Below are 228972 nucleotides of genomic sequence, written 5' to 3' on the forward strand. Positions count from 1 at the left end.
CAGCCCTGCTGGGCACCCTCCCAGCACTGGGACCCCATGTGGCACCTCATCTGCCCCACAGCCCCCTCCCACTGAAGCCCCCCCCCTTTCCCAGCCCAGCTCCCTTCCCCCTGCTTGCCAACCAGAAAAGCTGCTGGTTTCATTTCTTTTTAATGTAATTTCAACTGGAGTTGCCATGGAAACCAGGCATGGGGCCTGAATCGCCTCCAGGCAGCGTGCAGGCAGCCGAGCCAGGGCCGAGGCCCCAAGCCAGGGGGGCCGAGGGAGGAGGGGGGGGGGGGGCAGGCAGGGGACAGGCAGGGGGCTGCGCAGGGAACTGAACGGGGGGGTGGGGGGGTGGGGGCGTGGGGTCTGCCCTGCTCTGCCAGGGGCCCTTGCAGCTGCAGGGCCACTGGCACATAGCACCATGCTCCAGCCCCTGTGCCAGACCCCCGGTGCTGCCCAATGTGGGGGTCTCACAGCCCCTGGCAGCCAGTGCCCTGTGCACTGGAGCTGCAGCACACGGCAGGCAGTGTGGGCACAGCCTGGGATGGCAGCATGGGGCAAATGGAGAAGGTGGGGAAGATGCCAAAGTCAGGCAATGTGCTGTGCTGTGCCATGCCGTGCTGCCATGGACAGGGATGTCGCAGAATACCTGGGACGGGCAGCAGCAGAGCTGAGCCACAGCAGGGCTCTGATGGGCTGATGGGACTCCTGCCCAGGACACAGGGCTGCCTTCCCCTGGGCTTTTCCATGCCGATGGGCAAAGCGGCTTCTTATGTCCTCAGCATTCCAGGCAAGGGATGGTGGCCCACCCTGCAGCCCTCATCCAGTGCTGCCCCGAATGCTGGCCCATCTGGTCCGACTATGCAGCAGCCCTAGGACCGCAGTCCCGGGGCCCTCCCTTGCAGCCACAGGTGCCCCTGTTTAGTGACTGGCTGCAAAAGGAACCAAGATGAAAAACCCACATCAGGCCATGGGGCCAGGTTACCATGGAAATGCTGGTGCTCTGCAGCACAGCTCCAACAACAGACATCTTACCATGGTGCTAGCAGCAGGGCCAGCCCTGCCTGGTGGCCAGTGGCCCATCCCAATGATGGACCAGCATCACTGCCAACTGGCCACATTGCAGTGACTAGTGCCCTCTTGAAGGGGAGAAGACTTTCTGCCCCAGAATAGGGGCTTACCATGTCCTTCTGTCCCCCCTCATCCTTGCACGGCCCCAGCTGCCTGCTGTCCCCATGTGCCAGCACGGTCACCCCAGCTAGGACCCCAAGGGCAAGCTGGTGACAGACAACACGTTTCTGTTATGCTACTGCCCTTGCAAAACTCCCAAGCCTACCATCTGTCCAGGGTGTCCTTGACCACCAGCAGTGTTTCTTTAGAGACCTGGCAAAGCCCAGGGGACGCTGTCCCAGAGGATACGTGCAGTTCACATCTGTGTGACGAATGTGGGACATCCTCAGCGTCAGGGGACAAGTGTAGGCCTGCTGCCAAAGAAGCATAAGGGAACTGAACTGCAAAGGTGTCCCTGGCATGGGGAGGGGGTGGAGGACCTGTGCCTGGCCCCTGCCTGCTCCAGGAGTCACAGCCAGCAGGAGGGCAGCGATGCTGCTCCATGCAGCAGCAGCACCAGGACAGTGTCTTGGTCCTGGTCCCTGCACCCTGACGCACCCAGGGCATAGGACAGCAGACCCACAGGCAGGCAGGACAAGCTGTTATGCCACGCGCTGCAACCCCCTCTGCCCCATGCTGCAGCAGCACAAAGGATTTCTGTGCTCACCCATTACCAATGACCTTCCTGGCAGGGCTGAGTCAAACCAGAGGGTGTTGTCTCTGCAAGGGCAGCAGCCTAGATACAGGGACGCCTGTGCTGCTGTCAGCCAGAGCCTGGAAGCCTAGCGGCCCCTGCGCTGCAGTTACCATCCAGGCTGGTGGCCAGGCTGAGACACGCATGTGGACACCCCTGCCTGGGGCAGGATGGCGGGGGAAGGGGGGCTCAGAGAGCCTGCTCTGCCAGCACCCTTTTCCTCCTGGCAGCAGAGATGTCTCAGTGGTGGTTGGAGCTTGATTTCCTCCATCACACCAATGCAGACTGCTGGGCTGTGAGGTCCCTGACCCCAGCAAGGTGCCAGCAGCTGCGTCACACACCCCCCCACCCCGTCCCACCATCCGGATGTTGGCTCAGCCCTGCCCTTCTCATCAGCTCGTCTGCGCTCGACGTGCCCACGTCCTCGAGCTCCTCACTGCAGCTCCGGACACCCAACTAACCTCACAATTAACGTCATTAACAAGGAGCCCGTTTCTGGTCCGCGTGGTCATGCACGGGGCAGCTCTCTCACGGCGGGAAGCGGCGGCGGCTGCCCCGCGCCCCCCGCCCCTGGCCTGCGCAGCACTGCCGCCCAGCCCCCGGCCCTCCCACCGCTCCTGCTGGGATAACCGGTCGGGCACCGGGCTGGCCAGCAACGCCCCGCGTTCCTCCTCCCTCCTTCCTGGTTGTTTTATTTATTTAATTACACTTTTAGGTGGGTTCCCACCCGCCGAGCCCCGCCGGGTGCCGCCGAGCCCCGCCGCCCCCGGCCCGGCCCCGCAGCGCCACCTGCCGCCGCGGCCGGGCGCAGCGACCACTCCTGTGCTGCCACCGGCAGCACCCCCTGATCCCCGCCTGGCTCCCAGTGCCCCCCCACAGACTAACCCCTGCAGCCCCCCCAGCGCTTCCCCCACTTAACCTAGCCCGCACGCCACTCTACCCCCGGCCCCGCCCCCCGGGACCCCCCAGCTCCCCCCGCTCAGCTTGATCCCCCTTAATCTGCCCCCCGACACCCTACAGTGCTCCCCGTCTGCCCGCACCCCCCGCACCCCGCTCTGGGCAGGGCCCTCTCGGTCCCGCGTCACGTCGCGGTCCCCGGGTGCGTGGCCGGGGCGGTGCCGGCGGCTGCGGCCGCTCCCGCTCCCCGCCGGGCGCTGCTGACTCAGCGGGCGGCTTATCGCGGGCCGTGATTGCGGCCCCGGGCCGGCCCCACCCGCCCCGCACCCTCGGGCCACCCGCGGCCCCTCGCTGCCCACCGCCCCCACCACGCTGCGGGGGAACCCCCCCGCCGTCCCGCACTGCCACCCTGCCACCGCCATGCAGGGGCAGTGGCACCGCTGCCAGCCCCACGCAGGGGATGATGCGCGGGGTCCTGCAGCACCCCCAACCCACCCGCCCCCGCCCCGGGGCCCCAGGACGCGGGGCAGGGTCGCCATGTCCCGGCGCACCGCGACACCGCACCGGGTACTGGGCGGCGAGACCTTGGAGCGGGCCGTTAGCCGGGTTAATCGTTGACAGGCTGTTTGCCTTCCCCGGCTGCACTTTTACACGTTAAATCTGGGTGTTCGTGGCTCCCCAGGGACCAGCCGGCAGCCTGCAGCAGCGGATCAAGGTGCTTTGGGTGCTAAGGGTGCCCAGAGCTGTCCCCCGGGATGGAGAGCGGGGTCCCACCACAGTGCATGTGCCTGGCTTGCAGGGGTCCTGGCGGGGAGGATGCTCACAGCAGGGGGACGTGGCCAGGGGGACCACAGAGCTCTCATGGGGACCATCCTGGGGGGCTGGCCCTGCCTCAGTGCTGTGGTGGCCCCTGGGCTGTCCCCAAGGGATGCTCAGCTGCGGCAGTGGGTGCTGGTGGGTGCCTCAGCGCTGTAAGTGTGGGCTGGGCATACCTGCAATGTTTACCTGGTAGGGAGCAAGTCCTGGAAGGAGTGAGGCTGTTTGGGAGGGGGCGGGTAACGTGCCGGAGGGCAGTATAAAGTCCAGGGTGCTGTGCTGGAGGCTGAGGCCACTGTGCTGCCCAAGAACTTTGCCTGTCCCGGTGCTGAGGTGAGAGCCTGGTGTGCATGGCACTGCTGTGGGGGTGGTCACCTGTCCCCCGGCTGGGGGGCACTAGGGGGTCCAGAGTGGGGGCTACAAAAGGGCTCAGCCGTGGGCCAGGGAGGGTAGAGTCAGGGCTGCTGGCCCCAAGGGGGGAAAATGGGACAAGGAGCAGAGCGTGGTCTGGGCACCAGCTGCCCTCCCTGTGGCTTCACTGAAGAGCCTTTGCCCAGCACTGTTTGCGCGGCTCCGGGCACTTGCACCCTGGACTAAGGGGTGGAGGTGGCATTCGGGATGGCATTGCGCCCACCACCCTGCGGGCCCCCAGCTGGTAGGTTTTGCTGGGTGTACTGCTCCCCATCTGAGACTGGGGACAAAACCTGAGGGACATGTTACCCAGCCAGCAGGGTTGGGGCACAGCACAACGGTGTGGCTGGGACACCAGCCCTGTGTGACACGGGCACAGGGGGCCTGCAAGCACAGGGGCTGTTGCCCCCACCAGCGTGTCCCACTGACTGTGCGGCAGTGTCAGTGGCCCTCTGTTCCAGGAGAGGAGCACAGCTCCCGTGGTACGTGGCTCTCAGCACTGAGCACAGCCCCCATTAGCGCACAGTGTCACCCCGGCAGGCTCTTCCGTACGTTCCCAACTGGACAAAGCACGCGCAGGGCAGCTCCAGTGCCTTCGCAGCCATCGCTGCTGGCACCAACCCCCCGGCAGCAGAGACTTGAGGGCATGGCAGGACTCATGGGGGCTAAACCCAGCACACCCAGCCCCACGGGTCCCACGGACTGCTCACTGCCATGCTGGGGAGCAGCAGACCCCAACTCCGGTCACGGCACCCAGTGCCATCCATGCGGGATGGGCACCCAGCTGGGCTCTGCCATGCGTCCTGGGGAAGGGACTCCCAGGCACCCCACATGGCTGTCCAGCCTGGTGATGCCTGCGGCGCGGGTCCCACCAGGCAGAGCGACAAGCACCCGGTGGCTGGCGGTCGGGGGGGGCTGTGGCCACGGTCGGCGCGGGGTGAGGTGGGAGCGGGTGCAGGGCCGAGCAGCGGGAGTGCAGCACACAGGCACTTTGTTTGGCCGGGGTGGGCGGAAGTCAGGGCGTTGGATCTGAATGCTAAAGTGTGTTGTTCAGGGGCCGATAAAGGCCCCATTGTATGCAAATAGTTTATAAAGCAGCATATGACTTCCAGCGCAGGGCAGTGGTGGATAGAGACAAGGGCAGGCAGAGCAGAGCTCTCCTGCGGGAGACATGAGACGTTAGAGGGGCCATTGGGGGCAGCTCACGAGGACCCTTCCTCACCGGCAGGTATGTGCTGCCGGGACCCTCCACACCAGGGGCAGCCGGAGAGCAGGTCCCAGTCCCCCAGCCTCGTGCCTGGGGTGGGAAGCAGCTCCTGGGGCTGCCCGGTGCTGGTGGGTGGCCCCAGTGGGGTGGGGGTCTATGCTGGGTGTGCAGGGACCACCATGCAGGGACAGCTCCAGGAGGGTGGCAATGCATGGCTGCACAGGGGGTCACCCCAGCCTGGGGCTCCCTGGCCCCACTCCTGCGGGGAATGGGGGGGTGAGGGCAGTGAGGTGCTGGTGTAGAGGAGTCCATGGAGCTTCTTGGGTCAACTCCTAGCCAGAGGGCTTAGTGCTGGGTGCTGATCGGGGGGTCCCTGGGGAAGTGTGAGAGCTTCACCCCATTGCCTGTGCAGCTGTGGATCAGGATCCCCGTGGCAGTGTGGGGCAGTAGGGCAGGAGCAGCTGGCACTGCGGGGTCTCCTGTCTGCTCCTGCCAAAATGCTGCCCTGAGCCATGTCAGCAGCAGGAGCCACGCTGCCTTCCTGCCATCCATCCATCCTGCTGTCCACCTACCAGGGCTGTGGCGGCCAGTTGCTCCTGGGTCCCTCCTGCTGCTGCCACCAGGGCCAGGATGTGGTGGCTCTCAGCCAGGGGCCTGTCCCGCTCATAACACCATCTCTCGTTGATCGCTCCTGCAGACGTGAGGAACAATGAACTGGGCCGGCCTCTACACGGTGCTGAGTGGGGTGAACCGCCACTCCACCGCCATCGGGCGCATCTGGCTCTCTGTCATCTTCATCTTCAGGATAATGGTGCTGGTGGTGGCAGCTGAGAGCGTCTGGGGGGATGAGAAATCCGCTTTCACCTGCAACACCCAGCAGCCTGGCTGCAACAGTGTCTGCTATGACCACTTCTTCCCCATCTCCCACGTCCGTCTGTGGTCCCTGCAGCTCATCCTCGTCACCACACCAGCCCTCCTCGTGGCCATGCACGTGGCCTACCAGCAGCACCAGGAGAAGAAGCTGCTGGTGCTGACAGGGCACGCAGACCCCAAGCACATGGAAGAGGTGAAGAAGCACAAGATGCGCATATCAGGTTCGTTGTGGTGGACGTATGTCTGCAGCGTGGTCTTCAGGCTACTCTTTGAGGCCGTGTTCATGTACATCTTCTACATGCTCTACCCGGGCTACCAGATGGTGCGGCTTGTCAAGTGTGAGGCTTACCCCTGCCCCAACACTGTCGACTGCTTCATCTCCCGGCCGACCGAGAAGACCGTCTTCACCGTCTTCATGCTGGTCACCTCCGGCATCTGCATCATCCTGAACATGGCGGAGCTGGTCTACCTGGTGGTGCGGGCGTGTGCCCGCCGAGGCCAGCACCACTCCAACCCCTCGTCGGGGAAGAGTTCCTTCTATGGGCACAAGCTCTCCTCTGAGTACAAGCAGAATGAGATCAACCAGCTGCTGACGGAGCAGGACGGCTCCCTCAAGGACATGCTGCGCCGCAACCCCGGGCTGCAGGAGAAGGGCGACCGCTGCTCTGCCTGCTAGGGCTAGAGCCACTGGGGGCTCAGCCCTTGCCCCCGCCCCACAGCCCTGTGCTGTCCCTGCCCTATGGAGAGCATCCCCCAGGCGCCGGTCCAGCCCTACCGGACAGCCAGAAGGGCATCTCGGGCCATTAAATCTCCGTTCTCAGGCGCTGCCTCCCTCCTTTCTGCTCTGGCCAGGACATGCTGGGGGCTGGGGTGTCAGTGTGGGGTGCCTCCCCCTGCACCCTAGTCCAGGTGGGTGCTACCAGGGGCTGTGGGGGCTGCAGTGCCCAGGCTGCGCTGGGGCCATGGCCACTGTGCCCTGGCAGCTGGCATGCAGGAGCGGTGACCCCTGGGTGGCATTGAGCAGAGTCCAAGGGCTTGCGCTCCCCCAGCACCAGCCCCTGCAGCCCCGAATATATTTAGAAAAGTGCCCAGACCAAAAATAGAGGGAAAAGGTTTCCCCAGTGGCTGTTTCATCTGCCAGTCACAATGAAAGCCAATGGGGCACGCAGCCGCCTCATGCCCCAATAACCCTGTGCCCACCATCGGGTGGGCAGACGGACGGAGCCGGGCAGATCCTTTTTCTGCGCCCCACTGAGAAGCTGGGGACAAGCCAGGAAGGGGCCTCGCAGCATCCCACCCCGTCCCGCCAAGGGGACCTGACGGCGCGGGAGCACCGGGCTCTGCCCCACGTGCCCACCAACGGTGAGGGGTCCCCATGCTGGGTCGCCACCGTGGTGTCCCCCACGGTGCTCCCAATGTGGCAAGGCTGCTTTCTGCTGGAGGTCTTTGCTCCCACTTCCCTCCCTGTGGCAGGTTAGGGGGTCCCGTCGGACACTGGGTGGGGGACACCCCGGGGACAACCTGCATGCCCGCCCAGCTGGGGGATGGGGTGGCGTTCTGGGGGGTGTGGGGTGGCTGTGTCTGGAGGGCAACTGTCTTGCAGGGCACCACAGCGCGTGCCATGGGGGACTGGAGCCTGCTGGGGCGGCTGCTGGAGAACGCCCAGGAGCACTCCACAGTGGTGGGGAAGGTCTGGCTCACTGTCCTCTTCGTCTTCCGCATCCTGGTGCTGGGGGCGGCCGCTGAGCGGGTCTGGGGTGACGAGCTGTCTGGCTTCTCCTGTGACACACAGCAGCCTGGCTGTCAGAACGCCTGCTATGACAGCACCTTCCCTATCTCCCACCTCCGCTTCTGGGTCCTGCAGATCATCTTCGTCTCTACCCCCAGCCTCGTGTACCTGGGCCACATCCTGCACCTGGTGCATCTGGAGGAGAAGGCACAGCAGCAAGTGGCTGCACGGGCTGGCAGTGGGGCCAGGCGGCAGCGCTCGAGGCAGCCTCGGCTCCCTGTGGGGGACACACGGGGACGGGTCTGCATGCGGGGGGCCATCCTGAGGACGTACATCTGTAATGTCATCTTCAAGGCTCTCTTGGAAGTGGGCTTCATTGTGGGCCAGTATGCCTTGTATGGGTTCCAGCTGAAGCCCCTCTACACCTGCAGCCGCTGGCCCTGCCCCAACACTGTCAACTGCTACATCTCCCGGCCCACCGAGAAGACCATCTTCATCCTCTTCATGCTAGGGGTGGCCTGCATGTCCCTGCTGCTCAACCTGGTGGAGATCTACCACCTGGGTCTCACCAAGTGCCGGCAGGGGCCCAGCCCCAAATCCTGCATCCTGCCCAGTCCCGCTGGCCCTGTGGGGCCCCGTGGCACCCGTGCCACTCTGCCCGGCCATGCCAGCCCCATGGCTGCTGGCAGACACCCCCCCAGCCTGGCACCCCTGAAGAAGGCTGGTGCATGGCTGGGGGTAGCCAGTGGACCCTACAGGAAGGCACGAGCAGCAGACCTGGCAGTGTGAACATGGACTGCTCGGATGCTCAGGGATGGGTGATGCACGACTGGCCACGCAGTTGTGGTTCTATCTCCGGGCTCTGCCAGGCTTGTGCCATGGACCCCACGGCCAGCAGCAGAGATGGGCACAGCCCCAAGGACAAGGCTCAGTCCCTCCCTGTGCTCTTGGCAGCGGCAGGACTGAGAGCAGGGCTGGGCTGGGGCAGGGGCTTGTCAGCCCTGGGGGAGTAAATAAAATACCCGTTGCACCTCACTCGACTCCTGCTCTGCCCGCGGGCTCTGTGGCATCACTCTCCCACTGGTCTGTCTCACGGGCACACTGCATGGCCAGGGCAGGGCCACCGCGGGGTTGGGTTGGGCTGCAGCTCTGTGGGCAAGGGACAGGTAGGGCTCGCCAGGGGGGCACCAGCGGGTGTGGGGTCCCAACACTCCCGAGAGGGCAGCGCACTGGGAGCCAGACAAGGCAGGAAGCCCAGGCAGGGAGGGACAGGAGCGAGTGGGACAGCGGCTGTGCTCTCCTGCAGCATCCCACTGCCCCGGGGCGAAAGCAGGGGCTGCCAAAAGTTTTCTGCATCTTTATTTGAAATGAATGGTTTCCAGAAACACAGGGTTAGTCCTACCGTCCTGGCATCACTACAACAAGACTGGTGAGCGGCTCACTCTCCACATGGACACAGAGAACAGATGGCCCCAGGCCAGGGCCCAGAACAATATATACAGGCTCAACAGGAGACCCATGTACAGCTCGGGAAAACTGACCAGAACACGACGATGGGCAGGAGGCAGCAGGGAGCAGCAGAGCCAGAGCCAGGCTTGCCCCGGGCAGGGTGCTGGCACCCCGCTGCTGCTTGAGGAGGGAGGGGGAGGCCAGGCAGAGCTCCTCGCTGCCTGAGCCCCTGGCCAGAACAGAGGGACCCACTGATGGCACCTTGCACCGGGGAGGGGGGTTACGCCAGGACAGGGGACAGAGGGGAGCGAGCAGTGCTGGCACAGACCCGTCTCCATCAGTTTTCCACCAACTCAAGAAAACACTGACAAAATTGAGGGAGGTGGCCCAGCTGCATGTGAGGCAGGTGTTCCCAGGCAAGGCCAGGTCTCTGCCCCCACATTCCAGTGCTGGCTCCATCCACTCCCCACAGCCAGCCCAAACCTCTCCCACCCCTGGGAACAAGCCCTCCCCCTGCCCCAACAGCTCTTCAGCTGCCAGTGGGGCCACCGGTTTGAAAACACCTTCTTGCCACAGCAGCAGAGCTACCCTTCCTGCTGTACCACCCACACCATTGCAAGGGGATGCTAAAAGAAGGGGGAATTAAAAGCCTGGGGGCTGCTGGTCCCAGATGGCACTGTGCCATATTGTGCGGTTCCTGCCCCAGGACAAGGGGGAGAGGAGGGCAGTGTTAGGGCCAGGGGTACGGGGGACAGGGCTGGGGCAAGGGGAGCTGCCCCAGGAGCTCTGCCACCCCTGTGCTGTGGGGACTAGGCCCAGGGAAGATGGCTCACTCAGCAGCTGGGGCAGGAGGCAGGGCTGAGCGCAGGGGCCACGTACATAGGAGAGGCCTGTAACGAGCAGGATGGGATGTCCAAGTCTGGTAACAATGAAGGGACAGCACTGCCACAGCACCATCCCCTCCCACGCTGCACGGCCCCCACCCTGCAGCGGAGGCTGGGAAATGAGGCATCCAGGGCTGGAGTGCAGCCAGCCCAGCAGCACCTTGCTCTTAGTCCATGTCATCCTCCAGGCCACTGAACCGACTGTGCTCCTCATAGATCTCCCTCACAGCCAGGATGCGGTTCAGCATGCTCTCCAGCATGCTCCGGTCCATGGGGATGACAGAGTACCAGAGCGGGGACTCAGCGATGCACGACCGTTCGGGCTGCAGGTAGAAGACGTCATTGCGGTTCCGCAAACTCTCAGGACTGTAAAGAGAGAGGAAGGTGAGCCCTGGGCTATCAGCTGCAGAGGCTCAGCCTGCCTGGCCTGCTCTCATGGTTATCAAGTGGAGCTCAAGGCTTGTCACAGCCTTCAGCAGGATAAGGACAGAAACTGAGTCTGAAGCTCCTTGCTCAGGACCAAAGCCCCTAACCAGCCAAGTACCAAGACTCATACTGCACACTGCTGTCTTATCTGGAGACAGGCGAGTAGTGGAAGGGGCCAGAGAGAAGCATTCTCTCAACCACAGTCTATGCAAGCAGCACAGGCACTGGGCAAGGCTTCACACCCCTGCACAAATGTTTGGAGAGCAGGAGCCACTCCACAGGGTCCCAGCAAAACTGAGAGGTGGCCCCATAATGGCACAAGCTCCTTCTCCAGAGGAAGGCTCACCATTTGGAGAGATAAAACTCATAGAACTTGACTGGGCATCGGAGGGGGTTCATCCTGTTCTCCCGTTGCTCCAGCATTGGTACCTCCTCCTCGCGCTTCCGCTTTCCAGAGCCTCCATCTGCAGAGAGGGAGAGAGCAGGATTACGGCTGGGACCTGATGGGGTGGCAGGGGGAGGGACAAAGAGATGCTCCATCAGACCCTACCTCGGCCTTTCTTCTGCTTGGCAGGAGCGTAGTAGCGGATGCTCACCACCTTTGTCATGCCACGGGCCGTGGTGCACTTGCGGGACTGGCGCACCACATTGGTGAAGGAGAGCTGCATGTGCTCCTCCGCCGTCTGCAGCCCAAAGAACTTGGTGTTGAAGAACATGAGGGTGTTGAGGAGCACAAAGGGTGAGTAAACGCCCAGCTGCTTGCACTCCCAGAGGTGCTCCTCCTCAACACGTGAGAAAACTGTGTCTGCAATGCACAGAGGAAGAACCAGGTCACATCAATGGTGGCCTTGTGGCAATCCCTTTACCCTGTCCAGGCAAACTCCTTGCAAAAGACCAACGCTGTGCAACATCCCCTTTTCCACGAGGTTACTTCTCCAGAGCCATCAGCAGAGCTAGATGCTGGCTCTGCCCAGCCACAAGCTATCCCAGAGCGCAGCCAAACCACGGGCCAGAACCCAAATCAATCCTAAATGCTCATCCCTATAGATGGCCACAAAGTGAACTCCAGGTCAGTGCTCCACCACATTCAGTGAGACAAAGGAAAAGCAGCAGGCAGGACAGACACAGCCAGCTCCTGTGTAGACACACAGGTCTGGAGCCAAATGCCTCTGCCTGGGACAGCCAATATGCAGAGGTGAGGCTGGATCTGTGAACTAACCACTGACAAGACACAGCAGGGAAGGCAGCGCAGATCACAGCATCATGAAAAGCCAAAGCCTCTGCAGAGCTCTAAGTTAGTCTGCTCACAAGGCAGTAGCACAGCAACTCTGTCCAACACATAACACTGTGCAGGGCTCACCCCTGTGCTGGGAACACAAAGGCATGGGCCAGCATGCCTCCTAGCTTGGTATCGTCTTTGCCAAAGGGTGGAGCCATCACTGTGAAACGTTTTAAAGGTTCCAACTGTCTCAGGACACAAAGCAGTCATGCTCTGTTCCCAGCTGCTCCGACTCTGGGCAACAGAAGCTGCTGAGGCATATGCTGTCGCTATGGGTCAGTATGACCCCCAGACACAGCGGGACTGTGCTGCCTATGCCAAGGAAGAGGGCTGAGGCTAGGGGAGCACAAACAGACCACAGGATCCAAGGCTAGAAGCACAAACTGGGTACATGTGGTGACTGAAGGTACTTTGGAGACACGTACTATTTGGTAAGATTGTGGGTTGCCAGCCACTCAGGGACTTGTTCAGCTCCTGCACGAAGGTCAGGTAGTAAAGGTCTGTAAATATATTCACCATACGATTGTTCTCGAGCAGGTACTAGAAAGGACAGAACACACAGTCAAGAGAGACACAGCGGCACCTGGAATGCAAACCCTCCCCAGAAAGCCCAGGGCACACATGCAGAGCGCCCCTCGTACAACCAGCGCTGCAGGATGGACACCCAAAACCAGCCACTTCTGAGAGCTGTGAGGAAAACGCCAGGACACGACAAGACAGACTCAGTGATGAAGAAGGGACTGAATTTGGGGAGATCTGCCAGCCCTCCTCAAGGATGTGCAAGAAGGGTGCAAGGCTGGAGAACAGCTGCCACCCTACTCACTGGGCTTGGGAACAAAGACCAAACCAGGTGGGTTGCTGTCCTGGGGTGAGGCACTGAAGGAGCGCCCAGCGAGCCTCTCTGGGTACCCAGAAGGCAGAATAAAAGGTGCAAGCTCCCCTCACCAGATCTGACCCCCAGATCTGGCTATGGAGGACTTGAGGGCAGCAAGCCCTCCCTCACCTGCTGGATGCCAAGGCAGAGGTAATAGATGCTGTCCGGTTCGTAGCGCTCCCCATTGGGCCGTGTTATCTCCTTAACAAACTGGGCCAGGCCATAGTTGAGCTCAGCTGCTGTGCAGGCCAAGATATCTTCTTTGATCCTCATGGGCTTGGCTGCGGAGACAAGTACAGTAGCCTCAGACAACAGCCTGCAAGGCCAGCAGCACCTTAACACCCAGGGACCCAGCTTTTGGGAGGTTTCTGCCACTCCACCCCATCCAGAGCACTTACGGCCAAAGCGTAGCTCCTCTCCCTTGCTGGTCTCTCCCCCTGCATACTTGGCTTGCACCCAGGACTTCCAGGCATTCACACCGTATGAGTAGTTCAGCACTGTGCAGGTGGGCTGGCTGCTCACTGAGTCCCGGGAACAGCTTTCGGAGAGCACCAGACGCTTCTGCCCCTGCAGAGAGGTGCACTGTGAGACTGGGCACCTACCTGGGACAGATGGAAGAGTCCTGGCCAGCCCTCACACCTGCTGTCAGCTCCCTCCCAGCGTACCTGTGCCCATGCCAGCAGGCACACTTCTGCTGGACAGCCAAGCCAACAAGGCTCATTAATCATGAGGACTACAGGCAGAGAAGAGGCCAGCTCACATAACCTGTAGCATTCAAAGCTCCTCTGAAGTGACAGGCAAGTATTTTCACTCAAGGAGTGATCCACAGGCCAGGCATGCCTAGGGAGAGGGCACAACCTCCCCAGCACACGCAAGACTGGCACATTTCACCTCGTATGTCCCATGATGGCAGCTCCCGCTCCCAACCCAAATAGTTTTAAGCAGGCAGTACCCACGGAGAGCTCACCTTTCGGACAGCACGAGGCAGATCTTGCTCTGTGGACACCTCATCTGGTGCCACCAGCCCACAGTCAAAGAGGAAGTCCACACTGGGGTTGATGTCCAGGGGGTCTGAAAGGAATCGCAGGCAGAAGGGCTCAGCTGAGACTTCACATCTTGTCCCCCGTGCTGGCCTGGTTCTTACAGCACAATGAAGGAGGAACACACAGCCCAACTCTTCACACCCTCCACTGTGGCCTTGCATGAAATTTTAGTCACAGCCCAGCAAAGGAAATACAGCTCTGGCAGATGATGCTAAGCCTTCTCAGACTAACCAGAGCCCCACATTCTCCCCTCTGACAGTTGTTTGTTGTTTTTTTTTTTTTTTTTACACCCGAGGAACATTCCTCATCCCCTTGTGCCAGGCCAGTACTGGGGACAGCCTGGCACAGGCATGCCAGTTCTCTGTCCTTTGCTGCTAACATGCTGCCTCAGCACTTGCTGTGCTCCTGCAAGTCCCCTGCTTCTTCTTCCACCTCCTGCCTGCTAACGGACACTCAGAAATTCAGCTGTCTCCCAGGATGCCATGCCCTGTCCAGGTCTCTCTCTCACCTTGCTGGATCCTATGGAATCATCACCCATAAGCACACCAGTGCCACTGCCCTGCTCTTTGCGCTGTTAAAATCAGCTTCTCACTCCCCCTTCTCTGCAGACCTATGTTCGCAACAGGTCAGTTAGTCTAGACAAACACACACTCCTTCAAAAGTGGTGGTGTCCTCACCCCTGCTGTGAGCAGTCATCTGCAAGACTCAGTTCCTGGCCTCAAGCATGGTCAGTCAGAGGGCATGGGGAGGTAAGTTCACACAGCTCTTAATGCTGCTGGCAACGGTTGGCCGAGGGCAGCAGGAGGACCCTGCTGCAGCATCAGCAGCCCTGCGTGCCTGCTTCACCCTGCTCTTACTCTTAGGGAAGTCAGCCTCCAGGTCCTGGCCCGGCTCATCGAGGACATTTGCCATCTTGACAGCCATAGCCAACACATCGTCCCGTGCCGGTCCAAACAGATCACAGTCCTCCAGGAGACCCTCTGCACTCTGGTTGCTCACCAGGTCTGCAATGCAAAAGCAGATCATAAACCCAACTATCATGAAAGTCTTTTGTCTGTTTTTCCCGGGACAGCTGGAAAATGAAGTCAGGCTCCCTGCAGCATAGTCCTGTGCTCAGAGCAGCCCCACGACATCTGCGCTGCCCAGCTTTCCCTGGACAGCAAGATACTGGATGTTTATGCTCTCCCCAGCCACAGCCCTAGTCAATGGGGCTTGAGGAATGCAGCCTGCAAGCAAAAAGACCTGCGAGATCAGGACCGCTAGCCTTCTGGAGCCTGAAGAGCCACCTGAATAAACTAACAGTGCTGCACGAGCCACAAGACTGGCACCTCCAAAAGGGACAGCAGCAGACACTGCTCCCTGCTGCAGCTCTTCCCTCCCGGTACCTTCTCAGCAGAACCTGAGGACTTGCTCTTCCTTGCTCCCTTTTCAAAGGCTTTAGGAGAGCTGCGATCCAGGCAGAAGTTCTACCTCCAAGAGCTGGCAAACCCCATGTGATCCCAGCTGTTGGGCCAGACCAAGCCACGGCAGAACCTACCGCACAGGTCCGAGGAGGCCTTGTCCAGTTCCTCAGCCTCTGCAATCATCTCAGCCATGGCCAGGATGTCAGCCTCCAGGGGATTGGAGGGGATCTTCACCTTCAGCTCCTCAATGGTCTCCACAATCTTATCTGTGCTCTCCAGCGTGGTGGGCAGGAACATTGGCACAGGTACCTGTCAGCAGCAGCACATCAGGCAGAAAACTGACACTCAGCCAACTGACGTACAAGCAGAGGCAGGAGAGGACGAACAAAGAAGCAAGGAGGCTGCAGCAAGGCAGGTTTGAGACAGTAAGAGAACACAAGCGGGTGGAGTGTGTCGCTTACCGGGACAGGCATGGAGAAAGGCACAGGTACTTTCTGGCAGTACATATGCATAGGCACAGGCACGAAGATCGGGACGGGGATTGGCAACACAATCACCTGGGGCTTCCAGTCAGCCTCTGACAAGAGCAAAAGTACATCAGTGAGCTTGCTCCCAGCAGCTCCTCCACCCAGCCCTGCTGCGCACTGCCATGCCCCCAGCCATCCAGCACCATGGCCCTTCCAGCCACCAGCTTCTGTAACTCATGGGCAGAGCTGGAGCAGCAGCAAGCCAAACAGGCCTGCAACAAGAGGCTTGCCTTAGCCAGAGGTGGCCCTGCTGAGAGGTCTAGTGGCCTTGCTGGAGACCACGCACACGTGCCTAACGGGAACCTGCTCAGCAGACAGCCCCTCAGACAAGCTGATGATCTCCAGAGGAACAGGAGTTGTCCCACAAGAGGTGGAATCATGCTGCAGTGCTCTCTGTGTCTCTCCTTTTGCTGGTGACGGAGACGGGCTCCCTACCTCCAGCCCTGCCACGTGTGCCTTGCACTGCCCTGAGACTCCTCAGCACGGTGCCAAACACACAGCCACTCTGTACAGCATTTCAAGCTGGAGTCACATTTAGTCCGGAGCAGGGACGTGCACTTGCCTTTCCAAAAATGCTCCTGTAATCCTGCAGTTAGATCTTGTTTTCCTACCTGTCTGACATCCTTTGGACTTCATTTCTAACTTGCAGGAAACACCCCGGTTCTGCATCAGTGGTTTACACATGGCAGCTTTGTTTTTCCGAGGGGTGGCTGGAACTGGAGGGGGTGGGGGAGGTGGTGCAGCTGGAGACATCTGGGCTGAGGAGGTCTTTGCTGACAGCTGAGGAAATGCAGAAAGCAGGAGGTTGGTGTCCACCTAAGGCAGCAGCACCTCTTCCCCACCATGGGGAAGGTGGAGAGACTCCCAAAGCACCTCTTGGAGCTCGGCAGTCCCCAACACACCCACACACACATGCGACCACTCCCATGGTCAGACCTGGCTGAAGGCTGAAGGACTGCCAAGCTGCTCCTGGCAGGCAGCATCTCTGCAGCAGCCAGCGGGGACTGGCACTGGTCACTCCGGCCCCGTGGGGCAGCGAGGAACACAGTGGGACAGCGACTACACCCAGGCACAGGGAAGCACCGTGCAAAGAGGAGCCAGTGCCACAGTGGCAGGCTGTTCTGGAGCCCATCATCAATTCCTGGGGAATGGTTACTCTTCCCCCTTGAGGAGATATGCTGATGCTGCCCTCCCCAGCAGCTCCTACCAGCTCCCGCTACCCAGACATCTTAAAATGTATTGGTTGTAGAAGAATGAAATCTCCCTGGGTAACGGCAGATCTGTCCTCTCTTTGGGGACAGCCTATTGGTGCTATTTTGCAAACTCCTACCTCCAACGGGCCTTACCATGTTAGTCTCCGCCTTCTGTGAGGAAGGGGCAGGTGGTTTTGGCTCTGACGTCTGACCTGTAAGAGAAAGCAGTGACTCTGAGTTCAAGAGCTTCTGGGCCAACAGGTCCCACTGCTGGGACTGGAGGTGGTAGCAGCCAGAGGGCAGGGACAGGCTCCCCAGAAACTGCTCCCGGCCACTCCAGGAACAGTTAGTGTTTCCACAGTCTCTAGCCCTAGCAGCTCAGAAGACACTACAACTCCAAAATCAAGTTATTCCCATGTCATTTTGTCCTCCCTTGCAGTCCACCCCATCCCCATCACAGCAGGTCAGGAGAAATCCCAGCCCCTTGTAGAGAGAGGAATCCAGGGCTCTATTCCCAGCTCTGCCTATTGGCTTGCTGTACCGAGCCATGGCCCCTCCCTGTGTCTCCATCTCCCTGCTACAAATATCATGGCAAAGTGCTTCGAGATCCCTAGGAAGAAGGTGACAGAGCTAGCAGTAGTGTTACAAGATATCCCAGAAAGCAGAGAGACAGCTTGCCCCAGCCCTAGGAACGAAGTCGATTCCCCTACGGAAAAAGGCAATCACCTGCAGGTAAGAGGCACATGTGGCAGACACTAGTCTCAGGTGGTGACAGTATCATCCTGGCTTGGATAATTCCAGCTCATTTGCCCTGCAGAGAACTTGCACCCACCTCAAAAGCTGATGAGCTAAAAGAGCACCTTCATCCAAGTCTCCTGTGAGCCCTGGTTACCCATGTGGCTGGGAAAAAGAACTGCCTTCTACAGCACTGACTAACCGTGGGCCATGCATGAAGGAGACACCTGCAAGGAAAGCAGCAGGTCTCAGCACCTGAAGGGAGTGGCGGGTCCATTTGCACCTCCTACATACAAGACAGGCCCTTCAGGAAAGGCCCAGGCTCCCCAAGGTCCAACACACGGGCATTTGCACTGTGCAGATGTCCTCTGCCCCAAGGAAACGCAGGACAGCTCGTGAGCAACTGGAAGCTCAGCAGGGTCTGCTTGCTGACCACCACACGGGGACAGCTAAGTTCCAGTTGGAGGAAGCTCCCTAGTTTGCAGCTGAGCATTCAGCCATAGGATCTGCAATGGTCTCAATAGGTCCAAGAACTCCCCCTGAGCAGCCCAAAACGGATGGGCAGCAGGTCTAGGTGGGAGACGTCAATGGCTTGCATGAGAAAAGACAAGCCATGGAGTATGAATAGTTTCTGCTGCAGCAGAATCAAAAGCAAAGTTGGCTGCTCCGCAGTCCAATGATTTAGGACTAAGGGAAACCAAGATCCTCCTGCCACAAAGCTCCATGCGTTACATGTCCAGGCTTCCAGGAAAGCTGCAGCTTGTTCTTTACTCTCATCCCAACACCAGCAAAGAGCTGTCAAGGTATTGCCTGCTCCAACCATGACTTCTGGCCCTCTATCCTCTCCAGCTGGGCAGCCCCATGCAAAGCCATTTCCCCTTGGAAATCTTTGGGCACAGTTTCATGACAGGAACTCCTCCATCCCTCATTACACAGACTGTTCCCAGCAAAAGAAAGGCCACTTATTGTCAGCAAGCACTCACAGGATCACCAGGTTGGCAGCAGCCACTGGGTCACATGAATGAATGGTTTTAGGCAACCACTGGCTGCAAGAGAAGAAGCAAGTAGTCAGCAGCTCTGTCCAAGATAGGCCTGAAATCCAGGCAGACCCTGAGCTAGCAACACAGCTGCCAGGTCTACAGGAGACCCTGGCTCAGCAGAAGCGGCTCCTCACCACACACTGACAAGCTGCTCCTCCCGAAATTCCCTGCACAGCAGGCTGGGCTGGAAACCTCTCTGTGTCAGCACATGGCAGGCCCTAGCTCCAGCATCCTTCCTTTGCAAGCTGAGCAGCCTGCCACAGTCCTGGGACAAGGATGTCCACAGCCATCCTGCAGCTGGCAGGGGGTGGGTGTGCCAGCACACACAGAGGGCCCGGTGCCACCAGCAGCGTTCACCAAGCACGGCAGCTGCTGGGGCAGCCTGGAGCCTGTGCTCAGCCGAGCACCCACCACTGCTGACCGGCTTTTCCTTGGCTGCCTTCTGCTTCACTGGGTGCACAGAGAGGCAGCCATGGGCACAGTGAACATGCCAAACAGCAAAGTTCTTGGGGTCCTCCAGAGACATGGCAGAGCCGGGGGCTTGGACTCCCGTGGTTGTTGGTGGTTGAGAAGGTACTTCTGTCTTGTAGTCCATGGCTCCAAGGCAGCAATGGCCAAATGGCGTGAGACATGCTTCCCTCTGCAGGCAGAGCTTGCTCACTGTGCTTGTGTCCCAAAAGCAGTTACTGGTCCCTCACAAGCCAGATGTCTTGAAAGCAGAGGACGAATGGAACAGCAGGGCTAGGGCTGTGGAATCACTTCGCAAGCTACAGGAACCAGCCGGTTCAACACCTCTTCCTCCCCTAGGCAGCAGGACAGTCTGCGCCCCATCAAGCAGACTCCCCTGGGCACCCCAGCACCAGCAGAAACCACCAGTTCCTTATCCAGGTCACTCCAGCGTGCCGCTTGAGCCGTTGCCTCAGCCAGCTGCCTACGGAGCGCGGCTCTTTGGACGGCAGATTGGGACTCCCTCGGCTGGGGGAACCTGCTGCTTCTGGCAGAGCAGCTGTGCTTTGCTGTCTAAGCAGCATGGACATCCAGGGCTTCCCCCCGTCTTGCAACCAGCCCGCTGCTGTCCAGGAGAGGAACCAAGAAGAGTCTGGAAACAGAGGATGAGGTCTCTCACGGGAAGGTCCTCGTCTTTGTTTCCCCTCCTTGGCGCACCCTAGTCAGGGTTTTACACCTCATGAAATCCCAGGGAGGGCAGCAAAGCCCTGAGCCTGTCATGCAGGTATCTGTCGCAGCTTGATGCACCGAAGCGAGTCCCAGCATAGGCTGCAGGCATTGTAACTAGATCACACAGACTGCCTAGAAGATTGCAGCCTATGAAAGACCAAGCAGAATGAGACTACGTGAGTGTCCCAAGGGCCAAGCGATGTCTTGTCACTGTCACTATGAGCACCTTCCATCCTGAGGGACCCCAAAGCACTTTGCAATCTTCCATAAGCAACTGGCTCAAGTTAATGATAGGAAATGGGGCAACAGGCAGTGAAAATCTCCTCTCCAGGTGGAACTCCACGGATGTAGAATGGGGTTATCCGGGACACGGGGTTGGCAACTCCCCAAAGCTGCAGCGATCTTTGGGTAAGTGGTAGGACTCCAATCTAACATCGCAAGAACAGAGTGCCTCCAGCAGCTCAGCGCTCCCTCAAGATCGTTCTAGGTTCAGCTCTGGCTGAGGAGAGCCCACCTACAGCATCACCAGCACCACTTCCTGCAGCACCCTGTGTTTTCCTTGAATGTTTCCCATCCGAGCACTGACCTGGCCCAATCCTGATTAGCTTATGAGATCTGAGAAGGTCACAGCTCGGAGGTGGTGTGGGGCTGCAGGTGGATTATCATGCCAAACCATGCTGTCCCCTAACCCTGTAAATGGAGCTCTCCGCTGGCAACATGAGGATGTTAAATCCCCGAGTATCCTCACTAAGAGTGTGAGCTACAGGCAGCACGCTGGCACCGGCTCCTCCCGTCTGGGCCCTGTGTGTCATAGAACCATAGACGTTAGAGGTGGAGAAGCCCCATTAGGTCCCACTCCATCCTTTCCCCCCCAAGGGCCAGTGCAGGATTGTTCCCTAGCGTCTCATCCAGTCCCGGGCAGGAAGCTTCCACCCCTCACTGTTCAGTCTTCCCTGTGTCTCTCAGACTGAGCTATGCAGGTCCCCTCCCTCCCTCCTACTCACTGTTCAGCAGGCTCTCGGGCCCCTTCTGCGTGTCCAGGTTGGGCTGGTTCTGTTGATTGTAAAATCGCAGCAGACACTGCTGGTTGCAGAAGTGTTTGATTTGCCCCCGCCAGTGGATGGTTTCCAGCAGCTTCCCCTGACGTTTGCAGGCATGGCACCGAGCTGCCTAAAGCCCGCATCAGCAGGAGAGAAACAACGAGTAACTAACCACACCCCCTCCGAGTGCAACACAACTCTCCACTGAAAGGTGCACATAGCAAGGTGCTGTGAGCTTCCCCACAGCAGTGCCCTGCCAGTGCCAGCCAGGGACTCCAGCGGTGCGAACTTCTCACAGCAGCACTAGCCGCGGATCCAGCACTGTGAGCTTCCTCAGTGCAGTGCTCTGGCAGGATCAGCTGGGGACTCCAGCTACGTGAGCTTCCCCGTAGCAGTGTCCCGTCATTGCCAGGCAGGACTCCAGCAGTGCCAGGTTCTCCGCAGCAGTGCCAGCCAGACTCCAGCAGTGTGAACTTCCTCAGTGCAATGCCCACTTATCTGGGTGCCGTGCCCACCACAGCACTTAGCACAACCTGCCAGTGCCAATACTGACCTTGAAGTACCAGAGCAAGTATTTGCTTTTGCAGTCTTCACTACAGAAGTCCCAGGTGCTGCCCTCCAGCTGCTCGGTGACCGCCCGCTGGCAGGTCTGAGAACAGTAGGTGCAGGTGATGCAGCACAGGCCCAGGTTCTTGGTGAAATCCTGTTTGTAAAGAAGCACACACCCTGCGGAGAAACAATAGGAGTGAAACCTTCCCAGGATGAACTGGGGGCCTCCCTGACCCAAACATGACCAGAATCCAGGTCTGCGGAGACAACAGAGCACACGCAACACACTGTAGGGAACAATCCAGCACTGGCCCCTGGGGCTGGGATAAGATGGGACCTCATGGGGACTTGCCATCTCTCACCTCCATGCTTCTAGGAAGAGTCTGACTCCAACCTCCTGTGTGCAGGAACCCAGCAGGCAGGGCAAGGCCAGGTCAGGCCAGCCCAGACGCAAGAGCGTAGAAGTGCATGATGACAGGAGGAGCGGAGCTGCCACCTGCTGTCTCCCCAGCCCCCAGAGAGAGAAAAGCTGTGAGAAAGCCCTCCCCAAGGACACAATGAACGGTAAAGATCTTGCCCTAGGGCCTGGCTGGACAGCAAGCCATCCCCACAACAGTCCTCCCTTCACTGCATGGCAAGGCTCTCGCCCCAGGGCCTGGCTAAGACAGTCTCCCCTCTGTTCCTCTCCATGCTCTCTTCTCCTCCCCCAGCATGGGCTGGCATGGGGGCTCTGCCTCTCCCGTGCCTTCCCCAAGTACCTTCGCTGCAGAAGTTCTTCTCCACTCCAGAGAAGCGGATCTTCTCGTGCAGCAGCTTCTCCTGCTTGCAGTGCTCACACTGAGACACCACCCCGCGCAGCCGCTTGAAGTCCTCGCAGCAGTCCTTGCAGCAGAACTGATACACCTTGTCCTGCCAAAGAGACCGCCACTGGGTCAGCCAGGCTGGCAGGAGGTCCCCAGTGCTTCTCAGGGAAGCCAGAGCAAGACTACGGGGCGTAGCCAAGTCCCCAGCTCTCCTGGCACGGGGTTTGGCAGAATGGTCTCCTCCTGCCCTTCTGACATGCTGCTGAACGTCAGGAGCGCAGCACTCAGCGTACGGTCCCTACACACATCTCTGCAGCTAAGGCATGCAGAGCACTGGCGCAGAAGGAGCTCTGCTTTGAGCAATGAGAGGAAGGAGCCCTGCAGCCCTCACCCGGGCTCAACGTCCCCCTGGGGAAAGTCCTCACCTGCCAGTCTAGGATCTCTGGCTTCCCGCTGAAAAGATTGTGGCAATAATGGCAATTGAGGTGGATCCCACCTTCCGGGCTGGTGCGCTGCAGGAGACAGAGACAGCTCATGCAAGGAGAGGCACACAGAGGGCAGGCAGCACCCGCTTCGCACTGCCACCACCTCCTGCTTCCTCCGCCGTTCACAGCAGTTTGCCTGCCCCTGCTCAGACCTGTGCTTGCTGCCACTGTCAGTGACTCACAGTCAATCCATCAGATCATGTCTCAGGCTCCTGGAGAGTGGATTCCTGAGCAATTTCCCTTTGCTTCCAGTGTACTGGGTCCAGCTCTTCTCAGGAAAGCAAGCTTTCAAGCTGCCACCCCTCTGGATTTGAAAACCTTAAGAGACAGGGGCTCCGCTACCTCTTCTGAGAGCTTCTCCAAAAGATCTTGAAGTACACGTGCCTGGTTTCTATTTTCAAGGTACTGCAACTTGAGAATCCAAGCAACTGTTCTCATCCCACCTTCATCTGCTAGATTAAACAGCCATTTAACACCTTGTGTCTTGTCCACAAGGATATATTTATTAATAAAGTGATTTTCCTGGGTTTTTTTCTGATAACCTCAGGTAAGGTGCTCTGCGAGTGCCTCAGCACACACATTTTTCAAGCCCAAATGTAACTTTTCTTTTTTTTCAACATACTTCCAACTTTTCTTCAACACTGAAAATAAAGCAGACCTCAGGTGAACATCCTTCCTATATGTGCAACAATCTAGGTAGCTCTCCTCCTCCCTGGTCCCCAAACTTCAACTCCCTGTTCCTCTGCTTTTACTTGCAATAACTTAATTACTCCTTCCCTCTGTGGCTGTACAATGAGATACACATACTGAATGGCTTATCTTCTGTAATCCCGGTGCCTTTTCAAAATTCTTACTTTCCCAAGACTTACGTTCCCACACTACTTGAGTAAGGCTGATACAGGATCTTGCACCGAACTGTGTTTAAGTACCCATTAGGAGGAACCAGTCTTGTCAAGCAATCTCATTGCTTTGCTTCCTGTGACTGCTCTGACCTCAGCGTGAGTTAACACTTCACCAGTTTTTGTTTCATCTGCAAAATTTTATCACGCTTACTTTGACTTTATTGCCAGATGACTGATGAAGATGTTGAACTCCTTGGGCTTAACACTGATCCCCAAGAAGCTATCCTGAAACACTCTCTTCAGTGGTTTTTCTTTGACAAGTATGTTCTGGCATCTACCAGCAAGACAGTTCCTAATGCAGCTTATGCATAAGTTTACTCATACATTACAACACTGATTTTACAGGACAATAATTCAAATTAGGTGAATTAGGCAAAGTCCCTGGTGAGTGGAAAAAGGGAAACATTGCAACCATTTTTAAAAAGTGTAGAAAGGAGGACCCTGGGAACTACCAACCTGTCAGCATCACCTCTGTGCCTGGGAAGATCATGGAACAGATCCTCCTAGAAGCTGTAATAAGGCATGTGGAGGACTGGGAGGCAATTCAAGGCAGCCAGCATGGCCTCACCAAGGGCACGTCTTGCCTGACCAATCTAGTGGCCTTCTATAATGGAGCAATTACTTCAGTGGACAAGGGAAGAGCTATGGACGTCATCTAGCTAGACTCTCTGTAAAGCCTTTGACATGGTCCCCCACAATATCCTTCCCTCCAAATTGGAGAGTTAGGGATTTGATGGATGGACTGTTTGGTGGATGAGGAATTGGTTGGATGGTCACATCTGGAGGGCAGCGGTCAATGGCTCAATGTCCAGATGGAGACTGGTGACAAGTGGTGTCCCTCAGGTACTGTTTAATATCTTCATCAATGACTTAAGACAGTGGGGATCAAGTGCACCCTCAGCAAGTTTGCAGATGACACCAAGCTGAGTGGTGCTGCTGACATGCCTTGAGGGATAGGATGCCATCCAGAGAGAACTGGACAAGCTTGAGAAATGGGCCCATGTGAACCTCATGAAGTCCAACAAGGTCCTGCATCTGGGTCAGGGTAACCCCCTCTACCAATACAGGCTGGGGGATGAAGCTAGACATGAGCCAGCAACGTGTGCTCACAGCCCAGAGAGCCAACTGTATGCTGGGCTACCCAAAAAGAAGCGTGGCCAGCAGGTCGAGGGAGGTGATTCTGCCCCTCTGCTCTGGTGGGACCCCACCTGCAGTACTGTGTTCAGCTCTGTGGTCCTCAGCACAGGAAAGACATGGACCTGCTGGTGCCGGTCCAGAGGGGGGCCACAAAAGTGATCAGAGGGCTGGAGCGCCTCTCCTGTGAAGACAGGCTGAGAGAGTTGGGGTTGCTCACCCTGGAGAAGAGAGGGCTCCGGGGAGACCTTACTGCGGCCTTTCAGTAATTAAAGGGGGCTTATAAGAAAGACGGGGACAGACTTTCTAGCAGGGTCTGTAGCAATAGGAGAAGGAGTAATGGTTTTAAACTAAAAGATGGCAGATATAGACTAGATACAAGGAAGAGATTTTTTATGAGGGTGGTGAGGCACTGGAACAGGTTGCCCAGAGACGTGGTAGATGCCCCATCCCTGGAAGTGTTCAAGGTCAGGTTGGATGGGGCTCTCAGTGTCCTGATCTAGTTGAAAATGTCCCTGCTTACTGCAGGGGGGTTGGACTAGATAGCCTTTAAAGGTCCCTTCCAACCCAAACTATTCTATGATTCGGGTCTTACGAAGTCTGCAACTGTAAAAACTCTAGTTACCCTACCAACACCATTTGTGATCTCAGTGAAGGATTACATTAAGATTTTTTTTAAAAAAACAACCCACCCAAAAAAAACTCAACACAAAACCACAAGAAAAAAAAAACAATAACCAAACCTAAATGCTGCAACTGGCAGTAACCAACTCTCTACTTCTAGATTCTCTAAGTTTTTTCAGTTGCCCAAGGCATGTCCTGGCCTAAGTTTCACAGGTCTTTCTGGCTGTTGCTATGTTCTTTGATGACTGCACAAACCCAGTATTTTTCCAGTTGCCTTTGAATATCACAAACGTTTCACATGTGCTGAAACTTAACGACAGAAGATTAAAACCCACCAATCAAGTGTTTGAGGATTATTAAACATGATATATCCAGGCCTGCTGGTTGTAAAGTTTTAGACAGCCCATCCTACAAGACTTATGTTCCTTGGTGACACCTGGCTCAGAGGGCAGGTGTCACCCCACTAGCAGAGCAGGTGCTCACTGTGCTTTGTTAGCTTACTTGTACTTTTGCTTGTGCCCTCATAAGGCCACTGCATCCCAAACCACTTGTGCAGCACAGCTCTGCGCTGCACTCCTGCTGGGCATAACCTGATAGACAGGAGTGAATTACAACCACCTTATCCCAGCGAAGGGGGAGATAAGGCCAAAACTGAGCTATTGGCAATTACAGTCACTGCAGCTCTTGTGCTCCAGCAGAGACTTTCTTATGGACCCTCCCTGAGGAGCTTGAGGAAGGTGGAGCCTCTGCTACGTGTGAAAAGAGGCATGAGCTCTACGGCACAGCCCACCATGAAGGATATTTCAGTACCTGGAATTTGGTCCAGCAGCTGGGGCTGCAGAACTGGTAGACAACCCGGTCTGTCTTGTTGTAATAGCAGGGTTCAGACAAACTCTTTCTGCAGAAGCTGCAGGGTCTAGGGGGACCTGATGAAACAGACAGGAATTGGTGAGGGCAGCAGCACAGGACGTGGGTCTGGATTCTGAGGATGGCATGCAAACTACTCCTTCGTCCTCAGTCTGCCAAGCCATTATCAAAAAGCAAGGGACAAGAACACCAGGAAACTAAAAGCATCAGATTCTGCTAGGACAGAAATATTAAACACTGATGGAGAGCAGAATTGTCCAGGGAAGTGACCCCGCCTCTACAGGAATTTGGACAAAACAGGCTGCAATACTTGCACCAGAGACCATACCCGTTCCTAGACACCACTGTACTCCATGTAATGGAAAGGGCAATGCCAGCACTGTACAGCACTACAACTGCTTTCTGAGTTCTCAAGAACAGCACTGTACACTAACCCTCAGTATTAAGATGTCTACATGCTGCAAAGGTTCCTCTCTCCTTCCATTGTCTCACTGGCTCCTCCCCAGGCAAGCAACATGCCTCCTTTCCAGTCTCATCCACAAACAATAAATAGTACGAAGGAAGGAGTTAAGAGTGGAGAGGTGACCGATTCCCTGCACGTAGGCGCTCTTACCAATCAAGCCTGACTGCTTCACTTTGTGGGAGGTAGTGCAGCAAATGGAGCAGAACAGGCCCATCTTGCCACTGCGGTCCACGTTAGGCAGCATGTCGAAGTTCTTACACAGCGTCTTGCACCACATGCAAGGGTAGACCCGAGTGTTCTTCTGCAAACACAAAGAACAGAGTTGCCAGAGAGACCATCACAGCTGGTAAGGTCCAACTCTCTTATCCCACTCCACTACTGTATCCACCACAGGACAGCTCTCCTGCAGGGAACACCTGATACCGGAGCCAGGATTGCAGTCTGGAGGTTCAGGTGGTAGTAGCAAAAAAGGCTGCCTTCAGCACCTCAGCTTCTCATTTCTAGGGTAGCCTGGCAGGAATACAGAGCTTGGCAGTCCCATCAAGACAGTTAAATGAAGCCGGCTCATCACAGAGAACATATCCAGCCAAGCTTTGGGGAGACACCCAGAAGAAGCCAGCCCTTGCTAACTGCATATACCAGTGCTGCTGCACAGTCCAGCTTACCCAGTGCCTGACCTGTGCTTGGGTCCAAGATGGGCCCCATGCAGAATGAATAAATTCTGTTTACCTGCTTTAAAGTTTCTCCACAGGAATCTCTTAAATGTTTTGTCAGCAGTAAAAGGCCAAGGGGATTCAAGTCATCTGCTATTGCATAAAGTGCCCTGTGCCACACCGTGCAAAGAGGCTGTGTGCCCATGGAGATCCCCCACCCTAGGCAGCTGACTCCACACACCTTCTTGTAACTGTTGAGACAGGCAGAGTTGCAGAAGCGTTTTTGCTGGCCTTCGTGGAAGAGGTACTCCAGAGGCAAGCCCTTGTTATAGATGTAAAGTCCACAATTGTCACAGCAATTGGTTTTCAGCCCCTTGGTGGCCCGGAACTTGGTGAAGCAGGCGTCGCTGCAGATGCGGTGAACCACATTCCCATTGCTGACCTCATGCTGGATCTGCAGAGACAACATTGCTGTCACTCCCCCCAAACCACGAGGTGCCTCCTCCCGACGCACGTGCACCACTACTACCACAGTCCTGGGGATAACAGGCTGTGACACTAAAACCCAGGTATGTGCCATATGGGAAGCTGGTGTGGACTCAGGCTGGCCTCCCTCGCCAGAAGACAGCAGAGCAATTGGGAGAGTGGAATGGCAGGAAGCAATGACCTTCAGGGAGGGGAGAAGCAGAAACCTTCCTTCTTTTGCTGGAATAAGGGCTGGCTCACAGTAACAAGGAAGGACCTGGGAGCGAGCCTAAGCCGGCTCAGGGGCTGAGGCCTCACACCACAGAAGAACTTGGCAAATGCCTTGCAATGTTCCCAGGCAGGGCCAAGTGCTGCTGGTCACAAGCACCTCACCCAGGACATGGGAAGGACAAGGGATTTGTTTACCTCGCCAGGTTTGTGGCAGACGCTGCAGTGGCTGGTGTCCGAGGCATCTGCGGACTGAGGTGCTGGTCTATGCTGCTGGGCCTCATAGAGGGAGAGGCAGACAGAGGTGCAGAACTCATGGAAAGAGGCACCTGAACCGATCTGGGCAACCACAGAGTCCTTGGTGTTCCAGATCTCCCTGGGGATCAGGATGGGATGTGTTAGTGCAGGGACACACCAGTCCTGGCATGAAGGAATAGGATGGCACACTGCAATGCACAGGACTTTCTGGTGTCCCAAAAGGGTGGCAAGAACTGTCTCACAGCAGCTTCTGTCTTGGCCCAGAGGGGCAGTGCCTGAAGACAGACCATGCACGAGGTTGTTTGGAGAGGAGGTGGGGATATGGGGCATCGAGCCTGGGGATAGGCAGGGAAAGGTAATAATGTGAAGGGGGTGTAGGGAGCATGGGATATGCAGTGTGTGAAGGAAGACATGCAGCAGCAGCTGGCAGTTGGCAGGAATGATGTGGGTGAATCGGATGCATGGGGTCAAAGAGATGGGGACTGGCAGGCAGGGCCGTGGGGCAGGTGAATGGGTTCACAAGCACGGGAGCATTGAGGAAAGGTGAACGAACACACACTTTTTACAGAAGGTGCATATCTTCTTGCCAGGTGGTTTTTTTGAGAAGGTGGTGAGACAGGAGCTGGAACAGAAGAGCTGAGGGAGCCCTTTACGCTGGTAGGCAGTTTGCCCCTTCTGCAGTGGGGTTCGGCAGTTGGCACAAGTCATCTTGGTGACAGTAGAGCGGGCAGCTCGCTGAGCCATCTGAGTGCGTAAAGACATGCGAGTTGAGCGTCTGGTACGAAAAGGAACAAAATCCTCGTCGTTGGGATCATCCACCATTGCATCAGAGTCTTCATCAGAGACTGGAACTGCAAAGCAGCAGAGAAAGATGCACAGAAAACCCTCATGAGGAACTGAGACAGAAACCTCTGCCATGAGACACATGCTGGGGCTTTCTGGGGTCACCTTCCTAGAGTCCCTCTACATGTTCTGTACCTGGGAATAACAGAGGAACCCTTGAAAGATACTCTGTTGGAATTGGAGAAGAGTCGGGAGGTCTTTGAGCAAACTGGGCTTAAGTACAGTTCCTCTCTAGGAAGTCATGATTTGCCAAGGTTGAGCAGAAGCCCAAAGTGTGAACATTTACAGCAGAAAACCCACCAAGAACTGACAGACCTTAAAGAGAACAAGCTGGATCACCAGCCTCCAGCACAGGCAGGTAATGAAGGAGCAACACACAAATACTAGGGAAAGGCAGGGTGACACAACATCTCAAAGAACAGAGACTTCACGTACTTCTGCAGGAAAATCCCCCAAAATGCAACCTTCCTTCAGACAGCCTGCTGCCAAAGAGATAAAGGAAAAAAGTTCCTGGCTGAGGAGATGGAAGACGGATTTCCTGGGAACAGCCCCCGAGATTCATCCTGTTACTTGGTGCTTGCTGTCCATACACCACTGTAAAAACTCTACAACCATTCCTTCAACCTAAGTGCCCTGAGAAAGCAAGACACGTACCCCAGGATGATGACTCATGGGGTGAAGGGACTTGTCCTGTGTAAGAGGAAAGTCTGCCCAGAAGCTCCAGAGCTCCCACCGCACTCACACAACAAACCACCTGCCCACAACAGCCTGGGCCCTGCTCGCTGGCTGGAAACAGGCACTGCCCAGCCCCAGTTACTCACTGCTCTCAGAGGAGTTCACAGTTTCAGGCCTGGCAGCTTCTGATCTTCTGGCTCGTTCACTTCTTTTCTGCTCCTAGAAGACATTCAGAAAATACTTAGGCTAACCACCTGCTAGGACAACCATGGATAAATATCCCAGGTCATGGTGACGTTCCAGCTTCTGGGATTTGCATTCCCAGTAACTCGGCTGAAAATGGATAAAACTCCATGGATACCTGACCGGAGTTGGCAAGATGGGGGAGAGGGGAAAGCAGGCTTATGAGAATGACATTCCGGCGGGGGGTAACAGGGATGCACTGAAACCACATTACAGTACTGTGGCAGTGCACAGGGATCACTGTCACAGGAGACATGGCAATCTCCTTCCCAGAGGGGTGACAAGACAGCCAGTGTCCCTCACAGAGTCTGACAACAACCAGCCACCCTCCATGCTCCTGCAGCATATGTACTTGACTGCATTCTCCTCACCTTCTCAGCTGGCAGCTCGCTTCCCTTCCCAGGCAGGCCTTCTCCTGGAACACAAGCACAGAAGAAGCATGCATTTGACATCTTGCTTTTCTCCAACAGAAGAGGACAGGTGTTTTTCAAATGCAGCCACCCTTTGGGTCAGTCTGCACATGAAACCTCAAGACAGTCCTGGCTAACAAGCACAGTTCTGGTGGTGATCAGACACAGGACAGCTCCTAAACCCACCACCTGTAGTTAAGAGATCCAAACATGCAGCTTAGGAGGAGTCCTGTCAAGGGAAGACCTCCCTGGATGGGGGAGGCATGCTGGGCAGCTACCTCCAGCTGCTTCTGACTTAAGACTGAGCATCCCTTGAATCGAGAGGGACTCTGCCTATTGGAAACACCTTCTCCTAGTGATCTGCAGTTCCAGCAAAGACTCCAGTGATGAAGAGTGTGAGCTAGGCTGATGCACAGCTGCAGCTTTATCAGGGAAGCTCCTAGCTGACGCAAGCATTGATAATCAAAGTTAAAGCTACAAAAGCCAGAGCAAGAGCTTGCATGCACCAAGGGGCACATTCCAGACAGTTATTCCCTGTAAGCAAGATACCTTCCCCAAATCTAGCCCATCAGTAGTGTTGACAATTTCCATAGCAGGGGATGACAGGAAAAGCTGGAGCACAAAACAGACCCCAGCTTCAGCAACATGCAGCAGGATGACCTCCTCAGCAAAAGGAAGCCAAGTTCTGCAGAGATAACTGTAGAGGAATGAAGCTGGGTTAATTAACATTGATAATATACAGCTGTGGGCTGGCTTCAGGGGCAGTGGGTTGGCCGATGTAGATAAGGTGCAGCTGTGGCTGGTTCTGTTAAGTGGTTGGGCAGCCAAGGAAGAGAGAAGAGGAAGAAGCAGAGAGAAGAGGAAAAGAAAGAGAGCACGCCCTGGGTGAGACTAGGAGAAGGCAGCAGAGGGACTGGCATGAAGAGTATGCTGGTATGAGATGGTAAAAGACCGTGTTGCAGCTTGATAGTTTTGAGAGTGCTGCGACAGATAACAACCTACCTGCTGGTGGTGAGGCTTCCTGTGCTTTCAGTACACTACTTTCTTTAAGCGAGTTTTTCCCACTATCATCCCCTTCCTCTGCCTGGTTTTCCTCTGTGGGCTCAGGGGGCAAAGCTGCAGAATTGTTGTCTGGGCTCAGTTCCACCTCTGCTTCCCCTGCCAGCCCTTCCCTCTGTGTGGGTGAGCTTTTCCTTGGTGCCTTCAACCTAGTCTTCTTTGTCTGTTTAAGAGTGAGTTGAGGGGGGGCCATTGGTGGACTTGAGGATTGTGCTGTGATTTCTTCTGTGGCTGGGGCACTGCTGAGGCTCCCAGAGTCAGGAATGGCCTGGGGGGGTAATTCAGGGGCATTGTCATCAGATAGTGCAGGAATAGCAGCAGCACCATCTTCCTTTAGGTCCCCAGAATCATTTTTTGGTGCATCTTCCCCTTCTTTCCATGTTTCTGGAACAAGGGCTTCTCTAGAGAGGGCTGAGTCCACCGGTCCATCCTCCACATCCTGGGAAGGATGTGCCTTATACAGCCCATCCAGACCCTCTGATTTATCTAGCTCCATCAAGTCAGCAGTTTTATCCAATTCATCTAAGACATCAGGTTTCTCCAGCATATCCAAGACACTAGGTTTATCTAGAACGAGGTCGTTCGATTTGTTTAGTTCAGGCAGGCTGTCTGCTTTCACTAGAAGGTCCAAGTCCGCATCTACAGTCATCTGTTTGGATGGATCCCAGTCAGGGGGCTGAAGAACTGAAACTTCCTGGGTAGAAGCTGTTTGGGAGCCCAGGAGATCTTCACCGAACTCCATGTCAGCAGGGAGATCACCAATAAGCGGTTTGTCAGGCAAGGACAGGGGCTCCAAAGATCCTGAAAATTCACTGGAATCCATTTAGAAGATGGCAACTGGAAATGAGAGAGAGACTTGCAAGTTAATGAAAAGCAGTCTAACACAGTGTGTGAATTGTCCACTCTTCTGAACACTGCTGGAGTAAAGCAAGACCCAGGACTAGCGCTAGGCATAACCGGGCTACCAGCAGGCCAACCACATCTACTCAGGAGGTTACAAAACTCTAAAGCCAAACAGCGGCAGCATGATGTGGTAGCTTGGTATAGCAGAGCTTTGGGAACTCCACAGCCTCCACACACCTCACCCCAGCACCGCAAACAGACTTGCTTATGCTGAATGACACAGTGGGGTATCAGAAACTACTTGAGTACCAGTTCAGGAGGCTTCACATGGCTGTTCTGCGGTACGTAATACCCCATTCCCTGCCTTCCTCTCTGTCTCACCAGACACAAATAATATGGTCTGTCCTTTCTCCTGATCTGTTCTCACGGAGCTAACACATTTTATTTTTGAAATATCTTTTCTCTTAAACAGGGAGGCAGAAAGAACTCCTTTACTCCTCTGTAGCCTGTGCCTTGAACAAGATACAAGATGACAAGATGCGTTAATTTTGGCAGAGGAGAGATACAAACTGTATTACACTGTATAACTACAGCTGCAGCATAGCCCCAAAATTACGTGGGCTAATGTTCTGTGTCTGAATAATTGGAAACGCCCAAGTCAGAACTATGAGGAATTCTGGAGAGTGGCAAAAAGAAAGGTGTAAAGCCCATGATGTTAAAAGTAGTCGTTAGAAGAGGAACAACAAGTAGCATAGTAGACTCAAGCATGCAATGCAGAGTTAGGGGGGAAAAAAACAGCGTGACTTTGTGGGGCACAGTCAGTGCACTTGCACAGGAAGATGTGACGCTGACTGCTAACATCAGAGGGACAAAGTTACAGCCCACCTCCTCATGGTCGACATTACTATAGGACAGAAAGGGCAAGACTCTGAGGTGATGCAACTAAGCATTTGTATGAATATTGGCTGGAAACTAATTATACCCCCACAAAGAGATAGCGGTTGAGAAAGCTGAAGGGGGAAAGGGAGAAGGAGCAGGAGTCTACAAGTGGTGAGGCAGAGTAAGAGCTGAAGTAGCATGACATCCCCAAAAGAGGCTGTAAGTAGACACTACAAGGAAGGCACTAGAATCAAAAGATATAGCACCAACCTATTCCGCCCTATCAGAGTCATTCTAATTCTAGATTTGGCACTGTTTTAAGCCCTGAAGCAGAAGATCCAGTATTCCTTTCTGTTGGGGCTTACTATGGGCATAACTCATCTATATCAGTGAAGGAGGAAGCCTGAAATAATTCCCCTGATGATGGCTGATTAATTCTTTCTTTATATCCTTCCCTCTGAAAGGATAACCCAGTCTCACTCATGAACGGTTTACTCAGAACTTAACAGGATGTATTTAGACAGAGAACTTCTGAAACTCATTTAAGCGGGAGTTTAGGGAATCATACCCTACAGCTGGAGTTCAAAGTCATTGCCTCCTTATTTTATCTAAAAGCACAGCGACATTTTCTGTTTCACAGTGGCAGATAAGCACTGTTCCCACAATCACAAACAGAAACTACAGAAGATGTAATCTTCAGAGACGCTCAGCAAGTTTCACCACTAAAGACTTTGGTGATTCTGTTCACTTTTTTTAGTCACAGAGGAGAGAAAGCTCCTACAATGAGCCAATTCCAGAGCAACAGAGGATCTAATACATGTTTTAGGGTGACTGACAGAAAGAACAAAGTTAAATAGAAATAAAGACATATGAAAGAAAGGTGCTAAGGATTTGAAGCAGGTGAGAACCTGCCCAAGATGATAAACACATTTTTTCTCCTACTAGGAATACAAACAATGCCTCCTTCTCGAGGATGTCCCCCACGCAGCCTTCCAGGCAGACAGCAGACCTTGCAACAACAAGCAGCAGAAAGGTTAAGCCACCCAGATGGATAAGGAAAGTTAATTTATAGGTATACTTAACAGGACTAGCATACTCCTCAAATTCATCTTCAGACACTTTGCACGAGTCTGCAATGAACCACGCAGGTGATACTCCTACAGTATTTACCACTTTCAGGTGGCCTAGTCTCTGCTTGGTAGAAATAGACCATGGGAATAATTCTGGAGCATAAGAAATCCATTTGGGCATTCCCTCCCAGAGGATAAGGCAAGCAACAATTCATCCATGAACTTGCCCGGCTACTCAGGCTTTCCAAATAGACCAAAAGCAACCAGTTTCAATAGCACGCACCTTAACGTTGCTTTCACACTTTGGGCACAACAGCATTATGATGCAAGGCAAGACTCTGACAAACTTAATGATGACAAGATTGACCAACAAAATGATATTAAAAGAGAACAAGTCTTCTGGAGATTAAGTCAGCTCCAAACTATCAGTATGTGGTTGGGACAGATACACAGATCTTTCTGCAGACCACTCACTTGTACATTCCGGTTGGAAGCATGGCGCTTGCCCTGCGTGTTCATGGTCCTGCCCACTTTAATCAGCTCTCTCTGAATCACCCTGGCAGAACAGCTCACACGTTCTAGCAAATGACCCAAAACTTACAAAGCTAAGGATTGCTGCAGTCAATCGAACAAAAAGACCATATATTCGAACAACCTGTGCCTATTCACACAAAGAATGGATACCTGGGGAGAGAGTGTAAGAAATATAACTAATAGGACGTTCCTCTTCAGCACATCCTCCGACAGAGCGGCAATCAGCTGCTAAAGAACTGCTTGGCTTGAGCTGCACTGAGACCGGCACTGTTAAGACTCAGTAGTGGACAAATCCTCTATGTATCTGCCTAATCCCCCTTTGAACCAATTTGTACTTGGGGCTTCCAGAAATTCCAGGTGGCAATACATTCTGCAGCCTAACATCTAGTTTTTAAAAAGTATTTTCCTGCTGTTTATTTTAAACCTGCTGCAGCAGAGCTCCATGACAAGGCGATACGGAGCAGATGAGTGCTGATTTAAGATGTATTTATAAGAGTCTGGAAAAGCTGATGGAGTTAAGAGTTGAGGCAGGACCCAAGGAGGTGATGCTGACAAGCAGTTTGACTGAGAAAGCAAGAAATGTCCCTGTCCATCGCTGCAATTCTGTTTCCCTGACAATGAGGTCTGCTTTCAACTGCCAGATGATGAGGATGAAGAGAGCAGCCCTGAGAACAGGAGAGAATGATGCTTTCCAGCTCTACGGGTTGCTCTGAAGTCAAACTCTACCTGAGAAAATTAGAGCTGCCCAGCTGCATCAGGGTAAAAAACGCTACTTCTTCTGTTTGCTCCAAGCATTCAGATTCACCTGGGCTTTCTGCTGAGCTTCACAGTCAGTTAAGATGCCAACGGAATCTGCACTTTGCTGCTGCGGTAAAGGCTCTTCTCACTTTCTCCAACAGAAGAAAAATAGCTTATTGTTTCTGGCAGATGCTGAAATGATCCACAACAAGTCATCACCTTTTTTTTTATTCCAGGACCGTCTAATGCACAGCTCTGTCACCAGGCTCTGGTCTGCTTAAAATCATCCTCTTTCCCAGCCACATACCTGGCAGCAAGGAGAGTACACTGGAACAGACTTGGCCAAACAAAGAGGAGGCAGTGTGCTGAAATCCTGCACGTTACAGTAGATACAACTCTTCTATTGGACATTTGGGAATTCCTTAGTTAGGACTTGGCATCACGCTCTCCAGAGTATTCAGTAACAGGTATTCCTGGGAAGATCAAGTTCATGGACCAAAGTGCCCTGCACAAAAGCCTGAAGCAGAGTGCTTCTCAGGTAGCACGCAAGAGTCTCCAAAGAAGTGATGGGGTGGCTGAGGGCCCTCCCCGAGTGCGTAGGACTGACCACAGAATGCAACTTTGACCGCCAAATCCGACATGTGTGACCACCAGAGCTGCCCTGTCCTTTCTGCCAAAGAGAAGGCACATGGGTCTCCTCTCAGACCTGGAAGCTCAGAGTGAGACATCTCTGCCAGGACACTCAGGTACCCCAAGTGACTAGCTGGGACGTTACTTAGCTTATTAAAGACATCAGCGATGCTGTATCTGCACAGAACTTCCACATGTCAGTGTCCTCAGCTAACTACCAGCGGGGGAATACATGGCCTACCTACAAAAATAAGGAGCCACCATCAAATATTTAATTAAAATCAGACAGTAAGAAAAACCACTGTTGTTACTCCCTCATGATGAACTGAATACCTCAGAAGTCTCTATTGCCTATGAAAATGCCACACAGTTACTCCTTTCCTCTAGCAGAGTAACAGCAACTGCTTGGGTACCTGTCCTAGACTTTTATTTGTGGATATGGATTCAGATTTTCCAAGACTTTTGAAGGCTGAAGGGTTTATCGTTTTCACTATTAGAGATAATTTGAAATAGAAAAAACATTCAATAAAAATCTACAAAAATTAAGACACTTAAATCAACATTCCAGCTAACTCCTACCTGTGAGTTCTGTAAGACCTGAGCAAAGCTCTGGAAGAAGTTCCTATTTTTTGTGCCAAATTTTAGAATAAACAGTAACACCCAACCTAGTATTTCTCAACAAAAATAACAGTGTTCAATACACAGTTCTATCAATAAAACATTAAGAAAATAATATCATGTCCTACCAGCATGGTTTCAGTCAACAGATCTTCAGTAACACTATTATACCCCGAGTGACAAATATGGCAAAAACCAACTTCATTGCTGTGACTAATCCCAGTTTATCTGGGCAGCTGATAGCTTTCCAGATTCAAGCACTGCAAATGTTTATTACAGATTGGTTAACTCATTTTAAAGCAAATGAATGTATGAAGATTCACCAGTAAACTAAGCACACTGCTGAGGACCAGGCTTCAGTCCAGTTGAAATTCTCCAGAAAGGAGCAGAAATGATTTCATTATTCACCAGTGTTTTCGGAGGGGCAGTTGCCTGAGTTCCCACCTGGCAGCCCAGGCTCAGTCTTCAAAGAGCACAACGCCCATCGGTGACATTCTGGTCCGTGCTGCTTGCACACTGTACCACGTTAGACCATTACCGTCTCATTCTTGGCTACTGTGTACACTTGATGACAGATACTGGAAGAGCTGAGATGTTTCAAATAAAAAAAAATTAATAAATATTTGACACAGTCATGCAAGAATCCCACTGCATTAAGAATCAAACATGGTTCAGAAAACACCTTTCAGTGACAAACCTATTTTGTTTATTGAAAGGAAATGGGAAGATATGACCCATTTAAAAAAAAAAAAAAACAAAAACAAACCACAACGTAAGATCTACAGCAGAGGACTCTTCAGAGACACAGACAAATGAACATGAGGACTCGAAAAGCTGGAAGTCAAAGTTGGATGAACTCAGAAACAGCTATTTCCAGATTAACACTATAGCTGATTACTTAAACAACTGACCCAGGGACGTGTAAACCCTCAGTGACCTGGAGATTTTACAACAGCATTCAGTGACTCCCTCCCAGTCAGCTATAGCTATTGCAGATGTCACCAGTCAAGCTCTTGAGCTTGTGCTCTGCAGGCCAGGTTTAGCGAACAGCTATCTCTTCTCATCTCCAAACATATTACTGGTTCTCTCAATTAGAGTGCAAACAGCAGTAGCTGTCACCATGTCCCCTTCAGACCAGTCTTCACGTGTGACTGGAACTGTCTACACAACGGGAATGGGTAGATGGGGAAAAGAAGGGCCTCTCCAGAGCATCACCAGCAGCCTCAACCCTCAAGCAATGGTTTTCCAGCACTCCCAAAGCCAGGAGGTACCAAGACCACCACTAGATTTTTCTACAGCAGGAGCACCAGCTTAGGGTGTGGTCCTCAAAGTTAGTATACAGAGTCACCCAGAATCCAGAAATCCCGAACCCTCCAACACAGAGCAAAACAGCACCATGAGTTTCCTGTTAATTCCTCCAAGGCAGGAATGACCAAACTAGATTTTGAGTTTGCATTCCAGAAACTTCATCCCAGTTTCAAGAAAGTGCAAGAAAGACAAATTTCAGAAATCTTGCAGAACTGTCTAGAATTACATTTACCTGTAGACTCCCTGCAACACTTCAAAGGTACTCAACATTATTCCTGGATCTCAGTGTTCTTTGCTGCTAAACTAACACCTCTGTACTAGTAGCCAAAAAAGACAAGAGGAGCATGTTCATCCATCTGGAACGCCATCCTGGCAGCAGTCTGAAACCGCTTGGATACTCTTCACATCTTTTTGTAAGACCAAGATCCCCTCCCAAGCACTAAGCGTCAAGGCTTTGCAACAGAGAAAGGAGCAGCAAGTCCAGGTACACTAACACAACTTGCTTTGTTTACACGTTAAGGCAGAGGTCTTAGCGGCAACTCAGCTTCAAGAACCAACTCCACTTACAGATCAAGTCAGAGAGAAAAACTCTCCTGCCACTTGTGTCTATAGCATGAATAAGCAACATTTCTTCCAAGGCTCACTACTTGCCACATGACATCTGCCAAAATCATGTTATACACAGGGGAAAGGGGCAGGTGGGTAAAAAAGCTTTGGGAGTACTATCTGAAGCGCAACAAAAAAACATGGAGGCACACAGCATGCTTGAGCAGCAACTGTTGAAACTGCCCTGATGATATTAAGACACTGATTAAAAGACAGAAATAGACAGCAGACCTGAAAGTGATCACAAAGAGATGGCACCAGGTCCCTACCTGTTGCCCAAATGCTGCAGGAGGGTGTCGGGCCACCTAATGCAAAGTCCTGGACACCTCCCACAAGCAGCCACAGCCAGCTGGAGGAAACCCCTGGCAGAGCAGGTGACTCTCCAAAGGAGAGTGCCAGAGCCTGGGAACAGGCCATGGACTCCTCAGCCCTGGAGGTCCTCAAAACTCAGCGGGACAAAGCCCTGAACAACGTGATCTCAAGTCAGCTCTGCCGTGAGCATCAGATCAGCTGGACTAGAGACCTCACAGAGGTCCTTTCCAACCTAAACCTGTCCGTGGTTCTTTGAATAAACCTTACTACAACGGGAAGAATGAGAAGACAAGAGGGCAGTGTCTCAGGGAGGATGTATCTTTGAGGGCAAAACATCTTAAGTGGCTCTTTAAGTGGCCTTACAGAGCCAAAACACTGGAAGCACAAGGTGAGCTGTCTCCTCAGCATTCGGGACAGTCCCAGATCCCTCTGCAAGGTGCCTGCTGCCAGGCCCACAAAAAGGCATTCCAGCACTGGGATGTAACACCGTGTTGCACAGAGCAAGCTCTCCCCCAGCCTGCTGACCGATTCCCTTCCCTTCACCCTGCCGGGGGCCGAGCTGGCTTACGGGGAGCCCATGGCCAGCAGGACGGGTGAAGATGGTCACAAGCACTGCACATTCCTGACCCATGCTGCCAGCAAAGGAAGAAGTTAACATTTAAAACACTCTACCAAGATTAAAACATAATTCCAGCGAAATCCTGCTAGCATAGCCTTCGCTAAGCTAAGAAATTCATTGTCACAGCTGTGGCCTATTCCATGCTTCCCTTGGATTGCTTTCACCATGATCCTTCTGCACTAGAGGCTTCTGCTAGCACACCTGTGTCCCTCAGGGTCATGCATCCCAGCACCACTGATCATAAAACACCTGTAAAAGAAATAACACAGGGGCTCCGTCCCCGGAGTCAGGCTGTGGGCTCAGCCTCAGCCCCCTGGGCTGGCTGTCGGAGCTGCGGAGGAATCCGGTGTGACTGGCTGGCATCCTCCAAGCAAGGGCACTCACAGGAAGGGGCATTTAAGCAGGTGGAGAGAAACCGGATTGTGCAAATACGCACGCTGGGGCCACGGGCTGCAGGTTGGCCATTCCAGGCAGCAGCTCTGTAGGCTGTGGCTATTCCTTTGGTAAAGCTGGGCTGGCAGCAATGACAGAGCTATGCTCTTACCACCAGGTCTGACTCCAGCATAGGCAGGGTTAGGCAAGAAAAAGCAGATTAAGGGGAACGCAGCAAGCAGCAGCGAGAGGGGAAGAAGTTACAGCCTGGAACAACGGCCAGACCTGAAGCACAACAGAAGGGAAGAACACAAATGAAGCTGCTCTGGTCATCATCAGAAAGAGACTCCAGAACCATTTCCCCAGTGCTCGGCTGAGCATCCTACCCTCAACCACCTGACACACACCGTGTTAGCGCTGCCCTCTGCCCACACCGGCATGTCCGACCGCCAGGGCCCTCTCCCACACTGGGCACACGCCACAGCCAGCTCCCAGCCTCGCGGGTGCTCACCCTGCCACCACCAGCTCCCAGCCTCACCAGTGCTCACCCTGCCGTCTGGGGCCAGTCCTGCCTCTGCAAACCACACGGGAGGCGCCGATGCTGCCCAGCACACCTCGGTGGCCATGGCCATGCTGCTGACACGCGGCCCAGCCCAGCCAGGCTCCCGCACACGGGGGCTTTGCCTCTTCCAGCGGCACAAGGCAGCTCGGTCCCGCGGGGCTGCACCCATCCCTGGCAGGGCCTGGGCCTCGAGAGCAGCACATGGCACCCAGGGCTCCAGCACAGGCGCCAGCCCACAGGGGGACCCCCGGACCGTGCCCCACTCCAGGCTCACCCCACACACGGCGGGGGCAGGTGGACAGAGTGGGCGGCCGGGTCACGGACTGGCAGCTGCGGTGTTCTGCGAGCACCACAGACGCTGCTCCGCGTAGTGACAGCAGCATAAAGGCTGCGTCGCCCAGAGCCACTGCCCGGCGGGGAGAGGCGAGCCCAGTGGGTGGCGGGGCAGGGCGAGCCCCAGGGTGGCTGGGGGCCATTTGCTGCAGCTCCCCACGGCGGGGACGGGTCCCCTGGGGTGGGCACACCGGGGAGGTCAGTGCACCGCAACCCCCTGGGCAGGCACCGATGTGGCAGAGGGCACAGCCGACCCCCAGCACCAGGGTGGGGGCCGGCCGCCGCCACCCCCCCCCGCGTTAACCGGCACCAGGGCAGGGGCTGCGTGGGGGACAGGTGTCAGGCCAGGGGGGCCCCAGGCTCCCGTGGCCTTGCTCGCCCCAGCAGGTGTGAGGGTCGCCACGGGGTCCCACCCCCCACGCCCCGCCCCAGCCGAGGGGCGGGGCCTGCTTCCCACACCCACTCCCCTCCCCAGCGGACACGGGGCCGGTGCCGCATCGGGGTGGGGTCCTCGGGACCCGCCCCACGCCGCAGGGCGCCCCCAAGCGGTCGCCACTGGGGGGGGGAGCGAGCAGCGCCGGCCCCACCCCCTCGCGGAGCGGTAGGCCCCGCCCCCTCCCGCCAGGCGCGCGCCGCGCCCCGCCCCCCACCCTGTGTGTGGGGGGGGGTCCCACCCGCCCCGCCCCCCCGGGACCCGCGCCACACGCGCCTGCCCCACCCCCACCCGTGGGGCCAAGCACCGGCGCCCCACGGGCGGGCGCCCCACGGACGGGCGCCCCGAGGCAGCCCCACGCCGCGCCGCCGCCCCACCTGTGCCTCCCGTGCAGCCGTAGGGAGGCGCCCGCGGCCGGCACCGCTCGTACCTGGCTCCCCGACGCTGCGCCGCCCTCTCTACCCAAAGCCCGGATTCGGGTCGCGGCCCCTTTAAATGGAAGCGCCGCTCGGAGCCCTCAGCGCGCTGCAGCCCGAAGGGGGGCGGGGGCAGCGCTCCATTGGCTGTGCAGAGCGAGGGACGCTTTCCCATTGGCCGCGGCGGGGCCCAGGCTCGCGAGACTCGCTTGCAGGCGGCGGCCTCGGAAACGTGGAACGGATTCCCGAACCCGGGATCGGCGCAGCAGCCCGGACTTCGCCGGGCGGCCGGAAAACCCGGAACGGATCAAAGCAGAGGAGCAGGAGCGCGCGAAGAGACAGCGCGGAGCCGAGCGCGGGCAGCGGCCGCACCCCAGCGGGGCACGGCGCGGTGCCGGGGGTGGTCGGCGGGGGGGGCACGGGCCGGAACGGGGCAACCCAGTCCTCGCCGATGCCCGCGCGACCACCCGCAAAGTGCGGAGCGGATCGCGCGGAGTGGGCTTGCCACCCCACTGCCCCCCCACCACACACACCTTAACCCTCTCGCTGCCGCCTCCCGCGGCCCGGGCCCTGCTGCCGCCCCGGGGGGCCCAGACCGGCCGCGCCGCCGAAGCCTCTACCTGCGCGCGGGGGGAGCCGCCCGGCCGGGTCCAGGCGCCGCCACCGCCTCCCTGGAGCTGGAGCGTCTCCCCGGGGCGGTGAGTGACAGCGCGGCCGGGCGGGGCTTCCGCGGGGGCCCGGGACACGGCACCGCCCCCAGGAGGAGCTGCCCCGGCCGGCGCCCGCCGCCCGCGCCCCGCCCCCGGCACCCCCCCCACCCGAGCTCCCCTCCCCCGGTCAGCCCCCGCCCCACTCCATGCGCCCCCCTCCCCCCCCCGGCTGCCCTCCCCCCACCCGCTGCACCCCACACACACACCCCGGCTCCCCTCCCCCACAACAGCCCCCACCGAGCTCCCCTCCCCCTCCCGCCCACCCACCCACGGGCTCAGCCATGTCCCCCCCGCAGCTCCCCCGGCCAGGTTCGCCCCTCCCCAGGGGCTCCGACCCCCCCCCCCATCCTCGAAGGACCCCCATTCCCCCTTGGCCGCCCTGTTGCCCTGGGGGGGGGAAGGGCCTCTCCTGCTCCTCCCCAGGGAGCAGCCCCCACCCCCAGAAAAGCGCAGGAGCTGAGCGCGGGCCGGGCCGCGGGGTGACCCCCCCAGTGCCTCCCGGGGCGAGGGGGAAGCAACTGTGGCGCCCGGGCAGCGGGCTGGCCGCGGCCGCGCAGCACCCGTCCCGGTTACGTGCGACGGGACACGGAGGGAAGCGGGAGGTTTTATTGAAAGGTGGCGAGGCCCAGCCCGCAGGAGGCAGCGGCTGGCCGCGCTCCCGTTCCCGGCGCCCCACAGCCGCTCGGGACAGGGCACGGCGGGCCCTTCCCCACGGCCGGCCCGGCTGCCCACAGCGAGGCAGCGCCGCTCCAGCGGAGATGGCCGGCGAAGACGGGGGCTGGTGGGCGAGGTGAGGGGGCGCCCGCGACCGGCCTGGGAAGGGAGCGGGCACGGAGCTGCCGCTGGCCCGCGGCGCTCTGCAGAGGCGCCGCCGGGGCTCCGGTACTTACGGGCGGTGGCGGGACCGGCGGAGCAGAGGCGCAGCGGCCGCCGCTCCCGCCACCGGCCTGGGCACGCGGACGGATGGGGGCGGGGCAGGCGAGCACCACCGCTGTCCCTTTAAAGCGCGCGGCCCCCGCCGCGCCTGCGCGCCCCCTCCGTCCCAGTGCGGCTGCGCGGCGCGCGCCGGCGGCTCGCTGGGCTCCTTTGTCCCTCGTTCGCCGCTCACCCAAGCCTCATGCCCGAGGCGATGATTGGCAGCGCGCGCGGCGTGCAGGCTCCGCCGTGCAGCCAATCGGCTCCGCACGGAGGGCTGTGGGGACGGCTACTCCCGCCCTATGGCGGCCGGGCTCGTGAGTGGCGGCAAGCACGGCCAGTGGCAGTGCGGCGCTGTAGTCTGGGAGGCCAATGGGAGCGCGGGTGGCGGGCGCCTTGTTAGGTTGCGCGAGTTCCGGCCGCGCGCGCGCTCCTCTTCGGGCTGCTGTGGGGCGAGGAGGCCGCGATCCGCCTCGGCGCCGGCGTCCGCCACCAGGTGAGGCCGCGGCGGGGGCAGGAGAGCGGCTCCGCTCCGCTCCGCCGCGGGCCGGGCGCTCCCGGCCGGCCGCCGACGCCGGGGCCCTGACGGGGCCTGCCGCGGCCTGCGCGGCCCGCCCCGCCCCGCCGCTGCACGCGGCCGCTTTGGCGGGCGGGCGGCCCCCGGTGAGGCGGGGCTGGGGGCGGCGGGAGCCACCTGGGGGTCGCGGGCGGGAGCTGGCGTCGAGCCCCGGCCGACCGGACGTGTCTGTCTCCAGGTGGGGAAGATGCAGGGCAACAAGGGCTTCAACATGGAGAAGCAGAACCACACTCCGCGGAAACAGCACCAGCACCAGCAGCACCCGCCTCCGTCCATCCCCACCAACGGGCAGCAGGCCAACAGCCAGAGTGAGTCCCGGGCCCGCCGCGGGGGGCCGCCCGGCCCCGCTCTGGGTAGGCGTTGAGCGGCCGCGCTCGCTGCGGAGGGGAACTTGGGGTCCCGGTTCGCTGCTGGGTGCCGTGGGTCCGGGCCGAGCGCACAGGACCCGCTCTTTCGGCTTAAACCTATAACGGTTCTGGGCCTTAAGGAAGCCGCGACTTGGGTTCGCTGTTTGCCGGCAGCAGTCGGGCTGCTCCCTTGTTGGGGACGGGGGTTTGAATTGCAGCTGGGCTGGTTTTCGGGGTTTTCTTTTTGCTCGGTCTATGCAAAGATGCGTGTGGCTGCCGTGAGTTTGGCTGGGGTTTGTCTGTAAGTTTCTTCTGCTCCCGAAACTGGGCAGCGATGTGGAGGTTCCTCCTTTGTCTCATTCTCGAGCAAAGCTCGCTTGAAGAGTTTAGAACTAGTCTCTGAGCCTTCAACGGTGTTTCTGTAAACTTCGCAAATACGAGGTGGCTTATTCTGTCGCCTCTTTCCTTCCACCCCCCCCCCCCCCAACGATAACAGATGGCTTCTCAACACGGGTTATCTTAAATACTAGTGAAATAAATTTGCTATCTGTAAAGATACAATTGTAGTAAGAATGTTGTTACAGCAATCTGCGGTCACCCGTTAACACTAATTTTTTTTACATGGGAGGGACTAGGAGATACCCAGCTTTACTTAATATTTTAGCGTTCAAGTACCAGTTGGTATTGATGATGGTTGTTACACTAATCTGGTGTGTTTCCGGGTTTGTTCTTCATCAGCATGGACTGTAGCTCTTGTTACTTGGGATGCAGTCGGGGCTTATGAGCTGAGAGAGTATGCATTAATGGCTTCTGAGGCCTTAACTGATCTAACTTGATAGTTTAGAAGTATGGCAGCAGGTCATTGCCGTTAGCGGTTTTGGGTGGGGAAGTACTTTAGTTATATTAGAAATTTATTTTTTCAAATTCGGACACTTTGTTGGTTCAAACAAAAGCATATTGAAGTCACACATGCACTTTGTGTGATTCCTCTGGGTTTTCTGTCAAAGTTGCAGGTTTAACTATATGCACACATGTGCAGGGATAATGAGCTAGTAAAAAAAAAAAACCTGTATGTTTTTACTAGGTGGCCTTGTAAAACAGGCTCCTTTTCGGTTCATAGAAGATAATAGACAAAGGTGGCAGACCAGTCCCTTTCCAGTCAGGTTGGAAACAATACAACACAACAAGTGTATTGTGGTATTCTCACAGCGATCAGCTTATAGTGAGTGACTGTATCTCAGGTGCCTTTGAGTAGATCTACCTAAGGCAGAACACTGATAGTGGTATAAGTCCCTCCTAGTGTATTCACAGGCCTTGCAACTGATCCCCAAATACTTCTGACAACGGTGTGAAGAAGTTCACAAGACAAAACAGTTCACTTAAGCACCCTGGCTGTGTGAAGTGGATAACTTACTCTCACTAATCTTCTATAGATACACTGTCAGTCTTATTTGTGTGTGTGTTAGCCATGTGCTTATTCTTAAAGAGTTGTCCTTGCATGTCTTGCATGTTGTCTTCGCCTGAATAGGCTTTCCTGGTTAGTGACAAGCTTTGTAGTCTGAATAAAGCCACTCATGTTTGTAGTTTATTTCATATGCATGGCCATGAGATGTGTCCTCTGCAAAGCAAAGGAATGGCTTACTGTGGCTGGCTGTCCTGTGCGGGGAAGTACCATATACATTTAAGAAAATGGGACACAGGAAGGTAAAGGGATAATAATGCCACGCCTGTGTCTGGTGTATAGTAGAACTTCCAGGATTATGCTGGACTCTTACAGAATTAAAGGTTAAAGATTATATGCATGTGAGAATTTGAAAAACTTCATGCCGTCTCTCTTGTTTATTAGTGATTTATATAACATTACTTACTGGATACAGATTTTTGTGATTAACTTTGTGATTTCTCTGAGGTCTCACCTATATGGCTGGTTTTTGGGGTGGGTTTTTTCCACTGTTTCCACCATTCCAGCCTTCTCTTCAGCTTGGAACCCAAGAGTCTAGAACCCAAGTCTAGAACAGGGTTCCTCAAACTCTTTAAACAGGGGGCCGGCGCGTGGATGAAGTGGCAGGCAGTCATCTGCGGCTGCTTGGTTTCCCCACCCCCCGCCCCAGCCCCCGGCGGGGGGGTGTGTGGGTGTATCTGTAAATACCAGGGGCCAGATTGAGGACCCTGGGGGCCATATCCGACATGTGGGCCGTAGTTTGAGGACCCCTGTTGTAGAATGTTACCTGTTTGAGGAAAATTTTCTCTTGTTTGCATATTTTTCTAGATATTTGGGATGGCTCAGGTTTTTTAGTAAAAATCTGGTTGCTCGCCAGACTGTGGCTATTCTATATTTACTCAGACTTTCTCAGACAGAGAAAGTGTTATATTAACAAAACCCGGTATCGTGACTACAGTTGACTTTGTTGCAGGTCAGTCATCTTGACCAGATCTCCAAAAGTTGGGTGAAATCTCTCACGCTGTTTCAAGCTGCAGTGTACTTCTAGTCTCTATTTCTAGACTATCTTTCGCTTGCGTTAATGAGCACTGAGGTCAAAGCGTGTGTTTTCATTAAAAAAAACACGGGCCCCCGTTCTGAAATAAAATCCCCTTGTTGCTGTAGAAATGGCTGGAGAGGTTTGAGACCAAAGTGAATGGGTGGTGTTACCAATGTTGTCCTATGTCTCTCTGTTCACTGTGATGAAACCTAATAGAATTTATCCCCCCAACTGTAGAGCAGCTGTGTACCTTATTCCCCTCAGATGAAGGCCTGACTATTGACCTGAAGAATTTCCGGAAACCTGGTGAAAAGACCTTCACCCAAAGAAGCCGCCTGTTTGTGGGGAATCTGCCCCCCGATATTACAGAGGAAGAGATGAGAAAGTTATTTGAGAAGTATGGCAAGGCCGGTGAAGTCTTCATACACAAGGACAAAGGCTTTGGCTTTATCAGGCTGGTGAGTGACTTGCTACCTTTGAGGTGTTTTTGTGGCAATGACTCACACTGGAGGAGTATTGCTAATTGACAGTAGTATGTGTTCAGATATCTTGCTAATTAAGCCCGCTGTTGATTTCAGTAACAAGGAATATGGGATCAGCTTCTACAAGTGGTTTGTCTAGAGCTTGTTAATGAGAAGGAATGTGAATTCAGGCAGCCTGTGGCAGGATTTATGAGATATCTGATAAAGTTATTCTGAAGTTAGCTGGTACAAAACAGAAAGAAACCATTAACATGATGCTATTATAGGCAGGGTGGACTTGCATTTTCTGGAAGGGTGTGAACATGGGATTTATATGAACATAGGTTGTCATGCAGTATTACTGGAATGATGACTGCTTTTGAAGTAGGGGATCTCTTTATGATCATGTTGAATGGTGACTGGGAAGGAGTTAGCTACCAACATAGAGTAATGGTTCTCAGACTTTATTGGCTCATATGCTACCTTTCTGAAAGCCCCAAGGTGAGTGACTGGAGCATGAGGTTCCCACGCCAAAGTCTGGGGTGCTTTGCTCTAGTGTAGCTGCTTGGTGGTGACTTTAGTGAGTGGAGAGGTGTGAAACTGGCATAGGATGTCATCTTTCGTGGATTGTCATACAATCAGCATTTTCTTTTACAGTTGTCAGGCTTGGCTAATAGCTAAATCTTGATTATTTTAAAAAATGTATTTATTTAAACAAAAAAAGGCCTACTTTGTAGCCTTAATATTTAATTATGTCTGTAGATAATGGTGATTTAATTGTTTGCTTAGGTTTGTACTGGCTGTTGGATTAATCTCAGTTCTGATGTATTTTGAATTTTTATTACTATTTTTCCCCTCCAATCTCTATACATGCCTCTTCAGCTAGAGTCATAACAGAATAGTTACGGTCTGTTAGGACACTTTTTACCATGCTATGGGAGGATTATTTGTTCCTGTCTCTGAGATACTTGTTCAGGAGAAATAGGCTTGTGACTGTTGTGACTGGCTGTTTGTGTACTGCATTGAGGGTTTTAATGATAACTTTTTTTATCTTCAGGAAACTCGCACTCTGGCAGAGATTGCAAAGGTGGAACTAGACAACATGCCTCTACGTGGGAAGCAGCTAAGAGTGCGTTTTGCATGCCACAGTGCATCGCTGACAGTCAGAAACCTGCCTCAGTTTGTGTCCAATGAGCTCCTGGAGGAAGCCTTCTCAGTGTTTGGCCAGGTGGAAAGGGCTGTGGTTATTGTGGATGACAGAGGACGATCCTCTGGGAAAGGCATTGTGGAGTTCTCAGGGAAGCCTGCTGCTAGGAAAGCCCTGGATAGATGTAGTGATGGGTCTTTCCTGCTAACTACGTAAGTGTGGAGGGTGAGAAGTGCTATACTGGCATGTGTTGCAGGTTGATGGGTGGCATTGGTTTGTGAGCAATGTTTCTTAACATCAGAGCAGGACAGATGGGGTAGGAGGTGGTCGGTGATTTGCCTGGGGAGAACTTTAATTAGCTTTGTTCCAACAAGAGTGAGTCTGTGCTGAAACTCAGGTCTGAAAACTTTCTTCTGGGAAGCTGATAGTGGGGTAAGTGCGTAAAACTTCCCGATAAGCTCTTTCTTGGTAAAGCCTTCTTAGGGCAATTAAAGCAGCCTTTAAGAAGCAGAGCTGTTTCAGAGACCATCCATATAATTTGTTGGAAATGAAGCTAAAGTGTGTTAATTGTGCACTGTGGATTGCTTCAGAGATGGCTCTTTGGGATGGGACTCCACTCAGCAGCATGCACAGCTGTGGTGGAATGCTGATCCACCACTGTGGGCATGGGATCTGTTGGAGGAGCTGGTCAGATAGATTGGATTGTTTGGAGTTTTCACCATAATGAACTGTTTTCCTTGTGCTTGAATATCATAAGGCAACAAAGCATGCTCTTGCGTAATTATGTGAACTTGCTCAAGTAAATGACTAATTCTAGATGTGTTCCACAGAGCACAGACTGTTGCTCTTAAGTATTAAGATGGAGTAATTTCTGATCTTTTGGAAATAATTTATATTTTATATATATGCACCTACAATCTGGGAATAGAATACTTCCTGAAATTGGGGCTATACTGCTAATTTCTAAAGTAATTTTATAAGCTTTGTGCTTCTTGCTTCTTTCCTTTTTTTTGGTATGGCACAGCCATACACAAGCATGTTGAGTTTCAAAAAGCAGGTGGTTTTGGGTTGTTGGGGTTTTTATACCTGTTTCTCTCCCTGAGACTATATGGGGATAACCAGCATAGCACGTAGCGCTCTGCGGGGGGATTGCTGTTAAGGAGCTTTTGCTGATTCAGAAGTCTCTATCCTGAAGGAACCATGAAAAAAACCCATGCAAACTAAGTCACTACCAGTGTGTAAATGAGAGCACTTGAGGGTAAGGATCAATCTTTTTGTAGCTATCAGTGTATTAGATTCTGATATCTAGGACAGCAGACCAGTATGTTTGCTTATTTCTAGTTATGGCTTGGCCTTGATTAAACTTGTCCTAGTTCATGACAGTAGCAGCTAGATAAACTGATTGGAATTGGTGCACACTGGAAAACATTAATAATGGAGTATGTCACACTGAAGTGAAAAGCTAGATTGTGGATCTTCAGCTGAGGAGAGGGATTTTTAGCCTCTCGTATCCTGCCTTCCTGCTGGAGTTTGGCCACCGCTTGGCATAGCATGATCATTTCTTTTCCGTTTCCCCAGCTCTGGCAAGTGAGGTTGAGGAGCTAACGAGAGGCTGTGGTGCTGCTTTGTGCCAAGGATGAGCAGTGTCAGTGCTGTGAAGGGGAGCTAATTCAGACATTGGGGACACCTTTGTTAAATACTTTCTTCTGCATACAGAAACCAGGAGGACAGAAGCACATGTGTGCAGTGTCTGTGTTGCAGAGTGCACCAGTGGATTTCTTGGGGGGAGGAAGTTCAGACAGGGTCCAGCAGGCACTTAAGAGCACTGCTGCTGAGCAGTAATGGCATGTGGTGGTCTCCCCAGAAGACTATGACTGAATGGTACAGCCAGCAACCTCCAGCGAGGAGCAGTATAGTTACTCTTTGCTTTAGGCAGTTATAAAAAGGGACACAAGGACTTTGCAGCCCATGGTTGGCCATGTAGCAGTGGAGGAAAGGGGGAAAACCAAAACTCTGGGGACTACGAGACTTCATGCCAACTAAATCCTACTGGAGAATGTTAGGTTCTGTTTAAGCTGGTTTTTTTTAACCAATAACTGGAAGTATGGTTCTTCATACAATTTTGGGTTGGTTTCAAAAAGGATTTTGGTTAACAGTTCAGCTTCTGTTCTAGAAAGAAAGAAAAAAAAGGTGTTTAAAGTGATTTCTGGTTTCACTTGGTTGAGATCCCCAAGTGCTTTTATATTTCTTTGAGCAGTGCTAAAAGCAGTATTTTATAACCTCAGACACAGTACACATGCTGTCCTGCACACAAGCTCATTCTTGAATTTTGTTGAAAGCACCTCATCTTTTCTTTACAGATTCCCTCGGCCTGTCACTGTGGAGCCCATGGATCAGTATGATGATGAAGAAGGACTACCAGAGAAACTAGTCATCAAAAACCAGCAATATCACAAGTATGTGAGGAGATGAGACTACCTGTGGACTAGGGCATTAACTGGTGCCTCAGTCTTAGGACAGTGGCTCATCAGTGCTCCTAAAGGGCCTCCTTTTTTTTGTAAACGTGACCTGACTGTGGAAGGAGAATTGCATACACTGTTCCTTGCCATGATTAGTTGAAAGAAAGCAGTAGGTTTGGATCCATACTGCTGGCTAAGACTGGCAGCCTCCACATATTTTTCATAAGTCTGTTTCAGTTGTTGGAATAAAAAGTCATGTCAGTTTGAGATAACATGAGATCCCTTACTCACATGAGAAGCTGAAGCAAAGACTTAAGTTTCTTGTTCTAAGTGTTATGGAAAGTCTGTAGAGGAAAACAGATTTGAACCCACAGTGAATATTTAAATAGTGATCTGAATAGCATTAAAAGATTGTAGAGTTATCCAGGTGTAAGGCCATGGTCTTTGAAGGCTTCCCAGTGTAAGAAAGGTATCATGTGATCCCAGCAGTGGGAATTAGTAAACCATGTGTGCTCGTGAATTTTTCAAGGAAGATGAGAGCTTCAGGAACTGGGAGGCTGCATTAGGAATAGTCATGTGCTCCAGGTGCATGGGCTGCAGAGATCAGTAAAATAAACATGCATGTTTGGGCAGTGTTTGCTTCTGGAGTGGGTCTGTCTATAAGATGTGCAGCAGGAGCAAAGGCTGTTTCTTTTTAAGAGTATTTCTGAATGTGTTTACCCAGAATCTTTTGATGTCTTACGAAAGCAGTGTCATTGTTTGTTGTGGAGGAAGGTGGAACACTGTTTCCATGTATAATTAATCCTGCAGGATGATTCTGCCTAAGTTTCTCCTTTAAATGGTTCCTGAGGAGCAGACAAACTGGTATCCCAAGCATAGCTATTTGTGAGAAAGTAGAAGACAAAGTGATTCTTTATTTCTTGCACTAAATGCATTTCTAACTGTTAAAAGGGTCTACTGGTACATTTAACACACAAACGTGTTTTTCTTGGTTCCTTGTTGCTCTATTGAAGGATTCACTAGTTCTTCCTTGTTTGACAGGGAACGTGAGCAGCCTCCTCGATTTGCACAGCCTGGCAGTTTTGAGTATGAGTATGCCATGCGTTGGAAGGCTCTAATAGAAATGGAGAAACAGCAGCAAGAACAAGTAGACCGCAACATCAAGGAAGCTCGAGAGAAGCTGGAAATGGAAATGGAAGCAGCCCGCCATGAGCACCAAGTTATGCTCATGCGGCAAGGTACCAGTCAAAGATAAATACAGTATCAAAACACGGCCCTGCAGCATCAAGGGATGGGTAGCTCACTAGATGGGCTAGAGCCCACTGAAGGTGAGCCGTGGTGTAGCTGCTTGACTTGTAACCAAGCATGGTAACGCCAAGTGAATGGGGAGATGTTACTGTATTGCTGGAAGCTCTGTTACCTTGTTCTCTTGTGTGTTATGGTTCTAGTTCAGGAATTCAAGAGGGGACATGGGAGATGAGTTTGGGTTTTTTACTGTTGTCTTTTACAGATTTAATGAGACGCCAGGAGGAGCTGAGGAGAATGGAGGAACTGCATAACCAAGAAGTACAAAAACGTAAACAGTTGGAACTCAGGTAAGGGGGCAGGTTATGAAATGCTGTGAATCCATAATATGAAATTAAATGCTGCTTCAGTGCACCTAATTGTTCAGTGTGACATTTAATTACTACCTAAAGTACGGCTGTTATTTCGGGCCTTTTTGTTCATAGGAAGAGTGTACAGTTGGTTTAAAATGGAAGTTAGGAGTTTCTTCCACTGATTAGTGTTTAGTTTCCTGCAGTTCTGTGTCTTAGTTTAGCTCCTTGACTGAGGCAGATAGAAGAATCAGAATCTGTGCAGTAATTCAGTGGTTTCAGTGCTGCAGGTTGAGAAACCCCATTCTAGTATCTATCCTTTCGTTTGAGGGGTAACTTAGTCTCAGAGATTTCTCTGTCCATTCTGGCTTTTCCTTGTTTCAGGGTCATTTTAAGAAGCTCGACCACTAAACCATGTCCCGAAGTGCCACATCTACACTTCTAAATACCTCCAGGGATGCTGATTCGGCCACTTCCCCAGGCAGCCTGTTCCAATCCCTGATAACCCTTTCCTGAAGAAATTTTTCGTGATATACAATCTAAACCTCCCCTGGCACAACTTGAGGCCATTTCCTCTTGTCCTATTACTTGCTACCTGGGAGAAGACTGACACCCACCCTGCTACAACCTCCTTTCAGGTAGTTGTAGAACATGGTAACGTCTCCCCTGAGCCTCCTTTTCAACAGGCTAAACACCCCCAGTTCTTCAACCCACTCCTCATGAGACACTCACATGGTTTTGCTCGTGTTGGGTTTTATAATGAACTGCTTGAAATTGAAAGTGTTGGAAATTACTTTCTGTGCATATGTGTTTCTGTTTTCATCATAAAGTACCTAATATTTTACAGCCTCAGTTCTTAAAATTGTAGATTTCCAAACAAGACCCATTAGGCAGCACTGCAACACTGGGATGCAGATGGTTGGTGTATGTTGTGCTGAGCATTCTTGGACGATTTTTGCAGGCAGGAGGAAGAACGCAGGCGCCGTGAGGAGGAGATGAGAAGGCAGCAAGAAGAGATGATGAGACGCCAGCAGGAAGGCTTTAAAGGGAATTTTGCTGATGCGGTATGAGTGCTTCTATGTTCCCATTACATCTGGACACTGATGTTCGATTTTTGCCCTTCCACAGCATGCGGTTTTCTGTGAATGCTCAACTTGTTGGTTGAGGGACTCTGTATCTTGGATACATTCTGTCCTAAATTACTGACTCCCTCCAATCTTTATACAGTTTAGCCTGGAAAATATACATACCCCAGTAAGCGTCCCACTGGTGTTCATGCAGGACCCTCACTAGCTGCCTTGCTGTTCAGAAGAATATATGCTAACTCATTTTATTCTAACAGTGACAAAGATGGACTGTCTTGAAGTACTGCTTCAGAATCCCATTATGGTCATACACCTAGCTATATCTCTAGCCTGCAGTCTGTCTTAGTCATGCTTAGATGAAATAATCCCAACTTGAGGTGCTGCTGCAGGCATGGTAATTGCTTGTACTTAAAAGTCAGTTGGTCAAGTATTTTCTAGTAATGCAAAATGTGTGGTAACCTGCCTTTTAACAGTAGTACCTCTAGCTCTATAAAGAAGTCTTACAATTAACTTCCAGTCCCAGCAACTTTCTGTTGTGGAGGCAGCTGCCGTGCTATCAAGGTGGTATAATGGCATCAGTACAACTGGGTGGCAGGTGTTTACGTATCCTAGCGAAAAATTGGTCCCTAAGCAAAATGGCTAAATGTGTCAAACCAAAAGGGCAGTGTGACTGACCTAAATGTGCAAATATTACCCAGTGTAGCAGAACTCCTAGTTTCTCTGAACAATAGTGCCTTCAGATCATAAATAGTGCCAATGAGACTACAGGTGAAGTGAAACTGTTATTCGGTTCCCACTGTGGAAAAAGTAGTACGGTCACAGAATTGAGGGGGTGCTCCTGGCTTTGCAGTGCAGGAGATGTGGTGTGTCCCCTGTGCTCAGTTAATAAGAGAGACGCTGATCTCACAAAGTGGTATTATAATGCGAGTGACCCAGCGCTGCCTCTTCCTGTAAGCTTGCATTCCTCTCAACAGGAAAAGCTTCTTAGCTATGCTGAGGAAGTAACAAAACTAATTGTATTTAATGTATTGCTGCCACTCAGGAGATCCTTCCCTCCAGATACCATGTATCTCTTGTATGCTGCTGTTTGGTAAAATCTGCATGTGCAGCTTTGCTGCTGGATGCGTTAACGGTGATTGTGAAAAACAATATTACAGAAGGAAATATTTTATATAAGATCTGTTTGTTCAGCCGTTACTGTGTGAAGGTAGCTCAGATAATCTTTTGAAGTTTACCCTGGGAATGACTTCTCTATACAGTTTTCAGTAGTAAAACCCCAGAACTCACTGAATTTGTATAACTACATTTTTTTAAAAGCCTGAATTTTTATCATTTGAAATGAGTCTCGGGTTTTATTTTTTCTTCCTCTTTTTTCTTTTTTTCTTTTTTTTTTTTTTTTTTCCTTCACCAGAGAGAGCCACCAGAGATGCGAATGGGACAGATGGGTATGGGAGGTAAGAGTATTCTGTGGCCATCTTTGTTCCTATGCATGTTCCTTTCCTCCTTTACAAAATCTGTTACATTTTTTGAGTAGTCTTATTTTATTGGTTTCTTACTTAGAAACTCAGTTGTAGTGATCTTCTCCAAGTTCAGTGACAGGAAGTGTTCATCTGACAGGAAACAGCAGAATTTGGGTATGAGGCAGTATTGTACTTCGTGAGACTGCGTTCAGTAAGCAAAAGACTTGGTTGAAGTTTCTATCAGACACATAGTGTGCTTCAGAAGTTTGTACTGATAACGGAGACTGGTGTGAGAGTCAGTGTTAGACCTCTAGCCCAGGAAATTATCTTGATTTCTGTATTTCCCTATCTTGACTACATGATTGAGAGTTTCAGGCCACATGTACAAGAGCAAGTGAAGAGGTGATGGGGGCTTAGTGGTTAAGGAAGGTGGTGAGTGTTAGAGCCTGCTGGAGTTTCAGGTAATACTGGAATGCAAGATCAGTTTATCTTGACCTAATAGTGCAAAGCTAGTTAATAGATTAGGACTCTGTCCCTGAATGGAAAACACTGTGGGGAGCTTACATGGTGTTGGGTGGCTCTGGGGAGATGAGGAGACCCCAGTCACTGTCCCTGCCAGGACTGTTCTTGAATTTTCTTCTCCAGGTACTATTGGCATGAACAATAGAGGAGCTATGGGTGGTACCAATGTCCCAGCTGCTGCACCACCTGCAACTGGTCCTGGAGCTATGATACCTGATGGAGCCATGGGAATGGTAATGTATCTCCTTTTGTTGTGCACACCTTTCAAATGCAGATTTGTTGTTTCCATTGTTAAGCACTATGCTGCTAAAGTTGAAGCTTGATTGTCTACCTAGACCTGTTTCTTAACTCCTGCTGAAATCTTTAGAAGTTAATCTTGCCTTGATACTAGTTAGTAACTTCCAGGAGATTGAGCCAAGTCTAATAACTACTTACTTTCAAGGTAATGAGTGCTAAAATGTTTGTTAGAAATATCTTAGCAATACTATATGGTTAAATTTGGCTAATTTGCTTAGGAGGTGAAAAGCAAAGAATCAGTGGAGGTTATGCTTATTTATTTGCGCTTTTCTTTACAATAGGCCATGGCTTCTGTGGCATCTGTTATTCCTCTGTCACACAGAGAATCGATCTTCTCACAGTGTCAGCACTCCAGTCAGCAGCAGAAACAGCAGCAGTCATAGTCGAATTTGTCCTCAAAGTTCATCTTCCTTTGGCAGTTTATATCAATTGGTCTCATAAGCAATTTTCCTGCAAACCTCCCTACTTAGATTTCTTGATCATAGAAATTTTTTTTGTCATAAAGAACAGTTTTATTTGGCTATAAGCTTTTGTGCCTAAGTGGTAGGGACAGTGGAGTGGTTGAGGTAAGATGAAGATAAGAATGGAAAGGGCAGGTGGGTTCAGATCAACATGATGAAATAATACCATTTAGACCAAAAATCAATAAGCTGTTTCTCTAATGGAGAAAAATATGTATATAGACATTTTGGAAACTTTATTGTGACCATGTGCTTGGTTTTAGTTGTTACTGGGTCCGCGCATTCCAGATTTTTATTCATGTAGGGAGCAGTTTGCATGTCTGCTCCAGCTGCTTGCAGTGATTGCAGTGTCCTTCCCTATGATATGTTGTGCTGGAAAATTTCATGATTGCTCAGAATTTTTCATCTGTAGGAAAGGGAGAAAGGTGGAAAGAGTGCTGTTACTGATAGTGCCTGCCCTCCACTGCCAGCAAAGTGAGCGCTGAGAGTCCCTGGGACCTACCAATTGATAATTTTACTGAAGTTAGGGTCTGTGTTCTGTAGAACCAGGCAATACCATGGAGTCATGGTACAGTACTAATACCAATTATGATGTGCATATATGTATCACGTTACATTGTATATGTACCACTGCTGTAAACCTGTGGACAAAGAATAAATGCAACTCAGGAGACTGGTGTAAAGCGGTTCTGCTCTGTGTAGGCGCTTGGCCCCACTCCAGGGGGGTGGAGGCGGCAGTGGTTGTTGCCTCCAGTACCTTCCCTAAAGCAAGTGCCATGTTCACCATGAGGACATGTAGTGGCGCACATTGTCCAGGGAGGTTGTGCAGTCTTTATCCTTGGACGTTTACAAGACCTGACTGCGTCAAGCTGTGACTAACCTAGTCTGACTTCATAGCCAACTCTGCTTTGAGCAGGAGGTTGGACTAGAGACCTCCTGAGCTACCTTCCAACCCAAATTATCCTTTGATAGTCTTCTCCCTGCTGGAAAGAAGAGACTGTGCAATAGCACTAACCAGCTTGAAGAAGGAGAGCCAAAGAATGGAAATAACAGGATATGATCAGGGCACACAACCAGTATTGTAGGTTTATTTTGGAATTGGAGTATTGTGTACACCTGGATTGTGATAGGGCTGTAGTATTGGTATACTGCTCCTCGTTTGCATTCAGTTTGGGTGAAGGAATATGGTGGAAATGTGAAGTTCTTTCCCAGACTGCATTTCTCACATGCTCTACAGCAGGGCACTAGTCAGTGAGATGGTGCAAATTGTATTCTAGTGCACTTGACTAAAAGTTACATGGGAAAAGACCTGGTCCTGCAGTGGTCCTGTCAGTCTACTTTTGGGGCTGTGGGGATATTTTTGGTGGGGTGAAAGTTTGTAGCAAGGTCAGATGGAATTGTGGAAACCCAGTAGAATTTGAATCAACTCAAATGGCTTTTAACTGCCCTTCTTTGTTCCTTGTTTTTCTTCCTGCCTCTCCTGCACTTGTCCTCGTTACAAGACTCCGCCGCCGCCTGCAGATCGCTTTGGCCAGGGTGGTGCGATGGAAGGCCTTGGAGCGATGGGAGGGAACCCACCTGCCTTCAACAGAGGAAATCCAGGTGGTGATTTTGGCCCTAATAAGCGTCGCAGATACTAACAGGATTAAGCTACCCCCTGCACACACCCCAAAGAGAAAAGGAATCTTAGCAGGCCATATTTGGGGGGTGGGGGATATATTAAAAATAGTTAATTAGGGCCTGTTTTGGTAAAGCCACTCTTAAGACAAGGGGAGTGCAGTCTGACTGGTAAAGGTTTTAGAAAATTTCATGTGGTGCATTCCTATAATTTCAATGTGAAATGGATTCTGGGAGGCTGCCATGGTGGTTCAGTAATGATAAAATATGGCAAGGACCCTAATGCCTTGACCATTCCAGGTTTCCTGTTTGCAGCTGGAATCCTGAGACTAAACTAGATAAAATTGCGGTATGTCTTGGCATTTTTTAGTGTAGTGTACCTTGCTTAAGAGCACAGGGGAGTCTCTGGAGAACTAGGGCAGCATCTGGGCACTTTGGAGCTCCCACGATTCTGTAAATTTATATAGCTCCAAATGATCCATCATGTAGTGAACTGGGGGAGGTTTTCTGTTTGTTTATTTCTTTCCTTTTTTTTTTTTTTCCCCTCCTAACTTGTAGTTATTCTTTTTATCTGGACCATCTGTTTCTTTAAAGTAGTTGATTGTCATGTGCAGCCTGAACGGCTGGGAAACTCTTGTTTGGATGGATTTTTTGATAATGTGTTGTATCGCTGTTTATTTTTACTGGTAGTAAAGTACAATCTATTGGACAAAAATACTGTATCTCATGCTGAAGATTTAACTGAAAAAAAATGTTTGTATAATCTTAACCTTGCCTGTCTTTTGTGTAGAAGTACTACAAGATTTTTCATTTAGTGTAAACTGTTTGAACACAAGCTGTAATTGTCCCACTAACAAGTTTGTGTTTGTCTGAGGAATGTTACAGGAATGCATTATTAAAGTGGATTTTAAGCCTTTTTTATCTGGTGTGTTGTCTCTTCTGTTTTTTGAATGAAAAAGCGTACATATGGGTTGAAGTAAATCAAGCTTCAGATTATGGTACAAAAATTGTTCTTGTACAGCTCTTCATAGAGAGGGTGCTCAACCCCCGAGAATTTTCTAAGTTACCCTTATCGCAGAACAAGTTTTATTTGTGTGTTGGAATGGAGACCTTCCACATCAGCATTTCGGAACACAAGGGAGCTCCTGATGCACCTAGGATTCATCTGTGTTGTGGAAACAAGATGTAAGACTAGTTCACGTGTCACTGGGACCGTGGAGTTCAACTCCGTGTCTCATCTGTGTAGTACAAAGTTGTCTGGTCTGTCGCTGCCCCTGGGTTGCAGTTGCCTCTGGCTGGGGTACAGAGCTTCCCACAGAGCTCTGAGCTTCTGTGCTGGAGCAGGAAGCAGAGGACTTGGAACTGTCTATGGCAACAGTAACTCTTCATCTTGTGTAATACATGAGGAAATCTGTAGGAGGGGGAGCCTTCCGTGAGTTGTTTTCTCCCACTGAAGCTCTCGAGGCTGGGGAGGGGGGAGCAGGGGGGAAAGCTTAGGAAGAAATCTAGGTGGGAGAGGGAGGGGGAAGGAGTCGCAGCCTAAGAGCACAGGGAGCTGCCTTACAGACTTGAGAAATAATAGGGAAGATGAAAACATTTTCAGATGCCTGTTACCATGGCAATAACCTTAAAAAATGTAGGGTTTGGTCCTGTAGGTACTCTTAAGTAGGGAAAGATGAAATAATGGCTCTGGAGGTTTTATTGGTTTACCCCTGTCATTTGATGGCTTATAATTAGGCTGGAATGACATGACTGATGAAAAGCTGCATTGAAGAGAGGCTGCAGCTGATGCTTTTGTTTCTTTTGCTTGTTTTGTTTTCCACATTCAAAAGCATCAGCACTAGTAGATGACTTGCTGAAGTGATAACTAATCACTATTTAATGGTGATTATCGGAGGATTGCAACTTACCTGTAGGCACACTATGAAGAGTTTGCCGATCTTTTTCACCTGACCCATTTCCTAGGATAGATCAATACTGCAAAATCTCAAGTTGGTGGGAATTGCTGATTAGTTTTCCTGTTGCCCTGTGGAGAGGATGCATCTGTTCTTGTGGCTTGTGTCTGGAACATGGCTGGCAGACATTCACTAATGCCATGGGTGTTTGCTAAGTACATTGTTTAATTCCAGAGTGTGAAATATTGGGAGAAGAAACTGAAGTTGCACCCAGGTGTCTGTATTATCTCATTCTCCTGCCCGTTGCTCAGCTGGCTTGCCTGTTGGTGAGCACTCAAAAGAGAAGTTGTTGCTGTAGGAAAATGGCAGAGCTCAAACCTTCAGCATCGCTCTGCTGCCGCCTCAATGCTGTTCAAGTATGAGGTGAGGATGGGTCTGGTTATTGCCTTTCCCTGGGAGAAAAGAGATATACTAACAGGGTGTTTAAAATTGCGGGGAAGGAGGGATTTAGCGCTGTTCAAAGTCCATCTAACAAGACCGGTACGAGGTGAAAATGGAAGATCAAATGACAGCAAAGGAAGAAAACTAAAACTACGCTCTGCTGTGAATGACAGAGGTAACTATTCTCATTTACTTGAAAGGAGGAGACTGAAAACCTGTGACTGAGGTTCTAGTAAGGAAATCATAAAGCAGACCATTACTAAGGCTTTCAGAGGTGTGCAGCAGGAGGAAATGGCACTGGGGACTGCTTGTAGTGCAGAAGCATCTAAGGCTGGGCACAGGAGCAAGCAAGGCTGCCTACTCCAGAGCACTTCCAGATACTGGAGTCTGCTGGAGCACTGGCGGTTTTGCTGTCAGCCTTGTCTTGCACTGCTTGGATAAGGTAGCGAGCGCAGCTCCAGGGGCTGGACTCTGCACAAGCACTGCTGTGCTGTGCTGAGGTCCAAGCAGTGTGCAGACGGGAACGCTTTCCTCTGCATGCTTTTCCAGGTCGCTGGCTGTTACGTCACTGCAGACTGATGAAGTATTTTGACTATCACGAAGAGATACCCTTGCCTTTTGCTGTCGTATCTGATCAGCTTGTTTAAAATCCACTTAACACAGTATCAGTTCATATCAGAGCAAGGACTCATGAGCAGTCTGGTTCTTATCACTTCACTCTTAGCTTTAAACCCTCATCATTTGTGGGCTTCAGAAGTTACAGCTTGTGCTTTATGCAGCTTCTCCTTAAACAACAGTGACTGCATTCACAAGAATTGAGGATAAATCTGAAAAATCCAGTGGGTACGTGGATAATTTTGTCACATGAAAGCAATAGACAAACATTTCCTTTTTTTCCTGGCACAATGCATCTCACTAGAAGCTGTCATTTATCATAGAAAGCTACAAATGGTAGAATATGGAGAGGTGCTTCTCTGGTGAGCTACCTTTGAGAGCTGAAAGAAGAAGACGTGATTTCCTGTGGCCTTGCTGAAAAGAGCCATCATTCTCTCTTCTGTCTTGGTCATGGCTCAGGTACCTGCTTGTCTGCCTGGTGAGGCACCTGAGTGCCAGAGAGAGCCAGAAGGAGAGGAAGAAAGCAGGGAGCTCACCCTAGCACAACGCTGCCTTTGGGATGCTTTCCCCTTTTTCCTGGCCACGCTGCTCTGCCTGAGCTCACAGTGACCGTGCTGTAAGGCAACAGAACCCTCCAAAGGAAAACCTGTAAAACCCCATACTCCCCACCAGTTCAGGCTGTTTGGGGCAGCAGGTTTTTATTACGGATGCTAGCTAATGCCAAGAAAACTGCATCTTAGGAGTAGACCAAATTCTATTCTTTTTGGACCGGTTCCTGTTGAGGACCAAAGCGCGCTTTTTGATGAGGACTGTTGCATGCATTTTCAGAGCAAGCACTGGAGTAACTGTCTCCTTCAGCAGTTTGGCTGCAAGGAGACAAAATTATCTGTGGGAGCAAGACACTGCCTGAACTACAGGGAGAAAATTCCCATCACCTGGGAAGCTGATTCCACTTTGAAGATGTAATTGTTCAGTGAGACCGGAGCATTGGGGCAACAGCCCTGTAATAACACGAGCTGCAGAAGGGCAGTGTTCCTGAATGGAGAGATGAATATTGTCCACAACCCCATTTCCGATGGTTTTCTGGTCTTTTTTAAAGCTGTTCTCCGAGCTGTTGAGTACAATCAGTGCAGACGTCTTGGACAACTGTTGGTATGTAACCCTGGAGCAGTGCTTGCCAGAGGAGCATCCAGGCAGAACTTCTGCTGTAGAATTGCTCAGCACATATTCTTATCGGGAAGATTTTATTTCTCAAATAACTAAAACATGAATCCTGCCTACTAGCTTTGTGTAGCATTTGTAGTGGTAATATGTATGTCAGGGATCTTCCTCCTCCTAACCAGCCTTTTGTATGGAGGAGCAACTCCATGCTTTAGAAACGCTCTCCCTTCCCACTGCCCTGAGCTCCACAGAGCACCCCAAATGACCAAAGGGTGAACTGAGTTTCTCTCCATTCTCTGCCTTTCTCTCATCCTCTTTTTCCTAATCTTCAAAGCACCAGCACTAGCAGGGCCTTGAGTCTGTTGGTGGCTGACCGATTGGTTCCCCTGGAGCTTATCTCTATTTCATGGCAGGTTTCTTGTGTCTGTCTCCCAGGCTGCACGCCCTCACCTTGTCCTCCCTGGGGACCACCCCCTTTGGCCCGGAGCTGTGGACACCCCAATTTACTGTATTTCACTATGCTATGTCCCATCTGTCAAGCCACCTTATTCCCTGCAGACATTTGCAGTGGTGCAGCAGAGGAGCAAGGGCAGAGCAGTGCTGCTGCATGCTCTCCGCTGCCTGCCATTGCTCCTTGGGTGCTGAGGGTGCTCTGCTCAGCCACAGCCCCCCCAGCTACCTGCTGGTCCCTCTGCGATGAGCCTTGAGCCTCTGTGCATAGGTCAGCCACAGCATCCCCTTGGCATTTCCTCTGAGGCATGCAACGTAACCTGAGCTCCAGATTCCCACTGGCACAGGGATGGCAACAGCTGCAGCTTTGCTGACAGCTCATAGAAAGGACAAGGAGATCTGAAACCCTATAGCTCTCTGCTCAGCCCCCGGGACCACAAATTCTCCCATCACAGGGCTCTGCCTGGCTTCCTGGGTCCCAAGTGATCCCTCCCACCTGAACAGAGGCTCTGGATGCCAGCAGCATTTTTTTACCCACCCTTGGGTCCCTTAGGTCATATATTGTGTCTTTAGGCACCGCAGTCATTCGAGGGAGGTATCAGCTTGAAGCCATGTGGCTTATGCTGGTGTGGCAGCTCCTCAGTGTCCTCACATTTCCCTCCTACCTTTTGGGTTGGATGTGGGTTTATATACAGGCTACCTTTGCACAAGGAGACCTGATGGTGATGGTGATACACGACCTCCCCTCCAGTGGGACTGTCTCACTTGCTAATGAGATGACAAGGCAACCAAGGCCTTGCTTTGATGGGCAAGCAGCCCAATGTTGCTGCTGGCCGGGGTGTCTCAAGGTGGGGATGGCAGAACTGAGCTGGACATGGAGCAGCAGGGCAGTGTGAAAAGACTCTGGAGTCATCTCCTTGGTGAGCTCTAGAATTTCTGCAAGAGTTCATCCTAACTCTGGACTTTGGAGATCCCCTTGGGGTGGCAGCAGGTCCTGCAGGCTGTTGTAGCGGGATTAACTAGGTTAAACAAACATCATGGGACCAGGATGGTGTTACATCAGCCACAGTGGACCCTGTGGGTTCCCCTCCCAGGCTGTTGCCTGCAGAACCTGCCCTTTGCACTGCCTGATAGTGCCAAGGGCTTATGTTGAACCTGGTTCCTGAGCAGAAACACTCTGCAGGTGCTTTGTGCTCTGACAGGTCAGGGCAGCACCCAGGAAACAGCTGTCTGTGAACAGGAACAACAAAAAGAAAGTAATAGTTGTTTTAGATGTCTGTAGGAACTAAGTAAAACCTTTGATCTCAAGAAGGTTTCCTGTTTGTAGAGAAAAACCCTTGGGTCCCAGAATGGGGGCAGGTTGTCCAAGCAAACCGCTCCTGAGTTTGGGGTTTGGGAGGCCCATATAATATTTTGCACCCTTTTTCTATGATGGCAATGATCTTCCAGGGGACAAATTTCATCCCTGGGTTGCACAAGACCCTGCATTGGAGGATGTCTTGGCCACATGCACTGCTTTGGTGTGACGGTGTTTCTGTTTAGAATAGGGCCTTCTGGGGCTGGGGGAGATCACCACACGTTTTGCCCTGAGGCTCTGGGAAGTCTCTTCCCTTCTTTTTCAGGAAACTTTCAGCGGCTTCTATATGCCAAAGAAAATGAGAGCAGTTGGTCAAGAAGAGTCGCAGGTTGCCCCAAGCTGAGCGTGAACACCAGGGTGACCCCAATGCCAATGCTTCCATTCCAGATGCCGGCAGGATGGCAGGCACTGGGAGGTCCTCTGCCCACCCCAGGTGTGGAGCCACCCCGCAGCATTCCCTCTTCTGGGCACAGGGGCAGGACAAAAATGCCTCTTGAGATAACATGGGTGCCGGGTCCCGTCAGCTGCTGAGCTGCTGTGTCCATTTTTAGCCTGGTCTCCAGTTACCAGCCACCTCCTCCAGCTGCCTCCAAAGATAGGCAAAGCCACCTCCCTATGCCTGGGCTGGAAACTGCCGGGAAGCAGATGGGAGGTCACAGGCAGGGATGAGACTGGTGGGATATTTGTGGAAGGAGTGAAGGACGCTGTGAGTACACCTCAGCTATGGCGTTGCTGTGCTACAACAAGGGCTGTGGGCAGAGGTTTGATCCTGAGCACAACGCCAAGGGTAAGTGGGCTCATCCACCTTGCACTGGGGTGAGTGGGAATGCATGCCACTTTCCCAGTCTGCAGCCCAAGCTGCCAAGCAGGGCTGAGCTGAGCCCAGTACAGGCAGCCCACATGGCAGGAGCTGGCTTAGGAGCTGCCAGGCATCAGAGGTGCCTTGTGGGCAGGATTGTTCCTCATGAAATGTTCTGCCTGATCGCCCTTTTCAGATTCCTGCCTGTACCACCCGGGTGTCCCCATCTTCCACGATGCCCTGAAGGTGAGTAGGGCAGGAGCCAGGCTGCAGCTGCAGGGGGGGACCTCGTGCCTGGAGGGACTGCCCGCACCTGACCACTTTGTCATCTCCCGGTGCCTAGGGCTGGTCTTGTTGCAAGAAACGCACAACAGACTTCTCCGAGTTCCTCTCCATAAAGGTGAGTGACCTGCCAGCCCAAATGCACCCACTGCTCCTCTGTCCTCTCCTCCTCACCGCTGCCCTGCCCTGGCCTGGCCCAGCCCCATCCCATGCCAAGGCTGCCCCCTTCGCCCTGCTGGGTGGGGATTTCCTATCTGCTGCCCAGGAGCCTGCAAGCAAGGGTGCTGCTCCCAGGGTGTGGGGCAGGCGGGTCCCAGAGAAGGGTGTCAGAAAGGGCTGAGATCCCCCACCAGGATCCTGTGGGATGAGGACAAATGCCCCAAGTGCCAGCACAGCTGTGAATGTCTGGGCTGTCCGGGCCAGGGGGAGGGAGGCAGCAGAGGCCCAGGGATGTGAGGGAGACTTGGTGCCCTTCAGCTGCCAGGCTGGGGTGCAGCAAAGCTGAGACCTCTCTGCCGTGGCACCAGTGAGGCTGCCACACCGTCCCTGGGAATCCCTGCAGACATAGCCCCTGCCTTGGTGCGGGGTCAGAGCCCATCCCTGCAGGACACAGAGCCACCAGACCACGGGAACTCACAGGGTTTGGGAGCAGCTGCCAGGTTAGGGAAGGCAAAGCAGGCATCAGGCTTGCCTCTGCTGCTCAGGGATGCACAAAGGGGTTTCACAGCAAGGAGAAGCCCCCTGAGCCTTTCAGCCAAAAGGAGACCTCAGATGAGCTGAAGGCCAAACCAGTGCAGGAGCTCATCATCCAAGGACCAAAATCAGCTGAGAAGATGCAGCGGGAAAGACCAAGGTGAGACAGCCTCAGCTAACAGTGTTGCCCTGCCGTGCTGCTTCTTCTGCATGTGTCTTGACCTGCTGCTTCCTCAAGAGAGGCAACAACACTTAAATTGCAAAAAAAACCCACTTGGCTTTTGCTGCTGCTGTTTCCCAGCTCTGATGAGCCTAGACAACTGCTGCCAATTAAAGTATCCAGGTCTCTGGAGCAGGCACTGGAGAAACTGAACCTGTCCTCCAAGGACGAGTCACCTGAGGGCAGTTGCACAGGTAGTGATGAGCTGATGGGTGGCAGTGGGGTTGCATGTGGCAAGTTCAGCATGGGGTTTTGCACGGCAGGTTCAGCACGGGATGGCAGGTGTGTGCTCAGCCACCTGCAAATCCACAGAGCTGCACCTTGGAGGTACATTGCAATGGGCTGTGCTCAGGGGCCGTCTTGTGCGAAGCTCGGGAGCTGGGAGTGGGGCTGTGGGGAAGGTCTGGGGGCAAGCATGGATGGAGTGTTCCCCAGGGTGAAGCTGTGTTGTTCTCACAGGGGAGGCGGCTGCCCAGGTGAGAGCTGGCAGCACCTGCAAGAATGCAGGCTGCAAGGCGGTAAGTACCGGGCAGGGTCCCATCTTTGCACGGTCTGTGCCACACGGCCAGGAGCATTGCAGATCTGGTGCGGTGGCTTGTGTCCCAGCTACCATCAGGTGTGGGGCAGGGTGCCAGGTGGGTTGGAGGTGGCAGTGCCCATTCGCTCCGTATGCTCCTGCTCATCCCATCCCTGGAGTGGCTGCCTCTGTCACCTCCCAGCCATGTTCCTGCAAGAGGCTTCCAGATTCCTGGACTAGTGGTACATTTGTGTTTCACTGCTGCTAATTGCTTGCAATGAAATATAGCACATGTTCAGGATATGGGCCTATAGGTAAAGTGCACGTAGAATAATTCCCACCTGCATTTAATTAACGCAGCACAGTCCACTTCCTATCTTGCCCCAAGACTGCCTGTCTGCCTCAAGGCACGTGCCGGAGGGACCAAGCTGCAGAAGGGCCAGCATGCTTGGAAAGCAGCAGGGAAGGGAGCAAGCAGGGAGCAAAAGGTGGGAGGTGGATGAGGACATGAGACTGACATGCTCTGGGAAGGAGGGGAAAGGGCAGGATGGATAAACAGCCCCTTGCACCTCAGAATGTGTTTCTGTGGTGTGCAAACTTGCCCGTTGTCCCTGTGCTGCCCAGTGGCTGGGCTGGGACCAGGCTGTGTTTGGGAGAGGGCGTATGGAAGGGCTGCTGCTGTGGTTGGGGGGATGACACTGGGGTCCCGGTGCAGGTGGGGTGGCTGCCTTGCTGGCAGGGAGCAGAGACCAGTGCCAGGCTGCCAGCTAGGCATAGTCCCAGAGGAGGTCCTCACAGATGCTGGACCCAGTGAAAGGGTGATGCTGGGCATCGTGCTGTGCCCTGTGCAGGGATGGGCACCGATGGGTGGATGCCTGGCTGTGCTGTGCTGTGCCAGAGGCACAGCCAAAACTTTCCTCTGCTTCTTGCTCCACAGATCTACCAGGGCCCAGATTGCAACACAGAGGTTTGTGTTTTCCATCCTGGCATTCCTGTCTTCCACGAGGGGTAAGAAACAACCTCTTACCAGGGAGCAAAATGACCCTGCTGAGGGCTGAAATTGCTGCATTGCAAGGCTGGGTGGCCTCAGCCGGTGCAGTTGCGGGTGAAACCCCCCCCCCCCCAGCAACAGGTGGGCAGGGGGAGATGCTGGTTCCGAGTTCCTCTCCCCCACCACCCTGAAGTCTGCTGTGGTCCCCTCTCCTGCTCCCGTGGGTGCTCCCTGCTCAGGTCACCCTGCTCTCTCCAGGATGAAGTACTGGAGCTGCTGCAAATTCAAAACGACGGACTTCAGCACCTTCCTGGAACAGCCGGGCTGCAGAACTGGGAAGCACTGCTGGACAGGGAAGGGGGTAAGGGGGCTCTTGGCAGCGGTGACTTGTGTGAGCAAAGTGCCATTACTGACACCTGAGGAGTGCTCCTTCCCTGGCTCTGCATTCACATGGGTTTCTGCATTTAATTCTCTTAATTTTCATAATTGCTGACAGATGACTGTGCAGGGTTTGAATGCTTAATCTTCACCCATCTGCTGTTTAAAATGCATCTCCCTCATTCACAAAATGTGTCAGCTCTCAGCCCCAACGGGCAGATGTATAGGAAGCTGAGTGAGGCAGGAGCTGGCCCCAGGCACAGCGTAGCCAGCGCTGCAGGCTGCTGCACAGGGGGAGGCAGCTAAGCATGGGAAAAGCCTTGCAAAACACACCAAAAGTTTTGAAACGTGAATGCAGATGACTGAATTTGGTTTTAACGAAGCTTTCGCTCTGCAACTGCTTCCCAGGAGGGACCTCATCTACAATAGCGACACAGTGGTGTGGCAGGGTAAGGGGGCGAAGACCCCAGTTCCCAATATTTAGTGTGTGCGTATGCATGTGTAAGTTTCTCCAGGGAAGCTCCTGGCTGGAAACAGGCTTGAGCTGGGAAAGTTGCAGCAAAGTGGCCCAGGATAACCCTGAAAGTCTGAGTCAGCACTACTCTGAGCAACACCCTCTGAGCCCAGTCTGTTCTTTATCCTGGAGAAGAAAACTTATAGTGGATGTAAAGGAGGCTGCAGTGAATGTACTGTGATGTTGTGATGCAGATGGTTTGTGCTAATTGTCACCTGAGTTTGGGGCTGGGGTTCCTCCTGTGGTGTTTCTCTGGCTGGTAATGTTGAGGGCTGCAGTGGGTCTGTCTCCTGGTGATGCTCAGAAATGTCTAGTGGAGCCAAAGCTGCCTGTGGCACAGATGAGGTGGGATCCCGTGGGAGAAATGTGAAATGTGCCCCTTTGGGGCTCATCTATGTGCCACATTTAACATGGTGGCATGATTCATGTCCAGCAACAGCTCCTGCGCTGCCCTCCAGACCAAATTTCCTGACTGCATAGTGCCTGTGAGCTTGGGCATAGGAGAGTGACTCTGGAACAAGAAGGGGGATGTCTCTGGTCTTAACACCTCCTTCTGGAGCAACCCCAAGCACAGGACAGATGCCCGATGTTGCATGGGACAGCTTGGCAGGGGCTGCCCACCATTGCATGAATGATGTCCCCTCAAAAACCTGATGAAAGGCAGAGTTTGATCTTGCTTAGTTGATGCTAACCTCAGCCAGTGCTCTGTGAAGATGTGTGAAGAAGCATCCTCCGGCACAGACAGCCCCTCTGTTTTGGGGTGTATTTGGGCTAGATGCCATGCCGTGATAGATTCCTCTCCCCAGCAGGACAAGAAGGCGGTGTCAAGCCGGCAGGACTGGCACCAAACCAATAGCCAGGTGGTGGTGACTGTCTATGCCAAGAACCCCCTGCCTGCCCTCAGCAGCGTGAAAGCCAACCGCACTGTGGTGAGTGGGGTGGGCAGGGCTGTGCTGGGGATGCACACTTCTGTGGCACCTGATTTTGGTGAGCCAACAGCCAGGAGCTGGCCCTCATTGATAGCCTCTTTGGTCTGTTGCTGCACTGCCTACCTGCTGTCCCCAAGCTGACAGCCCAGTGGCATCGCTGCTGCTGCAGCAGCATCTGCCCTACCACTCTGGCTTAGTGGCTTTCAGCCTCAGTGGGTGGCTCTGCTGGCCTCGAATCCCTCGACTGGTGGCAGAGGTGAACCTGGCATGCTCTGAAGGGGGTGAAATGCTCCCAGGTGCTGAGGCCATTGCAGGGCTGTTACACTGGCTCCAGTGTGTGGGATGCATTACGATGCTGGAAGTCAGCTGCATTGCCCCAGGGAAGAGCTCTGGCAAGTGTTGTGCTATCCATTCAGATAATTTTCTGTTGATCTTTCAGCTTGAGGTTCATGTCATCTTTGAAGGGAATAAGATTTTCCAGACAGAACTAGATCTCTGGGGGGTAAGATCCTGTTTACTTTGATTTCTGTGTGCCAATAGTCTCTGTGGGGCTGGGCTGCAATGCTGTGAGGCAGCCTGTGCTTGCTTTTGCTCCTGGGCCAGGTCACCCAGGTACCAGCATTTATAGCCATCTCTGCTAGGAAATGCCTTAGGGCTTGTGAGGAGGGCTGTTTCGGAGGCTGCTGGTGGCTGCACCAATCGATCCTGCACCAAGAACAGAGCTGTACGTTGCTGCTGGGTCTGTAGGTGTGCTGGGTTTGGTCCCAGACTGCCCCAAAGGGTCTTTGGCCCAGCAGGTCCCTCTCCCCTACTGCAGTCCTGCTGTGCCTGCAGGCAGGCGGTGGTGTGAGGGGGAGACACAAGCTCTCTTGATTTCTCAGCTGCTTGCTGGCTGTGGAGCAGTGAGACTCCAGAATTTGCATGTACATTTCTTGGCTTTATTTCTGGGGTGTGCTGCCTGCGCCTGTGGCAGCAGAGCGTGCCGCTGGGTGCGGGTATGGCTGTGTCTCAGCGCAGCTCGCTGCCGTGGGGAGAGGGCTGTACCGCAGCTGTGTGCGTGGCTGTGGCTAGCTGAGCTCTGTGCCAGCACTGTCGTGCTGCTCAAACGGAACACCCTGAAGCTCAGCTGGAGCCCGGGTTTCATCCCGCTCCATCTCTTGGCTCATTTCTTCTCCTCTGGTAGGGCTCTGCCAGTAAGGGAAAGGATGAGCACATGCTCCTTGCCCTCCCGTGCCCAGCTCACTGCAGCTTTCCTTCCCTCTGTCTAGGTCATCGAAGTAGAGAAAAGCTTTGTGACCATGGTCCCTACCAAGGTGGAGATCACGCTTTGCAAAGCCAGCCCTGGCTTGTGGGCCAGGCTGGAGCACCCCCAAAGCAGGTTGCACTCCTGTGACGGGCAGGAGAAGGCAGCTGCCAACGCAGAGGAGCCCGGGGCAGTGCAGGAGGAGGACTCAGATGACAGCTTGAGTTGGTCAGAGGAGGAAGATGAGGAGCTGGAGATGGGAACACCGAGCAACTGACAGTCAAGTGCTTCAGCAGCTGAGCGGTGCTGGCTCCTGAGCTGCTGGGGACCTTGGCACCAGCTCCGGAGTAGCAGATCCAGCCCTAAGCCACATGCACGCTGCAGCGTGCCCTCTCCCCTGTCAGAAGGGGCAAGGAATAAAAATCCAGAGCAAAGGTTATACTTTGAAATTCCTGACAGGCGCTTAAGAAACACCAGTGGGCCGAGCCCATGTGTCTCTCCCTCTGCTGCGCCCGGCCAGGGCAGGACAGCGGGAGGAGCCCCCGTGTCGGCACCTCGGGCACCGGGGAGCCACAGCCCCGTGTTCCGCCCGCCCCTGGCACTCCCGGCGGAGCAGAGATCCGGGGCAGCCGGGTGCGCGGGCTGGACCGCCGCCGCCTCGCTCCCTCCGTGACGGGGCTGCGGCACCGGGCCCGGGGCGCTGGAAGACGGGACGGCGGCTCGAGGGAAACGTCGGTGGCTCCGGAGGGACTCGGCGTCCTCCTCCGCAAAGGCCTTGGCAGGGGAGAGGCCGGTACCGACCAAGCGGCGGGGGACCAGGAGGCCGGGGAAGCGGGGTGTCCCCGGAGGGGGTTCGGTTCTGGCGCCTCCCGGCGCTGGGCCGGGGGGCGGCGGGCGCCACTCACCGCCTGCAGTGCAGCACTCGGGTACCGAACCCCGAGCGCCGGAGCGGGCCGCGCCCGCCCCCCGCCCCTCGCGGCGGCGCCCCCTGGCGGGCCCTCCGGGCACGGCGGTGGGTCACAGGGCGCCTGCGCGGCGGCGTGCGCGGGGCGCGTGCGCGCGGCGGCGGCGGTAGCGGCAGGGGCGGGCGGCGGGGTGCGGCCGGGTCGAGGGTCCGCTGCCGTCACGGGAGCGGTGGCTGCCGGCGGCGTGAGAGGTGAGTGCGGGGCCGGCGGCGCGGAAGGGCGGCCGGGCCGGGGGGCGGCGGCGGCGGCGGCGCGGTGCCGGGGCGCGGTGCCGGGCGGCGCCCCGGGCTCCCCACATGCGGTGGCGGGCCCTGAGGGGCCGTGAGGCGACCGGAGGCGCGCTGGCCGCGGGCCCGGTGGCGGCGCGGCGGCTTCGGCGGGCCCGGGCCTCCCGCCTGGCTGCGCGCGTGTCTCCTCAGCGGGGCGGGCGGGCGGCGGCCGGGCGGGCGGCGCTGGGCAGGAACATCCCCGCGTCCGGCCGCGCCGCCCTCGCTGTCAGGGGGCGGTGGCCCGGGGCCGGCGCCGGCCTCTGCTGGCCGGGAGCTGCGGCGTCGCCTTCCCGGGGGGGCTGCTGGCCCGCTGCCCGCGGCACCTGCCCCGCTGGGGGGCGGCTGGTACCGCGGGGTGGAAGGGCGAGCCGAGGAGCGGCGGAGCGGCCGGCCCCAGCCGCAGGGCGCGTTCGCTCCGCTCGCAGGGGCTGCGGGGGGGGCCTGTCCCGGCTCCTGCGCTCGGCGGTGCTTGTGGAGCTGAACGTGGCCGGGGAGCCCGAGGGTGCTGAAGCCGTGGGGGAGGGGGGATGTTTCGGAACAAGCTTATCTGTGGCACCATCTCTCACCCAGGGACGTGGGGGAAGCCGGCGTGGCCCCGCGGGCGAGTCCTGCGCTCCCCTCTGCTGCGGGGCGAAGGCTGGGCAGGGCTGTTCCCAGCCAGGCCCGTGCTGATCCCTGTTAGGAGCACTGTGACAAATTTAAGGTGACCTCTGCTCCCAGCAGATATAATAAAAGGTTGGCATATGATGATTTAGCCTTTTCTAAAGGTTTCTTGTTTCAGTGCTGAAAGTGAATTTTCCTTTACAGGGGTATATAAGAGTAGTCATACTTGGTTTACTCTCTAAAAGCTGCCAGATTCTGGTCTGGGGAAGAGTAGAGCACGGTGGTGACCTAGAATACTCTTGAGTGCTGAAGGGTTTCAGGAGTTACAGGTATTGTTGTCTCATTTACCAGCCGCTACAGAGCTCTCTTTCATAAGTGTAACGGTTCTTTTCTTGAGTCCTGTGAACTTTCAGTATTTGTAACATCCTGTACTGAGGAATTCCTAGCTTAACCTCAAACCCTGAGAAGCAGTGGTACCTTTTGCTTGGTTTGAACCTCCGTCTTTCTGATTTAATTTGATGTCTCTTTGTTCTTTTGTTAAGACCCAGTGAATTGTTGGTATCTGTTTACTCTTTATAAACACTCGTGATTCCCATCATATTTACTCTGAGTTACAAAAAAAGCTTTAAACGCTTTTGTTCTTTACGTGTATCCTGTGCTTGCAACATGTGTCCTGCGCTAGAGTGCGGTGCTCCTTGTGCCAGCATCACTAGCTGTGCGCTCTTTGTCCCAAACTTATTTTTTGATTTTAAAAAGTTTACATTCTTCCTGTGTCAAACGTAAAATACAGAGCTTAAAGGCTGTTTGGCCAGTTTGCCAGTGTTCAACTGCACACAAGTTTTTCTATAGGGAGCTTATGAGACGTATTTGGCGGTTTAGCTTACAAAAAAAAAAAAAGATGCTTTTAAATGTTCTTTGAAGGAACTTTACTGAGATCTTGGAAAAACAATGAAATACACAGTTTGCAATTAGGAGGAGGAAACTGAATACACAGTTTGATTTGCTTACATGATGAGGCTGTGATTCTTTTGGAGTCTGAAGTGTTTTCACACTGTTTGGTATCACATAAAGATCCATGCCTTTGCAAGGTGTATTTTATTTTTCTTTTTTTTTTATTTCCCTATGACTGTATGTGTAAATCTGGCAGACTGCTACGACGCTTTTTGTCGCTGGTAACTTCTGCTCGCTTTTTAGAAATGCAATACTTGATGCAAACGAGACTGGCAAGTATTGCAATATTGTTGTGCACAAATGATGATACAATATACACTAAGTGCACACTTTAACTCATGTTTTAATTGTGTCAAAAATATTTAAAGGTACTTTTGAAAACTGTTGTTGATTGACCAAGTATATTTTTTGTTTGGCTGGGTTTTTGGCTGGGTTTTTTTACTCCCTAGTGAAATCTGTAGGCGGCAGCGTAGAAATCAAAGGGAATGAAAAACGTGTGGGGGCTTTTTTCTCGAGGAAAAAGCTTAGGTTTTCCTGGTATACACGTTGCCCTTCAAATACAGCAGTGGCTTTGTTGTGGCTTTTCTTAAAAATAAAGAACATTTGGAGTGCCAGGTGACAAAAGATGACGGGAAGATAGACTAACAGGGTTTTTTTCCACCTCAAACAGGAATCAAGGGTGCTTTAACTGGATTTATCATTCATCCTGCAATGTGCTTAATGTGCCTCTTCACAGAACCTCATGCCTGAGGTACTGTATTTTTTTCCTTTTAGCCAGCAGTAATGAATAAGGCCTTGACAGAATCTGTAAAAGCTAGGAAGGATATGTGTTACTCACTTTTTATGAACTGACTGTGATATCCAGGACCTCTGCAAGTTGCTTGTACCACCCAGGAGGTGTGTAGTGGATCTGGGCACAGAACCCTGAAGTCTCACCTCCTAGTCTTAGACCTTTACTGTGTTAACCCTCGAGGTGTGTCAGGGTCACTTGTGTTCAAATAAATGGCAAAGGGTAGCTGTCTTGGTGAATCCATGCTTTTGCATGGGGTTGCAGAAGGAAAATAAAGTTTAATACTCTGCAGCTTTTGATTAAGGCAGGATACATGTTATATTCATATACTGGGGATTCAGGTATCTACTGAAGTCCTAGTTTTTAGTTTCTGTATAGCTGTATGGGTGCACCTCGGTGTAGTGTTATTTCACAGCTGTGCAGCTGTTCAGGTGCTTGTTTCTAATGCCCTTTGGGTATGTATTATCCAATAAACATAATCTTGGATTCATAGAATTTAAGGTCATTGATATTTGGTCACTAATATTGTTGCTTTTATATAAAATTTGGAGTATGAGTGGCCGTAGTAAGAGTGTTGATGCACTGAGGTTGAGGTGCCTGAATACCTCATGTAGACCACTTTGTTTTCACTGTGGTTCCCTAAGAAATACTGCTTACGTGGTAAATCTTATGTGTGTTTCATCCCAGGAAAAAAAACAACCCAATTTTAAATCAATAAACCCAATTTCAGCCTAATTTGACAAGGGTGGAAGTTTCAAAAACATTATATAAAAGGTTTTGGGTGGTTTCTTTTATTTCATTGAAACAGCTTTTTGTGCCAAAAGGGATAAGACCCTCCTAGCATTCACACTGAGGGAACAACCAGCGAGAATTGCACTCTTGTTAAGCATCAGTAATGTGTGCATGGGAGCTGAAACTCTGATCAGAGCTCTGCAGAAAGCGAGGTTCTTCAGTTCTCGTGTTCACATGGACCTCTGGATTGTGGACTGCTATGCTGCTGAAATCTGGCTTGGCTTGGTTTTTTTGTTTTTTTGTTTTTTTACAAACCCCCCCCCCCGGGTGCCACTGTGTTTTGCTTCTCTTGCAGGTGTATGGCAGGACAGAAAGTGGTGTGAAAACTTTGAAAGGCACTGAGAAGTCCAAGTAGGTCATTCCATTGCTGAATGGTATTAGGGATGAGGTCTCCTATTTAACTTTTTTTACTCTTTCTTGGCATGCATTCTAAAAGTCTGGCAGTTGTCTATTCATTTGGCGCTTGCCTAAAAACAATGGTGAGTAAGTTGAGCTGTTGTGGAATGGTAACACGGTCTTGATTAAATTGCAGGGAGCCCTTTTACTTGTCAGGTCTGGTGGCTAAGCTGCACACATGAAAAAATTTTTAACTCCTTTGCATGGGTGAGGATGGTAGGATATACTTAGAACTGCCCCACCCACCCAATTCATTATTGAAAGTTTCTGCCTGACTTCACGTATCAGGTGGACAGAGTGAATCATCTCTGATCTAGTTTTTGTGACTGAAAGATGAGCAATTAAGTCATTTAGATATCTTAACTTCTGCTTGCTCCTGATAAAGCAGTATCAAACTTCTGAGCCTGCAAGACATTGATCAAAGGTGGTGGCTGAACAAAACAACACAGCTCAGTACAGATGATTTTGGCTGAACTCCTTGTGTGTTTTCTGCTAGTTTTTGGCCAAAACAGGGCCATATCCAATCTGGAAAGACAGATATGGAAGACCTGACAAACTGTGAAAATGGGGTTATCAAAGAGCAATATCAAAACTAAAATCCACCTAACAAAGGGGCATCTGGTGTTAACGTAGCAAGGGCAGAGACATACCCTGCTATGAAGTAATTCCTCTGCCAAGAATTTTTCGAAGCGCAGGAAGTATTAAAAGCATAAATCTAGAAAGCCCTAGAAGAATTCAGGTTCATGTTTCCTCTCTGTTTTCTGTCACTGTTTTCTCCCTTCTCTCAGTAGACAGGGAACTTTCCTTCAGAAGGGTTAAAGAAAGGATCTAGAAGTTTTTTCTCTCCTACAAAAAAATATTGATGCAACATGAAGTTATGATAGCTTTGTGAGGAGGGGAAGTGGAATCCAAATAGTGAATTTCCCCAGCAGATTTCTGGCTGGGTAACAGGAGAGCGAGCTGTCCATGTTAATAATACCAGAAAATACGTAATTAGGTCAGAACAGGAGCAGCTCTCCTGATGATGTCTCAACATGTCAATTGGAAATCTTGCACATTCCAAAGGAAGTGCCAGGTGTGCAGGCAGTGAATGCAGACTTTGTAGTATCTTTTGAGAAGGAAACTAACTCAAACAGGAATGCCAGTTTCTCGCAGGCAGTGATGGACAAGATAGAAATAACTCTAATTACATATTTTTGCTCAACACTTCTTTATGGGGTGATTGGATTTGTTTTTTGGTTTTTTATTCTTTGAAAATTATTCCCATTCTGCTGTGACTGATAGAACTCTTCATGTTCTGATGATCTTAACTGTAACAGAAGTCCTTTCTCTAAGCAACCCAAATTACCTCTTACTACTGTAGACTTTCCATTCACTCCTTTTTCTCGCTGAGTAACATTTAAACTTGGCTTTGAAGCTTATGCCCAGCTTTCTGTTTCTAAATTCTAAGTCTTGTTTTTAATGTGTTGACATGTTAATTTGTATTTTTCTCTTATTCAGTTCTTGTTGCCTGTTGTACGTCGAGTTTTTCTCTCTAAGGTTTTCCCCAAAAATTGTTTTGAAGTTCAGGAAAAAAAACAAAAAACCCAAACCAAACCCAAATAAAAAAATCCCAGACAAACCCTAAACCAATTTTCCTGCTCTTAATAATGTTTGTTGGTAATTTTGTTTTCAGAGTATGGTTTTTTTTTTCCCCAGCATATATTTATATTCAAATACCATGCATCGCCAAGTTCAAGGGTGCTTGAGAAACAGAAAGATTTTTCCATGTAGATTTCAACCCCAGCTTCTTGCTATCTTATGAGAGTTTTATTGCTAGGCAAATTGTTTACAGGAAAAAATAGAGATTTCATACATTTTGAACAAAGCGGTATGTGGATTTAATAGAAAAGGCCTGATGGCGGTAATATTGTTTGCTTGGTTGTGTCTTACATTAATAAAACCTGTGTCTTCCATAATGTAAATCTTTAACCAAACTACACCTGCTCGCAGTGTACAGGTTTGAGGGGTGTAGGAGCTTCTTTCTACTCTTTTTTTGCTTAATTTGTCTAAATTTTGTTTTTCAGTACTACAACATGTGTATCCTGGTGTTATTTTTTTCTCTGGCATTGTATGTGCCACACATGATTCCTTTCAGCTAAGACGACCTATTTTAAAGGAGCCCTGCAAAAAAGCATACTTAAAAGACTACAAGCTCTAGTTGTATTTGTGTAGTTCATACTTAGCCTGAGGCCTGGCATGTTTGCATGGAGTTATTTCCTATTGCAAATGTTGCTCTTCTAAAATCCAAGCCTTAGTGAGGTAATTCAAGATACTAATGCTGTGAAAGAGCATGCATGTTCCAGGCTTTTTTGTTACCTTACTACTGTTCTCTTCATCGAAAGCTCTAATAACCTCTTAAAGCCCCAACAACACAACCCTTGGGTAACATGTTTCATTAGAAATCTTAAATCATGTTGACTAAAGCTATTTTAACTGCTGATGGGTATGGGATACATATGGCTTTGTAGTTTACCAATATATGAAACTGCGTGTATTGTCTTGCAATATGGGTGTGATGACCCTCTGGATATCAGTGCCTGGTGTGTGCAGGTAGGGGTGAAATTCTGGGATACCCTGCCTTTCTGTGAAAAGCTCTGGACAGAAATGCATAGAGGTAAAAGCTCTTGGGGGAGCTCGTGGTTTTTGTTTTAAAGAGAGGTCTGTTTCCAAGTCTTTGCCATTTTTATTTATTTTAGGAACTAGGCATATAGAAGGCTTTGTATAACTTGTTCTCCGTGGCATTTTTGTTGCTATAGTTTGAGTTTTTATTGCATGTTATAAACATGCAGAATTTTTTTTTATAAAAAAGCAGAACCAGCTGACTTAGTTCTGCCATCTCTGTGATGCTACTTCTTACTGATCAAAATAGCAGTCTGTTGCATAGGTAGTTAATTTGGAAAATAATTTCTGCCCTGGAATTGTTGGTTACCATGAAGGTTTCTAGCACAGCATCTTCCGATACTTCAGTGGTTTGCAGTAAATGCAGGAATTAAGCTTTAAAATCTCTCTGTGCTGCAGTCCAGTGATGATTTGGCAGCAGTTGCAGTGTGTGGTGTTCCTCCCCCATGATTCATTTCCACCATATGCTACCACTGGCTTGGTTGTACCAACACAGTTGATTGTGGTACTTCTTGGTAAACTGGATGAAACAACTCGTCACCCTTTTTCAGTGTGTGGTCACAGCTTAGGAGGTGGCGTGCTACCTCGGTGGGAAGGGGAAACGTGATTTGGAAACTTCTGAAGGCAGCCTTGCTGCTGGAGAGACTGTGGCAGTGTCTCAAAGCAGGTAGTGATCTGCCCTACACAGACAGCAGCAGTAGGGACTAGGATGGTGAGTTAACAGTTACATCTTAAGGTACAGCAGTGCTATGGTATTAAAATACACCTGCCTTTCTGTCACTGTCTGCTTGTAGCATTAGAGCCTTTGTGTTCTGGAATATTATGTTGTATTGTATGCTGCCAGTAACAGTGGTCAACCTTTATTAATAATACAATGCTAAAAATGTTGAATTTGTGACATTTTACATAGTTTTGTTTTACAAGGGGTTTCAATTTTGGGGTTTGCAAAATGCCTGAAATGTTTCTAAGCCTCTAATTTGATAGAACTTACCTTTTTTAAAAAATTTTTCTTCTTTTTTTTTTTTTTCTCTCCCTAGCCCTGTTAAATGAAAATCTTGGTACAACTGTTCTGGAATAATATATGCAGTCCTGCTGTCAGCTTTTGATGGTCAGTGCTGTTCTTCATTTTACTGATACCTTTACAATATGCAGTTGCATACACATCTCTTTACATTTGACTGGAGCCTTTAAATGGAATGACTGATTTTTTTTGCTGTATGCTGAAACTCACATCTATGCCTTTCTGCCAAAGCTCAAAAGTTTTTGCCAGATTTCATTTCAGGTGATTCATGTTTTAGAAATCTAATTCCTGCCATTTTCGAAAAGGGTAAACTGCTTCTGCATCTTCTTTCAGCTTGTTTTCCTCCAAATTTTTCCCCTCCGATGTCCTGCTGGGTCTTTCTGGACAAGGTTTCTGCACTGCTTCTCACCAGTGATTGGTTTTCAATAGTGTGTGTGTACATACATGGATACTTCCTTAAGAACTGCATGTTGTAGTGACCACAGTCTGTATCACTGGAGTTGCCTGTTAGGGCTTTGTACCAAAACTTAAGGTAGTCTGTTTTCACTTAGTACACCAGAATCATGTGTGTTCCCAGTGGGAAGACAGCAGGATATGGATATAGATAAAGACTGTCAAAAAGGACAAAGCTAAGACTTAAATAGGAATGAGCTGTTGATTTGTTTGGATGGTCTTGAAGAGAAAGTTGAAGGAAGGGGGTCTCATAAGTTTTAGAAGTGAAATACTTCACTATTTCTCCTTTTTATATGTTCCTTTTGCTATTTTGATGGTTTTGGAGCTGTGATCTTTCTGGAATATGCAGTATAGTTCCTCCCACTGTTTGTTTCTTCTCTTTGAAGCAGCGTATTTGCTGCTGGGTGCAAGTTGAGGATTACTGATCGTACCTCAAAGGCATTTGGGTGAGAAGGCAGATGCAAGTTCCTTCTTGTTCAGGCTGGCAGTGGAAGCTTTAGCATACAACAAATGACTGCTTATATTCCATGCTATTTCCAAAGTTCCTGCTGTTCATATGATGAAAATTTGGAATGAATTGAGTTTTAGGCTATATCCATTTGATTATCAAACCTACTCTTCACTTTACCAGGAAATCTGACATTTAAGTGTCAAATATCTCCTGTAACAATTCCCCAGTTTGCCTAGGAAAGCTGTTTGCTGATCTTTTACAGCATGTATTTTTCAAATACTCGGTATAAGCTTTCTTTAGTTTGGCTGAAGCCTATTAAGTTCTGCTTGTTCTGTCACTGATTAGTGAGAATAATCTGTTCTTGGCTTCTTAGAAAAATTCTTTATGTATTCTAATCTGGGTACTATGGCTAGTTATATTTCAAAGAACAGCTTTTCTGGTATGTGCTACTTTATGGAGCTTTTATCTGGTGTCCTCTAATGCAGTTTCTTGATGTCTGATTAATTCTGAATTGAGTGAATTATTATAGTAAACAGTAGCAGTGCAGCCCAGCACAAGTATTTTGGTTTATTATATAATTTTTTGACCTTTCTTTACGCTAAAACTGTTTAGGCAGGAGACTATGTAGACGAGAAGTGTGAATCTTGGCGTGTGTGTGTACAGGTGTACAGAGGTGTATGTGTGTGAACCTACAAATGACAGAGTATCTTGTTACTAGGTTTGAGGTCATGATCCCTTTCCATTTGCAGGTACCTCTAAGGACTTGTCCCTTTGCCTGTGGGAAACTGACTGGCAGTAAGGCAAGACTGTGGGAATTTGTACTTACATGGTTGGAATGCAGTCACTTGTCACGGAGCTCTCAAGTCATTGCATCTCCATTTCACTATTGTCTTTCTAGCCTGTGAGCTCTTCATAATGGCTTCTGAGACACTGAGTGTGTCTAGCTGTGATAAGAAAGTGTTAGCAACATTAAAAACACTTGCTAAAGCTTATCTTTAAAATGACTATAATTGAGTGTGCTTTTCCTAACATTTTTTTCTTGCTTTGTGCAGGACTTTGTTTCAGGGTAAAGAATGCAGACTATAAAGTGTGTAGTTGTTGGAGATGGTGCTGTGGGAAAAACTTGTCTTCTCATCAGCTATACCACCAATGCCTTCCCAGAAGAGTACATCCCTACTGTGTTCGATAACTACAGTGCCCAAATGACTGTTGATGGCCGGACAGTTAGCCTGAATCTCTGGGACACTGCAGGCCAGGAGGAATATGACCGCCTGCGCACGCTCTCGTATCCTCAAACCAATGTATTTGTCATCTGTTTCTCCATCGGCAGCCCCTCTTCCTATGCAAATGTAAGGCACAAATGGCATCCTGAAGTTTCTCACCACTGTCCAAATGTTCCTGTTCTTTTAGTGGGCACGAAGAGAGACTTGAGAAATGACCTGGAAACAGTTAAAAAGTTGAAAGAGCAAAGCTTGTCTCCCACTACCCCGCAGCAGGGGACTTCGCTGGCTAAACAAATTGGAGCAGTCAAATATTTGGAGTGCTCAGCGCTGAATCAGGAGGGTGTTCGGGAGGTGTTTGCTGAAGCTGTGCGTGCGGTTCTGTATCCTGTGACAAAGAAGAACGCAAGAAAATGTGTCTTATTGTAGTTACCTTGGGTGATGGATGTTCGAAGTTGAATATTGGAGGGTTCTTTAATGAGTTAAATTGAAGATTTGCATCTTGCACTAACAGCTCTAAGCAGAAATGGTTTATGCAACAAATATTCTTGCAGTCTTACTGCTTCAGGGATACTGAAACAGAACAGTTTGGGTTCCCCCCCGCCCGCCCCCCCCCCCCCCAACTGAGAGGTCAAATATCTACTTTATTTCTAAAGTTCTGGTCTTCAGCTTCTCCAGGTATCACTTGGCTTCTGTCTTTATTTAGTGGAGGAAAATAGAAGAAGGGACTGCTTTGAAGCCAGACTTCTTTACTACGTAGCTGTCAGTTACTAGATTTTGCTGAAAATAGCAAATTCTGATAACTTGGCTTTAAGTGTAGCTGCTGCTTTTCCCATCGCTTATTTACTGATTGAATTGGTTTTACAAACAGAAGTCTGGCTGTCCAGTTGTTTTAATTTGTCAGTTTAAAGCTTGAAAACAATTTGTTTACATGCAAAAATACCTGAGATATTACTGAGATTCACCTTATAGTGAACTGTGATCGTTTATACGCAGAGTTAGTATAAGGCATGTTTAATGCAATGAGCAGGACCCAGGGAACACCTGCATTTGTTAATAGAAGCAGGAGCTGATTTCTTCTGATAAAAGGAACTTAGAATAATGATGAGTCACTCAAATGAGTGATTTTTTTTCATACTTTTGAATTGGAGAGGTGGAAGAGTAATTTAGATGCAGGTCTTCCATAATCATCTGAACTGAGTTTATTTCACTCTCCAAAGAGGCTTTGCACCCTGAGAATAAAGTTAACAGTCATCTTCTCGGACTGACTGAGGTAGTTGGGATGACACTTATCAAAATGGGATTTTCAGTGTCATCCCTTTGATGAATCCCAGAGACTTGATAGCAGCCCATTTGTTCTTGAGGAATTCATTGCTTAAGTCCCTAATGTTTTTGGGGCCACAACCTGAGATTTTTACAGCAAATTCCTTTATTGGTTTTCTGGGAGAATACTGACAGAAAATTTGGAGTTTCTATTTACAGGAACCAGAAACCCTTATTTTGTCCTGGCAACTCAATGATGGTTTCAGTTTAAGTTTTTAACTGTTAGCCAGGCACTGGATAGGTTTACCTGGACAGTTTTTCTTCCCTACTAGGTGATCAGTTATTATAAACTCTTTTAACTGAAGGTCTGTTTATGTACTTTTAAACTTTCTTTAGCAGCTTTAGTGAGTGGCAGCTGGCTTTTATTTTCAGGATGTGCACTGTTCTTTATGTGTGATTCCGGGACCAGCTGAGGAGTGAGCGCATGAAACCTTCCTTAGACTTACCCTTACAGCTTGGTGGTATGAAAGCAGCATGCTTCAAAGATACTTTGTGTGAAACCAATGGTGCTGGACTGGGCTTTGTTGTCTGAAGTTGACAGTGCTGTCTTTGTCCGGATGCAGCCTCAATTGGTAATTCAGAACTTGCTTTCTTGTGATTCCCACACATGCAAAACTGCACTGGTGTATACCCTGGGCAGAAAAAAAGCCTCATTTTAGCAAGATAACAGAAAATACATCAACAAGGTTATTGGGGATCTTGTGTTAATTTGACCTTGCTTTATCTGATACGGGCAAAAATACCCAGTGGATAGAAACATTTGTATTTGTGCCCTGATTCCCCTCTTTGAAGAGGATGTGCCTTTCTTCAGCTGGTGTAACTGATGCTGACACTTAACTGCAACTTTTGTATATCTGAGGAATGCTCCTACTGAAACTGCAACCCACAGATTTTAAACTGCAGTTAATCCAAATACTAGTATGTGTGGCTAGTGAACCAACACTGACTTCCAAACATTGCCTGATTGCAGGCAACACCAAAACACCTGTTATGCATGATGTTTGCAGAAGCCTAGAGACTCTGCATATTTTTCTTCACCAAGTGCCATTGCCTGGAGTGTCTTTGCATCTTTTGCACTCATAGAAGAAGTGCTGTTCCAGATGTGGCTCCTATTGCAGTGCCCTGCATGCTGTGAGGGCATAGGAGTATTTCAGTGAGGTAACCTCTACTCACCACGTTCTGCCTTTACTTTAGTAGTAGGCCTTTAGTGTGGGCTTGACTCGCAGGCAGCAATTAACTCTGTGCCTTGTAATTCAAGATTATTTTCTATAGGTAAATTTCAGTAACTGAGTACATAGACTTTATCATGTTTAAAATGTATTTATTTAAGCCAGTGCATGTTTTTTTTTAATGCTGGTCAGGCCTAAATCAACTGTCTAGTTACCCTGGTGCAAGCCCATAACCTTTGCTTCATTCACAGATGTAGTTTAAAAGATTTGTGATATCTTTGAACTGCTCTTAATAGACTTAATTTCAACAACAGGCACCTCTTTTTTTTTTTCTACATATATTTGCGATTTTGTACCGAAGCTACTACTGTTTTAAAGTTTTTACTTTTTTACATATTCAGATCTTTGTTGTGCATCTTTTGTGGTTATTCCTAACTGGATTACAATAATTTTGTGAAGAAAACCTTTGAGCAAGTATTATTGCACAGCCCTGACCCTGTTTCTGGAGGCTCACAGAGCAGCCATCCTGGTGTTAACTGGAAGAGAGTATGGTCAGATAAAAGTCAACTACTTAATTTGTTTGAATTGATTACATTATTGATTACATCATGGTAGAACACTTTATCCCCATGTAGATTACCTAATAAATGGGTTGCACAATAGTACTGAGGAGAATAACGCAGTAATGATGAAAATGAGCAGAAAGTGAACTTTGAACTGTCAAAAACCTTTTACTGACTTTGGAGTACCTCATCAATAGCCATTTAGATGCCTTATATTTCTGTTGCTTTCTGCCAGGAGCAAAAGTCCTGCTGGCTGACAGCTGGTTTCCTCCAGCCTCTGCTTTTCATGAGAACGAGCTTCAGGAGCGCACAGATTGAATGAGCTTTTCCATTAGGTGGGCATTCTCAGTCTGTGGTTCAACCACCCCCCTCCCCCATTTCTTGGTGCATTTTATTGTAAGTAGTCCAGTGCTTCAGTCTACAATCCATTCTGTTCCTCCTGCTTTTTGCCTGTGGGTAGGTAAATACAGACTTCATCCAGCCCTGCAGCTGGATTTTGTCTGTTTTCAGGAGATCAGAAAAGGGGTTAAGCTGTGCAGGTTTCCCGAACTGTTCAAGATTCCTCGGTTTATTACTGGATAGAAACCCAATGTGTATGTTTTAATTTGCAAAAGAGACTCTATGCAGAGAGCGATTTTAATCTTTCGGTTTGAATTGTTTCTGAAATACTTATGTTTTTAAATATAGCTGAAGCCATCCACAGGGGAGCTGAGCAGTTTAGGAATTCTATGTCCAAAGGATGTTACGAGGCACGCTTAAATGTCTAAGTGCTTTCTCCAGTTTACAGCTGCAATTATTTCTGTGAAATTAAAACTAGAAGAGCCTCACTGTGCTTTGTCCCCCTGTGCTAAACCTGGCTTTGTGGGAACCTTGGTGCTGCTTGGGCTGCCCCCGGGGAGGCGGCCAGGGCTCATGGGGGTCCCAACCCCCTGGGTGGGCTGCGGGGCCCATCAGCAGTGGGAGCCCAAGACTCTGAAGTGTGGTACTGATACATACACTGGCAACTTGATTTTATACTGTAAAAGTATTTGTATTACAGCTAACAGTTTTAAAGGATGATTATTATTTTTTTTTAAATTATGCAGAATTAAGTTGTAATAAACCTTTCCTCATCTCTCTGGCTGTCGTATTAACTCACCCTGCTGTTTGTAACGCACCTGTTCTAAACGTAGTTCTTTCCTGTGGAAAGCCAGACCCCGTTTCTTAAACGCAATAAACGATTTTTCGGTGAAGGCCGGAGCCTCCGCGCTTCCTTGGGGCGGGCCGGGCCGCCGGGGGGCGCTGCGGGGCGCGGCAGGCGGGGCGGGGTTTCCCGCGGGGAGCGCCGGGGTCGCGCTTCCGCTTCCGGGTGGCGCTGGCGCGATGTCAGACTCGGAGAGCGAGGAGGAGGCGGATGGCGGCCGCGCCGAGCCCTTCTCGCTGGCCGGGTTCCTCTTCGGCAACATCAATGAGGCGGGGCAGCTGGAGGGGGACAGCGTCCTCGACAAGGTAGGGCTGTGCCACCGCGGGCCGGGGCCGGGCAGGCGGCTGAGGGCTCGGCCCGGCCTCCCGGCGGAGCCTCCCGGCTGGGACGTTGCTATGGTCTCTGCAGGAATCCAAGAAGCATCTGGCCGGGCTGGGTGTGCTGGGACTGGGCAACCTGATCACTGAGATCACAGCCAGCGAGGACGACAGCCCAGAGGCTGATGGAGCCCACTTGGATGAGGAAGGTTTGGCACTGGGGTGCCCGCGGTTACACATAACAGGGGCTGCGGGGTCAGAGCTCTGCTAGGGAGGAAGAAACACACCCGGGTCATCTGGGGCCGCAAGGAATGTTGTGGTGGTGTCTGGTCAGAGGGCCTCTGGCAAATGCCTTGCCTTCTGCTTCTTGCCAGAGTGAATCCCACGTTCTCTCCTGGTGACTTTTGCACTTCTTCTCTTTCTTTTTTTAATATATTTTTATTTAACTTGTTTCTCCTTGGTTACCAGTCTTTAGGGTAAATTCAGAGCTCTTGAAGCTTTTGGGTGGAACAAGGGGAAGAATACTCTGATGGTTATCATCATGTTAATCAGATGGTTTTGTTCCTCTAAGAAAAGGAAGCATAGGAAAAAAATCATGTACACGGTGAAGTCTGAAGTTAGCAATATATATATTAGGATAAAGTTTTGTGTGACTGGATTTGTTTTCTTCCTAGGCTGGGTTAAGAGCACAGAGGATGCTGTTGATTATTCGGATATTAATGAAGTGGCAGAAGACGAGAGCCGTAGGTATAAGCAGGCAATGGGCAGCCTGCAGCTGGTTCGAAGACCAGGTAAATGGGATTCACGTTTCAGCTCTAGCTGTAGGAGGTATTTTGGGGCAGCGGGCCCTGACAGTGCCTTTATACAGCTAACGTCATGCCTTTTCACTCCTTGCTTCAAGAACACAATGTAAGGTTTTGTGAAACGGTGTTCATGGGATGCAGCCACTGCCTGGTATCTTACTTTTTTAAAGAGTTAGTTCTTCAGTAAACTACGCAGAAGAGAAACCAGGATCCTCCTTTTGCTCTGGGATCCCCTGCAGAGAATATTCAATACCTGCTCATGTTTTTAAGCTGTTCTTAGGAAGAGGGTTATGCAGGAGGCCAGGTGCTTCTCAGAGATACTCAAAGATAGACATAAGGTCCTGATCCCTTAGAGAGTCATTTCAATCTTAATATCTCTCTTCTGTTTTACCTTTGAAATCTTGTTCTGAAATGACCTGAGAAGGTACTTTGGTTCTTTTGTTGGTCCTAGGGATCTCTGTCTGGCCTAGAACAGATTTTCAAAAACACGTAGCTTTTCCTTTTCAGTGGCTGCTAGTGTAAATGCTAAATCTTTGCGTATTCCTTAAAGCTGGCTTATGCATAACCTTTCTGTTGATATATTGTGTTTAGTGGGATGTAATGGTAATTTGGTCTTTGTAATCACATTTTCGTTGCTGCTTTAGCAGCTTTATTTGCTCTGCAAAGTGTGAATAAGGGAGGAGGTAGCAGGAAAGAAAAAAAAAGTATATTTTAAGTGCTTCAGTCATCTTTCTGTCAGTTTACCTTTTTCTTTCCTTCCCACTCTTTCTTAAATTTCAATCTTGCAAATAAGTTTGTGCAGGAAGCCAAATTTGTAAGTTTTGCATCTAGTTACAAAATGAGAATGGTCTTCTCATCAGGTTGGGACAGGTATGAGGCAGTATAAATGGGAAGGGTGCCTGGTTCCCTTTTATTGCCTGCTTAATATGCAGTCTTGTCTCCTGACTGGTTAGATGATGATGAGGATGATTACGATGCTGATTGTGAAGATATTGATTCCAAGCTGATGCCGCCGCCACCACCGCCTCCAGTACCTGGAAAGAAAGAAGATGAAAAGGATGCAGCATCCACTGGTGAGTGAGGACTTTCTTTCTAGCAATATGAATGTCTGAAGGAAGCAAACACTGCTGTTTAGCAGTTTGTTCTGCGGCAAGCACCACACGTCATCGCAATTCGCTCTGCAGACTGCATCTAAAGGTGGGTCTTTGTTCTGATACACAGTGTTACAGGACTGTCTGAAACACAGGGTGAAATATTTCCAGTGATTGTTAAAATACTGATATTGACAATGAAACTACTTTTTTATCTCATCCTCTCAGTTGTGGCTGGGAAATTCACCTGGAACGCTTAGGATAAAATGAAAGGTTAAACCAGTATGGTACTCGTAACACCTGCAGAGGCTTAGTTTTTGCATAACTTGGTATAAACAGTAGATGTGGCATTATGGGATTGTACTAGGGGACAGGGAGGAAACCTGTTTGTTTATAAGGTGCTTGTTCTATTGTAGTATCTGAAGATGGAGACGGTATCATTTTGCCCTCCATCATTGCTCCTTCCTCTGCTGCCTCCGACAAGGTGGATTTCAGCAGCAGCTCTGATTCTGAGTCAGAGATGGGACCTCAAGAAGCCAGGCAGGCAGAATCCAAGGAAGGCAAACTCACACTTCCTCTTGCAGGAATCATGCAGCGAGATGCTACCAAACAGTTGCCAAGTGTTACAGAGCTCTTCCCGGAGTTTCGACCAGGCAAGGTATTGTAAGAGATACGTGGAAGTGACAGAAACTGTATCATGCAAGCCTCTAAATATGAATGAGATAGTATTAAGGGTATGTAGTAAGTAATTGCATAGATGTTCTTGCTCATCTCAGTATTTTCTTTATTTTCTGTGTGCTGCTAATTCCAGACAGCTGAACATGTAATGCCTTTCCTGCCATTTGCAGGAGCCTCTTAAAAAGCGTCATATAAATCAGGGTGTGAAATAGTATGTTGCTGTTCTGTAAGACCATTGCACAGGCTGTTGCTTTGTGAAAATTGTTTCTTTGAGGTAGTAGAGATTACTTTTGCCAGATGATAAATAACCATAATGCTAATCTGTCTGCTTTCTGGCTTTTCTGACAAAATATTTGCTCCTCCTTTCATGCTGTCCTGAACTTGATGTGCTTTTCCTGAAACAATTTGTGATTTGTATCCTTTAGTTAATCCTTCCTCAAAACTGCTCTGAGTGTGGATCAGAAATTAGCTCAATAACAAACTGGTTGAAAGAATGATTGTTCTTTGCACAAAGCAAATTCATTACAATACTTTCCTAAATGCTCCCAAATAGCAAATGTAGTGGATGTATTTCAGTAATGATTTTGAAAGTTTCAAAGCTGCAAGAGGAGAAGGAGAATAAAGGTGAGCTCACAGTTGCCAAGCAGATGGTTGTGAGCCAGTATAACTTGGTTTTATGTGTGCCTCCATCATAGGCCTTGTGTAAGGAGCTGAGCAGTTTGCATAATTAAATGTCATGTTTCAATGATTTAGCTAACTGCTGTCTATTAGAAATCTAGGTGAGGCTCTAGCACAGAAGTTAGCCTTCTGGATGCTCTCTTGGCTTTTGCAAATTTGATGTTTCCTGTGTTAATGTATTCTCTATCAGTTGACCTGTTCATTTCTTTGGTCCTCAACATATAATGTCGGTGTTGAACACGCCCAGTGGGTGTAGGAATCAGTGCAAGCTGTTAATGCTGAGTACTTCTCGTAATAATTCATGAGCACCAGAGCTGGCAAAGCCTGAAATTCTGTAGATTTGGCTGTGACGATTGATGTCTAAGAATGTGCGTGTTATTGTAGCACTGTTTTTCTGGAGGAAACCACTTAAAATAGCATGTGGAGAAGCGGAGTTTTGTGTTTCATTTAAACTGTTAGCAGCTAAACTATGTCTGAGACCTTTGCCCTTTGTGAAGGGTTATTGAAAATGGCCAAAGGGTTCAGAAGTGATCTAGGGGAGTTTTGGGAAGAAGGATAACGTGGATGTGGGCAGAGATAGACAGTGGTCACATAAACATCGTTTCCCTTGGGGATCAGTGGAACAGATTAACAGGGAACATTAATAGGATGTCTCTTTACAAATCTTTGATTCTAATTCCTGTTGCCTAAATCTGTCAGTTTGGGAATAATGCTTTCCCTCTTTATAAGAGTGTTCTGAAGAAACCATTGTCAGTGCTTAAAACCCAGCGATCTTAATTGCGGAAGAAACAGAAGAGAAAGTTTGTCATTGTCATTAGTGCAGGTTATGGAGGTATGGAGTTATGGAGTATGCATATAGGAGAACTACGTTATGGTGGAAATAAAAATGCATGTTGCTTAAAAATCTTGCTTTATATAACTTTCTTCTAGCTTTGTCTCTTTTGCTAATAATTTTGTCAGCTCTTCTTCAATCTCCATGTGTCTTTCTGAAGGTTGTGGATTGTTCAAAATGAAAATAATTATTTCCAGGTGGTGTCTTGCCACATGCCCAATATGTAAAGGCAATCTTTCTTCCCTCTGTTGAGTTTTCTTGTGTCTGAAATTAAGAATAAATCCTTTTGAAAAGGAAGGACTTATCAAACAGATGTATCAAAAACATTTTTTTCAAGTATAACCAAGAGATTGTTCATTGCATCAGCGGCTGGGATTGTAGTACAGGCCGAGCTTCTGAATTTCAGGGTGGTCTCTTTTGTTACTGCTTTTCAGGTGAGGGAAAGACAGACAAGCATTCCACAGTGTTTTTTTCTCTGACCCTCTTGTTTTTTTCTGTTCTAGGTGCTGCGTTTCCTGCGTCTCTTTGGCCCTGGAAAGAATGTTCCATCGGTTTGGCGTAGTGCCCGAAGGAAACGCAAGAAGAAACATCGGGAGTTGGCACAGGAAGTGCAGATGCAGGAGGGTGAAGTTGTAGTTGAGAGTGGAATGGAAGGAAAATCTCCTTGGGAATATGAGTTTGCTGCTCCTCCCCCTCCTGAGCAGTGCCTTTCAGATGATGAGGTGGGATATCTGAGACTCGGAGAGGGTCGCCAGCTAGCACTGGGGGTAGTAGTGGATTGGACAGCGACTTTTAGGGTAAAGAGCTTTTCCTCTAAAATAAAACTGGAGGACAGGGTTGGCTTGTATTTCAACTGTGCAGAAGCTCTTCTCCAGATACTAGTCAGTGACTTCAGGTGATTGCTTCTTACTGAGAAGGCTGCATCCATGGTACACGATCAATAGGAGAGCTTATCCTCTTTGTTTCAAGAAGAAATCTCTGTGTTCTTGGAAGTCTAATTGCAGAACATTCTTAAGGCAGCTAGTAAGTATGGAAAAGCACTTCTGAGAAATACTTTTCTCCTCCGAGAATAAGCTGAGAAACTTGGAAGGAAGAAATCTCTTACTGACACTTAGATAGACCATCAGTGTAACCATTTCCTCCTTTGCTGTGCTTCAGATTACCATGATGGCACCTGTGGAATCGAAATTTTCCCAGTCAGCTGGTGATACAGACAAAGTGACAGATACAAAGCCTAAAGTGGCAGAATGGCGCTATGGCCCGGCACAGCTCTGGTACGATATGCTGGGGATCCCTGAAGATGGCAGTGGATTTGATTATGGTTTCAAGCTGAAAGAGAAGAAAGAGCAGGAGGTTAAAGGACACACAGATGACGGGGTAAGAGGGGAACTGTGGGAGAAGGTGTGGAGATGTGTGTGGCTCTGGGGATTGCTGCACAGGGAGAGCTTGGTGATGGGCCGGTGGGTGGTTGTGTACCATACAGAATGAGTTTTAATTTTCCTGCTTTAGTTTGAAGTCATAAAATCAGTGCAGGTCTTTAAGTAACGATTCTTTCCTTCCAGGATGCAGGGTTGATGGATGAGAAGGATGATCTGCTAGCTGATGAGCACTTCCTCATGGTGACACAGCTCCAATGGGAGGATGATGTGATCTGGAATGGAGAAGATGTCAAGCACAAAGGGACTAAGACACAGCGGGCAAGTTTGGCAGGCTGGCTGCCATCCAGCATGACTAGAAATGCCACTGCATATAATGCACAACAAGGTAATCAATGGTCTGTTATGAATTGTACTTGCTGTACCTGAGCTGACTCATTGCATGCTTTCATCTCAAATACAGAACATAATTCTTCCTGTCAGGGAATCTTTTTAGGCAAAATCACAACTCCGCTCAGAATTCTGAAACTTTCTTTCTTTCCAAAAACAGGGTAGGTCCCTTCTGTTAAAGAAAATATCAGCTCTGGCTTTCTTCTCTCCATGTGAAATACCAGATGCTAGATACATCTACATTAGTTTCAAGCAATGCTACGTTTAGGATATTTGCTGTTTATAGGCCAATGGAATTTTCTTTATATGAGGGGTTTTTTTTCAGTTGGAAGAATTGTGTAGAAGTCTTCTGAAGTTTTTCCTGAACTAATAACGGTATTCTGTTTTTTCTAGATAGGAAGTAACAAGTCTTACAAGCCTCAGACTTCTCTTAGACACAGATGCTTTTAAAATTTAAATTGTTAGTGCAGAATGCATGTTTATTGTCTGGTTGTTGTATCTTACCCTGCTTCTACAAGGAAGGACTAATGGGATTGTCAAATCTTTATTGGATACTAGTGTCAAGCCTTTACTGTTCAGCTATGAGTACAAGACACTCTGAGAATTTGGGTAGGTGAATTGGAGATGGCTTTTTATAACAGTTTTCATTTCAGCACAGTTGTGCCTGAGCTAACCAGGCCTGGGCTTGCTGTGTTTCAGTCCCATCAAAAGCTATAGTAACACGTTAAACACAGTTGGTCTGTTCACATGTGTTAGATCTTACACCTTCCAGAAGCATTAACTTAAGTGACACAAGTGACGTGAGCATAGGTGAGTTGGTCTGCCCTGGGAAAAGCTGCCTGCACAGAACAATTCCTTGAGGTCTGCTTGGCCATCCTTTTTTTTTTATGACAGTTTACCATAAGACAGGAAGCTGCTGGAGGACAGTCCAACTGTTCTGTCAGTGGCAACTGTCTGCTCAAGGCCTCTCACTTTTATAGATACCATGTAGAAATGCACCTTACGCACTGCCATGGAGCATGTGCAAAGCAAGCCAAACATAACTTTGTAGAGCCTGCAGACTCCAGCAGTAAGCTGTGAGTGAATGTGTTTTTGTTAAGTCGTACCTGTGCTAATGACAGATGACCCTTGGTGATAGGAGCAGCAGGCCCATGCGGGTTCAGGCTGGGATTCACTGCATGCAGCCCGCAAGTTCTGATTTAAGGCAGTGCAACGCCCCCTAACCTTCCCACTCCAGCTAACCTTCCTTTTGTTTTCCCTTTTTCTAGGTTTGAACCGCAGTGGCTCTTTGCTCAATCCACCAATTCCACTAGCACAGAAACCAAGTGTGGCAGGAGTCCTAGGTATAGCAAAGGGCAAAGAAAAGCAGGCCTCTGAACAGCAAGGTAATGAGGACGTCAATCTTTGGCCTATGAATAGGTGCATGTGAGACGTGTTTCTGTATAGACTTGCATTCTGGGTCCTTTTTTAGCAGCAAGGTGTAGATAAAAGGGATACTTGTTGTCTCTAAGACCTGGTAGAGACCCTGTTTCATTCTTTGGGCTTCTCTGTGTTTCAGAGGAGCAAAATCTATAACCACGGGTAAAACTGAGACTTGGGGCTCAGCTTCCTTTTTGTTTCCAAGGTGAGTTTTCTTTAGGCCCTGAAAGATGGGGGAAGTTGAGGGAATAAGATGTGGGGATAAGCTGTGAAATGGTTTTCTGCCAAGGTAGCGTGTAAAACTCTTAAGGATTCTACCTTACGATTGTTGCAGTTTCCCTGGATGAAGACAAGCCCTGGTACTCTATTTTCCCAATTGATAATGAAGAGCTAGTATACGGCCGTTGGGAAGACAGTATCATCTGGGATGATCAGGCAATGGAAACCTACTTGGATCCCCCTGTCTTAACGCTTGATCCAAATGATGAAAACATTATTCTAGGTATGTTTATGGCATCCAGAAATTGTACTCAAATGGGAAAAGACAAGTGGAAATGGAAGCAAGGATTTATGGTCAGACTGTAATGGAAATAAGTGGACTGGGGCAATACTTCACGGTGTTCCTTTGTTCTAGCTTTGCAAGATAACTTGCAAGTAATCAAAGGTCTAAGCAGAAGATGGCAACACAATAATGGTGTGGTATATACTTTCAGCTCACAAGTTAAAAGCAGTAAGAGGAGAGTAAAAATTAATGCCCTGAAACTTAAATTTAACATAATTAAACTGACTCTTGGTGTGGTTTAGAAGTGATTATATTAATTTTACTTGCATGCATTTTGGTTTGAAGAGGGATGGTAGAGAAGTAAACCACAAACTAGCCCATGCCATTCTCAGCATGGCTTGTATTCAAAGCCTGTGGAAGCAGATTTCGTTAAGCCTCTTTCAGGCTGTGGTACTGGCACATGAGAGCAATGGCTTTGCATAATACCTGTCAGCAGTTATGTTACATCAAGCTACAAAATGGCTCAGTGTTCCTGGAGTTTGATTTAAATGTACTCCCTGCGTATTGCTACAAGCTGGAGAGATTTGGACCACTAAAATCAGCACTTTCTCTTAGATCTGTGGGTTGGTAATCTTCAAGCAGCCTTATGTAGTTTAAGGATAGGCATGTCTTGCTACACTTCCATGTGGTCTGGAGTGCATGTACTTTCCTCAGGGAAGTGGGTCAGTTCTAAGAATTCCTATATCTATTAATTGGTTTGGTTTTGGTATTAGCCAGCAACCTTGAAAATCACTCTTGATTTGAGCTTGGTTAAAGTAAAGAAAGTAGACTTGCAGTATTTTCTTTCCAAGTCTGAAATACACCACAAAATTGCAGGTGTTTGTGTAAATAGTGACAAAGGTGAATCCATTCTTATAGAGTGACATGAGGTCTGTGCATGACGTTGATACAGTTTACCAAGCCCATGTTAGTAGGCCCTGCTTCTCATGTGACAATTTTACTTCACAAATTGCTAAGTTTTAAAATTCATGCTACTTTCCTGGAATTTTTCAGGCATCCATTTTGGGTTCAGGTCTGTATTATCTTTGACTTCAGACTCACATTCATGTTGTATGTATGTGGGGAAGAAAAGGATTATTAATACATGTAGTTGGGAAACAGTACTGGCGCTCCTGTTGCCTTGACTCTCAACTGTTTAGAATAGCTTTGGCAGAACAGATGCTATTTCTTGTACTTTCACTGATTAGATGATTAGTAAATTTTGTGTTGAGTAGTAGTTACCACAAGCAATCCCCACAGTCACCCTCCTCCCACTCAAATTTACTCACTGCTGAAGAAGATAAGTTAGAGATTTAAGCATGGAGATTTTCTGTGTTTGTTGAGCTTGTTTCATATTAATCTGTGTGAAGGAAAATGGGGGAGGAGTGTGGAAGGAGGATAGTCACCCCAGAAACTGAACAAAAAGGCTAAGATGTCTGGAGCAAGCTGCAGCTCAGTAGGAGGTTGTGGTGTTGGAAAGGGAACCCTAGGACAAGTGCTTTAGAGTGTGACTCCTTGTGTTTTTAGAAATTCCTGATGAAAAGGAAGAAATGACTTTGAACTCTCCGTCCAAGGAAAACAAGAAAGAATCTTCTCTAAAGAAGAGTCGAATCCTGTTGGGAAAAACAGGTGTCATCAAGGAAGAACCACAGCAGGTCAGCATAAGCTTTAGCACCTTGTAGGTTGGGAATGATGTGGAAGGAGTGTGGGTTTTTTTGGCTTTTTGGTTTTCTTGACACCTCTCTCTCTGTTTAAAATTGAATTAGAACATGTCTCAGCCAGAGGTGAAGGATCCCTGGAACCTCTCCAATGATGAGTTTTACTACCCCAAACAGCAGGGACTTCGAGGAACCTTTGGAGGCAACATCATTCAGGTAGTCACAGTAGTGTTTGCTATAGAGGGAGAGCTAGAGTGTGTTGGTAGGTGGGTTCTAGTTGAGAGTGTGATTCAGGATCTGTAGAAAACCACTTTAGATTACAGCAGGTCAGTTAAGTGTTCATGAGAGAGTTTTTAAATGTTTAATTAAAATGATTAGAAAAGCATTTGAACTAGCTTTTCTTGATTGCCCCATCAAACTGAGATTTGGGTCTTGCTGTATCAGACTTGCCATCCTTTTGGTTGGTGTCTCTTTCTGTAGTACTTTCTGAAGCAGTAGTGGAAGGGGGGAAAGTGGTGCAGGTAGTCAAGAAGTGAAGCTGTACTTCTGCTATTAGTGTGTTTTAATCTGGATGTTACCAAAATAATGTAGTTAATGATGAATTTGAACTACTGCTCACTAGCCCTAGGTGAAGAGGTGAGGGCTTTTTTTCCTCCTTTGTTGTGGTAGTCAGTGACCTCTTCTAAAACCCCATCTGATTCCAGCCGCTTCTGTAATGGGAAAAATATATAATTCCCAATGCACTTGTCTCCCACTGATAGGATAATGGCTTTGCATGCTTCTAGTTAATAAAAACAACCTCTCATTGGGTACCATTTGAAACAGTAAAATTAAAGTTGCCTCTGTACAGAAAGGAAAGATCTATATATGGACCTAAGCACGTTCTGTCAGAAGGCAACGTGTATGATAACAAGTGAATTTCAATGCACTAGTGTTACTGCTAGCAGACCTAAAAATATTACTAGGTTCTGTTATGTAAGGGTTAGTGGGATAGAAGGATGCTCTTGGTTTTGAGGTGATAGGTGTTGTTCTTAATACACGTTTTGTTCCTGTATTAGCACTCTATCCCAGCAGTGGAGCTTCGCCAGCCATTCTTTCCCACCCATATGGGTCCTATGAAGCTCCGACAATTTCATCGGCCTCCCTTGAAGAAATACTCTTTTGGTGCCTTGTCCCAGCCAGGGCCCCACGCTGTGCAACCCCTGCTGAAGCATATAAAAAAGAAAGCCAAGGTACAGTTACTTTTCTCTGTATCTGATGTCTGTTGTGGCTCCATTTGCACAGCAGGTCTGTTTGATGTGCTGTTTTCCTAACTCCGTCTTTTGACTGGCACAGATGAGAGAGCAGGAGCGTCAGGCTTCTGGCGGGGGTGAAATGTTCTTCATGCGCACACCACAGGACCTAACTGGCAAGGATGGGGATCTCATCCTTGCTGAATACAGTGAGGAAAATGCCCCTTTAATGATGCAGGTTGGCATGGCAACAAAGATCAAGAATTATTACAAAAGGGTGAGTACGCAGGTTTTGCTGTTGGACAGTGATTTTCTTCTGCCTTTCACTGAGTGCTAACTGCACGTTTGTTGCACGTTGCAGAAACCTGGCAAAGATCCGGGAGCTCCAGATTGTAAATATGGTGAGACTGTTTATTGTCACACTTCTCCGTTCCTGGGTTCTCTGCATCCAGGCCAGTTACTGCAGGTGAGAAAAGCAAGCACAAGAAGATAGCAAAGTTGAATGTGGAGTAATAGGCAAAATGTTTCGTGCCCTGTTTATTGAATCACAAATAATGCCTAGCTTCCAAAAAAACAGATTCTGTTTCATTTCCAGTTTAAGTCTCTTTGTTTACTGATAATAATTCACTTCTTGGCTTTTTTTTTATTTAAATAATCTCTGTAGTATGTTTTTTAAAATTGTTGTAGGAATTACAGGAATTGCAGGAAGTGAGTATTTGCTGCTTTGCTTTGTAATGGCATTAGCGATACTATTACAGAGGACTCCGTGGAAGGCTAAAGCTGCTTGAATGTTGGTGAGCTCAGTAAATAGGAAACATGGATAGAAAACATGGATTTGTTATGGTCCAGGATGTGTTAGCAAAACCTTATGTGTACTTTCTGAGAAATGCACTGCTAGTTGTCTACTGGATAGTCTACCAGTTACTAGTCAGGTGTGTAGATTCCTGCTTTTTTGAGCCTTTATCTGTTGTTGAAATACATACAGTTGTGATAGTGAGAGGAAATAAGAGTGTTGTAAGGACCACCTGGTTACAAAATCCATTATAAATGTAAAAATAAATTTATTTCAGTTAATGCTAGCTGCTCTTGCTGCAGCAATAATTCTGTCCATGCTGCCCCACAGGAAAAAAGGGGTGAATGCTGATATTAGAGATTGATGACAGAACTGACAATGCTAATTGTTCAAGCCTAAGAAGACTTCATCATGGTTAAAACAGGACTTCTGGAAAGCTTGAAGTGAGGACAGGGCCATCTCAGGGAAAGCTTTGCAATGTGGATGAGGGTAGTGTGGGCGAGTAGCAGTGGGTAAGGCTTGTGGAAGCCCTACAGGTGGAGAAAAAAGCGTTTCTAGAAGATGGTCTTTCCAGTTCCACTCAGTCTAGTGTAGTATTACCTTTAAATGCTGAACTCTGCTGCTCTCTGCTTTTCTGGTTAAGTTCTTACAACCTCCTTTCCTGAGCAAAGTCTTCAGCCCTTGTTTCTGTTGCCTTCTCCCATGCCCAGACTGTGCGAGTGTCCTGGGCTGGTTTATAGTGTTGTTCTGCATATTTGTTCTTCCTGTCCCTTTTTAAAGTACTTCCTTAAAGGTTCAGTCCAAAGAGCCCTTCAAACTCTGCATTTGTTCTAGGTTTTCTTATGCTTTTGGGCTTTATCCGTGGTTATTCTCTGCATAAGCAAGGAATGTTCTGACTGTGCATCTACATATATTTGTGATATAAATGATGGTGTACCATTTAAATGACTGTTTTTTATAGATGGACTTACAGAAAAATTGATCAAAACCTGACTTTCAAACTGTTGTATTTCTCTTACTAGGCATTTGAAAACAACCTTTTCCGGGCCCCTATCTATTTACATAAGATGCCTGAAACAGATTTCCTGATTATCCGAACACGACAAGGCTATTATGTTCGAGAATTAGTGGATATTTTTGTAGTTGGTCAGGAGTGCCCACTTTATGAAGTACCTGGTCCCAACTCTAAACGAGCTAACACTCATATCAGAGATTTTCTGCAGGTATGTTGTAAGAAACAGTTTGGGGATCTGAGGGGTCTTTGGAGGAAGCACATGGAGTAGGCACAGGCCTCATACAGGCAGCATTGCCCTGCTATGGCTCCCTTTTGTTTGTTTGTTTGTTTGGGTTTTGGGTTTTTTGGTTGTGAGAGTGCTGCAAGAGTTGGATGTTAACCATACAGACCATTTTGATTGTTGTTTAATCAACAATTTATAGCATGCTCCTTCTGTTTATTTGCATCCTACCTCATAAGTATACGATAGAGGCTTTTTATTAGCCAAAATAAAAGGTTATAAAATTATATAAAAGTGTAGGAAACTGAAGAAATTAGAATGAACTTTGAAGTGGGTATGCTGTATAAAATTACAGTTACATGGGTTACTAAGAGGCAGTTAAGGAGCCTTAGCACAGTCCTACTACACAGCATAGAATTAGAGTTGCTTTATACATCTTTGTTCATTTCCTAGATTTTGAGATAGTTAAGCTTTGGGACTGTCAGTGACCGTTCAAATAAATATTTCCAAATTTAGATTTTGGGAGAAAATTTCTAGTAATTTACTGACAGTTTAATTCAAAGTTATAATTCAAGAGGTGTTTGCAGAGCAGGAAAATCCCTGCCATTCCCAAAGTTCAAGTTTCTTTACCAAAGCATGAACATTTCTAATATGATAATACACAATTTCAAGGCAAATATTTTTTCCATGTCTCATTCTTGGAAGCAGCTGAACCTGAAGTGGATGTGTAGCTTGGAAAAGTTTACTAAGTAAATTTATTTTAAGAACAATGGGTTTTAAGTAGGAATTCTGAAGTAGTCACTAGAAACAGCATTGTCTGTAATGTCTTTGCATGTTTGTTGTATTCTTTCTTTGAACATCACAAATGAGTCTTGTTTTATAGGTGTTTATCTATCGCCTCTTCTGGAAAAGCAGAGACCGTCCTCGGAGAATTCGCATGGAGGATATAAAGAAGGCCTTTCCCTCACACTCGGAGAGTAGCATCCGAAAGCGGCTAAAGCTTTGTGCTGATTTCAAACGTACAGGTATTAAAAGATTTTATGTGGCAGGTAGCCTTTCTTTGCTGCTCTTGGGAGTTCCAGACGCAGCAGGAGGAGGCAACATCTCCTCCTTATAAACCATTATAAATATCTGTGTGAAGAACTGAAATGTAATCTGATGGCAGGTTTGTTCCAGTTTTTATAAACGTGCAATTTCTTCTGGCACAAGTGTGCTTGATGGTGAGAAATGGCTATAGTTTAGACATATTTTTTTTTTTTATAACCTTTCGGGCAATGACTTACATTGTTACTTTAAAAGAATGACACTGACACATACACATTCCCTTCCCTCTGTGTATGGCTGTGTTGCGTGATGCCAGCAAAAGCTTGGCCCATCTTCATGAGTGTAATAGTGCAATAATGCTTTGAGAGCCTGAGTTCTGATTTTTGTATACACAGAATAATAAACAGGTGGTAATACAAAGGTTTTTAGGCTAGCCACAGGGAAAAGCAGTTTGAGGTGAGGAACTGAAGGTGGATTAAATGCTTTTGGAATGTACTTTTTACATTGAATGAGCATGGATGCATGAGGGCTTGCTGATGGAACAGGTGCTGAGTTAGGAGGCGTTGATTTAGACAAATGTAGAATTAAAAACCTATCAGTTTTAGTGGTCTGAGTGTCATGGTTTTGTCATACTTGCTCCTTTTGCTAGCATTGCAGCAGGGTACCAAATCTTGAAATAGGATTATGATGGCATCCGATATTTGTGGGAAACTACTCAGTGTTGGATCTGTGCATTTTTCAGGGATGGACTCAAATTGGTGGGTTTTAAAGCCAGATTTCAGATTGCCAACAGAGGAAGAGATCAGAGCAATGGTATCACCAGAACAGTGCTGTGCGTATTACAGCATGATTGCGGCTGAGCAGCGACTGAAGGTAAAAGCTCCTTGTAGGCTGTAAGGCAGGTTACTGACAAGTAGTTCTGTGAAGGGTGAGGCTAGGTAACACCTTCTGCCTGAAGCTAATTTTGCTATAAAGTAGGCAAATCAGACTCTTGACTACTGGGTGACTTGCTGTTGCATAAAATGGGAGCTAAGTTCTTAAAGAAAGCTGTTATATTCTTACCACCTATTATTTAGGTTTTGAATTAGCTATGCTCAAAGGTAGCAAAGGGAAGGTACAAGAAAGGCGTACATTTCTACCTGGAGCTCCACAGCAGAAAGTAACGAGTATGTGGCTGTGAGAGCGGCCGGTTGTTTTTTTGAAGTTGAGTGCACTATTTAGTTACGGAGTTTGACAAAATACCGGGCAGTTTGACATCTGTGATACTGTGGGTAACAGTGAATCTTGCAAACAACTGTCTGTGGAATTATGCTTGTTCAGCATCAGTCTCCACAGGATATTCATGATATGCTTCTAGTTCTCTGTCCAGTAACCTTTTTAAGACTTAGGGTTCTCATTTTTTCCTAATACTTCTCTGCAGGATGCAGGTTATGGGGAGAAATCCTTCTTTGCACCAGAAGAGGAGAATGAAGAGGATTTCCAAATGAAGATTGATGATGAGGTACTGTCAGAGCGATGCATGAGCATGAATGCTAATATATAAATCTGCATGGCAGGAGAGAAACGAGGTCTTTGTATTTAAAGGACGTATTTAAAGTAGGATTCAGTAGATCATATGTTCTTGTGACTTTCCCAGGAACTCTGCTGCCAAGCGTATGCCTGTGTTTGGGGATCCTTCTTGTCAGGTCCTTTCAGGACTAGGCTTTTTGCCTTAAATGCATTTTTATGAGTTACCTAGCACCTTGGTTCTTCATAGAGGTTTTATCAGAGCAGCTCAAGAATCAAGAAGTGGAATTCATCCTCATGTCGTTTGAAAAGTTCTCAGTATGATTGGAAGAATCCAAAATAAAAAGCTTGGAATTCTCCTCTGTTGTAGCAGGATTGTGAGGGTGTGTTTCTTTGCTTGCTGGCAGGTGCGCACAGCTCCATGGAACACCACGCGAGCCTTCATTGCTGCTATGAAGGGCAAGTGCCTCCTAGAAGTAACTGGTGTAGCAGATCCTACCGGTTGTGGTGAAGGATTTTCTTATGTGAAGATTCCAAACAAACCAACTCAGCAGAAGGTATAGTTCCCAAGGTTGGGTTGGACAAGGAGCGAGAACTGCGAAGTCATGTGGGAGAAATGGAGTAAATGTGGGGCAGCCAAAACAGAAAATGTCAGAAGATGAGCCTGCGAAAGACTGTTATGTGATGACATTAATAGGCTGCATCTTTCTCTGAACAGGATGATAAAGAACCTCAGCCAGTGAAAAAGACAGTGACTGGGACAGATGCTGATCTGCGCCGACTTTCTCTCAAAAATGCCAAACAGCTTCTGCGTAAATTTGGCGTGCCTGAAGAGGAGGTGAGCATGAATCTGGAGCAGGTTACACAGTTCTCTTCACTAACAGATTCAGTAGCTGATGGTAGAAAGGATGTATATGTTTCTACTCTGATTTGTGTGGAAAGGAGTTGAAGGTCAGCTACCTCAGTTGTATGTCTCTAAAGTAATTTCTAGTCCGTCTTCCTCTTTCCAGATAAAGAAGCTGTCCCGATGGGAAGTGATTGATGTTGTACGTACAATGTCTACAGAGCAGGCTCGTTCAGGTGAAGGTCCTATGAGCAAATTTGCACGTGGGTCTCGGTTTTCTGTAGCAGAGCATCAGGAGAGATACAAAGAAGAGTGTCAGCGCATCTTTGATTTACAGAATAAGTAAGTTCTTATCTGATGTTTACAGACTTGAACCCCACCTTGTCCCAACGTGACAAGTCCAGAGCTGTGTATGCCTGGAACTCACTGATATGTAGTGATACAGGTCTTGATTCACCTGGTTGGGCCAACAAAATAACAGCACTGAGGAAGGAGACTTCAGCTGTTACTAGAAACGTATGGGTTAGTCTTAGTGTCTTCCTGTCATAGACCTTTTGGAAGGGTAGAATGAGTTGCATAGTCTGCCATGTATAATGGCATGAGGTGTTCCACCGTTCCACAGATCAGTAGTTCACCACCCTATTTCCTGTCTGTCTGTCTGTGTGGTTTTTTTTTTTTTTTTTTGTTCGTTTCGTTAACAGCAGTTTGCAATCTCTGTCTTGGGTAGCAGCTACCAATTCTCTGTCACACTCTTTAGACCTGTCATAACTGATGTATTATTCCTTGTTCTGGCCCAAGACCTGAGAGTGGAGAGGGAATATAGTACTGTTGTTGACAAAAAAATCAACTTGTTGGAGAATATTAGCTTGGAACAATTGATCTTTTGGACATGGGGATTACAGGAGGACTGAGAAGGGCATATATTATGCCTGTTCTTATAGTAGTGATTTGCAACATTAATTTTCAAACCTTTCTGTCATTTTAACCTTTGTATTTCTGGGAAGGTAACAGGCTCATTTTTTTTGTGCGGGGGGGGACTGACTGACTTTCAAGGTGACTCCTTTCAGGGTTCTGGAATCCACAGAGATCCTGTCAACAGACACAGATAGCAGCTCAGCTGAAGACAGTGACTTTGAAGAGATGGGAAAGAATATTGAGAATATGTTACAGAACAAGAAAACTAGTTCTCAGCTCTCCCGGGAAAGAGAAGAGCAGGAACGAAAGGAATTGCAAAGGATGCTTCTGGGAGAAGACAGTGGCAATGACAAAGAGAGGGGCAAAAAGGACAGGAGAGACAAAAAGGGGCTGTGTAAGTAATTGCAACCATCAGAAGGCATTCAGAACTTTGTGTCAGGCTACAAAGTGTGCTGATCTGGCCTTTTCAGAGGGAAGTGTGGTTTCCTTACAGGGAGAATGTTTAGGCATGCATACTGGGGCTTCTTCCTTTTCCTGAGCAGTTACTGGCTGAAAATGCATTTAAAGTGTTTTCTTTGCTTATTTTGAACTATCAACTTACTCTGGTATTTGTTTAGATATTCACTGCTGCTGGTTGCTTAAGCTGCTTTTCTTTTTTGGGGAGGCTGGGTGTTCTTGAGTAGTTTTCTCAAGATGTGTTCACAAATAGTTCCTGCAACCAGCTTATGGTAATCTAATTGGATCTTGTGTGTGAGCACAGCTGTGTATGTGAAACAGATAGGCACAATATATAGGCTCACAGCAGTGTGTTTGGGAGGTAATTGGGCAGCTGCCAGATTTGAATCTCCTGGAGGCAAGCTTATTTTAAGTGCATTCCGACAGAGAACTTGATGTATCCCTAACTGGCAGGTGGAAGTGTTTGACCTGTGAATGAACTTCTGTCTGTATGACTGTTCTCATGACCGCTGTTACTTGTTGCATGTGTATGAGCAAAGCTGAGCTGTGCTGCACCTGGGTCAATGGTATTGTTGCTGTTGGAAACCCAGACTGGGAATAAATCACTAATTAAATAATTACTGGAATAATTTAGCAAGGGATATATGGAAGATTTGCTGATGATTGTTGCCTTATGAAAAGATATCCAGTGTTCTTTTGAACAAAAACTCTCAACCAAAATTATGGATGGCACTAGAAAGATCCTGGTCATGTGAGACAAGGCTAGATCACTGGTCTTAATAGTAGTTGGAGGACTGGATAATTGCTGGCCTGCAGTTTCTGCCAGATCTCCACACCTATGAGCAAAACCACTGGAACGACAAGCAGTCTGCAAGGCCATGTTGCAGTTCCCTGGGTGCTTGCACTTAGACACCTGCGGGTCCTTGTTGACTGTAGCTGTTCCTTCTGGTTTTATAATCCATGTGGATAATTCAGTAGTTTACCTTCCTTTCAGGCTGATATAAGTCTTGATGGGAGAACAAGCACGGGAAAAACTTTTATAGCTTAGGTTTTCTTGAATTTGTGTCTTGGAAGTTTTTAAGCCAAAACTATCTGCTGTATTTAAACTGATGTTTCTACAGTATGAAAGAAATTAGAAGTAAATAAAACACTCTCTTGTAGCATCAGCTTCAGGAGCCTCAGCAAACTCTCACAAAGATGATGACACTGCATCTGTTACCAGCCTTAATTCCTCTGCCACTGGCCGCCGCCTCAAAATCTATCGCACATTTAGAGATGAAGATGGGAAGGAATATGTGAGGTGTGAGACAGTTCGGAAGCCAGCTGTTATTGATGCCTACTGCCGAATACGGACCACCAAGGATGAAGAGTTTATGTAAGACTTGTATGATTTATTTTTTTCTTTTTAACTTTGCCTGTAGACTATTTCATTCTGTTGGCAATATGTAGAAATGCAGAATTGAGTGTAGAAGCCCGGCACTGTAATTGTGTAGAGAGAGATTTAATGGCTGTCCATTTAGGGGGGTATTGTGAATTTTGTGCAGTGATTGACTTGGCATAAGAATACCTGGTAAGTCAACAACTCAGATGAAAAACTTGTGTGTTTTTTCTCACCCCCCCCCCTTCCCCCCCCCCCCCCCAGACGAAAGTTTGCTCTATTTGACGAACAGCACCGTGAGGAAATGCGGAAGGAGCGGCGCAGGATCCAGGAACAATTACGGCGGTTAAAACGGAACCAAGAAAAAGAGAAACTCAAGGGCCCTCCAGAAAAGAAGCCCAAGAAAATGAAAGAGCGTCCAGACTTGAAAGTAAGCATACCCATATGTAACGCATGCTAACGGGTCTTGGGTATTTGGATAAGTTTTCTGTTCTAGTGATGTACTAAAGGTCTGACTAGGGGATTTAAATGATACTTGGCATCTAAACTAGGAGCCTATGTATGAATTCTGATCTGTCATCTTTCTTATATTTTTGCAGCTAAAATGTGGAGCATGTGGTGCCATTGGCCATATGAGGACTAATAAGTTCTGCCCTCTTTACTACCAAACAAATGCCCCACCTTCTAATCCTGTTGCAATGACAGAGGAGCAGGAAGAAGAGCTGGAAAAAACAGTAATTCACAATGATAATGAAGAACTCATCAAAGTAGAAGGAACAAAAATTGTCCTGGGAAAACAACTGATTGAGAGGTGAGGGAAGAAGCAGAGATACTGATGGGTAGTAAGAAAAACAGTTTAGAGCTTAGTGCAGAATACTCATATGTATATTAATCCCAGGAATAAAGTGACAGGGCTTTACATAGACTATTACTACAGTACTTTGATTGTGTATTTGGTATTACGACAGATGGGACCAGAGCCTATACTGGTCTCAATTCACAAGAGGGCTGGAGAAAGTATTACGCCTCTTTGTTTTTACCTAGTGCGGATGAGGTTCGCAGGAAATCCCTGGTTCTGAAGTTTCCTAAACAGCAACTTCCTCCAAAGAAGAAGCGGCGAGTAGGGACAACCGTTCACTGTGATTATCTGAATGTGAGTGAAGGTGTTACTGAGCTGATTGCAGCATCTCTATTTCTGTTTGTACCAACCGGCCAGTTTCTTTGTTGCTCCTGTGCATCTTCTGCATGCAACGCAGATACCTGCCCAGGAAATTAATAAACTCAATTGCCTAGAATTTCTGTGGGTAAATATCTTGGAACTGCCTTAATTTTTCTATCTCTTCATTTTTTTAGCGTCCTCATAAATCTATCCACCGACGGCGAACAGATCCCATGGTGACGCTGTCATCCATCTTGGAGGGCATCATCAATGACATAAGGGATCTTCCTAATGTAAGCTTGAGCTATGAGACCAAAAACCTGGGTCTTAAGCAATATGGCTGAAGTAGGTTATACGTTGCAGACACCAAAATTAGGCTGGGCTTTTCTGAGATAAGTGGTGTGCCACCCCTTTTCTCCTGCCCTGCACATAGTTTGTATGCATTATTTCATAAACTATCTCAGCTCAGAATCTTTTTGAGATGAAAATGTCCATATCAGAAAATACTGTTGAATAGTTCTGTATGGATACATATTCAAAGCTTGGGATGTGATTTTTTTTTTTTTTTCCCCCAACAAAACCAGAAAAAGATGCATAACACTCGATGTGGCAATGTGGCATACTTTTATGTATGTGGCACTGGAGAAAATTGTGTACGTCACTGTTTCTGACCAGATTTTACTAGGAACTTACAAAATCAAAAGATTAAATGCAAGATTTGAGTTGAAATGAGAATTGAAAGTTAGTTTCCTGACTTTTGTGTGGCATAACATCTGAGAATTCTTTGTGAGATTTTTCTTCTTATAATGGTATTAAATAATATTTTGTAGAGGAAAGTGATAGCTACTGTGGGTCTGAGCATATCATATTTCCCTGGTGCAGTTAAGGAACTGATTGTATAAAGGTTTTGTATGTTAGTACCTATTCAATTGTGGAAGTTAAACTAAGATTAGCTTTGCTAGTACTGTGTTAATAAGCATTTTTTTTTTTTCCTCCTCAGACATACCCCTTTCATACACCTGTAAATCCAAAAGTTGTCAAAGATTATTATAAGATCATTACTCGTCCCATGGATTTACAGACCCTGCGTGAAAATGTTCGGAAGCGGCAGTACCCATCCCGAGAAGAGTTCAGAGAACATCTGGAACTAATTGTTAAGAACAGTGCAACATACAATGGTAGGCCATTAATATCACAAGGGATCTGTGTTTCTGCTAATACATTGTACACGTGTGAGCTGTACATCTTCTAGAAATAATGAAAGCAACTGAAAAGCAGAATAAATTCACTGTCAGCTGGCAGCAATAAATGTATATTTTTCCAGATATACCTGAAAGATTATGTTAATGTTAATGACCTAATTCATAAATAAGAAAGTGGACTCCAGCATTTAACAATAAGTGATGACTGTGATGTTGTAACTGAAGTTCAATTATGCACCTATTGATGATTGAAGACACCGTTGCATGTATTAATTCAAACTGCACCGAAGCAAAGTTCTGCATATCCCCTTCATGTAGCGTGAAGCTAAGCAAAACATTTTCAGTAGATTTAGTAATGAGTGTCCTTCCTTTTTGCTTTCAGACATGGATTGGTGGAGAGATGCTTCTGAACTTAATTTCTTTACATTATGCGTTAGTGGTTCTTTCAGTACAAATAGGAATTGTTCACACCTTCTGAAGCTGTTGCCTTGGAGCATGCAGCTTTGAGTAGAGTTTACTGTAATGACTTTGCATATTTTGGTTCTTAGTCGCAATGTTTTTCCCCATTTGGGAAGGTCAGAAAGCTAGTCTGAAAACCAAAAAAAACCCCATAGATTCTGCAGCAGAGCGTGCATCTGGTAGGGAAAAGTGCTGATTCATTGAGCAACTATAGGTCAGCTGTATTCTGACTGCTGACAGAAAGGTCTTTGTCCAAAAAGTATTCATTTGACAGATAAAAAAACCCCTCACAGCTGCTTTGAATCTCTGTGGGCTGTGCAGCATTTGGGGTGACACTGACTTCACTGTTTTTGTGCCTTTAGTGCTTCTTTTATTATTTGGACAGCTAAGTCCCTGTTTTATCCCAATAAATGAGATTTTTTTTTCATAGTTCTTTTGCAAATACTTGTTTCCATGTCTGAGGAATCGTGAAATTATTTAAAGCTGTGGTTTTCTGAATATTCCTTAAATGCCCATCTTGTCTTCCTTAGCAGTTCTGCTTCACTGACTGGATTTAGTGAAGGAATCAGAAATTTCCTGACATATTCTGGAAGTTTGGCAAAGGTGGAGGACTTAAGAGGCCAGTCTTCCACAGGCACAGCTGCTTTCCCATAGGGTTTCCAAACCCTAACAGAATGTGTAACAGAAGTATGAATATTTGCTACAATTAACCTTTTCTCATATAAAATCCATACTAAAATATAGTAACTGTGTGTATTGAGAATATACTGAGGATATACTCCCAGCTGCACTAGGAGTATAATCAGTGATGCTTTAGGAGTAAAGGTTAAGTCACACTGTGACATAATCGGCCTTTTTAATCAGGCTGGAGTATCTCACTGTACTTGCTGTGTGTTTGCAGGGCCAAAGCACTCACTGACACAGATATCTCAGTCCATGCTGGACCTGTGTGATGAAAAGCTGAAAGAGGCAAGTCTTGCGAATGAGTTGTGATCAGAGTGGAAGGGGAGGGATGGTCAGGGGTGGTTGAGGAGTTTGAGGATAGAGGACATGAGCATGCAAAATACAGTGGAAGAATAAGGGAACTCATTCCCTGCGCCCCAGGGTGTATTTGATTTTTACAGTTTTAAATGTTGGAGACTTTCTCAAAAAATAGATGCTCATTTGTTACTCTAGTTACTTCATCTTGTATGTAGGCTTATATCTAGGCTATTATCCCCCCTTATTTACAAATGTCTACATTAAAAGGTGAATGGGAGTCTCTTTAGGAGAGAGTATCCTGATATTAACAGTTATTAATCTGGGGTCAGCCACTGATGTTCCTTACTTTTATTGCAGAAGGAAGATAAACTCGCTCGGTTAGAAAAAGCAATTAATCCCCTCCTGGATGATGATGATCAAGTGGCATTTTCCTTCATTTTGGATAACATTGTCACTCAAAAGATGATGGCAGTTCCAGATGTATGTAGCTTGAGTAGAGTGTGTATGATGTGTAAAACGTGGTGATTATGGTCCTGTGACTGTGCATTTACATTGTGGTTGTTAGTGTACTACCAAAAAAAAAAAAAAAAAAAAAAAAGTGCTCTGCTAGGGAGCTGGCCTGTCATTTTCTGACTGGCACACTCACCCCCTTCTCACTGGAGCAAAGGTCCAGAAGTGAAGTCTGGGTTCCAGGTTTTTTTCCTGCTGCTCTCACTCCTGAATAGTGCCTGTATCAACCTCCCATTAGTATGAAGTCACTGGTTTTCATTAAGCATGGCCATTATAAAACATACTCTTCTCCAGCTGCTTAGAGCATTTGCACTGGTAGAACTGGAAGCACTCTGAAAAGGTGCAGTTCTCGGGTGCAAATGAAACAGCAGCTGATTTCTAATTGATCAGGTTTACCCTCTGTTGTACTAGTTCATTAGTATTAAAAAAACCCAGACTTTTAAGCTTACCAAATAAAACTGCACAGATAAGGACTTCAGTGTCACTCATCTATAAAGTGCATTTTATCTAAATGGAGTAAGCAACAAGAGTCTGTAGTGGTTAGACTGAATGAGAGAGGACTTAATGCCTGTCCTTTTGAAAACTTTCTTGGTTCCATTCTCTGTTGTCACCAAGTTCTCATTTCTATGTTTAGAAACAGATTTTAGAGGGTTTTTTATGTCTGTGCTGTCACACCATGATGAACTGTTAAATTGGTGTATATATGACTTGCTTTATGACAATTGTAGCTGAAACTGTAAAAATTTCTACACAGAAGCTTTCTAAACTTCTCTGTTTTCTTTCCTTCAGTCTTGGCCCTTTCATCATCCAGTTAACAAAAAGTTTGTTCCTGATTATTACAAGGTGATAGCTAATCCAATGGATCTGGAGACTATCCGCAAGGTATGTAGCTTGAACTGAGCAGCTACTTGAGAGATGTTTAGATTTGATTACTTACTGGGTGATGATCTCTTCCAGAATATCTCCAAACACAAATACCAGAACAGAGAGACTTTCCTGGATGATGTTAACCTCATCCTTGCCAACAGCATTAAGTACAATGGTAGGTTGTGAAACTAAGGCTTCAGCTGCCTTCTGTACTTAAATAAATAGATCTAGGCACATGTTCTGTACTGCTGTGAAAGCCTGAAGCTGTGAATCCTGAGCTTGATTGTTTTCCATTCCTGCTGAGAAAAAGAGGTGCTTAAACAGTGATGTTTTCATTGCCATATGGTGCTTTATTTACCATCTTGTGCAGAGTGGGGCAGTTACATTTGGGGAGGATTTTCTACTTGTTCAGTGTGCATTTCTCATTCAGTGACTTGTTTCTGGGAATTTCCTTGAGATTGACAGGGTACAAACTTCCCATCTCCTAAATCGTATTTTTAATGCTGGAACAAACTGGTTACTCTTTGCTAGTTGGATATGAACCCTGCTTTATCTTTCTCCTTAGATCAGAATGTGTTGGGATTTAGGGATCTGTGTCATGAGAGCTATGTAACCGAAACCTGTCTTTCTGTCTCAGTAGCTGGAACTGAGCAAATGTCAGAATGCATAAAGAGATTTGTTTCTTACCACAGGGCCAGACAGTCAGTACACAAAAACAGCCCAGGAGATTGTAAACATCTGTTATCAGACTTTAGCTGAGGTATGTGGACAACTCTGCTGTCATATTTTTCTGTTTTAATTTTCTGTTCTGCAACCTCAGTAAGCTTCTTTGTTCTTAGTATGATGAGCACCTGACTCAACTTGAGAGAGACATCTCTACTGCTAAGGAAGCAGCGCTAGAGGAGGCAGATCTGGAAAGTCTTGATCCTATGACCCCTGGTCCCTACACTCCACAGGCAAGTGACCAAGCTAAGTTTTCACTTCCATTCTTTTGGTTTCAATCTCCTGTATGGTTGTTCTAGAGGTGCCTGTTTGTTTACTGTTCTCCATCTGTCTGCAGTTTGTCTTTTAGTAGAGTATCTTGTTGGATGGTGTGCTAACAGCTATTTTTTAAGGATAAATATGAGAAGCAGTTATGATGCTTCTGAGAGTGAGCTGCCTAAGACAAAGACAGTAATTTCCCAAGCTACTTGCAAAACTGATCTCAAGATGAGCTTGTAGCGTTCAGTCAGGTACAACTGAATGTTGGTTAGAAATTCAAGGACTGTGCAAGTGTAGCAGTTAGAAACCCTCAGAAAGCAAAGCAGTGAAAAGGTAAGGAAAACATGAGGAAAAACCATCAATACTGTAGTGCTGAGGAGAAGCCAGAGACCTGTTTGGTGGGGGCGTTGTTGAAAAGGCTTATTGCTATGAGCAAAGAAATTGCCTAATATGGTCAGCAAAGTATGACTCCTCTGCATTCTTTGCTGGGATTCTTTACATTTCTTTATTTTGGTTCTAATGGAAATAACATTTTTTACTCTTCGTTACTATTTTATAGCAGACAATTTTGTGTGTCAGTTACTTTGTATGGATTATAGACCAAGTTGAAAGCATAATTCATAGTGGAGATTGTATGACAGACTGCTTTTTTGGTGTTTACAGTTTGACAAAGTTTTATAAGCTATTTAGACCTTTTGTTGCTGTTGATAATGATTCCTCTTGCTTTTGTCTGTGTGGTGGTTTTTAAAAACATCAGTAAAAAAATTTTAATCAGGAATGACAAGTTCATTCCTGAAAAAAAAAATTGCCATTGGAATTTGCCTGATAAATTATGTAATGGTTCAAGGAATGTCATCCTAGTGTCTGAGATCTGCCTTCTGTTTATTTGGAAAAACTGTTGAAGTTCATAAGCCTTAGGAAAGATCTCTCTACCAGTAACTGAATGATTAAAATTCAGTTGTTGTATACCCAGTGTAGAAAGACAGAGCAAAGCTTCCTTTGCAGTTTTTCATCCCAACTGTAGATCAATAATTTTTTTTATTCTGTGCAAGTCTGGTGTGATTACATCTGGAAAGTTGCATTGAATTTTAGTAAAGTCAGAACAGAAAAGAGGGGCTTGAAGTTCAGGATCTATTTTAGAACTTACAAAGATTATTTTTAACAGAAAATTTTGTTTAGGCAATAAGTATACAAAGATTACATGGCTGGAGCCAGGATAGCAGGCTACAAACAATTGTAGGGCAATATTTTAACACCCTCCTTCCATGTCTCCCCACAAAAAAACACCCCAAAATGTAGCATTTTAGGAAGCTAGAAAAAACTTGCTGGGAATGATGATTGAATTCAATGGGGTGGGAATACTGAAGCCCAGTATCATGCAAAAAGACCTTCCAGGCAATGGGAAGTGGCGGGCTGCAAGGGAATCTTTGGAGATCAGTTGTTGAAACTATCTATTGACACATTTCAAGGAATATTAGATGGAGGCAAGGATGATCCCAATACCTCAGAGAACGAGGTACAAAAATGTCATTCTTCTATCTGGCGGTTGCCTTCCCAAGAGTTCTATTACCTGTTCTGATTTTTTGTCGAAGTTGATGATCAGGATAAAGGAAAAGAGGCCTGAGCAGTGAACTGCCTACTAGTTGTCTGCTCCTTCTCTGTGCTTGCTAAAGGAGACAGCATCCTGAGCTTCTCCTCATCTGAAGGCCACGCTTTCTCTCTGCTTCTTGGCTGGAGGTACACTCCTGCTTCCCACACTCCCAAATTTGTCACAGATAGGCAGGTCTGGTGATGGTTGCTTGGCTTTAGTTCCCTTTATTTCAAATGCAGTTGTGATGACTAATATTTATCTCCCTGTATGTGTCTTCAGGAGTTGGACTCCACTCCAGGGTATAAAAACCAAATCCAGCAAGTAGAAGGCTGCCTGTGGTTTACCTGTCTGCTTAAATTCTTAGGCAGCCTGTTTTGACTATTTTAAACAGTATCGCTACTGCTCATAACACTTTCAGGATTGTTATGATACATAAACTGTGTATTGTAAGGGCATCTTATCAAAATCCTAACCTGTAGTTCCTCATTATCTCTTCAGAGGTGAAATGGCATGCAAGCTACAGATTGGCTTTTAGAACATTTTATCCAAACCTCCCTTTTTTCTTGCTTTTGTCAGCTTTAGGGACTCTTGAGACAGTGATTTACATAGAATTGATTGAAAGTTGAAGCTTTGCTATTTCATATGCGATAGACTTTTCCCAGTTCTGATAGCAGCATTGTGGTTACACCACCATTTCCATTGTAGGAATGGAAAAGGGCCATGCTGAGTCAAACCAAAGGTTAATGTAATCAGGTATTCTGTCTCTGGCAGGGACCAGAAGTAAGTGGATGCAAACGTACAGTGATCCTTCTTACAGTGAAGCCTCTCTGCTTCTGGCAATTGGCTGTTCAGGCACCTTAAACTGGTGTTGCATCTGGACCATTGTATTTATGAGTTGCAGAGAGGCCTGTTCTTTATAAATCTATCTAATCCTTTTGGAGTCCATTTACGATTTTGGCCTCTGTAGGATTGCACTGTATAGAAGTACTGACTTCTACTTTGAAATCTGCTGTTTGGCAAACCAAACATGAGGTTGTGATCCATTGCATTTTACCATGTTTGTTCTTTAAGAATAAATAGCTTATTTTGATTAAACAGGGTTTAAAAATATAAACGCCATGCCCAAAAATGCATTTTGTCCTGAAATCCCAGTCTTGCCTCTCAAGATACTGTTCTAGTCTCAGTCCAGTGTCTGAGAATGTTATGTCTCCTGTTTCTACATATACTTTAGCCACCTGATTTGTATGATACCAGCACTTCCCTCAGTATGTCACATGATGCTTCAGTCTATCAAGATGAGAGCAATTTGTCTGCTATGGACACTCCCATCACTACCCCAGAGAAGCGAGGAACTCAGGTCAGAATCCTCCATTTTTTCATGTGGTTGGAGAGTTGGGTTGTATAAGCAAATTACTGAAAGGAGGCAGTTACTTTGTAGGAAACAGGTGACAAAGATCAGCAGTTTTCCCAAGCAGAGAAGAGAATCCATTTCAAAAGTTACACAATTTCCTTCATTTTGACTGCTTTGAGGGAAAAGGAAAAAATTAAAGAGCACTGGGAATTGAGACACTGCAAAACAAAGAACAGAGAATCAAAAGCTGCAGAAGAATCTGCCTAAGGCCAGATATTTGTTTGCTTCACTACTTCTGGGAGTAGAAAACCTGGTGACTCATGCTACAACGGGCTAATATGCAATCCCTTGTTGATTCTGAATAGGGAAATGGTGAAGTATATTCTACAGATTTGGAAGAAGATAATTAGATTATTATGGTCACATCCAGTGATGATTAGAAGCTCTACAAACACCTAGGGAAGAGATGGTTGCCACTGTAGATACCTTATAGTTGTAAAAGAAAACAAAAAAAAGGCGACAGGTTACAGTAACTTGTTACAGTAACCACAGAGTATTTTTTCTTATTCTTTATTCTGTAAAAATAAATTTAAAAAAAATCTTGGAGGAGAGGGAAAAGCAGAAGGAGATGCAGTAGTATAACCATGAAAATAAATTCCCAGGAGGAGGAAGAAGGTGAGGAGGGCCACAAGACTGAAAGTGGTATCAGAAATACTGGTGAGAGCTGTTCTGAGCAATCCAAACAGAGACTGAATATGAACAGTTCTGTCTATTACTGTGGCTGGCTGTAGCTTTGAGAATGCCTTCTAGATTTGGAAGCCTTCAAGCTTTCTACAGACTTTCAATTTGTAGTGTTTGGGACAGAATCTGCATGTCCTCTCTACCTTGGACTCACAGTGGTTGAGGGAAGGATATGAGAGAGAAGAGCAGGAGAAGATTTAGTGGAAACTGATGTCTGCTTTTAAAATATTTTGTGAAAATAAGCACTTTTTGAGACCTAGTGGTATTTTCCAGAAATGGCTAGGTAAGCAAAGAACTCTTGGTGCTGTAAGGCTGGAGATTCCCTTTTCAAGGATGAACACATCAGGATAAAAGTGTGTGGAGACTGTGTGCTCTCTGATCTTGGAATAAAGAGAGGAAGGATCCTTGCTCTGAGAGTGCTACTTTTCTTTTTGTCTTTCCGCCCCTGTACTCCCACACTCATCATTGTGGTCCAGATGTCAGTCATACCCTTTGATATATGTCCAATGGTGCCTTCCTCAATGGTATTACTCTTTGTGTTCTCCATTCAGACACGCCAGGGGCGAGGTAGGCTGGGCGAGGAAGACTCTGACGTAGATATTGAAGGGTTTGATGAGGATGATGATGGGAAACCTAAGACTCCAGCCCCAGTGAGTATATTTACAGAAATCCCAGCCAACAGTCTACGTGTTGACTTGCATACTTGTGGTAGAAGTCTCCATAGTATAAGGGTTGTCTGCTACGTCTGCCACCCTGAAACACAGCAGTATGCGTAGTGACAGCTAGACTCTTAAATGTAGTTTTAAAATGTTAGCATTATGAAATAAGCGAACGCTTCAGAATGAACAGTGTGATAAATAATAGGCATGTGCTAGAAATGGCAGCAGTAGTTTCTATGTTCTTTGATCTTCACTAGCCCTGTTCTGTGTCACCTAGGAAGTTGAAGATGCAGATGGTGACCTTGCTGATGAAGAAGAAGGATCAGCCCAGCAGCCGCAGGCCAGTGTCCTCTATGAAGATTTGCTCATGTCTGATGGAGAAGATGATGATGATGGGAGTGATGAAGAGGGAGATAATCCTTTCTCATGTAGGTGTCCTTTTTTATAAAAGGTTGAATAGGAACTGGTTGTTCACAAACCCAGCTAATCTTCTCATGCTTCCATCACAAAAACATGCAGTAGAGAGAATAGAACATAATTGGGATATATAGGCCAGGTGGTCTAGTAGTCAAAAAAAGAAGAGACACCAAAGGGCAATATGAGAAAACTGGATAAACATAAATGGAACTGAAACCAAAGTGGAGTAAGAGTGCTGTAAGCATGGACACAAAAGAAAGCTGAGTTAAGACAAGATCTGATCAACTGTATTTCATAAAGTGAAACTGCAAATGGTTCTGAAATGTCGGGGACTATGATTTGGTGTGCAGAGCCAGGAATGAGCTGCTTAGTAAAAGCACAACATTTATTTTGATGTGAAACAGTGGTCGGTGTTATAGAGAACTGTTAAGAGGTGTCTGGAGGTTCTTCACAGTGTTTCCCCATTTTACTGAAAAACTGGCCGTGCAGAAAAGCTTATAGTGGCATTTAGTGATGGCTTCTGAAAGTCATTAGGGGGGAACAAGGAGGAATTATTCAGAGTAGACAAGCAAATAAGGCCTTTTTGAGTAATGGTGGTAATGAGATTGCTTTGGAATAGCATCAGAACTGAGTATTCAGTAAGTGGCATCACATCCCAAATACCCCTTCTGCTACCTTGTGGAGACACTACTTTGTGTACATTCCTTACAGTCAATATTATATATAGCCTTTAAGCAAAGACAACAGGTATGTAACTGACAGAACAAAACTTTCGATTTGTGACCAAATGTTGGCTTATCACACAGCTATCCAACTGAGTGAGAGTGGCAGCGACTCAGATGTGGAGCCCAATGCAGTGAGACCTAAGCAACCTCATGTTCTTCAAGAGAACACACGAATGGGCATGGACAATGAAGAGAGCATGATGTCTTATGAAGGAGATGGTGGGGAGACATCTCATGTTATGGAGGACAGTAATATCAGGTAATTACAGCTGAGAATCTTGTTAAAATTATTTTTCAAAACAAAATCCCTTCTCTTAAAGATTTTGAAGTGTTTATCATAGAAAGCTGAAGAATATTTCACATTTTTTCTTTTCTGTTATTTTGTCATTGTTTTTATTGCTGCAACCATTATTACCATAATTGCAATGTACTTCCTATCGACAGAAACTTGTTTTTGCTTTTAGATTTTCACTAATGAAAGTGTTGAAGTAAAAAAGTTCTTTCTTGTAGGTAGACTTTCTGTACATAGTGATTTTGGAAGGCAGGACCAGTAAAGGTTTTTATAGGTTGTTTCAGAAAGTACAAGATGCCTTTGAAGTTGCAAGATGATTTAGCTGATCAACTTCATGGTTTTTGGTTTTTTTCTCTAAGAATAAACATTTCCTTACTTGAAAGGAGACTGCTTAGTTGAAATCCAAAAGGATAGGAATATGCATAGTCTGTATTTTGGAAGGAGTTCCATTATTAGAAAATTACAAGTACAGCAATATCAGCTTTATTTTGCATTTTTAGTTTGCATTCACTTGAGGGAATACTGACCTACTCTTCCTTCTCTGGCCGTTATATAGAGTATTAGCATTAGATTCTCTGTTATTTTTCAACTTTTGTAATTCTGTCCCTTAATGCTATTATTGATGTTTGTTTAATAAATTATTGTACAGATAGCTCTGCTGGGTCAGACAAATGCTTGGTCCAGTCCAGTACCTTGGTGATAGCCAGCAGAAAATGCTAGAGAAGATGATGAGAATGAGCTGTCTGCCTTTCTGTCTGCAGTAAAGGTGACAGATGGAAGGTGCTGGAGCAATCTGTTTCTCCTCACCTGAGTATATCAGAGTGCAATGAGGATGCTAGTAGGCAATTGTTTCATCAGGAGAGCTGGGTGTTTGGGTTTTTTTCTATTTTAAAAAGCTGGCCATTGACAGAATTGAAGTGCACAGTGGCTCCGAGTGTTCCACAAGGACTTCAAGCCAGGGAACTTTTACAGGAGTTAAATACAGAATTGTCGGTATCAGCAGCTGATTCGAATATTTGATAGTATAATTAATAGATAATATATTTCTTCTTTCTTGTAGTTACGGCAGCTATGAAGAGCCAGACCCAAAATCCAACACAAGGGATACTAGTTTCAGCAGTATCGGAGGGTATGAGGTCTCGGAAGAGGAGGAAGAGGAAGAACAGCAGCGCTGTGGGCCAAGCGTATTAAGTCAGGTCCATCTGTCTGAAGATGAGGAAGACAGTGAGGACTTCCATTCCATTGCAGGAGACAGCGACCTGGACTCGGATGAATAACGCCCTTTCCCGAGATGGCGGTGTCCTGGGCCGCTCTGGGCTCCTGCGTTTCCCTTGTCCCGGTTTGGTGTACGGAACAGTGTAGCGTGGACTGTTAACAAGAAGTAGATTGTGTATATACTATTATAATTGGTTTTAAAACATGTTATGTGACTGAGTAAATGGTGAAAAATAAGCTTTAGGCAAGCATGCCCTGCTGAAGCTGCGGGTCGTCATAGCCTGTGCTAGTCCCAGAATCTGGATGATGATTTGTGTGGTGTTCTTTGGTCTTAATAGATGTAAAATAATTTCTCATAAATACAGGCCTGGTGGCATACACGCCTGTCTGTCAGGGGAAAAAATGCTGCCGTCGATAAACAACTGTGGAACAATTTTCATTTCACGAAGGGCCGGTTTTCGCTGGGAGCAGGGCACTGGAGGCAGCGGCCGAGGCCTCGCCCTGGGGTGCGTTTGGGAATTGCCGAACTGCTGGGAAAGCTTCGGGCACCGGCTGCCCTGCTTTTAGGTTGATTTCCGTTGTAACGTGCAGCCGGACCCCTGCATGAGGAACCCGGTAATCGGAGGCTGCGGGAAGGCTCGTTAGTCACAGGGGAGCCCTCGCGCTGTCACCGGGAAAGCACGCGCAGCCGCGGGGCTTCGCCGGGACCGGGCGGGGGGGGATCGGGGCACCGCGGAGGAAGGGGGGGGGGGGGGGGGGGGGGCGGGGGGCGGTTGCGCCCGCGCAGTGCGGCGGCGTTTGTCGCAACGGCTTTACGCGGAAGGATACCGCGCTGACAAAGCTGAGCCCCGCGACCGCTCGTACGCCGCTGCCGCCGGAGGGGCTCGCTGGGCGGAAGGAGACGGGGAAAGTTCCGGTAGAGGTCCCTCCGCCGCGCGCGGCACAGCGGATTCGTACGGGCCCGCTGGCTGGCTCCGCCCGGACTACTTGCCAGGGGGAGCTAGTTCCGGCAGCAGCCATTCGGCAGTTTGCTGCCTCCGCCACCGCCATTTCGGGAGCCGCCGCCGCCTCAGCGCGCCGGGACCGCGGGCACCTCGGTCCTGCACCGGCCGCTTCAGCCGAGTGGGCCCCTCCGCACCCGCCGCCCTTCCGCTGCCTCCGCCCGAGCCTCGCCGGCCCCCTCTCGCGATGGCGACCTCCGTGGGGAACGTGGCCGACAGCACAGGTACCGTGGGCTGCCGGGCGCGCCGGGGGCCGGTACCGCCGCAGCCCTGCGGAGCTTGGGCCCTGCCCCCGCCCGGGGCCACGCCGCGGCCTGTGCCCCACGGGGCCGCGCCTGGCCCGCCCCGAGCGCGGCGCTCCCCGCTCGCCGGGCCCGCTCCCGGCGGAACTTTCCAGAAGCGGCGGCGTGGGCGAGGCGGTGGCTTCCGGCGCGGTCCTGCCGCCTTTGTGCTGCTCTCCGCTCGCCCCGGGGCGCCGGCGGGCCCGGGCTCGGGGCTCGGCCCCCGGCGGGTGCTGCCGCTGCGGGCCGCGCTGGGGGGGGCTCCTGCCGCCCTGGTCTCCTGCTGCTAAATTTATCTACAGCAGGTGACTGCGTGTTTGCGGAGGGCGAAGTAGGGTGAAAACTTGACCCAGAGCGCGGCTTAACTGGTCTAGAATCACTAGCTACGCCCAGGGAGCACCGCTGTGCTGGGCAGCGAGATAGCGTGCCCTCGATAAGGAAGGGCCTGCCCTACATCTGGCCTGCACATCTGGAACTTGAGGGACGGGCGACAGAAGAGGAGAAATGTCGCTGTCCCCATAAAGCAGTAAAAAGCAGCATTCTGCTCACTGAAAGGATAAAAGGTCAGCGCGGCTTTATGCCCCAGATTTTTTGAGGTCTTTCTGTAACCAGAGGGAAGGAAGGGTCTGAAAAGCTGAAAAGGTGCCTGGGAAAAGCAGGAAAAAAATAGCATCTATGGAGGAGGATGGGATAGCAGTGCAGAGATAGGGAGGTAAAAAGGAATGGTCGTGGTACAGAAGTGGAAACGGAGAGGCTAAGTGCTGCAATACAGTATTTCATTGCTCCTCAGCTAGATCTGCAGGTCTCGTCAGCGAGGCTGCAGCATCCTTGATCTGTGGAGGTGAAAAGAACCATGTGCATGCTTGGAGAGCATCTTGTGCTCCTTGTCACCGCCGCGTCCCAGATGGTTGTGGCTCCTGTTCGGGCCTAGGTTTTACCCAGATGTAAGGTTGAGCACGAGCATGTAGTGGGTGCTTAGGATGTTAGTTCTGGGGAAAAAAAACGGCCTTGGGTACACTTGTGATAGTTCTGTGCGGGTTTTTATTTTGCTTGCATTCTGTAGAAGTCTCAGGAAGGGTCATTGTCATAGCATGTACTAGGTGTTTCCAAGGTCGTAATCAAAGCACGTAGCACAGGTTAGCCTAGGTACCTAAATTTATGCATGCAAGGCTTGATAAAGAATTTTTCTGTCTGTGACAGTTTGCTGCAGTTATTTTCTTTACCAATGGTTTCAGTAAGCAGACACTGAATTATGCAATCACCGTGTTACGGATTTTATGGGTTGTAGAACTTTTCTTCCAGCCAGCTTTCTATTAAAAGTTTAGCTCATTTTGAACTTTATGACTTAGCTGTCTGGTTCCTATTTTTCAACGAACTTTTCAAGGATCATTGCTAAAATACTTGTTTGGAGGTAGATGACTGCCTGTTTTACACTGAGTGATCAGTCTCCTTCATCTCCTTGGGGGGGGTGGTTTTGTGAAGAGACTTGATAAATGAAAGAAAATGTTAAGTGTTTCACTTATTTTGTTGCTTTTTTTAGCAATTATTATTCTGAGGTATTAAATACAGTATTTCTGCACCACCTTCTTTCTTGCCCTGGGAGTTACAACTTCAGTTTCACTTTTTGCTTAAGTTGGCAAAATGTAACATTTGTGTAATGTTTTTTAGCTTCTTTCCAAGTGGTCGTAAGAATTGTAAGTCTAAACTTTGGGTTCTTTTTTTGGTTTAGCTTTGAAATTTAATAACACTACTGAAATTTTTTTGAAGAAGAAATGGTTCAGTTAGGTCCAGGAGACAGGCTTTTTCTGTCCTGCTTCCCCTTGTATGTGCCATCAGCAGAACTTGAAAATACACCGACTGCTAGAGGGACTAACAACGGCAGAAGGAGGGAGTGAGGAACAGCGTGTTGGTACTCCAGTATCATCATTACTGTCAGCTCCTTGGACTTCCATAAGTGGTGCTGTCGTTCTCACGTTGGGTAACAGTTGTTACCTGCTATTGCTAGCAGGTTTAACTAGGTACTGAAGTCCCACTTTTGCCTTAGCGAGGGTTTGGAAAACTATTGAGCTAGGCTTCTAGGAAGTGGGAATCTAATCTTGATGAAAATACTTGGTTAGTAATTTGTCAAGTATCTGAAAGCAAGTAGCTTTGCTAGTTCCAACTTACTGTGAAACGCTTCAAGTTTTTAGAGCCGACAGAGACAACATACTATCTAGAAAAACAACTTCAGTTAAATTACGTAGTGTTTACAATCTTGTCTTCAACGTAGTGCTCAAAAAGCAATTTTGAAAATAATTATTTTAGATAAATCCCAGTTTCATAAAATAAACACTAGATAGTAACTCTGGACCTAATGTCTTTGTGATTATTTTGCTATCTTTAAAGTTCTCACAAAAGAACTATGAGTCTCAGAGGAGTTTTGCAATACTGAAGTGCAAAGATGTGTGTATTTGGATATTGAAGTGCTTCCTTGTATTAGGAAGGATTTTTCTGTTTTGTTTAAATTCAGAATTGTAAAACTCTGTATGTCCAGTTTAGAAGTGTTTCATAAGTGGAATCAAGTGATGGCAGAGTACTAGAAACGCTGGACTTCAGGAGGAAAAATAAGAGATGCTTGCAGTAATTAAGACTTTTAATAGTAATAATCATTGGTATAAAGGCAGAATTTGAAGGTCAGCACTTCTTTCTAGGATGAACGGTTGTGTTTTTTTTCAAGCTACGCTTCTCTATATTTTAATACAGAACTGTGCTTTGGAAGAAATTTACTTCTCACACTTCAGGTTGTCTAAAACAGGTGGTGTTTTATTTAAGTATTTTGTTCTTCACAGTTGGATCTTAAATACAAAAAACATTGTGTCAATCCCATTGCAGCTAAGTATCCAGAAGCAGTAACTCCTTTCCTGTACCCTGTCTGTTAATGGTTCCTTCTGTAGACCATTTGCATAATCATTGAAGTGTGTGTTTGTCTCTTATCAGATGTTGTTCCTAGGCCATTTTTTTTTTCTGTGAAGGAATCCTCATTACAGAGAATGTAGGAGTGTAGAGGACTCAAGGAATGTTACACAGTTTTTGTGGTGTTTTTTTTTTTTTTTTTGTTGGTTGTTTAAGGGACTTTCACTACCGACACAGCAAAACTTTCTTTTGTTCAAGTCCTTTGAGGTCTTTTTCTGCTGTCCTTCATTTCCCTAATAGGTTTTTAGAACTTATTTTTAATACTACAAAACATAAGATTTACAGTTGGGGAGAGTGAGGAGAGTTATTGTTCTGTTGGCAGCACTTCTGCTGTTGTGAGCTGAAGTACAGTATCGTGCCAGGAATCTTTTAAAATATATCTCAGGTTAATGGAAAATGGTTGACTTGCAAATATTCACAGTCATTACCGTCTACATGCTTCCTATTACTAGCTGATGAAGTCATGGACTTGTACAGATGATGTTAGAAATAGTAATAGGTGGGGACACGAAGATCTGAGAGTTCAAACTGCCACGTGCTGTAGTGTTTTATGTAATTTCAAACCTTTTCATCCTTCAGTTGTGTACACTTCTTTTTCATTTTGTTCTGTTTTTTTGTTTTGTTCCCATTATCTAACTTTTTGTTTTCCCCCCTTAAATGTTTTGGTGATTCTCCAGAACCAACGAAACGTATGCTTTCCTTCCAAGGGTTAGCGGAGTTGGCTCATCGTGAGTATCAGGCAGGAGACTTTGAAGCAGCAGAGAGACACTGCATGCAGCTTTGGAGACAAGAGCCTGATAACACTGGTGTGCTTTTATTGCTATCGTCCATTCACTTCCAGTGTCGCAGATTGGACAGGTAGGAGACTTGAGGTGTTCTGTCAAGCTTTCTTTATGGTTTGAACTTGTAATAGTACTAAGTATAGCTGACAGAAGTTCTGTTCTAGCATTTTGTTTTTATCACTGAACACAAGCACTGACTGACTTCATGGCAGCAGTAAGGACTGGTCAAAAATAATGTTTTTACTTTTTTAATGTTGTTAGAGTAAGAGAAATACAAATTGGAACCGCTTTACAACAAGCAACAGATCTTGCCATTATTCTCGTATTATTTTCATATTGAACACATTAATATAGGAGTGTCAGCCACACTTCTGTGTACTGGAGGTATTTACATGTGTAAACAAAAGCTTTTGGTTATTTATTCCACCTGCATTGTGGGGGGTTTTGGGTTTATGTTGTTGTTGTTTTTTAAGTTACAAAAATGTCGCAAAATGGCATGATCAGTTAACGATTTTTGTCATCTGAAAGTTGTCTTTATATTTTTTCTGCTTGCCTGTTACTGATCTTGCTTTCTGTGCCTCAAGCATTTTGAAATGCACTTTTTCTAGCTGTAAATATGTGTGTGATGGTGAAGGAAGGAAGAACTTTCGGCTGAGATTTATATGAGCTTCTGAATGAAGTTGTAATAACAGTTCAGATATGGAAAAATAAAATGGGGGAGGATACAACGGAATTCTACATCTACATCTGTCAGCTATTTACTGCTTCTTGAAAAGAGTATTGAGTGGAACATTGCAAAGTATACAAGTGTTGAAGGAGGCTTTGCAGGATTTCTGTAGTGCTTTCTCCAATTGAGATGAGCTCAGGTTTGGTGAGGTGACTTGAATGCTACTGATTGCAAATGAGAGTTTTCAGTGGAATCTAAAATAGGAAAAGTGGAGATGATAGTTTAAGCTACGAGAAGCTAAACAAACAGGACAGCTCTGTAAGTCCAGATTTGTTGGCTGTATGTTTGGCTTGAAATAAGCATGAATGTTCATTAAGTAACTAGGAAAATAGGTAAATGCTGAAAGTCAAAGGTGGGCTTTTTTTTGTTTGTTTGTTTTTGTTTGGTTTGGTTTTTGTTTAGGTTTGGTTTTTTTTTGCTAACTTGTCTGATTTTTTCCAGGTCTGCTCACTTCAGCACTTTAGCTATTAAACAGAATCCTCTGTTGGCCGAAGCCTACTCAAATCTAGGCAATGTGTACAAGGAACGTGGACAGCTACAAGAAGCAATTGAACATTATAGACACGCACTGCGCCTCAAACCAGATTTCATTGATGGATATATTAATTTGGCTGCTGCGCTGGTAGCTGCAGGTGATATGGAAGGAGCAGTACAAGCATATGTGTCTGCCCTTCAGTACAACCCTGTAAGTAACACTTAATTTTCTTTCTGCTTTAGTACTGTCCCAGGACACACAAATAGCAGGTTTCAAAGAATGAACAAGTGATAATCCTTCCCTATAACCTGTACACCATAAACTTAATGGTATACTTAATACTTTCTTAAGGATCATTGGAAGACTTCTGTCACAAAAAGTTCCAAGTTCTGTGTTGCAATACAGTAAGGGCTGCTGGTTGTGTACTTGCCTGTGTTGTTGCGATAACAGAAAAGCAAGGAATTGGGGTTTTATTTTGGTCTTTGAGTGTGTTTTTTTCTCCCCCAAAGTCAGAAGTTTGTGAATAACCTCATGTAGTTTTGTGTGCTTTTTAAGGCACACTTATTACGGTGAGAGAATCTCTGCTCACACTTGAATGTGAGATCTTGAAAAATGATCAGGTATTACTTTATCACAAAGTCAGAAATTTCATGGTGACAAAAGTTACCTGGTTTAATTTCCACTGTTGTCTGGTTTACAGAAATGTCATTTTTATGTTTTATAGGCTGAAACTGAGTATCTGTTTATAAGTGACTCCAATAAAATAGGTCCAGTGTTTGGATTTTTGGTTGTAACTGCTTTGAATTGACATTTTTAGTAAACGATCTACCAGACTGCTGTCTTCTGTTCATTTTGCATTGTACTCAAATAATTTTTATAGTACTAAAAAAGATGGTATCTGCTTGCTGTTTGGTTGTATGTTTTGTCAAAAAGCACTTGAAATGCATCGTCTGTCTAGTGTGCATATATCCTTTCTTGTTTGGAAAAGCAAATGCAAACCCAGTCCAACAAGAGCTCGGAATCTTGTTTTTTCTTAGAGGAGTTGAGTTTTGTTTAGGTTAGAACTCCATTTGCTAGTGTTGACAAAAATGTCCCCGTTTTCTGTGATCTCTACTGTTAGATAATGCAGTTGCAGCCTGTGCCGTGGTTACAAGTGAAAGAATAAGTGGCAGGGCTGTTTAAAACGCATGGATTAGTGGGAAAAACAGGGCGAAAACCTGCTTTGGGGATACAGGAAGCAAAACCGCTATATTTAATCTATTAAAAAATCATAATGGCAGTGGTGTAAGTTAAGAATGCAGGTTTGCAGTCATGCTTTAAAAAAAAAAAGGGGGGGGGATCTTCATGTACATATGGCAAAAGAACTTAAGCTGCTTGGAGGCAGAGGCATTTGGTTTCAGTTTTATATTTCTGTATAAAGAGGGATTGTATGAAATGCTACTTTCTGCTTCTTAGAGTTGTATTTTTACAGTACTAAAACCAGGAAGATTATCTGTTGGCTGTAATGTTAGGTCAAGAATAAGTAATTGATACTTGTGATGTATTTATTAAGAATTAAAAATAAGCTGTAGAGGGCTGGGGCATTCTTTATAAGTTCTCTGTGAAGACCTTTGGGGTGTCTGAAGTCCTGAAGCTGATAGTATGACTTTGATTTTCCAGGACTTGTACTGTGTTCGTAGTGACCTGGGGAACCTGCTCAAAGCCCTGGGTCGCTTGGAAGAAGCCAAGGTAGGTGTTGGGTAGAATACATGTAAACGTCAGTGTTTTGAAAACTTGAACTTTGCACCAAGTCTTCAAATCTGCGTTGATCTACAGACAGTCTGAGAAACTGCTGAAAACTGAAGGCACTGAAACACCCCAGAGTAGTTGCAGGGCAAGATATGGCATGTCCATGTTTAAAAGTTGGTTTAAGTCAAGAAATGGAACATTACCAAGCCTTTCTGCTGAACTAGACTGTCTGATACCATTCTGAAGTATTGGGCAGGGGCTCCATCATGCTCTTATCTGGAAATAAGTAACAGTCCTTCAAATCTGAGGCTTGCCTGCTGGTGCCAAGCAGAGAGCCTGTGGTTAGCTCGAGATCCCTGTACGATGCAGGTGCTATTGAAAATGCTGCTCTTCTAAAGTCCTTTGTGGCTTGTAAGTGGAGAAGAAACTTATCCAAATGTTACCTTGTAATATTGGCTTTTAAAGATTTTTATTCTTTTAACTTTTCCCTTCCCTTGATAGTGGAAGAAAGGCTAGTAAACGATCAATAGCTGCAGTATGCGAAACCCCCGAATATCTTTTCTCATGTCTTCCCTCTCCCCTACCCCAAAATAAAGAAATCAGAAGGACAAAGCTGGTTTGTTTGGGAAATGAACTGATCGAAAGAAAACTTGCTGTAGTGGAAAGGTGGCTTCTAGCAGTCTTGTGTTTCCTAAACTGAGAATTCGAACACCAAGATGAGTTTAAAATTCTTGGCATGTTAAAACTTGGATTGCACAAAGAAATTGTCTTGTTACAAGCCACCTTACGCGTCCGCGCTGCAGGGGTGAGGAGTGTGGAGAAATCGGAAAACACTCTGGACTCCACGTCTGTCACTCCAAGCCCCACGCGCATGCTAAAAAGTGGAGTGTATGAACAGCGTAGCTGTCTGTTTGGCTGCAGCACCATTTGGGGAGGGTTAATGATCTTTATGGGGTAATTGGAGTGCGGGTTCAAAGTTCATTATCTTTTTGACTTCTCTTAACAACTTGGATGTGCGTACCATCCTAGGGCAGCCTAATTGATTTGGTCGGATCCAGGTTGAAAATATTTTGTAGCAGCATTCACAGTTTGAACAGTCTTTGAGACACTTGGTTCTCAGCCCACCAAGCGGACAGCTAACATGAATTGCACTTCACTGCAGCTTTAGTGTGACTGGTATAGGCCAAGACACTGCGCCTGCCTTAGGTTGCTGACTTCTTTGTTTCAGAGCTCTGGAGACACCTAGTTTGAAAGTGTTATTCCGTTTTGTGAGAACTTAATAAATGAGGAAAAACATCTTGAGTAAATTGCAATGTGTTTCTTTGGTTATCAGTCCATTTGAAAGATCAAGCCAGCAGATTCCTTACAGTTTGAACTAAAATTTAATTTCTTTGTAGATATTTCAGAGCCTTTCTTCCAAAAAAAAAAGTCCCTGCTGTATGCAATTACCCTGATTAACCCTCTCCCTTCTGCATGTCTCCCTTGTTACAGACAGATTGTCCTCATTCCCATGTGTTAAGACATATCCAAAAAAATGCAATTGCTTTGTTGAACTCTTACTAATGATCTTGTTTTATTTTCTCTCTTGTTTTTGGTTTTTCACCACTGATATTGTATTTAGAAGGTTTCAGGTGGGTGAAACCTCCTATTCCATGCGTAAGGTGCCTCGCTGAAGGGAGCTCGAGGCCTGGATCTAGGGCAGACACACACCTCCTCCTCCTCTTCCAGCAAGGAACGCACCGAAAAGTCACATGATGAGAAATATGGTAACGGGTTTGTAACTGCCACAGCAAAACCATTTGCCTCCATGCCTGAATCTTCTGTCTTGTGGCTTCAGAAACAGCTTAAAATATTTAATTACAAGCAAGTAATGTAAGAATATTTTATACTAGTAGCCACAAATTCTTTCAAAGAAATAAAGTAAAAGTAAATTAAAATATTTTTAAAGAAATAATTGGAGATAGTTAATAGTAAAAGCTTCTAACTCTTCTGGTTGTTCATTTTTTTCCTTTTTTCTTCTTTGTTTGGATTGCAGCGTTCTGCTCTTCTGATGATGCGCTGTGATCCTGCAGTAGCGCAAAGGCTGCGCAGCGGTAACGCGCATTGCGTGCGATTAAGCCCTCGTGAACGGTTGACTAGATGATTAATCTCTGATTGGGTGACTGCCCAAGCTCCAGGCTGCAGCCTTTTGGATGAAATTGGGTTGTAACACATTTAAGAGTCCAGATATCAAATTTAATATGAGAGTTTGTTATGGGCCTGTCTGGTAGATTAATGATTCTGGTTGGCCGTTCACTGGATCTAGGGGCAATCAATATAGCAAAGCAGTTCGCAGCGATAGCGTGGCGCCGTGCTGTTTAGGATGCGCAGCGATTTCTTGCGCTTGCATTACAGGGACCTAAACCTTCATGCAATCCTGTCATTTGAGGTTTTGAAGCTGCAGATGATTCGATGTATTTGGGGGTGGGGCGGGGGGGAAGGGAAACAAGATACGGATGGGGTATGTCATCTCACTTGACAAGGACAGCTGAAACCGAAGAATGGCTTCATCTTTTTCATTAGTTTTTCTATTTTTTTAAGTAATTTCTGTCTGTTTTAGAATGCTACACAATTTAACAATTACATTTCACAGCAAAGTTGTATTTACACATTAGGGTTTTTTTGTGTACTTAAGGATGGCAGATATTTCCGCTGAACTACTCAAATTATTTTGAAGATTATTTCTGTGGTGACCTGGTGTCTAAAGGCATGTTAATTTGTTACCAGCATAACTGAAAAATGGTGGGCTTGCACTTGGGTTTTGGTTTGCGCTGGCGCAGGATCAACAACAGTTTGCAGCGCATTAGTTTTGGCGCAAGCTAGCCTATACTGCAGGGTCACTTTTGGCTGGTTAGAGAAGGCATACTAACAATTATTTTTTTCTTATTTTTTTTCTTTTTACAAATATTCCCCTTCCCTTGTATCTCTCTTCTTTAACTGTTCCAAGGCCTGTTACTTAAAAGCAATTGAGACTCAACCAAACTTTGCAGTGGCTTGGAGTAATCTTGGCTGTGTTTTCAATGCCCAAGGAGAAATTTGGCTTGCAATTCATCACTTTGAAAAGGTAACTATCTAAGCCAGTCAGCTTCACTGCTAGATTTTAACGTACGTGCAGTTGTCTGCTTGTAGATTAAATGTTTTGATCAGCAGAGAACAGAGTTCTTTGGATCCTTTTAGTTAACATCCTATGTTAATAGTTGTTCAGGTTTTTTTTTACTTCCTGATGTTTCGGACTGCCTGTGTGCCACTACAGAGATATGTTTACAGTTGCCCTAAAGACTTCACACACATGTAAAAGAAAATTCATTAAGTGGTTTTACAATCCTTTTCTGGAATAAACTTTTTAAAAATCTAATTTGATGGGAATGATGTTTTGTATGTTTCATGTGTTAGAGGGAGAAACTACTTTGTGCTTAAAATCTTTTTTTCATTGTGATTTTGTTGCAGGTATTACAGTCCTATGGGTAACTGAGGAGAACAATTTTAAGTGACACACTAGTTCCTCTTCTTCAGGATTATTTTTTACCACTATTGTTTCAGAATTCTTAGATTGGTGTCATTAACTAGTTCTCTGATACCTTCCCCCACCCCCCCCCCCCCACCCCCAAATTAAAGGCATCGTGGCGTGGGTAGGTAGGAGTGTTAAGTATAATCAGCCTAATGTGAAATAAATGTTTTAATGCTTTATTCTGCAGTAGTTGCAACTGACTAGATAAGCAAATGAATACGTTTGAAGGTACTGTATGGTTTTGTTTCTACAGATAAATAACTTGGATGCTCTGTGATTGATTTCTATAGCTTAAGTTTTCTTTTTTACTAGGTTATGGGTAAAGTCTTAGATGCTTACAGATTGGGGTTATCAAATTTAAAAAACCCCAAGCAAACAGAAAACCAGCTAGGTTTCATAGAATGTTCTCCTGTTAATGCTCAAAACTGTTAATATTCAAAAATATTTTCAGGCTGTAACACTTGACCCAAATTTTTTGGATGCTTACATCAATCTGGGAAATGTCCTGAAGGAGGCAAGAATATTTGACAGGTAAGCAGATAAGTACTATTGCTCTGTTAGTGGCCTGTCAGATCTATCAAGATAGAAATTATGTATCCTGATGTAAAGTATCTTTGGACTGTATAGTGAAGATTTGTGCTGTAAGCTAAGCAGGCAGATCGCTTTGAAATGCATACAGAGCGAGTTACTTGAATTCTAAAAAAAATTAAGGTCCTGTGGAATGTATTCCTTTTTGTCACTTTCCTGTACTTAATAAAAATGTTAAAAATGAGTGTTTCTGTATTTATTACGTGTTGGCATCATGTTACTGTTTTGGATTGCAGTACTGTTGCTGTCGTCTTGAACTAACTTGTTTCAAGACCTCTGACCTGGTATATCTTACTTTTGTTTCTGTAAGAAAATCCAGGCTGTGTTATTTGTATGCAGTGTCTATATTGTATCTGTTAATTGGATTATAATTTCTGGTAGCTGTGGTTTGTGGCTCCAAATCTAATAAAAGCTTGCAAGGAACAGGTTAGTTATTGTAACTAGTTGCGTTGCACAGTGTAAATCATTCAGTGATCTCTGTTTTAACCACAAATTAATGAGCTAAATAGGAGAATGTTTCCTCAACATTTTGGACTTCACATCAACTTTTTGAGATTCTACTTACTGTGTATACTGTTGTGATTTTTCTAGAAATCAGATTAGAGTTCATACGTACAGTATTTATATAGCACTGTAGGAGCATATAATCAAAGATCTCTCTTTTGGAGAAAGTAAAGTCTGAAGTATAAGTAAAGCTTGATACATGTGTTTGGTTAGCAGAGAGGATGAAGACATGTAGCCTTAAGCTACTGTTCCTATTGTAACAGTTGCTGTGCAGTGTCTCTTCACTGTCCTGTCCAGAGGAATAATGAATCCCCTTACACCTGTTTACACAGGATAAGGCACAACCATTCCTTACCAGGGAGCATAGTGACAGGGCAAGAGGTAGTGGTTTTAAACTGCAAGAAGGTGGGATTTAGATTAGATGTTAGGAAGAAACTATTTACTCTGAGGGTGGTGAGACACTGTAACAGGTTGCCCAAGTGAAGTTGTGGATTCATCCTCCCAGTAAGTGTTGAAAGCCTTTGAGCCAACCTGATGTAGTGGAAGGTATCCCTGCCCGTGGCACAGCAAGAGTGGGGCTGGAAATAGATGATCTTTAAGGTCCCTTTCAACCCAAACCATTTATGAAATGAATAATAAACTGGGGTCAGGGGGGTGGGGCTGGGTGGGAATGGAGCCAAAGTCTCATTCTTATTTTAGTAATGAAGAGTGTTTAACAGAAGTAGGCAAAGGCTTTACTTTTTTTCCAGAAGACTTAACTTGTGATTACTGTACAGCATCGGGTGGGAGGAAAACATTCCTATTTGACAACCTAATTGTTCTAGTCTGCTACTCATTACAGCATTCAGCATAGTTTTAAAATAACATGTATAATTAATTCATCCCTTGATTGGGGTTCTAATTCAGGCAATGCTCTTCTGCATTTTCAGTAACGTCTTACAGGACAAATTTGTGTATAATGTATTAATAATACATATCCCTTGAAGTTTGGGGGGTTTTAATATGGGTTATTCTTTTGACCAAGGTAAATATAATTACTGCTCCGTGGATGATTGTTTGCCTTCTTTTTCTTGTTACAGAGCTGTAGCAGCTTACCTACGAGCCTTGAGTTTGAGTCCGAATCATGCAGTTGTACATGGCAACCTTGCCTGTGTGTATTATGAGCAAGGACTAATAGACCTAGCGATAGACACCTACAGGAGGGCTATTGAGCTACAGCCCCACTTCCCTGATGCCTATTGTAACTTGGCCAACGCCCTGAAGGAGAAAGGCAGTGTAAGAAGTGCTACTTTTCCTTTGTAAAATTTTTAGAAGTACTGTGAAAGTGTATTTTAGACGCTAGCTGTTACCAGCTCTATTAAGATGGGATGCTGCCCTCTAGTCATAAGGAAGAATTAATTCAGGAAACCCTGCACCTTGAACCTGTTCAAAGTGATTGCGTAATGACTTCTTATAAACAGTGCTGTTAAAATAAATATTACCATATCAACAATATCCCTTTTTTTGAAGGTGGTAGAAGCAGAAGAATGCTACAATACAGCTCTTCGACTTTGTCCCACTCATGCAGATTCTCTCAACAATCTAGCAAACATCAAACGGGAACAGGGGAATATTGAGGAAGCTGTCCGTCTTTATCGGAAGGCTCTTGAGGTACAGTGGAATTTGATGAGGGACAGGTGGGGATGCAAGTTGGGAGTGTGTAATATAACAGAGGATTTTTCCCTCTTAGGTTGTAAGTGGGGGAGTGTCTGCTCAAAGACACAAGTTGTGTAAAAGAAAGAGTAAGAAATGCACAAGTATTTTTTTAATATGGTCTACTTGGGGCACTTGAGAGATTGATTCTACTTCTTTTTCTTCCAGGTGTTTCCGGAGTTTGCTGCTGCGCATTCAAATTTAGCAAGTGTTCTGCAACAGCAAGGAAAGTTACAGGAAGCTCTGATGCATTACAAAGAGGCTATTAGGTAAATGGATACTATCTGTAATAGTCCCAGCCTTTCATAAAGGACAGTGCCATAGATTGTGACTTACAGAGAGTGACTTACAGTAGCATATTTTCACTGAAATAATTGCTTTGCAAACCATAAGGTCTGGGTACAGGTATGTCTCCTCAATGGAGGAGGAGCTTTAATTGTTGATGACAATATATTATCTTTATTTCTCAGAATCAGCCCCACATTTGCAGATGCTTATTCTAATATGGGAAATACTTTGAAGGAGATGCAGGACGTTCAGGGAGCTCTACAGTGCTACACCCGTGCCATTCAGATAAACCCAGCTTTTGCTGACGCCCACAGCAACCTGGCCTCTATTCACAAGGTAGCACGTGTGAATGATTCACTCTTAGGGTATGGTGGGACACTGTATTTACTTCTAAGTATATTTTTATCTGCTGACTCATTTCTGTGTCTTTATAGGATTCAGGGAATATACCAGAAGCCATTGCCTCTTACCGCACTGCTCTGAAACTGAAGCCTGATTTCCCAGATGCCTACTGCAACTTGGCCCACTGTTTGCAGGTGAGGAAGATGGGGCTTTGATTGTAATTCTTAAGATTTTTTGTGCGGCAAATGCTAAACGCGATCATCTCAACCAGTCACTAATTTAAATGTGAAGGGTAAACTTAAGCCTTAAATCAGAAGATAAGATTATAAGTCATCAACAGTAATAACCAAAGATTCTTGCTTCTATTTTTGGAAGAAGCATGAGCCTCAACTTGTGAAATATGTGATAAAGATCAAAGGGAGCTGTTGTCCTAATGTTCTTTTTATTTTTTCCTTTTTCTAGATTGTCTGTGACTGGACAGACTATGATGAAAGAATGAAGAAGCTTGTTAGCATTGTAGCTGATCAACTGGAGAAAAACAGACTACCTTCTGTCCACCCACATCATAGCATGCTGTATCCCCTTTCTCACAGTTTTAGGAAGGCTATTGCTGAGAGACATGGAAATCTGTGTTTGGACAAGGTAGGAAGTTTAATACAGGCCAGTTATGATTGAAGTACTTCGTGGTTTTGCTTGATCCCACTGAAAATCTAATACTCAGATAGTTATTAGCCTTTGTAAGGTTTCTGAGAGGTAGGATGTAGTGGTACTCGTCTAGTTTTGCAAAGTACATGCAAGGGTTGTTTTGGAAAAGCAGAGTGAGTAAAATAGTCTTTCCTGACCATAAAACAGATCCAGGCTGCTCTGTGTTCATACTTCTGAAAATCTGGTCCTTTCCATCATTCATAGTGCCTGGATCCTGAACTTGCCTTCAGCGAATCCTGGCTGGAACCTGTGAGCTTTGATAGGCTCTGGGATTTTGAAATGTACTCACTTTAGTGGTGATGGCAGCAATGTGCAAGGGTGGTGCATCACAGTAGGAGGTACTTGAGTATTTGCTGTCAATCTGTTTTGGAATACTTTATGTATAGTAGATTTTCCCAAAAATGTAGCTTCTCTTGCTGTTACTATTTAACTGTGTGCCATTTCCACAAGACCGCACATCACCTCAAGCTGCCAAGACTGCAGTTGCAGTCGGTGGCGAGTTCTGTAACTATAAGTTGATGCAACTTCTTCTTCTTTTCAGCCAGAGAGTCACAGCTGTTGACGCTTGTGAATGTTGAGATGGACTGCTTGAGCAGTTGTAACTGAAAATACACTGTCAGCCAGTGGAAGGGTCTGGTTAACTAATGTAAAGATCTCAGACTTCAGAAGATAACACTTAGCATACAGATTGGCTTGTCTTAATAGCTTAATAATCCTGTCAGTGATAGTGGCTACAAGCTGATGTCTGGGGAAGATGGTCAGCATAAGAACAGAAAGCATACTGTGGTACTTCACAGGAGTAATCTTCGGGTCACAAGTGGCTTGTAGTTTGAGAACTCCCTAGTCATAGTGGTGTGGTGTCAGTATATTTAATAATTAGGGATGGAACAGTTAAACTGGTAGAGAAGTAGAAATGTCAACTTGCAGTAGTGATGTCTGTCTTTATTTGGCTGCATGTGGGTATGTGACAGTACCCACTTGTAACACAGTTTGTGGGCATTACACTTGGCTCCAGTGGATTACGTATAATGCAGTTTTGAAACAATAGATGCCCACAGACCACTTGAATGTGGCATAAGGCTAATTCTACAACTCATGGGTGGGGTTTTTTCCCCTCTGTTGAGCATTTGGGTTTGGTTCTGGAGTTTATAGACAGTTGTGTATATTTTCTTGACAGATTAATGTTCTTCACAAACCACCATATGAGCATCCCAAGGATTTAAAAGCCAGTGAAGGTCGACTTCGTATTGGCTACGTGAGCTCTGATTTTGGAAACCATCCAACCTCACACCTAATGCAGTCAATCCCAGGCATGCATAACCCAGACAAATTTGAGGTAAAAATACAGATGGAATGCTTAAAGCTTTAAATAACAGCTGTTAAGTGGCAATTTCTTTTTCTTGGTGCAGACAGGTAAACTAGGCAAAGGCAAACTTTAGTTTCCAGGTGTTCAGGGCTTTTTCTTAGCAGGTGTTTTTTAATGAGTTGAAGAGTTCTCCAGCCTGAGTCATCCTTCTTTACCAATATGAAGTGTTATTTAGAAGGTAGGCAGATTAGATACCTGTCCTCAGAACTGCTGTAGGTAGGATTGGTGGCCTATGGAAAACTTTTTTTTAAGCTTCAGCTGCTCTTCTTTGAGTAGTTGTGTTTCAGCATCGAGGTACTACTGTCAGGTTACTTGTGATTTACAGTTATGCATCTTATTTTTATTCATGCTCCGCTGCTGGTTTTGTTACATGTATTTTTGTCTGGGATACCTGAATCACAAACATGAACTTGAGGTTGGTCTGACTACATCTTTTTCAAAAGGAAATGATACGCTACATTTACTCCAGAAGGAGCATATGGAATTTAACAATGCTAAAGACAGTCACGTCTATATTTGGGTGTCATGATAAGGGACTGAGGCTGTAAACAAAACTAATTCCCACTTAACTTTGTTTGCTCTTTGACTATTTAAATTGCCTTGGTCTTGAGCTCCTGCTTTCCAAGACATGAGAATTTGCTTGTCCTTGTAAAGGATTGTGTTTCCTTTTTGCAAAAGTGTTTTTTATGAATCTTTTTTTTTGTTGTTTTGGGACTTTTTCCTAACTTTCTTGATTTTTCCTGGTCATGAAGTCTTTGTAGTCTGAAGTCCTTGTGGCAGAGTTGCTTGCTTGAATTGTTATCAGAAGCATGACTATGAATCAGATCGTGAAACATTTACATTGGTGGGCTGAATACATGGGGTGTGGGGGAGAATATACCGTTATCCTTGAGTCAGCTTGAGACAAAGGGCAGTCTTTCCTGTTCTGGATTTATAAAGCTCCACAGAACTTAATTTAAATACTAAATAGAAGTTTATTATTGTTTTACTAAAACCATGCTTTCGTCCTGCAAGAATCTCTCTATGTATTGGTTCTGTATCTGTATGTGCTAGGTTAGCTTAAGATGCCTGTTTACATAACCTGGCAACTTCGAGTTTCTCAGATACATTTGCAGTTTCTTAATTGGAGAAAACTAGTCACTGTTTAATATAATCTGTTAAAAAGCTTCCCCAAAGCTTAGCTTATCTGTTCAACCTGACTCATAATTATGATTCTCACTAATTACAAGTTCAAAGGTGTCTTCTAAAAGGCATTCTTAGAGAAATTAATGCATATGCAAATAAGTTTGTTCAAATTACCTTGCACAGATGAGAACGTTGTGTGTATGTCTGCAAGATGCAGTACCATACCCTAGCGCCAGAACTAGGTAAAACTGGGACCTGGTGCAGATGTGTCAAATGCCCCTTATTTTTTGCACTTCTTTCTCAGCTGGCAAATGCCACACAAATAGAATATAATTTGTATGAAACTAGATGTAATTTTGCTAATGTAATTTAAAATTGTAATACCGTATGTTTTATAGTGAAGTTATTAGTTGGCAAGTTGTTGCAGATACTCAATTTCGGTGCCTCGTATTCTAGGTATTCTGTTACGCCCTGAGTCCTGATGATGGTACAAACTTCCGTGTAAAAGTGATGGCTGAAGCAAATCATTTTGTTGATTTATCTCAGGTGAGCTTCTTTGATGCATTGACCTTTTAGCAGATGTAAGTGAAGGAAGAGACCAGCCTGTAGTTTTGAGATTTTTAGTTGCAAATGTTTCTTGAATGAGGCTGATGTTAGTCTTGAGAATTTTGGAGTTTGTAGATGTATTAGTGTTACCTTACCTGGGATGCAGTGGTTAGTGTGTGACCTCTGTGTGATTATTAGAAAGTAATGTTAGCAATATTGAATAACTGTTCCATTAGGTCTTAAGATAATATACATGATATTTAGATATGACTAAGTCAAGATGCCACAACTCTAAATATATTTAAGCTTGCTTTACTCCAGTGAGGCAAGATAGAGGCTTGATGATTAATGGGGGGATTTTGCCCCATTATCAAAAGGCTGTTTTGGCAACATATACAGGTGAGTTTGATTTGTTAAGTTCTGTGTGAAAACTGATGTTAATTTCAGTGTACGTAGAAGTCAAAGATTTACACTTTCTCAAGATAACCTGCAAAACCCTAAAGCAACACAGGATAATTAGGGTACATTAATAATGGAACTGGATTGGCACCTGGACAGTCCCAGATTAGGTCATAGGAAAAACTTGCATGCAGTTTTTAAACTCGTCATGTTATTCAGGACCTGCTCTCATAAGTAAAAGTGCTAAATTGGTGTCAGCAGAATTGCTCTCTGAGATAAATTTTGCAAAGTTGATCCTTTAAAATGTTCTTTTAGAATAATGAGCTTCAGTTATGCTTGTGGAAAGCCATCTGTTGTCCCCCCCTGCTTTTGCAGCTGTGGACATTGAGAAAGCCTTGGGTCATAGTAAGAGAGGACAGCATTTTCATGTTTGTTGGTGCACTTAGCAGCTATCTAGGAAGAATTCCTTCCTTTGCCCGGAGTGATACACTGAGTTTTCTTACTTAAAATTATTGAGGCATCAACTTGTATTTTTAGGTTATAGTGCAGCTCTTAAAAGATTTGTACAGAAGGGTTAAACGGGTAGAAATGGTTTGCTGTGATCTATTGCATTAGCAGTGTAACTCACTGAAAGTTAAACTAAGGTGGGAACTCCAGTTGTTGTCTGTTCATTGATACAACTGCCTGTGTGCATCTGTTTGCCTTGCTATGAAGTGTGAAGTAGCTTTCCCTTTTTACAAAAAGGAAGTACTTTTATGGTGCATATTAATTGCAGGGTGAGTCAGCATTAGTGGTAGAGTAGCTAATTGGCTTACTCTTGATCTTCAGCTTGAAGTAATTTCTCTGTATTGCCTTAGTTTGGGAATCTTGCCCTACATAAGGCTAATTAATGATCAGAGCTTACAGAAGTGGTGGTGGGGCTGGGTTTATATAGCCTCAGTTTCTAGCTTCTGAGTTTTTTTCTACTGCTGAACTAGAGACATCTATCAAGTATTTTCTTTTATCTGCTTGTAGGTGACTATAATTCTTGGAGGAATTTAAAACTGTTGAAAATTATTTACCTTTCAGTATTAGACAGGAAGAAACATGTTGTAATTTCCAAGGCTTTGCTGTTCTTCTTGAAGGTCATTGGTAATACCTTGTGTGAAGTTCTGCTCTTTGTTTTTGATTTAGCCAAGGACTGAAGCAGTTTCAGTATTGCTCAGAGTTCTTTCTGTGGTTCACATATGATATTTTTCTGCATGACTTGCTGAGCTTGGCAATGCTAGGCATCACTCCTGATGTGAATGTGCAGAGGCAATCTTCAAGTACCTGCCACAGTTACAGTTTCTGTCAGCAACTGCTTCAACTGTGTCTAGCAAACTTATGTTTTTCTTGGCTTCAGCAGGGTTTTTTTGACCGGGTTGAGGACTTGCACCTCTATAAAACCAGAAGTAATGGGATTTAAGTCTCACTTAAATTATGCAGTTGACATTTATCTATTGGTACACTGATGACTAACCACATTTATTACTGAAAGACTGAGAAAAAAACCTTTTTTTTATTTAAAGAAAATAAATTTTATATATGTATTTCTTTATTCTTCAGATACCATGTAATGGAAAAGCAGCAGACCGCATCCATCAGGATGGGATACACATTCTCATTAATATGAATGGTTACACCAAAGGAGCCCGCAATGAATTATTTGCCCTGAGACCAGCACCTATTCAGGTAACTAGAGAGCTCTGTACCTCAAAAAAACCACTTGTGAGTAGGAAGTTTCTCTTTTTCTTCTGGCAGAGTGGAAAAAAATTCTGAAGGTTCATGTTGATCAGTAAGTGAGAGAGACTTTATAGGGCTTAGCATATGTGAGGCAAATAGGATCATTCTGTTGAAACTGAGGAGTCTGAGTTGTTTTATATGCTTTATGGTCAGTTGACTGTCCTGAATGAGAACTTAATTCTGTGAGGTTCCTGTACACCACTGGCTTTCTTGCATTAGTGAGGACAAAAAAAAAGGGTATTTGAAGCAGTTGTGGAAGTTAGTTGTGGTGTTTTAATATCAAGTTTTAGTGAAATTCAAGTTACAATAAGTCAGAGTCAATTTTTTGATTAAGGATTTTCTAAAATGCCTGTGGAAAGAGAATGGGAGAAGCCTGAACTGGAGTTACTCTAGGCTACAAAAGTTTGTCTCAAGCTAAGTAAGAGAAGCTGTTATCACTGATGGTTGGTATTCTGGCCGTAGCTGCACATAGCTGGATACTTTGGCCTTTTGCTTGAGGGATCTATTTTAGAACATCCTTGAACTGTTCACTGTCTCGATAGTGAAAAGTTTGGGTTGGTGGTTGCTGTTCAGTTGATAAAGCACAAAGAAGGAACTTGAATCTGTAGGTGAAAAATATAACTTGAAATATATTGATTTTTATCTTCATTTAGTTTTGCAATGCAGCTGGGACTGGACCCTTGCTTTCTTGTTTTTTAGGCAATGTGGCTAGGGTATCCTGGCACCAGTGGGGCGTTGTTCATGGATTATATCATCACAGATAAAGAAACTTCGCCAGTTGAGGTGGCTGAGCAGTATTCGGAGAAATTAGCTTACATGCCAAACACTTTCTTTATTGGAGACCATGCCAACATGTTCCCTCATCTGAAGGTATGTTGGAAAATAGACCAAGAAAAGCAGGTGTTTTCCATAGCTGTCTTCATAAAATGGTGCTTGGTAAAGAACCTTTACATTTTAAAAAAATTCTTTTTTTTTTTTTTAAACAGAAAAAAGCAGTTATTGATTTCAAGTCCAATGGTCATATTTATGATAATAGGATTGTGTTGAATGGCATTGACTTGAAGGCTTTCCTTGACAGCCTCCCCGATGTCAAGATTGTTAAGGTGAGAGCTACTTCTTTGTTTTCAGTTCTAGGGACTGAAGCTGGTACTTTCTCTGATGCTTATGTGATTTATCTTAGATGAAGTGTCCTGACAGTTGTGACAATGCAGACGGCAATGCTGCCCTCAGTATGCCAGTCATTCCTATGAACACAATTGCAGAAGCTGTGATTGAGATGATTAATCGTGGGCAAATTCAGATAACTATTAATGGATTCAACATCAGTAATGGATTAGCAACTACTCAGGTGAGGCACTTCAAGATACTGTTCTCTTGGGTCTTACATTGTATCTGTATGTTTTAACATAACAAGGAAGAAAAACCTCCAAGCAAATGTCTGTCTTCTGTCACGATGGTTTAGTCAGTCTCATACTGAAGTTAACTTGCAAATGTGTTGGAAGCTGCAGATGTACTGGAAGATGATCTTTCCTCCCAAAGATAGACGGGTTATATCACAAGGCTGTCTGAAGTCCGAAGAAATTTAATCTTGTTACATAAAGAAGACACTTGGTTGTTCAGAATTTAAAGGCAAGATTTGTTCATTGCCTGCAGCCTGCAGCATTTGTGAGCTGTTTACTCAGTTTCAGTTGTGTTATTCCTTTAGAAAAAAATGGCTGGGTAATACAGGCAAAGTTATTCCACTGTATCAGCACGTATTATCTCCTTACATCTTCCTTAATGATGCACTATACTGTCACCTCTCAGTGCTTAACAGTTAATTGGATTTTAGTGATCGTGACAGTTACTGGTTTTGTTTATTACTTCTTCCTTTGCAGAATTGTTCTTTTTAAAAATACTATATTTTGACATTGGCATAACTTTTTTGACTTATGAATTTTACTCAGTTTACAGTCCTTCAGGAGAGTTTTTCATCATTTTCTTAGACCTTTTATTATCACTACTCTATTCATAATTCTCATGCCTTGGTTTCTTTTTATGAATTCTTTTGTTCATAACAGAGACTTTCATTTAAGGTAATAGGTCATGTGTTAGTTTGGTCAGTAAGCTTATTAGCATTTTTTTCTGAAGTTATTGTCCCCTGAGAATAATAGAGAATTCTTGTCTTGGCACTCTGCCACCAAGATGTAACAATCCAAGCTCTGTTGGTACACTTCTAAAACAGGATTTCTATCTTTTGATCACACTAATATAATCCTTCTTTGTGCTTGTTTTAATTTGATACCAGCTACTTCTGGGCATAGGTTGATGAGAAATGTGCAGTGTGGGTTTGAGGTCTGCTCAGTGACCTGGATAAGTAGCATTTTACCAACTTCTGTTGAACTAGATTATCTCATACATCTTCTAATGGAGTCAGTGACAGTGAGGTATTGTCATTCATGTCAGGTTTGTCAACGGTATACTTTGGCTGGCCACACTGCCACTGAGCTAAATTTTAAATATGTATGTATGTAAAATACACATATAAAGAAAAAGGCTCTTAAGTTTTGCCCTGTCTGTATTGACGTTTTTATCTGTCTTTGATCCAATGATTGCCTGTTATTATTTAAAAAAAAAAATTAAAAATCATACTTACATTTTACTAATCTTCAAGACTCTTGCATGATATTCTGATTATCCCAACTTTGTCCTCTGCTGTCTTTTATTAGCATGTTCCTATTCTTTGTGAAGGCTGTAAGATCTGTTCATTTTTTAAAGTCTATTAATAACACTTCTAGTTTTAACTTTCAGCATTTCCCATTATTTCATTGTCAGCTGGTTCCTTTACAGTTTATCAGTTACATGTTAGTCTGTATCTTTAGTCCTGACTATCTGTTCTGTGCCTGTTGTCTTTTATCTTAAAAAAAAAAAAAAAAAAACACAAAAAAACCAACAGTGAAAAAACAAAACATACAAACCAGAAAACAGACCACAAGAAACGGCTTTGCTTTCTAAAGACTTCTGTTATTCTTCTTGAAGTCATAATTTCATTTTTGGGTGCAAGGAAATGCAGTGACTGTAAGGAGGGGAGCAGTCCAAGTGTAATGCTTCTTTATATGATTCATTATTCCAATTATTCCAGTTACTTGGATTTTCAGGGGGATACAGAAAGGGCATGAAAATGCCCAGTGTTCACAAGCATGGATGCATACCAATTAAATTCTTGTTATGAGTTAAGTAAACAATTTTGTTTCGTATAATAAAACCAAGGATGTGCTTACATTAACTTGTGATGCTAACAGATGTTGCAGTGTGTCTCATTACAGTCCCACAGGGTGTAGTCTTGTTTGCTGCAATTTCAGTGTTCCAGTAGCTTTTTTTTTTTCTCTTTAGATTAACAACAAAGCAGCAACTGGTGAGGAAGTTCCACGGACTATAATTGTTACTACTCGTTCTCAGTATGGCTTACCAGAGGATGCTGTTGTATACTGTAATTTTAATCAGCTGTATAAGATTGATCCTTCCACTTTACAGATGTGGGCCAATGTGAGTACCTGTATGTAATACAAAATCTAAGGTCAGACTTGTGGAACATACCTATTCTGTTCGAGTTAGTAGAAACTTCGTGCAGGTTAAAATTGTTACTGTTCTATGGAAAACATTGACCCTGAGCTATTTGAATCCTTATGATGCTGTCATGGTTTAACCCCCAGCCAGAAACTAAGTACCATACAGCTGCTCACTCACTCTTCCTGTGCCCCTGAGAGATGGGGAGGAGAATGGGAAAGGAGTGTAAAGCTTGAGGGTTAAGATAAGAACAATTTAATAATTAAAATAAAATAGGAGGGAAACCCCCAAAACAGTAATGGTAATAACAACTATAGTAATGATTATAATGAAAATGAAGGAGAAGGGGAGAGGAATAAAATCCAAAGGGAATGGAGCAAGATACAAGTGATGCACAATACAGTTGCTCACCACCCAGCTGAGCAGCAATCAGCAGGCCCCAGCCAACCTCCCCCAGTGATACACAAGGTCCTTTTGGCTAGTTTTGGGTCAGCTGTCCTGGCTGTGTCCCCTCAACAACTAAAACCATCAGTGTGCTGTCAACATTGTTCTCACACCATGTCCGAAGCACAGCATTGCACCAGCTACTAAGAAGAAAATGCTATCCTAGCTAAAATCAGGACAGATGTTCATGTTGCAGGACTTGGTGTTAATGGAGTATAGAATTTTTTAACTGACTTCAAATCACATCTCTGCTTCTAGCCAGTGAAAAATTGTCTGCCACAGCTTAAGTATGCTGGAACTCCATTGTGAAATAACTTTGGGCTTCCCTAGTCTGCACAATTAAGTTAACTGACCTTGGCTGGTGGTAAATTGATAGATCTGACCACTGAGCGTCTGTATCAAGGTCCAATTTATAGTGTGGTGCAGAGTTACCTCAGGTAATTTTTTTATATTCTATAGTATGGGCCTGTAAATAAATGAGATCATAAATTTTAAGATTTACTCTCTTAAGTAGCGTTCTGTGAACTGTTGCTCAGAGTTGCTGTCTCTTTCAGCAGAATTAGAAATGCAATCTGAATTATTTCACTTGAAATGATTATCTGGTTTTTTTCTTGCTCTGTATCTCAGAAGATTAAAATGAAGTATTGAATGCGCCTTTTGCTACATCTTGGTATATGGTAATTTCTTGTTTGGAAAAGGAGATGTTTCTGACTGAACTTTCTGTATTTGCTTCCTTATTTTCGTTACAGATCCTGAAAAGAGTTCCGAACAGTGTGCTGTGGCTGCTACGTTTCCCAGCTGTAGGAGAGCCCAATATTCAGCAATATGCACAAAACTTGGGTCTTTCCCAAAACCGAATAATCTTCTCTCCTGTTGCCCCCAAAGAAGAGCATGTGAGGAGAGGGCAACTGGCTGATGTTTGTCTAGACACTCCGCTTTGCAATGGGCACACAACTGGGATGGATGTGCTCTGGGCTGGGACTCCTATGGTCACCATGCCAGGTAATGCAGTGGGGAACCTACACAGAACAGATGGATTTGGAGTATTATTAGGTTTTTAATAATGAAGAGCAAACCCAATAAACTTTGTTGCCTCATATAGAGGCAAAAGGAAAGTAACTCATGCTCTGCTGATGTTACTTGATAAGGTTACTCTTGTTATCAAATTTTTATGTTTTTTTTTTACAGGCGAGACTCTTGCATCACGAGTTGCTGCCTCCCAGCTCACTTGCCTGGGTTGTCTTGAGCTCATTGCAAAAAGTAGACAGGAATACGAAGATATTGCTGTGAAACTGGGAACTGATCTGGAATAGTAAGCAAACTTGTACTGTCTGATGTGGTAACATCAAGAATGTAAAGTGCTTGTAGTTGGGCACAGTGCTGAGATTTATCAGTAGTTTTAATCCTGCAGATTACATATTTAATATTTAAAATAGCTAGGCAATCCTCATCTAGAGGTTTCTTGTCTTGCAGTTAAGCCAGCTTCTGCTTTTACAGTAAATTGCTCATTTAGAACAATTGCAGGCTCTTACCTGGTAAAAAGTGCAATATATTTCACCTTTTTGTTCTTTTTAAATTGAAGATTAAGCCGTTTGTCACTTATTACAAATCAAAAATTGTACTGTAAAAAAAAAAGTTACATTACAAATAATGCAACAAGTTAATGCGTTACTGTGGCAGCTCTCTGAGTTATGTGGTAGTCTGTATCTGAAATTATGAGGGGATGGAACAGCAGTATAAATTTGGTGGAAGTCGGGGAGCAGATATTTTTGAAACCGTTGTACTGGCAGTTCTGGGTTAGCTGAAAATAGTAGATTTCAAAAGCAAGCAGTACTGTGAAGTGTTTGGAATCTCTTGCGACTGCTTTAACTGTTGGGTTTGGTTTTTTTATAGCCTGAAAAAAATACGTGGCAAAGTCTGGAAGCAGAGAATATCCAGTCCTTTGTTCAACACGAAACAGTATACAATGGACCTGGAGCGGCTTTATCTTCAGATGTGGGATCACTATGCTGCTGGCAACAAACCAGACCACATGATTAAGCCAGTGGAGACCACTGAGTCTGCATGAAGAGAGACTGACTGTGTGCCCACCTAGAACTCTCCAGGATCTGAGCCTCTCAAACACTTCTGCAGATGATGAGCTAAAAACTGTGCATTTCTACTTAATCTGCCTGGTACTCTGTGGCTGAAGTAATACATGATGGTGATTAAAGCACAGCCAGACTTATTTCTTGCATGATAGGGAAAGACTCAGTAGAGCCTGGGATCCTTTTATTCCATGAGGAATTTGAATGGGATTGAGCCGTGTACATGTGAGCCTGTATGAGTGACTTAGTGGTTGCTGGGGGAAGTTTGAACTGCCCAACCAATTATGATTTCATGGATCGATTGAATCTTCCTGTGAATCTCCTTTTACGTGGATTGGGAATTGGAGCATTTTAACATTTGATTTGGGGTACTCCTGTTGGTATATATGTGTGGTTCTCCCATGACAAGATTTCCAGCTAGCGAGTGTTGCTCCCTGCATTAATTTCTAAACTGTGTGGACTGAAAGGGCATATTTGCTGGTGTAGTCTTTTTTTATAGGTTTTATAAACCACTCAAGCCTATATCAGCCTTTTAATGTTTGACCTCTGTTTTGGAGCTCTCTGTAATGTGTTGGTTTAGGTAAGGATTTGGGGGTTTTTTTTTTTTGTTTTTAAGCTTCTCCAATAACTCAGCTAATTTGGCTTCACGACGGCAGCTCCTATTCTGTTGGAAAAACCAAATCTTGATCAGAAATTAATCCTCCCTTCCCCACAAGTGTTTTGAAGGTAAACACAAACTGGTGCCAAATAACCGATGATTTCAGGAACGATTGTGAATTATGTATAGAGGCGCAGCAGTCCTAGGTACTGTAGCAAAGACTTGGAAGAAAAAAAAAAAATAAAGCTTTGGTTTGCCAGTTTGATTTGACCGGCGTTTCGTGTTTTCTGCTGGCGGGGAAGTGGTCTGAGTTGCTAGCGACCGGGGGGAGGGCTACGGGCGCGGCTGGCCGCGGCCGCTGTGCGCATGCGCGGGAGACGCGGCGCACCGGAAGTGCGTCACGGGGTGGCACGGTACACCGGAAGTCGGGCGGAGCGCGGGCGGTTTGAGGCGGGATGGAGCGTGTCGCGGTGCGTTAGGCTCCTTCCGTTGTTCCCCGCCCCAGCCCCCGTCCCGGGACCTTCACGGCTCACGGTCTTTTTCATTTGCAGCCGGAGGAGGCACCGGAGGGGACCCCGCCGCTGCAGAGGCGCCCGCTGGCCCACCGGGATGGGAAGGGCCCGGTCGCCGCCACCCCCAGGCCCTCACACTGGGGCGACAGGTGAGGCGGAGTGCGGGGGGCAGCGGCCTGCTCGTACCGATCCTGGGAAACGTAGTTTGGGATCATTCCCTCAGCTGTCGTAAGGTAACTGGGAAGGTAATGGCGCGTTCTAGAATTACAGCCTCTAAGCTTTGAGTAACTTTAAAAGAAGCAGTCTGCATTTCTAAGCAATTGTGCAGCATGTTTTTTCAAGTTAGTGGTTTTTGTCAAAGATGAAATAAATAATCGGTAAGTGTATTACAGTTTGCCACTGTATTTGCATTAGAATTCCAGCCCAAGTGGTCATGCATTCATTCTGTGCCCTACAATAGCTCTGTGGAAGCTACTACAGTTCGCTAAATAATGGCAGCCATATAAGTGCACTCTACACAAAAGCTGCTTGTTGCTCAGCATTGCGTGCTTTGAGATTTCAGACTTCATACAACACAGCGTTCTCTGCCTGATCGTATCCCCTGTGTAAGATGGGAAACAAGGTTTTTGTACCTTCGGACTTCTGACAGCAAATTTGAATTTAAACCAATGCGGTGTCCTAAGCCTGTGTCTTCAAAGGGTTCAGTCATTCAGATTTTAGCAGCTATGGATTACTACTTGACTATTGAACATACGTGGTTGTTAGAACTTGTGTATTAAAATTTATAGTATTTCTATTTTAAAAAATTTAGAACGGTTCAGCCTATTGGAGATGTTCACTGGTTTTCAGTATATATTTGGTTCTCTGTGTTCGTAATTATTTCAGACCAGTGGAGATGCAGATCTACTTGCTGTTGACCTAATGTTCTTGATACTATTCTGCATTTCATTTTTTGCAGACGTGCCCTGTACTTCTCTTCCAGCAGTGATGATGAATTTGAAATGTGTAAGTAATAGCACATGATAATTTGTTTTCTGAAGGAGTTTGAAAGGGACACATTTCTATTTAGTTATAGCAGAGTTGCTTTTATGTGTGACTTTCTTTACTTTGCAACAGGAGCAATGAATTTTCTCATTGCAGTGCGATGTTTGTGGCTGTATGCCACAGTGAGTGTTCTTGAATCTCATGTCTCAGTCTTGGATGCTTTTTGCTTTGCATTATTTTTTTTCTTGTTGCCCCAGTTTTGTCTGTTCCCTGTCACTCATTTGTTACCTTCTTAGTCTGTGAGCATCTTTTGAAGAAACATTTTCTCTAAGCAGTTACAGTTCCAAATACGTCTAAGCTGCTCAGAATTCCGTTATGGGTCATGGCTTCTGCTGCATGAGTCTTAGACAGTTGAAGGGATGTTTTTGGCTTTTCATAGTGGCTCAAGGTCTTGGTAAGATGGAATTTGAATACTAGATTTTATATGGTGGCTTTTGCTGTGCATAACTTCCAATCTTTGTTTAAGCCTGTACATACAAAACCTGAGAGTTGTATTTTTCTTTTTCATGATAGCCATTATGACAGTTGTTTTGCGCGAGGGTAGTTGACTACACAGTTGCAAGAGTTCTATTTAGCTTGTTCCTTAGATGGACTAATTGTGGCTCGGCCACATCTCAAGTGGGTTTCAAACTGGTAAGTAATTTAAAGGTTTGTAAATCTGCCCGTAAGTTCCTCATTATGTATTCAACATTTGAACAGAGATGGTAGAAAGGATAAGGTAAGAAGTCATACCTGTTTATTTTTGCCTTTTGCGTATCACCCTTTTGTTAATCCAGCTGCTTTTAAAGCAGGTTCTCATTACTTCGGAGTTGTCGTTGTGCTCCAGCTCAGTGCCATGTGAATGATCGTAAGCTTTGTCAAGCCTTACTACTTGTATCCGGTTGAATTACAATGTGCTGTGTACAGTTCCTGCACTACCTCTGGGCTTTTAAATATGATAAATATTACAATCCTGTCCATTCATTACATCATTGTTCACTCCCCTGTAATTTTTTAAACTTAAGTATTTGACAGTCAGCTCTCTTTTTCTACTCTTCTTCTTTTTCTAAACTGCCACGCTACCACTATACTGGCAGTTAAGAAAAAGTGAATTGAAAATATGTGTCAAGAAACAAGATAAAGATAATTGATTTATTAAGTAGGAAGCTGTATTTTTCTGTAAGCTTTTGATTTCCTGTGACCAGCTGTCAGCCTGATTAGTTTGCTCCTGCTTCATTGTCTAAGAACCATAATGGTGGTTGTGATCATCTAGGAAAGCTTCTGTCTGCTGGCTGTTTGTGCTTCAGTGAGCCACCTTGATGATGGAAGGCAGCGGATGGTGTGCTTGCTTCTTTTGTAATGAAGTCATGAAGCTGCTGGGTGCTAAAATGGAAAATAACTTATTGCTCCGAGTACTTGTTGAGCTTCAAGGTCTTAGATTCTCCCCCCAACTCCTTGAGCTCCTCTTCAAAGAGGTTAATGCTCAATCCCATCCTATGCTTTTTAACTTAGAATGTGCTTTCAGAGTAGCATTTGGATGTAGCTCAGCTGCTCTTCCTGGTACCAGAATCTACAAATGAGCCATAAAATCTTTATCAAGCAAACCTGTCTTCTGGTTTTGGGCTTACAGCATAGTGCAAATATTTATAATCCAATAGAAGTCATGCATGCAGCTTCAGACTGTGAGAGCAAACACTCCTTAATTGCTTTTTTTTTTTGCCTATTAAGTTTTGAGGAAGGGACAGTGGCTTCCGTTCTCCCCAGCCTGACTTATGTTTTAATGAAGTTTGTTCCCCTTCAACTTTCCTGAATCATGATGTTGAAAGCGTGTGAAATTTTGGTGGTATTTCTGGTAATTCTCAAGAGTCACCACTTCAAGCATGTGCAGTACTGCTGCCTGAACTGGTTTTGCGTTTAGCAGTCACCACAGTATTCCTGGAGGGATTAGAATGCATTTGTTTCTGAGATGTAGTATTGAATTGCTGTTCAGCAGTGGGGGATTATTGTTACCACTTCATTTCAATGTGTTTTTTTGGAGACATTTAGTGGAATGAACATATGGACACCCTTTTGCAGTAGGAAGACTGCTACCTGCAGTCATTGAAATGCTAGGAGAAAAATATTGATAAACCCATTCAATTCCACCCACAGCGATCCACATACATGAGGAGGATACTGCAGGATACGTAACAGCACTTATCTGCCCTTGTGTTGGGCAAGGATTGAATAATGAAGGAGATGCTAGAAAGCTGCTGTCAGCTTTGAGGAACTGAGAGATGGAATTACATGTAAAGGATTCTTATATTTGGTTTTTTTGGTTTTGGGGTTTTTTTTTTAAGGTTTTAGACTGGATTTTTACTAGTTGCAAACTTTTTTCTTAAAATAAATGTATAACAAAAGAAACAGAACTTTGTGCTTAATTAATCTTTTATTGTTCCAGTTTTAGCTAGAATGAAAACTCCAAAATCTGTTTCTAAAAAGGAGGATGCAAGGTGGGTGCTATACTTAATGAATTTTCAGTTTATAATGTATTAGTTTTCTGTATCACATCTACTATTCAGAATACAGAGAAACAATCAAAAGTTTTTGTGATTCGTAGGCAGATATGTGTATAGGGGTGCAGACAGAAGAACTGTTATGTTCAATCTGTGTTTTCAGGTCGAATGTAAAATGGGATGTTTGGAGGAGTGCGTGCTCTGTTGCCATTCCTGTTGGATGTAGTTGGTAACATTTGCTGTGAGCAATTGATAATGTTATATTGAGTGGTGCTTTTTTTTTCTAAGGCAAATTTATTCTTCTGTTTTCCTGATTATGCTACTTTTTTCCACACTGCTTGCATGTTTTACAGTTTGAAGGACTTTATCGATGACTTGGATGATTTCTGGGACTTTGAAGTGAGAAAAAGAACAACAAAGAATGGCAAGTAGTTGTTCAACAGCAGATATGAAGCAGGTGTTTTAATGCGTGGAAAGATACATTGCTGTGCTCATGAATTTCTGAGAGAACTTGTTAAACATAAGATCAATTTGGTTCTTCCTTGGGGATAGCAGAGGAGAGGCTTTTTTATTTTCTCTGGGGGTAACGGGAAAGCATGGTTATACTGTTCAGACAAGTGTACATTTTGAAGCGTTGCTGTAGGTCTGCAGATACTGTGACTATCTGCTAGTATTTGGGTCTGTGCAGAGTAGCAACTCATGGTCGATTACTCAGCTGCAAATATGGGATGGTCACTGTGGAGAGAGGGCTAAGGATGTGAAAAAGAATGTTCCTATGGCTGTACCAGCTCATTCTGTGGCCAGAAGACACTGAGTAAAGAAAGAAGATAACTTCTTAAGCTAGATACCTTTAATGCGATGCAGATGTTGGCAGTCGGGCCAAGTCTTGCCTATAGGTATTGCAGAGCCACAGATGGGGTCCTTTGGAGCTTCTTTAGCCAAAGTCCTGTGTGTAATCCTGTTAACACTGGCTACAAGATGCTCTGGCAAAGCATGACTTGAAGGCTTTATTTCAGTGCTTGTCTGAGCAGAGGATCCCTGTTTTCCCCCAAGGGGTGGAAAGTGCCTTCGTTTAACTAACATGCAGAGCCTGACTACACCTGTCTGGTGCACTTCTCATTGATACGAGCAAACTGAACTTTCCTAGAAGGAGTGAACAGAGCTCTGGAATTCTTTAGACAGCCACTAGGCCAGTGATCAGATGGTAGAATTTTAGTAGATGAGGGATGATAACAGTGATCTCATGTGAATCTGGAGAAGCTCTGACCCCTGATCAGGAAGGGCAGGATCTCTTGCAGATGACATGAATGTCAACCCTGAAACATGTATGCCAGCTGCAGACTGTATAAAACTAATGGAATGGTTTCTGGAGGGGAAACAGGGGCAGTCAAGTGGACCAGAAGCGTCATTTAAAAAAAAAAAAAGTCACCAATAGATCTGACACGATCCCTTGATCTTGATAGGCTAAATGTGAGATGTCAGAAGCCTTGTTGTTTGGCATGTGAGCACTTTGTGCTGTAGGCTATGGTCTGATGAGCTAAGGCTGAGCATTTTTGAAGTCACCCTTTACTTGGTGGTTTTATAAAACTTTCATATGAAATACTCGGCCTTACTCTTATTTGCATGTAGGTTTTTTTACTGGGAATGAAGATTATGCCAACACTACCTACCTATTCAGGATTGCTAGGCCTGATAGCTGATAGATATATAGATGAGGGTTTAAGCTACTTGTTTTTTTATACATCTTTCAGTGACTTTCCATGTAGTATGATGGTAAATGAGCAGGATGTAATAAAGAAAATTCAAAGATCTTTCTATTCTTTGTGTTTTCCTATCTTCCAAAGGATTTGTGTGTGTGTGTTAAGACAAAAGCAGATCTCGTAAATGAAATTACCAGAACTTCAAGCTGTTTCTTTTCAATTGCAGCACAGAAGGGTGTTCAGATCCCAAAGAAGTTGACAACTTCTGGAAAGAAAAACACTTGTTGCCAAGAACTTCAGTATTCAGAGGCTTCAAGTGACAGTGAAGATTCTGTCTTTTTAGAAAATTCATGGCATGACTACCAAAAAGGGGGGGTGAAAGACTTGGAAGAGAGTCGAAGGTGCATGAAAGTCCCACCTCCACAGAATCTGCAAGGGTCAATTTCCAGAGGCAGTCTAGACTTGCTTGTTAGAAGGAAAGAAAGAAGCTGTGAAGAGAGCACAGAAAATAGGGTTCCAGCTGCAGCACTACAAAAAAGTAAAGAGGCAGAGTCAGATGGCTCAGATGACGATTTTGAATCAGTAATAGAACGGATAAGGAAACGAAGTGTACCCCGAAAACCAGTCTTGAGCACAAGTAAAACTGTGTACCAGCCAAGCACAATAGGTAAGCAGTTGTTCTTAGCTGACTCCCAAGCCACCTAGTGGCAGCAATGGTGGTGCTAATTACCCAATTCTTTTAATTTGTGTGCATACGCTTTGGAAGCGCAACCCAGCATCTTAGAATTGAATATGATGCAATCGGAAATTATTCCTCTGAGCATTCTGCAAAGTGATTCTAGAGTCATTATTGCTTGTTTCTGTAATTGTAGGTGATTTTGGTTTCTAAAATTGTTCTGAAAACAAATCTAACTGGTGGTTTTGAATGTTAATTACTTTTTTTATGTATGATAGCAGTTAATGTGAAGCTGTCATTTTGGTAAGACTGAAATTTTGAGCCATTTAGGTGCTGTTAATTTAATATTTGGATTTATAATTGACTTTTTTAAATTTTAAATACAGTTTATAACGAGAATTTCCAAAATCAGTAGCTCCTTCTCTCCTTTGACTAACTAAAGTAAGCTTCAACTGAAAGACTGTAAAGGGAGAAAAGGGCTATTACTGAGTAAGAGCAGGTGAAAACAAATCTCTTTCTAAAAAAGTAAGCGCATGGTGCCTTCCTCAGTGACAAGGACTAGTTCAGGGCTAGGAGACCTATAGAAGAGGATGGCTGACAGCATAGAAATATGCCCTGAGAGAGACAATTTTTTTTTTTAATTGGAATATGTCATTGCACCTATAAAACATATTCTGTAAGTGGGCTGGCAGCTGCATTGGCTTCTCTGTATATGGTTAAACGGTGAAAGGAGACCAGTGGCCCAAATGGAACAGTTACAGAAAAGCCAGCAGAGAAAACATCTATTGAAACCATGAACCTTGAAATGGTCCTTGATTTCTGGTGTGAGGGTCAGTCATTTTAGCAGTCTCTCCAGACGTGGACTGGGGAAATCTGGCCATGACTTGCCCGTGGAACAAACAATAGGACTTAGGACAAAGTTAGAAGGATATTTTTTTCTTTTGTTCAAATGGTGTCTCTGTATTACTGCTCCCAATGTGCTGGTGATGTATTTTGAATCAGTGACGTGTCACAGAAATGTCCGAGTGAGGTCACAAATGCTTTTCCCTTTGCTTCCTCCTAGTTGAATGTTTGAAAGTTTGGAGTCTGCCACTCATTAATTGAATGATAATCTTTCTAGCATATAACAGCAAATTACGTTTTCACATCAGCTGTAAAAACCTTTGCATTCAAGTATGCACAGTGAAAGTGTGTATGCTGAGGTGCAATATTTGACTTTTTTCAGTGTTGTGTTACCTGGTTGCTGATATCTGTGCTCCCGATTCTTTGACACCTTGTAATCCTGTGGCTCTTTCTTGTTGAACTAGAAAACATCAAGCCACCTTGTGAAGATGTCCAGCCCTTGAAAGGGGAGGGAGTCAAGACACCAAGGCCAAGCTCCATTTCACTTCAAGAAACACCTTCCAGGATAACAGCTTCTGCAAGAATTCCTAGGAGTGAATTGGTCAGATGCTCACAATCGGCAAAAACAGAGAAAAGGCAAGTGTTTCTCCATCTTTACTACATTCTAGGCCAAAGAGATGCTAAGTGTTTTGCGTAGGATGACATTCTGATTTTTCTGGTACCTAGAAACTTCTGCTACCAATTTAACAGTTGTTAATGGTTAAGTAGCTGGAAATCAAAGCTTTCAATCTCGGATATAACAGGGAGAATATAAGCTAATCTCCACCTAGAGGAACTGATGACAAATAAATCTGATGTCGTATCTTTGTAAACATTAGCTTTCTTGCTATTCCTTGTATTGGCACAGCATACTTCTAATGGGTGCTGGCCCTACAGATTCTATCTGAATGTGCCTACCTCTGAAAAATAATCAAAACTGATTGTATTAGTAATTCATGCCTTTTAACTAGCTTGTCCTGAAATTTTTGACTTGTATCCTGATAACTTGCAGAATTTTTTTCTTTTTCTACACATGGATACAGCTTAAGCTTTTCAGAAGAATGTCTTTCATCTCTTAATAGCTGCCTTAATTCTGCCTTTTAGCCATGTGATGTTTCCTTTGGTCATTTTATAATGGCATATACTGATACAAAACCTTTAAATGATGTCTTCAGAGCTGATGTTTTGTCAGAATGCTGCAGCATTGGAGTTAGTAATCCTAGTGGAATATCTGCTTCCCCTGAATGAATTCTGGAGGATTCTGAGAACATCTCAGTCTGTTTCTGAAAATGTTAGAGCTGTTCATATATGTTGAACAAGGTATAATTGTGGCTTGATGTGTCACAAAGATATAAGCCACCCTCTTTTCCTACTTTAGGAGTCCTTATAATCTAGTTTTGTGAATTAATGAAATAACTGCAGAACTACTGCAAGAGCTCTGCCCCTTCATGCCCTTAAAGGGGGAGGAAGGCAGTATAATTATCTGTGTGCGCCCCAATGGCCTCGTGAGGGCAAGCTAGTGAAAAGAGTCAGGAGAGGTTTATGCCAGTGGCAGCATCCCAGAGATCTTTATTGGCTATAAAGTGGCTGTTATTTTTCAGTGTGATATCTCTGTACACCAATGAACTGCTTTATGACTTTTCTTGCAGGCTCAGGGTGTGCTCAGTGCCTGGCTGTTTCTTGCAAGATCTCTCAAATCCAGCTTCCCACTATGTGAAGTATTTCAAGAAAAATAAAGAGGAGCTGACACAGAAGCTCTATTGTCTGTATAATAGTACCATCTTTGAGCAGAAGGTTGGTTCAAAACAAAACCCATAATTCTGAAATGCTGGTTAATATGTTGCTTCTCGCTTTTTTTTATGTGATTGCTTTTTATCTTCTTCAGTTAGTAGAAGTTAAGCTTTATAGCAATGGCTTTTGTTTGAATTACCTCAAGCAATTTCTTTGAAGGGGGTGATGTACACCACTGATGTAGCCATTTTCAGCTTGGCTTGCTTTCCCAGCTGTAATGGTGTACCAGCCTTAAGGGAGCGGTCTGGATGGTGTCCAAGAGTCCTTGGTGAGAGAGACTGCTACATGAGTGGCTCTTGGATCAGTTTTATCTTTGAGGAGGTGACTGATGCTTATCTTCATGTATTTTTTAGTACCTGCGTGGTCATCAGCTCAGCAGCCTGAGCAGTTTCTGTTGCTGCCTCTGGTAGCAGACCCCAGCAAAAGCAGCTGTGGCTTTCTGCTACTGAAAGCAGCTCAAGGTTGCCTACCACTGTTGTTCGTGCTTTTACTGAAGTAACATGTACTAGTGAACTCTGCAGCATTACCACGGCCTAATTGCTAGTTGTAGCACAACTTTCCAGCCTGCAGCTGGCAAAAGGCAAGTGGTAGGAGTATATCTTGGGGAGCAGGGAGCTGACGGATAAAAGCACTTCCCTTTGTTGTTAGGGCCTGTTGCCTCATTCTTGGTCATGCTCCATGCTGTCTTCATTCATTCCTGTTGTGTTTTCATGTCTGCCATCTGGAACAGATTAAAAACCTGCTTCTCCTTTGTGTAACAGTTTTGGATGAACCTAAAGCTGTAAGTTGTGTTTCAAATTGAAGGTTCACTTTCAGACAACTGCTGTTCTTGACCTTTAATTTGCTAGGATACTGGAGACCCTCCTCTGGTGAGAAACATTGTTGAAGGGAAGGTTGCTGCCCTTGGTAATTCCAGTAGAATTTCCTTCAGGAAGAAAAATGTTTCTGTGCAGCTGAGAAAATATTGTTGAGCTGACCAAGGACAGGCTGAGGTCATGGTTTCACAGAAAGCTGAGCTGAACAGGCTCGCTGTTGCTGAAAGCAAAATACCTTGCTCCCCCGTGCTTCAGCCTTGTAAAGCTCATTAACTAATTTAGATGACAGAAAACTGTTAGTAAAAGAACAGAGCTAACCAAGATAGATAGGATGAGGGCTTACAAAATCAGGATCAGCACAGAGCACAAGCAAGGGGTGATTATTCACCCTCTTGCAGTGTGAAAGTACATTAAATTAAAATGGCAAGTTGCAGGTTCAGAACAACCAAAGCAGATGGTACTTGACCTGTAAATTATTAAGCAGTAGGACTTCTGATCATAGGCTTTTGTGGATGCTAACAACACATATATTCTTAAACTCTCCCCAAAACAACAGAGAACAACTTTAAGGGCTATTTAATGCAAAGGAACCACGTGTGGCTCAGTGAGGTGTTGTCTTGCAAATGACTAGCAGTTGGGAAGAGTACTTTTTTTGAATACAAAATTCTCTTTTATGTCTGACCAGACCTTGCATTTCCTCTTAATGCTGGAGGCAGAACAGAGGAACTAAGGGACTTTTTGTCTCTTCCTGCATTGTGAAACTCCCAGTGTTGGTTACAGAAAAACTGATGATGGGAATAAGCAGCCATGGAGTATGGGTTTGCATCTTAAATGACAACAGTGTTAAGGGCACTACTAGACATCGTGTACTGGCTTTGCAGTAAATACAGGGGGAAGCCGGAGGGCCAGAAGAAAAGAGTTAGGAGGGAACAGATTACATATAATGTTTTTCAGTTACCAGAGAAAATGGCAATAAACTGGAATAAGAAAATGAGAAGAACAGCAGGATATTGTGTAACTGGGCAGACAGAAGGTCCTGAAGCAAAGCGTTATGCTCGCATAGAACTTTCTGAGAAAGTCTGTGACTCTGCAGGTAGGTGAAAGACGTGTTGGCTCCTCTTTGAGAAAGTGAATTCTAGAGATAAAAGCATGAATCTGAGGCCTAAGGGATCTGGAACTGGACCTTGCTTTTAAATTTCTTATTACCTTGAATAAATAAATCTGTTAATGGTAGTACTTGTCCTGACAAGCCTAAGAGGCTGGGCAAATTTACAAAATGTGAGAACAGAGATGTACTCATGCTAACTGCAGTATTTTGTTTATATTAATTATTGATGTGAAGACCTTTAGGTTACTCTAATGCTATATGTGCTATAATGCCAATCTAAAATCTGACTTCTTCCATCATAGCTAACTACCTCGTTGGTAGTACTTAAAGCTGGAATAAAGACAGGTCAGTGCCAGATTAAGTTCTATTATGTGGTGGGTGCTGTAACTGTTATTTCTCCCTCATCCCCTCACAATTTGGGGAAATCAATGTTGCAGTTACCATAGGGGAACTGGTTCTGTGATTAATATATATAGATATAGATATATATGTTGAGAGATACAACAGAGTACCCTAGGAACCTGCTTTTGAGGGCTTAGGAGTCTACAAGTGTAGCTGAGTTTTTAAGCAGCAACCTTATAGAAGCACAGAAGCAGGCAATCCCGTTGTCAGAAGCCAAGCAAGTGAGGCAGAAGACTACCTTGGCTGAACAGGGAGCTCCTCATAGACCTCAAGAGGAAAAAGAAATTGTAAGATCTCTGAAAGTGAGGTCAGGCTTCACGGAAAGGTTATGGAGCTGCGATTTGTATGGGCAGGGAGAAGATGTGAAAAGCCAAAGCTCAATTTGAGTTGAAACTGGAAAGGTTATGGAGCTGCGATTTGTATGGGCAGGGAGAAGATGTGAAAAGCCAAAGCTCAATTTGAGTTGAAACTGGCCAGTGTTGTGTCAGTTGAGGTATGTTAATAGCAGAAAACATTGGACTGATGCTTGTTGGAGATGGACATCTAACTAATAGGGATAAATTAAAAGCAGAAAAGCATTCAATGCTGCTTTTTTTTTTTTTTTTTTCCCTCCATCTTTAACAAAACTGACAGACCTTGGGCTGCCCAGTCCGAGGTCAGAGGATCATGACTGGAAACAGTGCCTTTCTGTTTGTGGACACTGAAATTGTCAGGAACCAGCTGTATCAGCTGAATGTTCACAAATCCATGGGGTCTGATGGGATTCATCCCAGAGCACAGAAGGAGCTAGTGGGTGTTATGGCAGGACCCCTCTCAATCATCTACCAAAGGTCTTGGGAGTCTGGGGAGGTCCCTGCTGACTGGAAGCTAGCCAATGTTATTCCAGTTTACAAGGAGGTGAGGAAAGACCCAAGAAACTGTAGACCTGTTAGTCTAACCTCATTTCCTGGAAAAATTATGGAGATCGTACTGGGTGCTACTGAAAGGCATTTAAAGAATAATGCAATCTCAGGCACAGTCAACATGTGTTCACAAAGGGAAAGTCCTGTTTAACTAATTTGATCCTTCTGAGATAAGGTCACCCACCTAGTTGATGAAGGGGAAGCGGTGGATGCAGTATTTCTGGATTTTAATAAGGCTTTTGATACTGTCCCTCATGGTATCCTTCTGGGCAAGTTGTCCAACTGAGGGATGAGCAGGTTCGTGGTGTGCTGGGTGAAGAACTGGCTGAAGGGCAGAGCTCAAAGTGCTGCAGTGAGTGGGGCTACATCTGGCTGGCAGCCAGTCACCAGCGGTGTTCCTCAGGGGTCAGTTCTAGGGCCAGTCCTGTTCGATACATTTATCAGCTGCCTGGATGCAGGAGTAGAATGCACCATTAGCAAATTTGCTGATGATACTAAAGTGGGAGGTGCTGTTGACTCTCTTGAGGGAAAGGAGGCCTTGCAGAAGGATCTAGAGAGATTGGAGCATTGAGCAATGATTAATGGGATGAAATTTAAGAAGACCAAATGCCAGATTCTCCATTTGGGATGAAGTAATGCTGAGCACAGTTATAAATTGGGAGAGGAGTGGCTGGAGAGCAGCCGTGCAGAGAGGAATCTGGGGGTCCTGGTTGGCAGCAGGCTCAGCGTGAGTCAGCAGCGTGCCCTGGCAGCCAAGAGGGCAAACTCTTCTGGGGTGCATCAAACCCAGCATAACCAGCTGGTCAAAAGAGGTGATTATCTCACTGTATGCAGCATTGGTGTCACCTCACCCTGAGTACTGTGTGAAGTTCTGGGCCCCCCAGTTTAAGAAGGATGTGAAGGTACTCAAATGAGTCCAGGGAGGGACAACAAAGCTGGTGAAAGGGCTGGAAGGCATGTCCTGTGAAGAGTGGCTACAGACTTGGGTTTGTCTAGTTTGGAGGAAAGGAGGCTGAGGGGTGACTTCATTGTTCTCTACAGCTTCCTGAGGAGCGGGAGTGGAGAGGGAGGTATTAATCTCTTCTCCCTGGTATCCAGCGATGGGATGTGTGGGAATGGTTCAAAGCTGTGCCAGGGGAGGTTTAGACTGGACATCAGGAAGCATTTCTTTACTGAGAAGGTGGTCAAACACTGGAACAGGCTTCCTAGACAAGTTGTTGATGGCTCGAGCTTGTCAGTGTTTGAGGCATTTAGACAATGCCCTTAATAACATGCTTTAACTTTTGGTCTGGTAGTTGGAATAGATGATCATTGTAGGTCCCTTCCAACTGAAATATTCTGTTCTAATAGTGGAGAAAATTCAGTGCTCTGCTGTAGTTGTTTCTGGATGAAAAATATCAACGTTACAGAAACAATCAATGAATCTTGGTCTAAAAAAAGATGTTTCAGGTCTCAGAAAAACAACCAACCCAACCAACCAATCTACCCACCCCGCAAAAATAACCAAAAAAACCTCACAAAAAACCCCACCCAAGACCCTAACCAACAAGAACAAAAAAAATCCCCAAAACCAAACGGATTAGATGTGCAGGGAAGTAACTAGGATGCAGTTAGGGCTAATCACAAACCTGGAAATTCACCAAGTAAAACCTGGGTTTGGGGCATTTTATTTACCCAAATACCAAGGTAATGCCAAACCCCAAAATAACTCTTGGTATCTTAAATGAAGAATGAGTGTCAAAGGTCTGAAGTAGTGACCCTGGATGAAAGTCTGTGCTTCCCCGTATCTGACTGATCTTCCTGTCTTTTGTATGCCTTACCACAAGATCGTCTTCGAGACACGCTCATTCATGAGGCTTGCCATGCAGCCACCTGGCTGATCAATGGTGTTCGTGATGGACATGGACGATTCTGGAGATTCTATGCCAATAAATCAGCTAAGATTCATCCGGAACTGCCAATAGTAACACGATGCCACAGCTATGAGATTAATTACAAATTCATCTATGAGTGTGTTCTGTGCAAAGCTACGTGAGTAATGTTTTGATCTTGCATGTGGCCATGCAGTAACTTTGTCTCTGACTTGGCAGGCTCCTGTGTCTAGAAATCACGGGTCTCTTAACCTGTGAAGCAACTGGGGTACATGCTGAGCTGTCACTTCACATTTCCTGAGCCAAAAGAACCTCACTATGTGATTACACATATTTGTTTCCAGGTAGTTTCAGGTCCAGTTCAGAGGTCAGGACAGGCAGAAGTGTCTTCTGAGGACAGTTGGTGAGGATGGAAGGTCTTTGGGAAGCAGTAAGAGACCAGAATGTGTGCCTCAGCTTTGAAGGACGTGGCAGGGAAAGGTCACACCCCGTGTGGCTGCTCTCACTTTTCAAACGTTGCTCAAATTATGCGAATTTGGATTCACCTTCTACTGTAGCTAATATTGAGTCAACTTATGAAAGTTTTTGATCAATTATCTCTGATATTGTGATCAGCACAGATCCTATGATGCTTAGAAAGTATGCGTAGAATTATTTTTTTTCAGGACCGTATGTGCGAATTCCACAAGCACTGGAAGGAAACAGTATTTCGGAAGAATGTTCCTGCCATGTTTAATATGACTATGCAATGCACTAGTTGCTTAGATGCAACAGAGCATTGAGAAGAAACTCCAAGAGGTAGTTGATACATGGGTTGGGGAGGAGTTTCAAAATTTTGTAGCACTTCATACTGCTAGGCTGAGAGTAAGAGAGAGGAAGGAACCAAATTGAAGCGGCAGTGGAAAAAGTTCTAGGGTAGAGAAATGTGTAATACAGGTTTCATTGTTCCACTGTGTGAAATAGGTAGTCTGTTTCCTGTTCTAACATGCTAACTTACAAATCTGACCGAAGTAGCCTCGCAGAAGAGAAACGAGCCCTTTCCCACAAGTACTGACTTACCATAAGTGTGAAATCAAAGTACTTGTTTTTCATTTTAGGATTGGACGTCATTCCAAGTCTCTGGACACAGACCGCTTTGTGTGTGCATTCTGTGGGGGGCAGCTGGTCCTGAATCAGCCCACTCGGAAGGATGGCACTCCTGCTAGGACACATCTCACGCCCTTTGCAAAGTATGTCAAAGAAAACTATGGACTTACTAAAAGAGAGCAGTATGGGCTGAGTCATGCAGAAGTCATGCGGAAACTCAGTGCTGATTTTGCTTTAAAAACTAGACTTCAAGATTCCTTGTAATATCTCCATATGCTTCCTTTCTTGATACTGCTTAAACTTTGCATGTAGAAGTAACTAAGTCCAACGTGTCTAAGAATGCATTTCAGAGAATTCCAGATAATTTTAATCCCTTAGCATTAAATACTTTATTAAAGAAGAACTTAAGACATTTTCAAAAACGGACAAGAGTGAGCAACACCAAATCACCTGTTCACTGGCTCATGTGACTTGATCTTTGCTGACCATCACGCTCGCCCCGGTCACTGCCCCAATGACACAGGGACCCTGTGGTCTGACATCAGCTACTGCACTCATGCTCCCGCACATGCGTGTGCGCACAGGATAGAGAAGCCTCACCCAGGACAGAGCCAGGGAGGAATTTAAGGACACAGGGCAGGCTCCTCTGGTCAGTCGCAGGTGAGCGTGCGGGCAAGGTGCTGGCAGCCGGGTGCCACTGCTCTCACTGTCCCGTGAGGCAGCTGCAACGGAAAGCCCTGCACAGCGCCCGACGAACTGTCCTGAGGATGGAGGACCATCACCAGCCAGCTGGTGTGTGTGGGGGAAATTGGCGATGCCTGTGTGGGAATGAGAGCTGTAGGTGAGGGGCTGAGTGGGGATAGGTGCTCTGTGCCGCTTGTACCCAGGACCTCCAGCTGGGGAAGACGCTGCTACCGCTGTGGCTTCATCCTCTGATAAGGGTAAGAGATGCACTCTGTGTGCTGCCACCTCCCTCTCCTGTGGTGTCTCTGTCGGGGACCTCTTCCTTCTCTTCCTCCCAGCCTGTGAGTTCAGCATCAGATGTTGTGTGGCCAGCAGGGACAAGCCCCTGGCCCTCAGCCCCTGCTGCCAAGCACTGGTCGCCCAGGATGCCCTGAGCAGTTCCCACAACACCGGCACTGTCGTCTGCTGCCTGGAGCGCGTCTGCAGGCCAGGGTGGAGCCAACAACTCTACAGCTTCAGCTGCTGATGCGAGGAGAGGCTCCCTGTGCCCTGGGTCCCCAGGACCTCCGGCCAGGCAAAAGGCTGCTGGCTCTGTGTCGGGCTCTGCTGACGGAGCAGCCAATGTGCGCTGAGGGCGGTCACCTGCCTCTTCCACAGCGTCTCTGGGTGTGCTGCTGGCTGAGCTTGGTGCCTTCTGAGGGCCTGCACGTGGCTCCTGGCTGAGTCTCTGCAGACTGGGTCGCATCCAGAGGGTAAGGATGGAGGTTTCTTCCTCCAGATGACTCTGCTGGCAGGTCTTCAGCCAGGACAGGTGACCCGAGGTAGCTAAAGAGGTATACCTACCATATGATGTCATACAGAGTATATAAACGGGAGGAAGAAGGAAGGTGGGGACACTTGGCATTATGGCGTTTGTCTTCCCGAGTAACCGCTGGGTGTGATGGAGCCCTGCTCTCCTGGGGATGGCTGAACTCCCGCCTGCCCGTGGGAAGCGGTGAATGGATTCCTTGCTTTGCTTGCGTGTGCGCCTTTTGCTTTACCTATTAAATTGTTGTTATCTCAACGCCCGAGTTTTACATTCCTTTCCGATCCTCCTCCCCATCCCTCTGGGTGGGGGAGTGAGCAAGCGGCTGCGTGGCGCTGGGTTACACCGCAACAGCTGGAAATTTGCACTGAAAGGTGCTTTATTCGTGCTCGCCTCGAGCAGTGCCTCACTTTTACAACGTATGTGGCTCTGGACTCGGGGCCTGAATTGGCTCTGCCAGGCCGTGGCGCCCTCTGGAAGACCAGGACAGCCCTTTCCAAAAAGCCCCGCCTGTGGCTGGAAGGGGCAACCCATGGACTAGAGACTCTGCTCTTGTCAAGAACCTGATGAGGCTTTACCAGCATCTTTCCCTTTAAAAGAATGGGTTGCTCCAAGTCTTCCTCATTGCTGTCCTATTGATTGAAATTGATCTGGAATTATTTCAGGAAACTACTTACTGCAGTGTTGCTTTCCTCTTCAAGCCAATTCCAACTGTAAAAACCTTTTGCAGCATCTTGTGTTCAGGTTTTGGTGGTGGGGAAAGGGTTTTTTGGTTTTAAATTCAACCCTTTTCTTCAGGAGTGTAAATTAGGTGTTATTTTTTTATATTAGAGCTTCCAACTAGGCTTTTGTTGGACAACTGCTGTTTGGCCAAGCTCTGGAAGGAGGATTTTATCACTTGCAGGCTCCATCCAAGGGCAAACACAGCTTTGGCTGAAGCTCAGACCACACATGGCAGCGTGGGGATGGGAACCCATCAAGTGCTGTGAGTCCCAAAAGACAAAACCTGTTGCTTGGGGACTGGATCATGGGTGGTTATGCTCAAAACCACACTCGTTCCTTTCCACTGTAGACTGTAATCTCAAGTGGGAATGGCCCCTAGCCTCCCTAGGGTGGGGTGGCAATCCAGAGATGCAAGGTGATGTCTTGAGAGAAGCAAAACAAAACAAATAAGAGAATTCTAGGCCTAGACTGCAGGACAGCTTGTTTTGGCTTTATCTGGGATATGCTTAGCAGGATGCCTTGGGAGACTGCACTGGAGGGCCGTGAGGCACACTACCCTCCACCCCAGCAAAGATCAAGTTAGAGAGCATTTGAACTAGATAACAATAATAAAAGCAACAGAACAAAGCCACTGACCATTCAAAAACTAATCAAAATACTATTCACAGCACTTTCAAGGGCGAAGAAAAAATAGTGAGCGTTTTACTGCACAGTTACACTGTTTGAGGTTTTGCTAATATCAATGCAGAAAGACTGAAAAGTGAAGTCTGACAAAAACAAGCTGGCTTCCAGCTCTGACAGCAATTTACAGTTGCTCATCAATACTGGCTGCTCACTGGAAAGCGAATGCCTCCTTCCCGGCTATGTTACTTTCATTCTCCCAAAGCAAGTCAAGCTAATGAGTTGTCAGGAATGTCACAATCTCCGTTGCAGTAATGCAGGCAGGTTGTTTTCATCTATTTGAGGATGTAAGGACTTGGATTAGAACCAAGGAGCTGAAACAAGTTTTAATTCTGCTGTTGGTTCCTTTGCTCACATGAGACAGACTTCACATAACAATGCAGATGACAATGTACGTGATGGGGAAACTCTGAAATGCAACAGCAAGAACATTTAAAGGATTAGTTCAACAACTGTTATTTTGTTCCATTTTGATCTAATGAAATTCCTGCAATTAAGTTCAGCATGTAAGAATGACAGGTTTGCACATCGATCAGTTCTCAGCGCATTAAGCTTTTTCCTGCTGGGAAGGAACCACGCTCCTCCCACTGAGCCAGCAGAAACAGTGCATTTTGCAGAGAACCTCAGTGCTGGGCACACAACAGCATTCCATCAAGTAAGAGGATACGGACTGCATCTAAAAAATGAAGGCACCGGCATTTTGTATTCATTTCTACTTCAAACAGCTCTTGGCTTTGGAATCCTTTATTTGGTTTGAAGTATGCTGAACACAGGTCCTTGTCAAAGTTGTTCTAGGTCTCTTCCCAAGTTTCCCTCCCACCTCTTACCCGCCCAGGTGGAGAACCGGTAATCCAGAACATTACTAGATCTAAGATCATGGTCAACTGAAGCTACTAAACGGCGGCAGAAGTTGGCAGCATCAGATATGACTGCAGGGACGCACTCTTCCCTTCTAACCCTCCTGTTCTAGGCCCCTGAAATACACGTAAAGCAGTAAGACTTCTGTGAAAATGTAGGGGAGGGAGAAACAACACGTTCCCTAGGTGTGTGCCCTCCAGAACTGAAGTCTGTTCAGGTGCTGCCCAACCCCACCACTGAGCTGAAACTGCCCTGCACCATGCAGCACCTGGAGGGATACCACTGCTTTCCATCAAGCTGGGGCAGATAAAGCCCTTATCCTGTAGAACTGCTCTTTGCTGCATGGGGTGAGAGAAGAGGCACAGCTAGTATCTTCACTGTAAGGCAATGTAGGGCCACCCTTCAGCCAGGAGTAGGTCTTGCAGAGGTTGTTATGTTTTTCCGTGTCTCTTTTCTGAAGGGTCTGCATTTCCTCCTTCACTCTAAAGCAGCTAGTTCCTCCAGGAGCTGCTCCTTCTCTTGCTGCAGCTCCTGCACCCGCTGTTTGTTCTGCTCTAGTCTGTCCTCTAGCCACTGAAGCAGCGGCCCACTGATGGCAGACATCTGGCTGCAGAGGTTCTTTGTGAACACTGGAAAAAGCAAGAACATATCATAACAGACTCACTGTGCTACAACCCTAAAGAAGCCAAGAGTGTTAGAGACAGCCAAGGAAACCCACCACCACCCTGGCCAAGGCAACCGGACAGCCCCACAGGAAAGTCAGAATCAGCAGCCTGCTGAACAGGGAAAAACAAGCTAGTTCAATCTGACCTTTAGACACTCAGGGGAGAGATGCCAGAGCTACATCAGAAACCTGCGGGATTAGGATTCACCCTACCTCACTGGCAAAAGCAAAGATGTCATATAACATACAGGAAGTGCCAGGAGATGCAAGCATGTGCGTAGATCAGCCACACACTACTTTAAGACTCACCAAATCTAAAATCCCCTTGCTGTTCTAACAGCAAAAACCAGACAAACAAAACCAAACCCCCTCAAACCAACCAAAAGTCTACTATAATTTCAAACAATTGTACAAAGGTCAAAGAATACAACAGCATTCATAAAGCCAGTATTAGGTTATTTTACAGTCCTTGATGTTTTCCTTTAAAGCGTTTATAGCTAAAATTCTGTTCCTCCGCTAAACTTCATGTAACAACCTGACAGTCTCAGGGAATTCTCTGGGTTACACAGTGATTGGAAATTAACTGTACGGCAAAGAATAAGACAAAAGTTTGTGCTTTTATAGTTATCTACATGTGCCTTTTATGGCAAAGGGAGGACTGTTACACAGCTGTGGTCTACTGTCCCCTGAAGTCAGAGCCAAACCAACCCCTGCTCAAGACTGGATTCTCACATGCTAAAAAGGAATCCTTACCTGAGCCATTATGAATCTTGGTTATAGAGTCTAGATGGGTGAGGCTAAAAGAATGAACAGAAAGCAGGTTAGTGACAAGACAGCAGTGAATTGTGTATTAGGCAAACCCAGGCTATAGAACCAGCTACCTACAAGTCACTGACACTGCAGGTACATCTAAACCTCTTCACTGTTGAAGCCCTGTACGTACATTCACAAGGATAACAAAGAGCTTACAGCACAGAAATATTAGTGTTGAGCACCAGAGGCAGGAAAGGAAAAAAAAAAAAGCCGGTATTTAATCTGATTTTTCAGACTTCTCGGCGCTCTTACCCTGGTTAACCACTAATTACTGTCACACACAAACATCCCTGAAGTACTACCATTACCTCACACATGGTCTAGCTCTTTTTTCCTGGCAGCAAAGGAGCAGTTACGCTTAGCTCGTGTGCAAGGTTGAGAGAACTTAAACTCCTTCACGTGAAGGTATTCAATCAGTTCTCCTACAAAGGCACATGAGATGCTGATGTTTCTTATTTTCTATACCCTTGCTAAGGTTATGGTACTTTAAGTACAGCAGTGGTAGAACATTTTAGCAGAGTCTTGGATACAGGTGCGCCCCAGTGTTGTTACCTGTGAATTCTCCTGTAGGCATCTTGCTCTTCTTGGCAAAGGATCTTGGGCAACTCTACAGCTGATTCCAGACACACTTTCCCAATGGTCTCATGGGGGACAACATGAATAGGAATTTCAATCCTTTCATATCTAAAAAGATACAATTAACTTCAAAGCAGCAGGAAAAAAAAAAAAAAGTGCTTCTGCAAACCTGCAACAGTCTGTCCAACACATGGCATTGCTGCAGGTTTACTTTTGGGAACACATGTGTGAGTTCATCACCTCGCTGAGGCGATCAGTGCTGGTGCAGGCACGTTCCGCAGCAGAGTGGTGGGGTCGTAGCATGCAGGGGGTTTTCCTGAGCCAGGGAGACCCCGTGGGAGCACCGAGGGCAGCTCGCACAAGAGCAGCTGGCAAGGTGTGCACAGGGGCAGGAGTAATGGTGGCCACCCCCCGCGGCCACACAGGGCAGCCCTAGGGAGCACCAGCAACAAGGACCAGCAACCAGGGCCTGGCAGGGCACCTCTTTGAAGGAGGGACATTCCACTGGCCAAGCAGAGAAACCCGTAGCACACATAACCCAGCAACCAGGCTGCTGTCCTGCCCTGCGACCACCTGCACAGCTCAAGGGCACTCATCCTACCTAACCCTCAAGGCAGAATGGTGGGCGCTCGTCTGAGAGCCAAGGCTGCAGCTCCAGCCAGCTGGGGGTTCTGCACCACCTGCCCTGGTGGTGGCCAATGCTTCTACCCAGACGGAGCTGCTGAAGGGAGGGGGTGCAGCGCAGACCTCAGGCTGCAGGAAGCACCTAGACCTTTCTCCTGGGGCAGGGACAGGCAGCAGACCTGCCTGCAAAAGGTATCCTGCCTATATGCAGGACCTCTGCAGCAGGTGGCTGTGCTGTGGAAGGTGGTGAGAAAGCTGCGTAACATCAGGGAGGCTGAGGAGGAGTTAGACAGCTGGTTCCAAGCACGGCCTGCAATGGACCCACAGCCTGCAGCCACCCAACCAAAAACTCCCCCACAATGCACACAGAAGGGAAGGGGGCCAATAATGCAGAAGAATGGAAATCCGTAACAGCAAGGACCTGCAGGAGGAAGAGACTTCCCCCAAAGCCTGAGGTGCCCTTGCAGAACAGCTTTGCTGCTCTGCAGACTGAAGAGGAGAGACCTGCCACTTCAGAAGAGCTGTTGCAGCTGAATACGGCAGCCCCATCTGCCCATCACATAACACCCAGCGCAACTAAGAAAAAGCGATGGGTGATAGTAGTAAGCAACTCTCTTCTGGGAGGTACAGACACCCATCTGCCAAGAGAAGAGGGTGTCACCCTCTGTGTCAGCAACCAGCTGGAGTGCATGGAGCTCTGTCTGGACACGGAGCTCCATCTGGAACATTTAAGGAACCTGAAGGTGCACAAGTCCATGGGACCAGATGAGATGCATTTGTGGGTCTTGAGAGAACTGGTGGATGAAGTGGCTAAGCCACTAAGAACACAATATGTCCATCATATTTGAGAAGCCATGGCAGTCCGCTGCAGGTCCCACGGACTGGAAAAGGGGAAATGTAACCTCTGTTTTTAAAAAGGGAAATAAGGAAGACCTGGGAAACTACAGGCCAATCACCTTGGTACCCAGCAAGATCCTGGAAACTATGCTGAGGCACATGGAAGGTAAGGAGGTCACTGGTGACAGCCAACACGGCTTCACTAAGCGCAGATGGTGCGTGACAAATTTGGTGGCCTTCTATGGTGGGGTTACAATGTTGACCGATCAGGGAAGAGTGACTAACATCATCTACCTGAACTTGTGCAAAGCAATTGATACTGTCCCACATAGCATCCTTGTCTCTAAACCGGAGAGGCATAGATTTGACAGATGGACCACTTGGTGGATGAGGAATTGGCTGGATGGTCGCACTCAAAGAGTTGTGGTCAACAGCTCAATGTCCAAGTGGAGACCAGTGACAAGTGGCGTTCCTCAGGGGTCGGTACTGGGACCAGTGCTGCTCAACATCTTTGTTGGTGACACAGACAAGTGGGATCAAGTGCACACTCAGCAGGTTTGCCGATGACACCAAGCTGCGTGGTGCAGTTGACACGCTGGAGGGAAGGGATTCTGTCCAGAGGGACCTTGACAGGCTTGAGAGGTGGGCCTGAGTGAACCTCATGAAGTTCAACAAGGCCAAGGGCAAGGTCCAGCAACTGGGTCGGGGCAACCACCAGTATCAGCAGGGACTCTACACCATGCAAGCTTGAAGCCTCAACCTCTACAGCTGCAAGCAAAAAGGTGAGCCTTCTACGCAGTGGATTACAGCATAAATTCACAGCCAGACAACAGTGTCCTACACCAAATTTTAAGCTATTAAATTATCTAGGCTAAATTAATCAGTCCTAATCTTTTAGATTCTCTTCAAGCAGCCTGCATTAGCAGAAGTAAGAAGACCTTGTTCAGGCACCTCTATAAAATATTTGTTCCTCATGATGAGCCTAAAAGCCACTTATTTGAGACAGCCCAGGGAGGAGAGACAAGATGAAATACAACCTGACACTGGACGTAATATTCTTCTGCTGTACTCACTCTGAGCTCTTCTGTGCCTGAATGGACTGGAAACAGGTGTAGAGAATCCTGCCTGTCTAATAGAGACAGCAGAAAGTCAGATTCCAAGAGCAAAGTTTACAAGCAGATATTGACAGACGCATTAACTATGGAAAAAAAATCTTAAACAATAGCTACCTAGAAAACCTAGACAAGACACACCACTGTCAGCTTATCTCACACAGCAGCATCTCCTAAAGAGGCCAGAGATGCAATAAGCTGTATCTGCTGGACCAAAGAGCTGAGGGCACTCACACATTTCAACACACACACATGCTGCAGTCATCTGATGCAGTCCCAGAACCAGTACCAGCCCAGCTGTGCTGGCTGGAGAGCCAGGCTGGGGATCAGCACAGAGTAATTAATAACTTGTTCTTCTGTCATTTTGATTACAATCAAAACATCACCATGCTAGCTGTGTTTTGACTGTGCTCAAAGCAGAGCTCTGCCTTTCTTGCACAATGCATCCAAGGATTTCAGCTTTGTCCTGGAGCTGATGTTTCTCATGAGTGCTTACAGAATTTATTGCCATTTTTAAGTTGCCTACCTTTGTGTTTTTGTCCTCAATGAAGCAGGAAAAGATAAGTCCTACAAAACCTTGGTCCATCATCTGATACATAGCTTGTGTGCGGACATCTGCAGACAAAGAAATAAGAGAATGAGAACTGCACTGGTCACTTGAAGGAGCGGAAAAAGATTTGCCACCTTCTGAAGGGTGACCTGGAATTCAGTAACAAGTGTCACAAGCTTTATTTTAAAGTCATTACTCCAAGTGACTAAGTTAAAAAAAAAATAATCTAGTTTTAAAATGTAATTAAACAGCAAATCTTAAAAATACAAGATGAATTAACAAAACAAGAAACGATCTTAGCATCACCCTGGTGCCACAGATCACTATATAGCCACAACATTCAAGATGTAGAAGATACTCACTCATGCAGTTCTTCCAAAAAAGTTTTCATTTTTGCATTAGCATTCGCAGATGTCAAAAATCATCACAACAACCCTATGATTCCCACAGCTTTTTTTTTTTTTTTTTTTTTTTTTTTTTTTTTGCAGTTTAGCACATACTAGGATTAGTTTTCCTGTCAGAAAGAACAGCAGTACCAGTAGTAGCTGATCTGTGACTACTGAGTCACGTGCAGTTTGAGCACCTGGAGCACACAGACAGGAATGGGGCTATAGTGGCAGAGGTTCCTGAAGACCACCCAGACAAGTCTTACCAGAGGATGTTTGAGAAACCAAACTCTGATGGTTGGGATGTGCAGCTTTGAAAATCCAGGAAGTTGAGTAATAAGATTAGCCAGCTTGAGTTTTCGTATAGAATCTACACCAAGACTGCTCTTACCGACATGCGATGGCCAGACAGTAATATGAGGATGGGAGTGATACCAGCCCACGACTCTCATGGGACGTCCTGTCATTTCAGCCAATCTGTGTGTGAGTCAAGGTGCTTTTGAAATCCATAGAGCAAATGGAAGAAGTTTCTTGTACAAGACAAAACGGCAGAATTTTAAAAACATTTTCTCATCAGTCAACAGATTTCCAGATCCCTTTAGAGGGGTGACAAGACACATGGCAGGAGGCTGCTGGAAGCCTCATCCCCAGCACCAGCAGGATGCCAGGGCTGCAGAAGCAAATTGGATTTTGTTTGCATGTGGCAGGAAGCAACGTGGCAGCAAGCTATCCAAAACAGCATCCTTAAATGTACGTAGGGAAAAGGCTCTCCATTGCACCATGGTTCGAAACGGAGACTTGTCAGCCTCTGATCTTCTACTGTCTCCCTGCTGAATTGCTATCCTCCCCTAAAAACATACTTCAGTTTTACTTGTGACCAAATAAATAGAAACTATAAAAACCAGTTATAACACAATCCCACTGCAGACACTGGAACCATCACAGGCTCCAGAGAACAGTGACTGTGCTGGCGCACAGCCCTGCGAACCGAATGGCTGTAGGAGGGAAGCAGCAGACTGCTTCAAGCCAACTAGGACAAGTCTGAAACACAGCACATAAAAAAAGGTCTGCGGTAAACCACTTTGCTGGCTAGTTTGCTGCTGTCTCTGCTAAAGGATATCTCTGCTTCTGTAGAAGCAGCTGAAAGCTGCTCTGGTGAAATTTCCACGCGGTCTTTTCTCTTATCAGAGCGGCGCAGGATGATCACAGAATGGATATGAACAATTCGGCTGGTGTCAACCTAATGCCACAAAAGGAGAACCCAGTCATTCCTCTGCTGAAGAAATGAACACTCTCAGAGAAAAGGTGGGCCGCCGTGCCTTCAGCAGGCGAAAGGCGAGCACCAGCGCACAGCCCGGCGCGCAGGCGGGCCGCTTTCCTAACGCTGAGCTTTGCCTTCCACAACGGCCGGAACGGGAGTCGGTGCCAGCAGCGGGGCGGGCAGGCCCGAGGCCGGGGCACAGCTCTGCCGGGAAACCGTCCCCACACGGGCCCGCACAACGCCCTCCGCCGTGGCGACGGGCCCCGTGCCCGCAGGCGCCACCCACGGCACGCACCGGCGCAGGCCGCGAGTCCCGCCCGCCTCTGCCCAGGACAGCCCCGCCCGGCCCGGTACCTCGCCGATGCACAGCCCCATGACCTCCTCCTTCTCGGTGCTCAGCGCGTGGTTGAGGCACACCAGGAAGGCGTCAGCCTCCAGATGCACCGCCTGCACCGCCATCTTACCGCCGCCCGCCCGTCTTCCCCCGCCGCTCCCGGAAGGAGGCGGGGACGGGGCCCGCTTCCCCCGCCCCCACTCGGTCGCGGGACCAATCCCAGCGGGGCTCGTCGGCTCTTCAGCCAATCGGCGTGAGCACGGCGCAGCCTGGCTTCCGGCGAAGCGAGCGGTCCCTCGCGGCGGAAGGGCCGTGTCGCCCACGCGAACGGGAATCCCGGGTTCCGCGCTGCGGCCTCTGCCCGCGGCGGGGCGGGCCGGGCCGGGCTGCGGCGGGGCGGGGCGGGCGGCGGAGTGGAGTGGGACGGGACAGGACGGGTCGGGACGGGACGAGACGCGGCGGTGCGGCCCGCTCCGCCCCGGTGGGGGCGGGGCTCCGCTGCGCGTCGGCCATTGGGGCCTGCGAGCAGCCGGGGGAGGCCGCGGGGTCAGAGGGGAGGGTGGGAAGGCTTTGCGCGGTGCACACGGCGCTGGCTGTCACCTGGCGCAGGGCTGCAGGTAGGTCACGGGCGGGCGGTCCGCGGGGCCCGTCCCAGCGCCTCCCGTCCCGCCCGGTGCCGCCTACGCCGAGGGGCGGCCGCCGAGCCCCGCAGGCCCGGCCGGGTGGGAGGCGGTTGCTACGGAGACGCTCTGTGCCCTCTCCCCGCCGCGGCGGCCGGCCCTCCCCGGCCCTCCCCGCCTCCTCCCCGCCGCGGCTGGCCTGCACCTCCCCGGCCCGCCCTCCCGCTCCCCTTCTCCGCACCGCACCCCCGCCCCCTCCTCGGCCGGCCCCTTCGCCAGGCGCGGCTCCCGCAACCCGTTCCCTGTCCTCCCCTCCTTCCCCGGAGCTCCCCTCACGCTGTGCATCTGTTTTTGTCTTCCCGTTTCTGTAGATGGTACCCCAGGTAGACCTTCCCTCCCCACGCTGCGGGACAGCCCCGGCTGGTCGGTGAGCATCGTTATCCCTCAGTAGGTCGGGCGGAGCGGAGAGTGGAGTCCCGGAGGTGCTTGCCTGGGGCCAGTGCTCCGAGCAGAGTAGAGTCCAAACCCCCAAGAAGAAGCTTTAGAGTGAGTCAACATGCTCTTACAGCAGCAGACACCTCATCTGATCCCTGGCTTGTTGCAAGATGCAGACTGGGTTTTTCAGGAAAGCTCAGCTCCCTTTTAGCTCCCAGAAGGCTGCGTGCACAGGGGTGTGCGGGCAGCTGCGCGCGCTCACCGCAAGGCCAGACTGGCCAGCCTTGGTCCAGAAGCTGCGTAGCCGTGTTAGCACAACACTGTGCCCGGTTCACTGAGCCTCAGGAGCACTTTTTTTCCCTTGGTGCCTAAATGGCAGCTGAACTCTTCTAACAATCTGACCCAGTCCCCTTTTAAAATAGAAGGTAATGAAGGGTGGAGTTTGTTCAGCATGCTGAGCTCCGGCTCTGGGGATGGTCCAAGCAGCAGCTGGAGCAATTTCTTTCGTTGTTTTTGTAAAATATTTTAATGTACCCAATTTAAAAGCAAATAAATTGTCTTCACCACAAGATGCAGTCCTCCTCCTGGCCATTTTCACATTTATTCTTATACTGTATGGCTCAGAAATCCACCCAGGTCCCAGAACAGCATTAAACTTATAAGGCCCGATGCTGAGATGGACAGAATACCTGCAAACCTTGTTCCTGTCCATGGGGACTGGGCTTTAAATCTCCCCAAATCAATAACTTAAACAGCTCAGACTTCTGCAATTATGTTGATGGGAACATGAAAATCTGCGTCAAAGCATGACGCTACAATCCTGCACATTTGAGCTGATTGTTTTTTTGTTGATGTGGTGGGTTTTTTAATAGATTATGAAGCAAGCGATATAAGAAACAGGTCTTACAACTTGCTTTAAATATAAGTAAGTTTACTTCTCCTTTCACCCATGCCTTTCTCCAGACTTTTTTTATTGTTTTCTGATAAAATCTGCAAAAATAGGAATTGTATATGTTTTTCTCTTTTTAAAGTTTCAAGTGCAAATGTCTAAGCGCATGCTGTTTCAAATCTCCTGTTTCTTTTGTATGTTTTGAGTACTAAAGATCAGACCTGTCTTACTTCAAACCCAACTGATGGTTTTGTCTGACCTCAAGATTTTATTTGTGATGCTAACTGGGCACCTTTGTAACAGTCTTAGAGACTGTTGAAAAGAGCGGGCCTTTGAACTTTGGCAACTGAACTCGGAACTATGGAGTTCAGAGGAAGTTTAAAACAAATTAGCGGGGCAAAGGGTGAAAACACATGTTAACTGCTGCCCATTCTGCACGGTGTTCTCTGCATGAGACCTTGTTCTGTCGGTCCTGTATCTATCATTACTACCATGTCCATACACAATAAACACAAACGTACATGTTGTGCTTTAGTCCTCCTACCTGTAGTTCAGCAAGACTGAACCAGGTTAGTGTTTGGATAGGAGACCTTCCAGGAGAGTTTACCTGCTGTAGGAAGTAGTGTTCACTTACTGAGTGGTATTTTTCCAGTACTGAAGTCAGTCTTGAATTTTCTGGATCTGGGGATGAGCTGTAGAAATTCCAGTTTGAATGGAATAAAAGCAAATTCTTGAGCATTTTTGGTCATGATGGAGCTTTTGGCAGTTTACTGCAGAGTAGGAGAGTATCCTGGCCGAATTCCAACCTTGGTGATTACATTCAGCTGACTGAAAATGAGCAGTGGTGACTGCTGCATTTCACTGTTGGGCAAAGTGATTTCCCCACATGCGCTTAGATTTGTAAAGTGACTCAGGGTAAAGGAGAATGAAAGGGACTTACAGAAATGTCCCTTTAATCCTTATAGCTTGCTCTTGAAGGCCTTGTGAGGCTTGTCTGTTTGCTGACACATTCCTCTAAATGCCAGTGATCCAGCTGCTGGGGCATTGCTTGGAATGGCTGTACCACATCACAGGATGGTCTTCAGAACAGTGGTGCTTTTTATAATGCACATAAACCTTCCCACACATCGAGCAAGGAAACAAATAGAATAAGAGAAAAGGAAATAATACAAGGAAAAAAGTTTTCTTTGTTAGAAATTAAAATACTGTGACAGTGCTGTTCAGACTGATCTGCGGTTGGTGTTCTGTTTTCAAAAAGGTTGACAAACACTGATGTAAAATATAGAAGGAAACATGGAAGTGTATTTCCTGTTATAGATGTACCCCGATGTATAACAATATTTTTTTTCTCCCCAACTTTCCCTGCTTTAGTTTGTATCCAGATTTTCTTGCTCCTGTCTGAAATATGCCTTATAACTTTACAAGTTTTCAGAAGACCACTGTGTTTCACTGGGATAGGGATATTGCATCTGCTTCATAGCAGGAGGGTGTTATATGTATTACAGCTTAATTCTGTTCTACTTTAAACCTAGATAAAGAATGAAGACTGTCTGTACCATTTTGATTACCTCTTCTAGGGTTCAAAGAGAGAATCATTCCCCCTGGCCTTCATTTGCTAATGGCTCAGCTTGATCTAACTGGTATACAGATAAACTTGCTGTTAAACAAAAAGTCCGGTAGGAAGAACCATCTCAATGTCCAAAATTCCTTTGCCCCTGCTGGTATTGGTGGCTCTCTGTAACCATCTAAAAGCTGAACTACGCAAAGTCACGAGAGCTATTCACAAGAAGCTTGTGTGTGAATGGACAATGCTGCCATCTTCTTGAGAGATGAGACGAAGGACCCTTCACAATGACAGCTCCGCAAGTTCCAAATATGAGAGTCGTGCATACGGAGTTTCATGCTTTGTCTCCAGAGTGATCTTCGTTCTTGTTAAGCTAATTTCACCTCTTGTCACAAGTTTTGCTTTTGGGATTTAGACCATCATTAGCCACGGAACTCCTGTGTAAATCACTGTTTTCTTTCTCTTCCCCCCACCCACCCCTGCCCCCCCCGCCCCGATTTTACACAAAGACTGTTAATAGGACTGTTAGTGGAATAAGCAAAGCCAATATTCACAGGGTTTAACTTTGCACCAATAGCACCTTTTGCCCCAGAATGCCTTACAAACGCCATACAGCACGCATGTCCCAGTGCACAACTTGTCATGAGATTTCTGTTCACTTAGGCACCACCTTAGTGTTCCAAGCTGACTTTTAGGGACATTTCAGCACATAGCATCTCATACCGTAAGTCACACGCCACCCAGAGGTGCCTTTGAGGTCTGGGAGCTTTCTACGTGAATGTATTCAGAGCTAAAGAGACCATGCATGCATCCTGCGAGTTGATGCCGTCCACCTAACGGGACCATCCTGAAGTGACTGAGGGAATGGCAGAAGGAGGGCACGCAGGCGCTCCTCCTGTCCGGCTGTGGGTGCGACGCGTAGGTGTTTACTGCGATGAGCACCGCAAAACGTGGCTTGTGGCTGCGGAAGAGGCAAGTGTCCTTTGAGCTTCCCAGTGATTGTAGCTTTGCTGTTGCAGGTGCCTCTACTGAATTGCCAGTAACTGCCTGCTCTTTTTGTTACTTTCCCCCAGGAGGAAGGTATGCTGAGGGCTCGGATCCAAAGAGTTCAGGTTCCCCTGGGTGAGGCGCTGCGACCCAGCCAGCTCCCCCCATCCCGGCTGCCTCATATGTGGCAGCTGTCCCAGGGTGAGCAGTACAGGGATAGTAACTCTCGCGTTTGGGAGATAGAGCACCATCTCATGGTAAGGATGGTGGCAACAATAGACCATAGTCATGCCTGTTTGTGAAGTCATTTGAGATCCTTGAGGGACGGCAAAGGACTGTTATTTTGTTGAAGTCCATTAGCTCAGCCGCAGTAACTGTAGACGTATTGAACTTTTCCTTGTCGCTTACAGCTTGGTGGTGTTGAAGAACTGCTGCTTAAACTCGTGCCTGGTGATTAATCTGGTATGTGTAGACATTACCCCTGCTTTGTACTGTGCTCTGTTTATTCCCAGTCATTCTTTAATATGAATTTTTGTCTTTCAGGAGCAGTGGCTCTAGGAAGATGTCGTTGTATATTTTGTACAATAAATGATTCTCTCTCCACTGAAATGCAGCCACCTCTGAGGTGGAAGCAGTTAAACAACACACAGCAACATCACACAAGAGCTTAGGACAGGCAGTGAAGAGGAGTATTGTGTCCATGTGAAACATCAGGGGGAGTTCTAGGTAGGCAGAATGTAATTGCTCCAAGTGGAGTTTGGCCAGGATGCTGGAAATACTGCCCTAGCGATAGTGAAAAGTGTGGTGGGCTGGTGAATTATCAGAAATATGAAAGGCAGCACCCTCCCTAGCCCTGGGCAGGGGCAGGAGCTGAACTGTGGCTCAGAGGAAGCCAAAGGCCCACCACCGCTTTCTCTAACAGCGGTGCTTTCCTGTAGAGGTCTCCCATCCAACTGCTAGTACTACCAGTTTTTGCTTGTCTTCTGAGCTCATAGAAGATCACAGTTACAGGTCTCACAGCTGCAGAGAGTCAAATTGAGTGTCTAGGGATTTCAACAAGATGGAGCTGTCCTCCAGTCAGTTTTTTGCAGAGTGGGAGGGAGTTTCCAAGAGGCTTTCTCCTAGAACAACAACAACAACAAAAAAAAAAAAAAAAAAAAAAGCGCCTCCTGTTGTCTTTATGGGACATACATAACTAAATTGTTTAGTTGTTTTTTTAAATGCCTCTTCCAGCTGCAGTTATATGACTAACACCAAATCCTTGGTTATGTAGAGCTCACAGAGAGGAGTTTTACACACGTTTTAGTATAAGGTCTAGAAGCACAGAACAGCTAAAATTAGTCATCCATGTTGATTTGATTCTTTGTTGGAATCTTTGTGCATCTGAGTGGAAAGGAAGCATATTGATCAAAGAAAAAGGCCTGCAAGCTTAGAAACATAAAACTTGCTGTATGCATTGTCCATATGAGCATCCTTTAGCCAGACACAGAATTCTTGTGTGTGTTGGCCAGCATCTGCAAGCAGCAATAGATGTTTTCTGAACTGTCTGTGACTGAGAGGGATATTGGGAGCTCTTTAAAGCCTTGGCTTTTATGACAGTGTCTTGCCCCCCACCCCCTGAAAAGCACGTTGTTTCTACAGTAACTTTTTCCTATCATTTTAGTTCTCTGAACATGTCCCAGAAGGATCCCTGCCAGAAACAAGCCTGTGAAATACAGAAATGCTTGCAAGGTACCAAGTGTCATTTTGTCTTTTTGGTGTCTTGATTTTTGGTGGAATTTAATTCTTTTAACTTAACCCTGTTCTTTCACCTTGAGAAGGAAGAAAGCAAGCACATTGGCATCACCTGGTTGAAAAGCAAACTAAATTATAATGTCTGGTTTAAACAGAATTCCGTTGTGCTTGACTGTAAATAACGAGACACCATTAGTACAAAACGGAGTGTTTGTAGCAGTAATGTTGTGCTTATTTTCGTGTTCTCCATGCTGGTAGTGAGATCCCATGTGTAGTCTTGGGACTCCGGTGTAGGCGGGGAGAGCTAGACTTTGTAACAAGCTCTCTTACAGAGTGGGTAGTGTAGTCTTTGGACTCGGCTGTAGGCAGGAAGAGCTAGACATTGTAATGAGCTCTCTTGCAGAGTGGGTAGTGAGGGAAGTGGGTGAATTGTATGAGAAGACTGCAGCGCTTCTAGCCCCAGGAGTATTTTAAGAGCAGGTCAGGCATGCCTGTCAGGAATGGGTTGGGTATATGTGATCTGGCCTCAAGGTATGAAAGGGTCTCCCTCTGGAGACCTTTAACAGCTGGTTTTTTATTCGCCTAGCTAAACATTTATAGGGATGAGGGAGATTCTGTGATAATGCGTTTTGGGAGCCTGAGTTGGGGAGAGCAGGCTTGCTACTGGCAGAGGACTAATACTTTAAAAAAATTCCACTTGGTTCTTGGAAAAGGATTTGCCTTGTGGAATGCATAATGTAAAACACTCCTCTGTGCCAAGGCAGCTCAGCCATATGGAAAGTTCTTCCTAATTCACCTGGAGGAACCCATAGCCAGCATGCTCTGAGCTTCACTTGAGAATAACCCATGGTGTTAGTCCAGGAACAGTGAGGCAGGAGACTAGTGATGCCACAGCTGAAATTAGCCAGGCCAGTTCCACAGCAACTCATTTCTGCATTAATTTATTTGCAGACTACAAGCAGGTTAACTGAAATATATCAGGAAGGGAGGAGGAGGTCCTGCCGGGAAAGGAGAGGGGTGGCTCTGCAAGCTGCAGCAAATGTAGTAATTACAATCTGTGCAGGTAACACAACCTTGATGGCTGGGAAGGAGCATAGGAGGAAAACCATCTGGAAAAAAGTAGGGAAAAGTAGTAGTCAGTTATTGGTAGATGTCTGTCTTTCCCAGGATTGTTTTTTGGAAGCTGTGTTCAGCTCAAAGCAAAGGCTCAAACAACCCTTTCTACATGTCCCCGTTTGCCTAGAAAATACCTTTTACTGTCTCCATGGTTTGGAGCATTCTCCCATGAAGGGCTGCTTTCTCTCCCTGTAGTAACTGCACTTAAAAGCTAACGTTTGACCTTGTTTTGGTCCCATCTGTGAAATGTTCTTTTTATAACATTCATGGAGGTTATTCCAAGTGTTTTACTTGCGTACAGCTTTGATCTGAATGGTTATATGTTAGCAAAGAAGCCCTTTGACTGCTACATGCAAACTCCACTGCCCGCTGCTTCTCTAGCTACCGTTTCGGAGTGCTGCTGTTGGTCATGTGTGATTGTGCTGTGCAGTTGTCCAAGTTGCACAGATGAAGCAGCGGAATTGACAGCAAAGCAATTTTTCCCTGTAAGAATTAGTGCAATAGAGGATGTATACGGAGCCTGACAAATGGGCAGCGTCAGTGCACACAATGCGGAGGACGGAGGGCGGAAGGCAGGACCTTTGGGAGACGCTGCCTTTTAAAAGGCTGGGTTTGGAGTGGGTCATTGTTCCAAAAGATCTTGCCTGCTTCCTCTGTGAGACTGAATGCCCCCTGTAAAGCTCTTTTGTGTTTTGCTATCCATTGCATGACTAACCATTGTGCTTTTCAGGAATGCATCCCCGACAGATAGCCGGGTGTGCCTGTATGTAGCCATAGTTTTAGAAAGCAACCTGCACAGACAGAGGAACAGTTAGGAGAGCCTTGGAGCACCCATCATCTGCAGGTTATGGCACAGAGAGACTAGTTCTCCTCTCCAAGGGCCTGCCATGCCTCCTAGGCTGCCACTTTGCACAAAGCAGTAACATCACCATAACCTTTTTCTCAGGGGTTATCTCTGTGCTTGCGTTACAGGTCACTCACCAATCCAGTCAAGGAATTCATAGCCCAGTGATTAGAGCGGGCTGGCTTACTCTTTAACTGGAGGGCATTCACTGCTGCTTTCCAGCTCTCCAGTGGGTGCTGTTTGGCTCACATTGGGTTGCTGTTGCTTTAGCAGGTGGGGGGGGTGGGGGTGTGAGTGGAGCTGTGTAGTGGTTGTGTAGCTCATCCAAAGCAGAGCAAGTAGCTCTGCACACCCTGTGCTTCTACGCAGACAGGCAGGTAGTTATTAATTCAAGCCACAGGCTCAGTCTGCTCACAGGGCTTCTCTCTGAGAGCCTGGTGGCCAGCACCTGTAAAGCACAGTGGGCTTTGCCACCTCAGCTGATAGTGGCAGCTAGCAAAGCGCTAGGGCAGAAAGGATGCTGGACAAATCACCAGTGTCCTGCAGCGCCTGAACCTGGTGGTGGAGTGAAATCTCTCCGAGCCTGAAGCAAAGGCAATACGGAGAAAGTACAGAGGTGGATGTAGCTGTCACAAGCTGACAGAAGATGACACAAGTCCAGTCATCCCAGGTTGGACTAGGAGCTTGTTTAGCCCCATGTCCCAGCTCTGGCAGTGTCCAGGAGGAGAAGCCCAGGAAGGAAAGTGAGAGGAGGTCAAATAACAGTTGTGTGGCTAAAGGACCTCCTGCACTAGGGCTGGGGCCTTTGTGTGGAAGGTGGTTACGTCACTGGCTCTGTGCAGTCAGATTCAGGCACTCCTGCTAGCGGGCTGCCTGCTTCAGTCAGGCTGCAAAGGTACAGCTTGCCCACAACAGGCCTCAGGTAGGAGGTGGGCAGTCATGCTCCTCACCCCCTCCGTTTACAAACCACAATGCTGAAGGGTGCACGTGTCCCTGTTTATACCAAGTCCTCTTTGGATGCTCTTCCATTTACACCCAGCTGTAAACCTTACAGTGACACAGCAGATGGGTTGAAGACCATGGATGACAAGATCCAGCTTAAAAACACACAGGCTAAAGAAAGAACTGAAGGGCAGCAACAAGGGAAGCCTCGTTCTTACTGTAGTGAGGTGTGATGGCTACAAAACTGGGCGACTAAAGACGCTCCCGTCCACAAGAGCAAAGCTGCCTTTGCATGGCTTTAGGTAGCTGAAACTAAAGAAAGATTTTTGTAGAGCAGAGAAAGCGATGAAATGCTTGTAAGCAGCTCTTGCTTTTCAGAGATACACGCTGCCCAGCAGCTGAAGGGCTGGGCTGGATGTGTCACCTACGGGGACAAAACCTGTTCCCCTCTGCAGACTTGGTGTCTCCTTTTTGTTTTCCAGTGAACAACTACATGGAGTCTAAGTGTGAAGCCATGCTTCAGGAAATGCGGAAGTGCTGTGCCTGGTACCCCAAGGGCAGATCCATCTGTTGTTCAGGGTTTGAGAAAGAAGAAAGGGAGAGAGAAAAGTTTAAGGCGACTTCAGAAGGAATTCCCCAACCACCTCAGTAACACAATGCAGCTCCAGCAGGTGCCGGAGCACAGACTCACCTGCAGAGCTCGTGTGTGTTTTTTCAAGCCTTTCTTAGACTTTCAGGAAAGCCAGATTGCTCCTAGAACACACCATCCGGCACACCAAAAAGTATAATGCAGTACCAACAGATGGCCTGGTTACAGACTATTTTCAGTACCAAAATATCATGTACTTTGTCTTTGCATTGCAACTGTGTCTGTGAAAAGTCAACTTGATGTTTTTAGAATGCTTACCTTACTCTAATCCATCCTTGCTCTCAAAACGGAGAACTGGAACCAAGTTTTTCTGGCTTCTGGAGCAAGAGGTACAGGAAATGAGCTCAGAAGAGTGAGTGAATTTAAGCGTGACACATGAAACAAGCCCATCTTGACACAGCAAAGGTATTGCTGCCATTGTGCAGTAGTTCCAGACAACATTTGCCTGTCCAGTGGTTCAAGCTCAAGAATGGGAATCAGGTCTGGGGGTTGTTCCTAGGTCTTGCATAGATCATGAGTGACTACAAGTCACTTTGCCTAAGTGCCTCACTTTCCCACTGGACAGTCTTTTGGTTACTTTGTATTTGAATTGCCTACACGCTGCTATTTGCATGACAAAGATGTTACAGGAACATTATTTCAGGGATTACTACAGGAATAGGATGTTTTTTAAAAAAGCAATATTCATTTGAAAGATCTGACTGTTGATACAAAATTTATAAATTTATGTATAATTGAACACCTTTAAGCAATATGTTATGAACCCAGCGTAGTCCATCCTGCTGGTACCCAGAGGCCTGTCACAAAGCCCTGGGCTAGATCCAAGGAACTGATTTAGGTGCTGCTTACTGAACAAGCAGTTGTAGCACTTGCTTTCAACGTGGCATTCCAGATTCACTCACAAGCCGGCTGTGTCTGGACCCCAGGGAGAGATGGCTTTTCAGAAGCTCTCACTCATGCAGCAGAATTTCCTGTGACCTGTAGGAAGAGCTTGGTAGACAGGTTCCTGCATCACCCTTCAGAGCTGCCTAAGTCTCTCTGTCCCCTGTAGCAGGAGTCCAGGCACCCAAGTATCAGACTTCAAACCCACTAGGCTCCTAACTCTGTCATTAGATCTAGCCGTAAAGGACTTTTGTGCTGTGATCAAGTACAACTTATGAAATACAGCTTCTATAAACAGACCACTGTAGTCTAGGCACAATAGTTGAGTGTATTGAAGCCTAGAAGAGCAAACCATCTGTATTCACTGCTCTGAAATACCATGATACAAAATAAATGACTGGAACAAATTGTAGTCTCAGTTTGGTTGTTTATTGAGAATACAACATAGCTGCAAGCTGGGCAGCTTGGCTGCCATTCAGTCCCAAGCTACATGTGATACCACGTTTAAAATAGAAGCTGCTTGATTATTTTTGTAACTGGGACTCAAGATCAGAATAATTCAGGGCTAGCCTTCCCCTCCACCCCCCAAAAATAACCTTAAGACAAAATAGGGGGTTTAATATTTCTGAAGTAAGGGAAAGTGATGACAATGTGAAGCAGCTCAAACACTTGGCAAGGAGCTCATTCTTCCCTTTTGCCCTGTCTGAGCAGAGGCAGCGGAAAGTCACTAACAGATGATAAAAAAGAACTATTTACATTTCTGTTGTGCCTATTAAAAAGAAAAGCCTCGCCTCCATGCCCATTTCTAGTCAGGTGGAGCAAACTTGCTCAGCAGGGAGGCTCTAAAGCCAGCCTGACAACAGAATCGCCCCCTGCCCCAGAACCACCCCACCTATTGGGAACATAGGTGCCAGGATCATCAAGGAGAGGGATTAAGGCAGCCCACGGTTACCTGCAGAGAAAGAAGGCTGGTGGTGGCCTCACGGTGTCATTTAGGTTGGAAAAGACCTTTAAGCTCACCAGGTCCAACCATTAACCCAGCACTGCCAAGTCCATCACCAAACCATGTCCTTAAGCACCACATCTGCATGTCTTTGAAATACCTGCAGGGACAGTGACTCCACCACTTCCCTGGGCAGCCTGTTCCAATGCTTGACCACCCTTTCCGTAAAGAAATTTTTCCTAATACCCAATCTAAACTTCCCCTGGTGCAACTTGAGGCCATTTTTTCTTGTCCTATTGCTTGTTACTTGCGAGAAGAGACCAACACCCACATCGCTGCAACTTTCTTTCAGGTAGTTGTAGAGAGTAACAAGGTGCCCCCTGAGCCTCCTTTTCTCCGGGCTAAACACCCCCAGATCCCCCAGCTACTCCCCATCAGACTTGTGCTCCAGACCGTTCCCCAGCCCCGTTGCCCCTCTCTGGACACACTCCAGCACCTCAGTGTCTTTTTTGTAGCGAGGGGCCCAAAATTGAACACAGGATTCCAAGTGCCACCTCACCAGTGCCGAGTACAGGAAGACCATCACTTCCCTTGTCCTGCTGGCCACACTGTTTCTGATCCAAGCCGGGATGCTATGGGTCGTCTTGGCCACCTGGGCACACACCTAGGTTCATGCTACTGGAGTGGTGGTAGCTGCTCCTGTGAGTCAAACGCAACACACAGGGTAAGACATAACCACGCGGGTTCCCAAGAAGTTAATAGACCTCACACAAAAGCTATTTAGAGCAAAACTGTTTAATAAAAATATCACTTCAACAAGCATTTACATACAATATATAAAAACACTTTAAAAGCCTAGTGTGTTTTAAATCTTGTCATACTAGAACAGATGCCAGAAGTTGTTGAAACGAGACCAAAAGGAGCAGGGATGGGGAAGGGGGGGGTAACACCTCATCCCGGTACCTGCAACAATGAAAATGCATACCCACAGAGGTTGATTCAGCATCAAAGCTTCCAGTGTGGGCCCACAGCATCAAAAGTTGCCAGCCACCAGCCCAACAGTGGCACAGCAGAAAGATTTGCTAGATCCTGATGTCCTTGTCCATTTCCTGCCTGCATTCATATCAAACTCAATGTAAATTTGTCACTTACTGCCCCTTCCAGCAGCAACTGAGGCGCTTTAGCTCCCTCTCTGGCCCATTTCTCTCCATAGCAGCAAGTCGGGACCCTGCGGAGCAGAACCCAGGACACCCTTCCCTGGGGCTGGGCAGAAATAGTGACTTATTTGAGCCTGAAAAAAATCCCTAAGGTCTGTTAATGATTTATTTTGAACTTTGTCTTTGGAGAAAGCTTTGTGGAGATTAGTGCATCTCAGAAGAAGTTGTGTTAGGCAACACACCAGGCAGAGAGGCAGCAACGCTGTTTTCCTACAGGAAGAAATATCCTGCAATACAAATGTATCAATTCATGCACTTTCAGTCTTGCAGGGTTACTACCAAAAAAAAAAATATCCCAAAACCACCACCACCACCTGTCACTCCCAAACACCAATACAGTGAAGACCTATTGCTGGATCACATCACTCCTGCAGTCCTGGATGGCTTTTAGGAAGACCACCATTAAAACTACGTGAGCCCAGCGGCTCCATCGTTCTCCTTGGCCACGGATGGCAGGACAGGCACAAATATAAGTTCTGTTTCCTGGTCACCTGCAGCCTCTTTTCAGATCCCAAAGGTGAGAAAACTTCAGCTACATCAATGTGTGGCTACACTGACGCTTCAATCGACAGAGCTGAAACAAAATAAACAGTGGCAAGTGCTCATCCCAAAACCTCTGGTAGAAAACCCCACCGCTCCAGCTCTTCCAGCAGCCCTCGGGGGAAGATCCCCATTTCTAGCCGTACTGAGAGCAGCAGCAGATGATCAGAAAGGCATTACCCAGCACTGCAGATGGGGTGCAGCCACTGAAGCAGGTGCTGCGTCCCAGTCAGCTGTGCGTGTCGTTGCTCCTGAGCAGTTTCCCACTGAAGGATGGGCTGACTCCCACATAAAAAAAACATTCTTGGCAAGAACTCCTACATGTACCTGCTGGGGGACATCACTGCATCATCATGCAAGTCCCCACACTCTAGAAAGTGGTAATGCCAGCCCAGCACAGCCAATGCAGAACACCTCTAAGGGACTTTTTGTTTTCTTTTTTGTAATATTCTCTTGTAGGTTAAGAGTTCTGCTCTGCACACAGCTGTACTGGGACAGACTGTTCAAAAGCAGCTGAGCTCTGCATCTGGGCTGCCTCACCACCTGCAGGAAAAGAGCCACGGAATTAAGCAAGCAGCATTTTTTGTGGAAATGGTAAATACAAGGAGGGAACATAACCAAGGCAGAAAGTACGGAAATGAGCCACTCCCACAAGATCACAACCCGGTTTTCCCAACAGTTTTGTCATTTCAGTTGCTTGCAGAGGCCAGGGAGATGGAGTCTGTGCTCTGCAGGGGCAGGTAAAGGACTGCAGTCCAGATCTGACATCCTCCCCTGCCACCATTCCAGCAGAGCTGGCAACAGGGACCCTAGATCAGTACAACGTATCCTAACCAGGGATGCATTTCCTGACTACAATCCCATCCCACACGTTACAGCTCTTAGAGCGTCACCAACACCAAAGTGGCCAGAGAAGGTCATGGTAGACCTAGAAACACCAGTCTGAGGCCCAAGGTGATTTACAGTATGTGGCGCAGCTGAAATGCACACCAGAGCCAGCTAGCCTGACAGACAGGTCACGCACTCTGGAAGCCCGCCCACCACAAGAGAGCATCTCAGCACATTCCAAAGGCTGAGCAGTCGGCTAGCAAGCCAGAGAGGTGCTCTACAGGGCAGGAAGCTTGGTGACTTTCAGAACACATGATGAGGAAAAGGCCTGGAGAGTCACCCACAGTGCTCAGTTTCCATCAGAAATGCCAGTGCCGCAGTTCCAGTAAGGGTTATAAATAACAGCAGACAAGAAGCCAAACAGCCATCTACGTGCAATGCAATTGCAGCGGTAGGGCAGGAAAAACCCCAGCACCGCATAGAGCATGAACTTGCTCCTTATCCACCTGCCCTGGACACAGCCCAGGCTGTCCCCTGACACTTCTGCATCCTCCCCAGAACAGCCAAGCACGTTTTGGATTGACCACACCATCTCTTGCAGAAGGAAGAACAGGCATTCCAGGTACCAGGGCAGAAGAAGTGCAAGCTAAATTGCAGTGAACAGCTGACAGTTGTTGTACACACATACTGGCAGACAAATGTACATGTAAGAGCCCTGAGCACCTGGGAAGAAGCGCATTTAAGAGATTTCTCTGCCACTACATGTTTATAAGGCTACAGTTTATCAGAAAATTTAGGACTGGGCATATCTGGCAGGGAAAGGAATCACAATGATACACCAGGAGTCATAAGCTTTCAGACTGATCCCAGCACCCCAACAGCCCAGCCAGAGGAAAAGGTTGGAAATCAGAAGCAGTGTTGTAAGAAATAAGGGCTGGAACCTGTGAGAAAGGACTGAGCCTATTGGCAACATCCTTTGACTTCGAAGTGAGAGAGAACAGCAGTAGAGGAGGGCAAGGGAGACTGGGCACGAAGGGAGAGTTGAGCGCAGTTTCTAGGACACCATTCCAAGCAGGAATCCTCCAGCAAACCCTCCAGTCAGGATAACATTCTTCTTCAGAAATATGATCACCTAAGGAAGGGAAGAGAAGAGCCAACAGTGTTCAACAACAATAGATCACTCACACACCCTCCCCGTAACAAGACATCCCTCAGACTGTTCTCCAAGGTGGCTGATGCTTGGAGAGAGACCACTGTCCAGGTCTGGGAAAGTATCCTACTCAACGACCTCGCCTCCCTAATTTCCCCACTGTGTGTACAGCTCCTGAACTGGTCCAGTCCCAGTGCAGCTCAGATCCTCAGAGAACTACATGCTCCAGGGCTCTCTCACAATCAGCACAGTCTGACAGAAGGGGCTGCTGACTGTGCATGCCAGACCAGGGTACAGCAGAGTCCAGGGTAACTAGGCCCCCTGCTACCAGATCTGCTTAGCTATCCTTATCAGACTGAAGAGACACTTCTCCCCCCACTGCAGCACATTTTCTTCCCATCCCAAGGAATTTGCAGCAACACACTGTGAGCTGGTGTCATGCCTAGAAGCCGCCTTGGCTGTCTCACATATGCACAGACAGAATCATAGAATCGTTTAGGTTGGAAAAGACCTTTAAGCTCATCAGGTCCAACCATTAACCCAGCACTGCCAAGTCCATCACCAAACCATGTCCTTAAGCACCACATCTGCATGTCTTTGAAATACCTGCAGGGACAGTGACTCCACCACTTCCCTGGGCAGCCTGTTCCAATGCTTGACCACCCTTTCCGTAAAGAAATTTTTCCTAATACCCAATCTGAACTTCCCCTGGTGCAACTTGAGGCCATTTTTTCTTGTCCTATCGCTTGTTACTTGCGAGAAGAGACCAACACCCACATCGCTGCAACTTTCTTTCAGGTAGTTGTAGAGAGTAACAAGGTGCCCCCTGAGCCTCCTTTTCTCCGGGCTCAACACCCCCAGATCCCCCAGCTACTCCCCATCAGACTTGTGCTCCAGACCGTTCCCCAGCCCCGTTGCCCCTCTCTGGACACACTCCAGCACCTCAGTGTCTTTTTTGTAGCGAGGGGCCCAAAATTGAACACAGGATTCCACGTGCCACCTCACCAGTGCCAAGTACAGGAAGACCATCACTTCCCTTGTCCTGCTGGCCACACTGTTTCTGATCCAAGCCGGGATGCTGTTGGCCTCCTGGGCCACCTGGGCACACTGCCAGCTCATATACAGCCAGTTATCGACCAATACGCCCAGGTCCTTTCCCACTGGGCAGCTTTCCAGCTACTCTTCTCCAAGCCTGCAGCGCTGCCTGGGGCTGCTGTGCCCCACGGGCAGGGCCCGGCACGGAGCCGGGTTGAACCTCACACAGCCGGCCTGGGCCCCTCGCCCGGCCTGCCCAGACCCCCGGCAGGGCCTCCTGCCCCCCCGCAGGGCAGCACTGCCCCAGCCTGGTGTCCTCCGCAGACCGGCTGGGGGTGCGCTCGGTGCCCTCATCCAGGTCATTGATAAAGATATCAAACAGGGCCGGCCCCAGTTCTGAGCCCCGGGGAACACCACCTGTGACCGGCTGGATTTAACTCCATTTACTACCACCCTCTGGGCTCAGTCATCCCGCCGTTTTTTTACCAGTGAGGAGTACACCTGTCCAAGCCATGAGTAGCCAGTTTCTCCAAGAGAACACTGTGGGAAATGGTGTCAAAGGCTTTACTAAAGTCTAGGCAGACAACATCCACAGCCTTTGCCATCTCTCCAGTCTTGCTGTCATGCAAGCATTCCTTCCTTGTATTTGCACAATAGAAGATCCGTAAGAGTCCAGGAGTAAATCCTGTCTCCTGCTGTCCCTCCAGCTAAGCACCTGCACACGCCCTGGGAGAGTTGTCTCACCTCATCCACTCTGCTTTTCACTTCTGGAGACATTTTGTTACCACTGCTGTGAAATTTCAGCTGCTGCTTGGCTTTGTTCACGTCCCGTTCTACTAGCTTCCAGTCCACTTTGATGTATCCCGTGTGGTTTGCAATCTAGAGTTTTGAGGGGTGGAAAGAAAGTTCCTGGAGTAAAGTCCTGCATGACCATGGCTAAATAGACCCCCTTCCCGACCTACCTTCCCTGACCACAGCCACTGGTCCAGTGGGCTGAGAGGATGAGCACACTAGCTTAAAAACTGGACAAAGGACCACCCCTGTAGCTGTATTAACTGTCCTGCAACATCTGTCTCCCACAGTAATCCCCTAACAGCAGGGAACACGTTGGAGCTTAGCCTGTTTCAGCCTCTATTCTCTAATATATTAAAGTTGGCATCACCTCCCACTCACAACTGCCATGTATATTGCTGGGACTCTCTGCAGCATTCCTGCTGCTGTGGGTGGACACAGCTATTAATAGCCTGTTCCTCTCTAAATATTTTATCTGGTCAGGATGATTCAGCTGTGAAACTCTCCCTGCTGAGAGCATGCTTCTGGCTTTCAGCAGAACAAACAGAGACAGAAGAGTGGGGAGAACGAGTTACACACAAGACAACACCTGAAAAGCAAACAAGACTGCTGGGCAAGGCCTGAGAGCTGTTCTGCCTCCTGCAGGATGTACCTGCTAGACGTCTACAACTGAGCAGCTCCCCTCAGTGCCAAGGTTCTTGCAAACCAGGAGAAATGGCTGAGGAGAGAGATCTCAGTTCTTCTTCGCTTTCCCAGTGCTCTCCCCTATCCATGCTGACCTGACTCCTCAAGTAGCCAGGTTGACAGAAAGCATATTATAGACACGGACAAATCCCTCTTGACATCCAGGGCTGTTCCTACAGGGACATCATCTCTACAGGCATAGGACTCAGTACCCAGTTCTGACCAGACAGTCCTGCAGTAGCTGAAGGCTGCCTCCTGCTTTACTCTGGTACCCCTGCAATAACAGCCCCCACGTACCTTTGGCCTGGCCTTTGTTAGCAGACCCTAAGCGGAGAGAACCTTTTGGCAATCCTTAAGTTTACACACACTGACCCTATTTTGCTGCTGCATCTATGCACCCTGGGGAACACACACCCTTGACATCCACAGCCACACAAGGCTCCTGGCAGAGCGGGGAACTGGCCCCACACGTCCCAGCAGGTAATGATCACTAGACAGCCCTTCGTCCCCCACAGCACAGTTCTCTGAAAAGCTTGCCCGCTGTTCATACACACCTGAAGTAGGAAAAAGCCACCTCCCACTGCTGTCGCTGCCAGCTTTCCAACTTTCTGGAAGATGAATCCAGTACACCTACAAATCAACAAGGATCCAGTCAGGAGAACGAGATGCCAAACACACACTCCTCAGCATGCTTCCCACAGGCAAGGCTGCCTTTGACAGTAATTACCCAAGACTTGGAGACAGCCTGACGAACAGCAGAAGAAACCCACATGCAACCAGAGAGAAAGAACCTGCACTCAGCCAAAAATGACACTTTATAGCTTTTTACTTCTCACTATCACATTTCAGCCTTTTGCAGTTTTGATTCTTATCTCTTCAATGTCAATCTTCTCCCAAAAGAATAATGGGAAACTCATGATTTCACCAAAAGCAACAAGTGATTTTAGTTTTTTTTTAAAAAAAACCCAACTGATATCATCTCTGAAGGGAAATTAGGCAGCACATCTGCTGCTGCTTCATGATAGCGCACAGGGAGCAGATCACAAGGCAAGCCTCTTGGTTCCCCAAACTTTTCCTTCTTGTTTCTCAGAAGAGAAACACTGAAACAAGCAGACAAGGGTGGTCTAAAGCTACACTGGTCTCCAAATTGGGTTACATGCTCTCAATGTGAAAGACATCATTGCAGCCACCAGAACTCAAGCAAGCGCCAGGCCATTGCTCAGTCATGCAGAAAAGGGCTAGTGTATTGTACCTCCCAAACCAGACTTTACTTTGACCACAGTTTCCTTATCCACATGGCAAAACAACACAGCAACTTGCTTTTACCCATTTCTGAATACATACACATAGTGAAGATACGAGAGAGGTGGACAGCTCGTATTTCTATCAGAAAATGAAGGTCCGTCATACACTTTTAAATGGTCACACCTGTGCCAGATGAAGATGACTGGCACAGCAAGAAGCAAAGCAATGTGATTACACCGAGTTTTCAGCTCAAACAACGCTGCTCTGGGAATGAAGTTGCAAATAAAGCCACAGGCCACCAGCTCCAAGCTGGTGCTTGCTACAAGTGACACAAAACCCCAGGAACCATATCCACAGGTGCAGCAAGCCACCTCCACGGAGGGCTTTTGTGCAGACTTCTAAAGCACATCCATCTCCAGGGAGGAAGGTATCCTTGTTCCAAGAGACTCTATTTGCCTGTCCTATAATCAACACTACCACTTTACACCAGAAGTTAGAAGAGAATTATCTTACCTCAAAAATTAAAGACTGATGCCATTTTTTTTCCCTAGCAGATAGTCTTAGTTCTAACAGTTCCAGTTTAGTGACAGCTTTTAAGACTTCCCACAGTTCAGCAGACCACACCAGGGCACAGTGGGACGAGCAAGCTGGACACCTGCCTCCTCTGAAAGATTGCCAGATGATCACCCTGCACCTGTCAGCATGTTCCCGAAAGCCTGGCTAGTGCCTACAGGCATCCTGCCCGCCACGAGCAACAGCAACCCCAGCACATCTTACCATCCCGTGACCCCTCCGATCACCAGCTGTGTGGCCACATTGTACTTCTCAGCGCTCGACCCCGAGCTGGGGGCGAAGACCTTGCGCCACCAGGGCCGGTTCTTGGTGTACTCCGCCAGGTCCAGCACGTTCAACAAGTCCTCCTTCGCACCTGCGGGCACCCGGAGAGGCTCAGTGCCGGGCCTGCTCGCCCCCCGCCCCCCGACAGCCGCCCCGGGCCTCCCCAGGGACACGGAACCCACCAAGCCACCCAGCCCACGGGGCCTGGCGCCCGCTGCCCCTGCGCCTTTGGGAACCCTCAGGCCCCACGCCCTCCCCCCTCGGGCCTCGGATCCCCCCCGGACCACAGACCCCCTCGGACCCCGTCCCCGGGACGCCCACCCCCCTCGGTGCTCGCGGAAGGGCGCGGGCCGAGCAACCGTGTCCCGGGAGCCGCCCCCAGAGCGCCCTGCGGGCCCTCAGGCGGCGCCGAGCCCCGGTACCGGCCGCCGCGCCCTGTCAATGGAAACGCTCCCTGCCGGGGAGGCCGAGCTGGGACCGCCAGGGACCCGCCGCCGGGGGCGGGGGGGAATGGGAGGACCCCCGCCGCCATGCCCGCCCGGCCCGGCCCGGCCCGGCCCACCTCCGCCCGGCCCCGCCATGGCGCCACAGGGCTCCGCTCGCCGCCGCCGCTACGTGACCGCGCCCCGGCGCGTCACCGAGCTGAGGGACGCGGCCGGCACGCGGCGCCGTGGGGCGGGGCCGCGCAGGCGCGTGGGGCGCAGCGGCCGCGAGCGCGCGGGGCGGGGTCGCCGTGGCACCGGCTGCGCCGCCGGTCGCGTCCGTCCGAGCGCCCCGCGGGGGGGACCGTCGCCTCTGTCACTGCCGCGGCGCGGCCCGCTCGGCCCCCCGCCGCTGTCCCCCAGGGCAGGGTCCCGCGGTGCCCAGGGCGGGGGCAGAGGCCGCTCCCCGGGTGTCTTAGCGCCCGCGGCCGCTCGCTGCCTCCGCCACGGCGGCTCTTGCCCGGCTGCGAGCGGCCGCGGCGGCGCCTCTTGCCGGTCGCTACCGCCCCGGCCGGGCCGGGCCGGGCCGCCGGGGCCTCGCCCGCCGGGGGTCACGCAGGCGAGCGGGGCCGGTGGGGGGCGCGGCCCGGGGCTCGGGTGGGAAGCGGGGCGGAGGGGCTGCGGCCGGCGCCCCCCCGGCTGTGCCCTGCGGCGCCCCCGAGCTGGGCTGGGCAGCGCGGCGGGGACACGGTGTGCTGCCGCCTCCGCCAGCCTCCCGCGTCTGGGCCGGTAGGCGCTTGAGCTGCTGCAGAACAAGAGCCACCTGCTTCCCACCTGGGGACGTGGCTGCTCAGGGAGTGGCAAAGCTGGGAAACCTGAGATACAACAGGTTAAAAAAAATAGAATTAATAATAATAAAAATAAAATTATTTATATAGATATATAGAAGATCCTCCTGGAGAGATTGTAAGCAAAGGAGGAGCAGGCTTGACCCTCCTGTGGGGCTAACTAAACCAGTGCATGAGTGGGAGCAGGTGATGGGTGGTGGAACAGGCAACGTTCTGGGAACCAGGGCAGCACTGCGCGATGGCCAGGACATCCCTCACAAACAGCCCGGTGGCCAGGACATCCCTCACAAACAAACAGCCCGGCAGCTCCTTCCCCCTGGCAGGCAGGCGGGACGTGTCGGCAGCCGCAGCAGCACCGCATGTGTTTCCTGCGCTGCCCTGATTAGGGGGAACTGGCTGGAGTGGTGTGTGCGCAACCTGCCAAAGTGGCGGGACAGCACTTCCCCAGGGACCGAGGCGTGATGTCTTGCACACAGTCACCCCGTGGGGGCTGGGGGCTGCTGCCCACAGCAGGTTTGGGCTTTGGGACTCAGCCTTCTGAGGTGCCGAGGGCCAGGCAAGGCACAGCTGGAGGGACGGGTGCCGTGGGGGTGCAGGGGGAGAGAAGCCGGGTGTCCAGCCCAGCGCCCAGCCTTCAGCCCCAGGGACCCTGTAAACAGGATGCTCCAAAGGGCTTTTGCTTTCATAACCACCCAGAGAAGGAAAGTGCACTCCACAAGGGTTTATTTACCCTCTGGCAACTGGAAAGCTGCATTTGCTTTCCTGGGCAGCTGAAGCCCTGCAACATTGCTCAGGATCAGAGCTCCCTCTGCCCCCGCCATGCTCCTGGAGAGCCTCGGTCCTCCTGTCTCCAGCAGATCAAAGGGCAGCTCCTGCAGGTGCAGCGTGGTCACCCTTTGGTGACCCAGTAATCAGATGTAGCTGTTAGTGAGACTGTCGGACAGATCCTACATCGACTACTGAGCAGCCAAGAGCACCATGTCTCTGCTGGGTCTCCACCTTGGCTCTAGGTAGGACTGGCAGTGAGCAGAGCAGCTTCCCCTGGGAAAAGAAGATGGGGTGGCTGGGGGGGATGCCTGATGGGGAGGAATGGCTGGGGGCAAGTAGGTGCCTGGCAGTAGTGTTTCATCTCGGAAATCCCATCCAAACACTGGGGTCTCCTGCAAGTCCGGTATGCGGTGGGCTCCCATCCCCATGCAGCACATGTCTCTGGTTTTACCTTCCTGCCCTGGGCAAAGGGCTGCCCCTGTAACCCTGGGGCCAGGCACAGTTCCTCTTGTGTCTTCTCCCCAGTGCCAGCTGGGGTATCCCCTGCACATGTGGTCCCAGGGGCACCCCTGGCCTGAGCATCTGCAGCATGGCTCCATCTTTCCCAGCGCACCTGCACCATCACCTGGGGCAGGCACTCGCCTGCCTTCCACAGTGGGGAAGGAACTGGGCTGACAGGGGGGCTGGAGGGGCTGGCAAGCTGGGGGCTCCTGTGCAATGGGGTCAGGCCCAGTTTGGTACAGAGGGTGGCACAGGGGCTGGCAGCGCAGCAGCAGAGCCCAGCACTAGCACTTCAGCCGCTGGGGTTCCCTGCAAGGCACTTGCCTGGCAAGCAGCCCTGTTCAACTCAGAAAACACAGGCACAAAAACCCATTCCCCATCTCAAAGGCTTCCCCTACCCCCAGCACCACCACTGCCTCCCAGCATGTGCCGCCCGGGCTAAGCCGCAGCTTGCCAGCCCATGTCGGCTTCCAGCAGCTGTGCACGGCCAGGGCGAGCAGTACCAGGAAATAACAGTCAGCAAAACCGTGTCCCCTTGGCAAGTCCCCATCTGCAGAGCTCCCAGAAATGCTCTGTAAATGGACCCAAAATGCCCCTCCGGGCGCCTCAGCAAGGCACCGTACCTGGCCATCTCCACCAGATGCCAGGGTCCCTCGTCGATATGAAACGTGCCCCCAGTGCGCAGGGACCTGCAGGGCTGCAGTATCCTGGGGCTCCCAAGCTGCTACTCCGGTGGCTCAGCGTGATGTGGCTGCGATGCTGCTGGCCTTGTGGCCCCGGTTCCACAGCACTCTGCCAAGGCCACCACCGTGTTGCTGCCTTTAGTACAGCGAAAGCGACGTCTGAATTCCCCTTCCCCCAGCTGGGACATCCGTGCTGGTGTCATGCAGCTGCGCAGGGACAGCCCCAGCTTGGTGGCTGGTCGGGGACGTGCTGCAGCTTGCAGAAAGGAAATTTGCAGCTCAGCTCTGTCAAAGCAAGAGTGCGGGGATTTTCAGCGGGGTTTCTTTCTGCCACTGTCTCTCACTCTTTTCTCATTTTCTGGAAATGAAACAAACTCAGACTCCAGCCCTTTATGTTACTCAATATCTATAGGTGGGGGCGACCGCCCTTGTTCTCTCCCCACCAGCTGCTATGGGGGACTTTTCAGCGCAGGCTGGCTCTCCCCCATTTTCAAGCCACAAAGGAAAGGCTTGAAGCCAGGGACTGCTCGAGGGGCAGCTGGGATTTCTGCCAGCTGGGTTTAGGGAACAGGAAGGCAGGCTGAGTAGCCTGGCATCAGGCACAGCACTGAGCTGAGAGTGGCAGTGAGCCCCCAGCTGCCCCTCGAGCGGTCCCTGCTGCTGAGAAGCCCTGATTTTGGCAGTGAATGGATGCAACCAGCCTGGAGCACAGCAAATGATACCAAGTGGCTGCTCAGGTGATACAGGCACTCGCTTTCTGACTTGCTACCGCCTTGCAGGTGACCATGGGCAAGTCCTGCTGCTCCTTGCAGCGGTTTCCTGAGCTGTAAAAAGGTAAATAACAATTCCTGGATGCACCATAATCTCTTCATTTGACTTCCCTGTTTTCTGCCCCTTTGGCCAAGATCCTGGCCCATCATCCCTGACAATCCCTCAATCTTGTGAGTCTGCACCCTCTCCTGTTGCTGCCTGGCCAGCAGCCACCCCTGCCAGCCCTGAAGCCTGGGCTGGGCACGTGGGGACAAGCTGAATGCAGTGCAGGGACACCCATGGGTAGTAGCTGCAGCAACTTCCTCAGGCTCAGAGCTCTGCCCCAGTGCCAGGCACAGACCGGGACTGGGGGCCAGCTGGGTGGAGGGCTTCAGGCTGCGGAGGAGCTTGCTACAGCTCCCTGCATCCAGTTCTTCTTGGCAACAATTGAGAGAGAAGTTTTCTGAGACAATGCTATTCCCATGGAGTGCCATTAAATTCTGGTGTTAAATTTATCCCCTTTTCTGGCTTGCCAAGGAGTTCTGATGGTGTGAGGATGCCAGGGTCGAGCAGTACTGACTGTTGTGGGGATGAGTAAGGCAGGGCACTACCATGACCCTTCCCCATGGCCCCAAGCACAGCACCTGTGAAGGAGAGATGCTTCTTGGATGGTGCAGGGGAAGCTTTGCTGAACATGAGCAGCCCTGGGGTCTTGGGTCTTATTCCAGAATTTTTGCAGCAGCCAGAGTGTCTCAGGAGATGAGCTAGGCACAGTGCATGGCAGACAGCAAAAAAAATGAGACACCCCTTGGGAACGTGACCCCATCTCCAGGCTGACCCAGCAGCAGCAACCCTCAAAGCAAGCTAGGGGGAGAGCAATTGCTCTGAGCTTCATTTAATCAGCCAGGGTAATTAGGTGATTTACAAAGAACACGTGTTTCTGGAGGCTGCTCTTGTTTTCTCCAATCTGCTCTGACACTTGAGGAGCAAAGATCTTCTAGCAACAGCTGTGCAAAGCCAGCAGCTGCAGGGAGCATCCTCTAGCCGGTGAGACCCCCAAATTCTTGTCCTCCCCAGCTTCTGCAGGTGCAGACCCCTGGGCGCCCTGTGTCAAGATCACAGCCGTTGTGCTCCTGCTGCCTGAATCATTCAGAGATGCCTCCAACGTGTGGAATGACAGAGAAAGGAGAAATGCTCTGCTGACCCGCTTACTGTGGGGAAAGCCAGGGCAGGAGACCATGCTTATTTTTGGGACCTCCTGCATATCGGCATTTCTGCTCTGGGGCTAGGGAACCTCGGGGCTGGGTTTGCTGGATACTCAGGGCTGTCAGTGCCATCAGTCCCGCTGCTCCCTCAGGGCCATGCTGTCTGCGGCTCAGCTGATCTGTGAGCTGCACGGGGCTGCGTGCCCTCTTTGCTCCATCCTTGCTGGGGTGCAGTGGCTGAGCAAGGTCTGCCAGGCATTTGCCCTCCAGCCCAGAGCTTTGGTTCCAAATGAGGGTGTTTTTGCCCTCAAAGACAGGTGTGGGCTTTGGTCCTGCTGTGAGTTATCTGCACTAATGCCAGTGTTTTTCTCTTCATCGGGGCTGGTTTTGCAGCAGCCTGGATGAAGACAAAAATTCCAGGAGAGATGCCTTTTTTGGCTGATGGGTTGGTGGTTTGTTTTAATATTTTTTTATTTCTGAGACAGTTCTGAAAAAAGCAGCTCCCCTAAAGCACCTCTGCCCTTGTAGAGCATGATGGCGCTTGTTACATGGGATAAATACATCCCTTGTGACTAAACCCCAGAACTGGCACTGGAGAGGAGGCTGGAAACCTCTGCAGCATCCTTCACTCCAGCTGTGCAGGCAGGCGCTGGAAAGATGACAAGGATTTCCTGCGGCATTTGGTGAAATGAGTCAGCGTGGCACACACCCGGGTGGGCATGGCCGGCGGGCTGGGCAGGAGCCAGCCAGCAGCATGTGCCCGGCGGCATGGGGAGAAAGCATGGCAAGCCCATGTGGCAGGGACTTGCCCAGGGCATGTCTGTGGGGATGCATCCTGCTGACCTTCAGGCTGGAGCACCCATGCACCAAAACCAAGCCCTCCCCAGGGCAGGCAGGGTCCAGGTGGGATGCAGGCAGCAACGGGGGACGCTCCAGCTCAGAAGTGCTGGTACAAGGGGCCATGCCTGGTCCTTTGGCCAAATCACCAGTGCCACATGGCACAGCCAGTGTCTCGGTGCCCTCTGCCCATGTGAGTGCCGGGAAAGGTGAGTGCTACTTCTAAGATACTCTGCATTCCTGAGAAGCTGCCATGAGTCACTCACTCTCACATACACACAAAAAATGTCCCAGGAGAGATTAGACATAGCTCACTTTGTTCTGAGTCATTATCTGCCCCAGCCTCGTATTGAGCCGAGAACTGCACAATTCAGGGAAACAACCAGCACTTTCTGCATGCACGTGGGTCTTTGGCTCTGGCCAAGCAGGTTTCTCTGGGACTCCCAGTGGCAATAGCTTGTCCTGGCTTCCCCGGGAGGACAGTGCCCCGGCACTGTGTCACAGGGAGGTTAGGGTATAGGCAGATGTGCTCATGCTGTGCATCTTTCCAGACAGGACCAGAATGACAATGTGTCTCCGCAGCTCTCAAAGGCGCAGCTGTCTGCCTGGCCCAGCCCAGCCATGCATGGGTAATTCCGCTGCTTTGCAGTGGCACCCGCACAGGTTTGCAGAGCCCTTGGAAGTGCCAAGGCTGCTAATGCCACCCCACTTGCTGGGCCCATGCATGCTTTTGCTGGGACATGTGGGCTGCACCTTGGCAGGCTGTGCCCGGGCTCCCTGCGGATGCCTGGCTGTCCTCAGTGCACTTCACTCTGCACTGGCTCTCATGTGTCTGCACAAAGATACCCGCTGTGTGCAGCGAGTGCCAGGGTCTGGGCCTCCTTCCCAAGTTATTTCCAAGTGTCCTCCAGTTTCACACCTGGATTCCCCTTCTCACAGCCTTGAGTATCTTGATAATATAATTTTCTTTCTGCTCGCTCAGGTTAGACCCCATCACACCAGTTTACTCTTATGTCTCTGGGCCAGGAACCTGGAGCTGCCTCCCGGTAGCTGAAAATGGTTAAACCCAGTAATTCAGCACCTGCCAGTGTCACAACCATTAATTTCTGACTGTCTCCAGGCTCCTGCCACTGTAGCTCCCCAAGGGAAGCTTTGTCTGACTCCCTTCTGTGATCCCTGGATGTTGCCATCCCACTGTGCCTGGAGCACTCCCTGCCAGGGTTAGAGACAATAAGCCTCCATGCTGACCCATACAGATCTCCAGCACCCAGAGCTGGACCACCCCTCCTGACAGCCAAACCCAACCCTCCCATGTGGCCATCCCACGCTGCCACCCCCACCGACTGCCCTCTTCACGGTCACATTGTCTGCTTGGTGATGTTTTCCCCATCTGTTTCTGGAAGAAACACCTTTTCCAGCCTTTTGGGTGAGCACATTCTCACAGCACCGGGACATTCCCAGACAGGATGACTAGAATCTAGTCACGTCCATAGTGCAAGGGACACCAGTGCCAGAAGTACAGCCCGGATCTCCCATGTCTCACCCAGACCTCCAGACAACCCTTTCCCCTCCAGCACTAAACAATATCCTTCGACTTCGCCATTCCAGAGCAGGTGGTGCAAAGTACCCAGGGCATCCCCGAATGTGACACACCGCTTGTTTTGCCCCAAAATACTCGATGAAAAACATGGGGAGCTTGGTTGCTCATCTTCCTCACAAAGAACAGGAGCCCCAGGCTGGGCGGCGAGCCAGCCGCCAGCGCACGAGCTGGAGGAAATGTGTTTCTTACTGGCTTTTCGCCTCTTCAGGAGCAGGCTGGGTGGTGCGGGGGGAGCGCTCTCTGCCCCAGCTCCTGCTGTGTCAGCCAGCCCCATGGCGAGTGCAGGAAGGAGTGGGCAGCCCCCCGGTGCGTTGGGGTTTTACATGGGCCAAGGGGGAGCCCCCACGGGTACTCCTCACTGCCGCCATGGCAGCCCCAGCCACGCACAACTGCCCGGGATGGTTTCCCCCTCAGGCCTGGGGCTGCCATAAGGAGAAGGGTGGGAAGAGAGAGGGTGTCCCCATTGAGGTGGTAAGAACTGGCCCCTCGCTGAGGGAGAGGGACAGAGAGCCACGAGAGGGACACAGGCATTGGGTTTTTCTGCATGGTGAGCCCGTGGGGCTGGGATGCTCAAGGTCATTCCCATACCCATTATGCTTAGCTACATGGGGCACTGGAACATCAGAGAACGTGTTCCTGCATCTGCTGGGATTGCCCCTACCCAGGCAGCTCAGCTTTTGTCTCCCATCCCATCCCCTACCAGTCCCACCTGCCTCATACTAAGGATTTATGTCTGGGACCCCCAAAACACCCATCCCTCTGCCATCCCCACCACCTCCCTTTGTTGCCCAGGCACCAAGACCTGCCACATGGATGCATCTGAACGCACTGGGACTGTCACCAAAGGGGTCACCGCTGCCCTTGCACTGCTGCTGCCCTACAGTGTGATTTATGGGACATTTCCCCACCTCGCTCACCCGGCAGATGCTGGGGCCATGCAGGGTGTTCTGTTCCTCCTCATCTTCCTGCCTTCGTGAGCCAAGGGAGAACCACTTGCTAGTGTGTGTGTGTGTGTGTGAGAGAGCACGTGTGTGTGCATTTGGGCACAGTGTTTCCTGGGCTGTTAAAAAAGAGATATTGAAAATTGGTGAGTTTAAAAACAGAAGAAATTTGCAAAAACATTTCAGTGCATCTTCTCTGACCTGTTCGGCAGGACCCTGGGAGAAGAGAAGGGTGAGGAGCAGCTGGCAGGATGGGGACTCCTAGGGATCACCCCAACCCTCTCCCTCCCATGTGGCTCAAAGCAAGGTTAAATCATCATGGCTTGGGGTGCAGGCACCCACAGGACAGGCATTCCTGGCTATTGCCTCACCTCCAGCCCTGCCCCTGCCAATGCAACGTGCCCTGGAGGGTCGCAGCACCGGGGAGCATGCAGCAGCCTCTCCTGCTTCGTTGCAATAAACCATCTGCATCCTGAAGACAAATTTTCCCCGAAATCCCCATTTCGTGAAGCTATGGGGGCTATCAGGTACAGAAGGCACCTGCTGGCTCTCTGGGGAGCTCCAGCCCCAGATGCAAGCCCAGACTGACCTGCTGGGGAAATAAAGGCTCCTGTAACCTGGGCGGCAGCAGGGCACTGGTCTGTAACCTGTTCTTCTCCTTCCCCTCTGTGGTGAGAGGGAAGGTGGGACCAGGCAGAGACCACACCTAAATTCCCCTTCCTCTGCAACCCTCCCTTTCCTCACCTCGCTCCCGGACACAGGCCAGGATACGGAGCCAGCTGGGTCCTGCAGCAGAGCTTACCACTGCACTGCCCTCCCTTTCCTTTTGTTTTTTCCTCTCCTCCTGTCACTGCCACCCCAGAGGAAGAGAGGCAGAGTCCAGTGCTTGCATGCTCTTCTTTGCACGAACCTGCTCGAGTGATTAGTCTCCTGATGTCTTTGAGAAAGTCTCCAGTGCTCTGACTGAGCCTGTGGGTGCTGGCTTTAAATCATCATCTCCTGTGGATTACAACAGCTGGATGAGAAGATAAAGGCTTTTCTCTCCTCTTTCCTTTCTTATTCCTCTCTTTTCACTTTTCCTCCTGAAGCCAGAGTGATTCCCAGCCAGCGGGCATGATGCTGGTGGGAGCCCTGCATGGCCTCCTGCTTCTCTGCCTGGTTGAGAAGGGCATCAGCAAAGTCAGAAGATACTACATCGGTGCAGTGGAAACTGCCTGGGACTACGTACACAGCGATCTGCTCTCCGTGCTGCAAGCGCCTGCAGGGTAAAGCTCTTTCTATTGCAGTTCCAGCACCCTGCTATTGGTGTTGTCCCACCCTGGCACGCACAGCCCTGTGAGCTTGGGTGTGGGCAGGTGCATGGGGGCAAGGTGGGTGCACTGAGCTGCTGGTGCAGCTGGGAATGGGTGTTTCTGCGCAAAGGGGAGTCAGTAAGTGCAACACCTGATAACACACAGGTGCAATAAATCTTCAGAGAGAGACACAGACCTGCTCTGCCCTACTGCTCTGCACTGCTTTATCTCAGTGCTGTTTGCTGTGATCCTTTAAAGTCTGTGCCCAGAGCCAAGAGCTGGTTCTCCTGCCTCTGCTTTCTCTTCTGCATCCTGGGAGCTTTGGGGAAATGCAAGGGGAGGTGAGGTCCTGTAGGGGCTGCAGAGGGAGGTTGGCTGTGCCCTCCTGACATAACTCAGGGCAGCAAAGGGTGTCCACTGTGTCTGCCTCTAGTAAAACTCAGCTTTAGTTAGTTATATATTTGTGTACATTACATTGCTGGAGCTGAATTTTTTCCTTTAGGGAATGAAAATATTTTTTTAGTGTTTGGGCAAGTAATGGTGTTTGTACACCGTGACAAGAAGGAGGAAGGCATGGCAGTTTTGCCCAAGTGCTTTAGAGTAGGAACAAAAGTGGCAGTTGCATTGCTCAGGCATCAGGATGATGTTGTCTGGAGACACAGCTGGCTTGGACGCACATGGCTGTGAATGGGCTTTCTGAGCTTACAGCATGGGGAGCAGAGCTGGATGGCTACATCCCCTGTGGATCAAGCCATGCTGATTCCCTCTGCCGCCCTGCCACGTGCCCTTCCCCAGGCTTTGTGCTGCGGTGGTGTCAGCCTACAGCCCCATCTCAGACCCACAGTGACTGGGGCAGTGGGGAGCTGTGGTCAGGCACTGAAACCAGGCTCTGGTGCCATAGTCGCTGTATCAGAGTAACATTGGGGTTTTCCCCCATTTTGATTACTTCAAATTGGAAAACTGCATCCAGCACCCCCTGTTTTACTAATGCCTCCCACCCTGCTTTTACTAAGGTGGCACTCAGATCTGTTAGGCTATGGTGGTGGAGCTGAGGTCACTCAGGCTGTTAATTCAACCCTGTGTCTTTCCATTTTGGCCCTGGCTTTAACGACACACTTGCAGACCATTTCTGACCTGGGAGTGCCTCAGGCACCTGGCCATGCCCTGGGGACAAGTAGGCCATCAGCAGGCAGCCTGAGGTCAATTGTCCTTCTCTGGAACAGGAAAGATAACTTTGGTTTTCTGCGAGGGACTTGGTGGCATGCTCCACCCCAGAGAGGCAGGGCACGCCTGGGAAGCACAGCTCCCAGCAGAGCTGTGGTGGGAGCTGGGGTTTGCTTGGCGTGACTGTTCCCAGCTTATCCCAGATAACAGTGCCTTCTTCTGCCTGGCCTGGCAGCCTCAGCTCGGTTGGGAGGCGGCGCAGGAAAACAGCCAGGCTGGGGAGAAGGGGTGTGCAGGAGTGAGCCAGGAGAAGTTGGCAGAAGCGGAGCTGCTGCCAGAGCTGAGGTGCCCCTGAGCTGCGCGTGGGCTGTCTTCTGCTCCACTGGCTTTCCCTCCTAGTACCAGCATCCCATGGCAGCCCCCAAGGGTGCAAGTCCAGGTAGGACCTCCAAAACCCCTCTACGCATCCAGTGTTTCTCTGGCATGTTTGTGGGAAAGCTCGGCCAAATGAATGGGCTATGGCACGCCAGGCCAGAGCTGCTTGTGCCTTCCCCATGATTTCAATTTCTCTGCCTCCTACATGCAACCCCGGGGCAGGGGTCGCATCCTGCGATGGCCACAGGGATCTCGGCTCCGGCTCAGAGTTGGCGGCCACATAGCAGCAGCAGCCCACGTTTGAGTGCTTCAGCAGTGCAGATTGTTTACCTTGGCTGTCTCCCGGCTCCGAGAGATGAACAGATAGTGCGGCTAACAATGCTGATCGAAGGCGCCAGGAACGTATCTCCTTGCCTTGGCTTCAGTGGCCTTGGGGTAGGAAGTCCATGGGGAACCCAAGTGCAGGGAACCAAGTACAGGCCAGAAGCACTTGGATCAGATGTCCCTGTGCTGAACTCTGCCTCCCCACCCGCCGCAAAGGCTGCCAGGCTCTGCCGTGCCAGCTGGGACCCAGCGCTGAGCCCTGGTGTCACCAAGTCTCCTCCCAGCCATGCCCTCACATGCCAGCAAAATCCCCCTGGCTCCAGAGGATTTCTGCCTTGTTTACCACGGCATTAGCAGGACCAGACCTTCATATGTCAGGGATGTGTTTTCAACGCTGGGCTTTCTGTGAGTTAGAGATTAAGGCACAGCTTCCTGACAGCGGACAGCCCAGTGTCAGTGACCCTGCCACACTGCCACCTCCCAGCATGGGGTCACCCTGGAGAGCAAAGCTTTGTCAGGACGCTACTGCCATCAAGCCAGGAATGATAACGGCTGGTGGGCAAAGTTAGCTGAATGCAGTGGCCCTGCTCAGTGGGGCTATGTCTGTTGGGGGCTTCCTGCCAGCCTGAACGAGGGGTTATAACCGCGGTGGGAAAGCGTGCATGGGGTTTTCATGGGCGCCCCTCCTGCTTTGCCCCCAGGGAGGGCGAACCCCGCTCTCCCCACAGCATCCTCTGGCTGCAGGTGGCTTCCAGCCGGAGGCATGGGGGCGAGTGCGCATCGCCCTTTCATAAATTTGAGTCACTCTGGCTCCTTCCTCTTCCTCTTGAGGAAGAGTCACAAAGGGAACCGCTGCTTGAATGAAGGCTTAGTCAGACAGGGAGAGCAATCCTCCCTGCTTCTTCAGAGGGAAGAAAATACCACCTGGCTTTTGCTCCAAACAAAACAAAACTGGAAGTGGTCTGTCTGGTTACTGGAAATGGTCTCAGTCCTGGGGCTGATAAGCCAGCCTCTAAAAATCCCTGGAGAAATTCATAGCTTTGTTATCCTGATAAATATGCTGGATCCTTTCTGGAAAATGAATTTGTTAAGCTGCTTACAGATAGAAAGTGGCAGTAGGGTGTGAAATACTTTCAAGGCTCCTTCATCCTCCTGGGGCAAGGATTAGTTTTTTAGCGGATGGCTTTAAATCCCAGTTTGGTCAGAAAAGAAATGGATGTGGGGATGTTGCTCAGACCGCAGAACAAACTGCTATGACCTGCCATACAGCCTGACACAGTCTCTTTCCTGGGCACAAGCTGGGGAGGATGTTCAAGTTATATGCGATGTGTCTACTATACCTGAAGGTGCTGGGGATGGGGTGGGGGGTGGCTGCGGGGCAGTCACTGTGCCACTGCTCTCACAGCATTCCCAGTGCTCCAGGTCTCTGTTGGCAGGGAAGCATAAAGCTGGACAAGGCAGGAGGCTGGCAGTGATGCCTGTGGCTGTGCCCACTCCTGGCTGCAGCTGGGCACAGCGCTGCACCTCCTGCCCTTGTGTCTTCTTCCTTTGTGACTAACACTGTGACATTAATTACTGCGGCATTGTCATCAAAATGTTTCCAAACACTCCTGGGGATTGTCAGGAAACCCAAAGAACACAACAGGGTGAGTGATCCCGGGGGCCAGTGTGGCACAGGCAAGCTGGCAGGGAGGAGAGGAGGAGGATGGCTGCTGCTCCTGGATGGGGCTGAGCAACCAGCCTTGGCTTTTCCTTCCTCCTGCAGTGCATCGGGGCATCTGGGCCCACAGCCCCCCGCGCCTGGTGTCCCCACCCAGTACAGGAAGGCCGTGTTTGTGGAGTACCCTGATGCCTCGTTCACGCAGCCCAAGCCCAAGCCAGCATGGATGGGTAAGGAGCACCCACAGTGCAGTGGCCAAACTTGCCCTGGGTTGGGTGCTGGCTCCATGGCCAGGAATGGGAAAGCACCTGGGTAGAGTCCCAGTACAGCAGAGCTGCTGGGAATGCAGGGAGCCTTGCTGGTGCCAGAGCAGTTGATGCTGCCATGCTACATGAGAGATGACTGCTAACTGTGCAGGTGGAATGCTGAGACCCTTTGGGGCCCATGGCTGGGTGGGAGCTGCTTGACCCCAGCTGCCTGACCCTTTTGCCTTCCTTCCTTCAGGTCTTCTGGGCCCCACCATCCGAGCAGAGGTCTATGACACAGTGGTCATCAAGTTTAAGAACTTGGCCTCCCGTCCATACAACCTCCACGCCATCGGGGTGTCCTACTGGAAGGCGTCAGAAGGTGAGTTGGTCCATAGCCAGGTGCTGCAAGCCCTGTAAAGCACCTCCTGCTCAACGGCCTGCCTGTCAGGAGAGAGCACATCCCTCCCTGACCCTGGTGTTCACATCCCTCTGTGAAGACAGAGAGTCACAGAGGTGGCTTAGCCTGGGGGAACAAGACCATGCCTAGCCCAGAAATGAGCTGAGATGAGCAAATCCGTATCAGTTATAGAGGTAATACATGAGGTTGGATGCTTAGGGCCAGGAAGGCTGTGTCCTCCAGCATCAGGGCAGGTGGGGGGTGCACAGCCCCAACAAGCAAGTCTCCGGCACAGCTCTGCTTTGCTGCCCTGAGACCAGCTATCACTGGTGGGAGCTGGGCTGGTCCTGGGGGCTGGGGTGGAGAGGGGCTGTGCTCTGGGCTGGGGGAAGAGGCATTTCTGTAGCCATGGTGTGTTGGGGATGAACCTTCAGTGACATCTGGCTGCTCCTTTCGCTTTAGGGGCAGGGTATGAGGATGAGAGCAGCCAGATAGAGAAGGAAGGTGACAGGGTGGATCCAGGGAAGACACACACATACATCTGGGAAATCCAGCAAAACCAGGGCCCGACAGATGGTGACTCACCGTGCCTGACCCACTCCTACTCCTCCAACACCGACAGTGTGAAGGACATCAACTCTGGATTGATCGGAGCCCTGCTTGTGTGCCGACCTGGTAAGGACAGCACAGGACGTGGACAGGTCACATACAATCACGAATTGAAAAACAGAAAAATCAAAAACACCTTCCAGAGGCTGAACATGGCAGTGGAGTCAGTAAACTGTCATCAACAACACTTTTGGGGTTTGGCCCTTTCCTAAAAGAGTCTTTTTCCAGTGCAGGAGCCAAACACTCTTTAGATTTCTCTTCTGGAGAGAAATTTTTCTTTCCTTTGCAAAATTTCAGACCACAGATGAAATCCTGAACCTTATCTATCCATAAGGTGAATTGCTATGGAGGCACAAATGTTTGTCTTTCCTTCAGAGTTTCACCGAGCTGTGATTGTTCAGTATCAGCCAGGGTGCTTTATCAATCAGGGTTTTGTCAAAGAACTAGAGGGAAGTTTGCATCGGCAAGTGTTAAGGATCAGGCAGGAGAGAGGCAGGACACCCCAGGTACCTGGTCTGTGGTACCTGTGCCTGCTCTCCTTCCTTTGTAAACACAGAGGTGATGAAATCCTGTTAATACTTGCCGGGTGCAAGGAACCCAGAAGTGTACCTGGGGTGGAACTGGTCACCCCTGGCTGAGTCATCTCCTGGAGGTAGCTGTCCATAGCCCTCTGTAGTCACTGGAGAGGAATGGGCACGAGTCACCTCCTCCCAGGGCACCGTCTGCAGGCTCCAGTGACTCACCAGGAGTTTCTCCACTGAGCTAAGTCTAGACGAGCACAGATGATGGTGCTGACAAGGGGGCTAGATAAAACGGGCTCTTTCAGGTGACTAAGCGGATCCTGAGAGCCTGCAAGGAAAAGGCAGCACAAACTGACCTTTCAATGCCTTCTGGGGGCAGCTGCCTCTCAACCACGGGCTTCTGGGGAGTGCAAGGCAGGAAACAGGGCTGTGCCAGCCGTGAGACATGACAAAAGCAATCCACAGCCTGGCCTTGATTTACCAGTTCTTGGAGGGCACAAAGGGAATTCTCTGAGGAGACCAGCATGGTGCTTGCTGATGTTTAAAGAGATCCATCCCATGGCATCTTGCAGGGACCCTGGCTAGTGATGGGAACGAGGGCGTGCAGCAGGAGTTTGTGATGCTCTTCGCAGTGTTTGATGAAGGTAACTACCTTGTTGACTGGTGCTGGACCCTGAATTCAGCCTGGTCCATGGCTCATGCTTTTGCCATGGTGTGAACGCAGCTGCTCGGCTCCCATACTGTCTCCCAAGCCTTGTACAGTCTCCCCAGCCAATGTGTTCCTGGTGCAGTGCTGCCATTCCTTCTGTTCTCCAGGTGCAGGGAGCTTGCAGCACCCCCCCCCCCCCCGCTCTCCCATCCCATGCCATGGCCTTGTTCCCATCACACAGGCTAAAGCTGCCAGGCAGTAATGTCCTGTCACATGCAATGGTCACCACCACATTTATGCAGAACCTTGCATGGGTCTGCTGTGGATTTCCAGCAGGCACCACACATCTGACCTCCGTGCATTTTGGCTTTCATACTGTTTCACCCCTGTGGGAAGGTTTCCTTTTTCTCTGAAATGCTCTGAAATGAAAGCTGACTGCATCCTCCTCTCTCCACAGGGAAAAGCTGGTACTCTGAGACCAGCTCCCTGGCAGCTCCTAAGCCCCTGCCTCACAACAGGACGGAGCTGCACACCATCAATGGCTACATCAATGGCTCGCTGCCTGGTGAGTACCGGTGTGCTGGGGACAGGGACGGAGGGCATGGGAGGTACTAGGACCAGGGGTATAGCCAGGTCTGTAAGCTCAAGGTAGCTTTGTGAAAGGAGTGAGAAATGACATCAAGAAGAGTTTCCAGGTGATGGATCTGTTAGGCTGTGTTCACCCCGGAGCCACTATTGCATCTCAACTCTTTGATCTGCCTTGCCCATTTACAGTGCAGAAGGACCTATTTCTGGCTGGCTGTGTTACCAAGCGCAGCTGACCTCGGAGTTCTCCAGGAATTTTTCTGGTAGCAAAGGTTAATCTCTTGTAGCCCTGTGAGTGAGGCTGGAGGTAGTGTTGAGGGGAAAACTCAGCTCTCACCAGCCTGGCTCTGACAACACACCTCTGTAGGATTTAGGGAATAGAATCATAGACTCTTTTAGGTTGGAGAAGACCTTTAAGATCATCAAGTCCAGTCATTTACCTAGCACTGCCAAGTCCACCACTAAACCATGGCCCTAAGCACCACATCTACTTGTCTTTTAAATACCTGCAGGGATGGTGATTCAACCACTTCCCTGGGCAGCCTGTTCCAGTGCTTGACAACCCTTTCAGTGAGGGAATTTTTCCTAACATCCAATCTAAACGTCCCCTGGCACAACTTGAGGCCATTTCCTCTTGTCGTTTTGCTTGCTGCTTAAAGAAGAGACCAACACCTACCTCACTACAACCTGCTTTCAGGTAGTTGATTGATAGGTCTCCCCTCAGCCTCCTTTCCCCAGAAAAGCAAAAGAAAAGGCTGATTGTGGTCTCAGTGAGGACAAAAGTTGGCATTTTCTGATGTTCTTCTGGAAGAAGGTCCATTGCTGCCTGAGACTGAAGAATCTCCAGGGCAAACTGGGAACACTGTCAGGAGAGTTATTTCCATCAGTAACCTTGGTGAACCACGCCTTGAAACCTCCCACCTGGGTCTGGCTGTTCTCCAGTCATAGGCAAAAGCAGAAGTCGCCTGAATTTCCTGTCCTGGTGGATCCATTGAGCTTAAGAGCTGAGTAAACCTCCTGGTCAACCTCTGTATCTGCAGTAGGTTTCCTCTTGAGAAGGTATCCGCCTCTGTCCCTCAACCCCCTGTCTGGGTGCAGGACCACGCCTGAGAGGTGTCTGATGGAGTGGCAGTGCAGAGCTGGGGGCCTCAGGATGGAGCCTGCACGCTGTCACCTCCCCAGGCTCTTGGGATTTGTTCCAGTCACCTATCACACTCGGTGCCAAAATCAAGCGCTTGACTTGGTATTTGACTTTGTTTGGCTTCAGCTTCCAGGAACTTGTTCTTGTTATTCAGTTCCCTGCTAGATTGCAGAGCCCTTCAGCACACGCTAATTTCTGCCCAGGAAAATATTTTTACAATGCAGTCAAGTCCTCTCCCATTTCCTAAGCACACCGACCTCTTAGAGTATCTCCGAGGAGGGAATTTTCTCTAGCCTTCAAATAATCCTGGTGAGCTCTATCTGCAATTTTTGGGGTATTTCAACTACCGCTGAGGACATGCCTCAGATGCAATATTTCAGTATCAGGCTTGCCGGTGTTGTGATCAGACAAATGATCGCCTTTTCCAGTGCCCAGTTCCCCTATTTGCAGAGTCAAGGATCACATCTACCTCTTTTGTCACTGCATCCTGCTGTGAGCTCCCATCAGCACGCCTCCCAGAGTCCCTGCCAAAGTCCCCCACTCTGTAACACTAGTCTTATATCAGGAGGGTGATGCAGTCTGTGCCCCTGTTTTGCTCAGACAGTCCACATCCACATGTGACTTCTCCAGCTTGAAGCCACCACCTTGCAGGGCAGGGGACTCTACTCAGCATGTGGCAGACTGAGTCCGTGACACCAAGAGTGGGGACAAGGGATGGACACAGTGGTGACTCCTGGGTGCTTTCTTTCTCTCCTGGCAGGTCTCACACTGTGCCTCAAGAAGCAAGTCCACTGGCATGTGATCGGGATGGGCACTGGGCCAGAAGTCCACTCCATCTTCTTGGAAGCCCACACATTCCTGGTGAGAAGCCACCGTCTCAGCAGCCTAGAAATCTCCTCTGCCACGTATCTCACAGCCCAGACCATGCCAGCAACAGCTGGCTGGTTTCGGATGTTCTGCCAGATACCATCCCATCAGCAAGGTAACCTTATTTTTCAAGAGCTCAGGGGAAAAGAAGTTCAGGGGATGGCCTGGGCTTAGGGTTCTATGCAGTGCTGCAGCTCCAAGGCCCCTCCTGCTCTCTAGTGTTACATCCATGTGCAACCTGGCCTGTGGCCGGGATAGCATAGGTTGACCCATATGCTGGTACATTTGGTGGGGACAGTAGTGGAGAGGACATCTCCCAAGCATGGGGGAGTGCATGTCTGTGCTGGCATGTCAGTGTGACCCTTTCTGTCCGGCTTGTCTGAACCCAGCTGGCATGGAGGCTATTGTGAAGGTGGAGGAGTGTCTGGAGGAGCGCCTGGTGAAGATGGGGAAACTGTCAGATGAGCCAGAGGACATGGATTACCCTGAAGAAGATGAAGATGAGGAAGCTTATCATGTGATCCAAGTGCGCTCTTTTGCCAAAGAGAGGCCTGTGACCTGGACTCACTACATTGCGGCTGAGGAAATGGACTGGGACTACGCCCCAGTGAAGCCAGTGTCTCTGGACAGGTGACAGTGGGCATGTGTGCTCGCGAGGCTGCTCCTTGAGGGAGCCCTGCCGGCTCTTCCCCTTTTACCCAGAGATTTATTTTCCTTCTGCCCAACCTGGACAGGTTTATTTTTCCTTGTTAATGCTAACTGTATGGATGCAGGGCAAGGATGGTCTTGGGGAGGCCATGGGAAGGCAGGACCTGGATTCATTTCATTTTACCAAATGCCCGCAGAGGCGTTTGTCTCCAGGGCATTTGTCTCTCTGAGGCCCAGGTCTCCAGGGTCAGCCCCTTCCAAGCAGGCAGAAATGCCTGGTAACCCTTCTCACCCTCCAGCCAGGAGGCCGTGCATAGCCAGGACATGTGCCCACAGCCCCAGAGTGTGGGTGTCCTTGCCCTGTCTGGAAGGACATGATCTAGATGGCAGAGGCAATTAGCCCCTGCTGTTGCCCCACTTCTTGGAAGGAGAGGTGATGCAAGTGCAGTATCTCAGCAGAAGTACCTTAGTCAGCAGTGCATGGTGATGACAGATGTCTTAATGTCACTCTGCTGACACAGGCTGTGTGGGCTGGGGCCAGCTTGGTGGTGGGGTCACCAGGTTCTGCCCTAGATGGGGATTCCAGACAGCAAGGCATAGAATCATAGAATGGGTTGGGTTGGAAGGGAATGTAAAGATTATTTAGTTCCCACTCCCCTGCCATGGGCGGGGACACCTTCTGCTAGATCAGGCTGCTCAAAGCCCATCCAACCTGGCCTTGAACACTGCCAGGAACGGGCAGCCTGTTCCAGTGCCTCACCATTCTTATAGTGAAGAATTTCTTCCTTAGTGAAGGGAGGAAGGTGGTAGAAATGCCCACCTGCAGCCCCCTGCAGGGTAAGCCAGGGGAGATGACCTCTCCAGCTTAGGGCTGGCCTTGCTCCTGAGAAGGAGCTGGGATAATCAAGAAAAAGCAGCTGCTTCGTTGCCTTATGCCCACTTACTGGGGGTGCTCCCTGACACAGGACAATCTGCCATGCCCTCAGCTCTCACAGTCACCGCTTCCCTCCAGGACAGGGCAGTGTCAGCCCAAGCTGCTGCTGCGTAACCTGGTGGGAGCTTTCTCCATTAAAGAAGCACTGAATCACTTGAATAACTGGAGTTATTCCCCAGGATGTGTATTGTGATTACAGGAATGAGTGTCCCCACTGTGCACTGGTAGTCCCCAGACAGATGTATAGGTGCTTGGACGATGGAAAGTCTTGTTCTGGTTCTGACAGTGTCCCACATGTGGCCATTCGCTCTTTCTCTGCCTTGCCTGCAGAAACGTCAGGAGCCTGTTCCTGGAGGCTGGCCCCCGGCAGATCGGTTCAAAGTATAAGAAAGTGATGTTTGTGGAGTACGAGGATGCAACCTTCAAGAAGCGCAAGGTGTCAGATCAACCGGACAAGGGAATTCTGGGGCCTGTCATTAAGGGGGAGGTTGGAGATCAGTTTAAGGTAAGAGAGAGATTGCTTTCCACAAATAGGGACTGGAAGGGAAAACTTTAAAGCTGGATGCTATTCCTCTCTATATCTATATTTTATTCAAGAGCTATTAGTAGTTCTTGGTTTGTCGCTAAGGTCTGGCATAAGTCCTTGAGATGCTCTGTCACATTTGGTGATGTCCAAAGTTCATCAGAAAGGCAGACATTACTGAAAGCTAAAGCTAAACGCTCTTGGTGAGATCCTTGTGCAGGGTATGGCCCAGTCCCCTTGATCTGACTTCATTGCAGGCCTCTTAGGAATTGTGCAAATTACTCCATGACACGTGGCATCCAGCACCTTCCTCTGAGGCAGGAGTGTCCTCTCATCCTCCACTCTTCTCCATCTGTGTGCTCTTACCATACAGTATTGGGGACTGTCGCTTGTGTCTCCCCAGGCACCTCTACTGACCACATGACTTGTTTGCTGCTAGGAGGAATGAGATGGTTTCCAGGAGTTTCACATTTCTGCTCCCTGCCTGGGGTTGCCTGTGCAGTTGTGGGCATGGAATGGAAGGTGACGCCTGTGGCAAAGCCCCAACAGAGCTATTTAGAGAAATAGATGAAGGGCTTCATGCAGTGAAGTGGGGAGCACTTTGAAGCTTTGACTGCTGTGCATACTTAGCGTCTTGATCCTCTGAGGCCCCCTGGATTGACAGACCTCTTGTGTCTCATATGCAAAGTGAGACTGAAGACAGCAACTTTCCTTTTAATAAATCTGTTATTTTCCTGACCTCTCTAAAATAGGCACCTCCTGGAAAGATGGGTAGTGTAGACTGGTAGAGAAATAAACAGTCATTTCTCCTATTCTGACTCCTACTTTGCGGTCCCAGACATGTCCAGGTTCCTCCCTGTTGGACACTGGCAGTTAGCCAGTCCCAGAGCAACACTGCCCAGTGTTTCCCTCCCTGTGAGGACACTGAGGGCAGCCTTGAGGGCTCACAATGTTCAGAAAGCATTAAACGTTTGTGCTGGCTGTCCTCATTTCAGATCGTGTTCAGGAACCTGGCAAGCCGACCATACAACATCTACCCTCACGGTCTCACCAGTGTAAGGCCATACCACGCCATGAAGCCCTCTCAAGGTAAGGCAAACCATGAGAATTTGGGACATCACTTGGTCGCTGCCATTCTTCTGGGCCAGGAAAGCTTCCTGCTGCCTATGGTAAGACTAGCTGTCCAACACATCCATCCAAGTACCTGAGCCCTGCAGTCCTGGAGATGATGACAATGCTTGGTTCATGCCCCCCTTGGTGCCATGTAAGGAAGGCTTGGGTGATGGATGGAAGAAGGGGCATTGTCAACCAGGGAGCTGGGACCATGTTGTTTGGTCCATCTGGAAGGCCCCCATGTTCTGATGCGGCAGGAACCACCCTGGTGATCCTGGCTGTGTTTGCTAATTTGCTTACAGTCCTCACTCCCTTGCCCCGCTCCAATGTGCAGCGTTCATTATGATTCTGACTCTCCCTCTTGCAGATTTGTGGGTTTTGCTCTGAGGTTGTCGAGTTACCAAGGTCCTTTCCCAGAAATGCTTTCATCCCCTGACAGCATGCTCCCAAGATCACAGCTCGTGCAAGGCCGTCCCACCAGGGCAAAATTGTGCCCCATCCCTCTTCCCTCCTCCTCTCTGTCCTTTTGGGTGCATCACCATGATGGGAGCAATTGCAGAGGCTGGAGAAAGGCTCCTCTGCTGCAGCAGAGGTAGCAGAACCAGGACAGCAGCCGCTAAGGAGTTCAGTGAACTGGGTCAGCTTTGTGGCTTGTTACTATCTAAGTCAAGGTTTTCCTTCGGGAGAGTCAAAAGGGCAAAGTGGCCCATCAGCTGGCCGGGCCGAAGGTGCCAAGCCACACAAGGGCGCTGGGAGCCCTGCCCTGCCCTCTGTCAACATCCCCTAGCCAGACACGGCTCACTGGCTTTGCCAGTGATTCAGCTCTGTGAAAGTGGGTGAGTTGTGGTCCTGGAGCCACAGGGATGATGCTTTTTAGGGGATTATAAATAAAAAGAGTTGTTCCTACTTTGACTGACACATGAGCTTTGCAAACCCTGCTCTTACAGCAGCTCAGCTGGGCACTTGGAGCAGAGAAGGGTCTTTTTCTAAGGTTATATCAGTGCAAAATCCTGCTGAATTCTCAGAGGATTAATTTGCATTTGGATTTTCCTTCAGCTCCTCCCAGATCTCCTCACTGTTTTTCTCACCGTCTAGCCACATTTGCTTGAAAAATTGATCTGATGCTTTGTTTTTCACTCATTTCAGCCCTGGCCAGCTCTGTACCTTCATCTGCAATCTCCTCTAAGCAGCCCAGAGCCCAGGCACAGCTGAGACCTGGCAGATCTTCCAGTTTGCAGGAGTTTTAAGGGCTTTCAAAATTAGGCACATGCCTCTCTATCCACACCTTGTCCCAGAGGCTCCTTTTGTCCAGATCAACTTGCCGTGCAAGTGCATGATAGCAGCCAGGGTGCCATCCTGGGATGGGCATGGCTTTGGGTAGTTTTCTATGCAATTTGCATAGTTGGGAAACCTCCTTTCTGAGCTCTTTTAAAAAACAGTTAAAAATTCCTTGCCAGATAAGGACGTGAAGGACATTCCTGTCCCTCCTGGCCAGTCGTTCACCTACAGCTGGAGGGTCACCACTGAGGATGGGCCAACGCAGGCAGATCCTCGCTGCCTCACCCGTTTCTACTACAGCTCCATCGACCCAGTCCGAGACATGGCCTCAGGCCTGATTGGGCCCCTCCTGATCTGCTTTAAGAAGTCCATGGATCAGAGGGGAAATCAGGTGGGTCCTTCCTTTGTTACCCCAACTGCCAGGCTGAAAGGCTGGAGTAACTGCAGTGGGTGAAATATTTGGGAAAAACCAAATTTGTCTGTCCTGTTCTCTTCAACCCTACTACCAGTCCCAATGTCCCTGCCTTCTCCATCTTCTCTTGCATGCTCCCTTCTCTCCAAACTTGGACCCTAATTCCTGTGAAATACCAGTAAACTGTTTCCCAGGCTAAAATCTGGCAGCTACACTGGGCCCCAGAGGTGCCCTGGTCAGACCAGGAATAACCGCTTCCCTCTCCGCCTTCCAGATAATGTCAGACAATATGAGGTTGGTGCTGTTTTCGGTCTTTGATGAGAACCGCAGCTGGTACCTGGAGGAGAACATCAGGCGGTTCTGCACTGACGCAGCCCATGTGGATACCCAGGACCCCCAGTTTTACGCCTCCAACGTGATGCACAGTGAGTGCTCAGGCAGGGGCTCCCTGCAAAGCCCCAGCACACACAGGTTCATCCCTGCCCCAGGGAACAAGCAGGGAACATGCAGCAGCTTGGCAGCCATGGGGGAATCAAGTCCTGATGAAATGTTTCACTCCTGCTCTCTTCCAGCTATTAACGGCTTTGTATTTGACAACCTCCAAACAAACCTCTGCCTGCATGAGGTCGTGTATTGGTATGTCCTGAGTGTTGGGGCCCAAACAGATTTCCTCTCCATCTTCTTCTCTGGAAACACATTCAAGCGCAACATGGTCTTTGAGGATGTGCTTACCCTTTTCCCGTTTTCTGGAGAAACGGTCTTCATGAGCTTGGAAAAGCCAGGTTGGTAACATGGGCTGTTCTATAAACCACGGACTTGGCATCACAGCAGAGATAAGTGAGCACCTCCAGCCACGGCTCTGGTACCCAATTGCATTTTGGCAGCCCTGAGGGCAAAAGGATGCACAACCTGCTGGAACTTAAAGAAATTAAACTACTGTATTTTACTTCCTTAATAGGATGAGTTAAGGTCACACATGCTGCCAAGCCAGTAAGCTGGCTGCAGTAACGTGAGCCCCATGGACCTCGCATCTGCACCCTTGGCTCCAAGCTCGGAGGTCAAGAGGAGTGGCAGTGCTGTCCCTGCTGTGGGTCTAGCCCCTAGTCATGGCATCCCATTTATCTCCACACTTTGCAAGGACAGAAATCACAGCCATAGAGAACTAGGAATGATTTACTTCAGAGTTTGGTTTTATTTCCCCCCACTCGGCATTTTTTCCTTAGCGTCTGCAAAAGTGGTGCTGTTAACCATTTCCTCACTCACAGAGGAAACACATAATTTACCATCTAATTGCAAAGTCTGATATGATGGCCATGAGTGCTGGAGCCCAAGCCAAGCTGACAGGGTTTGTAGATACCCCAGGAAGCTTTCTAAAACCCAGCCAAACATTGCATCCCTTTGAGCTCTGATTTTTGCCTGCTGATCTGAAGCAGGCGAGCAGCTCAGCCAGCAGCAGATGACGGCTCTCTCCAGTGTCAGAGCCTGGTTATTACACACCTCCTCACTCACTCGGCGCCTGTAGAAGAGGCACTCACTGCGGGGAGCAAATGTGTTGGCTGAGGATGTGAGCAAGAAGCAGCCTTTCCATTTCTTCCTCCTTGAGTGGGAGAGACGTGATGACTGTGTCTGGGAGAGAGGTGTATTCGACAGCACCAGCATGTCTGTGGGGGCGGTTTATGGTGATTACTCCTGCTGCTGGCAATAATCCTGGAGGTTATCAGTGCATAAACTGTTCTTACCAAGCTGTTGTTGGGGCCTCGCGGGTGTGTATAGCTCGCCAGGCTCTGGCAGGAAACGCTGGCCCTGCTGGTGGTGCTTGTCAGGACTGGCTCTGACGTTGCCAGCAAGCCTGATGTCTTGTGAGTCCAGCTGTAAGATTCTCTAGGGGTTATGAGAACATGAAATCACTACCATGAACCAGAGGCTGCCTGGAAAATACAGGTTGCACTAGCAAGGGAGCAGCATGGGGGTGGCAGCTCTTCTGATTTCCTGCTGTGGTGGGCTGATGGTGTCCTCTTGTCCTCTCTTGAGACAGGTGTCTGGACGCTGGGGTGCCTGAATCCTGATTTCAGAGACCGAGGGATGCGTGCCAAGTTCACGGTCTTGCAGTGCCAGTATGAGCAATATCCTGATGGGGAAGATTATGAGGATTTTGAGGAGGAGGAGGAGGGTGCCTTTGAATTCCAACCCAGGAGCTTCTCTAAAAGAAAGGAATGGCACAAGCCATGTGTGAATGAGCAGCTCAACATCACCTCTTCCAGAAATGATACAGAGAAACCAAGATCGTGCTTGCCAGAACCCAGCTATGGGGCCCGCGTGAGTGGTGGCAGGATTTCTGATCCCTCTTCTAATGGCACCTCAACACTTCTAGAAACAATCCCATATCCACCTGATATTTCCATGTCTTCTCTGCCAGAGACAAACTATGATTCAGTGTCCTATGAATCCTTCCTGAAAGATGAAGAAGAATTGTCAAATATCATCACCCAGGATGAAGGGTTTGGAGCTCACCCACCTGGAGAACACTTGGCAAGTGTCAGTGGTAGGGTCCATGGTACTGTGAGCCCAGAAGAAGGTCAGCAATGGCTGCAGCAAGGCACGCCAGCTCCAGAAGATGCTCTGGCAGGGAAGATGACAAGAATCTCAGAGGTGCAGAAGCCAGTAAAAAGGACAATGGTCCAGTCTGGTGGTACATTGGAGATCCTGGAAGCACAGCCTCAAAAGACAACTACTCATGCAACAAGCTTGTGGGACTCAATTGCTTATGCTGCTAGCAAAGATCCTCTTCAAGGGAACAGGAACTTAATTCACCAGAATGACCTGGAACCCAATGTGGGACTCCAAGACATGTCTTCGGAGAGTGCTAAGGACAAGTGGCTAAGAGGGGCTGATAAAATATCCTTAAATCCATATGAGTCAAAGGATATAATCCATACAGCACCGGCTTTAAGTACTGATCATAACTTTTCCTCCACACTGGACAATCCTTTTGCATCTTTGAATGAGACAGAAGACAACAGGACTTCTCATGCCGTGGTTCACAATCAAACCAGAGAAAACAATTATTCATCAAATGAGATAGATGCTAGGCTGGAAAAAAGACCTCATGAAATGATTTTGCAAGGCTTTTATGAATCTTCTGAAGGGAAAAATGTTTCTTCCTTAGATCTGGGACCCAGCAAACCTGTACAAGAACAAATCCTCACAGATGAGAGTAACTCCTTGCCTGCAAAAAGTGGCACAGAACAAGAAGCTGATGAACTTGCCAGAGGCACAAGCCTTCTAGAAACCACCTTTGCACACACCAATGACCTGGAGCCTTCCAGCTATATAACAATGGAAGAGAGGGATGAATTAATCTTGGGCGCCATGTTTCAGGATGCTACAGTCACTAAGGAATTGCCAGACATGAACAGTCTTGCCTTTCCTGAACCGAACACCATGGCCAATGACACAAGGCAGTTCCCAAATGCTCTCCTAAACAGCCCTGAGCAGTTTCTGAGACACAGAGCTCCAGCCCCAGGCATGAGTGGCCCTGACCAGAGGCCTCAACAAGCCAGGTCACTGGAGAGCAGAGGCTTGGCGCATGGTCTGGGTCTTCCCAACACCAGTTGGCCTGGCAGCAGGGAGCCCCTCTCCGAGGTTAACAGAGCAGAGCAGGGTCTGGTCAGCCAGACTCCTGAGACAGCAGTGAATAAGAAAGCACCAAAGGCGTGTGGACCTCATTCCCCTTTTTGCAGCAGCCGCTTCAGAAAGAGGTCCCTGACATCAGGCAACACTGTGCCTGAGGTGCTGGTGGCCCAGCAAAACCTGGAAGAAAAATCAGACATGATTGAGGGAAGACTACACCTGGGCAGGGATGTTCCACAGGCTGTGCTTGGAGATAGTGCTGATGAGACGCATCCTGTGGGGAGGCCAAGCACAGCTGGGGGTGGACGCAGCAGCAGCGAGGAGCCCCAGCGCAGCGGACGCTCTTTCCCCACACAGAAAGCAGTGGGGAGTGAGGCAGCAATGGCAGCAAGTAGCTCAGAGACACAAGCTGCAGCTGCAGACCTGCCCTCAAACTGGGATCCGGTCTCCCTGGGGGCAGTGAGACGTGCCGGGGGCTTGTGGAGCCCAGCTTTGGCTGAGCTGCAGCCAGGCAGAGGTGCTGTCGGGGGCACTCCTGGGAGCAAGCAAGCCGAGGGGAGAAGCCGGATGGAGGAAGAGACAAATTCTGTGGAGCATCTGGGTCAGCTCAGTCCTGGGCCTCAGCAGCTGAAGGCCAATGCCACGGAAGACTCTGTGCCTGAGAGCACATCTGGGAAAACCCCAGAAGAAATCCCTATGAAACCAGACTCCAAAGAGAACTATTCCCTGTCTCCAAGCAGTGCCGCTCACAACAGCACTAACAAAAACCCAGCCAGATATGTGCAAGCCAGCCCAGATGGATGGCAGGTGCTCAGTGGGGAAGATGTCTTCAGAGAAACCAGAAAAAGAGAGGGCCAGGACCTAAGAGACCCCAAGGAGGATGGGGAAGGTAACAGCACAGCTGGGAAGAGGAATCACGGCCCAGGACATAGGGAGAGACTGGATGTGAACAATGGGACCCATTCTGGCTCCTCGAGGCTGAAGCCAGACAAGCTGGACTACGACGAGTACAGTGACACAGAGCAGACCATAGAGGATTTTGACATCTATGAGGATGAGGAGCATGACCCGCGCTCCTTCCAGGGGGAGGTACGGCAATACTTCATTGCAGCAGTGGAGGTGATGTGGGAATACGGGAACCAGAGACCCCAGCACTTCCTTAAAGCCACGTAAGTGTTACTGTCCCTCATGTATTCCTCCTGCACTGTGTGGCATGGCTTGATGCATGAGTTGGCATGTCCTGGCAGGCAGGATCACAGGTCTGTGACTGTATGACCCAGCCAAGCAGCCCAGGGGAAGGATGCGCCCAGCACTTCCCCTCCACCTGGGGAGTTTTGTAACTCCAGCAACCTTGAGCTTCCTTGCAAGTGGGTCAGGGATGCTCTAGGCTCTGCATCATGCTTGCCCTGCAGCAGCCCTGCCATGGCTGCCCTCCCTGTGGGACAGTGTCACCTGACTTGCTTAACTGCCCTCACCCCAGCAGGGACCCTTGGAGCAGCAGAAGGAAGCCTTTCCGGCAGTACCGCAAGGTGGTTTTCCGAGAGTACATGGATGATTCCTTCACGCAGCCGCTGCTGCGGGGAGAGTTGGATGAGCACTTGGGCATCCTCGGGCCATACATCAGGGCAGAAGTTGAAGATGTCATCATGGTGAATTGAAAGTTCCCGTTTCCTATAAAACCTGAAACCCCCATTGCTGGCTGTGCTGAGCCAGAGGGAGCGCCGAGGTGGGCCTGCAGGCTCTGCAGTCACCGTGGGTTCACCTTCAGGGCTCAGGGGCAGGAGCTGCCCCATTGGCACCCTGTGTGGCACGTGGATGGTGCCAGGTTGGGAGGCAGAGCCACCATTCAGAGGAACCTCAGTGTCTGAAGCTATGGGCCAGCGGGAATGTCAGTGTGTTCAGATGCAAAGCCCTGGACCTGAGACAACCCCGACCCCAGTAACAGCACAGCCTGAGCAGCTCCTGGGCTCTATGGGGAGCTTTTTGGGTGAAGGGATTGTAAAAAGGGTAATGAGGTAAGCAGGGTTCAGTACAGCTTCTTTGGGTGCTCTGTGTGAGGGCAGGCTTTGACTTCCCTCACCACCAAAGGTCCTTCAGCACCCACCTAAGGAAGAGGTGAAAGGCTTTTCACCAGGCTCAGGACTTGTATGCCTGGAGAAGTTGCCCAGTTTTCACTGAAATCTTCACCAAGATGGATTCAGCACCTTTGGGCTCCAGATACAGTAGTGTAGCTGACCTTGCTTCCATTGAGCAGGGAGAGGGCTTCATCCTGCTGACATGACCGTGACGGGCTTTCCACTGGGGATCACAATGCACAGCCACAGCTTGTGGTTCAGCAGGGGTTGCCCACTGCATGGGGCCCAGCTGGAGGTCTGAGCACTGGGGACATGGCTTCTTCCTTCCCACCAGCTGCCTGGATCCAACCTGAGGGTCCAGGACGCTCTCAGCACTACATCTAGCCCCCTCCCACACTCCCTTTGCTTTGCCTTCCCTCTGGTGCAGGTTACATTCAAGAACCTAGCCTCACGGCCCTTCTCCTTCCACTCCACACTGCAAGCCTACGAGGGGGTGCAGGATGCCACGCAGAGCGGACAGCTGGTGCAGCCCGGCAAGGTGCGGAAGTACTCCTGGAAAGTCCTGCCCCAGATGGCACCCACCACGCAGGAGTTCGACTGCAAGTCCTGGGCTTACTTCTCCAACGTGGACCTGGTAAGTGGGAGCCTGCTCCATGGGACATCCCAGGAAGGAGAGATGGGCAGCACGCCTGGGTCCTGGCTGTGAGGTGAAGGCTTTTGCTGTGGTGCTGGGCTGAAAGCAGCCTGTTGCTGTGTAGATTCTCAGGTGTCTAATACAGTGACGAGTGCATGCTTGTGCTTTCTTTTCTCTTTCCTTCTCTTAATTGATTCCCCCCCCCCCCCCCCCTTTCCCCTGCTGTACCAGCTTATGAGGCTTGCAGGAAACTAGCACTCTGCAGCCCTGCTGCCCCACTGCCAAACACGGTTGAATTTGGCCCGTGGGTTCCAATGTTAGTGGGGTAGGGACTGTTGGACAGACAGACACCACTTCTCTTGAAAGCATGTGCAAACACTTGCTGTACGGCTTTTTTTAGCTAATGGGAGATCTCCCAGTGAACCTAGCACGTCCTTCCCACCCTGCACGTGCCATGCCCTGTGCATGAGTGGGAGCCAGGCCAGGGATGCAGGCAGGGCTACTGCTTTCCTCGTTGCTGTGCCACCTGCGGGCATCAGCACTGCCTCCCACTCCGAGGCAAACCCTTCTTTCCTGGCTTCCCGGCAGGAGAAGGACCTGCACTCGGGCCTTATTGGGCCACTGATCATCTGCCGCCGTGGGGTGCTGAACTTCGTTTTCAGGCGGCAGCTGGCTGTGCAGGAGTTCTCCCTGCTCTTCACTATCTTTGATGAGACCAAAAGCTGGTACTTCCTAGAGAACATGGAGAGGAACTGCCGCCCTCCTTGCCGCATCCAGCAGGACAACCCTGACTTTAAGAGAAACCATTCCTTCCACGGTGAGGACCCTTGCCCTTGCCCTTTCCATCCCACAATCTACATTGGGATGGAAAAACCCTGGAGCCTTGAGCCACTCCTGACTGTTGCCTTTCTCAGCCATCAATGGCTACGTGAGTGACACGCTGCCCGGGCTGGTGATGGCTCAGCAGCAACGGATCCGATGGCACCTCCTGAACATGGGCAGCACTGAGGATATCCACTCTGTCCACTTTCATGGGCATCTGTTCAGTGTCAGGACTAGCCAGGAGTATCGCATGGGAGTCTACAACCTTTATCCCGGTGAGAAGCAGTATGGGCACTGTGCACGCTCCAGCTGCTGGGGCTTCATGTCCATGCCTGTTAGGAAGTACCAAGCCTGCACGGGGATAGCAAGGAGGGGAATGGATCTGGAAGAGTCTGGCTCTGTGTTTGCACAGCGCTTGGCACTGTGGCATCCCATTACAGCCAGTAACTCTCCTCTGCTCTGCTCTCCATTCCTGGCCAGGTGTCTTTGGGACGGTAGAGATGCAGCCCTCGCATGCCGGGATCTGGCGAGTAGAGTGCAAAGTGGGAGAGCACCAGCAAGCTGGGATGAGTGCTCTCTTCCTCGTGTACAACCAGAGTGAGTGACTCTCTTTGCACCCTGGCCCGCTTGCTGCCATGGTCATGACCACCACATTCTTGAGCTCCCTCCACCAGATCTCTCAGTATTTTCCCTGGGGTGACCCAAGTGGGGTCTTCAGGGTTTTCACTCTGAAAGAAAGTCACAACTTCAGCCCTTGCCACCCTACACAACCCAGCAGAGAGCACAGAGTCAGGGACACAGCTGGGGTGAAGGCTGGGAGACCAGCTTCATTTGCCTGTGAATATTTGCTTCGAGAGCTCTCGTTTTCCAAATGGAGGGTCCCTGGACCTTCTGTAAAATGCACTTACCCCAGCAGCTGCATGCACACACTGGTGCCTGCCCACGCTGTCGGGAAGGTACAGTCCCCAGCTGCCTAACCACACAACAAGAGGTAAACTGAGGCACGGAGTGAGGGTAGGAGGCAATAAGAAACACCGCCTGACTACAGGTTGCTCTGATAGAAACAGCCCCAAGAGCAACCGGAAAATCCACAGGAAACGTCTGACCATTCACCCCAGAACAGCAGGTTTCTACCTCACTGTAAGTATGTTCTGGAGGAAGTGGTTGGGGAGAGTAGTATTGTATCACACAGTGACAATCTCTCTCCTCTTCCTCTTAAGACAGTATTAAATGTCAGCCATAAGTTAAAAATCTGCTTAAGATTTCAAATTTGCATTTTCCCAGAAGAAATTGCCACGTGGCAGAGATGCCAAGATGTGACTAGTTAATAATAATAATGGTTATTATAAGAGACAAACAGCTCAGCAGACCAGAAGAGCGACACAGAGAGACAGGGGTGTCAGGCAGATTTTCCTTTAGCGACATAATACTTGTTTTTAAAAGATGCTGCCTAGCAACAAAATGGCCCAAGAGCAAGACGTGTATAAGGAAGAGACACTTGTCAGCACTGCTGGGAGATCAGGACATGGGGGTAAAGAGGCCAAGGGCGCAGTGACAGGAGTTTGTCAAAAGGCTGCTGTGGCTGATACTGGGAACTCTCTGCTGTTGACATCAGGGTCAGGAGCAAGAACTTCCAGCACCCCTAAAATTCAGGGATGGATGTGGAGGCATCTGAAACCCACCACTTGGTGTGAGACAAGACTGGGGGCTCCTGGAGGCTTAAGACTGGAGGCTGCTACCCAGCCTAGGCTTTTCCTTCAAGAGCTTTGTTGGCTAACCAGCTCTCCCTGGTTTTCCCCCTCCTTTCCCCTGTTTGGCTGCAGACTGCCGAAACGCCCTCGGTCTGGCCTCGGGCCACATTGCAGACTCTCAGATCACAGCATCGGGGCAGTACGGTGAGTAGGGGCTGTTGCTGCAGAGAAGGCAGGTGAGGTTGGGGCAGCTTCAGCCAACACAACTCAGGTGCATGCTTGCCCAAGGCTCTGCTACACCGGGTCCCTGGCAAAGTCTTTCCTCCATCCATGCCCATGCCAGCATCCCACTTGGGACCTGGAGGTGCCTTCCCACATGTCTGGCCCATCGTCCGGCCCATCTCTCTGCCACCATGTATGTGGCTACTGAACCCCAGGGTGGTCCTTGGGCCCCAGTCCTGCGGGTGGACTTCTCACCACCTCAGGCTGGGCAGCACCAGGAGCCAGCAGCACCCTCATCTCTGTGTGCTCTCCCCACAGGGCAGTGGGCTCCTTACCTGGCCAGGCTGGATAACACCGGCTCCATCAACGCTTGGAGCACTGACCGCAGCAGCAATGCCTGGATCCAGGTGAGAGGGGCCCTGTGGCTGGAGGCAGCGCTGGGGGCATTCCAAGGGCATGCTTGTGGCTGATGCACTGTACAGAAGGATTCACAAGGATGGCCACTGTCTCCCCAGCTACATCCTATTTCCCCTGCTTCCCCTCTGGGAGGGGAGCCCTGAGAGCCTAGTGGCAGTTGGTCTGGCCATGGCTGCTGCTGGCCTGATGCCCGGATCCACCCTCCATGCAGCAGAGGAATCACTCGGTGGTCCAGCTGCAGCATTGGATTGTGCAAAAATTCCCCAAAGACCGAGTGAGAACAGCTCATCTCTCCAAACAGCTCTCCCCTGCCCTCTCCCAGCAGTTAGCTGAGTTGTGCTCTTATGAACTATTTTAACTAGTTTCGTAAACCATGCTCAGGTATGTCACAAGGAAGTGAGTCCCACAGGTTTGCAGTGCATTGCCTGAACATGGCTTGGGTTTTCCATCAAAAATGAATCCCTGACTTTCGTTCTCAGGTGGACCTTTTGCATCTCATGATTATTCATGGTATAAAAACCCAAGGGGCCCGACAAAAGTTCTCCAGCCTTTACATCTCCCAGTTTGTTGTCTTCTACAGCCTCGATGGGCAAAGGTGGAGGAAATACAAGGGGAACGCCACCAGCACCCAGATGGTAAAGTGAACAGGTCTTGAGGAGGGTGTCTTCCTAGAATGGGGTCTCCTGCAGTGACGAGGGCTAGGGAGCTCCATACACAAGGCAGAGATCTGCCAAGACCCTAGGATAATTTATCAGAGCAGGAACAGTGAGCATTCACTGCCAAGATGACTGAATCGCAGATCACAGATCTGCAAAGGATTTGCTGTCTGTGTCCATCTGTCTCATTTTAAATTGACTGAACTATTTCTTTCCATGATCCCAGGTGGCTGTGAGATCCACTGCTTAACGTTACGTTGCACATTACTTACAACTAGGCATAAGATTTTGCCTGAATACCTTTTTTGACCCCAAAGGCAAATCTGGCTTTCTAAAAACATCGTACAGATGCAGACGATTTGTGGTATCTTGACTCATCAGAAAAAAGCACAACCTGAATATGCATAAGCTGATCACTCCAGTGGGAGAAGGAAAATAGCCAGAAAAGCCTCCATAGTGTACACCAGCTGTGGCCAAAACTTTTCCCAGGACTTACTTTTTTTTTTCTGACTTCTCCTCTCGTTTTGGTGAAAATATAAAAACATGTTCATTTGCTTGGACCTTAAGTTTTTCCTCCTCCCATTCATCAGTGGTTCACCCTGATTTGGCACATTCACACTTCTTTGGTCTGAATCACATTTCAAATCATTTCCCTGAGCTGCCATTCTCTTATAAAGCTGGTGATAAGATACAGAAGTGCCAGACAGAAATGTTCTTCTCCCCGCTAATACTTGTTCTATTTAGCTTTCTTTCCACTGGTACAACAATCCTTTTTCTCCCTTTCCCTGCAGCTGTTCTTTGCAAATGTGGATGCAACCGGAGTGAAAGAAAATCAGTTCAACCCTCCGATCATAGCCCGGTATATCCGCATTAACCCCACTCACTACAGCATCCGGACCACCCTGCGGATGGAGCTCATCGGCTGCGATCTGAACAGTACGTCCCACCTCCAGACACCAAGCACCAAAAGCCAGGGCGTGATCCAGTGGGGCGCTGGGCATCAGCTCCGCATGTTTCAGGACACCCCAGGCAGTCGTGGAGGGGAAAGGAGAAGGCTGGAGATGGCATTGAGATGTTGGGGGAACAAAGCTGGAAAATCTTGTTATGGTCTTAGCAATAGCAATACCAGAGGGAGAGCATGGAGCCAGCTCTCACCACCACTTCTTCCTGAACCACCAGAAACCTCCAGCAGCAGCTAAGCTGATAGCTGCGGAGCTGCTGCCTCAGTCTTGGGGAGCAGGGAACAAGGACAGACAGATGCCAATAGGCTTTTCTACTGGTTTTGCCTCTCCAAGGTGAGACTGCTCCAGCCCACAGTGTGACCGGGAGCAGTTGTGCTCTGGGATCCTTTCTTTAGTTTTGCACACCAGCAGGGCGAACCCTCCAGCAGCTACAGGCTGTAGCAGCTGTGCTGTTGCCCCATGCCACAAGCCTGCCAGCCGGCTCTGAGGCAGCTGTGCTTATGCACACACGGTCACACCATGTGCAGGCTGTCTCCCTGCCAGGTATTCTTGTCCTTCCCCTGCTGACAGGTTCTCCTTATGTCCTGATGGATGCACAAATTCTTCACATTCCTCCTAGATAAAATCTAGTGAGAAAAGAAGGTGGGACTAGTGGCAGTCTCAGTTTGGCACTCCCCAGCCAGAGCCATACTGCAAACAGGGGCCCTGAGCACTGTACGGATCATGATGCTGCAGCAAGGCACAGGAGAACCTGTAATCAAGGAAAATGCATGGAGCATGGCTGGAGCAGCAAGCAGCCAGAAGGCATTTCCACGATGGGTCTGTCTGTTCCCCTCCTCTGACAAGCATCACTCCTCTCTTCCAGGCTGCTCCTTGCCCCTAGGAATGGAGAACAGAATGATCCCTGACCAGCGCATTTCTGCATCCTCCTACAGCACCAACATCTTCTCCAGCTGGTCACCCTCCCAGGCCCGCCTGAACCTGCAGGGGAGGACCAACGCATGGAGGCCAAAGGTAGCCCACGCGAGGAGAACTTGAGGCAGGCAGCTGGGGCATGGGCATGGCAGGTGGGATCCCAGCACACAGGCTGGGTGCTTACAGCCTCCCCTAGCCAGGGCTGCATGGGGAGTGTGTACAGCCACGTGCACTGTGCAAGCTGCCTGCACGCAGACAGGAGAATTCCTGCACTGAGTTAGCACCCAGCAGCTCCAACCAGACACCTGGTGGGGCAGGTGAAGTCCAGGACTATGTGCAGGGCCACCTTGGCTTTAGCTGCAATGAATGTGTCTTTCTCATTGCTGCTGAAGGGTTGAAGGCAGTCTGTCCTTCCCTAGAGCAACAGGCCCAACGAGTGGTTACAGGTGGACTTTGAAGTAACCAAGAAGGTGACTGCAATCATAACCCAAGGTGCCAAAGCTGTCTTCACCCACATGTTTGTGAAAGAGTTCGCCGTCTCCAGCAGCCAGAACGGTGTGCACTGGAGCCCAGTCCTGCAGGACGGCAAGGAGAAGGTATGCAGAGCTGCTCCATGGCCAGAGGCAGCTCATGGCCACCCCTGGGGCAGCAAGCACAGCCCTTGGCAGCAAACATGCTCACAGGATTTTTTGCAAGAGCAGCAAGCCGGGCTGTGCTTTTCCTTCCCCAAAGCATTCCCAAGCGGTGCTTGTCTGGGTTGGTCATGTCCTGAATGACATGGGGTCACTATACCAGCAGAGGAGAGCACATCCCTGATTTCTCTCTCCGCTCCAGATTTTCAGGGCAAACCAAGACCACACCAGCACAGTGATGAATACCCTGGAGCCCCCTCTCTTTGCCCGCTACGTGAGGATACACCCCCGGCAGTGGCACAACCACATTGCCTTGCGGATAGAGCTCCTGGGCTGCGACACTCAGCAGGAATACTGATGGCTGCGGGGCCAGGCATGGGCAGCGCGCCGGTACCCACAGCCAGCCAGGCGCTGAATGCTCCCCAGGGCCAGCGCCAGCCCCCCAGGGCCCCGGCTGCCCCCGCTGCTGGGGAGCAGAAGCCCTGCCGTGCTGTCATGGTGGCTGGCTCATTATCAGCCTCTTCCTGTCCCTCATCTACCAGATGCCATATAGTCAGACGTAATGCTGAAGAATTAAACAGTAATTTTCCAGTATAACGCTGAAAAATTAAACAGTAATTTTCCAGTATCTCTCTGCACTTTCTCCTGTGCTCCAGTCTTGGGAGTCCCTGGGGGTTCAGTCAGTATTACCAGCAGCTAGTAATTAATTAGCCCCGGAGCTTCTCAGCTTCGTTTTACACAAGCTCCTGCTGCCCGGGCACAGCCCTGGAGGAGGAGGAAGCAGCAAAGATAAGGGCTGGGGAAAGGGGCCCTCCTCCAGGCCCCAGCATCCATTTCACAATCCGTGGGGATCAGCGGCTCAAGGGAGGCAGCGCTTGCTCAACCTGACTCAGCGCCGGGCTTTCGCCCTCCCCTTCATCTCCGTGTCCCTGCTGCCATCAGGCAGGTGAAATCTGAGTCAGGGTTGAACGTCCCCTGGCCTGCCACTAGCAAGCCCCTTGAGGCAAGCAGTCCTGACCACTGTTTGTCGACCTCCTGGGAGCACAGGCCCTGGCTCACATCCCTCTCCCATCACTTCCTCACAGTCACTAGGAAACATCTCTTCTGCAAGCACCTGCTGGTCCTGGCCGACAGACTATCTGAGAAGCGTGTGGGCTCACCTCTAAGAGAACTTCCCACAAGCACTTCTGTACATCCTCCTCATCACCCTGCTGCTCCTCTGCTGCCCCATGTACTGATGTGCGTTGCCCACCAGCTGGTGGTCCCTTTCTCTAGGACAGGTTTGTTCTTCTGGGTCGTGCTCTTTGGGCCATAGCTCTGAAATCCCCACTGTCACGAACAAGACGTGGCAGCGAGGAGGTAATTTCCCATCCCCACACAAAGCTCAGCCTTCACCTGGGCTCTGGCATCGGCAAGACTCATAGTGAGAGCACAGAAAGTTTGACAAAACGCCTCCTGCCACGCACAGCTCACAGATGCTGGGATCTGCCATCCCGCCTGTAGCCATGTGAGTTGCAGGTGCACCGGGAGCTGCAAGACCCAGAACAGCGCAAGGAGAGCAGGGCCTGTCCCTGCTGCAGCGCAGAGAAATCCCAGGTGTCCCCTCACCTTGGGGGCACACTGGGGCACAGCACACCCCGCTCTGCACCCAGCGGGGCCGGCGGGTGGCTGGTGACAGCAAGGTACGTGCCCATGCTGCTTGGGGACATGCCCCCAGTGCCATTGCTGGGCCTCTACCCTGGCTGCGAGGTGACAAAGCCCTTCTCGGATGCAGCCTCCTGCCCTGGTTTTGGCAACCGCGAGCTGTGCGAGTGGCACAGCCAGCCCCCCGCAGCCGGGTCCCCTCGGCGGCCAGGCGTGCCAGCGCGGGGTGCGCAGGGGGCAGCTCCGCTGGTGCCGGGGCGCGTCCAGGGCCGGGGGCTGCTCCCAGCGGGGGTGCGA

The 228972-nt window shown here is 48.3% G+C and overlaps 13 protein-coding genes and 1 long non-coding RNA gene across 45 annotated transcripts; 11 read left to right on the forward strand and 3 right to left on the reverse strand.

The window, feature by feature from the left end:
- The first annotated feature begins 3568 nt into the window (after positions 1–3568).
- Positions 3569–6815, forward strand: GJB1 (gap junction protein beta 1). Of its 2 annotated transcripts, XM_056359236.1 has the most exons (3): positions 3569–3835; positions 5026–5141; positions 5818–6815. In XM_056359236.1, the coding sequence occupies exon 3, from the start codon at positions 5830–5832 to the stop codon at positions 6667–6669; it is 840 nt and encodes a 279-aa protein (XP_056215211.1). In that variant the 5' UTR covers positions 3569–3835; positions 5026–5141; positions 5818–5829; the 3' UTR covers positions 6670–6815. The 2 variants fall into 2 exon arrangements, with proteins under 2 accessions (XP_056215211.1, XP_056215210.1); XM_056359235.1 differs by lacking the exon at positions 5026–5141 and having other exon boundaries at positions 3572–3835.
- A 106-nt stretch (positions 6816–6921) lies between these two features.
- On the forward strand, positions 6922–8757 carry LOC130158574 (gap junction alpha-3 protein-like). Its single transcript, XM_056359234.1, has one exon. The coding sequence runs from the start codon at positions 7369–7371 to the stop codon at positions 8509–8511; it is 1143 nt and encodes a 380-aa protein (XP_056215209.1). The 5' UTR covers positions 6922–7368; the 3' UTR covers positions 8512–8757.
- A 307-nt stretch (positions 8758–9064) lies between these two features.
- On the reverse strand, positions 9065–42455 carry ZMYM3 (zinc finger MYM-type containing 3). Of its 7 annotated transcripts, none has more exons than XM_056359230.1 (26): positions 42346–42455; positions 37209–37351; positions 31396–32289; positions 30355–30398; positions 29887–29959; positions 28782–29073; positions 28163–28340; positions 27513–27725; positions 26769–26919; positions 26099–26214; positions 22569–22655; positions 22099–22249; positions 21345–21517; positions 20756–20921; positions 16954–17012; positions 16219–16387; positions 15542–15657; positions 15215–15389; positions 14535–14681; positions 13602–13705; positions 13033–13201; positions 12764–12915; positions 12186–12300; positions 11032–11286; positions 10828–10945; positions 9065–10421 (listed from the first exon to the last, which is right to left on the reverse strand). In XM_056359230.1, the coding sequence occupies exons 3-26, from the start codon at positions 32273–32275 to the stop codon at positions 10223–10225; spliced, it is 4302 nt and encodes a 1433-aa protein (XP_056215205.1). In that variant the 5' UTR covers positions 32276–32289; positions 37209–37351; positions 42346–42455; the 3' UTR covers positions 9065–10222. The 7 variants fall into 7 exon arrangements, with proteins under 7 accessions (XP_056215205.1, XP_056215202.1, XP_056215203.1 ...); XM_056359227.1 differs by having other exon boundaries at positions 37088–37351; XM_056359228.1 differs by lacking the exon at positions 42346–42455 and adding an exon at positions 41740–42241 and having other exon boundaries at positions 37088–37351.
- Positions 42456–43691: 1236 nt separating this feature from the next.
- On the forward strand, positions 43692–58777 carry NONO (non-POU domain containing octamer binding). Of its 4 annotated transcripts, none has more exons than XM_056359237.1 (11): positions 43692–43846; positions 44106–44280; positions 46992–47212; positions 48273–48574; positions 50723–50818; positions 51863–52059; positions 52332–52416; positions 53378–53480; positions 54913–54955; positions 55607–55716; positions 57744–58777. In XM_056359237.1, the coding sequence occupies exons 2-11, from the start codon at positions 44115–44117 to the stop codon at positions 57879–57881; spliced, it is 1461 nt and encodes a 486-aa protein (XP_056215212.1). In that variant the 5' UTR covers positions 43692–43846; positions 44106–44114; the 3' UTR covers positions 57882–58777. The 4 variants fall into 4 exon arrangements, with proteins under 4 accessions (XP_056215212.1, XP_056215213.1, XP_056215214.1 ...); XM_056359238.1 differs by having other exon boundaries at positions 47019–47212; XM_056359239.1 differs by having other exon boundaries at positions 44106–44235.
- Positions 58778–64423: 5646 nt separating this feature from the next.
- LOC130158767 (uncharacterized) lies at positions 64424–65025 on the forward strand. Its single transcript, XR_008825487.1, has 3 exons — positions 64424–64564; positions 64773–64822; positions 64920–65025. It is a non-coding gene; the product is annotated as an uncharacterized LOC130158767 (long non-coding RNA).
- A 666-nt stretch (positions 65026–65691) lies between these two features.
- ITGB1BP2 (integrin subunit beta 1 binding protein 2) lies at positions 65692–69973 on the forward strand. The gene is made up of 7 exons (XM_056359985.1): positions 65692–65711; positions 65853–65965; positions 66231–66289; positions 67226–67296; positions 67538–67640; positions 68981–69100; positions 69540–69973. The coding sequence occupies exons 1-7, from the start codon at positions 65692–65694 to the stop codon at positions 69621–69623; spliced, it is 570 nt and encodes a 189-aa protein (XP_056215960.1). The 3' UTR covers positions 69624–69973.
- A 959-nt stretch (positions 69974–70932) lies between these two features.
- Positions 70933–85202, forward strand: LOC130158766 (rho-related GTP-binding protein RhoG-like). 5 transcript variants are annotated; one of them, XM_056359765.1, is made up of 4 exons: positions 71391–71499; positions 72385–72509; positions 78808–78878; positions 80748–85202. In XM_056359765.1, exon 4 carries the CDS (start codon positions 80769–80771, stop codon positions 81342–81344), a length of 576 nt encoding a protein of 191 aa, XP_056215740.1. In that variant the 5' UTR covers positions 71391–71499; positions 72385–72509; positions 78808–78878; positions 80748–80768; the 3' UTR covers positions 81345–85202. The 5 variants fall into 5 exon arrangements, with proteins under 5 accessions (XP_056215741.1, XP_056215739.1, XP_056215738.1 ...); XM_056359766.1 differs by lacking the exons at positions 71391–71499; positions 72385–72509 and adding an exon at positions 70933–71136; XM_056359763.1 differs by lacking the exon at positions 72385–72509 and having other exon boundaries at positions 71389–71499.
- Positions 85203–85307: 105 nt separating this feature from the next.
- On the forward strand, positions 85308–117869 carry TAF1 (TATA-box binding protein associated factor 1). Its single transcript, XM_056359682.1, has 40 exons — positions 85308–85458; positions 85562–85679; positions 86145–86261; positions 87227–87346; positions 87781–88022; positions 90056–90274; positions 90711–90929; positions 91115–91316; positions 92587–92703; positions 93072–93239; positions 94806–94933; positions 95045–95152; positions 95995–96168; positions 96272–96445; positions 96530–96634; positions 97984–98184; positions 99080–99221; positions 99983–100113; positions 100661–100741; positions 101154–101303; positions 101465–101584; positions 101757–101932; positions 102658–102899; positions 104123–104336; positions 104604–104769; positions 104939–105150; positions 105384–105492; positions 105693–105791; positions 106499–106676; positions 108061–108128; positions 108498–108620; positions 109440–109532; positions 109608–109692; positions 110210–110277; positions 110357–110473; positions 113321–113446; positions 114733–114831; positions 115118–115268; positions 116064–116241; positions 117335–117869. The coding sequence occupies exons 1-40, from the start codon at positions 85333–85335 to the stop codon at positions 117549–117551; spliced, it is 5883 nt and encodes a 1960-aa protein (XP_056215657.1). The 5' UTR covers positions 85308–85332; the 3' UTR covers positions 117552–117869.
- Positions 117870–118477: 608 nt separating this feature from the next.
- Positions 118478–145246, forward strand: OGT (O-linked N-acetylglucosamine (GlcNAc) transferase). 4 transcript variants are annotated; one of them, XM_056359524.1, is made up of 22 exons: positions 118478–118714; positions 122401–122581; positions 123674–123917; positions 125367–125435; positions 128422–128538; positions 129434–129513; positions 131154–131349; positions 131584–131724; positions 131935–132035; positions 132237–132390; positions 132489–132590; positions 132859–133038; positions 134279–134437; positions 136049–136138; positions 138125–138250; positions 139001–139171; positions 139288–139404; positions 139482–139649; positions 141674–141826; positions 143041–143293; positions 143480–143603; positions 144185–145246. In XM_056359524.1, exons 1-22 carry the CDS (start codon positions 118678–118680, stop codon positions 144357–144359), a joined length of 3138 nt encoding a protein of 1045 aa, XP_056215499.1. In that variant the 5' UTR covers positions 118478–118677; the 3' UTR covers positions 144360–145246. The 4 variants fall into 4 exon arrangements, with proteins under 4 accessions (XP_056215499.1, XP_056215500.1, XP_056215502.1 ...); XM_056359525.1 differs by having other exon boundaries at positions 118479–118714; positions 122431–122581; XM_056359527.1 differs by lacking the exons at positions 118478–118714; positions 122401–122581; positions 123674–123917 and adding an exon at positions 127057–127201 and having other exon boundaries at positions 125361–125435.
- Positions 145247–145394: 148 nt separating this feature from the next.
- On the forward strand, positions 145395–161986 carry GCNA (germ cell nuclear acidic peptidase). 4 transcript variants are annotated; one of them, XM_056359528.1, is made up of 11 exons: positions 145395–145446; positions 145528–145637; positions 146447–146493; positions 148952–149003; positions 149360–149430; positions 150933–151373; positions 152690–152861; positions 153914–154058; positions 155825–155963; positions 159109–159313; positions 160251–161986. In XM_056359528.1, the coding sequence occupies exons 1-11, from the start codon at positions 145432–145434 to the stop codon at positions 160501–160503; spliced, it is 1650 nt and encodes a 549-aa protein (XP_056215503.1). In that variant the 5' UTR covers positions 145395–145431; the 3' UTR covers positions 160504–161986. The 4 variants fall into 4 exon arrangements, with proteins under 4 accessions (XP_056215503.1, XP_056215507.1, XP_056215504.1 ...); XM_056359532.1 differs by lacking the exon at positions 159109–159313 and having other exon boundaries at positions 160251–160503; XM_056359529.1 differs by lacking the exon at positions 145395–145446 and having other exon boundaries at positions 145466–145637; positions 146447–148799.
- Positions 161987–163443: 1457 nt separating this feature from the next.
- On the reverse strand, positions 163444–171323 carry BRCC3 (BRCA1/BRCA2-containing complex subunit 3). 2 transcript variants are annotated; one of them, XM_056359534.1, is made up of 8 exons: positions 171168–171322; positions 170672–170792; positions 169944–170030; positions 169143–169231; positions 168578–168633; positions 166020–166151; positions 165408–165451; positions 163444–164619 (listed from the first exon to the last, which is right to left on the reverse strand). In XM_056359534.1, the coding sequence occupies exons 1-8, from the start codon at positions 171270–171272 to the stop codon at positions 164468–164470; spliced, it is 786 nt and encodes a 261-aa protein (XP_056215509.1). In that variant the 5' UTR covers positions 171273–171322; the 3' UTR covers positions 163444–164467. The 2 variants fall into 2 exon arrangements, with proteins under 2 accessions (XP_056215509.1, XP_056215508.1); XM_056359533.1 differs by lacking the exon at positions 165408–165451 and having other exon boundaries at positions 171168–171323.
- A 293-nt stretch (positions 171324–171616) lies between these two features.
- LOC130158672 (cx9C motif-containing protein 4-like) lies at positions 171617–182216 on the forward strand. 9 transcript variants are annotated; one of them, XR_008825439.1, is made up of 7 exons: positions 171676–171764; positions 172139–172313; positions 174624–175627; positions 175729–175899; positions 176053–176104; positions 177306–177373; positions 180761–180867. XR_008825439.1 is itself a non-coding variant. In XM_056359537.1 (6 exons), the coding sequence occupies exons 3-5, from the start codon at positions 175520–175522 to the stop codon at positions 176098–176100; spliced, it is 327 nt and encodes a 108-aa protein (XP_056215512.1). In that variant the 5' UTR covers positions 171676–171764; positions 172139–172313; positions 174669–175519; the 3' UTR covers positions 176101–176104; positions 180761–180867. The 9 variants fall into 9 exon arrangements, 3 of the variants coding, with proteins under 3 accessions (XP_056215513.1, XP_056215512.1, XP_056215511.1); XR_008825438.1 differs by having other exon boundaries at positions 174669–175627; XR_008825440.1 differs by having other exon boundaries at positions 171690–171764; positions 172139–172194; positions 174669–175627.
- Positions 182217–183531: 1315 nt separating this feature from the next.
- Positions 183532–191786, reverse strand: FUNDC2 (FUN14 domain containing 2). The gene is made up of 5 exons (XM_056359535.1): positions 191643–191786; positions 191021–191171; positions 189553–189628; positions 188267–188401; positions 183532–186469 (listed from the first exon to the last, which is right to left on the reverse strand). The coding sequence occupies exons 1-5, from the start codon at positions 191659–191661 to the stop codon at positions 186392–186394; spliced, it is 459 nt and encodes a 152-aa protein (XP_056215510.1). The 5' UTR covers positions 191662–191786; the 3' UTR covers positions 183532–186391.
- An 8634-nt stretch (positions 191787–200420) lies between these two features.
- On the forward strand, positions 200421–227659 carry F8 (coagulation factor VIII). Of its 3 annotated transcripts, none has more exons than XM_056359972.1 (26): positions 200421–200900; positions 204556–204680; positions 204955–205077; positions 205558–205770; positions 206798–206869; positions 207332–207439; positions 209361–209582; positions 209857–210097; positions 211380–211554; positions 212568–212661; positions 214143–214354; positions 214650–214800; positions 214948–215157; positions 216411–219174; positions 219486–219654; positions 220508–220714; positions 221303–221531; positions 221629–221811; positions 222017–222133; positions 223360–223431; positions 223768–223856; positions 224346–224501; positions 225314–225458; positions 226350–226498; positions 226819–226995; positions 227234–227659. In XM_056359972.1, exons 1-26 carry the CDS (start codon positions 200749–200751, stop codon positions 227387–227389), a joined length of 6711 nt encoding a protein of 2236 aa, XP_056215947.1. In that variant the 5' UTR covers positions 200421–200748; the 3' UTR covers positions 227390–227659. The 3 variants fall into 3 exon arrangements, with proteins under 3 accessions (XP_056215947.1, XP_056215948.1, XP_056215949.1); XM_056359973.1 differs by having other exon boundaries at positions 219489–219654; XM_056359974.1 differs by lacking the exon at positions 204556–204680.
- The last annotated feature ends 1313 nt before the right edge of the window (positions 227660–228972 follow it).

This window comes from Falco biarmicus, chromosome 14 (assembly GCF_023638135.1).
Source record: "Falco biarmicus isolate bFalBia1 chromosome 14, bFalBia1.pri, whole genome shotgun sequence".
Lineage (NCBI taxonomy): Eukaryota > Metazoa > Chordata > Aves > Falconiformes > Falconidae > Falco > Falco biarmicus.

What these genes read in the sequence shown, in the direction of transcription:
- BRCC3 (XM_056359533.1), bottom strand. Translation starts at nt 171,272, where the DNA reads ATGGCGGTGCAGGCGGTGCATCTGGAGGCTGACGCCTTCCTGGTGTGC. An exon ending in TGGGGCTGTGCATCGGCGAG is followed by an intron (nt 170,793 to 171,167) that starts GTACCGGGCCGG and finishes TTGTGGCATTAG; the next exon opens with GTTGACACCAGCCGAATTGT. An exon ending in TTGAGGACAAAAACACAAAG is followed by an intron (nt 168,634 to 169,142) that starts GTAGGCAACTTA and finishes TGTCTCTATTAG; the next exon opens with ACAGGCAGGATTCTCTACAC.
- F8 (XM_056359972.1), top strand. Translation starts at nt 200,749, where the DNA reads ATGATGCTGGTGGGAGCCCTGCATGGCCTCCTGCTTCTCTGCCTGGTT. An exon ending in CAGCACTTCCTTAAAGCCAC is followed by an intron (nt 219,175 to 219,485) that starts GTAAGTGTTACT and finishes CCCTCACCCCAG; the next exon opens with CAGGGACCCTTGGAGCAGCA. An exon ending in CCAACGCATGGAGGCCAAAG is followed by an intron (nt 226,499 to 226,818) that starts GTAGCCCACGCG and finishes GTCCTTCCCTAG; the next exon opens with AGCAACAGGCCCAACGAGTG.
- LOC130158574 (XM_056359234.1), top strand. Translation starts at nt 7,369, where the DNA reads ATGCTGGGTCGCCACCGTGGTGTCCCCCACGGTGCTCCCAATGTGGCA.
- ITGB1BP2 (XM_056359985.1), top strand. Translation starts at nt 65,692, where the DNA reads ATGCAGCGGGAAAGACCAAG. An exon ending in AGAATGCAGGCTGCAAGGCG is followed by an intron (nt 66,290 to 67,225) that starts GTAAGTACCGGG and finishes CTTGCTCCACAG; the next exon opens with ATCTACCAGGGCCCAGATTG. An exon ending in ATTCCTGTCTTCCACGAGGG is followed by an intron (nt 67,297 to 67,537) that starts GTAAGAAACAAC and finishes TGCTCTCTCCAG; the next exon opens with GATGAAGTACTGGAGCTGCT.
- FUNDC2 (XM_056359535.1), bottom strand. An exon ending in ATCGGAGGGGTCACGGGATG is followed by an intron (nt 189,629 to 191,020) that starts GTAAGATGTGCT and finishes GTTGATTTGTAG; the next exon opens with GTGTACTGGATTCATCTTCC. An exon ending in TGAAAAGCAGAGTGGATGAG is followed by an intron (nt 186,470 to 188,266) that starts GTGAGACAACTC and finishes TCCCTTCCTTAG; the next exon opens with GTGATCATATTTCTGAAGAA.
- GJB1 (XM_056359236.1), top strand. Translation starts at nt 5,830, where the DNA reads ATGAACTGGGCCGGCCTCTACACGGTGCTGAGTGGGGTGAACCGCCAC.
- TAF1 (XM_056359682.1), top strand. Translation starts at nt 85,333, where the DNA reads ATGTCAGACTCGGAGAGCGAGGAGGAGGCGGATGGCGGCCGCGCCGAG. An exon ending in ATCCAGGCCAGTTACTGCAG is followed by an intron (nt 96,635 to 97,983) that starts GTGAGAAAAGCA and finishes TTCTCTTACTAG; the next exon opens with GCATTTGAAAACAACCTTTT. An exon ending in TTCACTGTGATTATCTGAAT is followed by an intron (nt 105,493 to 105,692) that starts GTGAGTGAAGGT and finishes TCATTTTTTTAG; the next exon opens with CGTCCTCATAAATCTATCCA.
- OGT (XM_056359524.1), top strand. Translation starts at nt 118,678, where the DNA reads ATGGCGACCTCCGTGGGGAACGTGGCCGACAGCACAG. An exon ending in GAACGTGGCCGACAGCACAG is followed by an intron (nt 118,715 to 122,400) that starts GTACCGTGGGCT and finishes GTGATTCTCCAG; the next exon opens with AACCAACGAAACGTATGCTT. An exon ending in CAATTCATCACTTTGAAAAG is followed by an intron (nt 128,539 to 129,433) that starts GTAACTATCTAA and finishes AAATATTTTCAG; the next exon opens with GCTGTAACACTTGACCCAAA.
- LOC130158672 (XM_056359537.1), top strand. Translation starts at nt 175,520, where the DNA reads ATGGCAGAAGGAGGGCACGCAGGCGCTCCTCCTGTCCGGCTGTGGGTG. An exon ending in GGCTTGTGGCTGCGGAAGAG is followed by an intron (nt 175,628 to 175,728) that starts GCAAGTGTCCTT and finishes ACTTTCCCCCAG; the next exon opens with GAGGAAGGTATGCTGAGGGC. An exon ending in AGATAGAGCACCATCTCATG is followed by an intron (nt 175,900 to 176,052) that starts GTAAGGATGGTG and finishes TGTCGCTTACAG; the next exon opens with CTTGGTGGTGTTGAAGAACT.
- ZMYM3 (XM_056359230.1), bottom strand. Translation starts at nt 32,275, where the DNA reads ATGGATTCCAGTGAATTTTCAGGATCTTTGGAGCCCCTGTCCTTGCCT. An exon ending in CAGAGATCCTAGACTGGCAG is followed by an intron (nt 22,250 to 22,568) that starts GTGAGGACTTTC and finishes TCTCTTTGGCAG; the next exon opens with GACAAGGTGTATCAGTTCTG. An exon ending in TGCCTCGTGCTGTCCGAAAG is followed by an intron (nt 13,202 to 13,601) that starts GTGAGCTCTCCG and finishes ACCTCTCTGCAG; the next exon opens with GGGCAGAAGCGTCTGGTGCT.
- GCNA (XM_056359528.1), top strand. An exon ending in TCTAAAAAGGAGGATGCAAG is followed by an intron (nt 149,004 to 149,359) that starts GTGGGTGCTATA and finishes CATGTTTTACAG; the next exon opens with TTTGAAGGACTTTATCGATG. An exon ending in GTACCATCTTTGAGCAGAAG is followed by an intron (nt 154,059 to 155,824) that starts GTTGGTTCAAAA and finishes AATGTTTTTCAG; the next exon opens with TTACCAGAGAAAATGGCAAT.
- NONO (XM_056359237.1), top strand. Translation starts at nt 44,115, where the DNA reads ATGCAGGGCAACAAGGGCTTCAACATGGAGAAGCAGAACCACACTCCG. An exon ending in AAAAACCAGCAATATCACAA is followed by an intron (nt 50,819 to 51,862) that starts GTATGTGAGGAG and finishes CTTGTTTGACAG; the next exon opens with GGAACGTGAGCAGCCTCCTC. An exon ending in AGTTATGCTCATGCGGCAAG is followed by an intron (nt 52,060 to 52,331) that starts GTACCAGTCAAA and finishes TGTCTTTTACAG; the next exon opens with ATTTAATGAGACGCCAGGAG.
- LOC130158766 (XM_056359766.1), top strand. Translation starts at nt 80,769, where the DNA reads ATGCAGACTATAAAGTGTGTAGTTGTTGGAGATGGTGCTGTGGGAAAA.